General features: G+C 39.2%; 1 protein-coding gene across 1 annotated transcript; it reads right to left on the reverse strand.

Moving 5' to 3' along the window:
- Nucleotides 1–13,201: 13,201 nt before the first annotated feature.
- On the reverse strand, nt 13,202–145,150 carry Col8a1 (collagen type VIII alpha 1 chain). The gene is made up of 4 exons (XM_036204215.1): nt 144,926–145,150; nt 68,548–68,666; nt 22,561–22,891; nt 13,202–17,753 (listed from the first exon to the last, which is right to left on the reverse strand). The coding sequence occupies exons 3-4, from the start codon at nt 22,886–22,888 to the stop codon at nt 15,844–15,846; spliced, it is 2,238 nt and encodes a 745-aa protein (XP_036060108.1). The 5' UTR covers nt 22,889–22,891; nt 68,548–68,666; nt 144,926–145,150; the 3' UTR covers nt 13,202–15,843.
- Between the last annotated feature and the right edge of the window lie 143,208 nt (nt 145,151–288,358).

The raw sequence follows: 288,358 nt of genomic DNA on the forward strand, positions 1-288,358 counted from the left end.
AGCAGATGTGTCTCACTGTCATGAAAACTTTCAAGTTAACAAAACATTTTAAATTCCATATTCTATATGTTTTTGAAGTGTTTGAAAATCGTCTCTCTAAAATATACCTATTTAAGCTAGAAAATGTAACTAATGTGACTACAAGTTTGGTTATTATGGATTATGTAGAGAGCTGCGTGCCGCACCCTAGAGATGGCGCTGGCTTCTGCCTTCCACCTTCCCGATGGTGAGCGCTCTCGGTAGTAAACAACTCCATATTTGGCTTGGCTTTAGGATCTGGCTTGCTTCCATATATCTGGACCTGTCCGCGATGCCCATGTGGCGGGTTAGGGTTGGCTACCCAGAGGCTATTAGGGCTGAGGGAGGGCTCCCCCCGGGGTCAGAAGATTGTTCAAGGTTCCTGAGTAAACTGCTGAAAGAAGAGCTTGGTGTTGCGTCTTCCTTGCTGGTAGAGGTCGGTCGCGACAGGATTAACTACTAACCTCATTTCTTATTTATACATTGCATTTTTTAAATGAGCTGCATAAGCACAACAACCCAGCAGAAACTGTAGTCAAATTTCTAAGTGATCTTATTAAATAAAAAACATGGAGCCAAATATAGGGGTGGAAAACCTTAGAGATCAGGGAAATAGTGAGAGCCACCAACCAACCTTACCTCACCAGCTCTGCAGCTTCCAAAATGCCACGACTTTCTGTCTACCCAGACTTTTATTGCCTTGCTGTTCTGCCCTCTCATTGGCTCTTTGCTCAGCTACCTCACTTTCTTGTCACTGCCTGTCTGTACAGACCTCCCATCTCTATGGTTGGTACTAGGATTAAAGGCATGTGTCACCACACTTGGCTCTGTTCCATAGTATGGCCTTGAACACACAGAGACCCTGCCTGCCAAGTGATCAGATTAAGGGCGTGTGCTACCACTGCCTGACTTTTGTGTTTACTTAAAATGGCTTGCTATTTCCTCTGATCTCCAAGCAAATTTTATTTATTAACATACAAATAAAATATCACCACATTTCAGCACAAATAAAATATCACCACAAAAAACATATATACAGTATAACAAAATTAACTTTAAATTTGTATCACTGTACCAAAATTCATGCCAATGCAAAATATCTGAGATTAGTAAATTTTTTTAGTTTAAAGTAGATTCAATAATCTACCCTTTTATTTTATCATTCCTATATTTCCCTAAATGATGATAAACATCCATAGTCAACCAAATAACCAAAAGCCTCCCACACCCCTCTTTGAGAATGTAGATATCATTAGACTATAGACTATAGACTGCTTCCTGTTGCCTGTGGGTGAACATCTTTAGGGTCCCAGAGAGAAAATTGAGGTAATGGCCAAGATCTGGGAAGACCAGCTATAATCTTTGTTGATAGATATCACCTGTCAAGATTCTGGAGGTCTCCTTTTATCAAACCTGGTCCATATTATTCCTGAAGGAATCCACAACTTTTCATCTCCTGTGGGAACAAAACTTGAAAGCACTTTTGATTTCTATTTGACAAGTACATTTTTTTTACTTCTTTTTTAAAGTTAAGGCATTTCTAAAGTATCTAGGTTGGTTCAATTTAGCAGTCCAGTTCATAATCCCATGTCTCCCAGCTGTCTCTTGCCCATGGACAAGTAAAAAATTCAAAATCAACACAATACTATACATAATCCAGACTCCCTGTGTATTTCCCATCTTGTGTGGCTTTTTTCTTTTACTCTCTCTTTAAAGATTTTATTTATTTATTTATTTTAGATTTATCTATTTATATAGAAGAGGGTGCCAGATCTCATTACAGATGGTTGTGAGCCACCATGTGGGTGCTGGGAATTGAACTCAGGACTTCTGGAAGAGCAGTCAGTGCTCTTAACCTCTAAGCCATCTCTCCAGCCCAAGACTTTATTTTTAAACTATTCATTTTTTTCTATGACTATACCCTTTTTCTTTCTTTCTTAAACCCATGCACATTGTTCAATACATTGTAACCTGTTTAGAGTTTTTTTGTTTTTTTTGTTTTCTGTCTGTACCTGTTTTGCTGCATATCTTTTAGCCTTTTTTGACTGTGTGAGCAAATCTTTAAATTGCTCAGCAGCACAGGCTAGGACCTCTGGCCTCAGCTTTGATGGCTGGCTCCACCCACCTCTGGGGTCATGAAAGCCAAGCCTAAAATTCACAAGCAGGTCAGAGGTGCGTGCCTGCATTCAACTTTCCTAGAGCTCTAGAATGCTGATGCTTGCATTGTGGTAGGTGGTTTACTTAGTTTTTTGTTCCTACTTAACCTAGCTGCTCAAGGGCTCACCAGCAGGCAGAAACTCTTAAAGGAGCCATATAGTTTTTTTCCTCAGCTTTCTCAGGCCCTACATGGAAATACAGGCTTTGTGTTGTGTGCTAAAATGTTGTTTTCTTTTTCTCTTTTGGGGGCCCACCACCCAGCTCCCAAATAAATAACATGGAGACTTATTATTATTTATAAACGCCCAGCCTTAGCTTGGCTTTGTTTCTAGCTAGCTTTTTTTGTTTGTTTGTTTGTTTGTTGTTTGTTTTTTTGAGACAGGGTTTCTCTGTAGCTTTGGAGCTTGTCCTGGACTATCTCTGTAGACCAGGCTGGCCTCGAACTCACATAAATCCACCTGCCTCTGCCTCCCGAGTGCTGGGATTACAGGCGTGCGCCACCACTGCTCGGTTTAGCTAGCTTTTCTTAACTTAAATTAACCCATCTATCTTTTCCTCTGGGCCTTTACCTTTTCCTATTCCCGTATACCTTTCTTTGTTTCTTACTCTGTAGCTGAGTGGCTGGCCCCTTGTGTCCTCCTCTTTCTCTTGCTACTTCTTTTTTTCTCCCAGATTTCTCCTTTTATATATTCTCTCTGCCTGCCAGCCCCGCCTATCCTTTCTCCTGCCTTGCTATTAGCTGTTCAGTTCTGTATTAAACCATCAGGTGTTTTAGACAGGCAAAGTAACACAGCTTCACAGAGTTAAACAAATGCAACATAAACAAAAGTAACACACCTTAAAATAACATTCCTCAACATGTGACATGGTTTCAACGTGTGTGCTTCCCCACTAAAAGAAAGAAGAATGAACGAAAGGAAGGAAGAAAGAAGGAAAGAAAGAATCCAAATGGGAAGCTGTTAAAGAGAGTCCTTAAAAAATGGTGATAAAGATAAAAGTTGTGATAAAGTGTAGCTCTTGACAGTTTATGGCTTCTGGCAGGGGGATTGGGAAGGACTCATTTTCTTTAAAAGGCTAGCCATTGGGAGTTTGACAATGCTCAAATGAGTATATGTGCAACACAAATTAGACGTGTGTGTGTGTGTGTGTGTGTGTGTGTGTGTGTGTGTGTGTGTGTGTGTGTGTTTTGAGGGTCGTGGTACAAGAGCGGAAGGGTGGACCTGGGAGGAATGGGAAGCAAGTGTGATCCAGGTGCATTGTACAAAATTCCCAAATAATTAACTACCCGACTCCAAACCTTTGGGGATTAGGTTAAATGAGACAGGGAGGTTTTCCCACAATAAATGGTCCCATTTCTGGGATGGGATCTTGAACTTCATAAAAAGAAGAAATGAAATAAGTCAAGGCATTTATCATTTCCTACTTCTTAACTGGATGCAACATGACTAGCAGCCTCAAGCTACTGCTGCCTTGATTTTCTCAAAATGATTAAAGTTGTACTTCAAAACTGTAAGTTCAAATTAGCATATCTTTCCTTGAATAGCTTTTGCCAGCATATTTTCTCACAATAATAAAAATGTAACTAAGAAAAAAATGGTAGCATAAATGGGGTCATTACTATGATAAACCTGATCATTTTGGTTCTTAAGCCTTTGGAAACAGTTTGCAGGACGAATGTCAAAGAATTTGGAACTTTGGGCTAGAAAAGCTTTTGAATGTAAGTACAGCTTAATGGACCATTCTGGTGAGAGGTTGAAAGACAAGAATGCTCAGAAATATAGATGGTGGAAATATAGAATAGTGGAAAATTCAAAACAGGCAAACATTCAGGTTGGGACTGAGAAAGCAGTTGTCAACTCTACTGAAGACAAACCTTCTATCCTATAGGACAATAGGAAGAGAGTCCTGATGGCATCCATAGGAGACTCCATTTTTTTAAATCTAAATTCAGTTCAAGGGGTTCCCTGGATCCTCTAAGGTAACTAACCATGGGAGTGTTTCCCTGGGTTCAGCACACAGAAGCTGATATGGCTGTGTTCCAAGTGGGACAGACTACAAATGATACTGATTTTGTAAGTATGCAAGATACAAGATTTAGGGGGCTGTGGAGCCTTGTACTATGGTATCAGAAAGCAGCTGAAGCCAGGCCATGTGGGTCAGGGTCAGAGTCTCAGCAAAGAGGCTGTAAGAGGCCAGTGGGTGAAGTTGTAAAGGTAAAGTCTAAGTTGCAATGAAGCCTTCAGTATATTAGAGATGAAAGGTCTGTAAGCTGTCCACTAATGAAAGGTGCAGACATGGAGTAGAACTGCCTAAGAGAGAGACTGTGTGTACTCTGGGTGGCAGAACTGGTAGGGTGGAACTACCTGAACCATTCTGGGAGCACAGCCATTTCATCATGAGCCCCAGACACTGGACATGGAAGCAATCTGTTTGTCCTGATGGATTTTGATCTTGTTATATCCCAAGTCTCCCATTTTGGAATGGGAATATTTATTCTGTGCCACGCTAAGGTGGAAGTATGTAACTAGTTTTTTGTTCAGTTTTGTTTTATAGGAGCACATCATTAGGTTGCCTTGAGTCTCAGATGAGCTGTGAAATGGACTTTTATATTTATTTTTTTGACTTTGGACTTTTAAACTGCTAATAATTGTTAACATCTATGGAGACTTCAAAGTTGGATTTTATTCTGCATTATAAAATACACATGAGACTTTGGGGACAAAAGATGGAAAGCTATTGTTTAAAGTGAGGTGTTTGTGTGTTAAGTTCTAAAAAGACTGACCTACCTTCAGTATACCTGATGCATTAGAGAGAAAATTCCTTCTAGGGGAAATTGAGGGGTGGAACTGTGATAGTCTCAGTTATCACCTTCATGAGATCTGGAATAACCTGGAAGATGGGCTTCTGGTCATGCCTGTGTGACATTATGTTGATTAGGTTAATTGAGATGGCAATTCAGTTCCACTGTGGGTGGCACTGATACATTCTAGGGGTCTTGTCAGTTTGTTTCCTCTGCCAGGAAAAGTCTATAGTACAACAGGTAGCAGTGGGGAAATCAAACTGTTCAGTTAGAAGTTCTGGCTCAGCCCATCTCCTCCCTCTCCAAACTCTGCCCCTTTCCAAGGCTCGCCAAGCAATGGCTCTAAAACAGAGCTGCTCAAGACTGCACCTACAGGGTATTTGAGCTCAGGTCCTTAGACCTGCCATGTGATTTCTCCTTCTCCCTCTGCCCCCTGCCTCACTGGGGTACTTGAGAGTCACCCAGGGGTGTTCATTAAACCTGACTTTTAATTCACCTTGACCTGAATTGTTGTGTCACTAAGAAACCTACTACTGGGGATCCAAAAATACTTATCTTCTGATGCCAAACCCAGGTAGAGTTGAGTCTTTCCCATGACCCTGTGGCCGTGGGAAGCTACTCTCTCTTACCGCTGCCACACTGGACCAACTTCTGGCTCAGCAAGTCACCCATTTCCAAACCAAAAGCCTATAAGGGGTCCAGGATCTCTTCTGAGTCTTTTGACCCCTTCTGTGTCAAAGGCTTCCAGGTTACCTGCCAAGGCCACTGCAGCATCAGGTAACTCTGGCCCATGCCTGTAGCAGGAACAGTTGCTGCCCCTTGGGGTTCCTTTGTTTGGAGATGTTCTGCACAGAGGCAATCCCCACAGTGCTCCCAGCTGTAGGCTTACAGAACCACACGCAGTTCTGTACCCTTTGGTCTCCAGTTTATAAATGGGTGGCGGGCCCAAGCCCCATCCTCAGACACCCTTGGGGTGTTTGCTTCAAAATTTATCCAAATTGGGGCTGTCTCACGCCAAACTATGGTTTGAGCTCCTTCATCCAGGGTTATGAACTTTGCTTTCCCACCTCTTCCCTTTTGCAGTTTGTCTGCATCTCTACCCCTCCCCGACTCTCTGCTTCTGCTTGCTCTCCCCTCCTCCACTGTATTATGCTGGTATTCTATCCACCCATTCTGCCAATAACGAATCTGTTCTCCTTGAATAAACTCTGCTACACCTTCCTCTCTCCTTAAAAAAAAAAAAATCTCTTTTTCCAAATCCCTTACTTGCTGTTCCAGATCGCTTAGACCCCGTCCAGACTGTGGACAAGCATTGATTTGTTCTGTTTTGCTAAGTGCCGTCTCCCCAAATTTCTACTCCACAGGAAAGTCTGTCAGATCTTCTGCATCTGGCATCTGAAGACTTATACTGCCCTGGGACTCCTGTCCCCAATGACCAGGCAGAAACCTGGAGTAGCTGCCTAGTTAGCCAGAAAGCTGTCTCACTTCTGTTTCTGTAGGTGAAATTTATCCTTCTCAGATCTGATGGTGTTTGATGGCTAGGGTACTGATAGATTTACCAGTTGAACAACTTTCCCTGACCCCTCAAGGCTTCACCTTGATAGCTCATTAGTTCATTAGTTAAGTTTTATGTTAAAAATACAGACAGGTTTGCCTTGTTCATGGGCTTCATAGTAAAGGATAAATAGGTTTCAGATGTAATTTCCCACTTAAGGGGATGTTAAAGATGTTTCAGACTTCTGTCCCCTTTTATGCTATTATTACACTGGAATTTCTGAGGTTCAGAGTTTTAGCATTGATGAATACAGTTTTGATAATTCTGTGGATTTTACCGGTCCCAGCTTTTAGGACTGCACTGAGGGTTTTTCAGCATTACTCCATTGTCTCCAGCCATATAGGGCAAAACTCTGCTGAAATGCCAACACCCCACTTCTGAAACAGGTTAGCATTAAAGAGGGTATGGAAGCCTGCAGGTGTGTTCAACTCTGTTCCTCCTCCCCTGCTCCTCAGCCTCCTTCCCTTCCTCTCCTTTGCTCACTCAACCTTTTGTTCAATAAATTCCTCTGGTTGTCTTCTAAGTACAGACTTAAAGGTGTGTTTCACTGGGCTAAAACCAGGAAAACTAAAAACTAGGGAAAATTTTTTTAACCCAAATACATAGCCTTTGCTATGACACCAAGGTATAAATCTGTTCTAACTGTACGTTCCTGGGGAAAGAGTTCTTCTACCGTATCAAGAAATCGGCCTCATGGAAACTAATATCAATCTCTAGAGCTCCTCTTTCTTTGATCTTACCCACCTTCGAGCCCGTATTTTACAGGTCCACTCTTCTTGCCAGATGTGTGCCAAGGTCAACCCACAGGGGCCCTCCAGATATGCCAGCCCCTGCCTCAGCTCTGATGATACCAACCAGGCGAGTACTGACAGGTTGATTGCACCCACATGCTCCATTATCTCTTAATTCTTGTTGACACCTTTACAGGATGGATAGAGGCATCCCCCACCTCCAGGGAAACAGCAGATGTGATAGCTCAGGTACTCCTGGAACACATCATCCCTCAATTTGGTGTGCCACCCCCTAAGCTCCTGGAACATTAGAGCTAGTACCACCTCTCCAGGCTCAAGTGGGCACCTATGCAGGATAAATGGAAATAGATCCCAGAGGTCTCCAGGATGGCAGTTAATGGAATACTTCTCCATCCACACCTCCCACTGAACATGAGCTCACTGACTCCTGACCCTGCTCCGCACGTTGTCTCATGCCAACAGGAAGTAACTAGACTTGAACCAGTGTCCATATACCCAAGAAGGTTGGGATGTTCAGTTGGAAGCGCCACCTCAGCCCCCCTCCTCCTTCTCCAAACCCTTCCTATCTCAGAAAGCCCACCAAGCAGTGGCCCTTCCCCCGAAGCTGCTCAAGACCATTCCTACAGGGTATTGAAGCTCTGGTCCTTAGACCTGCCATGTAATTTCTCTTCCTCCCTCCCCCACCTCACTTCTGGGGGGCTTGAGAGTCACCTGAGGGTGCTTTGCTCACTAAACCTGGACTTTTAATTTGGCTTATTTTTATCTGGCTTATTGCATTGGTGGAGAAATATACTACTGGGGATCCAAAAATACTTATCACAAACATCACAGACAGCATCAGCAGTTGGAGAAAGGTGTTTATTGGGGGTGAGGAAGCATACCCATGAGAAGAAGACACACAGAGAAAAGACCCTCTGGAAAGCAGAGAGAATTCACAAAGCTGAGGAATCCTGTCTGTTCTTGAGGGCTTTTTTATTTTATTTTTTTTAAGTCTCTGAAGAATTTTCCTCCCATAATTTAAGGTTGGTCAGTTTGAAGAAAGATAGGGTAGAGCCAGAGTTTTTCTGTGTCCCAGCCTGCTGGAGGTGATCAGGACAAATCTCTCTTACCTGCCAGTTCTGCAGCCGCTTGGACCCAAGTAAACACACAGAAGCCTACCACTGACTAGCTCTTACACTTAAATTAATCCATAATTCTTATTTATGTTTGGCCACGTGGTTTGGTTCCTTTTTTCAGTTCTGCCTTCACATCTTGCTTCCTCTGTATCTGGCTGGTGACTCCTGACTCAGCCTTCCTGTTCCCAGAATTCTCCTCTCTGCTTATCCCGCCTGTACTATACTTCCTGCCTGGCTACTGGTCAATTCAGTGTTTTATTTATCAACCAAATCAGAGCAACACACATTCATAGCATACAGAATGACATTCCCATCAATAGGGTTTTTGATTGGTTCAGCTGTCCTGATCTGTTCACAGCATGTCCTGATCTGGCCTTAAACACCTTGAGCCAGTCCATTAGCAGGGACCCTGCTGGAGGGAGGAAAAAACAAAAACAAAAAAACCAAAAACAAGTACAAGGCTTTTGTTTTAAGCTACCAGGCTTTTGTCTTGAGTCATGAGGATAGGGAAGAAGTTGGTAATCCTGGACCTCTCTATCTGTCTGCTTACCAGTGAATCTGTCTAACTTCTCATCTCCCAGCACTGTTCCTTGGAATGGGATTCTGGCCTGTACAAAAAGAAGAAAGTGAGCTGAACCTGTGAGATACTTTTTTGAAGTGGGTGAATCCACTTCTAATCTAGACCTTTGAGGTGGGAAGACACACACCTTTAATCTGGATCTTGAGACAGGAAGACATGCCTTTAATCTGGGCCATACCTTCTGCTGGGAGCCCATATAAGGACATGAAAGAAGGAAGCCTTTTCTCTTTGCCTGTGTGTCCTTGTGTTGCTAGCACATCCATTCTCTCACTGGCACTGGAGCCTACTTCTTTAGGACTCCAGCATATACTGAAGACCAGCTGAGACATCCAGTCTCTGGGACTGAACAATTACTGGATTTGGGGACTTTCTGTTCACAGGCAGCCATTGTTGGATTAGCTGGACTGGAGCCTGTAACTCATTTCAACAAACCCCAATTCCTGGTACCTGGAAGAGTTCCATGGCCATGAAAATAACCCCTGACATCTACCCTTCCTCTTCATACAGGAGGCTCATTCAGGACTGTTCAGCATCACATGTCATTTTCTTTTTTGGATGACTGCTGTTCTCTTTTTAAATTGGTTTTACTACTTGTTTCTTCCATTCTCCAGTGTTGTTTTCAAAGTTGTAAACATAATTTTTCTGAAATATTCATTTTTTATACTGCTTTCTCACTTAATAGTATACAATATCTTATTTCATATCAGATGAAATAGAAATATTTGTACCCTATATTCAAGACTTATACTACTTAACTTTTCTTCAGTTATTTTTTTTAAATATATATATGATATATTTTTATTTTTAGATTAATTTATTTTAGTTTATGTGTATGAGTGATTTGCCTGAATGTATGTATCTACACTGTATGTCTGCCTGGTGCCCATGGAAACCAGAAGAGGGTATCAGATCCTGTATAACTGGATTACAGAAGGTAGTGAGCTGCCATGCGGGTGCTGGGAATCAAACATAGTTCTATGTAAGAGTAGCTCTGAACCACTGAACCATCTGTACAGCCCCTTTCTGTTGTTATCACATCCATTTCTTTCACTCATCCTTGGATACATGCTTGATCTTGTCAGGTATTTCCCTGATCTCAGTTTTCTTTTTCTAAGCTTAGGGCAGACAGATCAACAGGTACACACAGCCACATACGCTTCCCAGCCACACACCATTTTTTTCCTTTCAGAAGAGGTGAGGTGTTGCTTGGATCCTAATGGTTCTCTCGGGCATCCCTAATGCCTCGTAAGAAGGCACAGTGTCAACAACACAGACACAGGGAGTTTGTTGAAGGTAAATAACAAACTCCTTTATTCAATAACAGGCCTTATATACCCTCCTCCCAGCACCCAGTCTGTGTGGTCGTCCCTCATTGGCTGGGCATGACCAGGAACTCTGACAGCTCCTGTTGCTAGGCCTTCAGGCAGACTCCAGGTTGGCTCTTAAGGAGTATGTTATGTTCATTACTTGGCAACTGGTCTGAGCCAATTTCCTTGACGCTATGGGCCTGTCCTACTATAGTGAGGGTATTCCTTTTGCCATACCTTTGAGCTTCCTCAGTCCAAATTCCACATTTTTAAAAAAATCACCCACATGTTCCCACAGTAATCTGTATAATCTTGACATGCTAGAGCAGTGGTTCTCAACCTGGGGGTCAGACAACCCTTTCACAGGGGTCACCTAAGATGAGCCTGCATATCAGATATTTACATCATGGTTCATAACAGTAGCAAAATTGCAGATATAAAGTAGAAACAAAAATAATTTTATGATCAGAGGTCACCACAACATGAGGAACTGTATTAAAGGGTCTCAGCATTAGGAAGGTTGAGAACCACTGTCCTAGAGATAGAAGGAAGGCTACTTGTTCTGGCCTCACATCCATTTGAGCACTAGCCCCTACCCCCAGAATCTTTGGGAGATTCATTCTTCCCTCAACTCTGCATGAAGCAGTTCAAAAAGACTGACCCTTTACCTTCAGCTCCTCTAATAAGTTAGGGAGAAAACTTTCCCTTGAGGAAGTTGAGACAGCAATCATTTAGGATAGTTTAGCAACCTGAGACTTTACTTGATTTGGGCTATGCACACCTTCCCTTCTTCTAATAATGCACTTGGCAGCCAAGCTCCTTTACTTGCATGTACTCTACATATGTCTCTCTCCGGAAAATGCACCTACCAACCTTGGACTTCCACGCGCATCTAGCTACACACATACCCTTCTATGAACAATGAGATAAATTTCTGTCCTGATAAAAGCAACCACACTTAATTCCTATTCAAATATAATCCCAAGGCATCAAAGTACAAAAAATGGAAGGTCAGATCTAACCTGAACTGATTTTGTATGCATGCACACCAAGACAAAACTGTGTTCTCAAGTAAAGCTTTAGGGAGAATCTCCTATTTACCACCATACACCTATGCATACTTGGGCATACAGATGATTGAAATCAGATGCATTATGTATGCTGGATAGTTTTATGTCAACTTGATGCAAGCTAAAGTCATCTAAGAGGAGGGAATCTCAATTAAGAAAATGCCTCCATGGCCTGGTGGTGGTACCTTTAATCCCAGCACTCAGGGGGCACATGCAGGCAGATCTCTGAGTTCAAGACCAGCCTGGTCTATAGGGTGAGTTCTAGGACAGCTAGGGCTACATTGAAAAACCTTGTCTCAAAAACAAAACAAAACAAAACAAAACAAAAACCAAAACCAACCAAACACAAAAGAAGCCTCCATAAGATTGGGCTGCCAGCAAGTCTGTAGGGCATTTTCTTAATTAGTGGTTGATGGCAGAGGGCTCAGCCCACTGTGGGTGGTGCCATCCCTTGGCTGGTGGTCCCAGATTCTATAAGAAAGCAGGCTGAGCAAGCCATGAGGAGCAAGCCATTAAGCAGCACTCCTCTATGGCCTCTGCATCAGCTCCTGCCTCCAGGTTCCAAGTTCCTGTCCTGACTTCCTTTGATGATGATCTAGAATTGTAAGCCACATAAACTGTGTTCTCACCAACTTGATTTTGGTTGTGGTGTTTTGTCACAGCAATAGAAACCCTAACTAAGACATTATGGGAAGGTACATTTACATCAAAAAATGATTTTGTGACTAATCTATCAATCATAATAAAGAACTGCTCATGCTATACCCTTATAGTAAATAATCCCCTGCTCTTGAACTCCATCAAAAGATGCCCCAAACAATCACCAAGGTCCTTGAGTGCTTTCTCATGCATGTGACCCACTGTCAATATTTATGGTATATTTCTTTCTGATCTGTACTATTGATTTGCTTTTGGACAAAGTTTCTTTTCAGTATGAGCCTTTATCTCAGTCCTTTGAATAGGTCCTGACCACAGGTAATATAATGACAGCACCTTTGATTGTGGAATGAGACAGAACTCATTGAGCTTTGTGAGGATAGAAGTGATCTTGATCTTCTGGTAAGACAGTTCAAACAAGTTAACCACTCAGACTGGTGGTACATACTTGTTCCTTGAATGATCTGAACAACCCCTTTGTCATAGTCTAGATATGATGCTCTGATCATTCAGAACTTGATAAGTCATCACAAAAGCATGCTTTTCTCTCCAGTGCTGCTTATAAGGCTTTTAAGTTATTGAAATACATGTGCTTCTGCCTAGAAAATCCACTCACCACTACTTTCCCTTAAGGTACTGGTAGTACGGCAAATTGAATGGAGTGTTTGAAGACTGCTGTCTGGAGGGAACAGAGATTGAAGGCATTTTCTTCAGTGATGGTGGGTGTGATGACACGGTGTTACTGTCTGTTCTTTCTTCTCCCTTCCGAGCAGGACTTCTGATTTTTAGTTCAGCAGGAGCTTGCTGAGAACTGATAATATCCCACATGGACTTGTCACGATGTGACTAAATTCATGGCAATGGGTATGGAAGGAGGGACCTAAACTGCCACCAGCTGGCATGTGATTGCGTAGGCCAACTGTCTTCCACCAAAGGAGAAGACCAACACAATTGGGTGGAGAAGCAAGAATGTAGAAGGGATGTGGGGTAGTGACCATGGCTACAGAGGAGCTCTGGACTGCTTATCTACACAGTTGTTACACTGAAAAGGAATGGACTGTCCTGTTTAAATGATGATCATTTTTAGCCTCAGGTTCAGTGGCTGATTAGTAAGTACAATGGGTGAGTAAAAAGCACTTTAGGTTCTTTTATATAGTATCAGTTGAGTGATGTAGGCAAGACAAGAAACATACTTTTAAAGATATTTAATGATCTGTTTTTCAAATCAGTACAAAAATTTAAATACAAAATTGATTTGCCATTAAGTCTCAGATCTATTCATGGAAACTCAAACAAGTTACCGGTCTTTTTGTCATTCTTTGTTTCTGTAAAATATTTGAGGACAATTATCCTCCACAGACATTCTTTTCCCCTGTGGGATGTCATGCTACCTTAAAACTCTGTGTTTAAATAAGAACAACGCCAATTTGGTCCATTTCATATGGAAAAGCTCTAGTTAAGTTTGAATTAAACAGGGATCATAGTACTGTCCCTAGACTGTAGAACATATAGTTGTTTCATCTGTTTTCACACTAATGTGTTAACATGATGCACAACACTCAAAAGGGTAAGATGGGTACATAGATAATTATTTAAAACTCTTCTTTAAATTAAATGGAGTATCATTTAGCTCTGATATTAGCACCATGGTAGAATATACAGTATCTGGCATAGATTTTGCTCCTCCTCCATTTAAAAGTTTAGAAGCATATGCCTGATATATGGTAACACACACACACACACACACACACACACACACACACACACACACACAGGCAATTGAGTAACAACCAATAAATAAGTTGGAAGATACCTCAAAAAGCGAAATTTGGTTTAACTTAAGAGATAATTTCTGTCTTTCTTTATGGAAACTAAAATACCATACATGTACAGATAAAAGCAACTTTACAATGCATCTGGCCTGACTGTCCTCCAAACCATTTCAATGTAGCCATTTAGTAGAAAGATCCCAGGGACCCATAGGACTTCCATAATCACTAGCTACAAGCCAGTGTCCTCAGGAGCAACCCAAAGGATAGCTATTCACAGAAATGCTGTTTACTTTGCAAGTGAAGGCTAGGTAGGACATCTTTTAGATGCGAAAGTGCTTTGTACAATTAACAGTGAATGAGAAACCTTGTGCTAATGAACTCATTGTCTTAAAATTTGAGAAGAAATGGAGCCTGTATATCATAAAGGGAAAAGACAAATATTAAGCCAGGAGAAGACAATTTGTGGTGGTAAAATAATTCAGATTTGGAATATACCATGTTTTATACTGTATTTATTTGTGTATTTTCCAGTCTATGTCTATCTCTTCAATTCCTGACTCTGAAGGTTTGAGAAACATAGATTAGATCTATCACTGTAGCCCCACATTACTTCCCCAAACAACTAATAGCAAATCTAGTCAACTTTCAAATGTTTGTGTTTTAAGCAATGCCCAAAGAACCTAGGATGTGCCTTAGTGAGAGCCTGAAAAGCTTATTTCTCCTTTCAGACCTGTTTTGGCTGTGGTGCTGAGTGTGTGGTGACATAATAGGCATGGGCTGCCATTGCTTTATGACATTCCAGCAACCTCTTCCATGGGCTGATGTAAAGGAAACAGTCATTTCCCTACAATGTTAGTCCTAATATCTGGAAGCAACACATTCTGCTTTTACATATCAAACGTTGTAATTACTCCTTTAAAATGTAATAATTTTGTATTAATTCTGAATGTCTTTTTCCCAAATTAAAAAAAATAACTGGCTTGGATTTTGGTAATTGACTTTGGAACCTCAGATGACATAAATCATATCTTTAAAATTCATAGTTACTGAAAAAAATCACAGCTACTAAAATACATACAGACAAATTGAAACTTCACTACCATTGGTTGTATGGGCAGATTAGGGGGATTTTTTTAATGCATGTAGACATAACTGATCATTACTATTAATGATAAAGGTTCATAAAATGGTAAAGCTATTTGAGGGAAGGTTTTAAAAATTTTTGTTTATATTGTTTAGGCTATATTATAAATTACAGGAGGAAGAAGAAAAGAAAATTAGGTTCCAGAGAAATGCCAAACTGAAACTCTTTAGAGGAGTTAATACATTAATCGCTCTGAACTAAGTTCTGAATTCCTGTGGGCTCTGCCCTGTGTCACATACTAGCATCTCACCCAGTACTTGGCAAAGACAGTGCTGAGCAAATACACAATGGGCCATTGGCACATCTGCTCTTCTGGGGATGACCACACACACAATTTCAACTAGGTATAGTCCTGCAGCTAAAGCACAGCCTCTGAAGTGGAGAAATATCCTTTGGACTAGAGATTCCCATGGTCTTTGCACCACAGAACAACTCTCCAACATCCCACAGCAAAACATCTGCACAAAGAGAGAGGAAATTATGCAAATAAATACAGTATGTAACTGTCACCACTAACCTCTCAAGGCATATTCAAAAAACGTTTTTTTAATGGAGCACAAGGAATATGTGACTTTCATTAACTATGACCTTCCAGACTGACATATTTTGACTGATTTGAATAAGCAGGTTATGAAATCATATAACATGCAACAGCTAATATGAGTCCAGTGGGTACAACACAGGTGTCTGTATTTCATCCATAAATCTGTCCCATCATCCTGGTACAATCTGCTGTGCACAGTATTAAACATGCATCTTAGTTTTTATTTGTACATGATGGTCCAAACTTTCACTTAAATATAACTTTCCAACTACATAAGTGTTTTGAAGCATTGTTTTCAATTGGTTTTTTTTTTAAATGTCATTTTCTTTTCTTCTATTAAATCTCTCTTTTTCTTCTTTTCTTTTCTTTGTTTTACACGGGATACAATAAATATCCTGAAAAGGAGGAGTGGACATACTGCCCGGCGTAGAGTCCGGCAGCCTGTTCTGAGGGCATTTGGAGGAACACCTGGTCTCCGGGCCGGAGCAGCAGTACTGCACTCCCAGATGCCTGGTCCAGAAAGCCTTTCTTGTACTCGTCATATGTGTACATCATGGGCTCGTTGTTCTTGAAGAGAGCAACCCACACGTTGCCTCCCTTGCAGTGAACATGGTAAGCAAAGTAGTAGACACCCGGGACTTCACAGGTGAAGATGCCCGTCTGCGGGTTGTAGTTCTGTCTGCCGTTGTACAGCAGCTTGTCAAACTTCACTGGGGCCCCCACCGGTGGGAAAGGTGCAGTCAGCTCTGCAGTAAACGCAGGCATCTCATAAGCTGGGCCCCCGTTCTTGCCCTTCTTGCCCGCATAGGCATGTGGAGGTTTCACTCCATCGATTCCTAGTCCCATATCTGGCAGATATTCTCCCTGGGGTGGCGGGGTAGGGGGCATCACAGCTGGGGGTCCTGGGGGCCCTGGAGGGCCTGGGGGCCCAGGAAGGCCAGGTTGGCCTTGAGGCCCAAGGGCACCAGGTTTCCCCGGGGGACCATGAAGTCCTGCTACCCCTGGTTTTCCCACACCGGGAAATCCAGGAGGCCCTGGGAGGCCTGGTTCTCCTTTGGGGCCTGGAATCCCAGGGGGGCCAATAGGGCCACTCGGTCCTACAATCCCTGGAATCCCTGGGGGCCCCTGTAGACCCTGATCCCCGGGTATGCCTGGTTCTCCCTTGGGTCCAAGCAGCCCTGGAACTCCAGGAAGCCCTGGCAACCCTTTGTGCCCAGCTTCCCCCTTGGGTCCTATAGGACCAGGCAAACCCCTCATGCCAGGGGGACCAACTTCACCAAGAAAACCCGGCTTCCCAGGGAAGCCTTGGAGGCCTGGCTCACCCTTGGGACCTGGTGGACCCTGTGGCCCTACAACCCCACCTTCTCCTTTGGGTCCAGGGAAACCAATAGCACCTGGAGGGCCCATGGGACCTGGGATTCCAGGTAGGCCGGGCTCTCCAGGGGGACCCCCCATTCCAGGAGCACCTACTGGTCCTTTTTCCCCTCTTGGCCCAAGAGATCCAGGAATACCCCCAATGCCCCGGTCCCCTTTGGGTCCTGGGAATCCTGGTTTTCCAACCCCTGGGAGGCCTGGGGGTCCAGGCAACCCTGGCAGTCCTTGTTCCCCTTTACCACCTGGAAATCCTGGCTGGCCAGGGATCCCATCCTGGCCAGGCTTTCCAACTCCAGGCATCCCAGGAGGTCCTTGAACTCCTGGTACACCAATAAGACCTTGTGGTCCAGGTTCCCCTGGAGGGCCTGGCTTCCCCAGGGGACCCTGGGGTCCAGGAAAGCCTGTCACTCCTGGTTTTCCTACTCCTGGCAGCCCAACTGGGCCAGGAGGGCCATGCATACCTGGAGGACCCTTCAGACCTGGCAAGCCTGGCATCCCGAAGCCCTTCTCTCCTTTGGGACCCTGAAGACCAGGAGGTCCTGGTGGTCCTTTGGGCCCTCTCTCACCTTTTGCTCCTGGTTGCCCTGGTAACCCTGGCCCACCCGGTTTCCCGATGCCAGGAAGTCCATGAGGCCCTGGAGGTCCTTGTGGTCCTGGGATTCCCATAGGGCCGATTTCACCTTTGGGTCCAACTTCGCCTTTTGCTCCAGGCATTCCCATGGCTCCTGGCTTCCCAGGCATTCCGGGCATACCCGGCTTCCCAATCCCTGGATATCCCTGTGGCCCTGGTTTTCCTTTGATTCCAGGCATTCCGTGACCTGGCAAACCTGGTGGCCCAGGTGGTCCTCTTGGTCCGGGTTCTCCACGTGGACCTTGTTCTCCTCGCAAACTGGCTAAAGGTATTTCTCCTAGAAAAGTAGAGAAAGGAGGAACGGGAGGTTGGTTAGCTCTTATTTGAAGGAGGCAATAACAGTCACTTAATTTTGACACCTTTGCCTATTATGAATCACAAGGGAAGACGAGAGAATATGTTCATCTTCCCAACACTGTATGGGGCCAGTATTTAAAGGGAAATCAAGCTGGCAGTTTCTGTGACGTGTCTGAGTTGTTTAGAAAACTCTTATATACAGATGCTTATGTCATCCCTGGCTAAATTTTAAAAGCCAAAAAATATCCAAACAAAAATTTTCCAAGTGCAAAAGTTGAAGGTACTGTTGTGTGTTCATTATACAGAATTTGGGAAGGTCGAAGTTGTATACTGAAAGGAAAAACAACAACAACAATAACAACAACAACAACAACAACAAACATCACCATTGAGCCCACAAAGCAGAGATATATACTTGGCATGGTATTTCATCTCATCTGTTTAAGGTACACATTTCTGTGCACGTTAGAGATTGCTGGAGTCACACTCGTTTTTTATTTTTCAAAATTTCTACTTGAAGTTATATTGTATTTTTCCATGACCATCTTATCAACCGAAAGATTTCATTATAAAATGTGAAATTACATGGTATGTTTATGGGTTTCAAAGTGATGGTACAACTTATTAATAAAATGTGGAATAATTAAACCAAGCTTATCAACATTTCTGTCACCTTTCATATTTATTTTTGTGGGGACAGCATTTGAAGTTATTCTTAGTTTGAAATACGTAATTTATTGCTAACTGTATTTACCACATGTTCTGCCTGCCTGCCTGAAGCTTTGCACCTCTTGACTATTGTCTTCACCATCTAACCTTCTCCTCAACTCCTTATACCCCTTACTGTCTGCTGTAAGAATGACCAGCATTCTATTCTCTGCCTCTGTACATTGTTATAATGCTGCATGTTAGTAAGACCCATGGTATATGTCTATTTGTGCCTGACTGGCTTGTATTACATTTAATTTAATAATGTAGGACTAAATAATGTTTCCTCGGTTGCTGAAATACCGGTGATGAAAATCATTTTTCCCATGGACCCAGGAAAAAGGAAAGCTTTTTGTTTTGTATGTGGCTTGATAACATCTCTCTACTTCTGTCTCAACCCAATGGATTTGCTTAGTGTCTCTGACATGCTATAAGATTTCTCAAGCCTCAAATATACATTTTTGAAGAAATTACTTTTCTTAGAAATTTAGGTTTGGACAAGAGAAGTGAATAGATATTTTAGGGTGGCTTACAGTTTAGACTAGGAGAGATGCTTGGTTTAGAAACAGGAAACCTTGTTTATCTTTCTGGCTGTGGCATGAGATTTTGACTAAGTCACTTAAGCGGCCGGCATACCTGCTTTCCTATGACGATAGCCAGAATAATACAACCACATAATGAGAGAAGAGCTGGGAAAGCTCAGATACCTTGTTACTGAAATACAGAGCACATGTGAGCATATGCTGTGCTTTGCAGGCAAGCAACTCTGTAGGATCCATTCTATTGGGGGCAGTGGGGAATGAAGACATGAAGCATGGTCCAAAGTCTTCTTTCAACTATAAGTGGCTTTTAAGTCTGATCATTGTGCTATTTGCAGAACTACTGCCAGGAAACAAGAGAAAACCTTGGGTGTCATATTCTTCTCAGATACCAGTAATCATCTGAATCATCCTGAGTGAGGTAACCCAGACTCAGAAAGACAAACACGGTATGTACTTACTCATAGGAGGATACTAGATGTAAAACAAAGATGACTAGACTGATACACAACTCCAGGGAGGCTACCTAGAAAATGGGACCCTAGGAAAGACACAGGGATCACCCAATGACAGAGAAATGGATGAGATCTACATGAACAACCTGGACAACAGTGGAGTAATGAAGGGCAAGGTTTGAGGGAAAGAAAGCTTAGGGGAGCAGAAGATCCCTGCTGGATCAAGAACAGAAAGGGAGAACGAGGAATAACAGACCATGATAAATGAAGACCACATGAGAACAGGAATAGGCAGAGTGCTGGAGAGGTCCCCAGAAATCCACAATGATACATCCTCTGTAGACTGCTGGCAGTGGTCGAGAGAAAGCCTGATCTGACCTAGTCTGGTGATCAGATGGCCAAACACCCTAACTGTCATGATGGAACTCTCATCCAATAACTGATGGAAGTGGATGCAGAGATCCTCAGCCAGGCCCCAGGTGGAGCTCCAGGTGTCCAACTGTCGAGAAAGAGGAGGGACTGTAAGAGCGTGAATTGTTGAGACCAAGATTGGAAAAGCACGGGGACAAATAGCCAAACGAATGGAAGCACATGAATTATGAACCAAAGGCTGTAGAGTCCCCAGCTGGATCAGGCCCTCTGGAAAAGTGAGACAATTGAATAGCTTGAACTGTTTGGGAGGCATCCAGGCAGTGGAACCCGGACCTGTCCTTAGTGCATGAGCTGGCTGTTTGGAACCTTGGGCTTACACAAGGACACTTTGCTCAGTTTGGAAGGAGGGGACAGGACCTGCCTGTACTGAATCCACCAGGTTTAAATGAATCCCCAGGGGTGCCTTGATCCTGGAGGACATGGGAATGGAGGGGAGGGGCTAGGGGGAAGGTGGGGGTGGATGCGGGAGGGGGGAGGACAGGGGAACCCATGGCTGATGTGTAAAATTAAAACACAAATATAATAAATTTAAATAAAGGAAAAAAATTAAAGAAGATATCCTATCTAGAGAGAGAGAGAGAGAGAGAGAGAGAGACAGACAGACAGACAGACAGACAGACAGACAAGATGTACCAGAAGCCAGGCAGGCCATGCAAGAAAGGAGGGGGAAAAAGACCTGGGGTGTGTCTCTCTCAACTTTCCCAATGCTGGGACCCTTTAATACAAAATGCTACTTCATAACTGTAATTTTGCTACTGTTACGAATTGTAAGTGCAAGTATCTGTGTTTTCCAATGATCATAGGCGACCTCTGTGAAAGGGTCATTTTATACCCAAAAGGGTTGTGACTCACAGATTGAGAACCACTGACCTAGATGATTTCCTAAATGGTATACCAGCTCCTGGAGAGTAAAAATACAAGGAATACTTACATTAACACACACTAGTAAGCAAATTGTAATCAAGGGAAAGTCTGAGAAAGAGTCTCTCTCTCTATATATATATATGTACATGTATATGTATATGTATATCTAGATTATAGATATATACATATTTTTTGACACTACCTGTTACCATGGAACCCAGGGTGGCCTTGCATTCTGTGATCCTCCTGCCACGACCTCCTGACTACAGGCATCTGCCACCACCCTGAAGCATCACCTCTTATTGGTCTGGGATCCCTGGTGTTTAGCACAGTGCCCAGAACCCATTCCACTCCATCTGAGCATCTGGAATGACTGACAGCTGCGGCCACACAAAACCCCTCAGTGCTTTAGCTCTCCTGCCACGGAGTCTCTCAACGGTCTTATTTTAAAGACCAAGGAAGTGAATGAATAGGTTTCTTTGATTTCTGGGTGCTAGGCACCTAGGCTTCTTAGTGTCAGATCCAGTACTTCTCCAGAACGGAGGGAGGCTTCTGCACTGTCATGGGGCCAGTGGGGATGACCTCCACACCCCTCATGGCGATTGCTGCTCTGCTGCTCCTGTTTCCCCACCCAGGCTAGGTGTCTGAGAACTCCAGATACGCAGAATTTACAGGAAAGTATCTCACAGGAATGGGTACTTTGTAGGTGTAATAGACCTAATACATAGTTCTAGGAAGTGATGGGAAATTTTTCTGTGCCTTTTAGCTTCCTGATGGTTTGTTGACTGACTTGTGTATCTTAGAGCAGAACTGAAAACTCTTACATGTAGCACCTAGTCTGTGAAATGTTTTCATTTGATTTTTCTCTTATATAAGTTCCTCAGAACACTGTTTTCTTATCTCCGAAGACTGACTTGTCACTTTCCTTTAACCCTATAGTTTCATCCTGCTGCTCCCTGAACTCCATGCAATGAGCTCAGAGCCTAAACCCAACCAGGTATTCACTAGATAGCCAGTGAATGCTTAAATAAATTAATCATATGTTTAAGGATAGTCTGTGGTTAAATATGCTTTGTTCAACCTGATGATAGCTAAAATATTAAAGCCAAATATAAATTATAATTTTAACTTTTTATTAATACTGAGGATTAAACTTCAGTATTAATTTTTATTCTCAAATTAAAATATAATTACATCATTTCCCTTTTCCCTTCTTCCCTCTAGCTCCTTCCATATGCTCCCCATCCCTCCCCTACACATAGCTTCTTTTTCTTTAATTATGGATATATATATATATATATATATATATACATATACACACATATATATAGTGCATAAATATATAAGTAAAACCTGCTGTGTCTGTTTAGTGTTGCTTGTATCTATATGATTTCAGCTTAATCTTTTTTTTTAAGATTTATTTATTTATTATGTATACAGAAGAGGGCACCAGATCTCATTGCAGATGGTTGTGAGCCACCATGTCAGTGCTGGAAATTGAACTCAGGACCTCTGGAAGAGCATTCAGTGCTCTTAATTTCTGAGCCATCTCTCCAGCCCCCCCTATATGATTTTAGAGTTGACCACTTGGAATTGGGTAACCTTACCTGAAGGCCTTTTCCCTGTATCTTTCTTTAAATTTGAACTTTGCAAGAATCGCTTGTGATTCACAGCAATGATAAATTTAAAAATAAAAGTCTCTGAATTGCAGTCCCCACCCCCCTAATTTCTATACTTTAGGAGTTTGTAGAGCTGCTATTTTGAAACTGTGCAAAATGATGTTTGTTACCTTTGCCTTTCTTGGGTACCACTTCCTTGCCCATTCTTGGCACAGGGGGCATTTCCTTCATATATTGCGGTAGGTGTGGGTACTCCTTGCCATACTGCATGTGAGGCATCTCCTTGCCCATGGAAAGGCCATCTTTGCCCAAAGGCATGTGAGGTACTTGCTGGCCCAGGGGCTGGTATTGTGGAATTTGCGGTGGTATCTGAGGGGGAATTTGAGGTGGCATCGGCTTGATTCCATAATAGGCACCAGCCTGAGTGAGCCTGAAGGAGCTCAGGGAAATGGTGAGCAGCACTTCCAGCAGCTGTAGAGGCCTGGGCGGCACAGCCATCACCTGTGGAGAAAGGAACACATCAACACAGTGAGGACCTGCAGGCCGAGGGACTGATGTTGTCTGCTGAGAGACAGAAGGTTAGGTGAAGTGGGCACAACCACAGTCTTCATTGTCAGAACTGTAGGAGAGAGGAAGGACAATGGAATCGAGATGTCAACTTTGTTGTTTGTTTGTTTGTTTTTTGTTTTTTGAGACATGGTTTCTCTGTGTAGCTTTGTGCCTTTCCTGGATCTTGCTCTGTAGACCAGGCTGGCCTCAGACTCACAGAGATCCGCCTGACTCTGCCTCCCGAGTGCTGGGATTAAAAGCATGCACCCCCACCGCCCGGCAAGATGCCAACTTTTCATAAAAATTAGAACAAACGCCAGAGGAGTTGGCTAGGTCAAATGAAGGCAGCTGGTGCAATACAGTTCAGAGATTGCTAATGTCTCCAAATACCAATTCTGCGATTTTCTCATAGTATCAGAAAACCTGACTTTTAGCTTGGGATAGAGCAACCTAGGATGAAGACATTCAGGGAGATGATATGACCGGATTTTGCCAATTGAATATAGTTGTACTAGTTGCTACTTCTTAGAAGGCTCCTTGGAGGCAGGAAGCATGCTCTTCTGTCTCTTTCTCCTTGCTGGCTGGATTGCCAACATGTTGCCTGGAAATGGACCAGACCCCTTGGGACCATGTCATCAAAGCGATGCATTGGGGACTGTAGAACAACAAACTTGAACCCTGGTTGGCAATGGAGGAGCTACAGCAATCCTTAAATTTAGAAGAGGGAGAAATTGGATTTTATCACTTTAATTCACTTTTACTCGGACAGTTGTAACTTTGCTCAATAGGACAGTTTTCCAGCTGGGTGGTGTGTAGACCTTGTTGATAGATGCTGGACTTCTAACTGGAAACAGTTAAACATGTCTGGTCTATGGCAGGAGCAGAGATTGCTCATCTGCTAAGCGCTTTTCTGGAAGCTTTGATGGGTCATAAATACACGTAAGTAGGAATGCACAATAAGTGTGAAAGCAACACCGGGAACTACAGGGAGAGGGAATTCCATTTGAGAGTGCCAGGAGGTCATTTTAAAAATCACTGTCATAATTATGTCCTCCTTTTTCTTCTATTTAAACACGATGAAGTGATTAGCTCAGAATTTGGCTAACTGGAGCCAGAGTCCATTAAAGTTTATCTTTGAAGTTTTATGAAAGGAAGGGAATTTACAAACCAAATTAGTTGTATAAATAAGATAGAAGGAGATGTCTGACTATTCACAAGAACAGACTGTTTCTAAGCCATTTGATGGTGCTCTTTGCAAGTCAACCACTAACAGAATAAATTTAAATGGGGTGGGGAGTTATCTGTTTATAAAGACCAGCTTGAGGAGACTTCTGCTTGGTAACACCCTAGGCTGGAGACCAAACAGCCCAGGAAAAATGTAATGGGAGAAAATGGACACCAGGGGGCAGGCATAGCACACTGGGAAGTCTGCTCAGTGCTTCCCCACCCCCACCACTGCCGAACCTGTACTGGCTGGCCCTGAGTTCCTGCTGTGCTCACATACCTGATTAAAGGACTAATTGAAAATTAGAGTGTGTCATAATGCTGGAGCATGAGAAGCAGCAACAGTCTCACAATCTTTAATGTAACTATGCCCTGGGATACCTCAAAAAGGCTGGTGCACATCTAATTTAACTTCTGTTTTCATGGGAGTTTTTCTTTACAATTCTATCTAACTTAATTCTAGATTATAGTGTTCGGCTTTGGCATTGAATTTGTGACATTCAGGTCAAAGGCAATGCCAGGAGTCTGAACAGAATACAGAAGGATTGGTTAATTAAAAAAAAAAAAAAAAAAAAAGAAAGAAAGAAAGAAAGAAAGAAACAACATACAATCAAAAAACAAAACTAAGAATATTTAATGTGACTTCCTATCAAAAAAATTCATTGCTCTCTCATTTTTATAAATATACAAATTAATCATCTCCCCAGGGAATAATTGAAGTACACTAACCATTAAAATGATTTATAAAGCATTCTCCGAGATACAAATCAGGATAGTTGCAAGGAAGAACTGTTTATTTCAAGTGTCTGAGGAAGACATGGGCTGGTAAGAGGAGTCAGATATTATTGTTATGTTCAGCCCCACTAAATGATTAAGCGGTTACTAGAAGCCATTTGGAAAGAACCATAAAATGAGTACTGATTTATTTTTATTAATATTAACTTATTTTAGGCGTGAAAGAACATCTGCTGTAAAAAACTCAGCCATAATTTATTATCTTCCTATCGGAAACAGTGCTAGACCCACCCGAGAAATACAAGGTTAAATATAATATGGTCAATGAATCCCGGCCTCAGGAAGCTGCACTGGAAATGATAGAGGCACACACCTTTAGGGAGTAGCAATGTGCATTGAAAAAAGAATAAACTTCCCATCAACTCTTATTTCCCATTGCTCCTCCATGTTTTGTTTTTTTTTTCCCCCAGAGATGGTTTACAAATATGCAATGCAACATAAACTTCTTTAAAACACAAATACAGCATTCTATCCACACTGCTGTTTTCTCCTTCTGAGACTGGTGCTTGCACCTGTATTTTTGTCTAGATATGAATAGTTAAACAAATCCCTTCCAGGTCTTCATCTGTTAAAAACATGTTTTAGTTGAATTTGAAATCCTGCCTGATTTTAATATTCAGTATCTTTAGGTGCTCTCCAGAAAGCTGAACGTGTTAATTCACACCAGAAATATGTGATAATATCTGATAACGAAGAAACCAGGACTTCATTAGGATGTAATTCTAGCCTTCAGGGTGAATGAATTCCATTATCAAGCCTTAAACGTGTGGTGTTATCTTTAGTAATGGACTTGCATGCTTGGTCTTTGTCCTTTCAGCAATGCAGCTGATGTGTCGTTTTATACTTATATCATCTTTAAACTGGGACACACTTGTGAAATGCTGGGAAACCAGAAGACAACACAATGCCTAAAAGACCAGGTGAATTCCCAGAGCTTGGCAGGACCCAGTTTCCTTTCACACGCCCTCTCAGAGGCTTGGCCGTTCTCTCAAACCCTCTCCCGGCCAGCCCTCTGCTGTTTCTCTGGCTCTTTATTTAAGTAAACTTTGCTCAGTTTTAACTTCAATATTTATGGAGGGGCCCTGGTTAGAATTTACCGCCTGACTTATCCCTACTAATTTCCTTCTGGTCCCCAAGGATGGTTTTGGTGGTCAAAGTGGTATGGTGGTTCTCTCATATAACTCAAAGAAGACCAGATGTGCTACAATATACGAACACCTGCAGGGAAGAAGCTGGCTTAGAAGCCCTGCTGGGAAGTGATGGTAGTGGATTTTCTTGTCTCTCTTCCCTTTCTGGGGATAGGAGCACAATAATATGCTCTGAGTTTTCTCTGTTATTTACTTTCCTTGCTATTTTTTCATGATTTGTGTGTGTGTGTGTGTGTGTGTGTGTGTGTGTGTGTGTGTGTGTGTAAATGTGTATAAATGAAGATAATATCTAATGAGGATATTATCATTATCTTTACTAGCTGGATGGACCATAAGTGATGGCTCTCATTCCATATGAAACATACACTCTCGAACTCAAGACACTTAGGTTTGACTTTTATCTCTGCAATTCTCCATACTTAACTTGAGAAGTCTCTTGTCTTCACTGAGTCTCAGTTTTCTTACCCATGACACAGAAATTATAATCTCTAACTACGCTCAGAGCTGTTACAAATAATAATATGAATTCTTTGTAAGCTGAAAGGCACTGTTTAAATGTAAGTTATTACTAATGGAGCACAACCAAAAAGACAAACTAAAACCAACTGAAAAGCAAAAGACTTTCAAAGGTGAATACTAGCCAAAGTAAATGAGAGGTTAACTGCAATAATGACAATATTGCATTGATGGCCATTAAAATATGCTCATTAAATATGACAAAAAAAGAACAGTTGAACCAAGGCTGTCATTTACTCTGGTGTCAGATTTGCCAATCCTCATTACTTTGAATAGCTTCCTGAATGTTCCCTGTAGTTGGACAAGGTTGGAATGAGTTTGAGTTTCCTTATGTGACCTGTAATGTACACACAAGACTACCATGATATGTATTATTTTAGATGCTCTAAGCATACCCTCTGTACATTTATCCTTGTGAGATTTGGGGTTGCTATATAAAAGACTATTTAAATATTTAACCTTCAGTCTTTGCTCTGTATCAAAGTTAGTCTTGTGCATATATACATGTTTATGGTGTAATATATTAGTTACATCACGCCAGGACCATCTCCAGACAAGAGTATTTTATCTGAGATACATCTCAGACCTCCCAGGATAGACTGTAGATAAGCATTCTGACTATGTGTTAATTACCGAGAGAAGGTAAAAATTTACACTGAGACAACTGCCCATACCAGTCAGATGTGCTAATTAAGTTTAGCCCTCCTTTTTATTCAAGTGTTATCTCTAGTTCTAAAGATGTCCCTTTAACAATTAACTCAGAACAAAAAGGCTTTTATATACCAGGTACATCTAGCTCTGACATAGGTTGCCTAGTTACCGAGTACATTTCTCCTGCCCTGCCAGAAAATGATGGATGCAACCAAGATAAACTTGGACAGACACGGAACCAAGGGAAAAAATGGCAGTTTCATTTGCACTTGTGATTTGATGACTTATAGAATCCTAACATTTTACCTAACCACTTCTAAGAATATAGTTTGAGCACATAAATTCCCCTTTTAGATCTATTAAATGAATTTAGCCCTTAGTTGATTCATTCCCCATTAGTCACTTTCCTTTTGTGTTGCTAATGATAGCCAACGATTACTATTTCTTGTGTGGATCTTATTATCTCTCCTTTTGACCCTGAAAAAATTCAAGCCTGGTGACCTTGCCTTGGTCAGAGTATTGCTGATTGCATGGGTATATAACTGAAAACCTCAGACACTTGAGAGAGAATTAAGATGGGGGAGAATTAAGATATTAATATAGAAAGAACTAGATGGGAAAAGGCCAGATAGGAAAGAATGAAAATGGAAAGAACTAGATGGAGAATTAAGATAGAACTTGGAGAGAACAGCAGAAAAAGGTCGAGAGAATCAGGCAAGAAAGGAGCTAAATATGAGAGCAGAAAAGAAGCTGTGTAGAGAGAGAACTGACTCAGAAGAATAAAGTGAATGGACTAAAGAGTTTCATGTATGTAGATTCATTTGATATCCTTAAGATTAGATTCCTCAGCTGGTTGTTAGATTTTTCCATGGACTCTAGGAAAAGGCTATTAAGGGACTGGCACCCTACAGTCTTTGTTACAGAATGAGCAGGATGGAGAGCATGTTCATGAGGCAAACAAGCCTCAGGGAAGCACATAGATGAAAAGAAATAGGTTAATTTAAGTTATAAGAGCTAAAGAAAAGCAAGCTTAAGCTATCAAACAAGCATTTATAATTAATATTAAGTCTCTGTGTGGTTATTTGGGGGATTTAATTTTTGCAGGTGGGGGGACCTTATTGAACTATATTTCTAGTATTGACAGGTGATAAAAAGTTAAAATAAGTTTGAATATTGAATACAAGTGATGTAGAGAAAACCAAGCAGGTGTCTCTATCTACTCAGGTTTGTCTAGCAAATACACGGTAGGTAGGTTGTCATTTGTTCACCAGAGCTGCCATGATGCAATGCCTCAGATTAGGTATTATACACAACAGAGCTCAGAGGTCTGGAGGCTGCAAAGTTCAAGATCAAGATGCCAGATGACAGGTGTCTGGGGAGGACTGCTTCCTGGTTCATACCTGTCAATCTTTGTACTTTACCATCGTGTGGGGGAAGGGGGAAGAGCTGTTTTGGTTCTTTCCTAAGGGCACCAATCACATTCCAAAGGTTTTAGCTCTTGTGACCCTGTCATTTCCCATACATCTTCCAACATCATACTGGAGGTTAGGATAACAACATGGGCATTTGAACACATCACATAGTGCATAGCATTGGAGTAAAGCACTCAAGAATCACTTGAAGTGGGAAAACTGGAAGGAATGATAGTTGAAGACATCAATGGGAAGTAAATTATGAGTAATTATTTCAATACTAAGATTTAAAAAATAGATTTATTTATTTTTATATTAATGTGTGACTATATGACCAATAATATTTGGTTTTACCCTAGGTCTCTGGGCTATCTAGTTTCTGGTTCTTGGTCACCCAAGCAATGTTGGCAATGGGTTCCATCTTGTGGAGTAGGCCTTAAGTCAATTGGATGTTGGTTGGTTGCTGCCACACGCTTTGTGCCACCTTGCCCCAGAATATTTTGTAGGCAGGACAGCATTGCAGATCAAAGAGTTTTTGGACTTTTCTTTTTCCTTCTGTTTGTTGCCTTGTCCAACTTTGATGTGATGACTTTTGTTTTATCTTGTTAAATTTTATTTTGTTCAGTTTGGTTGTTATCTCTAAGAAGCCTGTTCTCTGCTAATGAAAGACAGAAAGGGAGTGGATCTGGATGAGAGTGGAGGAGGGGAGGAACCAGGAGGAGTAGAAAGAAGGGAAGCTTTAATCAGAGTACATTATATGAGAAAAGAATCTATTTTCAATAAAAGGAGGGGGGGAGAATAAAAGGTCACGTGACCATCTTTTGCCCATTCCAATGGTTAACCAGAGATCTAAACTTTGTTGTATAATAGTTTAGTACTACAGATATACATTTCTTCACAATTGATATTGATTTGCATTCTCGGGACTATGGGGTTCTTATGGGGTTCTTTTTTTTAATCTTATACTGCTAACCAGTTTTAATCTAATTTAGCATATTATCAATATTATTTTTATGTGTTGATTTTAAAAAATTAAGGTTTTAAACTTTATTTTAAATCAACTTGGTCAGCACGTTAAATAAAATTTTGACTTTTGTTTAACTTATAGATGAGAACTGTGTTTTGAACACTTTGAGGATTATGCGTTGATGTGGGCACAACAAATCTGAATGAGGTGATGGGTATAGAGGAAGCACAAAGCAGGAGAAGGAGAGGCAGGTATAGAGTTGGTGGTCACCCTTCACCAAGAGCATGCTCTGTAAAAACCCACTTTACTGGGAACTGAGCCTCTGAGTGGGCTCACACCCGGGTTCTAAAGGAAGACAGAAACAACTGTGAGCAATAAAGGGAGCATATTTGTTCTTCTAGGGAATTCAGAGCAGGTTAACTGTGTAGCATTTATTGCTGCTTATGGTGACTCAGTGAAAAAGATACTCCCTGGTGCAGCAGCTGTGAAGAAGAACTAATACATCTCAGATGTTTGTTACAGAATATATATAGTAAATCACCCCTTTTCTTTTCTACACACTGAGATCTGAAAATGGAATCCATTTGTGGGGTTGCATTATCTTTGGGGAATCATTCAATGTTGTGCCCAGACTGTCTCTGAACAAAAATTATTGATTATAAATGAGAAAACTGAAACTTTGGAATGGTTGGGGAGTAGAGGGGCAGTGCACAGCAAAGTTATAATCATTTTGATTATTAATTGTTAATCAGTTCATAATTAATTCACTTGTTAGGTCTATTTTATTTTATCTTTTTTTTTTTTTTGAGACAGAGTATCATGTCTAGACTGGCTTCTAATTTGCCAAGGATGGGTTTGAACTCCTGATCTTACTGCCTTCACCTCCTCCCTCCCAAGTGGTGGCATTACAGGCATTCGCCATCATGCCAGGATCTGTAGAACTATTAAAACTATTAGATTCTTTCAATTGCTAACTCCCCATCCTGTACTTATATGATGGATCATTTTTCTGAAATTCAGAACTGTAAATTTATCCTTGTTATAGTTAAAGGTAGAAATTTAAAACTCCTGTTGGTTACTTCTAGGAGCACCATATCTCCACTTCATTCTTGAGGCATAGATCCATCTAACTACATACTCACTTTTCTTAATTTTGTCCTCCAAACAAGCAAGCCTTCTTGTTGGTTGAAACAAATGAAGTTGTGCATTATAAAATTAAATCTTAAACTGGATTTGATACCTTTTGTTCTTAGGACCAGTTATTTATGACACTACAAAGCCACTTGTGAGGGGAATGTGCTGAACCATTGCTGAACCATATAACAGAACCCAAATAAATAAGCCCATCAGATACTGGCCAATCAATCCAATAGATATACTGGGCAAGATCACTCAATACACATTTAATGATTTCAATTCATCTGCCCATCTACAAATGTCAGAACCGATGAAATCTAAGCTTGAGTTGTATGTTTCCCTTACAACCCCAAATTCCATTATAATTAAGAGCATACAACAACCCCATCAACTAGTTACAGGCAGAACATGACCTTGTGGGACATGCAGGACTTGAGAAGTCCATTAGGTTTTGCCACCAAAATGGGCCACACACATAACCCCTTGAAATGAATGGATAAGCACCACATTCCAACAGCTCTCTAGAGGAGATTGCACAATTTCTGAGTAACCAATTACAGTACCTCACAGATTTCCTAATATCTAATCGGGATCTCTTCTGCTGGACCTTAAGCTCATTTCCTCTCTTTCCATTCTCAAAGGAGGTGGAAACATCTGGAGAATATTTTTTCTTAAAATAATAGCACACATATTTGAAGCCTGTAATTAACTCCCTTTGTTTCCCTAACTGGAATATTGTCAGCTGCTAAACAGCTCACAAAACACTTGAGAGAACCCTTGAAAGAGAACATTCTGAAGTGGGATTTTTCCCTTCCTGTGAATGAAAGCATCATTGTTTTCAGCCCAAGCTCTGACTGAGTCACTCATCCCGCCTGCGCATCATTTCCTTTACTTGCAGAATGGGGATGGTGGTTAGTAGAATTCAAGGTCTTTTCCAATTCTGATGTTTTCTAGTAACCGAGAATGTGAAGAACATTTACACTTTCATAGGTAAATGGATTTATGAGTTGAGATGATCAAGTTTTTTTTGATGTTGGAAAGTTAGATGTATCTCATACTTCCAATAACTTTTCAATCTCCCATCTTACAGTTGGGGATATAATTTATAAAATCTCTTTATAATTTTTTTCTTGAAAGATAAACAGAATCAGATGAAAAGGAAGACCCCAAATAAGAAACAGAGTTTGGAAATAAAAGCATAATGTATGCCTTAAAGAGAATTCAAAGGTTGGGCACAAATGTGAAGGTTGTTGAGAATTCTTTAAAAAGTGGCTGTGAAGGTAGATATGGTATTTAATCTCAGCACTCAGGAGGCAGATGCAGGCTGATCTCTGTGAGTATAAGGTCAGTTTGGTCTAACTAGCAAGTTCTAGACCAGCCAGGGCTACATAGTGAAACCTTGTATCCCCAAAAATGTCTGGGAATGATGTCTTCCTACAACATGTGGCTTTAAGATTCTTGCAGAGTCATTCAATAAATACTAACTATGCCTTCTGAAGCAAGAGTGACAAGTGAATGGACTGGAGACATGGCTCAGCCATCAAGGGTTCTTGCTGGTCTTTCAGTAGACCCAGGTTTGAATCGCTGTACCCATATGAATACAAGCACTGGCAAAGACTTCCCATGAAAAAATGATTGCAAGTCTATGGGTGCAAGGTGGTTGTTGTCGAAGTGGTCCTTTGTAGATAACATGAATAAAGTAAAATGATAAAAATTAGGCACCTCCCAAAGCATCTTAGGCCATAAAACCCACCAAGTTAAAATCCTATTCGGCAGAAAGACAAAAGCAGACTTGCTTTCTGAATGACTTTCACCTGAATCAGTGTGTTAAAGACCAGGGAGCCCTAGGGTGGCATTGAGGTGTGGGAGACGGGGGTAAGGAGGACCAAACTGGACTTCAGATACTCTTTTGTAATCCAACTGGCCTTCTGGGTGTTTCATCAGGGCATGGTGTTTTCCTGAAAAGGTTGAAGGGTTAGAAGAAACTCAGGTGACTTAATGATGTTTGTTACTATAAAACAACTTTATAAGACTTTTGAAAACTGAAAAATATGAATTATTAAGTACAATGGGCTCAGTTTCCACTTGACTCAGGCACTTCCTGGAAAGAGGAGGTAAATCCTTCACAGGCGTGTGTGTGTGTGTGTGTGTGTGTGTGTGTGTGTGTGTGTGTGTGTGTGACTTCTGAGCACAGTGACCACATGGAAGGTCTTTCCTCTGCCCCATTCTGTTGGCCCCATTTTATTACTCTATCAGCATATGTTGAGAAAATCAGGTCTTGTCCTGTGCTAGTGTTCTCTTTTAATGAACAAGCTATTATGTCAGTAGATTATTCACTTTGATATTTTAATGAGGAATTATGAAACAAACAAATCTTCCAAATCAAGGAACAAATTTGAGCTTAATCCATTTTTATGTATACTAAAATGTTTATTAATTAAATCTCTGCATGTGGTGTAAGTGTCTTGTGGATTTAGAGAAGAACTTAGGGTTCATACCCAGTGTTGGTGTTCTCTCCAGCTCTTGAGACAGTTCCTTTAAGGCATTCAATTGTTGACATTTCATTTATTTGAGTCATACAACTGTGAATAACTTGATAATAAAACAAAATCCCTAGAATTGTTATCATACATGGACAAAACATTAAATCAAATCATCAGCACTTAGAAAATAAAAGTAATCATTTTCTTCCAAAATTGCATCCTCCTACCCCTTATCCACCTCTATACACAGAACTAATTTCTGATCAGAATACCAGTCTTTCTAAAGTTACAGTAGTTAGTCCTGAAAATTTCTGAATTGTCCAAGAATTAAAAAAAAATCAAGTTTCTTGGTCAGTGAAAATATGTTTGTTTTTTTCTCCATTGCATGGTTCAGAAGCAGCATAAATCATTCCACATGACTGTTTCCAACAAAGAGTTTAAATTTTAAATAATTTAGTCCTCAATCTGGGACTAAGCCTAAAATATCAAATTGTGATAAATTGTCAGCCACAGAAAGGGCAGTCTCTAAAATCCTCCACTTTGCAACCACAACTCCATCTAGATAATTAGCCTGCGTGGTAACATCCTGCCCTTTGAACGCAGGCAAAGCACATAGTGCAACCAAACCACAGCTATCTTGGTATTGCAAGTTCCATTTATTTAAAGGGTGGGATTTATTTTGAGGGAGAGAGAGAGATGGATGTGCTGTCTGGGAGGAAAATCATAAGGTTTTCAGTTAATCCAGCTAGCATTCTTTAGAGAAAATGGAAGTGGAGAAAGCATAGAGAATTCTGTAAAGGATGCTGCCAGATTTGGAGGATACGTGAATTGTGCAGGCTGGAAGTGTGCAAGGAAGTTCTCATGAGCACAACTCATTACATGGTATAAGTAAGTTTACAAAAGTGTGTGTACTGCCGTCATAAAAATGCCTTGTGTGATTTCTTAGGACATGATTGTCAATAAGATGCTGAAGTAGATGAAACACTCAGTGGGTAGCTTTCTCTGTGACCTCTGTGATGATGACCTTATAGGCATTTGAAGACCTTCTTTTACTAAATTATAAAACAAAGGAACTGAATTAGATCAAATGGAAGCCCAGTGTCTGGAGGGAGTAGTGAAGGTGCTGGTTTGTAGTGAATGTGGTACAATTGGCCCATTCTGAGCTGCCTACTACCTCCCTTTCATGGGAATGTTTCCTTTATTTGCATAGCTCTTCCAGTTTGTGGAAGGAAGCCAGAAATCAGTTCATGCTGTGAAACTTCTGAATTTAAAAATCTGGTAGGAGCAACATCTCCCCCCCCCAACCAAACAAAAATATTTAAAAATGGACCCCCCACAAACCACCAGATCCTTCTTTTAACCTACTAGACATCTCTGTACCAGGTGGTCTCTAACATACCCCATTCTAAAATGCTGTTTCTGGTATTTCGTATGCCATGCCTTTGTTTTCTAAAAATTTAAACTTCTGGCTTTGTTTCTTGTCACTGTCGGTGGGTTTATTTAATTACCAATTTCAGAATATTCTAACAAAGCTTAATGTACAATATTAATAAAGACACATATATGAAAATTAAACAATGACATGCACTCAAAAAGCTTATGATCGACAGCCAAAAACAAGATCTTTATCTTGTATAGGTATTTAGACAAGTAGGATGAAGTTGGGTTGGACTGGTCAGGCAGAAAGTACTTGAAGGAGAGGCATCAGAACTAAGAGGTGAAGGGTAAGTGGTGATTGTCAACTGAAAAAGAGGAGTGGAACTCATCTCTTGTCCTTCATCCAAACCAAGCAAAAGCCTACATGTAACATTCTCAACTGTTAAAGAGCTGAAGTATTGGTTGATGGGTAGAAATGTCACTTGGGGGTGAACTACATAAATGAAGTCCTTATTTTACCATTTTTTTTTTTTGCTAGCTTTGTGACCTTTGAACTCTTCATGATGATTTGGGGATGATGACAGAAGGACCTATCTTAAGAGTTATTTGGTGCTGGGCGGTGGTGGTGCACGCCTTTAATCCCAGCACTAGGGAGGCAGAGCCAGGTGGATCTCTGTGAGTTTGAGGCCAGCCTGGGCTACCAAGTGAGTCCCAGGAAAGGCGCAAAGCTACACAGAGAAACCCTGTCTCGAAAAACCAAAAGAACAAAAAAAGTTATTGGGTAGATTCAGGGAAGTAGCCCCAGGAACATGTTTAGATCAAGTAAACTTCTAAGCACTAAACTGTTAATGAAGATGACAAGGAAAGAAGAGGACTGAGAAAAAGGAAGAAAAGGAAGAGGAGGAAAGGAGAATCTCAATCACATATTCTATCACATTTTGTTGCAGTCTTATTTGAAGACTATGAATGATAATTTTTTAATTCATTCTGCTCTGGATCTGTTATAAAAATCAGGCATACGTTTCTATGGTGATAGCAGTGAAAGTGACCACATGATCCAGAGCTGCATTTTGATTGCTGAGGGAAGTCAACTTCACAGATAATAATGGCTGTGAGCTTCTAACCCTCAACAGCAATCTGCTCTTTGCTCTTTCTGGCTTGATCTTCTTGTGCTTTGGGACTTCAGTAATATAAATATTGCTATAGTGTTTTTCATATTTTGAGTTGTGACTGAGAACTCTACTCCCTCCTTTAATCATGGCTGATGATTAAAAAAAAACATATTGAATTTTGAATTTGACAAACAAATTCTGTCTGACATATACTTCTTTTATGTACTTTCTTCTATAGTGCAACAAATTGATAACTTCAAATCCAAAGTACCAGATAAGTGTGAAGACATATCCAGTCATGAACATTTGTCTAAGTGCAAAACATTTATTTCTTCCAAATTGATATAACCTATAATTTATTTTGAAAAACCAATTCTTATTCAAGAGTTCTAAAAGCTCATGGACTAAGGGAAGGTACACTCAGTATAAGTCACTAGGTCACCATAGGAGTAAGGCAGAACCTTCTCTTCATGCAGTATCTTTGCATTGAGTTCATAATTGTGCATGAAGTAGATTTAACACACCGTTTCAAATGAATATGTGAGTGGTCTCATTTTCATCTTGTCCTTTGCCTAATCTAAATGCAAAGTTAGATCTCAGGTGGTGTGGTGGCAGAGAGAGAAGCACAGCCATCAACCTTGTATTGGTAGCACTGTTTTCTTTGCATGCTATTTACCCTCATGCCCCTAATCTTGTGTCCTGATCATAAGAATGGAAAATCCAACACAATCGCCCTTTTTCCTGGGACATTAACGAAGAGTGCTACTTTTGATTTTGTAAACTTTACAACGAACAGATAAGCACTGACTGGTCTTAGAATAAATGAGATTTCCGGCAGTACATTAATTTATGGGATCTTTGTAAGATTCTCTTTATGATAAAGGTCATAGATTTGCCTTGAGCTACATTATAGTATCAAGGAGGCAGATTTCTAAATTCCTGATCTGATTTTAAGTTAAGGCCTTCAGATCTCAAGTAACAGTCTCTGAAGTTCTCTTCTTTCACAAAAGTAATTCCTGACATGCCATTTCTTTGTTTATAAAACCACGAGTGGTAGACTAAGTGATCCCTAATGTACTTGCAGGTCCAAAAACTCACAGCCCTTTTCCTACCCGTTCCAGTACTCATTGATCCCTGTTAGTTATGCTGGGTCAGGCAGTAGGTGGGGAGTTGAGAATGAACATGAAATCTCATGTGCTGAGGAGGAGGAGGAGGAGGAGGAGGAGGAGGAGGAGGAGGAGGAGGAGGGGGAGGAGGAGAAAGAGGAGGGGGAAGGGGAGGAGGAGGAGAGCTGAACACTGTGTTGTTTCATATTCCTGTCCAGTGTTCAACAACATTTTGCAAAGCTCTATGCTTCTCACTGTGGTTGTTTGTGGTCCACATCTTTGCCATGAATTTCTGTCTCTTTGTGTGGAAGCCCGCCAAGGATTCATTACTGGCCACCTACCCACCTTCTCAGGACGACTCCTCAAACTTATTTTCTTTGCTTTCTCCTCCTGCTGGTTTATGGCTTTCCCTTATGTAGCAATAAAACTCTTGGAGAGCCCTCTTAGGGATGAATTAATGCCACTTAAGTATGTTTCCGTTAGCTGCCCTTTGATGGTTCTGTTTAAAAATAAGAGAGAGTTGGGGCAGCTTGGTTCTTATTGAAATTTTCCTTCCCTCTGCTTTAAAATTGCCATTCCGCAGAAACACTTAGTTACACTCCAAGAGAGCTTCGTTAACACTAAAAAAATGTCTGGGAAATGTTGTCAGAAGGCGAACTCACCATCTTTCAGTCATTTTTTTTCTCCATTGGAAAAGTATTTACATTACAAGGAGACCCAGCTTAGCCTGTGTGAGCTCTCCTGTAGTCCTTTAAATACCAGAAAGTCTGCCTGAATTCCAGAAGAGAAGAATGCCATCTTGTTCTTCACCCTAATAGCAAACAGGCTAAGGCTCTGTTGTCATGACCCCATTTCAGCCCTGCGTAGTCTGACTACATATTATATTTTAATCATTTGTCTGAATCTTACATTTAATCCATGCCTCCTTTGGGACAGAATGTCCTCTAGGGTTTAGTACCTTTCTCTCATCCTCCAAGTTTTGAGAATTTGAAGATGAATGCATTGCCACTTATCATTTTAGTTTCTTTTAATAACTGTTTTGAGTTACTATGAAAGGAACCGAAGAGGATTCAAGATCAACTGGAATACTGCTTCTGCCTCAGTAGATATTCAGGAAAAGGCAGACATGCTTGAAAAAAATGCAAATAATCCAGTGCCATGTCTGTTCCTTTTCAGGCATTGTGTTCCATCTTTCTCTCTTGTTTTCTCTTCAATTTGTCTTTCCAATCTCTGATTTCCTGCTCTTTACCAGATATCTGATACCCATTTGGTGTTCATAAGCTCATTAGAACACTCTGAATCTCTGCTAGAATGAAGACTAATAGGGCATAGTGGGATACTTGAGTTAGAGCTATATTCTCTCCTTGCAGGATCAAGGGCAGACTTCTTGTAAGCAAGGAGACAAGTCAAGGTGTGAAGGTTATGGTGGCTCTATAAAGCAGCCACCTTGCCTCAAGTCAAAATCCTTCTCCATAGTTCTACTTTGTACTTGAAATTTCAACTAAATGTCCAGAACCTAGGAAAATTAACAGAGCCTTAGAACTGTGCTGATTAACTGACCCATGATTGAAACAAGGGATGTAAGAGTATTGAGAAACTTGAATGGGCTGTCTTGACTGGGATTGGGTAGAGAGTAACATGGAGGTTCAAGGTAACAGGTACTTTGGGGAGATCAGAGGCATGAGATGGAGGCATGAAGCCAAGCCTTAACACAAAACTCTTCTATCAGATCATGGGGTGAATGACTGGTTATGATGGTAAGATTAATGTGTAGCTATTACATTACCACTACCAGGTAAGTGTGAAAACATTTAAGAGAGATTTCCTGCAGACTACCTCCATAGGAGTAGGGTCAGCTTCCAGGGAAGCTCTATGGAGACTGGTTGTCCCCTAAGTTTGTGATTAAGATGAGAAGATTTGGCTGTTGGCACAGCTTGGATTTCAGCCTTTTCCCCATCTTCCCATAGCAGGGGCCACTGCTTCCTAAACATGCATATGTATGGATTAAATACTGACACCTTGTCACATCACATAGCTGAATTGCAAATCTGTCTTCTAGGCAGGAAAGAATCTGATTCTTTCCTCAGCTATACCTGACAAGTGGCCAGAAGGCTGAAACCAAAGTTCTTCCACATCATTTTATTTTAGTCTCCGATCACACCAGGGCGAGCACTGATGCTTCTCTAATCAGAAGTTTAAATGCCTCAAAGTCCAGTAATTTAAATGCCACACACCCTCTTCTGGAGTTTGACTTCCAGGCCACCAGACCATTGTGCATATTCTTGGTCTGGAATGTGCCAAGGACAACCAGGACCATCACATTCACTACTGCTTCCCTCTCTATAAATTTCTCCTAATAAACACTGCTTGGCCCTTTGCCTTTGTTTGCATAACAACCTCCAGTACTGTCCAGCATTCTACTTAAGAGATTGGAGTTCTCAACAGAGGATGAGAGAAATGTGCTCCTCCAGCAATTAATCAATTGATCCATCCATTCAATACCCAGCAAGTGCCAAGCAGGTGCTGGAGGCATAACAATGAGCAGAGAGTGAGGTCCCTGTCCTGGAACAACTCACAGTTCCAGGCTGCCTGGCTGAAGACCTGACCACTCAGACTCCTCCCCTAAGTCAGTTCTATCTCTATGAGTTAGTCACAGGGAAACATTCAACTCTTGGTCCTGTGTGTCAGGCTGGCTGACTCAGTAAGACAATAACTGCCAGCAGTTTTACAATCTCATGTTGGCTCCTCTCCACCTCCCAGCATGTGATTGGGCTTCTTCTACTGTCCAGCCCTTGATGTGTATCCATAGAAAACAAACTTATTTCAAGATCTGTCTGACAAGAATTGCAAGGAATGTAAATAGAAGACACTGCATAGCAAGCATCAATAGCATTTGAATAATCTGTATGAATATCTGGCCTTATACAAGAGTACATGGAAACAATAAAATAATGTTATTCATAAGAACTGAAAGAAGTTGAAGAGTGACTAAACTTACATATTTTTGGCATATGATGACATTCTGAATTTTAAAAGAATCATAGTATATCATAATAAATTCTACTATTACTTGTTCTAACTTCTAAAATATCTAATGGTTCATAACTGTGATGGCTATTATTGGTTGTCAACTACATCTGAAATTAACTAGAACCCAAGTGGCTGTGTATGCCTGTGAGGGAATTTTTTTTTTCTTAATTAGATTATTTGAAGTGGGAAGGCCCACTTCTAATACTGATCCTTTGAGGTGGAAAGATCCACCTTTAATCTGGGCTATACATTCTGCTGGTAGCCTATATAAAAGATATGGAAGAAGGAAACTTGCTCTTTTGCCTGCTGTTTCTTACCTCTTTCTGGAAAGTCCATTCCTTCACTGGCATTGGAACCTACTTCTTCAGAATACCAGCATATACTGAAGACCAGCTGAGACATCCAGCCTTGTAAACTGAACAACTACTGAATTCTTGGGCCTTCTGTTGGTAGGCAGCCATTGTTAGACTACCTGGACCACAGCCTGTAAACCAATCTAATAAATACCCTTTCTATGTTTATATAGATTCATTCTATCAGTTCTGCTCCTCAAGAGAACCCTGACTAATACAATAGCCATGATGAAAACTTCTTAAAAATTTAAAAAGGATATACCTTTCTCTATCTTTTGATATCTTGTTAAGCCTATCATTTCTCTCCTTCTACTTATAGTTATAAATGCAGGCATTTGGCACAGAGACAAACAGGTAAAATTGTTGCTTCTTTTGAGTTCTGACTGAGCATAGAAGTAGATGTTTTCAGCACATGTTAAAGAGGCTTTTGGATTGAGCAGGTAAAATATATACTATATGAAAACTTTTTCAAAGAGCTCATATTACTATATAGTTTCTGTTGACATTTATTTACTTTTAAATAAATATGCCTCTGTATGTGCCACATGTGTGCAGCTGTCCAATCCCCAGGGGCTAGAGTTATAGTGGCGGTGAGCTGCTCAGTATGGGTATTAGCACTTCCTCAGGAAGAGCAGCAAGGGTTTCTAATGGCTGAGTCATCTCTCTAGTTTCTTTCCTTTCTAAAATCCTCAAAATAAGAATCTCTATGAATAGAAATGATGATAGAATTTAAATTTATTTTGTGTCTTATTCGTGAAACATAACCAGTGCTTTCCAAGGCTGCTCCCTGAGTCCCTTCACATGTGCTAAAGAAATCTTAGATCAACACCTGCTGTGAAGTTAGGGGACCCATATGATATCATCAGGGATGTGAAGGAGCCACCTGCCTCTTTCTTTATATGCAATTTAATTTAATTTTATTCTTTTTTGTATTATTTAACTTTTAAAATAGACATAGATCATTTTTAAATTCACAGCAAAATTGACGGGAAAGAGTAGAGTTCCTCCACATCCTCCCTTTCCCCAAACCTGCACAACCTGTCCATCATCAACATCCTGTACCAGAGTGGTACACTTGTTAAACATGATGAACCTACACAGGCACATCACCCAAAGTCCATTGTAACAATAGGAACCACTCTTGGTATTATACCTTCTTCAGTTTGGGCAAAGGATAATGATGCATGTCTGCCCTGCCAGTATCACACAGCCTAGTTTCACTGCCTGAAGGATTCTTTATGCTCTGCCTGTTCATTCATCTCCACCCAGCTAGCCCCTGTAACCACCAATTCATGTGTTAAGTATTTACATAAGCTAATAGCAGGGAGGCTTTTCATACCAGCTTCATTACTAAGCAGCATGTGTTATGTAAGCTTCCTCCATGCCTTTTCATGGCCTGGTAGCTTGTTTGCTTTTGGCACTGAATCACATTCCATTAGTTGGACATTTTCCAGCTTATTTATGGACAGAGTATTTTAAACTCTTATTTTGATTTCTTAAATCTCTCCCTTGTTTAAGAAAACCTGAAAGGTACTTATGAGTGACAATGATATTATCAGATAAAACACTTGTCTTTTAGTAGTACTCCATTGATGTAAGGATGACTATGTGATGGGAGGCCGAGGAGTGAGGATCAATTGGAAAACTCAGAGGGAAATGTTTTTTTAATGTCCTTGGATGATACCATGTGATTCCCTCAAACCAGAAGAGAGAGTGAGCTAAGGTTCTCTGAACACTTGTCAAGGACTATATTTTTGACTCCTGGGCATCTTCACCGTTTATCTGATAGATTTTCTTGAGTGGAACTGAAAGAGGCCAACTTATTCTCAGCTATGCAGAATTAAATGAACACAGATCACAAATCCAGCTTGATATTCTAGAGAATATCCTACTCAAACACACTTGTTGGTACAAAGTACATCAGACTTGGGGAGTACCAACTTGAAATGTGCTTTCAAGTTCACTCTGCTTGGCATCTTCTTGGTCAGAAGTTACTAAAGTTGTCTTTCACGTCACTTGAGCAAGGGTGGGTCACCAAATCACTGAAAAATCTTACAATGGCTTCCGGATCATTACATGTAACCTAGCATTGAAACAATACTTCTGGATAAAAAGGGTGTCTTTTACATAATTATTTGAAAATTGGTACATTATTATGTGTCAGTGATTTAGGACGGTGTCTGCTCTTCCTGAGTTTAATATCCAGCACTCACATGGTAGCTTACAACTGTTTATGATGGGACCAGATGCCTTCTTCTGGTGTACATACATACAAAGCACCCATATACATAAAATACATAAATACATCTTTAAAAAATAATTGTCCTTTATGCTTTCATTAATTTTGTGGAAGTGTGATTATGAAAGTATTTTTAGGGTCCCGTTTTCTAGGTAGCCTCCCTGGAGTTGTGTAGCAGTCTAGTCATCTTTGTTTTACATCTAGTATCCTAATGACAGAGAAATGGGTGAGATCTACATGAACAACCTGGATGACAGTGGGAGTAATGAAGGGCAAGATTTGAGGAAAAGAAAGCTTAGGGGATCAGGAGATCCCAGCTGGATCAAGAACAGAAAGGGAGAACAAGGAATAACAGACTATGATAAATGAAGACCACATGAGAACAGGAATAGGCAGAGTGCTCAAGAGGTCCCCAGAAATCCACAGTGATATATCCTCTGTAGACTGCTGGCAATGGTCGAGAGAAAGCCTGATCTGACCTAGGCTGGTGATAAGATGACTAAACACCCTAACAGTTGTCTTGGGACTCTCATCCAATAACTGATGGAAGTGGATGCAGAGATCCTCAGCCAGGCCCTAGGTGGAGCTTCAGGTGTCCAACTGTCGAGAAAGAGGAGGGACTGTAAGAGCGTGAATTGTTGAATCCAATATTGCAAAAAACACAGGGACAAATAGCCAAACGAATGGAAGCACATGAATTATGAACCAAAGGCTGTGGAGTCCCCAGCTAGATCAGGCCCTCTGGATAAGTGAGACAATAGAATAGCTTGATCTGCTTGGGAGGCACCCAGTCTGTGGGACCAGGACCTGTCCTTAGTGCATGAGCTGGCTGTTTGAAACCTTGGGCTTACACAGGGACACATGCTCAGCCTGGAAGGAGGGGACTGGAGCTGCCTGTACTGAATCCACCAGGCTTAAATGAATCCCCAGTGGTGCCTTGATCCTGGAGGACGTGGGAATGGAGGGGAGGGGCTGAGGGGAAGGTGGGGGTGGGGGCGGGAGGGGGGAGGACAGGGGAACCCATGGTTGATGTATAAAATTAAAACACAATAATAATAATAATAAAAAGAAAGTATTTTTATCATTAAAACAGTCAAACTACATCATAATATTCTTCTGCTGAAAACTTTCTGATACCTTCTTATTTTTTTTTTTTTTTGTTCTTGTTTGTTTTGTTTTTATAAAACCAAACTCCACTCCATATTTACTTATCTGAATCTTGGTTGGTCTCTGTCTCATGATGCTTCTATCTTCCTGGGTCCAAGACCCATTGACTTCTATGTTCACTAAATTCATCATTTGGTTATGTTGTTCTTTCTGTGAGAATGAGGTCTAGCAGGTGACTAATGCCTTTCCATGTTAGGATTCCAGCCAAATGCCATCCCCAATGAGAAGTCTTTCCTGATCACACTGGCCAATGTGGTGCCCCAATCCAGTCAGTATCATGTTTCTTCATTTACAACATTTTGTGATAGTTGATATTATCCTGTTTATTATCTTCTTCATTGTCCTCTTCCCTACTGTATCTATAAGCCCATAGAGAGATGAGATTGGTTTTGTCTTATTTACTGTTTTATTTCCCAAGCACTGTGTTTGGCAAAAATGTGAGGCATGACTGACTGAATGGATTATATCACAGATGTTACTCATTGTTTCTTGGGTATTATTTTGTATATTGTGAGTGTTTTATGCATGCATGTGTTTATTTGTATGTAGAAACACATCTCTGGTCTCTCTTTCTCTCTTTAACCTCTGCTATTAAGTGGGTAACATACATCAGGTTCCATGACTATCTTTGGTTTCTGTATTTCAGAGCTTAGCACTCTTGGGAGATAGCAGTTTGTGAGTATATATTGTTAAGTGATGGATGGGTTTGCAGTCAAGATTAATACATCTCTTTATAAACAGGCTTCATGGGCCTGTGAGATGGCTCAGAAGGAAAAGGCACCTACCATGAAGTCTAATGACCTGAGTGTAATCTCCAAAATCCATGTAGTGGATGGGGAGAACTGGTTCCTGCAAGCTGTCTTCTGACTTCCATATTTGGGAGATGGCAACGTGCTCCCCATATCCATGAAATAAAAGTTAAAAATGTTAAGGGCTCTGCCATTTCAACATTGAACAGAAGTCTTGTCCACTACTCTGAATTATCATACCAAGAATGCATATTTTAAACTGAAGGAAACTAAGGAAATCTTAGAAACATGAAGATCACTTTTTGGACATCTATTGCCCTTCTTCACTGAAATGGGCACCTACCTATTCTCAATGGAGATCATAAAGTTCTGTATTTCAGAAGTGTTATGTACTATATCCAAAGGTCAAGAAGAATCTAGAAAATTATATTTTGTCAACCTCCTCCTTGTTCATTATTGTTAGATTATACCTTCTTCAATCATACTTACATATGACTGTCTACAAAACACAGTCTTTGTCACATATAGTTTGTAAAAAATAAATTCATATCCTTTTCTGTTTTTCATCTGTCTCTCATTAGGGGAGTCTCAGCCATGCCTTTTCTCCCTTATAGCATAGCATACAGTGTGATGTTAACATCATGGTTACTGATCTGGCATATCTGCAGTGACATGACATGGGTTGTACCAGCTTTCCAGAGACCCCCACGGACTCATTCCCACTTGTCAAGGAACATATACATTTATTACAGGTTGCCAAGGAGATGGATAACAAAATGTCTGCCATAATTAGCAACCAGAAACTTTGTTATTCTGGTTCCCTTGGTCAAATGTTATCTGTGTATGACAGGTGCTTAGAGAAAGGCTTGGAGAATGGGGCATTTATTGAATGCCCAACATGTGTCCAACATCTTGGGTGCTAAATATACCATTGGCACTGACTGTAACAACACACATGGAGAAGAATGATCATCTTCTTTAAAAGCAGGTGAGGAGAAGGCTTGGGAGATGACTCATAGGTAAAGGCTCGGGTAAGCTCGAGAATTAGAGCTTGGATCCCCAGTACCCATGTAAACACCAGATGAACATGACTACCCACTTGTACTCTCTATATTCGGGAGGTGGATACAGTGGATCTATGGAGAAGGCTGTCTAGATAGACTAAGACAAATTGGTAATTTTGGGGTTAAGTGAGAGACCCTGCCTCAATATAGGTAGAGAGAGTTCAAGGAAGACACCTAATATCATCCTCTTGTCTTACACACATGTGTACAAACATGTGTCCACACACATATAAACATGCTTACATGCATATACACTCAAATATATGCACACATATACATACAAAGAAAAACAGAAAAGAGGAATAGTTAAGAATACTGCTTATACAACTGCAGCTGGTTTTGATAACTAGGATTTCAACTTCTGTGTGACTCCAAATGCTATGTTCTTCATATGCGGCAACACCATAGAAACAAAGTCCTCTCCTTCATGATTTGCTCGAGCTAACAAAATACTCCTCTGAAATGGTAGTACTCTCAAATAGGGTTATACAAAGAAGCCATTCTCACACTCCTATTAATAACTTCGGAGAGACTGAACTTTCCCCATTCTCAAACGGAGATGATTTTGCAAGTGAGAGGGTACAAGTTGGCATGCAGCACTGGATAGAGCGTCTGAAGGTGAAGCTGCTTGGGGGTGAAGATGGTGACGGTGAGAAGGTAGGGAGTGGTGACTGAGGACAGCACCATGCTGGAAGTCAGCAGGCCCTTTAATTGGGAACTCTGATTGGTAGGAATTTGAGATCCAAACCAGACACAAGTGTAAATGCCTCTGTGACTCAGGTGATCTGTCTGCTCTTCCCAGTCTTCACTTATACTATGGTATAAGCTAGTAAACTAGTAGTAAAAATTATCCCGGAGTGTTGTGAGGAGTAACTGAGATCTTTCTCAATGTTCTGAGTGGTGCCAGGAGGACAGCGGTTCACAAATGTCATGTGTCACCTGTGCTTCCTCTTCTGCCGTCAGCATATTGTAAGCCATGAGTTTCACATGGTTATTGTAGTATCTAGAACATGTGGCTTGCTGTTGGATTGTGGGAACCATTCTCCATAGTGGGATGAAGTCTTTGATATTTTTTTACCTTGCAAGAATTTGAATTTATGGGACCCTACATCTAGGAATCTAGGAACATGGGACCTTTAGACTAAAAGGAATATTTATTTGGCTTTTACACCTTTGCTATTAAGTGAGCAGCCAATTTAGTAGCCAATTCTAGTTTTATTCTGCATTTTAAATGTGATTAGTTGTGTTCTAATCAATCTAACTTTAGTTATGTGTAGATGGGCCTTCATTGTAATTTATAATCTCTGACAAATTCCTTATTTTTCTATCAAAAAGGGGAAGGCAATAACATCATTTTCCAGGTCTGGAAATTTGAAATAATTTTTCTACTGCTGTTTTCCTCTTTCCTTCTTTAGATAAATATGATTTATTATTACCAGTAGCTTTATGTGACTCCCATCTCTTGTATGTTGGAGAATCTGCTTGGCCTTTTACCATATTAATAATGCATACTTTGCTATTGCGATTCAGCAGCTCAGTAGCAGGATGAATCATATGTTGACTGGTGTTTTGATAATCCAATGAAACAGTGATGATGGGCTGAAATATGTTTGGGTTGGAGCAAAAGGTTCATCCTAATGAAATGTGACTTTATGAAAGGAAGTGTCCCAGTTCTCTCCAGGACTGAGCCAGGTCATCCTGGGTAGATAGGAGGTATTTGAGGTTTCTTCCTTTCTTTCCTAATCCAAAAACATGTTGGGCCTACCAGCTGTTACTCAGAACATTAATAAAAATTTTGTCAGCTTGGAGTTATTGCTGTTCTTGTAGAAAAGATAGATGTATGTATTTTTAAATCTGGACATATGAAGGTTTAAAAAATATTGTTGTAGAGTTCTCCTGGCTACATTTCCTGTGTTCTTTTCCAAGCTTTTGACTGGAGAAACTGAAAAATGTTTCTGTGCCAAAGTGAAATAATAAATGAAAACCTCATGTCTGAGGAACTCTAGGATTAATAAGTGGTGGTGAAATAGGTGAAGTCTTCAATAGCCAGAGGTAGAAATCGCTGAAGGAAAAGGAGGTGTGTTGGGAACAGTTACTTTCTGAGGTATAGGCTTCAACCATTCAGGAAAAAGGTGGACAGTGGTGTAATTCAGCCTTCAGGAGGCAGCTAGATTTTAAAGAAATTATGGCACTCTTCACCATTTACATATATACTTTAAATTTTTTCAAGACAGGGTTCCCTGTGTAGCCCTGGCTTTTGTGGAACTCGCTCTGTAAACCAGGTACATGTACTCGTTACAGGGTACACTCCTTGCTGGTAAGGCAGAACAAAAAATATGCAAGGAATTGCAAGGTATTAAGGTGTCATATGGGTATGCAGCACAATATCATCACAGACTCTTTTTTTCCCTGGAGGATATTGGCTAACTCTCAGTGCACTGAGGTTTTTTTTTTTTTTTTTAAACTGAGGATCTAACCCAGGGCCTTGTGCTTGCTAGGCAAGAGCTCTACCACTGAGCTAAATCCCCAACCAAGTTTTTAATGGAAGTTCAGTGAGTAGATCAAATAGCAACTGTAAGAGTAACACATTTCACTCTTAGCTTCCTTTTTCAAAGAAAACACCAAGGGCAAACGAGATATGGCTGAGGAATTCTACAATGAGTCAGAAATATAAACCTTTACATCCCTTTCCCCAGTGATTACAGTGGCAACTTGCTTCCCAGTCCTAAGGGCATGCATGAATTGGGTGAGCTGGTGCAGTTCCAGCTCTTCCTTCCGAAGTGACTTAACAATGACCCAGGACCAAGTGCTGACCTACAATGTGAGGGGAGCTGAACCCAAGGCCTCCTGGACTTGGATCCTGACTGCCTCTTCCTGCCTGTGCAGTTCTAAAACATGGGAATAATAATTCTCACAGAGATAATATTTGGTAACAAATGTTGAATAGTTTCTTAGTAGAAACTCAACAAAAAACCCCTATTACAACACACATTATCTATTTTTGTATTCTTAACATGATTTCAGAGTCCAAAGGAATGTTATATACTTTCTTATCAACAAATTTTGATATCTTATGCACACCTATAACAAAATCACCCAGAAAAAAAACAGTGTTTCCTGGGTTTGTTAAACATCTGATATGAAATATGTGCTAGCTTTTTTTTTTTTAAAGAAAACTCATGCTTTTTACTTTTTTAAATTATTGAACTATAACTTATATCTATGCATCTACTCATTTGTAATTTTATTTATTTACCATAATTGACATTTGAGTCTATCCCTTCAGTATATTTATAGTAAAAAAAAAAAACAAACATTTTTGAATTTACAAGCAGTCTAGGTCCTAATGATTAGACGTTCTTTTTCTTTTTTCTCTCCTTTTTTTATTCATCCCTTCCTCCATTTCTTCTCCCCCTATCGTCCCCTCCTCCAACAGGGTAAATTTCTCCCATGGGGGGACAGCTAAGCCTGGTATACCCAGCTAAGACAGGTCCAAGCCCGTCTCCACTTCAGGGGTGAGCAAGCTGTCTGACCATAGGTAATGGGATCCAGAGACCCAGCTCATGCACCAGGGACAGATCTTGATCACACTGCCAGGGACCCCTCATACAGACCCAGCTACACAACTGTCTCTGTGCTTCCTGTGTGTGCAAGAGTTGAGGCCCATCTATTGGAGCACGGGTAGCTTTTCTGAAGCCACATCTCTAAAGTGGCCTTCCTCTCCTTCCCTCAGCAGCCATCAATAGAGCATGTGTAGCTGGGCGGGGACAATAGTGGAAGTGGGGAGACGTGAGAATCTAAAGGGAATGGGAATGGGAAGAGACAGATTACATCAAACACAATATGTGCATGTATGAAATTCTCAATAAAAACATGAAAAATACGAATGCAACAATATATACTAGCTTCAGGAGGAAATTTCCTGTGGTAACAGGCACTATACCTTGGATTTGATGTTCATAAAACACTTTCTTAAAATAAAAATGGTGATGTTTATTCAATACTTTTGTGTCGATATCAGAAGGGAAATTTGCTACATTAGAGAAGAGGATTAAGATATGAGATAAAAAAACACAGAAAAGGAACAGGCGGGGACTATGAAATGTTAGCACTCCTAGGCACTTGCCGGGTCAAAAGCGTAGCTATGGTCAGAAGATAAAGAAACAATTGAACAGAACTCTGGCGGTCTCACTTCTGTCTTAGGCTAACTACATTGAAAAAAAAATGCCTTGTGCCAACGAAGTCAACAGTAAATCTGGTGCAATATAATAGGTGCTTAAGGCTTTACCTTGAAGCAAAGGTTAAGAGCGTGAAGGAAGGAATTTGGTCTCCAAAAGGAATTAAACAGGTATGTATGCTTTGAAAAATCTTGAATACAATGGTTCTGCTGTAATTTCATCTAGCTTCACTATTAAGAGTTGAAATAGAAAAATACATGATTGTGACTTTTCATTGCAGTAATTAATTGTTCTGCTAGATACCCTTGGATGAGTAGATAGGATGCTGGCTGGGGATTATGAGAGTTTTTCTCTTCCTGATGGCTGGTGTTAATTTCGGCAATTGTTGCTGACTAGTGCTAAGATTGATGTCTCTGTTTTTAATTTTTCTCACAGATAAGCTGCTAGAAGGAGAGAGGAATGAATACATTAATAGCTTTGAGCATGTTTCTGAGCCTTATTTTCAAGCTGTAGGTTCTTGCACAGCCCACTTGGTGTTAATGTATGTATACTGCATTCTGTTGGTACTGGCTGTATGTGGTTAACTATTTTGTCCTTATTCTATTAATAATCATAAAGAGAGCCAGGCATGGTGACACATGCCTGCACTCAGGAGGCTGAGGTAGAAGGATCTATGAGTTCAAGACCAGGCCGGTCTACAAAGCTACACAGAGAAGCCCTTGTCTTGAACCCTCTTCTCCCTGCCAAAATCATAAAGAGATAATAATGTTACTTTATCTTCTAGGAAACACAACCATTTCTACATTGAAAAGCATATTTGTGCTTAAATTGTGGGACAGTTTTGCACACAGCAAGCATTTATGGAGGATTTACTGTTTGCTAGACATCCTTGAAAGCTTTTCATGTTGATTCATTCATGTAATTCATGTAATCACTTGCACTGATGAACTAATTTAACCCCAGAAAAGTCTTTCTGGGATAGAAACTACACTGTATAAGATTCCCACTTGCTACTTTCCTGTGAAGAGATGGGCATAGAGGGTTTAAATAACACATTACAAATCCTAAAGGAGCAAATACAGTGTATTTAAATACATATACAAAATCTTTTTGTTTGTTTGTTTGTTTTTTTTTTTTGAGACAGGGTTTCTCTGTGTAGTTTTGGTGCCTGTCCTGGATCTTGCTCTGTAGACCAGGCTGGCCTCGAACTCACAGAGATCTGCCTGGCTCTGCCTCCCGAGTGCCGGGATTAAAGGCGTGCGCCACTGCCACCCGGAGATGTACAACATCTTAGAGTCAGTAAATAATAGGACTAGAATTTGAACTCATGAAATCTGTTTTTAGGCTCTAGGTACAATGTCTAGAGTCTATCACTTCAATAAACAGGGTCTTTTACATGTGTACATGTGTGTATACAGTGTTTTCCATATTTGTGTCACATTTAGTAATTGAATTTGTAACTTCTCTACACACCATTCTGTCCTTCATATTCAAATTAAGCTGCCAGATTAAAACTCAGAGTTATTGAAGAATATGGCATAACTTCACTCATTTAAAAATATCTTTTATATGAAAAGAACCTTTCTTAGGAGTTGGAGTCAAAGGACAAGTACGGCCCAATATGTAGTGTTTTACAAACCATAAATTCTCATTCACAAAGATTCCCTTTAAGAAAGTCCAACTAGGTGTTGAGAGAACTGTGAGGTGTTGAGGCTGCTGTGGTTTCTTAGGCCTCTGGCAGGTGATTGCCATTGGTACTAAGAAGGAGGAGGCTGCTAGTATCTCAAAGAAAGCAGAACATATTAGTCAAAGTGATGTTTTGTCTAGGTCAAACCTCCACTGCCATAGCCAAATTCATGTCCACTTGAGCATAGCAGAGTGCAGAGGGTGAGCAATTAGCTGAGTGAGTTCTTGGGTGGCATATTATTTCAAGAAGCAGAAAAACAGATTGCTGGGTACATAGACCACAGAGCCACAATGCCTAGGTTCACCTCCCAATTTTGAATTTGTATCCTTATTACTCAATGTGATTCAAGGCAAGATGGCTGTTTGTTTGTTTTGAAAAGAATAATATATTTGTCTCACATTCCTTCTTTGTAAAAACAATAATATTCAGATCCTAGCACATAGGAGAAATTGAGTGTTTGTGAAATGCTTACCATGGAGTGTGAAAGAAATGCAACAGCTATTATTATTGCTGCAGTTGCTGATGGAAGCAGGTAGATGACATTTCGACAGGCAGGTGAAGCCTCACTGGGAACAAATAAAAACCCAAGGCACCCATCCCTGCTTCCCATTTCCAAGAGACTATATCACTTCCTTCTGCTTGGTTTATATTCTACAGAAATTTATGACAATGAAGTGTGTGTGTGTGTGTGTGTGTGTGTGTGTGTGTGTGTGTGTGTGTGCCCTCTTCTTAAAGTTATTTCTGTGGTAGAGAGTGATTCACTGTGGTTGCTGTCTCTTTGGGAATATCAAGGGTTATGTTTCTTTATTAGCTTTAGAACCCTGGAGCAGGAAATCAGGTGGCTGAACTTGTAACTCAGATTGCATCATTCTTAATGCAGTTGAGGTACAGATACCTTGCCTTACATGAAGCTATGGCTCTTGGGCCTCTAGTTTTAGATATTTTGAGATCCATTTCATGGCTATGCAGAAGGATGAGTGGTGTGTAGGGAACAGGCTAATTCTCACTTAGCCGTTACAGTTGGGAAATCATCTCCAGGTACCGCACAGATAGAGTGAACATATTGACCCTTCTTCCAGCTCTGTTTTCCCCAGCTTTGCTTGCGTAAGAAGTCAAGGGATTATGTTATACACAGCTTATGTTTGACCATGCTCTGGATACCTAGAACTCTAAATTCTGTCTTGACGATTTCAAGACCTTTCTAATACACAAATGGGACTTCTGTTGGTGTCCAGTTTCCTGAGATTGACTGTACAACTGGGACGTGCATCCTTGGGAAAAAATATGGCGTCCAGGAGCATCTGTTTTCTGGGTGTTGTGAATGGAGCTTAGCTGGGTGCTCACATGCATAGCTGGGGAATCAGTTGGTGTCCCTGGTAGAACTGGAGGTGGGAGAAAGAGAACCCAGGGGCAAGCTGTTCTCTCTGAACCTCTATACTTGGATGCACAATTGTAAGGAATCCAAGAATTTTAAATTTGAATTTGGCCTTCCAGGTTGTTATGAAGGCATATTTATTTTCCAAGGCAGAAGTCTAGAACATGTTATTTAATGGTTTATTGGCTCAATAAGTTTTAAATATCAAGATGTATGGCATGTGGATATTCCTTTGAACTCTCTCCCAGTATATCACAAATATTACCATAACAAGGACGTACATAGTGAAGAATACACACACACACACACACCATCAGAAGTGCTGAAGAAGCAGAGCATCAGTCCAAATTCAAGAGCAGAGGAGTAGCATAATATGAGAATGACTACCTGTTACCATTTTTATTTTTCCCTTATCTTGAAAATTAGATTTCTGAGAAAAGAAATATGATCATACAAATAAATCAAAACCAATAATAGGATAGTTTCATGAGAAGAAAAACCTAGAAGAAAGCAGAGGGAAAATCCCTAGAGGTCAATTGTTCCGAACATGGTATGTGTCTATTCTCTGTCAGCCAAAGCTGTGGTGTCTGAAAATGAAGGCTGGAATATCTGAAATTCTTAATAAAAATTCCAGGAAACCTGGGGGATTCTGGGAAGCATCTGTGAAACCAAGGATATTTAATTTTCTGTAAAAGTCACACGGACCAAAACAAAGTGTTAAGACATCAGTTAGGTGTGACAAGTTGTCTGTTTTCCTATGTTATGTTTGAATGCCTCAAAGCAGAGAATAATGGGGAGGGGGGAGAACCTTCATTCTCCCCTTATTGTTCTTGGGGGGGAATGTTGTGTGGAGGCTGTTCCTGCTTCATGAGGTGGCGCTCTGAGATCTGGTTTGGAGGCTTTAGCAAGGAAGTCCCTTTCTCCCACATGGCTCCATGTAGAAGCCACAGTAGAGCCCACCTTCCCTAAAGAGGACTAGTGTTTGGCCAAAGATATGGGAGTAGCTGCTCTCCTACTGTATAGTAGAGCCCCAGACGAATTCCTCCAATCCGACTACACTTTGGTGTTTCACCAAGATCTCCTTTGATGAGTGAACCTGTCTCTCTGATTATAATCATGTGGCCTCAGATAAATCAGAGATTTTCATGGAGCCTCAGTTTCTCTAGGTGTATAATGAGAGCTGAAACAGCCTGTCTCTGAGGGTTTATGAAATTGCAAACACAGTTCAAGCTTTGCTGCTGATGTTTCTTCCTCAGTTTGAGCTCTTTTCAAGTCAGTTGTAATATTTAAAAAGTTTTCATATACCAGAAACCTACTTCTGATATTTTATTTGAACAAGAAAGCCTCTTCCTATTCAATCCCTGACCCTACATTCACAATATGCAGGTATAGTTCTGGAGAGTAAGGGAGGCCAACATGAATTGAGGTGCTGTTGTGTGATTATTTTAAACCTCTCCTCCAAGGAACTCCTGAGCGAAAAATGCATCTGGCTCCCATTTCCTGCAGAATTTTGCTTATTTGAAATGTTTAAGAAATCAATTGATCTGACTTCAAACAGACTAGGTTTTGCTGGCTGTGTAAAAGCCTAAACCTTTTGTGTCACTCCCAAGTCTGGACTTCACAAACATCCAGTTCTCCTCATACTTCAGCAGAGGATTTCTTCCTGGCCATTGATCCTTCGTGCTGAGCCAAGTGTCAGCCTGGGGAGAAAGGCAATAAATCTTGGTGATTCTTCATATCTGGAATTTTTCCTGTTGCTTCTGATAAGGAAATGACTGAGGACTTCATCTCTATGCATAGATCTCAGAGAAATGGAGAAATCAAATGTTTTGTTCATGAAAGGGAAAACAAAACCTGCTAAATTTGGCTCTGAGTTTTATCCAGATGGTTTTCAGAGGACTTGCATAGTGGATGTAGAAATTATCTTTGTTCTAGACTAGATTGTACTTGGAAAATTTAAAAATGAAAACATTCCCATCTTTTAAATATTTTGACTAAATATTTCTTAATGGGAGGAAAGTAGCAAAATTTAGTTCTAAGTCAAGGTCTTTGCAAAGAAACATTTATTTTTGCCTCCTTGTAGTAAGGGATTACTCACTGTTTGTGCCTCTCATCTGTCTCTCCCTTCATTTCTCTTGCTACTTCCAAGTTCAGACTAGGTTTTAATGACTGAAATGAATGTGATTGGAGACTAGCAATCCTTCCAAAATGGAAAGATTTTTTTTCCCATGACCTCTGCAATGATGTGGGAAAACTAATGAAGCCAACTCTGTGCATGGCCACTGCAAAAAGACACTCTCCAAACAAGGACGACAGTTAGTTGAATTTTGAATATTTTCTGTCTAGTGACATCATTGACAACATTCACTTTCTGGAACTTTAGGGAAAGTGGTAAAAATTGCTTGGAACAAAAAGTTTCATTCAGCTGCTCTCATTTGCTTGAGACTCAGTACCATAAATGTAGCAAACAAAGAGAGCAATATTTACCCACAGGGGATTGGTGAGCATTGATATGACCTCTACAAGCAAGTGGGGCCTCTCAAAGGAGCCAAGATTTTGAGTCATACTGCTCATTAAAAACCCATTTATAATTAAACATTCTGTCTCTAGAGGCTGCAGCCAGTTTGGGTCCTGATGATGATTTTGTTGGCACACAGCAATACAGTCAATGATCCTGACACACTCGCCATTTTGAGCAAATTGCCCTATAATTCTTTCTACTTTTAAAACAATTGGTCCGGGCTTCATTGACTTAATTTATTCTTTCAGAACCACATAGATGGAGCCTTTGAAATAGTGAAGCAGAGCCACTATTTAGCTAATAAAAACATCGGTTAGTCTAAAAATGATGTACCTTTGATCTCAGAATGTGTCTTTTTTTTAAAGATTTATTTATTTATTATGTATACAGCATGTATGACTGCAGGCCAGAAGAGGGCACCAGATCTTGTTACAGATGGTTCAGATGGTTGTGAGCCACTATGTGGTTGCTGGGGATTGAACTCAGGACCTCTGGAAGAGTAGTCAGTGCTCTTAACTTCTGAGCCATCTCTCCAGCACCCAGAATGTGTCTTTTATGTATGTCTGAACACGGGTCTTTCTGATATCCTCAAAGTTCATTTCAAAGTACTGAAGCCACAGAGTTAGGAAAGCTATGCAGACTTTATGTTTTGATTGTTATCCCCTGCCCCTTGTTTCTCATGCTGCAAATGGGACAGGGTAGATGAGAGTATTTTGGGATTAGAATTTCTTCTCGAACATTTTATTTGTATAATAGAATTTGGAAGTTTTAGAAAAATATTTGTCAAATGCAACTTATTTCCTTTGCATTATTATGTGCGTTTATTTAACAAATATTTCCTCAGGGTTTACTATGAGTCAGGCACTGTGCTTCCCAGTGACAGATCAGATTCCTAATTTCACAGAGCTCTGTTTTAGTGGAGGGATCAGGCAATGGACCAAATAAGGTCATTTTAGACAGAGGCAAGTGATGTAATGGAAAGGAACAGAGATGTGGGATGGGATAGAAGTGAGATGGGGACAAAATCCAATAGGTAGGAAACAAGGGGTCTTCCTGAGGAGGGGGTGGATTGAAGAAGCTAGGCACAGGGCATTGCTTGGACAGCATGCAGGTGGAGTGTCCACCATCGGGAGAGTACTGACTGGATTAATATGTGGAGCATATGTAGACCACTGCCTGGAATCTATAAAATATGAACTACTTTTCCTTCACTAAATAGTTATAGCAGGTACAGGAGTTAGAGAGACTGTCTTCCAGAAGCTCAAGCGACATCCTCCCAAGCAGTGCTTTCCCATGTGTGGTTTACAGACCATTGGTTTCTTACTCACTGGCATTCCTTGTTGCCAATATTGTCCCCATGGAACCTACTTAGGCAAGAATGGAGGAGAGGTCAGAAATCTACATTTTGCACAAACTTGCTGTAGTTGATTCTTGAAACCCTTGTCGCCTGGGGATAGTTTATGTCTGAACTGTAAACTTTTGATCCAGTACTTTCATGACATCAAGAATAAGTAATTGCCTCAAGTGCAAGGAACACCTCACAACACTTCTGATGAGCTGAGTTTAGTTTATGAAGCTATTGTGTATTATGGAGTTACCTTTCACAATTACCACTTCCAACTCCTCAGGCATAACTTCCTGTTTTTTTTTTGTTTTGTTTTTTTTTTTTTTTTAATCTGACCAGGAAAACTGTGGTTTTGGATCACCCAGCATTTGGCTACCTATAATTTGGAAGGCCTGTCTGATGCTCTTCGGTGCCCTTTTAAAACCTGCCAAAGAATGAAAAAGGTTTTTACCTTTTAGGTGTAAGTGCCAATCAAAGTTTGCCAAAGGCTCTTGTACCCTGGAAGAATTCTACTTGTAAGTTCATCAGGCTAAGTAAAATTTCTCCTTTATACCTATTTTTAAAGCATGATATCCTCAAAAAGGGAGATGGGTAAGATTTATTTTATTATCTGTCCTTGGCTTTCCCATTTAATGTATCTGTTCATTTTCTCACTTTAGAATGACTCTTAAAGTCTTACATCCAAGGATCTCAAAAAAAAAAAAAAACCAAAAAACCACAAACAAACAAACCCCAAAAACAAAAAACAAAAACAACATTGGCAGTAAGGAGAGATTCATGCTGGTTCCTGAGGTTGAATGAAAACAGACTTTAAAATACAGATTGGTTTCTATTCTTCAGAAGTGTGAGACTTCTGTTTTTCTATCAAATACTTTCCCAAAAGGGGCTTGGTCTGGGAACACATGTATCTCATTCAATTTCTTTTTCATGTCTCAGTTTTCTTTCTTTATTAGTTTTTATCCATAACTATGTGATAGATCTGGGAAAGTACAATGATAGCAATGGAAAAAGGCCAGTCCTGACCATGAGGCTGATAGCATGAAAAGCCTCATGTGAGTTTAAGGCAATTTATAATCATAGACACAGATCTTATAAGCATAGGCAAATTGAGAACGTGGTTAAAAGAGCCAGCTTTTAGGGCTGTCAGTCTGCCAGTTATACTTTTTTTTTTTTTTAAAAAAAAAAAAAACTAAACTCTTTAGGTTGAAAGAGTCACCTCTAAGTACAGAAATTAGTGACGAATGTAGACCACATACAAACCTGTGGAGCCCAAGGGAATCTGTGACACTCATTCTCACTGAATTACACCCTGCAATAAGCTTAAAGGTTATACCAGAGAGGAAGGATGTACTACACAAGCGCTCTCTTACCTAGAGAGAAAAGCTTCTCCTGTCACCCAACCTCATTCCACTTATCAGAACTTCAAGCTTTCTTCATTCATTCAACAAATCTTTGCTGAGTGCTATATGAATACCAGGTACAGTTAGTTGGTAAACCTGGTCTACAAAGTGAGAGCCTAGAGAGCCTGGGCTGTTACACAGAGAAACCCTGTCTCTAAAAAGTGAGTGAGAGAGATAGAGATAGAGATAGAGATAGAGAGAGAGAGAGAGAGAGAGAGAGAGAGAGAGAGAAAAGTTGTTTTTCTGTGTTTGAGCACAATCAATGCAGTTACTGTGTCTCATGTCAACTTCACACCAACAATCTGAAAGGAGGGAATCTCAATTGAGAAAAAGCCTCAAGAAGATCAGACTATAAACTGACAAGCTTGTAGGTCATTTTCTTAATTAGTTATTGATGGGACATGCCCCCCACCCCATTATGAGTGGTGCCACCCCTGGGCTGGTGGTCCTGGGTGCTTTCTATAAGAAAGCAGGTTGAACAACCCATGGGGAGCAAGATAGTAAGTGGAACTCCTCTATGGACTGTGCATCATCTCCTGCCTCTAGATTCCTGTCCTTCTTGAGTTCCTGTTCTGACTTTCTTCAGTGATGAACAGTAATGTAGAAGCATAAGCCAAATAACCCTTTTCCTTCTAAAGTTGCTTTTGGTCATGGTATTTCATCACAGCATAACCCTAACTAAGACAGTCTCCATGGCAGCACTGTTTGTTCCTGTGGCCACATTCCTTGGATAACATGAATACAAAAAAAGCTGAACTTGATTCCAAGTCTGATTCCATCTCAGTGCTCCTTTTTAATTCAGCTCAGCTGCCTGTGAGTAGGAATATTTCTTTAATTACTTCACAGGAGATAATTTCATTGGGAAAATTCAGAAAGCATCACCTTTGCTCACCTACATTTGGAAGCTGTTCATAGATACCATTTGTTTCATCAACCATGTTTTATTTTTTTCACATTAATAAATGAACTAATTTAAAATGCTGCATACAATTATATGTACTTATCTTCTATAGTATGATGTTTTGAATTGTAAAATAGTTGAATCTAGCTAATAATATATCCATTACTTAACACAGTTTGTGTGCGTGTATGAGAACACAGCTTTCATTTTCTTATTTTTTTTCAAAAATGCATCATCAACGTGAATCACCCTGATCTCCTACAGTGGACATTTAGATTAGGTTCTATATGTTGCTGATATGAGAGACTGATTAGTGTATTTCTCAGTAACTGCCTTGGTTCAAGGCCCATCTCTTCCATGCTAGATAGACATCCTTAAAAAAAAAATCTCTTAAGAGCTACATTTGTAGCTTTCCCTGTCTCTACAATGGAGAAAAGAACTGCGTCTTACTAAATGGCTATAAATAATTAAGTACATATAAAGCATAGAGGATTCTTAACATATAATAAATACTAGGCATGTATTCATTTTTTAGTTCTGTGGTATAAATGCAGATATGATCAGAGCATATTAAAATTTATTTTTATATTCATCTTGAACATACTTTTATCAAAAGAATTAAGAAAGGAAGGAAGGAAGGAAGGAAAGAAGGAAGGAAGGAAAAAGGGAAGGGAGAGAGAGAGAGAGAGAGAGAGAGAGACAGGAGCAGTTTTGAAATCATTTTATCCTAAATTATCCTAATGTAGTAATTCAAAGGCATCACTAGATGGCAACTGTGATTCATAGAACTCGCTGCAGATGGTTGCCCTCAGTGGGTCTGACCTTGGCAACAGTGTTTTCTGTAGCTTTAAATGCAGGCTGTTCCTTCTTACTCCATGAACCTTAAACAAAACTGCAGTCATCAAAGCTTGCCTTCTGTAGGTATTCTTGGGGCTCCTTTATGGGTGCTAGTCCTTCTAAGTGCAGCTAAGCTGAGCCTGAGCTCCCCTGCTAGGATCATATCATGACTGTGCTTATCAAGGGTCTTTTAGGCCAGGCAACAACAGAGTCAAAATTCTGGGCTAAGGATGTCATCAGTGACTCTTAAAAGTGTGTTCTCCTGCTTGCAGCCTCAGTGTATCACCTGGTTGCTTATTCAAAATGCAAGTTCCTGGCCGCCTTAGGTCTGGCAATTGGGAAGTCAGTGTTTTTACAAGCATGTCAGGTGATTCCTGTGCCTGCTCAAGTTTGAGAACCACTGAGATAACAATGTTTCAAATAATATAAATGTTAGCACTGGAAGGTTCATAAGAGCACACTTAAATTTCACCTAAAATGGAGGGAATGGGGGTGAGTGGGTTGAGGGGGAGGCTGGAGGGATGAGAGGAGGGAGGAGGGGGATCTATGATTGGTATACAAAATGAATAAAAAATTTCTTAATAAAAAATTTCACCTAAAATAAAATTGTTGCCAAGTTAAATGACTCATTGTAAAAGGTAAAAGGACATACTGAAAATGACAGAACCCCCAGCATTAGATGTGGTAGAGTTAGACGTGGGGAGATTCTATTTGCATAAGATAAAATTAGGTTTAATGCATGCATTTTACTTTGATGAAAGTAAAAGTGGGGGAGGGAGATTATATTAAGGATATATTCATCTTTCTCTACAAATGTATATTTACTTCACATTACAGAGAATGTTCTAGAAGAAGTAAGCTGAATATCCCAGCTTTTCCAACAATGCATTTTATCACCCTCCTCCATACTAAGGCCATACATTTACACATTATGTCCTAATTGAAAAAAAAGTCATGTATACATTTATTTATACAAGAGTTTGTTGATTTCAATATACATTTCTATGGAGGGGGTGTGACAGCTTGTATGAAGCATCCTGAAGTGTGGATGCATGTATGTGGTGGAGTAAGGGAGAATCACATAAAAAAAAGACATGTATATGTAAAAAAATTACATGCACATAGTCTTGGAAGACAGATGAATGCCATTAGAGATAAGGGGAAAGGCAAAAGGAGGAGACTTCAGGGCTAAACTTTGGATGTGGCTAGATGCTCACCAGATGGAGAAGTAGAAGAAAGGCTTTTAGAACAAGACATCAGCGTGTATATGACCACAGGGTCATTCAACTGGGAAATAGTAAGGTTTGTTTCAAGGGAGGGATGTAGTCAATAAGTTATAAACAGCAGTATCATGTTTATTAACCATGACTGGCACTCATTGATTGTTAGTGTTACCACAACACTGAGCATTTTACAGCTATTATCAATTGCCTTAATCCTTGAGCAATTTTGCATACATCTACTTTCAGCCTTGCAATACAGATGACAATGGACCTGCATACATTGCAATATTTTCCTTGAAAGTCAGTGTTTCTATTTCCATTTCTGAGAGAGAGAGATTATGCTTAAAAAAGAGATTTAGTATTTACTTCTTCTAGAATGTCCTCTGTAATGTGAAGTAAATATACATTTCTAGAGAAAGATGAATATATTCTGAATATAATCTCCCTCCACCTGTTTTGATTTTTAACAAAGTAAAATGCATGCTTTAGCCTTAATTTTATCTTATGCAAATAGGTTCTCTCCAAGAAAGCACAGTTAGTTCCCTCTCACTCATCTCAGTCCCTATTTAAAATTACTATCTGTTATGGGTCAGCAACTCTTATTAGTTAGATATTAGACACGAATAATCAACGTTTCTATAGTACTTTCCACTAAACTAAAATTGAATTAAGAAGAACATCTTCATTAGTAATGTCTCTGTAAAATAGCTCTCCCTGGGCCATTAGATCAGGAAGCAACTTTAGGCTAGTAGGACTAGAAGTTGGTGGTGAGTCTGGGTTTTAGTAAAAATGTCGAAGTGTATCTGAGAAAGTTGGAATGGTTCTTCTGCTTGGAGCAAGTCTATTAACACAATGAGAAGATGGCCATTGACTTTCTTTTTTCAAATTCAGGGTCTCATATATAAATGTTTCTATATATGTTTCTATATACATATTTCTACATATGTATTATGCAATAACAGTGATTTTTAACGTGTATGTGAAAATATTTTCACAACAACATATTTTCACACACACAACCACATACACACATATATACATATATGCTGAATACATACCTATGACCTTCTGTATGTTTAGTGTTATTTGTATATGTACATTTTCAGGGATGGCCATTATGCAATCTTATCACAAGTGTATTTTTCATAGGTGTATAAAATTAGAGGTTTTTGTTTTTCTTTCTTATTTTCAATTCAAGGACTATGTGTCCGGTTATTCTTCACTTATTAGGAATGTTGGAGGTAGCTGGGTTCTCATGCTAACAGAAGAATTGTGAGGGGAAAGTCACAAAGAAACCATTTCACCAATCTGAGTCACTAAGGAGAGGAAGCTGAGTCATGAGTGAATAGCTGGTCTGAAATCGTGGGCTTATTACACTGTTGTTTCTATGTTATAGGCACTTACTGTGAATGTGATTTTTTTCTTTTTTTCTTGTTTTTTTTTTTAAATTATTATGTTTGTGTTTTAATTTTACACATCAGCCATGGGTTCCCCTGTCCTCCCCCCTTCCCATCCCCACCCCCACCTTCCCCCCATCCCCTCCCCTCCATTCCCATCTCCTCCAGGGCCAAGACTCCCCTGGGGATTCAATTTAACCTGGTGGATTCAGTACAGGCAAGTCCAGTCCCCTCCTTCCAGGCTGAGCAAAGTGTCCCTGTGTAAGCCCCAGGTTCCAAACAGCCAGCTCATGCACTAAGGACAGGTCCCGGTCCCACTGCCTGGATGCTTCCCAAACAGTTCAAGCTATTCAATTGGCTCACTTATCCAGAGGGCCTGATCCAGCTGGGGACTCCACAGCCTTAGTTCATAATTCATGTGCTTCCATTCGTTTGGCTATTTGTCCCTGTGCTTTTCCAATCTTGGTCTCAACAATTCACGCTCTTACAGTCCCTCCTCTTCCTCGACAGTTGGACACCTGGAGCTCCACCTGGGGCCAGGCTGAGGATCTCTGCATCCACTTCCATCAGTTATTGGATGAGAGTTCCATCATGACAGTTAGGGTGTTTGGCCATCTGATCACCAGACTGGGTCAGATCAGGCTTTCTCTCGACCATTGCCAGCAGTCTACAGAGGATGTATCATTGTGGATTTCTGGGGACCTCTCCAGCACTCTGCCTATTCCTGTTCTCATGTGGTCATCATTTATTATGGTCTGTTTTTCCTTGTTCTCCCTTTCTGTTCTTGATCCAGCTGGGATCTCCTGCTCCCCTAAGCTTCTTTCCTTCAAACCTTGCCCTTCATTACTCCCACTGTCATCCAGGTTGTTCATGTAGATCTCATCCATTTCTCTGTCATTGGATGATCCAGTTGGGCATATACAAAAGGAATGCTCAATCATACCACAAGGGCATTTGCTCAGCTATGTTCATAGCAGCATTGTTTGTAATAGCCAGAACCTGGAAACAACCTAGATGCCCTTCAACTGAAGAATGGATAAAGAAAATATGGTACATATACACAATGGAGTCCTACTCAGCAGAGAAAAACAATGCCATCATGAGGCTTGCAGGCAAATGGATGGATCTAGAAAAAATCATCCTGAGTGAGGTAACCCAGACTCAGAAGGACAAACATGGTATGTACTCCCTCATAGGAGGATACTAGATGTAAAACAAAGATGACTATACTGCTACACACAACTCCAGGGAAGCTACCTAGAAAACGGGACCCTAGGAAAGACCCAGGGATCACCCAATGACAGAGAAATGGATGAGATCTACGTATTTTTTTTTTTTCACTGTCAACATTTACATCTTATCTTCCCTGGTTAGCAGTGCCGACTATTAAACCAGAAATTCAAATTGTATTGAAAATTCTGGCAGGGTTCAAAATACTGTGCATAGTCCTCCCTAGTGAGTGCATATGGCCAAGGATTATTTAGTATATTTTCTTTTAGCTATTCAACTTTTTCAAGAGGAAATTATTTTCCTATAATGTAGGTTTTGATCTGTAAACCATTTGCATTGGACAGAATAATCTAGAAGACCCTTTCAGCTCCAAGGGTCTGTGTATTTATGAGGTAATAAATAAATGACACAGAACACTCATTTCTGAATGTTCATTCTAGATAAATTTTAGTGTTGAATTAATAAAAGAATTATCAGACCAGGTAGGCCACTATGTGTTTATGTAGAATCCCTGTAATAGTCCTGTATTTCAACTTTTAGTTTCAGTAAGACGCTGTTTTTGCTCAAACCTGCTTTTACACGGTTTATTTCCAATGACCTTTAGCATATCTTCCCGAGTCATACAAAGGCAAATTCTAACAGACTGTGTTAGTGGCTTATAGCCCCCTTGTTGAAAAGTGGGAGACCCGTGGCTCCCACAGGGCTGTCTGTGCCTTCGAGAATGAGCATGGCCATTGCTTCCTTGCACACACATTACAACTGTGATCTTTAAACTTATGCTTGTGTGTGAAAGTAAGAAGCAATATTAATTAAAAGCTATGTTTTCTGTTTCTTCTTGCTGACGTTCAAACCCCTATGGGAGATGAAATGAGACAATCTTAGTTTAATTTCCAGCGTAGGACCTGAACCCTTATAGTAAATGACAGATAGATGTGAGCTGTTAGTGTTTGGGGTTATATTTTTCCTTGAAGATCTTCAGTTAGAATTTTTTTTGAAAGAGCTGTTAATTTGGGGGTCATAGTGAACAGCCCCAAATTTACTAATTAACACATTTACATATAATCATTCTTTAGCATTGCCTATATTAGCGTAACAGACATCTTTTTTAACGCATAATATCTATGGAAGAACATATTTTAAAATAAGCAGTGATACAGAGCTATGAATATAATTTATGAGTTTCCCATGGAATTTTAGCTTCTAAGCCTTTGATGCATTAAGTAAGTATAAAATGAACTCTTGTAATAGATGAACATTTTGAAGCATCATAAAGTGAAGCCTGATCTTTTCCGTGGATATAGAAGATATACAAATAAGGCTGAATCTTTGACATTAATATACACTATGCTCTGATAGAATCTTGGGAAATTTGTTTAAGTCACATCAAGGCAACTACATACACAAGCCTAATAATATGAAATCATTCTGCAGGCATTGAGCACTGGATTCTCTGGTGTAGCACTACCCCACAGAAGCATGTGAGTCATATATCCAACTACATTTCCTTGTAGCTGTGCTAAAAACTGCAAAGATAAAAAGAGACGGGTGAACTCACTCATACTTAGTTATACATATTAACATAGTTACTATCTATAACCATGCTATTTCATTCAACTCAGGTATAATTTCAACATGCATTCTTTTTTTATCTTGCCTTAAGAATGATGGCATATAGTTCCTATTAAAAGCATGATTTAGTGAGGATGAACCACATTTCAAATGTTCAATAACCCTATATGGTTTATGACCACCACATTAGACAGTGCTGCTCACCTAAGTTTATCACACTGGAAGACACCAGAGAGTGGCAATCTAGTATAAAGACCAGCCCCACATTTAAAATTGTCTGTTTTCTGGCTCTGACATTTGCTATTGACATGACTATGAACAAGTGATTTAGTTCTTCTGGCTCTCAAATCCCTATTCTTTAAAATGGAAAATTTTATAATACTACCATATTCCTCTCAGGAGGCTGGGGGTAAGATTAAATAAGATATTGTATGTGAAAGTGTGCTGTTAAACCGTAAAATGCCATGCACATGTGAGGCATTATTACTTCTTTTATTGTAGATTTTGCTCTCATGACTTGCCCAAGGCCACATTCCAAATTGGTAGAGAATGAAGGATAGTATCTGAGACCTCTGATTTCCAGGCATCTGCTTCAGCTAAAGCCTGTTCATACCAAACTAGTTTAAAAATGGTGCTTTTTTCAAAAAATCTTTTTATTTAAAAGATTGAGGAAAGAGGAGAATGGCATTAAGAAGTAAATTCCATATTGAACAGTTACTTGCATAATGTTTTACAGTAAAAGTATATATAAGGATATTTATATCCTTATATATTTAGAATTATACCATCAAGGACTGAACTTTACTGATGTCATATAACATAAAAAAACATGTTCTTCAAAGTTTCAAACAACTTTTGAATTAAACTGTAGTTTCTCAACTCTATCTCTAAAACAGCATAACCACAAGAAAGTCTTTCTGTACTGGACTTGATTAATAAAACAGATATAGATCAATTCAGCAAGTTTTCCATGGTTATTTTTGGTTACAGATGTACTTCATTAATTCTAATGTGTGAGACACTACCACTTACAGTGTGACTCCAAGAGACACGTTAATGATAAACAGAAAGTGAGAATTTGTGGACCTAACCCATATTATCTGGTGCTTACTGTGTGTAAGGTATGATAGATATTTAATGGTCGGAAGAAGTTTGTTTCTATATTTTTGTAATCACTTGCAGATAGGCTATTTCATTTGAAGAAAGTATGGAATATGTGTGCCCAGATGTCTGCAGTATATGCATAGGAATCTGTGCTTTAGAAGGTAAAAATTGATCAGGAAAGGAGCTCTACCTAACTAAAAATAATTTAGAAAGCTCCCTGGTATAATTTTGGAAACCACGGAGGTATACAATGATCTGTTTCTCTTTCCCTAATTGTATGCCTGTCATAGTATTTATTATTTATGTGTTTGGGTCATTTTCTATATTGTGTCAAATGAACATCTTTGCAGAACTTAAAAGGACATTGAAAAAACACAGACTTTCAGTTCTACATGAAAGTAAGCACAAACCCAACTCATTTTGACAAGGAAAAAGACATATACTCGACAGTTCTTTATTCTTCTTTCAATCAAAATTCTTTGAAATGACTTTCAGATGGTTATTTTCATTAGGGAACTGGCGATTAAGCCCCAGACTCGCCTGAATTCTCCATATTGAGAATCATATGATCTCCATATTGAGCTCATAATGGTGATCTTTATTTTGACTTGCTGAATCACTACTCTTGACTCTTGAATGAAATAGTTTATTGAGTCACCTTTACATTTTACTACTTTTGCACCTTAGTTTAAAAACAAAGAACTTAATTTTTAAAAAGTCCAATAAAATGTATTTTTGATCTTTCTACCACAACTTTACAAGCAATTCCCCTTCTTTGCCCTGTAATAATCACCTTCTGTGTTTTTTATGATTTAGCTGAACATTATTATTGTAATTTTTTACTGGGTGAGTCCATCAATGTCGTTGGCAGCAAGATTTTGTTACAAGAAATCCAGAAACTGAGTCTGTAGTTGGTTGTAACAACTACAGAGTTTCTCTGGGATTTAGTTCACAGCCTTCCCCAAGAGTGGATACAACCCATGCCATGCCTCTTCTCACTTGCTTCTCCCACAGCCTCCATCCACCTGAATCCTATAATCTGCTGCTTAAGCAAACATGTATATTTTATTCATTGGCTTTGCATTGTGAATATTTTATTTGGAGAACATCTGGCTTTGATGGAACCCAGTCCAAATAATTGGAAGTATCTGTATTAAAAATGTAATATCTTAGTAAAATCATTAAATTATTTGCATTCCTCTGGGTACTCTGAATGGATTTAAGACAGGACATAATGTGATGGGATGCTGTGCTGGAAGTGTCTTTTTGTTCAACTGGTTCTCTAGCACAAGAACACAAAAATCCTGAAGAATCTTAACAAATTAGTCTTTCAATTATAAACTAAAAGTACATTGTAAAAAGTCATTGTGCTGTTATATATTAGGAACTCTCAAACCATGCATCCAAAAGTCACACTTAAAACCAGGCAACAGTAATAAGCAAAGGATGGTATAGTCACTATGAGATAATGTCTACTTGTCAGAAATGGATGTAGGCTTTTCTTTCCATCAAAGTTCAAAAGTTAATGATGTACTTTACATTTTTATTGCTTCTACTGAGGCATCAATTAAAGAATAAAAGATTCTGCTATGCTATTATTACTTTTCACTGTGGATGTATTGAATACTACATGTGAACAAAACCATGTTTGTTATATCAAGCTGTATTTCAAACATCCTAGACTGTCCTTGGGAAAATTCAGTACATATCACTTCAGTCATCTGAAATGAATAATTTCTTCATTTTAGCTCATAACTTCAAACTATAAAATATCAGCTGGAAAAAAATGGTCCCAATTAAGAGAAATATGATAATGGTAGAAAAACACATATAGACATGTCTGAGAGATGATAAGATTATTTTAATTTTCCCATTTGCACTGGAATTATTTATTTTACAAATCTCCAGATCTTTTATTACTTAAAGTCCTTTGCTGAATCATGAAAAGAAGCTTAAGTTAGCAATTTTTCTCTGTACAATCTAGCTGTTAGCATCTGGTGAACACTTGGATACCTACGCAGGTCCTATGGAAACGATTATTCTAAGACTATACTTCAACATGCCTAGACTTAAAATCATCCAGGCTCACACTCTGTATTTTACTGTGAGTTTATTTTTTAAACTCGATATTAGTGATGGTCTTAAATCTTTTCCAGCAGTGTAGATAGTATGGGAGATAGGACAATAGTATTTGCAGAAAGGCTGGGTACCTATCTGCCTAGTTGTTTATGCACTCCATGGCAACCAGTGTCTGCTTCACATATGAACCACCCCATGGCTGGTGCCTCCCTCCCTCCCTCTTCAAACTTACATTTAGGCTTGGCTGGCCAGTAGAATTGAGGACAAATGTCCTTGTTTGACTTTTCTTGTAGTACCACTGGGGCTGGGGCTTGTCTCTTCACAGGATTTGTTTTATTTCCAGAACAGCTTCTGAAGTGGAAAAATGAGGATGCTTTCATTCAATTGTATATAAAGTATAAATAATAATAATTATTGACTGTATTTTTATCATATGAGAAATTGTATAGTAGAAATGTATAAACACATAAAAAATGTCAGTGCTCATTTAAGATATAATACAAATCCTTATGCATTGATAAGAAGAGAGAGAGCACATTTTTACATTTATTTAAACAAGTATGTATTTATTTTTATAAATATATAGCTATAGTTTAGATTTGGAATCTCTCCAGTGGTCTATATGTTAAATGCCTGGTTAGTCTGTGCAGTCATTGGGAGGTGGTGGACATTTAAGAGGTGTGGCCTAGTAGGAGGAAGTTAGGTTGCTGGGGTAGTGCCCTTGAGGAAATATTGGTACCCTGATGTTTCTCCTTTGTTTTTTGGCTATCACAAAATGAGCAAGCCTCATAAGGTACCACCTCTTCCACTCACTGCCACCATAAGTTACCACCAAAGGCTCAAAACAACAGTCAAGAGCTCATGAGATGATATTTCCAAAACCATTACCCAGAAACACTTCTCTTTTTGAACATATTGGTTACAGTCACACAAAGCTAAAATATATGTACATGTTTGTACAAATAGATCATGCACCTTTTGTCTTTACTACTTCCCATCACTATGTACAAAATTTTCCGTAGCTCTATTCCCACCAGCAGAGATTAGAGACCCTTTAGGAACGAACTGGGCATTTATTATTTAGTAAGCCAATCTGTGAGGAAGTTATGCTGGCGGAAGAAAATTAAGAAAAGTCAAATGTATCATTCAGAAGATACATTTTCTACCTCCTTTGAATACATGTTGAATTTGAATTTGTTCTGAATGACTTATTGAAAAGGATGTGGTGGGCTTTGATTTGTGTAGATATCCTTTCCTTATAGACACAAGTCAAGCAGATATACACTCTTCATATATCTCCCTCACTGAGACACTTCACACGTCATGTGAGATTTCCCCCACTGAAGCCAGGCTTCAGAACTTCACTGCTTTTCCTAACAGATACTCATTTGGTTGTGTTGCACAGAGATGTGTCTAGGAGATATCCGTATTTGTTGTTCAGAAAAGATTTAAACAGAAACATCAGAATTTAGGTCAACAAGATTGAAAGTCACCTTTTGTTGATTAGGAAGTAAATGTAGAATTGGGTATCCAATCTGAAGGATTTTTGCAGTAAGTGGTATATTCTAGAATAGTCCTCTCTAACATTCTCTGTAATAAAACAGATGTTCCATTTTTTTTCTACTTTCTAATATGTGGCTGTTCAGCTCTTAAAAAATGTGGCTAGCGTGACTAAGGAACCGCATATTCTGCTCTTTTTGCTTTTAATTGATTGGAAGTAATTGACATGTCAGCCACCAGTGGCTATTGCTCAGAGAGTATGGTTCTGGGATTTTTGCTGTAATTGGTATTCAACACAAAACAGATCTATAGAACTCTAATGCCCAGCCTCTGACATACCACTTTCCCATGGAGCCTATGCAAATTTTCCCTCAGAACCGAGGGTGGCTCCATTATCAGTGCGAACTTCACCTCTTATGGGTATTGAGACATACATACTCAGCCCTGAGCGATTTGGACATCTTCCCTACTCAGAAAGCCATGGGACCTCAAACTCCCTCTGGTAATAAAGTTCATTGGCAGTAAGTGGATGCAAATGCTGGATGTTTCCAGCATGTGTTGTATGACTCTTTACATTAGACTGGCTAGAAGCAGGCAGCTGAGGAGGTAAGACCCTGCAAGCAGAATTGCTTCCACGAGAAAGAACTCTCCAAATTGTGAGCTGATTTCTGACACAGGATGATAGATACCATGAATGCCTCTTGATATATTATTCTTCAATACTATAAGCACTGGTCAGGTACAAATCACGATACTGATACTGGAGATAGAGTGTTGAAAAGGAACTCTAGTCCCTCCCCTCTTTTCTATTCAACTATAGTTGAAAAGAAAGCTATGGCCCCTCCCCTCACAATGTCTAATTGCTTTAGACCAGTGGTTCTTAATCTTCTTAACACGGTGGCCCTTTAACACAGTTCATCATGTTGTGGTGACCCCCAACCATAAAATCATTTTCAATGTTACTTCATAACTATAATTTTGCTACTGTTATGAATCATAGTGTAAATATCTGATATGTAAGATATCAGAGGGGTTGGGGATTTAGCTCAGTGGTAGAGCGCTTGCCTAGCAAGCACAAGGCCCTGGGTTCAATCCTCAGCTCCAAAAAAACCCAAAAAAACTGGAAACCAAATGCCGGGTGGTGGTGGTGCACGCCTTTATTCCCAGCACTCGGGAGGCAGAGGCAGGTGGATCTCTGTGAGTTCGAGGCCAGCCTGGTCTCCAAAGCGAGTTCCAGGAAAGGCACAAAGCTACACAGAGAAACCCTGTCTCAAAAACAAACAAACAAACAAACAAACAAACAAACAAACACAGATCTATAAAACAAAGGCAAATTCCCCCTTTTAAAAGTGTACTTTTAAAGTACAGAAAATAACCTGAGAGATCTGAGTTGTCATGTTTAGATCATGAGATTAGCATTTTATTTAAAATGTATTCATAGTTTACTACATATATTTAAAAGAAATCCCCCCCCTTCTTAACTAGAAGAGCTTCCTTTAAACTAATTACTAGTTAAAAGGCTCATTGGTACTAGTAATGTATGGAGACTTTAATTTTTACTTTGCCACTCATAACATTATTGGAAAGAGTGTTATAGTCACTGTGTATGAAACAAATCCAAGTATTCAGGATTGAAAGACTGCAAGACAGGATATTGCTTACAGAGGCAATTTAAAACTCACTGCGTATCAGTTTATTTTGGAAGAATGAGCTATAAGTATGGCAAAGTACTATAAGCAAGAAATATTCAAACTTCATTTTTTCACACAATAATTGTATGATTAAGTGTATGGTTCAACATGCACTTACTAGATGAATTGTCATTGACAAAATTTTTAGGATAAAAGAGGTAAGAATTAAATGGCTGTACCAACATTGTCTAGAATTTAAAGGAGCTGAAGACAATAACATAAGGTTTTTTCAAATATATTAACTGATGATACCTTTGACTTAAAAATGCATTATTTAATGTGTGTATGCCTAAGTGTATGTATATTATCATATGTGTTCATGTCCCCATGGGAGCTGGAAGAGGACACTGAATTCTCCAGAATTCACTCAGCCCACTCAATGTGAGGGCTGAGAACTGAATCCTGGTCCTCTGTAAGAGTAGCAGGTACTTCTAACTCCTAACTCCATTTCTCCAACCTCATTTTTTTATTTTTATAGACAGATATTTTAAAAATTATTCTTTACAAATGAATTGCAAAGTATTAGAAGCAATCACTAGGAAAATGATACAAAATATTGTAAATAAAAATCATTGGCCAGGCCATGGTGGTTCATGCCTTTAATCACAAGCAGAAGCAGGTGGATCTCTGTGAGCTTGAGGCTAGCCTAGTCTAGTTAGTTCTAGGTAGTCAAGGCTACACAAAGAAACCCTGTCTCAAAAACAAAAAAACAAAAAACAAACAACAACAACAACAACAACAAAACCAAAAAAAAAAAAAAAAACCCAAAAAACAAAACCAAAAACTACAATAAAATAACTAAACCAACAACAGACCTGCCTCCCAAATCCCCCAAAACCAAAACCCCCAAAAACCAAACAACAACAAAAAAAATCATCATGAACAAATTAAAAGGTGGAGGCCACCTTAGTCCTTGAAAAACTTACACTTTGGAAATTTTTAACACAGTTCCAATTCCTCACCTCTCCTTTGTGTTCCTTCCTATCAATTTGGAAACCTTATGGTAGCTTTGACCAATCCAGCACCCAGCACAGTAGAAGAGACATAGCACAGCTTTCTCCTTCTTATCCCTTCCCTCTTCTCGCCTCCTTCTTTTCTTTATCATTCTTTTGAGACAGCGTCTCATGTAGTTCAGGCAGGCCTGGAACTTGTTATGTAAGGATGGCGCTGAACTCCCAATCCTCCTGTCTCCCTGGAGGTGTCAGCATTACAGGAGTGTGTTACCACACCTGGCGTAACTTCTGAAGTTGGTTCGTAGAAGAACAAGGGGTTGTCTTGTGTACTGGGTTGTGGCCTTTGGGAACCCTGAGCTGGGTGTCTGAGGAGGATATCTGACCACCTTCAGACCGTACACAGAAGCCTTATGCTGGTCTTTGTCAGTTAAGTTCAGCCATCCTTCCACCCCTTGGGAGGCATCATCCTTTCCCCAAGACCACCGTATGGATGAGCTCTCAATCATTTAAACCTCAGTTCGAACATCACTCTCTCACAAAGGACTTTCTTACTCTACTTTAAAATAAACTGCTCATTCACATGTGTCTCTAATCTCTTGAATTCTACACTTGCGGTTAGAACTTCCTTCCTTAATCTTGCATCATAATCACTCAAAGTCTGCCTTCACATGAACTGCTCTTCCAGTAACTTTCCTTTTCTTTCCCCTCTCCATCTCCTTCTCTCTCTCTTTTCCTTGAAGGGGTTTCAGATAGCCCAGGCTAGCCTCAACCTCATTATGTCGCAGAGGATGATGATGAACCTTTGCATCTCCTGCCTTTACCTTTTAAGTGCTGGAACTACTGGCATGTATCAACACACCCACCTCTAGTTCCCTACCTGGAGGCTGGAAACGTATTTCTTTTAGATTAGAACATATCTTGTGACTAGAACTGGGCCTGGCACATGGCTAAGTCTTTATAAATACTTGTTAGATCCCTTATAAATAAACACATTTTGCAATTCCAAAATCCAGAGCTCAACAGGGAAAGAAAACCAGCACTTGAGATTTTAAACACTTTATTTTCTTTTTAAACCAGACATTTTAAATTCTATGGGCATTTTAAAAGACTTTGATGGTTCTGATTAGAGTTAAGTACATTCCTTCAATTTGGAAGAAAAGAAAAACCCACAAACAAAATCACAGCAGCGTAAAATTTTTTCAGGAGTATGATGAGAGCACCCTTGTCAAATAACATACTTTTGAAACTGTATCACCATTCAACAGGCTCCTTGCTTTGAAATGAAGAATGTTTATCTCTCACCAATATTTTATTGCTGCTGAACATGTGGTTCCTTATCCTTACTGGATAAGGAGAAGTCTTAATAAAAAGACTTTCTTTTATCACTGGAAGCATTGAAAACAGTCTTTTTAAAAATTATTTTTATTATTTTTTTTTAAGACTGGCTTAATTCAAGCATCTAGAATAAGGTGGCACATTTACTGCATTTGGCAGTGGAATTAGAACTGTTGCTTGTGGTACCATTCACTTAGGGATACAAGAGCTTTGTGTGTTGTGTTCCAGCAACCAGGTATGATCCATGATCATATGATTCTATAGTACTGAGATTTAATTCTATAAAACTCTTTAACATAATGTTTATTGCTATTCCAAATTGCTATTTATAGACGTGCCATAACATTTCAGAAAGCTCATAGCTTTTTCTCAGACGTCCAGACATAGGGTTCAATACATATATTAGCATAGCCTCCCCCAAACAGTCTTGAATTTCCAACATAAAGCAGGCTGATTATCTTCTTATGGTTAATGAAGAAAGAGGGAATACATACATGTGGCCTTTGTGCCACTTCCTTGCTAATTGTGTTATCTGCCTACTCTCAATTATTCCTACAACTGTGCAGCAAATGAATAAAGGCGGGGAGATGAAAGATTCAATTTTTTTTACACAGTGGTGAAGGAAAAATTTGGTGAGCCAGGAATCAGTAAAGCAAAACTACCAAATCTTATCCCAACAACATCATCATCCAGGGACTACATTTCAAGTTTTGCATGGTATACTAAATATTACCATACTGATGCATAGTGATATCAAGAGCATACTACATGCCCATTGATCAATACTGCCACTAAACTCAATACAGTATTACAACAGCACATTTGAGTTCAGAAATGGATGGACTTAGAAAAAAATTAATGAGTTAGGCTCCCTGAGGTTCCTGGAAGCCAGTCTTTCTTTCCTATAGAGAAGCCTATTGATTTAGTTCTTGGCTGATATAATGTTTAGAAGCAGAGAGAGCCCATTTTCATTTTAATTAACAGAAACTCAAGGTTGTATATTGTGAAATTCCTTTCTACTGGAATAGGATCAAATCTTAATTGACAGCTAAATCTAGGTAAATAGAAGAAAGGAAAACATTCTAGGGTCCTATTAAGCCACCACCAAGAATCTAGATTGCTAAATCACTGGGTTTCTTTTAAGTACGACTAGTGAGACTTTAATTTCTTTTTGTTTATAAAACCCATCAATGGTCTCATGACTTATAAGGTCAAAGGGGGCAATACTAATTGATCTGGTAAAAACTGAAAATACATCTCTAAGGTATATATGACATGGTTGGATTCTATTAGTTTGGAATGGGGGCAATAGGAGTATGGAATCAACTACTCAGAATGCAAATGTATTTGAGAAATGGTGACTTTAGTTTGGAAGGCTAGAGGAGAGGAGCTTTAAAAGTTGGGATCTAAAATTGTCCCTTACAACAATTTAAGTGGTGATATTTGACGAAAACTCTCTGTGAATTTTTTTTATTGTAGGTTCATAAATTTTTTTGCAACATGTTATTTCCCAGGAGCATCTCATCTTTACTGAGGAAATAAGGAAGGCAGATACTTTTTCAGTAAAGCAAACAACGAAATGAGTCTTCAGAGAGACTACAGTGTTAAGAACATAATGGTGGTTCAGGCTGGCCTGAAGCCATCCAAATAACAGATGGAAAAACAAATGAAGGTTATATCTTTTTAATTGTAAATATTCGAAGAGAATAAGATATGAAGTCTTCTTTTGTGGATCTAAATATTTGACAATATGGAACAAATCTTAAGCTGAACCAAAATATAAAAATGCATGTAAATTTTTCGGCTTAAGCTAGCTGTATTATAAAATCTTTGCATTTAGTCATCTAATTATTTGCATTATGATCAATTAACATAGTCATCTAGGCAATACTTTATTTGGTAATCAATTAATTAAATACAATATTTTACCTATAATAATCTATCAAGCAATTTGTTTTCCAAAGTTAAAGGTTGGCATAATCCTGTTTAATTGATTCTTGTGTCTCCAAAACACATGTGAAAAACTTCAAGTTTATCTTGCTACTTGTTCTGTGAAATAATAATGAATAAGAGCAGGGTTGGAAGAAGCATGGAGAGAAAAAAAAAATGTTTTCTGTGATCTTGGGAAGTGATCAAGATTTTGAAACATCCCAGGAAGAACAGGATGAGAACCAGACTCCAGACATCAAAGCCTGGTTGAGGTCCAAATTTCATGTGGTCATACTGACTTCAGTGTTCTAGATGATAATTTTATTATTATTATTATTTGAATGTGATAATTCTTTCCTCCCTCCAACAATTAAACCAAATTCCCTATTATCTATGGTAAAATTTTATTTACAAAAGTCTTTCCTACAAAATAGTTATAAATGATGTTGTACTAAGCAATACTAGTAAGAGCTATCAATTATTAGGATGTCTAGGCTCTGTCTACTGAATATACTTTAAATATATGGGATTCTGTCTCCATCACACTCTTACAATATGGCAACATTCTTATTTTTAAGAACACTTAATATGATCTTAAATTAATGTATACATACACATTTTAAACATTAACCTTTTGAGTATTTTAATTATGATTATGTATGTATATATATATATCTGTGTATGTGCAAACACACATGTATGTGCATATGCAATTATGAATATGTTTGTATTTCTGTATGTGTGCATGTACGAATGTGTATATGTGTGTGTGTGTGTGTGTGTGTGTGTGAGTGAGAGAGAGAGAGAGAGAGAGAGAGAGAGAGAGAGAGAGAGAGTGTGAATTTGTCTATGTATGGGCTGTGCATATGATTACAGATATGATTACAGGTCCTTATTGAGGTACAAGGAGTCAGTTCCCCCTACACCTGGCGTTACAGGTGGTTATGAGTTCCCCAAAGTGGGTGCTGGAAGCAGAACTCTGGTCCTCTGGAAGAGCAGGACATACTTTTAATCAAAGAACCGTCTCTCTCGCCTTTGCTCATCTACATTTTAAAGACGGGAGCTATGATTCATTTCATTCTCCCCGGAACAGTGAGCGGCTCATAGCTGATGCCTAGAGAATATTTCTTAGATTAAGTGAAATGTCATCTCTTGTGCTTACCCCGAGGGGTAGATTTCTATTAGTCATTTTGTCCTTTGAAAAACACAACTTTGAAGATCCCTAAGGAAAAATGGAATTTTTTAACCCAACAAACAATGTGAATTGACTCATCTCTGTCTTTTTGGGTCAATGAGGACAACTGAGAGATAAAAAGGAAGATTGGAGGGTATTTTTACAGGAATTGGTGGGAAGGTAGAAATACTAATTCTGGTAAAAAACAAAAACAAAAGTGACTTGTGCTTTCCAAGAGTTAAAATCAAAGACATAAGACAACCACGATGCTGTGAACTTATAGTCTCCTGTGGGGTGCATGAGATGCAACAGCCCATGTGATCACCAGTGCTCTGAACTGAGAACCCCAGCAAGATGTGGCTTTCACACAAAAGATGGGAAGGTCATGCTTGGGATCAAACTCCTAAATAAATGCTTCCTTGTTTGTTTGGTTATTTTCAATTTCCAGTCCCGATCTATCAGCCTTTCCAGTTGCTAGCTGGACTCTGTTCACACTGTGCAACGCCCTGATGATCCCTGACAGTGATCATGACTCTGTTGTGCTGTATGTTAGAGAATCAGGAGATCACAAAGACCCTTCTCTCTGAGCTCATTCTTTACAGCTTTGATCAATGCACAGTATTTTCTTTTTTAAAACATTCAGTCATACCAGGAACCATTATTGCCAAACATAGTCACACCTGCACATGTGTACACAGAGCTGTATAAAGTAAATGAAACAGTCTCCACACCTTGCCTCTAGGATCTCACAATAAAAAACCAGACAATTGATGCAGTGAAAACAATGGGCAAACAGATGTACAGCTGTGTAAACAGAGAAATAGAATCAATTAGAGGATTTGGTACAAAGTGCTAGTATGGGTGCTGTTTTTATGTTGGAACTGAAGCAAGTGAAATTGTCAGTGTGCAGAAAACTTGATGATGTCTTTTCAAAGATAAGGAAGGAGAGGCTGATTGATGATGAGGGAAAGAAGTTTCCCTCCGGAGCAAGAGGAAAGGGTATTTCCCACTCCCCACTAGAAGGGTTCATGTCTGTTGCTTTGGTCTCCACTATTTTTTAAGAGATTTGGTTGTAACCAGCCTGCAGAAGGAAAATGAAAATGTATTAAGCAGTGTACAGCCTGCCAGAGAGATTTCATAAGCCTTCTTTCTTTCCACTGGAAACCAGGCTAAAAAGAAAAATAAAAACCAGAATGTATTATAATTGTACATTCCACTTATAACCAACGAGCAGATGCCAATTGATTTTCCAAGGAAGTGATTGCTTTGGGTTGTTCTTGGGAGCAATGTCACTGTCCATTCTGGGCCCTGCACTGGGCTGGACAGAAATGGACCTGTACTCACAGAACTCAGCTAAGAGCAAATTCCTGCAGGTCTGATTCAGTCACCCAGGGCTGATGGGTATCTTTCTTCTTGTAAATACATCCAGATAGGAAGTTAGAAAGCCTCCCGAGGAATCCTTTCCAGGGTTTACAAAGCCTTTGGTGCCAGTAAAAAAAATCTTTCCATCTAACTTAAATTCCTTTATTTGTAATTTAAATTCATTTCCTCTTCTTTTCTCATCAGAGAGGACACTACACACTACCCCCACCCCTAGCCAGTCATTTCTCTAAAGACAGCTGTGAAGCATACACCTCGGGCCTCTCCCTCAGACATACATGACTTCTATTTCACATGGCATCTATTCATAATCTTTCTTCACTCTTCCCAACTTTGGCCTCTGGATTTATTTTTTTCTGTTAGAAACTTGCTGAAGAGCTCTTAAAATTGTCATTTCATTCTTGATTTAATGAGGTTTATTCTACAAATATTGACATGTCAGTATGTTCTATTTCTCTATTCCCTGCCAGGTTTTAATTGATTAGGTCATACAAAACTAAAGAACTCGAGAGTTTATGCTTCCTTAGAATTGGTGAGATGACCTCAAGATCTGGATGGCCATTTACTAGCTCTTAACAATTTGGGTAATTTATCTCTAAACATCATGGTGGAAGCATGAGATTTTGTTTTTGTGTGTGTGCCTATGTAATGAAATGATGGATCAAATAATTTTACAGTTATTACCACCTTTAATACTCAGTCACTCTGTGGGTATAGTTTGAGTATTCTTTTGGCCAAAAACAAAGTTGCTGTTCCCTAACAATCATTATTTTTGTCCAAGGTGTCATCTTATTATTGATGTCTCTAGCAACAACCTCCAAATTACAACTTGAATTTCTCTACTGAGGAAATTTAAAATACTTTTAACATACCTTCTCTCAGGTATGTACTTTGGGTCATAAGATACATATATTTGCAGCGTGGTTTTTTGCATATCCCATATTATTTTTTCAGCAAATTATTGCCTGAATGTTTTTGCAAAGTCATTGATACCAAATGAGGTGGGGTTTTTTTGTTTGTTTGTTTTTGTTTTTGTCTTTTAAAATCAAGGAAGAAAGAAGCCAGCAAAACTGCAATTACAGACCTCCTCTCTCCACACAGATATATTTCTTACCCTGCAGGCCCTGGGGCCTTTCAAGCACATACTAACAAAATGAATCTTTTGAGAATATGATAGCACAGGGATTTCCCTTTAGTCCTCAAACTTAAATACTGTAGAATTAAAACAAATATTGAAAGAATTGTCAAAAGTAGGGCTTTGAAAGCAGTCCGTGGATGTGATTTTTTTTGGGAGGGTTAATCTTTTTCTTCTGCAATGATCCAGCTAGTGTCAATTTTCTCCTCTTTCAAAGCTTGGATGAACTTTGAAACAAACCCTAACAGGCAGAGCAGGCATTATTCCCTCCTAGAAAACTCTCTGTTATAACATTCTCAGAGATTTTGTATGATTATGGCTGGGTGTTCTTACTTGGGCAGCTTTCCCCTATCAGCTTGGCCTCATCTTGCCCTTTTCTCGAAGACACATCTTTCACTAAAGCCATCTTCTGTTTAACTTGAAAAAAAAATGTTACTGACAAAATTGATAGCTAATTCAGTAACGGAAATCTGAATCAATCATATTCCAGATAATAAAGCAGAATGAATGCCGGTTATAAAGTTATGTCTCCTTTTGCCTGTGCTTAAGGCTGTCCACAGTTTATTTATTTATTATTTATTGATTTTGCCTTAACAACCCTATGGCCTCAATTTTAGGCTATTTCTGCTGGTTTTCTGTGAGGATCACCACATCTGTCTCCTCCTTTCCTTTAGCCTTGTCCTTCCAGACGTGCTGGTGGCTTTGAGCCACCCGAGCACAAAGCAAGTGTTCTGGACTCACTGGTTGACCCTTGCCTGGTCAGTTGAATAGCCAGCTTCTTTGATAGTTTGTTCTGTCTTGTGCCATGGATCTAATATTCCATGTCTCTAAGCAGCGCTCAGATTTCTTGATCAATAACTATGCCATCTGGCAGTAAGGCAGCTGTACTGGAGTTGGTGGTGAGCAAGGGAGATGGCATGCTTGTGTTTTGTTATCTTTATGCAACTCTCTATGTTCTGGATGGCTTGGGAATGCTCTCTGTTGTTCTTTTCATCCTTTAAGCCCTTTCTTTTTTGGGGGGGGCATTTTTTAAAATTATTATATTTGTGTTTTAATTTTACACATCAGCCTTGGGCTCCCCTCCCTTTCTTTTAAGTCACTCTTTTCTTCAAGAGTCATCTTCTGTTCAGTCTCTTTTTTCTCTCCTCTCATTCTTCTTTTAAAAACTATGTTTTAAAACTTTATTTAATTAAAATGTAATTGCATCATTTCTCCCTCTTCACTCCAACCCTTCTCATATTACCCCTTCTCTTTCAAGTCAATGGCTTCTTTTTCTTTAATTGTTATTGTTGCACACACACACACACACACACACACACACACACACACACACACACACACCACTTAATACAACCTGTTGAGTTCATTTAGTGTTGCTTCTGTATGTTTATCCAGTGCCATTTGGTATTAGATAGTCAAGACTGACCCTCTCTTCTTTCTCTTCTACGAATTCTGAAATCACCAAGAAAGCAAGAAGTTCCAGGAAAGGGGGGTGGGGAGGCGAAGGAATTCTTAAGGAAGATCTTCCTGTTACTGCTTGTTTCTCAGAAACTCTGCAATCCCTTAACATTCTTGACCTAAAGGATGCTCCTTCTCCTCTGTTTTGATTCCAAACACAGTGATTGCCTCTTCTTAGTGACAGTTTAGTGCTAGATCCCAGGTTTGGGACACATGGCTTGTTCTTTTATTTTCTCTACTCATCCACTCACTCACTCATCAGCAGCTCCTTCTGCTATGAAAAACAGTTCACACATGGTTCAGGAAGGTAGAAAAGCCCTTTTTAACTTAGATTACCTCGTTAATTTGGGTTTTAATTGATGTCAGCTTGTATGATACATATATATGAATATAATTCCCTTGAAACTCCTTATCAAAGACCTATGTGTCATTACACTCTCTACTTAACTTTATCACCTTAAAGAAAACTTAAGTTAGCAGGGAACCCATCTAAGGAAACTATTCATGATAATACAATGTATGGACTAATACAATATGTGAAACACAAAATGTAAGAGACTATATCTTTCATGTATCTTCCTCTTCCTGAAAATTTTCTATGTGTCATTGAGTATTTAGAAGTCAATAAAACTATACTCAATTCACTTGATTCCTTTGCTGTGATTATAGCAGAGAAGTGGCTGCTAGTTAAGTAACAATATGGTGTCGGGAAAATGGCAAGGGGCCAGTGAGATGGCTCAGTGAGTGAAGGGGCTTTCCTCTAAATCTGAAGACCTTAATCCAATCCCTAGGATCCACAATGTAGAAAGTGAGAACTGGTTCCCACTTGTTGCCCCTCGACTTCTACATATTCATCAAGGCATCTGCACTGTGACATGTATGTCCCCCACACTACACAAAATAAATATATAAATAAATTAAGAAAAAATTAAAGAAATCTACAATGCAACAGATTTAACTGGAGGTCCTCAGTGATTTCTGCACACCTATAAGATGCTTGTGTCACCAAGATTGTCAAAGATAGGCCTGGCTCTGAGAACAATAGGTGATTATGATTATCATTCTAACAATGAAGACCAACAATGTAGATGTATGCAAATAGATGCCTGCATTGATCTAGCTTAAAGCAGTGTCAACTTGAAGGACCCAGTGAGCACAGGCAGAAATGGCAAGTGATGTCAGTTACATAATTATATAAATGAATGATGTCAATGGGGATAATATTTGATACATGCTAAGTGCTGAATGTTATTTGTGAGGTGTATCATTTATACAAGGCTTCAGACAAAGATTTTTTTTTAATTAAAAATTATTCTTTTGAATTAGCTTACAAAATAATGGATTTTCACATAGGGTCATCATGAATATTCCATACTGGTTGATTCCCTCCATCTCTCCTTAACCCCCTGCCTTCTGCCTTCTACCTTTACCAACTCCACCTTTCACCCCATTACCCATTCTCTCTCCTTCCAACTTTGTTGTTTTTCTCTCCACCCTTTCCATTTTGTTACTTGGGTCCCTTTCTAGTTGCTTGGACTTCACTTAATAAACAATGTTTTCTATTTATTCGAGAAAACATAGATGTGATGGCTTTCCTAAGACCACTTAGCCTACCACAACAAATTGTGATTCAGTTCCAAGGTAGACAGTACACACACTTAAGCACTTTCCTCTGGGAAATATGCTCCTTGCTTGTGAAGCCTTTTATACCACAGCCTCATGAACATTTACCATAGCTTCTATTTACACATGGAGGTGGGAAAATTCAAAGCAAACGCTAAAGAATTAGACCTCTTGGAAATAATTAGGATTTTGAATTTCCTGTTAGGCTTAGGTCAGAGCGCCAAGTAGCATGACTGGAATTTAAAAGGGCCTGAATAGTCTTATGACTAATAATAGCATTTTGTAGTCATGAGGACCGAGACAAAAAAGGAGCAAACAGCAAGCTCTAAGGTCAAACATTCAGCTGGAGGAGGTTAGGAAAACACTTCTTTTCCTAGGTTCAAATGTCATGCAAAGAAATGCCAGTGACTGGCTACAGTCACACCTCATGCCATTTACTAAAAGACCTTCTGGGACTACTGCAAACCATCTGGTCTACAGCAGGCCACCTGCTGCATTTTCTGTCCGGATTCTACTTGACTCAGCATTGTTAACACAGAGTATTGGTTGAAATGCTAATAGTTCATAATGTCTTTTTGCAGAGGAGTTTAGAGCATGCCTGTAAAATTTCTGGTCGAGATGACCAGATGAGACCATGTATTATCTTTAGACAGTCAATTAGTTTGCCAATTGCTTCTAATCATTCAGACAGACTCTACGTTTTAGAAGTAATGTTTTCCAGTATCACTTTCTGGGTTCTTGTTTGAGATGCTCCTCATGGAAGAACTTTCACAAGCTATAGAATTTCAAAACAGGATTCTTCACCAGTGTGAAAATTTTAATGCTCATGAAGTCTCTATGTTCTTGTACTGATCAGTTGTAATTAATAAAGTCTATTAAAAGATCTATTTCATATTATGTTATTTTGGACCTATGTTTACTAACCTGTGTGTGACAGAGTGTGGTAAACTGAGATGTGGCATGGCATGCTTTAATTAGAATTCCAATAGATGTTATACATAGTAAACAGTCTACCGACTACAAATTCTTATACCTTAAGCTGCAAAGAATCCTATCAGTATAATATGTAAGATACTAATGGCAGTAGTCTGAGAGTTAATGCATAAAATCCAAGTTATAATAGACTCCAAAAATATGAAACTATAATAGACTTTTCAAAGACAAAATAGCCAAGAGTCCACTAGTCTTGAAGTTGATTTTGAGACTAAATATTTCAGGTCACCATGCTAAGCCCACTTTCTGTGTTCTCATGTACTAGTGACTCAGTTAAATTGCTCATTGCATTGAGAGGACTGGAAAGTAAAAAGGCATGGTTTTGCTTATTGTCTCATTTTCTTACATCCCAATTATTTCTCATTGCTATGATCTTATGTAGCTCTGACTCCAGCAGATGTTTTACTTGTTCTGAGATACTCGCATAAAAAAGGTACATTATAATTGTCATCATAGAATCTACATCCAGTAGCTGATGGAAGCAGATGCAATGATTCAAAACCAAGCACTGGGCTGAGCTCCTAGACTTCAGTTGAAGAGAAGGAGGAGGGATCAAGGAGCAAGTGAGGTCAAGATCATGATGGGGAAAAACCACAGAGACAGTTGACCTAAGCTGGTGGGAGCTCATGGCCTCTGGCCTGTCAGCTAGGAAACATGCATGGGACCAAACTAAGCCCTCTGATTGTGGGTGACAGCTATGTGGCTAGATCTGTTTGGGGAGTTCCTGGCAGTGGAACCAGGACTTATCTTGGGTGTATGAAATGGCTTTTTGGAACACATTCCCTAGGGTGGGATACCTTGCTCAGCCTTGACACGGCGGGGAGGGGCCTGATCCTGACTCAACTTAGTATGCCAGACTTTGTTGACTCTGTTCCTCTGAAGAAAGGATGGGATAGGATTGGTGGATGTGGGGGGGGGGGCAGGAGAAGAGGAGGGAGGGGAACTGAGATTGGTATGTAAAATGAAAAGAGAGCTTTTAAAAAAGTAAATAAATTTTAAAAAAGGTATGTTGAGTAGCTGAACTCTGAAGACAACTACAAATTCTGGAAGCATAAACACTCTCCTATCTCAAGAAAATATGGAATAAGAGGAGGCACACTTAGCTTACCCTGCTTACCTGGTTTAGTCTCATTCACAAAGAGCCATTCTCAATAAATGGCTCTGCTACCTACTCATGTCATTCCAGGTTGCCCCTCCCCCTTCCTCATAACTTAATCAACCACACGGTCTGTCAGCTCTGTCTTTTCATTATTTCACTAAGATATGCACCTCTGATGGAGTCCATGGTTAGTGTAAGTCACCACATCTCTCATTTATTCATCACAACCAACTCTTAAATTTTTTTCCTGTTTCCATTCTTGTTCTCTACCCAGAAGCCACATGGATTCGTTGCAATTATGAGTCAGATCATGTCACTCCTCCCCCCTCAAATCTTTCCATGGTTTTATAATGTGTTTAGAATAAAACAAATTCCCTTGGTTTAGAAAGTTTTCTGTGAACCTCCAAATCCAACTGACACCTGATTGCACTGAGCTTGTTCTAGAAAAACAGTGCCTTCTTGCTGTTCGGGAAACACACCATGCTTGCTGAGGCCTCTAAGGTCTTTCCATTTACAATTTCTTAGACTGGGAATAGTATTCTTTTAAATTTAACCTTTTCGGCTATTAGCTAAGCTATTGTTTTCTCAGAAAGCACCCCTGCCCCCCCCCCCCCCATGTAGAGTGGCTGCTACTTCCTCTCCAAGCTATATTCTTCTATTTGTTCTTTTTGTCACTTACTACATGAAAATACTTTATTCAGTTGTTTTCTTACTTAATGTGTGATTTTTCCAGTAGACTCAAAGTCCCGTAAAAGAAGGAGCTTTGCCTGCTCTTTTCTTTGTGAACTTTAAAGTTCATGTTGGTTGGAATGAAGAATGAGTGGAAAGATGAGTGATGGATAGGTGGGTAGAAATATATTTCTAGGATTATTGCCAAGGAATGTAAAAGGAGTTGTTCACAGGTGGCTAGTAGGACGAAGGTTGTGTTTAAGCTTACTGTCCATTCCTCTGATTCTATTTCTTCATTGCTTCTGTGGAAATTTTAGGAAACACTAGACACCTAAATCAAGAGCTCCATGAATCATTTGTTTCCTCAAGGGATGGACTTTAGAAATCTCTTTCTCTTAACTACCAGGTTCAAATGTTTATGCCTTACTTTCACAGCAAAGGACACCCTTGGGGGAAATAGAATAATGTGGTATTGACATTGAGGTGGGTCAAGGTTTAGGAAATCAAAAAGAGTACAGAGTCAAAAACAGATGATGTAGACAAAAAGAAGAAGAAGAAGAAGAAGAAGAAGAAGAAGAAGAAGAAGAAGAAGAAGAAGAAGAAGAAAGAAGGAAGAAAAGGACAAAGAGCTATTTTATAATCACAATTGTATGGTAGTAGTCTCTGATACATGGATCATAGATACATATGTTTTAGACATGCCTAGGGAAAGACATATCAGAGGCTCTTATTTATAACGAGAAAGACTGGATTTGTTGTTTCAGTACATCTATGGTTAGACTCCCAGTTGGATGCATTTTTCATTTGCCTTGATTTTAAGTTTTAACCTGGACGTATGTCCAGGCTGCCTTTTTCTCCTCTCCTCTCATCAAAGTCACAAGTTTCCATGATTCTGTTTTTATATAGAAAACCAGGTTACAACTTTTCTTAATAAGATTAATCCTCGTGGCCAGTCTGAGGCATGTTGTATGACTATATACAATAGAATATTGTTAAATTTTTAAAAATGAATTTTCTCCTCAGAGTTTGTAATACTCTTAAGTGGTAAGCCAAGTAACAGTAACAGAGGCAACTTTATTCAAACAATACCATTGCTCCTTGAGAGGGGATTTAACAGAGCTCAGAGCAGCCATCTGGCAGGGTGCTTAGCTCACAAAAGGCTGCCCAGTGCCTAAGGATCAATGGCTGAAAGAATTCTTCCAAGGGAAAGCACTGCAGAGCTTACTGATGCAGGTTTCAAGTAACCTTGCTCTAAGACTTTATAACTTTATTCCATAGAAGCTCATGGATTCTGTTTTAGGAGGTGCTAAACCAATTGGCATTTAACAAGCATTTGCTTTACTGGTTTCTCTCTTCCTTGATCTGTTTCTTGAGGGAGCATCTGGCATCTTGCAAGGTCCTGGAGTCGCAGAAAGAGAAGAAATATGCCCTAGTCTAATTGCATCTTAAAAGTTGAAGAAGCTATGGGGAGTGAGCAGTCTTTCAAAGGAAGGAGGGGTTGTTCTTCTTTAAGTCAATCAATTCCATGACAGTTATTCTGGCTCAGTTATAACCACCTGTGCGTACTTGGGCATATTGTTCAACTTCTCTCTTATTTACTCTCCTCATCTCTAAAATGGGTACAATAATAAGGAATTCTCAAGGGCTGTTATCAGAACGAACTGACATGTTTGTTCTTATAATGTGAATATGATATACCATCCACAGGCTTATGCTTTGAATGCTTGTTTTCTATGTGGTGGCACTATTTCGGGACACTGGAACCTTAAAGAGGTTGGTGCCTAAATGACAGAGGTAGGCTTTTGAAGGTTATAATCTGGCCTCCGGTTTTGGTACCTCTGTTTCCTGGCTCACAGTAGGTGAATAACCTCTATCATACACTGCTGCTAGGATGAATGGGCTACTCCGCCATGCCTTCCTGCCATGATGGATGTAAGCCCTCTGAAACTGTGAGCTAAAGGAAGTACTTTCTTCTCTTGTTATAGCTAGATATAGTAGTTTTCAGTGTGTGTAGGTACTACATATGTAAAGCACTGGCAGAGCTGTGCATCAAAACAAGAATTCCACAAGTGCTACCTCCTAGTATCCGAGTTTTTGTCACTCTCTTCTGCTTCAGGTTAGACGCGTTTCTGTTTTTGCTATGTTTGAGCCACAGTGACACCTACATGATCCTGTCTGAGTGATCACTGTCATCGTTTGCACTAAGCTGAGGACTTTCGGGGGCTTGGGGATCTTTGGCAGTTAAAACCAAGAGTAACCTAGCCAAGCAGAGGAAAGGATCACTGTACTTTTGGAAGGGCTCTATGTCTAGATTCCCTTCTGTGAACTCTTTTGAAGGCTATGGGAGCCTTCAAAAACCAACCACTGCTGATGCTCTGAGAAATCTGCCTGGTTTCTGGAAAACTGTTAGGTGTTTCTCCTTAGATCATCTCTGCAGATAGGAGACAACAAGTGTGTGGGGGCCTGCCCCCACTTTTCCCCCAGGGTACTCTTGAGCAAGGAGAAATGAGGAATATGTAGATAGAAATATAGAGGAGAGAGATAGTTAGAAACATAGGATAGCCTTGGGAGGGCCTGGGTCAAAAACCCACCAGTCCCTTCTGTCTCTACTAAAGGGCTTTTAAAGGAATGCCAAGGGGTGGAGCAAAAGACCTCACCCCAGCACAGCCAAGTGCAGACCATCCCAAATACCTGATGACCATGAACATGGTCAACCCATTCCCTAATGTAGCCCTGCTGTGTAAAGCAAGCTCAGATCTCACTAGGAAGCTTTTGTGGGCTCCCACAAAAAAGCCAGTGCTGGGGTTCACATACTAAAAGAACCCCCAGCTTGCTGGTTTTCAATTCAGGTCTCCCAATCTTGGGCCTCTGGTCAGCTGAGAGGTGAACCATGGAAAGGAATGAGGATAAACTAGAAGGACTTTTGCCATTGCCTTGGCCAGTGTACTTTGCCAAGCGGTTTTCCCCTCAATTTTAAACAAATCAACGTTAAACAGGGAAATGTACTCCATATGTAGCCAATGCCTTTATCCTCAATTCACAAAAATGCCATCTTCTTAGAGAGGTAGGGTTTCCAGGAACTGTTTGGACTTTTTTTTTCACCTCAAAAAAAAAAAAAACAGTCACAAACAATTCTTCATAGCCTTGGTGGGGACAATAAGATCTGATTATGGTTTCTTCCACACAGATGGCTCCAAATGCATTTTCTCCTAACCTTTAAAAACCTCATTCCAAAGTATGACTTTATCCATTTCCAACAAGAACAGGTTTTCTATTTTGTTCACTTCCAAGTTTACCTGAATTTAATAGAGGTCAACAAAACCCTGAACGACTCAAGTATTTTTATTAGTGGAAAGAAAGTCACAAGCCAGAAGCATTACTTCTATTTATTGATAGCATCAAAAATGCCATTTTTCCCCACTAATCTCAGTTAGGAGACATAAATCATAATTAAGGAGATGGACAGCTAGAAAATATTATTCCAACTTTGATGATTATTTTCCTGAAAAAAAAAAAAAAAACTACCAAAATAAGAATCATACTACTTAGTTTTATCCTGTGGTTCTCTCTATCCCATATCCTCCCCAGGTACTCTGAAAGTTAAATTCACCTGATACATATATTTTTTCATGATCCCATCAGTTTATCAGTGAGCTCTTATGTGGTTGCATTTGTCTGTGGTCTGAAGACCAGACAGGGTGGAAATCCTTTCCTTTGCTATTTCTCACTCAGAGTTCTCCAGGTCTTAGGTCAGCTCCGTTGGTTTGTCTGGTGAGGACTGGCTCTCTCTTCCGAGGCTGGATGTCGCATTGGTTCAACACAGGAATAAGGAACCTAGAACTGACATTGCTTTTGCAGATGTGCAAAGAATCCCAGGAGTTCTTTTTCATTTCATTTCATTTTTTTTAAGAAAGGGAATCAGGTAAAGGGAGAAGACCCTGAGAACAGAAGAGACGTTTTCCGAAGGCTGAAAACAAAACAATTAATCATATGGTGGCCCTGACAGTTGTTTCTACCAAAGTGACCCACTTCCCCTGGAATTTTAGACTGTAGTACAGTTTCTCTCTCTCTGTCTCTCTCTTTTTCCTTCCTTCCCTCCCTCCCTCCCTCCCTTCTTCACCTTTTTATTTTTTTAATTTCACTGTGGGATCACTATCATACTATTTCCCCTTCTTGTCTGTTGTTGCTTTCCAGGCTTTCAAACTACCTCCTACTTAATTAGAAAAGGAAGTAACTTCATTTGAAAGATAATGAGGAAAACAAACAAACAAACAAACAAACAAACAAACAACCCTGTAGCTATATTGGCAATTGGAAAAAGAATCTACTAGAAAGCCTTGGAACTGTCTCACTCTTAATACTCAGGGTGGTCAAACAGAACTTCTCAGATCCCCCTACTACTTGAGGACAGACTTGCTTGTTGATATTTACAGAAAGTTAAAATGGTAACTTTCTCCTTGTAGGTAATGCCCGGAAATGGAGCCAGGAATTACATCATGAAAATAAGATTTTTTTCCTTCTACTTCATATTTGCCTAATTCATCCAGAAATTATGAGTCAGCACTAAGAGTTACCAGATTCCCGTTAGTGCTGAAGCAGAAGACCTGGACTCATCCAGTCTGGTTGTCAATGTTTAACTTATCTCAGTGTCAGAACGGCTGCTGACAGTAAATGTACTGCTGTTGATAAGAAAAGTAACCAGTTCTGATGTTCCTGGCCAATGCTAACATTACTATACACAGCATCACCAGACTGACCTTGTCTCCTGACAGTGACTGCCCAGGGGGATTACATTTGTAAAGGTCTGCTTGAATTTCTTCAGCTTTAGCACATTCGGTGTTACTTGGAGTTTTATTTATGGGACACCAGAAACTTAATTAAAAAATGTCCCTTTTATTCAGCTATAACTAGCAATCCTTAAATTGAATATATATATAATTTTCTGCATTTTAGATACTTCTATTGGGGATTGATGGGCAGAACGACCACAGTAGGTTCCTTTCACTTATTCTGTGGCTTTCACTCAGTCACAGCCGGCCTCCTGCTTCTCCCCATGTGCCACTTGTCATGTGGGTGGAGTGAGGAAAGAGAATATTTGGTGAGAAGCCCAGTCTGGAATCTGGGAAATCTCCCAGTTCTACTGATGACAACCTAGTGTTACTGCTAGTTCAGGGATTCCCAAGTCATCTTCTGTCTAGCAGAGAACCCAGAGCTTTGTTTTAGTGACAAAACTTTCCTTTTAGTGAGTTAAATATGTGTGCATGCACAAACACACATGCACGTTCTTTACAAAATCCGAAGCTAAGTGACATTTTGACAAGTAGATGATCTTCTTTTCAAATAGACATATTATCCTGAAATATGACCCCTCACTTCCTCACACTGGAGAAGAGGAAGCTGCCTGAACGATTAAAAGGAATTTTCTTATGTAGTTGGATTTCTTCAAATTTTGTTTGAAAATTCTTTTGTGTTTTAAACCTTCTTAGAAATCTTTAAGAAACAAGAATAAAACTTATCTCTAGTCGTTGGCAATGCTTCTGCTGCTGCTGAGAACATTGTTAGTGACAGTACAGGTCAGATGGAGTGGCCAGAGTATCTACATGACCAGACACATGAGCATTTTTCGGATATAGCTTTTGAAAAATCAAACTCTGTATTTATTTCTTTTTCTTTTTCCATTCTGATATGTATGGTGGCATGTACCTGCATAGATGTTTTTCATGTGTGTTGGCACACATGTGTGGGTAGCATGTGTATAGGTTAATGGTTCCCAACCTTGGGTCAGGACCCCTTTGGGGTGTTAACCTTTTCACAGGGGTCACCTAAGGCCATCAGAAAACACAGATATTTACATTACGACTTGTAACAGTACCAAGGTTGCAATTATGAAGAAGCAATGGAGATATTTTTATAATTGGGGGTCATCACAACAGGAGGAACTGTATTAAGCGGTCTCATTATTAGGAAGGTTGAGAACCACTGGTATAGGTCCACGTATATGTGTGTGCAAATGTAAGTGGAAGCCCAAGAGTGATGCTGGGAATCATTCTCCATTGCTCCTATACCTTGTTCATCGAGACACAGTATCCCGATGGAACCTAGAGCTCCCCAATATGGCTAGCCTTGTTAGCTAGTTTGCTCTGGAGAGCCTTTTCTCCACCTTCTGAGGCTGAAATTGCAGGAAGGTTGCCACTCAAGGATTTATTTGGATACTGGGGATTTGAACTCTGGTTCTGATGCTTGTGGCATCAGCCCGTTAACTACGGAGTCCTCTCCCCAGCCCAAGTTATGGCGATAAGTTTAAAAGCTAAATTCCTCATATAAACAGCTTTTAATTGTTTTACTGGGTGTTTTCTCTTAAACGTGAAATTAGACTAATGCCTGAAATTGAATATTCCTTAAAAGAAAAAATAGTTCTTAAATATTGATTTCCTTCTGTTTGGGTCAATACATATTTATTAGCACCCTTTTAAGCCAGAAAGTGATGTCCTTGTGCCGACTGAAGTTATGTCCTGTGTAGAGGGTAGACATTCAACAGGTGAATTACCAGTGCCATGAGGGGATGTGAAGGGCCAGAGGAGGGTAGAGCACGACACTGAACTTTATATAGAGCAGAGGTGCTTAAACTTTCTGTACACAGAAAGCTTCTAGGTATTTCTTCAAACCTTTTTCTCTGGTTCCTGGATTTAGAGAATCCCCAGACCAGAGATGGGTAACACTGGTACAGTAAATCAGAGAAGGGACACACACATACTACAATACGTTACATATGCACACACTACATATGTAATATATATAAAAACATGTTTTTAATTGACGCTAATTGTTCATAATTATGGGCGATAGCGTTGATGTTTCAATCTGTGTATACAATGGATAGTGATTAGGTCAGCATGATTAATATAGCCATCATCTCAGAAATATATAATTTCTTTATGTTAAGAATACCTAAGATCACCTCTCCTAGCTGCTTTGAAGTTTCTGTGAATTCACCCTTATCCGGCTGCGCTCATATGCCCCTCAGCCATCCCTTCTCCACACCCTGCCGCATTTCCCTGACTCTAACAAGCACTATTTGATTCCATATTTATTTGAAAGTATTTTAAGGGAGTGCTAATCTGAAAGGAAATATCAACCAAAGTCTGAAGGTTGAGGGTGGAAAGAGTAGAAAGGGCCAAGGGGATGAAATCAACAGGTTACATTCCTTGAAGGTCTTAATCCAACAGGTCCAGAAGATCGCTTTGGACCATTGTTTGCAAGGGTGAATGCGAGAAAAAAGCCTTTCTTTAGGGATGTGCTCTCTTTGTAAAGCAAAGCTTATTTTTTCTAGACAACGTTTCTTATACCCCTCAAAAGAGAGAAAAGAGTGAATTAGACAGGGAGAAAGGAAAAGAAAGCATGTACCCTGGGTCTAATTTCCCCTCAGACTATTTCACCACTGGGGATGGAGTGTCGGAAAATGCCTTCATAAGCAGAATTTGGTGTTATAATTAGAAAATTATCTTTTCCTAGAACATTTTGTGAAATTGTGCCGTGAGGTGTCAGCAGGTCCTTGTGGGGTTCTATCCAGGCAAGATCGACTGACATGTAAAATCCAACAGAGTTCCAAAAAAGCCACTGTAAAATCCCAAGTATGTAGAAGGAGTTTGGTGTGCTTGCCAGTATGGTTTTTCCAAAAAAGAAAAATTCTAAAGAGATCAAAGAAGGGTTGAGGAAGTGGGCTCTAGGCTCTGGCGGAAGGTTTTATCATCAGGATAATTCAGGCTGGTGTTTTCTGGCAGGGCAAATCAGTGAGCCAAGTGGAGAAGTGAGTATCTTGGCTTTTGATGTGGGCAAAGGGAATTGAGCCTCAGTAATGAAGGAGAAATGGGGAACTGGGGAGAGACACTCTTTCTGAGTTATGTCTTAGACCACAGACTGTCTCGAGGCATCTGGCATCTTCTTCACTTTCCAGTTCTCGGGCAGGGCTTGCCCAGTGTATCCTCAGATGTCTGTTTACCACATTAGGTGGCATGTCTTTGAGAAGAGAGTCGAGGGTGATGTAGGGGGCCCTTGGAGATTTTCTTTTTAACTTTCCCCGCTTTTTTTTTTATTGGAAGAAAAGTCGGACCAAACCAAAGAAAAAGGAAGTCACAAATGGCAGTACCCAAAAGGTGTGTGCAAGGGTAAGGGTTGAAGCAAGTGGATGTTGGCATTCACAGTAGAGAAAGGTACTCTGGGATGAAAATTTTAGGGTTTAAATCTCAACTTTGCCGCTTATTTGCTTTATGATTTGGACAGACGTAATTTAGCTTTTCTGTTACTACACGCATAAAACAGAAATGTCTATCTGAGAGTTGCTGCAAAGATTTAAAAATATGGAATGTCAACTCTCAAAGCATAGTGTCCATGCATAGTGAGTGCACAATTAATGTTAACTATTATTTTATTGATCTTTGACATGTAAAGACATTTAACTGCATCACTTCTCTGGAAATGCCCGAAGTCAGGTAATGCCTGGGCTTGATTGTGTAATTCCTTGACATGTCTAAACCCCTCTCCAATAGATTAGAACCCAAATTTAAAGCAAGGGACAGCCCTATGACCTCTTCCTGAGCACACCTGCCATGCTCAAGTTCCTCACCTGTTCTCCTTGATGAATGATGGAGACTTACAGGCAAAAGCAAAGATGGCCACGTTCAGCTTATGTAAGATTGAAGCTCTTTAGTTTCCACACCAATATTAAGTAGGCAGTTTCTTCAGATGGGTGTAAAATTAAACCCACCATCTACAGAGTCAAAGCTTAATGATCCTCTCCAGTAAGTGCTGTGTTACAACCCTTCTCTTTGGAGTAGAGAAACTACCTTTTGTGTCAACAATAAGCTTGAGGTAGGGGAGAGGGAGAAAGAAAGAGAAGAGTGAGAGAGTGAGGGGGAGAGAGGAAGGGATGGAGGGAGGGAGAGAGAGACAGCGATAGATACGCATGTAGATAGATACACAGGTAGATAGATACACAGGTAGATAAATATATAGGTAGACAGAAAGATAGATAGATAGATAGATAGATAGATAGATAGATAGATAGATAGATAGATAGACAGACAGACAGATAGATAGATAGATAGATGGATAGATGGATGGATGGATGGATAGATGGATGGATAGATAGATAGATATATCGATATATCGATATATCGATAGATCGATCGATCGATAGATAGATAGATAGATAGATAGGTAGATGGATGATAGAGAATAATTTATCATGTTTGCCATTTTCTCTGATCCACTGAAAAGGTAAGGCCCTATCTGTGGCCTCCCTCCGGCAATTGTGCAGTCTGTCAGGATGCATGCTTAATCTCACCCCTTTCTTCAACACTCCACTTTGCTTTTCTACTCTATTAATTCTTTTCCTTCACTGACTATTTTAAATCTATTTTACCTTACTACATTGTCTACCCCACCACTGTATGCTGGCCCAAAGGTTTTTGGAACGAGGTAAACATTTAAGGAATACACACATAAGCTAATTCAAGGTATCCTGCATCAAGACTGGGGCAGCACCTTGCGTACAATGAACTTGCTTCCTTGACACTTTATACAAGAATCCTTCTGTTCAGTAATTCCAATAAAACAAATGGTAAGGCCTGTGAGACTCAGTTATGTAGATAAGGCATGAAACTGCATGTGAAGCTGACTGAGTGGGGAAATCCATGTTCTTCAGAGACAGCAACTACAAAATCTATGCTAGAAGTTCTAACCAGCCCAGGAATCAGAATTGTTCACCATGCTCATCTGCCTATGGAAACGTATTTTATAGTTTATAATTCTAATTCTTGAATTCTACTCAGGACTGGGCAGTTTTCCTCTCATTTTCCTAGATGTGGATGAGCATGTCCTGTTTAAGAAAAAATGACTCTAAACTTGCAGTTCGCCTTAGCTGATTCTAGGTAAGGAGACAAAGAGGAGAAAGAATCTACCCTACAAACAAGGCTAATTAATTCTCACTGAGCAACACCCCCTACTTTTTCGAGTAAGATTATGTTAGGAAAATCAAAGACTTGATCTGGAGATGAACAGCCTTTCCAGTTGTCAAGAGTTCACACTCAGTATTATTCTGGTACTGAGGAGGGCAGGTACAGACACAAACATGTAGATTTTTGGAGGTGAGTGAGGTGGGGTTATGGGGAGGTCAAGCCTCTTTTGTTCTTTCCTTTTCCAAAGTGTGTATATAGGCTACACGTTTTTCCAGGCCAACAGCAATTTATTTACATAGTCCTTAGATCAGTGTATTTACAGTTAGAGACAATTTGGATATTTTCTGAAAACGCCCAAGATATTTATGAAAGTGGAATAGAAGATTGTACAAAGATATAAGCAAGCTAAGCAAAATGATTTTGACATTTCAAAACAAGCATTATTTATCATTTTATTTCTTCTAAACTGGCAAAATGACAAAATTGAACAAACTGAATAAATAAAATCATTGTTCAACTTTCACTATGTTCTTTATGTTCCCCCCCCCCCCAAAGGGTCATTACTGGTACAGGGTTTATAATTTCCCAAGTAGAAATGAAGTTTCCTTACTTATTATGAATAAATGAACTTTGGACATATTTTCATTTTAGAAACATGAATCACATCCTTCTTGTGCACGCATAGGTGTATTGAGTGATCTTTCTTGTATTGTATTTCCCTCAACCAGTACTATGATAGATTTCTCTTTTGAGGCCCTAATAAAAACACTGTAGCATGAGCTTTCCCCTCACATCTTAACATTACCCCTGTGCAATGATAGATTTATGTGCTAACTACTTAAGAAAAAGGTATAAACTTTTCTATTTGTAATTTGTTTTATTGGGATTACTGAAAAAAGATTCTCATATAAATGCGTGGAAATAATTCAACTACAATGGAAGACAGGATCAATAAAATCACATGGTCTGCAGGCCCTTCATGCAGACTCTAATGCTGCCTTTCAGTTCTAGGGAAAGCAGCATGAAAATCCCAAGAAAGAAATAATACAAAGGACTCTTTATTTGCTACTCTGAAGCTTTCCCAATGACATAAATTAGCAATTGCAAATGGAAAATACAGATTGCCTATAGAAATGATGAAAGTTGACCCTCTAAGGCCTCTTTAACTCATGACAGGGAAACTATAAATTTGCTAAATGAACAAGTAAACTTGCAATTAAAAAACCTGGCTGTGTGTTAGAATTACCTGGGGATTCTACTTGAAATTGAATTTTGTGGGTCAAGTAACTCTATTGCTACATTGTTTTGTAGAGCTTGGAGCACAATAGCACTGGACTAGAAGAAAAGGGGTGCAGAAAATTGTATCTGTTTCTGAGATATGAAATCCTGCTCATTAGAATTGAAATACAGCCACATTTTATTGCCTTCCTGTGGTTTTCTACCAATTTTTAACATCTTATTCCTCAAACTTCTGGATGTCTCAGACCTTCTGGTTATCCTGGGCTGCCCTTGTACTTAGCTATGTGCCTTGGTTCCCAGAATAGTGGCTTCTTTCATCAGTAATGTGGGAGCTTATTGGAAATGCTGACTCTCAGGTCCTCACCCTCTCTAGACTAACCACAGGCCATTCATATCCCTGCATCTCAAATGAACCAGGCACATGATAAGATTTAAGGCTCTGCCCTAAAATTCTTTTTTTTCTTTCATCTAGTTAATGACAATCAGTAATTTCAATTATACATTTTAAGTGTGATTCTACTAAAGATTACTGGATTGTTTAAAAGATACTTCAGAGGTATGAAAGTGTGTGTTAAACTTCCCATATCTGGGAATCCTGATATTTGCAAGATTCAGAAGATTCTCTCTAGTATTGTTGAAGCTGAAAAGAGCTGTTAAGGCAATAGAGCCTGATCAGTCTATTTTCAGAACTGTGGAGCCATGTGTACATCTTGCAATGAGCTAAAGGTTGTGGTTTTCTGAGTCTTTACATGCACTTGAATGGATTTTTATTATTAAAACTGCTTTTGAGTCATCAAAAAAAAAAAAAAAAAGAGAACGTGTGTATGAGAAAGATTTTCTCAGTAACTCAAAGTTTAAAAAACTTACTTGAATATTTATGTTTGTGTATACTGGCGTGTGTGTGTGTGTGTGTGTGTGTGTGTGTGTGTGTGTGTGTGTATTGGGCTAAGGACAGCCTCAGGTGCTACCCATCTAGATTTTTGAGACAGAATCTCTCACTGCAACCTAGAGCTCACCAATTAAGTGAGGCTGCCTGGGGAGTGGGCTCATGAATCCTCCTTTCTCTACTGCCTCAACTCTGAGACTATAAGCATTCACTGCCACACCCAGATTGCTTAAATGTGGATTCTGGGGATGGGGCTAGGGAGCTATGTTCGCATCTCAAGCACTTTCTCACTGAGCTATCCCCCCCAGTCCTACAAGTCAGTATAACCAAAGCTTTACTCAGAATGGAAAAATTAACAAATTAACAAATGGATTTGAGAAAGTTAAATAAAGCCAAAGAAGAAATGACTACCATCTTTGGGTTGAAGCCCTCAGTTAAGTTTCCACAGTCATATGCTTAATTACATTAGAAGAAAATGACTTTTGATCATCCTGCTGGAGTACAGTGCTGGGTTCTGTGTGCGACAGACCCGTCCTAAGATTCTGTGATGAGACAGTGGAAAAGGACACCAAGATGGTTCAATCTATTGCAGATCCTCACTGTGTAGATGAGGAGACTGAGACAGTGGTGTATCTATCCATAGGCAGAACTGGGATCAGAACTCACAACTTGGGGAGAAGATTGGCAGCACTGAAGATAAGCACATAGACTATTGCCATTCAAATAAGAGTGGAAGGGAGGGTGCAGATGAGAGGGAGAAGATAGCTAAAGTAGTACTTCGAACTTGGACACTAATTGGTCATAGGGTTGTAGTGAGCAGGGAAAGGAGCCTTCTGAGGCTGTAGAGTTTGAACATGTGTTATAGACAGGGAGCATCTTAGTCAGGAGAGTTTTTGAAGGGAGCCTTTAAATCTCTACCATTTGGAGAAATACAGAAGCTACCCCAGAACTATTCTCGAAGTGGACTTGGTTTTGATTTTTATCATTCTTCCTCACTTGGGAAAGAAGCCTTCTCCTCTTCCTCAAATTTGGCTTATCTTCAATGGCTTTTCCCCCTCATGGAGCCTTGATTGGCTCTAGAGCCTCATTCTGTTCTCCACTCTAAACTTCTGAAGTCTACATCATCCATTGTGTACTTAGTGACATACTCTTGGAAGTCATCTGTGTTAGTCATTATTAATACTAGCATTTGTCATTCAACTAATGTTGTGTACCAGGTACTAGATATATAGACCAGATGCCTCTTATGCAGAATGTTCACTAGTAGTAGAAGTAGAGGAACATTATCATGATCAATGAACATGTGTTCAATAAATAAACACACAAAGTGATTTTCCAAGGTCAAATGCCACAAAGAAAATAAGATAGAGTGACATAAATTAGGGGCACTTACTTTCTTCAGTGCTATGGATCTAATTTGGGGCCCAGGTATAGTAGGCAAATACTATACTACTGAGCTGCATGCCAGGCTCTTATTGTATTTTTTTTTTAAAGAAATGAAATTATATATGTTTTCTCTTTCCAACTAGATTGTAAACTCTACCAGGGTAGAATGCTAGCTTCCTGTCTTTCTATCATTCTTCATAATCAAGAGGCCTAGTGACAATCTTACTAAATTTAGTTTTGAACCTGACTTGATTACTTATTCTAGATATTTCTCTGATATAAGTTTTGCTATTTCTTCTACAGGAATATTTGCAATTGTGGTTTATAAAGCAAATAGTTGCTACCAGGAAGGAGAGAAACCAGTTTGGTGTGAAGAGGTCTATCAATTAGGGGTGAAGAAGTGCTACAAACCCTCTCAGAGAGAACTGCCTTTCAGATACAAACAATTGCAACAAATCTTACATATCTAAAGATTTTTATTATGTTTTATCAGTGTGAATTTACTCTCCTCATTATTGGAATTTTGTGCTCCTCAAGCTAGAGATTCCTGTAGGTGCTGGAAGATTCTCAGGGTCTCTCTCCACTGCTAAAGCACATTCAGTTAATCACATAAACTTGTTTTTGTCTCAGCTTCCTGCTTTTCCTTAGGGGAATGCCAGTCTTTGAAACAAATTTGGTAATTTATCTGTTAACTTTCTAATAGGACTAATTTAGCTCTGAATAATAAATCCTTAGTTTATTAGCAGTAATCATGTCAAACATTTCTTCATAGAGGCTACCCCTATAATTTCTTACACAGCCAGCAGGAAATATTTCATAGCTCAGATATACACTTGGACATTAATTTTTTGTGGACTTTAGGTAGGGTCTTTCATTTAATAATTATATTAATCATTGCATGTTATACTTTCTTTCCATTGTATAATCTCAAGAAAAAAATGGGTTTGGGAGAGAGAGCAGGCGAACTGTTACAAAATAGATCTCATCTGCTATGCCCAAAGTGTCATATGAATTTCACATAATACTCCTAGTTTTGAAACATTGGTCACGACTGAGGTCTAGAAGTCAGAATCTTGAATGATTGTGCCTGTTTGTCATCCCTGTTATGATGGTACATCCGCTCTGCAGCCTGGAAGCTGACGAAGGGTTAATCAGTCTCTTTGTAGAGGAGGCAGTGGGTCTTCCCCCAGCTGCTGGCTACATGCAAACAGGTATTTAGTAGCTATGGGCCCTCCATCTGCTCACTTAGAGGGACATTTGAGATGGAGGCAACTTTGTTCCACTGCTAACTTTACACCTAGTTCTCCTTAAGACTTAGTGCTATTGGCTGCTTGGAGTGAAAATATTCTGAGTCAGACTGGCTTACTAGTCCAGGCTTAAAGTAGTAGAGTCCCCTAGAGATGTTTCCTAATCCTGAGGGTGGATCTTGTACAAGCTTTAAATCTTGCTCAAATGGAGAACATTTGGAAATGGAAAGTCCAGGAATGGGAAGTACTATAGAAGAGGAAGATTCTTGTGTTTGCTCTCTTCTCAGTCTGTCTGATGTCAGCATTACTAATGTGCTGTGGGATAATGCCCTTGTGCACTGGTTTAATAAAACACTGACTGGCCAGTAGCCAGGCAGGAAATATAGATGGGGCTAGCAGAGGAGGAGGATTCTGGGAAGAGGAAGGCTGAGTCAGGAGTTGCTAGCCAGACACAGAGGAAGCAAAGGTGTGAAGGCAGAACTGAGGAAAGGTACCAAGCCACATGGCTAAACATAGATAAGAATTGTGGGTTAATTTAAGTGTAAGAGCTAGTGGGTAATAAGTCTGAGCTAATGGCTGAGCAGTTATAATTAATATAAGTCTCTGTGTGTTTACTTGGGGGATGCAAGTGGTAGAGATTTGTCCTGACCATGGTCAGCCGGGAACCAGGAAAACGTCTGACTCCACTAATGAAAATCTTTTTACACTTACATTATCTACTAGATTCTTTACCTTGTGCGATATTTTTTCCCCCCACAAATATTCAATGATTTGTATGTGTTGGGTAAGGATGTAAGAATTTTGGATATAGTGCAAAGAACCTTTTGTTTTGGTGCTACAGAATTTATATTCTGTAGAATACACAGGAAAAGAAACCAACAAACACATCCACAGTTACAAATTATGGTGCTACTGTGACAGAAACAGATTCTAGTGTGGGACAGTAAGGAAAGAGACAGAGAGTAAAAACATCTTGTGGGTCTATTTATTTTTAATTGTCTTAATATTTTACGGAAATACTTGACCTCTACCACTGACTGCAAATCTTATTCATAGGATGAGTAATTGCTGATGAGAAAATTATTTTGGTTTTCTATTGAGTTTATTCCTACAAAACAAGAGACCATTACAATTTAATTATCTTAGGGCTTACATAAGTTTTGTCACAGACAATAGTTTTTATAACAGTATAAAAATGTATAATATTTTCTCTAAATCTTAACCATCTTTCTTGCTAACATCTTAAGATTAAAATGTTTTGTGAAGATTATTGTAATTAATAGAAAATATCTCAGAAAAATTTCTTTTGGATACATATTGAATAATATTTCCAACATATTAGGTTAAATAAAACATATTACTGAAATTAATTTTATATGTTGTCTTTGACCTATTCCAACAAGGTCATACCTCCAATAATGACACTCCCTATGAATTCATGGGGGCCATTTTCCCGCAAATGACCACAAAGTATATGGTTGGGGATCCTGTTGAGAGATATTGGAGAGGGTAGCAAGCCTCTGCCCTATATGCAGAGGCTTTCCTATTGCCAAAAGAGGAATGAGACACCGGGTGATTCAATTCTTCTCTCAACATATCCAGGAATAACACAATTTCATTATTATGTTATATTAGGCATTTTATATTATATTGTATTAGGCATTTTTAAACTTAAAAAAGAGTTTTTTGTTTTTAAAGAGAAGTTTTCTTTTTTTAATACAGAGAAAGCATTGCTATTTACTTGTTGTAACATTAATACTTAGCAAATTTATTCCACAACTTTGGTAACATTAGTTTGAAATAGTATAATCAAACACACATGAAAACTCATAGTGACTTCTGGGTCCTGTTTCTAGTTAGCTCTGAGGCTTTAGGGAATTCACCTTCTTTTTCTGGGTCCTTGATTCCTTACCAAAAATTAATTTTTTGAATTAAAATTTCTTAATGTTCTTGTACCCTTAGAATAAGGTACCATAGAGTGGCTGGTGGTAAGAGATGTAGGTCAGTGGCCTGAGGTGCTGGGAACATGGTTAGAAATTATATTCTAGCTCAGTGGAATTACATAAAGGCCAATGGATTCAGGAGGTCTTAGCTGAGCACTGAGTTTCCACATTTGTAATAAGATCTTAGGCAAGACTAATGATGCCGGTCAATGGACCACTTGCCTAGCAAGGTGCTAGATGATATTTTTACTTTTGACCTTTCCATGGCAAAAGTGACTGCAGCCAAGAAGAATGAAATAATTTTCCCAAGCTCACATTGAATAATGTACTCTTAGGGACATTCTTCTCATTACGACTAACTCTGTGGTGGTAATGTCACTTACAACATCTTTCCTGTCTTTTGATTGTGAAAAATATCTATTAATTACAATTTTCTGTAATAGAGACAGACCAGTCTTTCACAGCACATGTATCTTGGGGGAATGCTCTCAGAAAAAAAAAACAAACAAAAAACAAAAAACAAAAACAAACAAACAAAAAAACCAAAAAAACAAAAAAACAAAAAACAAAAAAACCTCCAACTACAAATACTTTTTTGTCCAAGACTGATGTGTCTGTGTACTGGGGAGGGTGGGTGAGGGATAGGTGGGTGTGTACTGTGAATGGATGTTTTGCCTGTGCATGTGAGTGCCTTGCATTTGTAAAGGCCAGGAGAGGACTTCAGATTCTTTGGGACTGGAGTTACAGACAGCTGTGAATCAAACCCAGTTCCTCTGGAAGGCTAGTGTTCTTAACTCCTGAGCCATCTCCCCTATCTGATAAGTATTTTAAATTAAAACTAAATAAATGTAGCTAGGGATAACGGGTATATAGTTCCTGTTTAAGCTTCGTAAGGCATAAGAGAACACTGAAATTTTTTTCTGAAGTTACAAACTACTTTTAACCTTAACAGCAGCTCCTCAAGTTTAGTTGGCTATAGATTTCCTTGAATTTATGTTCTATGAAATATTCTTTGGGATGCATTATTTATTTAGCGAGGCACTGAAGTGGTATATTAAGAATATTTCTTAAAAATGTAAGTTTTGCAAAATCCCAAGAATGGTTTTCTTCCTGAGTGGTATAATTCATTTCAAGTGTGACTGGAGGGAGTGGGCAGCGAAGTAAATGCCCTTTATTCTGTCCTTTCAGCTGCAGTTTCGCCAACAAATAGGGTGACAGTACAGTCATACTAACCCAGTCCAAAAATCTTTCCATTTCTCCAAAGAGTAAGACGCTGAGGTCTCTGAGTTCTTGCACCACCCCCACTTCCCAGTGCCTTCTTACAATTTGGCAACTTTTTGCAATTAGGTAATGGAAGCACAACTGTGTTCAGAAAATGACTCAAAAGGTGCCAAATTCAGGCAGTAAGAAGAAAACACACAATTCTACCTCAAGAGATGATTCTGTCATTCAAATAAAGACTGAAATTTCCAAAAGATGCTGAGGAAGTAGGCTACTGTCCCATTTCAGTAGGACAATGGGGTACAGCCAGCCTGTAGTGAGTGCTAAGCAGAGGTTGGAGAATAGCAATTGCTCATTTAGAAATGACTTATGCCTCCAGTCTGTCCATACACAGCTTTCAGGCACACACACACACACACACACACACACACACACACACACACATATTTAATCAATTCAATAGCATCCTAACACTCAGCTTCAGAGAGACCAACAGAATGGTACATTTCAATGTGAATACTGTCTATTTGGGTAGCTAGACAGCCCTAGGGATTTATCCCATCCCTTTGTATTTAAACTGGGAGTTATAACCCCTGTCTTCCTCAGATTATATTTTAGTGTTAAAGAGAGTATATAAAATATCCAGTACTATCCCAGCCCTCCAGAATACACTTGATTTATAGTGATTAAATATGAGGGGGAGCCCTTATAAATTAATGATCTAAACACAGTCTTATGGCATACTGGTCTTATTACTTGCTTCATGACAGGCTTGAAGGCATACAGAACACAATGAAATTTCACTCTTAACATTTGAAATAAGTTCCAATTTATATTTTATACCTGTGATTTTTATTCTCTTTTTTCTAATGAAGAATTCTCATCCATTCATTCAATCATCAAATATTTTATCAATGGCTACTGTATGACAGGCCCTGGTTTGGAACAACTTTGGTAAGTACAGAAAAAAAGCAAAGGATAGTTACCATGTGCACAGAAGATAACAATTCTTTATTCTTCCCAGGATCACAAACCTTAAAGCAGAACCTTTCTTCTGTACCCTAAAACCCTTGTGCACACAGGAAAGGGGAGAGATCTCATCGTCAATGAGTGCTAAGCACTGAAATTCTGGGAGAAAGCTATTAATTTTTATGCTTTCTGGGTTTTATTTACCATTCAAACTCTGGTTCTAAGTAAATATTCAAAGCTGCTGAACAGGTAATATCAGAGAAGTTGAGTGGACAGCCCAAGGTCACTAAGCACAGTCTTCCACAATCTGCTCTCTACTTCCAACTCAAAATCACTGAAGCCATTGTCAATTACGCCAGAGTTGGTGAAAATGAACAACCTTAGATTGTATGTCTTTGTATAAAAATCTTACACTGGAAGGTCAAGTCCAAAAGCTTTCCTTCCACATCACCAACTAGAACTAATTATATAGGAACCAATCCAAAGTAGAGTTGTTGCCAGAGAAGAGGAGATAATGAGTGTAATATGTGGAACAAGAGCCTGAACATAGCCTTTCATAAACGTGAGCTGACGTTGGCCTCGTAGCTGTTTCAAGCTTTCCTTACCCTTACATGGTGGTGAGCATCTTCCGTGGTGCCTTGCTTCAAAGACCCAACCAGGAAATTTTTCCTTGGGTTGAAACCAAATTGCCACCTGCTGTTTTAATTGAAGACAGTTTCCTCTGGGTTTTCATCTTTGGGGGAAATAAAGAGCAGCTGGTGTTTCATATTCCTGAGGACTCTTATTAAGCCACACTTCAAAGTTTGGGTTTCTAGACTAAATACACTGTCCTGTCAGCAAACCTTCTTACCTCCTCTAAACTTTGTTTTCTTTTTGCACAATTTTTTTTTTTATTTTTAATTTTTTTCCCTTGGCTATTTCCATCCCATTTGGATTCTAGAGAACAAGGCTACTGGTGTGAAATTTCACAGAGGGAAAATACAAGAGATTTTTTTTTTCCATGGGTGAAAAAAAATAGGGCCTACAATTCTAGAGGTACTGGAATATTTCACCAAGGGATGAGTGAGGTAAGAATTGCTAATGAAGTAATCCAGGAATGGAAAATTTTGTTGACATTCAAAATACATCCCAAACTATATTCATGTATCATTTAGCCACAACAATAAATCTTGTAGAAATTTTGCTGTGTTGCTTACCCCAAATCGAGGCTCTGACTTTACCAATGCCCTGTGAGAGGCAGATCAGACATTTTTCTACCAATACAAACTCATTTGCAAACAAAGAAGAATATTCTGTAAAAAGCAGTGAAAATACCTTCTTTCTTCCACTTGGTAGAAGAGGTTGAGGGTGGCTTACTTAAGGTTCTACACCAAGCTAGAGGAAGAGTGCTCTGACTCCCATTTCAAAGTGCATTTACCAGGGAGAGTTAGCCTTCATGATCACAGCAGACTGCAGCCTGCTGTGTGTGTACTTAAAGTGACAGACTGTCATAGGACACTTTCCACACTTATTGAACAGATAGAAGTCTTCCATTTCCTGGAGATTATAGAGAGCAAATGGTAACAAGGGAGTAGTGTTGAGTTGCTATTCTCTGCTTGTCCTTTTCTTGACTTTTGTATAAATGCCATTTCTCATGTGTGCAACTACCACCTGGATTAAACACAGTAAAGAGCAGTCAGAGGAAAATATTGTTTCATATTCATAAACTAGCCTTCCAGGGTTCTGACAATCATCAAATGACTCTCTTCAAGCACATCTTGGATTTTGAAAATTGCAAGCTTGGCTCAAAATGAAATAATCTTATTCTTTGGGCTATTTTTCTCAGGCTCTGAAAACCTTAGTGAAATAATGCATTATTATGGCTCACATGGTGGTGATCTCAGATGACCACCAGAAGCTGCTGGAGTATTCATTCACAGTGGGTAGCACATGGGGAGTGTGAGTATGTGTGTCAACATTTATATGGACAACAATATTGTTTGTCCCTTCTTATCCGGTACACTTTTACTTCTAATAGGAGACAGAAAAATCCAAATATATTTCTAAGTATAAGGTAATTAAGTAAGTCCTAAAGAGCTGGTCTTTTAATAAATTGTCTTATGATTCCTAATGCAAAGGACTTGTCTAATTAATTCTGATTATACTGCTCTCCTTTCTCAAAACCTTTCCTCAACAGTCTATTTACTGTTTGGATAGAGAATTTCGACAGTTCTGCCACAGATTTATTTATTATTTATTTTATTATTTTGAGACAGGGTCCTATGTTGCCCAGGCTAGTCTCAGACTAACTGTAGCTGAAGATGACCTTGAACTTCCAGTCCTCCTGTTTCCACCTCCAACGTGCTGTGATTCCAGGAATGTACCCCTAGACTTTAGCTCAGATTTCTTCTTAAAAGAGTACACATTAAGCCAGGCAGTGGTGGTGCATGCCTGTAATCCCAGCAGCACTCTGGAGGCAGAGGCAGGCAGATCTCTGTGAATTTGAGGCTAGCTCAGTCTACAAAGTGAGTTCCAGGATATACAGAAAAACTCTTGTCTCGAAAAACCAAGAGGAGAGAGAGAGAGAGAGAGAGAGAGAGAGAGAGAGAGAGAGAGAGAGAAACATACCTTAGTAGGCAATGCTACTTTACAAAATAAAACCAGACAAGTTGAGATCTATTTTTACGCTCTGGTAGAACCTCTGCATGGCCAATGAGCTACTTTGCTGGGCTTGGACTTTCTCTTCAGCCAAAGGCAAAGGTGCAGATGCCTCCACTTCCATATTCATAACTGCCTTTCCTTTTTATGTCTCCCCCACACCAGTGAGGAATATATCATTCCAGGCATGTTCATGACATGCTGTCATGTATCCAAGTCAACATGGCCAGGCCATGGCCGAGAAACAAACCAGCCGTTGTTTGAGAATTATCACTGGTCAGTGATTCAGTCCCCAACATTTCAGACAACTTGTTTGGGGATTGTGTGACCTCAAACAGGGAAAAGCAAACTTGCTCACCCACATACTGAGGGGTCAGAAGCAAGGGAGATGGTAATTTGTTCCCCTGTTTAAATGTGTTCCACCCACTCATAGCCACATGTGGGAGTGAAGGATGGGGCTTTGTCCTGAAGGGTGGAGTAATACTTGTCCCCCTCATTTCCTTGTAGGGATGTTGGGGAGACCAATGAGATCATGTCTATGAAGTGGATTGACTGGAATGTGCACATGTTGTCTCTGTGAATTATGCTAGTAAGATTTTTTTTTTTTAAACTTCCCTTTTCTCACAATTTTCACAAACCATTGGCAACCTGTGGAGATTTTCCCATGTCCTTGTGCTCAAGTCCTTCTGCCAACATACTCTGGGTAATTCATTTGTGGTCTGTGTGTACATGGCCAAATCCTAGCCCTTTTGTCTTGTGGAGCCTTCCCATAGAAATCTGGAACTGTTCTGAGTGAGGAGCTGTATGGAAAGTCTGGAGGAATAAAGAGAGGATTTGCAGTTGGCCTTGGGGTCTAGCAAATTCATCATAATATAAGACAGTCTTTGCCTACTCTAACCCTTGCTTCAGATGGTATTCAGAAGTTTACTATTTCTCTGAAATTGCATTCTTAAGCACCTTGTAAATGTTCATTTGACATACTACAAGATACTCTGTGTAAAGAAGCTATCTTGGTTTCATGTAAAATTATGTAAGAGACTTTTAAATGATCATATATCCACTTATGCTCATTTTATACTTGTCTAAGACATAAACCCAAAGGTTTCCAAGAAAATTTTCCTGAAGGCCTTTCCTAGTCCATGTGTTGCTGTGGACTCTTCAAATAGCTGTAATATTTGTCCTTTTCTAATATGATGAAGAAGAAATGCTTGGATACATTTTAAAGAACACAATTATTAAAAGTGAGTATGGGCTGTGAATGAGCCTTTAATCCTAGTACTCAGGAGGTAAAGGCAGGCATATTCCTATGACTTTCAAGCTCTGCTTGATTACATAGTGAGTTCTGGGCTATCCAAAACTAATAGCAAGTTGCTACCTTTAAGAAAAAGTGAATTATATTTGCTTAGATTTGTATCTATTTTAATCATTAGACTCATTTAATTTTCATAATTGTTGAAAGATTGTTTCTTTCCTTCCTTTTTACATATTTTTGACAGGGTCTTTTTACATAGCCCTGGCTGGTCTGAAAGTTCTGGTGATCCTCCTGCCTCAGAGTTCCACATGCTGGGATTACAAGATATCAACAAAATAAAGATTCTGTTTATTTTTATTTATGTGTACATGTGTCTCTATGTGTGAGTAGTGCATATGCATTCAGGTAGCTATGGAAGCTGGAAGAGGGAGTTGGGTCCCTTGGATCTGGAGTTATAGGTGGTTGAGAGCCAATTCACATGGATGCTAGAAACTGAACTCAGGTCCTCTGAAGAGCAGCAGTGCTTATTCATATCTCTATCTTCTCATTTGTGATCATTATAACTTTTATTTTCATTTACTTGTTTAACTAGAATCTTCAGTGTAACTTCTGTAATAGCCTTGCTAAATTTTGGCCTCAAGATTAGACCGATTTGATAAACTCCAGAGAAGTGATCCTGGTCTGTTTTTTCTATTCTCTGGAAAGTTTGTCTAACGTTGGTGCTTTTAAATTCTTCAGTAATTTATTAAGTAATTTATTAATAAGGCTATCTGGATATAGAATTTTCTTTGTGGGAGAGTTTACAACAATGGATTTAATTTCTTTGCTAATATAAAGTACTCATATTTTTCTGTTTCTGTCTGTCACTTTGATACTAATGTCAAATAAATTATATTTCTTGGCATACATTATTTTATACTCTAATGATTTTTTTAATGTTAGCTGACATTTTACAATGTCATGAATTCCACAATGAATAATGATGATTATTACTGTCAGTTCTTTGAATTTTTCTAATACATTAAATGGCCTGCTACACTCATTCATGCTACTGATAGTATAAAATACTATCGTGTGAATCATGCCTTTTTATGTACCTCTGACTGCAAATGTGTGCAGTAACATGAGAGTATATATGCGGTCACAGACGGGGTCAAAACACTGTTGACATTTGTATTTCTAGTCTTGTAACTCGGTGAGTTGAGATCCATCATAACTATTTTCATGTTTGAAATGTCACCTTTGAGCTACTTTAAGTCCAGAACATTTTCCTGGGTGAGTTGGTGGGTATATGCACTCCTTAGGCGAGGAATGTGTTGTTCAGTAAAGATGATAGAAATGGTGTCAACTCAGACTTCCCTGGAGTTGGGCACCCCAACTTCATGCAGCATGGCCTGGTAATTCTACCATAAAATTGAACAACCTTGGCCCCCCTTAGAATCTGCTATATGACACAGGCAGGAAACCAAGCTAACCTGAAGTATTTTTCTTTTTAAAAATCACTTATGTTTTATTTTAATTAATTAATCAATTAACTTTGAGACAGGATCTTGGGTATCCTGAGCTTGCCTCGTACTCACTATGTAGTCAAGAATGATCTTGAACTTCTGGTCTTTTCGTCTCTAGTTCCTGACTACTAGGACTATTGACTTGCTGCATCATGCCTGGTTCAGATGAGCTAGAGATAGAATCCATGCATATTAGGGAGTGCTTTAGTGCCTGAGCTACAACTCCAGTTTTGTATTTCTGTTTATAGAATACAAGGTGTAGTTCATACTATTCTCTTGCTATGGCTTCAGTGATGCTCACGGCAGAGAACAAACATCATATTCAATGCCTTAAATTCCAGGGAACACCTAGGAAGTTGGTCTGAATCTATGTATTTGTCAGAAACATCCCTGACCTATTTAAATGATTTTTCATATGGTCAAAATCAAAGTAAGAAACAATTGGCCATAGAAGAAATATCTCTGAGGAAATTTCAAAATATTCCTTTACTGTGACTGTGGCTCTTTATGTCATGTCTGCCATGGAAGTCAGGCCAACTTCATCATGGCGCATCATCTGGAGCCACATGAGAAGCTAAGAACAGAAGCACCTACTCACACAGAATATGGACTGAGTGAGAAGTCAAGAGGCAGATAAACTAGACGGCATGCCTATGCTTAGGCCTCCTTTTTTTTTTTTTTTTTTTTTTTTTGGACAAATACAGTGAATTTGGAACTAGAAGGGACTATAGAAATCTCTATAGAGCTTTTAATATTCTCTGAAAGAAAACTGAGCAATGAAATATTAGATGACATAGAGGAGGAGTTTTCCTTCAGGAAAACCAGGTCCCCAAATCCTAAACTGAAAAACCGATAAGCTACAGAATCTTGGTTACTTTATAAATGACTTCAGTTGTTCATAAATAACTCTTGGCAACATCCATTAAGTAGCAAATTTTCAGTGCTATGAAGTTAATTAACTTGCAAGTCTTGCTTTTGATGGCGAATTGCAACAACATGTTTGTTAGTTAAAGCAAGATATTCTGATATTTTTCTGTGACTGGCCATTGTGAACTCATTCACATACCTGGGTGTCTGCCAGGGACACTTTCTGGCATTTTCCCAGGTGGTGGGGTTTGTGAATGTTGTTGCTCTTTCTGAAAAAACAAATGTAGAGCCTGAGCTAAAGGGCTAGGTCAGGGAGCATGGGTCATGGACTGGGGCTGGAGGGCCTCTCATGCTTCGGCCACTCCAGGATGTTGCTTTCTCCTTGTCGGCCACACCTTCAAGAGATTTTTTTTTTTTTCCTAAAATGGATTCAATGCACTTTATCACAAAGGTATATTAAAAATGGAACAGAAGATGGGTGGAGTAGCAATTCCAGAGTGTAAACCCTTTACCTCCTGGTTGACAGGGTGGGGTAAGAAAGGCATTCCATGCCTAGCATGTTGATCTTGGCCCACAAGATTGGTAGGAAGGTGAGAGCCTTCTCTTGCCACAAAGTTGAAAAGCTCTTAATTTGCCTCAGTTCTCTCCATTACTGAGGTCTATGAAGAGTCTCAAAAGATATTTGATCAAAAATTTAAAAAAATCCATTTGTATTCACTGTCTTTAAGTCATATATTCAAGCAATCATGAAAATGATGTCATATTATGCTTTTTTCCCTATGTGCCTTGAAATGTTGGGATTTCAGAGTTTTCCACAAAACCATGAAAGCATTAGGCTAAGTTCTACAGAAATCTGTACACAGCAGAATAGAAATTTGAACTGTGGCTACTAATGGGTATTGAGGGCTATCCTAAGTATTTTCTGTATTATGTGTTTTAACTCAGTTTGTATCGTAGTCTTTGGTGGGAGGAGATATGACCAACAGTATAATACTTGCTGGACAGATACAGAAATTGAGGCACATGACAGTTAAAATCTTCTCTATGGTCACATATTCAGTAACAGAGGCTGGAATTCAACCCAGACAGCCCAATTCTAGAGCCTGAAACCTTAATAAAACTCTCTGCTACTTCTTTTAAAAAATTGCACATAAACTGATGTTTTAAAAGAAATATCCCCAAGCCGACGACTGGCTCAAAATCAGAGTAAGTGGAAGCCAGAAGAGTAAAGCAGTTGTAAAAACAAGACTTTCCTCTTAAGAGAAACGTTTCCTTCAAACTTGACTTTCATATTAATGGTAAGGACCAAGACTGTTTACCGCAGTAAACATTAATTTCATTTTATTGACACTAAAGGCAAGAAGTTCCTTTAGTATAAAGGCATTTATAGTGATTTAGACAAATTTATGGATGATAGTCTTACAATATATTTTGAGCACGATGTCCCTAATATCTTAGTCTGAAATGTAACACTATTGGAGAATTCGAGGACTTCTAATGAAAGAGAACAGTCAAGCCTTTCTCATTTTGATGCTAAGGTGGGTAATACTGAACCGATTGCATGTTTACTAGCCAGGTGTCATGATTTTGATGGATTCATGATTTTGACTGTTCAATGTTTTGAGACAGAGTTCTGTTCTACCTGTCTCTGAAGTACCACCATGCCTATATCTATAAGCTTTTGTTCATTAAGAAATGTTTAAGTGTTAGTCCACAAAAATAAAAGATGAATTGCTAAATGGTGTTGTTAATAAAAAAAAAAACAAAAACTTGGAGCTAGAAATTGGGGCTAAAGCCTGAGAGAGATCAGAGGAATAGGAAAAGCCACAGCTAACTTCACCTCACCAACTCTGCAGCTTCCAAATTGAACTACTTCCTGTCTACCCATGCTTATAACCTTTCTATTCTGTTCTCTCATTTGCTCTCTCAGGCTAGCTACTTCATTTCCTCTTCCTGACCAGCTCTGTCACTTCCTGTCTGTCTGTACAGACTTCCAGACCTCTATGGTTAGTGCTGGGATTAAAGGCATAAGTCACCACACCTGGCTCTGTTCCCAGTGTGGCCTTGAACTCAGAGATCCAGACAGATCCCTGCCTCCCAAGTGGTAGGATTAAAGGCATGTGCTATCATTGCCTGACTTCTCTGTTAATACAGTGGCTGGATTTTTTCCTCTGATCCTCAGATACATTTTATTGGGAGACACAGTATATTAGGGGACACAATAGATCAGCACACATCAACAGAATGAAAGACTACCAATTCAAAACTGAATCTACTACCCATGTGTGTATGTGTGTGTGTGTGTGTGTGTGTGTGTGTGTGTGTGTGTGTGTAGGCCAGAGGGCCAAAGGTCAGCTTTGAGTGCCATTCTGGTCCTCAGGTGCTGCACATTACACACACACACACACACACACACACACACACACACACACACACACACGATCTCTCATTGGCTTAGTAGGTGAGGTGGTCTGGCCAGCAAGCCCCAGGGATCCACCTGTTATTACCCTCTCAAGTTCTGGGATTACAAGTGTGGACTACCATGTTCAGCTCCTCAAATTGTCGTTTAATGTGGGTTTAAGTGATTAGATTCAAGTCCCTCTGCTTGTATTGTAAGCATTTTACAAACTGACTGGTCTTAGCAGCAGGAAGGAGTGAGTCTAGTCCAGTCCCATGGAGGCTCCACAGCTATTGGTCTAAAATTCATGAGTTCCCACTACCTTGGTTCAGTTGTCTCTGTAGGCTTCTCCATCATGGACTGGGCCCTTGGCAAAAGCAAGACAGTTGTGTAGCGTGGTCTGCTTCAGGGCCCCCCTGGCAGTAGGATCACAATCAATCCTTGGTGCATGAACTGGCTTTTTGGAGCCCATTACTTGTGGTGGGACATTAGCACAGCCTTAATGCAGAGGGAGGGGCTTGGACTTGCCTCAAACTGAATGTACCAGGCTTTGCTGGCTCTCCATGGGAGGCCTTACCTTGTTAGAGGAGGAGGGTGGAAGGAGGGAAGAGAGGGATCTATGGTTGATATGTAAAATGAATAAAAAATTTCTTAATAAAGAAAAAAAGATACTGAATGCATATGGTACACATTCATACATGCAGATGAACACTCATACACATAAAAATAATTGGTTAATAAAGAATTTATATTTATATTTATATTTATAAAAAATAGGAGTCTATTTCCGACTTCAAATTTGTTGAAAAGAAATAGTATTGTGTTTCCTTCATTTTGCATGTGTGTACATACATATACGTAAAATCTGTATGTCTTTTACCTATTTTCTGATGTTGCATCAGTCTACCGTAACTCTAAAGATGGACAATGATGTGCTTTTTAATGCTCCTATGAAATTATGCATCCTGCTCTTATCTGGGATGAACTTCTGTAACCATCACCGACCTGGTCAATTGGCATCCTCTAAATTAAGCTGAAATGGTACCCCAGTCTTCTCATTTTGTTTGGTCTGTTCCCCTAAACCCTCCCTTGCCTATACCTGTCTGTTATTTTTTTATAGCATTTATCATGTCTTATTATGAAATTTTGTGCTAGAGAAACTCTAAAACAGCCCTAAATTATCTCTGGGTCTATTGTGTTACCACACTCAGTTGGTTGCCTTATTAGCTCACATGATGGGATAAAAGAGACAGTTATGTTGAGGTGGTCCAGGTGGCAAGGAAGTGAGGGTGGCCTTCAGTGAACTCCTAGCAGAACCCAATGACCTCATTCTTACAGCTCGTAGGGAACTAAATCCTGAAAACAAATGTGTGTTGTTTTAAGTCAGTGGCTATGCAGAAATTTGTTTGTTAACGTTTCTTTTTTCCCTCTACTTTAGATGATAACTGCCCTGGGTTTGACACCTACCCTTCTCGTTTGTGTATGCCCAGAAGCTGATGCAGCCTGGCACACGGTAGCACCTTCATTGACGTTTGTGTAGGAGGTGGTAGCAAAGCAAGATCACTAGGTGCACCGAAGGAGATCAGCTGCAACCAATTCTATCTTCCTCATTTCCTTCAACTTCTGAGTCTCAGGAGTTTTTGTTTATGGGAAAAATTAAAGGGTTGGACATAATATAGCTTGGCTTCAGAAGTTTCTCTGTCTAGTTTTTCTCCTTCAGAGTAGGTATTAAGGACATGTGTGAGATGGTACTGTGTTTCAGCAGATGGCTTGATCTGCAATAGATTACTTTCATGTTGTGCTATCTTTTAATTCTGATGGGCAAAAGAAGTTATGAATTTTAGAAATGATGACTGTACTTAAAAGCAATCCCTAAAGGATTAAACAGCAAGAACACAAAATCTGGAATGAACTTATAAAAAATTAAAATCCATTTTAAAAAGGGCATTTGATGACATGTAGCATGACATTTTACAGCTTTTTAATTAAGTAGACTAAGAACCAGATAACACAGTTCTAGGCAGGAAGTTCTTTTTCCATGCTGACAGGAAACATTTGTTTTGGTTTAGCCAGACAGTTTTGAAAAATGCTATTTATAAAAGCTTTGCCAAAGTAGGGGGAAAAAATCTACAAATTCTCATTCATTTCTTTTCTTTTTCTTTTTAATTTGCTGTGTTATCTTTTCTAATGGTTCTAGCCGATAGGAAAATCATGATTCACAGTCTCAAAGACCAGTGGTCAAGACGCCTCACTTTCTGGGCCAGCACATGTGGAGAGGATAACTCTCGTTAAGCACATTAGATATTCTTGATGAAATCATTGTATCCCTTAGTTGGAGCTACCTTTCCTTCCTCTCCACCCTCTTGCTCATGTGTTATTTCTCCAAGAGAGGAAAAAGTGTGGATGATACTGAATGCTTGCTATTTAAAAGAAGAGGAGATGATCATTATTTTCATGTAAGTCTTGAGTCCCTCATCTGCCCATCTCTGGAGTCTCTCTCTCTCTCTCTCTCTCTTTCTTTCTTTTTTCTTTGTTCCTTCCTATTTTAATCTGTATAAACAGACAATCCCTAAAACAGCAGTTGAAAAGGGAATTACCAATTTCTTGTGGTATTTCAATGAATATTTATGTATTTCTTCTTAAGCACATTTTTGTCTCATTATTTCTCATTATAAGGAAGGAATAGGAAATGATGATCAAACTCATTACATAGTATTAACTAAATATAAGACAAATATTAGAATAGAAGAGGGAAATTCTTCCTTTTAATATTAAGCAATGAATAGTCTTCGAAAGAAAGTTATAGAATATTTACGTGAAGGAATCGTCAAACTAAGAAGAAACCATTAGTTTAAGTGAAGTATTTTTTTTTTTGAGGAAAAGTCAAGGTAGATAAATCCTTCCAATACTTATTTTATTTCCACCATTAGTAACCCATAAGTAATTGCAAAAAGATATAAATTTTAAGCATATACAGAACCAGCAATAATAACACTTCTCAACAATACCTCTTATAATGAAATAAAGTATTTACAAGTCTCCAAATATAGATCCCAAAGTTCAGAGTTTATTTATTGAACTTGCAAATTTTAGCTGATATGAACCAAGGTCTTGATACTAATTGAGGGTTTGGATATTACCATTTTATCATTGACCAGTCAAGCCAATGCTGTGCAAAGAACTTTTCCTATATCTGTTTCTGTATCAACAAAATGCAGATTATGATTATATATATATATATATATATATATACATATATATATATACATATGCATATATAGCAAAACATGCATAATAAATTTATCCCATAGAACTTGCTACAGAAATTGAAAATAGATGATTTATTTGCTTGTTTAAGTTACAGATAGGGAAAGTGAGGGTTAGAGTTTATGAATTGCCAAAGGGTATGTGTTTAACTATAGAACACTGGGAATTTCTTCCACAAATCCAAAATTTTGTTGTACAATATTCTACTTATTTGCTGCAGTAATGTAGTTATTTGTTTGAGTAAAATGGTTGTTACTGTTATTACTGAGGGGGTAATAAAAAGACACAGAGAGAAACTGATTTACATAAAAGCATGAGACAAATTTTAATGGAAAATCAAAACCAGTAAAATGAATGAATTCCTGTCCAATACTTCCCATGCTGGTCTGGACGTTTGTTCTCTGGATGTATGTCTATCTCTGGATAGTCCATCCATCTAAGGTGTTCAATGAAGATCCAAAACTGTTGGTGTAAATCTGACTGTGAAAGCAAAGCAGCAAAACCAAGCACTTCAGTTTGTCCCATTGTGGCCAAAAGGCAACCTAGTGGGGATGAAACCCAAGAAGCAGGAGTATAAATGGGAACGGTACTTTAAGATTTCCATCTTAAGACTGAGGTGTTAGATTATGGTAGCTAAGACGACATCCTGAAACCTAGAGAGCTGGCAGCTGGCAGCAAGCAGGGATGGGAGCCTGTCTCATTGTCAGATGTTTTTAAATTCACCTTAAAGCATGAATTTAATTAAAAATATTATCCGTTTTCCTTTTAAAAAATATTTATTTGTTTTACGTTATAGGTAGTTTATGTTGAATGCATGTTTAAGAACCATGTGCATGCAGGTACTTCAGAGGCCAGAAGAAGGCATCCCATCCCTTGGAACTAGAGTTATAGATGGCTGCTAGCTGCCTTGTCAGTCCTAGAGACCAAATCCAGCATGAACCCTCTGCAAGAGCAATAGTATACTTAAGTACTGAGCTTTCTCTCCAGCTCCTTCAACATTTCTTTACATAGAAGATTTTAAGATGACTGGAGCACCTGGGGGACCATCCAACAACAAACTCCATGAAAATTCAGAAGGAGTTTAAATCTACAGGGATCTGAAGTCTCAGTGATTTCTTCATAATTCAGAATATGATACCACAAGCTTCTTCTAGCTTTTGGATTGAAGTTTCAATTTCTGATTAGTGTCTGTAGTAACTAATACTGTGTCAAGAGTTTGGCTCAATAGTACTCAGCATCCCATCACTGCCTGCAGAACAAGGTTCTCTGTTAGTTCTTGAGAGAGAGCCTATATAACAGGATAGTGATGAGACGTTTTCTGTCACAGCAACCTTGGATACAGCAGAGTAAGCTTGAGAACGTAAAGGTGGTAAGTCTGAAAAGGCTTACTAATTGCTTTCCCACCCTAACGCAGACTTACTAAAAGGGCTTAAAATAATAGGCTATTTAGGAACTAAGTCCTAAATATGTTTTTTCCTCTTTACACATGTCCACATGTCTGAGAAAGGGCAACAAAATGAGGGAGATTTGGGGACTGATTGCATTTTCCTGTGGAGTCAGACATCAATCTCTTCCTTCAGGAGTGTTATTGTGAGTACATTTTCTCCCAATGCCAAGTGAGATTCTGGGAGATAGATGTCAGAGTTCCAAGAATTCCTCTGGTAAATGTTGAGATTGCCTGTGAGAAGGGGAGCCTGTATCTGCTCCTTAGCCTGAAAATCTGAGGAATGGCAATACCTAGAAGACAAAAGAGTGTGGAGGAGATCACATTCCTATTTTTTCTGGAGGTAGTGGGGCTGAATAAATTCTCTTGAGAATCAGGTGGGCCTGAAAGAAAGTAGCTGTGCTGGACTTATGAGGAGGGGCCAAGATTTACAGTGAACATGGCATCTTTGAGAAGGTGAATGCTATTTCTGTTTTAAGGAAGTGTGTGCTAGACAAGTGAGCTGACCCCCTTTCAATCCTCCCTCCCAACATAACTCAAAAATGTTGCATCAGAGGCAAGATTGAGCATGGAATGTCATATATAGAATTTTGATGTCCAGATGGTATGACCTAAACAAGATACATTAATCAGTTAATGTAAAAGTACCTCAAGAACAACAGATTAAGGACGGTAAAACTCCCTCTTGCCTGTTAATAAAATTTAAGGAGTTTGGTGAGCACAGAGAAGAGGTTTAGAAACAGAGCTGGGTTATGTACAGCACCCACGATAGATGAGAACAGGGGTGAAAGAACAGAGAACAAATCTGACCCTAGGTTGAAAAGAGAGAGATTTGGTTTTCATCTGAGGTTCAGGTTTAAACTGCACTGAGTCTTTTTATTGTTGCAAGTGACCAGTAAGATATAAAATCTACTCAAGATGTCATCAAAGGATATCCAAAGATGGGTCCATAGAGCCATTATGACAGCCATTATTGAAGAAAAATATCTTGTTATGTTCACTTGTCCAACACATCATGGTTGAAGGCCTCCATTGTTCCTAGCATTGTCTGAGGTCTCAGGGATACAGCAAGCAGGGAGCTAACACAAAATCTGCTCCTGAGAGCTTACACCAGAAAAGGGAAAGGTCAATGATGAACACCAAAATCCAGGACAGTTGCCTGCAGGGTTCCATCCAACCACATTGCTTTTTTTATGGTGGGAGAATCCATGTATAAACTGTATTCAGTAGTTTTAAATTCTACCCAGGTCCCAGTGGAATTCTTCTCAGACACAGTCCTGAGGTTACTGGTATGCATAGTGAGTATTTGCATAGCAACATAGTCTTGATAGCCTGTGATTTTCAAATCAATGAACTATAGTAGAGCGTCCATCATTTGCTGAAAAACCATGAGAGAGGAACTGATACAACTGTAGCAGGGCAAAACTTAAAGGAAGTCATGGTCTCCAAGATGGTATGAAAGAGCAAGTAAACTCATGTTTTAGATGCATGAGGAGAATTTACAAAATGGTCTACATTAAAAAAAAAAATCCAAACCCTACTCACAACCAAAACTGGGTTTCAGAAAAGAGATCTTGGTCTATATTTCTTGCGGGACATTTATATTTAGCATCTTCGATATTTTCTTACCAATCCAAGATGTTAATTTCTGAAGTTGGCTGTGTGTGTGTGGGGGAGATGATCATGGATAGTGTGTGGAAATAAGACTTAAAAGTCAAAAAGAGTGACATTAGCTTGTTTTGGTTAGGGATGTGGTAAATTCATAGTTTATTGCAGTGAATGACAAAGGCAAAGCATTGCCGCCACCACAATGAGCAACGTTCCTTTAAAAAGAAAGAAAGAAAAAAAAACCCACCAAGAAACCCAAACAGTGCTCTACTTGCTTGAGCTTTGCAGCCCAGTGTCAAAGAAGACAGGACAGGAAACACTAATTATGAGGAGACTAAGGGCGAACATCAAAGGACAGAGAGCCTGTCGCCGCAACATGGGCTGTGGCTGAAGAAAACAAGCACATGCTTCCAGGGCTCTGAGGGCCAGGCTTAGTGATGGGTTGACAAATGGTAGATGTTAACTATGATAGAGTGTGAATCTTGTTCCTTATTATTATTATTTTAATCTGGTATTCTTTCACACTTGACGGATGATGGGTTTGCTTCCCCAGAGTAAGAATACGTCCAAGTCTGAGATGGCATTATTTCTTCTGTGTTGGTGAACTTTGGGAGCTTGAGTATTCCTTACCTGAGCCATATCCTTCTCTAACAGCTACAGACACAACCAGAGGGCAGAATTACCTAACTTACAAATATTGAAGCTGAATCGACACAATTCTGCCAGAGAAACCTCTGGAAAACTTCAAAGTCTGAGTTACAACTTCTAACACAGAGAGCTAAGTTCAAAACACCTCAGATTTTTCTTTTAAATTCTTCTTCTTTTTTTTTCTTTTTTAAATCCATCTTACACAAAAAACTAAACCTCATTGAATGAGTAGGGGTTAATCTACATGGCTGAGAAGCAATCTTAGCTCATAGTGGGTATTAATTTTTTTCATGATGCGATAAAGAAATGAACCAAAGAGCCAGAAGAGCAACTTAGCTCTCTGGGGCTCAAAGTAGTCTTTGATATCTGTTTGCAGTGGGGCATTGTCCTTCTGCGGACTTTGTGGAGGGTGCCATGAACACCTTGCAGAGACTGAGTTGAGTAGAAGAGGCTGGTTACATAATCAGATAATATTGATTTCTTTCAAGTACAAAGATCAGCCCAATGATCTGAGTTCGCATTTATTTTTAGCCCCCAAGATTGTTGTGATATACAACATTCATATAAGAGCCAGATGTGAATAAACATAGACCAGGAGATTACATACTTAAGATTTGAAGAAATATTTAGAGATAAAAATGCAGATGCTAGTGTGGTTAACTCACATAGCCATTTCCAGTAATAGAATGACATCTGGCTTTCAGGACTTAAATTAAGTACCAATTACTCTCTTAAACTAAGTTATAATCTCTAATTTAGGGGAAAATATAAAATATTACTGCTTTGAAAATTATTGAAAAATGCTGAAACACTGTTGTGGTCCCCATTGTTTTCAAGATAGCCCTGTAACTACTTGGAATCATATCCATTAGGTACATTAAAAGATTTTGAGTTGAGTAGTTAAAATCTCAATAGTTATATGTGCTTCCTGAACATTTTTCAATAAATTCATAAGTGTAGATCAAAAGAATTAAGTATTGATTATCTACCCCTGTATACTCCCTAATTTCATAAGAGGTAACCCAAGTAAGTCAGTCCTTATAAATTCTGTCTATACATATTCACAACTTATATATACACACATCTGCTTGCATACAATTAATGTCTATACATATGTACATGCATTTAACTTTTTGAATTATTAAAAACATGAGATTACTGTTATGGGTTGAATTGTGTCATCCCAAATTTTGAAGGCCTAACCACCAGTAACTTAGCACATGACCTTATTTGGTAATTAAGGAGGATGAAATTACATTGGAGGAGTGTGCCTATAACACAATGTGTACTTATTAAAAGCAGAAATTTGAGGAGAGAGATAAACACACCAGGAGAATGCCATGTGAAGATGGAGGCAGATATTGGGGTGATATGTTATGTATACACTAAGGAATACCAAAGATTGCCACTGAGCCACCAAGTGTTGGTAGAGAGACAAATGTTTTGTAGTGGCCTTCCAAAAAACTCACCATTTGCATGACTAGATATTGGATTTCCAGAGCTCAGAATTTTTTTTTCTGCATTACCCGGTTTCTAGATTTTATGGTTGTGTCAGCCTTATAAAAATAACATAAGTGTATTACTTGGAAAATTGTTTTCCAACTTAAAACATAGATCCAGTACATCCTTCCAAATTAGTACACACATATATAAAACATCTTTTCACTCATTGCATGAATTCTGTGCAATGGTTAATCCTCATGTGTAAGACTTGCTTGTATGTTTTCCTATGTCTTTTCACTACTAACGCAATTAACATCTTTATTCTTCCTAAAAATAGGAGAAAAATATATGAAGGTTACAAAGAATACAACTTAATGTAAATTATAGATTCCGGGTACTAAGAATATGTCAATGTGCTGTGGGATGTTGTTCTGTATTCTGTAAATATGTGTTGCTCTGCTTGGTTGATAAATAAAACGCTGATTGGACAGTAACCAGGCAGGAAGTATAGTTGGTGTGAGCAGACGAGGAGAATTCTGGGAAGAGGAAGGGCTTAGTCGGGAGCTGCCAGCCAGATGCTCAGGAAGCAAGATAACAAGGCAGAACTGAGAAAAGATACCAAGCCACGTGGCTAAATATAGATAAGGATTAGGGTTAATTCAAGTGTAACAGCTAGTCAGTAATAAGCCTGAGTTAATGGCCAAGCAGTTTTAATTAATATAAGCTCCTGAGTGATTATTCTGTAAGTGGACCGCGGGGCTGTGGGGGCTTGGAGGGGCCTGAGAAACTTTTTTACTACATCAATGTAGTTTTATCAATTGTAGAAAAATATACCACTCTAGTGATCACTGGTAGTAAGTACTTTTTCATATGTATTTTAACCATTTGTATATCTCTTTTGAGAAACATGTTTAGTTGTTTATTTTCCAGTAAGTTTTTTATAGTTCTTTATTTGATGCATTCTTATAATTAGGATATTGTTTCCATTTTAGAGCTATGACTTTTAAATATTTTCTCCTATTCTGTAGGCTGCCCTTTCATTTATAATGCACATATCTGCATCATTGTACATGTATCCTATATATAAGTAGGCTAGATTTTTAGAGTGAAGTCACTAATTCAGTCTATGAAAGTTGTGCCAATTTAGACTCTTAATTAACAGTTTAGAGCTGTTCCCCCTTCTCTGTTTCCTTGTCAACACACAGAAGAGATCTACTTTAAAAATTAACTAGGAAATTCAAAAATGATATTTATATACATCATCATTGTGTCCATACAGCCTGAGCTTGTTTAATTTTGGCTACCTATTAAATAAATTTCAGTCAATTCATATTTCTTAGAATTTAAAAAGGTACATATGATAAAAACATTTAACTCATAAGTTGATACTGCTCTTATCCCCAGGGTTAAAATTCATTATTTAATTTTTATTAATGGATTTATACTAGCATTTTATGTAAAGTGATTTATTTTTAGTAACTTGTGTAATTTTATAAATCAAATAAATAAGACAGTTCTAGTTTGTACCTAGTGTGGCTATACAAAAAGTCAGTATGTTGTAGTGATTTATATGTCAAGGATTCAATCTCAGCATTTAGAATTCTTCTCACCATGAACATCACTGTGACACCATACACTTCCAAGTTCAGTGACTAGAAAGGCTGTGTGGCTATAGGGATGAGACAGGAATTCTGGGAGATGATGGTGCTGCAACTGAGAACAGGATTCTGCTAAGAAGAATATTTCCTTCATGGTTCTATTTTAAAATAATAAATAAAGAATGGCAATCGTGCTTCTATTGAGACCAGAATGTGAATGGGTAATTGTAGTATTCCCTTTTCAACCACAGTCCTGCTTACTGGCTTCTGAGATTCTCACACCAATACTAGCGAGGAAATACAAAACCATGCTGCAGGTATGTATTTCTTCTCCTTCCCCTTGCTGGAACTCTCTGTACAGAGCACTTATAAGGCATCACACTGACTTGCCCTGAGTCTGGGTTGGAACGTAATGCCTCACTGTTCCTACAGCCCTCTGTTGCAGTTTATTAAAAATCAGAGAAGTTGGACTTGCTGCTTCCATATGGCTTTCCTAGTTTATTGGCTCTATTTGCTTGTAAAAATATGTTTTCAATTACACATAAAAAATTTGATGCAGACTGCTTTGGGAATGTCAAGATGTATTGTTTTTCTTGCCCACATCACATACGTTCTGTTTTATCAGGAACTTAAGGTGCAGTGTACTGACGTCAAATGGTCAGTGATGGAACAGGGTCTTGGGAAGAAGGTAGAGGATAATCTTAAGCTATAAATCATAGAAGAGCCACAGAAATTGAGTGTTTATTCTGGATTCACTATAAGCATGACAGATTGTGGGCATGACCATAACATGACAAAAATATATGTAAAACCCAAAGGAAAAAATGAGACTATTTGGAACACATGATCAAAACAGGAAACATTGGTTTGAAGTGAACCTCTCTTCCTCATATAGAACTTTCTATATTTTTTTTTGGTCAGTGAGCCATATCTAATTACTTTTCTCTGACAACAATGCAAAATTGGAAAGGGCTTTAAAACCACAGTCTCAGTGGGACTAAATGGAACATGTTTGTCTTCCTCAGAGGACTAATCATTTATGGTAAATTAATAGTTATTATTATTAGCACTTTGTCCAGGTCCAGGGCAAGGGATTGTTTTATTGAGTGTTCATCTGTCCAGACAAAACATACAGATGAATTGTACTGGGCCATGCCTCAAACAGGAAAAGGAAGGAAAAATGAGAGATTAAGTGGGAGACTGAATTTCCATGAACCCCCTGCTCTGGCTCCTGCATGTACAACTCTTGTTGGAACATCTAGGGGTCAACTGTGAGTCAGCTAGTCATTAGCTCATCACAGATGAAACAGGGAGAAGTAGCCTAAAAGAGTATCCACGTATACATATGAGTGACTATGATCTTACTGGGTTTAGCTAACTACCATCAGTTACTCCTTTTTCTTGCTTCCTTAGTTAGTGCACAATATGCAACACATACCACATGTATATGGTAGACAGATGTCAACACTGGGTATCTTTCTCAGTTGCTATCTTCCTTATTGGTTGAGGCAAGGTCTCTCACTAAAACTGAAGCTCACCAAGTTGATGATATAGACTGAGCCAGTAAGCTGCAGGAATCTCACTGTCTCTGCCTCATTGGTGTTAGAGTATGGTGCTGGGTCCCCCCCCCCCTTTTTTTTTAGAGGTTTCCAGCTTACATACATAGGTACAGTTTATCACACTTTTAAGTACTCACTTTTCTCCATTGTTGAATCTATTTTATTTCTGCTATTTGTGTTTTTCTCTGATTTTATTGTGTATCCCCCTTTAAGTCTTTTATTCAGCCATAGAGACAGGCAGTTGGGCAGAAACACTGACAGTGTCAGATGCCACCAAGAATGTGGGCATTGTAAGAACACACAGCAGAGCCACCCAATTCTGTATAAAGGGCCAAGGCAGGCTGTTTAGAATATTTGCGAAGCTGGGAGGCAAGGAAAAAATGGGATGTTCTAGGCAGAAATAACAACAGTGGGAATAAATGTCTTAAATGGCATGAGTTATGACACTTTCTAAATGAACTGTAACTATTGGGGCTGGAGAGATGGCTAAGTGATTAAGAGCACTGCCTGCTCATCAAGAGGATCTGGCTTCAAGTCCTACCATCCACATGGTTGCTCATAACTGTAACTCCAGTCCTAAGACATCCAAGGGCACCATACATGCACATGTTGTGCAAACACACATGCAGACAAAACACCCGTACACGTAAATAAGCAAACCTAAATAAAAAGTACTGTGGCTGTTATTTGGTGTAAGGTTGGTGACAGTAGGTGATGTGGAAAAGAATGGGGTGACAAGACAGCCAGGTGCTGTCCGTAGAAAGTGTTGTAAATCTTGAGATGGAGTTTAGAGTCTTAGCATTATGAGATATCACTGAAAGTGCTGGAACAAGAGTGAATCAGTCTGGTCTATACTGGGGAAAGTACCCTGCATGTGGGCAATGGTACAATGAACTAGTAAGTCTCAAAAGGTGATGGTGGTGAGGGGTCAGAGAATGAGCAAGAGAAACACCTTAGGAAGAGAAGTCTGTGCCAGTAGAGCATGAGGCAGAGAGCCATGGAAAGAATGGCTTGCAGATTGGATGTGTCTGTGGGACAGAGAGTAAGGAAGACACCTTGAGATACCTTTCAGACATTTTGGTAATGAGATTTTAGTAGAAATACAAATTCCTCAACAGAGTGAGGGCGAGCCAACTACATAGTCTTATCAGGAATGATACTAAACATTTGGCAATGCACCAACACTATCCTTTCTCAGAATGATAGTAGCTTTCAGCATTAAAGTGAAACCCAAGAAACCACAATAAAGCATTGAGAAGCCTAGTGTCTATTAGATACATCAATATGCACTATGCTAAGCTGTGACAGACTTTGTAGAAGAGACATTCTGGGAAAGCCAAAACACATCTTATTAACCTTGGGCCTGTTAATTAATTTTAGGATTTGAAGTCTCCTAGTGAGAACTCTCAGCTCCTATTCAGCTTTATGAATGAAGCTCATGTATCTTTAGCTCTAAAAGAAGGAGTCAGTTATTTATAGGCACAGAGCCTATCCTGTTTTCCTATTTGACCTAAAAGCAAGTTCAAGCTGAGAGATCATCTTATGGCTTTAAATGAATAAAGCCTTAAAGAAAAAAAATACAGAATAACCAACTCAAGATTTCATTCAAAAGTGAAGTTCAAACTCCTCCTCCTCCAGAAAGTTCAAACAACAGAAAAAGACTTCAATAGGGACAGGATCCCAAGTGGACTTTACTCCCAAATGCAAATTGGACTGATTTTACTAAAAGACATTTTTCCACTCATGGCCTTCCAAAACCCAGAGTTCAAAGCTTCACTACTACTTTTTTATGCAGGAGCAAATTGACCACAACACTATTAGAAAAAGACATGAGTCAATGTATTTGGCTCTTTGTTTCTTTGTTGTATTCTTTGGAAAAGAAAGATTGTAAGGAAGGAAAGAAAGAAAGACTCCCTTTACATCTTTTTCTTGAGGGCTGTTTGCTTAAACAATAATAACCCCAAACGAGGCCATTATTGGGGTTTATGCTAAGCATTTCCAAATTTTGAAATAGAAACCAAGTCCATGGGATCCCTGTGAGGCCAGCTTTGGTTTTTCTTATACAAACAGATAAACTGAGATGCTGAACAGTGAGGTAATTTCCATGGTCTTGGCTGCATTTGATGAAAAGAAGCATGAACTCAAGGTTTTGGATTCCAGGTAAGGCCTTTGATCATGCTTTTACTGGAAGCAGACGAACAAGAAGTTAATAATATCTTACACCACAACCCAGGGAGGTGAGATTAGGTAGTTTAGGACGAGTTTTATTCTATGTCATTTATATGCATATGTGTTTATGTGCAGTCAGCTGAATTGCTTCAAATTTCTAGACTCTTTAGGAAATGAGACATTTTGCCCAATTAAAATTTTCTTAATAGCTAATATATTTAAGAGCCTAAGAACTTTTTTCATGCATTTAAAATACATAATTTCTTCATTTTAAAATGGGGAGACTACACATGTTAACGAATTCATACCAGCCGTGTTCAGTGATGTCTTCCTACAGTCAGATGACCAATTGTCCCCACAGGGAATCTCACTGTGCTTTTGAACATCTTACCCTAACACTCTTTTCCCCTCCTGCTTTGGGACTAGGCCTCCACAGTTCTACCTCCTGTGTCAGCTCACTCTGTTATTGCAGCCTCCTTCTTTCTTCCAATGTGCTCCAAATCTAATGTGCTCAGAGTTGGGGATTTAGCTCAGTGGTAGAACATTTGACTAGCAAGCACAAAGCCCTGGGTTCGGTCCTCAGCTCTGGAAAAAAAATCTAATGTGCTCTTTGAACTCAGAAAGTCATGCTTGTTAGAATTGTCAAGGAAAGGTGAATAGGCTTAGTGAGGACTTCCAGGGATTGATTATGCATATAAATACGAATGACCACTGTCTTGTGTTTCCTGGGCACTTTTGATACTTTTTTTTATTATTAAATATATACTGTAGAATTGTAATTTTCAGAAAGGAAGGCTCTGGATAAATGGGGTGCGACCTTAAAATGCAGTTTAGTTCTGAAACTCAGCTTTCAATAATTCAGATTTTCCCCAGTGACTTATATTCTTCTAATAAGCATGTATTTACTGAATTCTAACTGTCTGACCTCAGAACCCCAGGTCTCTCAGGTTTCAGAGTCATTTCAGGGACAGCAGCACTCACTGAAGCTTCTTGGCAACAGATTCAAGAGGAGCTTAAAGTTTCCATGGAAGAACAGGCGGTACAAAATTGTTCAGTGTTTTATGTATTTTCATATGTGCATGCTGGGTGTCTGAAAAGACAAGTATTATGGGCATCTATGGAATGGGTGGAGTTGGAATTTATTATCCCTGTCAGTCACTGAGTGAAAACCTTCTGCAGGATGGGAACAGGTGTGTTGTAAGAGACACTGGCCCCAGGCAAGGATCAGAACAGTGTCTAAAATTTTTTAAAAAGCACAAAGGGTGAGCTTCCTTTTAGAAAAAAAAAAAAAGTGCAGTTCTCACATTCCTCGTGCATTTATTTGCCAAGTGATATTTTATTGATTCCTGTGCCTTTCAGCTGTAAGCAGGGGGTGCAGGTAAATCAACCTTTGATGGTGTCTGCATAGCTTCAGCACTTGATAGGTGCCCAATAGCTATTTGTTGAAGGAATAAATGAGGTTGAGATTAGAGTCCTAGCCAATCAAACATAGAAGGAGTGAGGGGCAGTTTTTGAAATTCTCAAGGCTCTGCTTCCACTTTCTTTCTTTTTTTAAAATTATATTTGTGTTTTAATTTTACATATCAGCCATGGGTTCCCCTGTTCCCCCCCTTCCGCCCTCCCCCCACCTCCTCCCCAACCTCTCCCCTCCATTCCCATCTCCTCCAGGGCCAAGACTCCCCTGGGGATTCAGCTCAACCTGGTAGATTCAGTGCAGGCAGATCCAGTCCCCTCCTTCTAGGCTGAGCAAAGTGTCCCTGTGTAAGCCCAAGGTTCCAAACAGCCAGCTCATGAACTAAGAACAGGTCCGGGTCCCACTATCTGGGTGCCTCCCAAACAGTTCAAGCTATTCAATTGTCTCACTTATCCAGAGGGCCTGATCCAGTTGGGGGCTCCACAGCTTTTGGTTCATAATTCATATGTTTCCATTTGTTTGGTTATTTGTCCCTGTGCTTTTCCAATTTTGATCTCAACAATTCACACTCTTACAGTCCCTCCTCTTTCTCGACAAAAAGCAAAGTGCTGGAGAGGTCCCCAGAAATCCACAATGATAGATCCACTGAAGACTACTGGCAATGGTTGAGAGAAAGCCTGATCTGACCTAGTCTGGTGATCAGATGGCCAAACACCCTAACTGTCGAGCTGAAACTCTCATCCAATAACTGATGGAAGTGGATGCAGAGATCCTCAGCCAGGCTCCAGGTGGCGCTTCCACTTTCTTTAGGAATTAAAACATATTTCACTTTACCTTTCAATTTTCCTGTTCAGGCAATGACTTCTTAGAGTGGTTCTCTTGCAGGATCATTTGAATTAAATGATTTCTTGATAGTCAAGATATGGGGCTGAAGAGGTTAGGAACTTTTCAGCAGAAAAATGAAATTAAAGCAAGGTAAGATACTTACATTTAATGCTGTAGTGATATGGTTTGGCAAAGTATATTACCATATACCATATTAGCATGTAAATGTTTAAATGCAGGGACCAGGATACTTATGGCATGCTGGCAGCCTCAATGAGAGTGCTGGAGAGCACTGAAGCGTGGATTCTAAAACCCTGTGGGGTTAGATAAGATCTTAGATGAGCTACCTATTCTAGCTATCTTCTTCTTGACAATGCTATAGCTACACATAGACACCCAGAGAGATGCCAGAAATTCACATGCCCACATACACACACTTCACATATGTGCCTGCATATACATATATGCACACTCTGTATATGTTTATATGCACATAAAGAAGGCTCAATGGTGAAGGAGTAGCCCTTGAACTGGACGGGGTCTGTGAAACCAATAAAGATTTCCGTAGGGAAACTGGAAGACTGGATGTTGTGATGTAACACAAGCAAGCAAAGAAAAACAAGACAAATAAGAAACAAGCATCTCTAAGCCAAAGGAAGAATCAGAAGACCTCCCAAAGACAAGAAGCACACATCAGCTCATTAACAGCTAACACTACATCCATGACCACAGCAGGACCCTGGAATAGGAATCCAGAATTCACTAAATGAGCTGCAAGGAAAAACTATGCTTAAAGCTCTTGTTTGCAATGTGTAGAAAGTAAAACCTGATGTCCTTAGTCATTCAAGTGTCCACTGTGCTACTATTTAAGTGAGCATTCAAGGACTGATCAGCATCATTATTCAATCATTTTACTGAACATATTCTGAATACCAGACACATCCTTATATATTGCTTTATTTAACACCCACGACAATCCAAAGGGAAGACTTACTTTAGAGCAGAGGACAAAAAGACTTGGTGACATTCTTTGTCTTGCCTGGAGTGGCTGCATTCTTAAGTGGTCAAAGTAACATTTGTTCTCAGGACTTCTTATGCTGCATTGGAGGATTTTTATTCATGACGTTATAGTAGCATTTCACATATAATTCATATTTTATTTTTACCTCACAAATGGCATGTTTTCAGGGTATTAAATAAAAGGAGGATTTAAGCCTATCAGTAAAAAGAACTGACAGAGAGTCTTAGAATGAGTTTCAAGCCCTTTAAAAATTATGAACAGCACAGAAGTCAGACTACAAAATATCCCTTATAAACAAACCTTCATTGTGCGCTAACTGATTTATTGCCGTGTGTGTGTTACATTTGCTAATGGGATTCAGTACACTGTTTCCATATATACACACAGCATACCCTGATCACATCCAATCACCCCTTCTCCACTCTCATTTCTATCCCTGGCACCTTTCTCAGACCTAGTTAATCAGTATCCTACTCTCGGGTTAATCAAGTTCACTCTTTTTGTTTGTTTTCACATATGAGAGAGCATGTTGTTTATCTGTGTACATGCAGCTTGCTTTGCTTAACAATCTACAAATGACAGGATATTATTTCTGGTGGTTAGATAATATTCCAGTGGTGGGGTGGTGGTGGTGGTGGTGGTGGTGGTGGTATGTGTATGTGTGTGTATCTATACTGTATTTTCTTTGTCCATTCCCATATTGGTAGGCTCCATACTTCTATCTTAGTTACTGTGAGTAGTGCTGTGGTAATGGGATGTGTGTGCAGATATCTCTTTTGTACACTGACTTCACCAAGGGACTATTGTGACTGACAAACAAATTCACTAAAATAATAGATTGAAACCTCAACATACAAGAACAAGAACAAAGTCTATATATTTTCTGTATACTAATTGTAGCATCCCATTCAGCATGGGTTCTGGAAACCTTAGTAGGGCAGAGAAGGAATGAAAGGAATGAGGACACACAGACGCACATACAGAAGAGCTGGGGTCAGGTGGGCTGCACATTTTCTGATGGAGTGGCACCTACTAAGCAACAATCTGGAAACCCCAGCTAATTTATTACAGACAGGATGGGAGGAGGAGTTAGCAAGACTTGCTAGGAAGTCTGTGTAGGGGAGCAGTTGTAAATGTGTAAAACAGTGTAGATGTTGGGGAGGAAAAAGCTGCAGTTTCTGGTTCTTGCACATATTGCCAATATCTGCCCGTCACCAGAGGAAGGGCTTGCAAATTCTGAGCCTGACCTGTATGGAGAAGGCTTTACTGTTCCCATGGGTCTGAGGCATTGGGTACTTGAGGTGTCTGTGCTCATGTCAACAATACACATTCACTCAGGACTTCCTCGACTTCCCACACCCAACAATAAGTTTCTTTAGAACATTAACAGATATGGTGAGGAAAAAAAGGAAAGGCAATCCCATGCACAAAAGCATCTACTTCCCCCAAATACTTAGACTAAACTTAACTAAGGAAGTGAGTCTCCTGAAATGAAAATGGATAGAAATTGATGAAGAAGATAAAAATGAAAAGATGGCCCATGTTCATGCACTGGAAGCATTAATATTGTAAAGATGTTCAGATCTCCCAAAGCAATGCATTAGCTGTTTATCTCATCTCTCTTCACATTTTTATTATGTAGCCAAGGATGACCTCTAACTGGAGATCCTCCAACCATAGGCCCCTTAGTGCTAGGACTAGAGGTCTGTACCTCTACACCCAGAAATCTATGCTTTCTGAAAAGTCGTGGCTACTGTGAAAGCTTGACCATTAAAGAGCCCCTGCAGAACATTCTGCTTCCCTGCACTGCAGCTGATCTTCCCTGAACTGCTGCTGGTCTTCTGGGCTTCTTGGGTGCTCTGAAGCATAGATGTAATAGCCAAGGCTCAGCCCAGATCAGTAGAAAGAAGACTTTAGAGATGAGGTGAGTGAGGCTCCTACTTGAGCTCCACTACTCTCTATGATAGGGAACAATTTATCTCTCTAAGAGTCTTCTGTCTCAAGTGTGCAAATACTCCTCCACCCAAATCTAACAAAGAACCAGACACAAAACACGTGCCATAGATTGTTTCTCTATGAAGACCAACTATTACTGTCATTACTAAGTATCAATTTCCTTCACATCTCAAAGTTCCTAGGTTAAAGTCCTTAATAACACTCTTGCTGATGTTGTGGCAATACATTTAATTTCATAAATACAAAAATACCAAATATCTCTGACACATTTGCTCTGAGGAAAAGAAATCAAAGATTCTTTTCTTTAGCCACTGGCCCCTGTTTGCATATGAGAATTTTATTTATATGTATTCAAATGTGGCTTAAGCACATGATGAGTCTTTTATAGCTGGATATTAAAAGTTTACAAGTTAAATGTTATTGCTATCTTTACCATTGCCTCTAAAATTCACTTATGATACAATTTGTAAATATTTTACAAGACAAGGGGAAAGTATACACCCATAATTATTTCCTGGTGTCAGCTAGTTCACAATAACAGGATAAATTCTTTTATTATTTTAGAAAAAATTTCATTGATGGTTTTCCCAATCATTCCAAATAAACTGAGCTCTGAATGGAAAAGATACAGCTGATTGCTTGGCTTCTCCAGTGGCTCTTTTATCCCTACCTGATCTTTGCTGAGTCACATATAGTGTGGCTGGGATCTGATATCATTAAACACCTCCATAAACTGTTGCTATTAGAGATTCATGTAGATGTATTTTTCTGAAAGGCTCATTAATACGTCAGAATCTGTTCTGCAGCCAGACAACTTGATCAGTTTGCTCTTGGCTTTGTCCAACACAGAGTTTGCATTGCCTGGTTGGTATGCTGGCGTGATGGATTCCTGAAGGGCCCTCAGTCAGCCAGCAAGTGCCAGAGCCACATCATTGCCAAATTCCAAAGATACATTACCTCCTCTGCCCTGCTGGCTCTGGGAAAAATCCATGAAAAGGAACTACTTTCCTTCAGAAAGTAGTGAGGTCTCAGAGAGTGAAGAAATGCAAGAGACCCTGTTAGCTATCTTATTTCAGACACTCATGGTCAGTCATTCTCTTCAGAAAGGGTCATGTTGAAGGCTGGAGTAGCTGAACATCTCAGTAGGTATTAAAACTACCCCTCTCCCACAAAAGCAAAAGAGATGTAGTTAGGAGACGGCACTGGAGTATTCTAATTCATTTTAAATTACTTCACATTTCATTTTGCTTGTGCAGGACACAATATGTTCAATTACAGAAGTGGAGTTTTTGATGGAATTATGAAGGAATCAAGTAATATTTACTAAAGGTAACTACAGTCACAATTATTTACTGGGAATGAAAAAAAGCATATCTTATTTAGTTTTTATCTCCATAGTGTTCATACTTATGAAAGACTGATGGCCATATGAAAAGTGAAATGTTCTGTGCTGTTTTGACACAGTAGTTGATAATCATAAGTGGCTACTAAATTCACAACTAGATTGTTCTAATTTTCTCTTTATTGCTGTGGTAAAGGCCCTGACCAAAAGCAACTTGGTGGAAAAAAGTTTATTTGGCTTACCTATTCCCTGTCATCATTCATTGAGGGAAGTCAAGATAGGAACTCAAGCAGGACAGGAAATTGGGGGCAGGAGCTGGAGCAGAGACCCTGGAGAAATATTGCTTACTGGCTTGCTCCCCCTGGTTTGCTCAGTTTGCTGTTTTACGAACTCCAGGACCATCTGCACAAGGATGACAGTACCCACCATGGACTGGGCCCTCCCCCTTCAGTCATTAATTGAGGAAATTCCCCACAGACATTCCTGCAGGCTAATATCATGGAAGTGCTTTCTCACCTGAGATCCCCTCTTCTTGGATGACTCTAGCATGTGTCAAACTGACAAGAAAAAAGAGAATAAAAGGAGATAATTCAGTACCTCTAGGTTAGGTGTCTCCAGGTGCATAGGAGCTGTATCTAAGTGGTGTTTACTACACTGGATGGCTCAGATGTAGAAGATGTCTATCACTGCAGAATTCTGTTAAACACCCCCAACAAAACTCTGCGAGGAAACATGTTACTGACACGTGTAGTAACTGTCAGTTGAGAACGAAAGAAGATGAATGTAAGCCAAAGTAGGCAGAAGGGTTTTCATTAATAAGCTGAAGATGTAAGACTGTGTTGACAGGTAAAAAAAAAAAAATGAGAGCTTTATATTGTTTTAGTAAGGAAAACAAAAAGGAACATTAAAAAAAAAACTCAGATCACCTGGTTCAGTTCAAATTTTTGCTAGAAACTTGTGGAGGATGGGGTAGAAGGACAGGGTAAGTAAGATGAAAGACTTGATTGTCAAGGACTTTGTGGGATGGGAAGTAGTTTCCGTCTTGCCTATGAGTATTCTGATTATACCCAAGTTTCAAAGACTCAAACTCATTACATCTTTCTAGGATAATTTATAAGGATAGAAAAGTGTGCATTTAGAGCCTTGTCATTCACCTTGCAGCTCACTTTATTTCCCCTTACATTTATTTAAGTTCTCTCATATGGTATACTCTGAGGGTGCAGAGATTTAATTAGACAAGGGTCCTTTTCAAGAAAGAAGATGCATGAATGGGGATCAGCATTACTGAGTTATACTGATCATGATAGCAGGCCATGCACAGAGTACTAAAGAGCATAGAGAGATGCATAGGGCAACCTGAGTAGACTAGCTGCAGACATGTCTGGTTTGCACATAGAAGACATGTGACTTGAATCTTGGAAGGGCAGTATAAATCAATCTAACCAATGAAGTTAAAGAATACTTCATTCACAGAGTGGGGGTGAAAAACAAAAGCAAATTCAGTATAGCAGAGTGTGACCATGGGGAAAGATCTAAGATGTCTCTCCCCCCCGCCTTTTTTTTTTTTGTGTGTGTGTGTGTGTGTGTGTGTGTGTGTGTATCACAAAGGAAGGGCTTAGTATACCCTGTTGTCTATATCACTCTATAGGCTGAACAGCAGGGGAAGCTACCATGAATATTAGTCTAGATGATTCAAATGGCACAGAGAATCATCTATGTGGTCTTGATTTGCACCGTTAGGTTATGGAGTATAGTAAAAGTAACTCCAGGGAAAATGATCTGGGGACACCTCAAGTTGATTGAGTGTGTGAAAGTTCTTTTGTTGTAGTCTGTTTCTCATATAATCTTATGAATTTCTATTGTTTTAGAAATGACATTAGAGTCTCCTTCCCAGAATGATGGCTACAGATGACCTGTAGTCAATCACATAGAGGGAATCGGTGGAGAAAATTTAGCTCTCCAAAATGACCCCAGGGAGAAATAATAGGTTTTTCCCTCTCCTCTTTTTCCTTTCTAATTACAAAACCCTTAGTTTTTTGGCTCTGGCAGCATGTTTTTAGAGAAAAAGTACAAATAAGAAAAATAAATTAAAATCACAGTCTTATACAAGAAACAGAGCCAGTCAGCAGTGTCTAGGAACAGAGCCACTGGAATTCTCTCACTTTATGAGTCAGAGGCACTGTCCCAGGGTGCAGGGGATTGTCTCTCCCCTTGAGGACAGGGCATCTTCAGAGGCAACAAGGAGAAGCAGGCTTTGCAGTGGGACCTACAGGGTCATACTGACTCTGATGTTTCCAAGCTGCATGGCACTGGGCGAAATGCTTTGCTTAACTGAGCAGAAGTTCTGTTTTCTTTTGGTTGAACTGGGATATGAGGAACAGAGAAGTAGCAGGACCAGTGCCTCCTTTTCTAGATAACTTAGAGTGTGATCATCATTTTTTTTAAGACAAGATTTCTCTGTGCAGCCTTGGCTATCTAGAACTCGGTTTGTAGACCAGACTGGACTTGAACTTAGAGATCTACCACCCTTTGCCTCCTGAGTGCTGGAATTAAAGGCATGCACCACCATGCCTGGCCATGAAGCATCTACTCATAACTGTGATCAATGGGTTTACTCTTTCTTTTTTCTTGGATGACTATGAGTTACTTATTTGCTTGATGGCAGGGTGCTTAATTGCCATGTTTGGGGATACTGGCTTCTATATGCTAACTTTGTGAGGGGCAAGATAATTTCTAAAGCCCTAAGAGAAAATTGAGAAGTTTATGAGGTAGCAAGTCTGAGTATCTTACATAAACTCAATAGTCCCAGATATACTAAGTTGTACTTGAACATCAACATGTATGTCTCAATTATTGAAATGAGTTCTCTATTGATTGTGTGAAGGCAAATGAGAGTAAATCTGACTAATCTCAGATGATTAATGATGATAATGACAGACAGATTTTCAGCTCAGAAACCGATGAAGCATTTTACAGAATTATGTAAAGTATCTCGGTCACAAAGCTCATCACTCACCATTGGCCATGACTCTGTAACAAAATCGTGAGAAATGAAAACGAAGGGAGAAGGAAGAGACACTTTCCATATACCCAGGACTTCAGTTTTGGTAGGAATAAAAGCAAGACAGGGAATTAGAGAAGGAGGGAGGGATAGAAGAAGGAAAAAGGAAAAGAGGGAGGGAGAAAGTGTGCAAGAGAGAGAGAACATGAACCACTGAAGCATTTCTGCTGCTGTGATTACTCTATTGTGAAGAACTGATGCCCAGGACAAGTCATATGCATCTCATCCTTTTGTTCTCCTAGAATCTTACCATCCTGGTATGGTTCCTTACTCACTGCTTGTTAAAGCAGTATCCACTGAGTGTATATCACACAATAACAGCAATACTGCAAATGCCATATTGCAGCAGATCTTAAAATAATGATGTAGGAAGTGATTGCCAAACTATCACCAAACTCTTCTATGGAATATTAAAACCCAAGATATTCTAAAGTAGAAGAGACTCAAAGTCAAATATCAACTAAATGCCTACTTACATCCCTTGTAGCAATTATTTAAAAATCACTTTAGGAAGTGTGGAGGAAAAGAGATATTAATTTTATATAACATGTTAGTCATTTTTAAATATTTTATTACAATTCCTTGTGTGTTGTGTGTGTGTGTGTTGTGTGTGTGTGTTGTGTGTGTGTGTGTGTTGTGTGTGTGTTGTGTGTGTGTGTGTGTGTGTGTGTGTGTGCGCACCACAGGCTGTATGTAAAGGTCAGAGGACAACTTATGGTAGTTCTTTTTCTCCTTCCATCATGTGGTTCTTGGGGATGAACTCAGGTATTCCAGCCTGGTGTCAGGGGCTTTTACTCTCTGAGCCGTCTCTCTGTCTCAACAGTTATTAAGCCCCACCCATATTTTTCTAGTTAAACTATATTTTTTATGACATTCTTGTGAAAGTCCCCTTTGGCAGGTGATAAACATACCTTGGTAAATATGTAGGCTTATGGGAACTCTTTAAACTAGAACTTAATTTTTCATCATTTTTCTCTTTCAACTTACCCTTGATCTTGTCTGACTTCTTGGTAGAGGTGGCATTTTCCTCTGTATTCTAAGAAATAAAAACACTCTTGCACTACCTTGGAAGAGGACACACCTATTTGAAAGTCTGTCTCATGTTGAGTGGCTCTCTATCAATGTCACAAGCCATTCCAAGGTGCTATCTGTGCTATCCAGGTAGCATTCTAAATAAATAGCTCTTGCATTCTATGGTCTGGTAGTATCATTTCTTACATTACATTGGACTCCATCCACCTCTAAATAACAGTGGGTTTGTTTGATAAGTATTTTTCTTTTGAGGATAAATAAACCAAAGCACATCAATGGTTAGTGGTTTGCACTGGGCACTAGAGAGTCAAGGTGGTTCAGGGATTAAAATACTGAAGAGCGTCTAGAAAGGTGAATTCTCAAGTCACACATATACCAGTTCCACAGCTTCATCTCTGGTGACATCACACATAGACTTAGTGAGAGGATTATTCTGCATTCCTGCAAATGTCATAATTTTTACAAAGCAAGCCGTCTCTCTCTGGTGCCAAGGATTTTTTTTTCTCCCCTGGTCCTAATTGATCTCTATCCCCCAAAGGGTTCTGAATTATGCAAGCGTCTCAAGTCTTAACAAGCCATCTCCCCACAGCTGTGCAATGGAAATGTTCAACAGGGCATTCACTTCAGTCTAGGCAAGACCTTGACTGCTCCCTGGGGAGATGCAGATGCAGGGGAGTGGTTCTGGGGTATCTTGGTTGGAGACACTTGGCTGGCCTATTTTTGCCTTTTCTCTTCTAAATCCCTTGCTGCAGGGGTGGGTCTAGTCATGGCACCTCTTCTACCCTCTCTGCTTGTCCCTCATTGATCATCAGCTGCTGGCGTTTGTGTATTACTGAATTGAGCATTTAGATTTAGTCTTGGCTGGTGGTGGCCTTGGAAAGAACATTTTCTAAGTCTGTGTTGGTTTTCTTTCAAATAAACTTCTGCAAGCCTGGACATTTCTGGCATTGCTGAGAAGTGAGTGATTTATTCTTAGAGGCTTAAATTAGGTTAAAAAAAAGGAAAGAAAACTAACAACGCAAAGGACACTCTAGCCACTGGTTACAACAGATTCTTAGCTCTGCTTTTTATCAGAAAAATTTTAACTCTAAACTCTCCCCTCTGGCCACAAGTATCTTTTCTAGACAATCAGCATACTGGCTCCTCCTACTGGTAACCAACTCTGCCACCTACTCATTGAGCAGTGAAGGGTTGTAATAAATGGAATTGAGAGACTGGTGAGTGTCATTTGTAAAGTAGGAGTTGAGGATCCAATAGTATATTTTGCTGAAGACCCTTTTTTTTTCTCTCCTTCTTCCAACCTCAACAATTTTGGCTACCTAAATCACAAATTCTTAACTCCTACTTATTTCTTGTCCTTATTTTATGTCAGCCCAAACAAGCAAACCAACCAATGAACAAAAAACAAAAGCAGCACATTTGGGTTGATATTAACAACCTTGATTCTAGATTTTAAGACTGGGCAAACACAAAATATATAACTATATAAAATATAGTAATGTACAGCTATCACTTTGAATTTATGAACCAAATTTAGATTCATTATTAGAGGGTATAAGCTAATGGGAAGTATGGAAAAACTAAAGGAATATTGACTTGGAAATGTGTTCCAGACATCCCATCCCCATGTTCTTTGCCTACCTCTCAAGATTTGAGGTCAACTCAGAGAACTGAAGGCAGCTGAGACTTAACCCCTTTGTGGTCAGGGGGAAAAAGTTCTGGAAAACCAGCACTAGTTAGCTCAATTATTCACTGACACACATTTCCAGAAAAACAACTGTTTTATCTAGTTAACAGAAGGGACTGGGGAAGCTCCTCAACAAATTGGATACATGCTATTTCCTGGAGAAGCCAAAAGCTGACACCCAAGCCTATTCATTTAGAGCCCATGAAATAATTAATTGTAGTCTCAGCACTTCAATGACCCGATGCCTAAATAACCTGTGACATAAACACATCAATAGAGTGCACAAGAGAGGCACTCTTCAAAAAAGACTTAAAAGAATGTTTGTACAATGTTTAAACTTTGACTGTGTAGATTTTTAACACACAATACATCAGTTTAAAAAAAATTACTGTTTGAAAGACAGGCAAACAGTTGCCAGGCATGCTCAGAGTTAACTGAAGAGGGATCTGAAGTAACATCTGTCTACTGATTTAATGTGAGCTGTTTCTAGGAAGTGACACAAGAATGTTCTTTTCTGTCTTCATAGTGTTGTTTGGTGGGGTAACTTTATGTGTTAGTAATAATTGGATTATCTCAGCAGAGAAAATTTTGATGTCTTGACAGACATTAAGTTACTACCCTGGATCAGAGTTATGTCTCAAGTGAGTTTGAATCAGGTTCTTTTCCCAGTTGAAGACAAAGGTAAGCCAGAGTTTAAATGCCCATAAGGCTTGTAAGTCTTCTCCCAGCCCTCAAATGGTGCTATACCTAAAGAATACTGGTATAGACATTTCATCTCCTGCAGTGACTGGACAGACAGTCACAGAAGTTTGTATTCCAGTTCTCCAAATTGCTCTGGAGTTTCCCCCTCTTTCATACTGGAAGTGTGAACTCTTGGAGTTGTGCCATTCTCTCACTATGCTCTTGGCTCCTGGACTTCTTCTGTCTCCACACACTTCAGGCCTGCGCCCTTCCATCATTGTGTATCCATGGTTTCTCTGATTGTCTGGTGTGCGTATTTGCTTTTCTTCTACTTAAAGAATGGGGGATGTACAGAATTAACTGACAGCACATTGTCTTTAGTGAGGGAACAATATGAGGAATTTATTGCAAATAATTACTTAATATTCTTTTCCATATATATATGGAAACTAAATCTTAAAAATGCTACAGAAATAAAATTCTAAAGCTCAGATAAGGTAGGAAAAATTACCCAGTCCTGCAGGCAAGGTGATTTTTCCAGCCATCCATGAGGTTAAGTGAGCTCTTCTACAGTTCATATTGTAAGAAGGTATCTTAAGCTTGATACATTTGTGGTTTGAATACTTGTAACTTTAAGTATTCAAGACATCAAAATTTTCTCTGCTGGGATAATCCAATTATTAGTAACACATAAAGTTACCCCACCAAACAACACTACTTAAAACTACTTATAGGTCTTTTACAGTAGTTGAAAATAATGGGTATTTTCTGCTTAACTTTTTTTCCTCTCTTCATTTACTCACCAACTCAACACAGATGTACCAACCAGCTCCTCTATTTTAGATTCTGCCATGGAGAATGACAATGGAGGCCCCTGTGATGTTAATGATCAGTAATCTCAAAGATCTTCACAGGGTTTATTTCACATCTCTTAGACACAGCCTTCAGTAAAGCTATAGCTGTATCCCAAACTTCCCCCAATCTGACAGTCCCATGGTAAGTTCTTACAGGCTGCTCAACACAGTTAGGAACACCTAAGCTTCCCACTGGGTGGGCAGCAACCTCAGTTCTTCAAGATGTGGAACTGGCTGGGGAGTTTAGCCACTTGCCCTCCAGCTGTGCTACACTCATCTGGGTGACCTTGGGAATAACACCAACCTTTCTGACCTTTTTCATCTCTAAAATGAACTTTTAGTCAAAATTAGCCCCAAAGTCCATTCTAGGAATTATATTTTGCATTGTCTGGGTCCTTTACTAACCTTCCAGAAAGTTGAACTTACTGGACAAATAAAAGTTCCCAGAAAACTCACCTCAGGGAATTTACTAGAGGCTAGGAGAAATTCTTGATGACTTTTCATCCTTGCATATGAATTAAAGCCTAGAAAACTATAAAGCTTTCTGACTTGATGGAGTCAACATTTAAGTATGGGGAGACTCGAAGTAATGAGAAACAGCACAAGAATGAGTGTTACTCCACGATCTCCATCTGTAAAGATGGAGGAGACCCCTTCCACTGAAGAAACAATGCCAGTAGCACCCAAGGAAGGAGACTGCAGCTACAGACACCCCCACTCTCTCCTCCGCAAGGAGGCTGCATGAAGGAGAGATGCCAGGTTTTGTTTTCTAGGCAGAACAATGACAGTGAGCCCTGAGTAAACAGGGGACCTTGAAAGTCATCCTTGAAATTCCAACACTTTGTAGAAGCTCCTTCAGTAGCTTCATTGGAGTTTGTGCCAGCTGAGACATCAGTACTTGTTAATATTTTAGGTGGTAGTGCTGTGATTAGTTTTTGTTTTATTTACTTCAGTTTGAGCTAATGCAGGGTCAATGACTTCCTGGATTGGGGTACCTGAGGCTTCCAGACTAGAGACATTCCAAACTCCAGGGACTCCTCTCTCAGCTCTTATCCAGAGTCTCATCGTTAGACAGCACTGGTCCTGAAGTCATGCAGCAGACTCAGACCAGAAGCTTCTCTCTTGGTACTAAAATGTGCCTTACCCTCCTTCTTACCCTCAGTCTGACTCATCTCTCCAAAAAGGGAAGAGGGACCAGCAAAGCTCTGCTTTAGGATTGTGGGACGTAAACTGCAGTGAATTAGGAAATCATTTTTTAAAAAGTTGTTCTATTATTATTATTATTATTATTATTATTATTATTATGTCCTTAGTATTTGGTAGCAACTTGTGAGCAGCCGTCCCCAGTCCCTCACTAGACGCCTTAAGTAATGAAAGATCGGTTAGCACAACGCTAAGAGGAAGATTCTCGAAATTCCAATGGCATTCACTGTCCCCTTAACTCTTCCGAGGCTCTACTTTTATTTAGAACAGTGCATTTTGCAAGGCTGCTCTCAAACCTCAAGATTGGCCTGTACTTTCTTTAAATTATGTACATGTGCAGGTGTGGAAACACACAGGAAGATATGTTCCTTGGGGGACACACAGAAAGATACGTTCCTCCAGGGTTACTTGGAGAAGCAGAGATCAGAAGTTCTTAGGCATTCTTTAAGTTGCCAAACCAAGGAAGAGGAGTGATTGATAACGCCTAACTTGAAAAGACTCACACAACACTGTCCCCTTCAGGAGAGCTGGGCTTCATTTTGTAGATGTTCCTAACATAAAATAAAAACACGGTGTTTGATACGCACAGTGCAGCTCTAAACACTAGAACTGGCAAGATTCCTATGAACTTGAAGTGGGCACACCTGAAATCATTTCGGGTTTTAGACCCATGCTGCTGTCTTCTGGAGGAGAAGGAAGACTCACAAGAAACCTAGCAGAGATGGTTCTTAAGTGATTAGCGGCAGTGCTCTTACTGGCTAGAAAAGAAAATTCAAACAGAAACCCAATGCAGACACGGCTGCTCTTCTTTCACCTCCATAACTGCATAAATAAGAGGTCATGTTTGACAGCAGATCTAGAACATTCTATTCTCTTAGTGGATGTCTGTGATTCTGTCAGCTTCCTTCTCAGTTCTGGTTGATGTGATTTTCCTGCCCTTTATTCTTTTCTTATGAAATAAAATAAAGTAACATATACTTTCTGATCATGCACATATTTTATTTATCCACAAATAGAAATCGAAAATGTGTGTTTCTTCAAGTGTGGCAGGCCCTCAAAATCTGAAGGGCATCCTTTGGCTGCCTGTGGTCAAGGAGACACCCACTCTTCTTTACTTTCAGGGAGTTATCTGTAGCCTGCCGCAAAGGTGTGGGCTGGATATGGCCACATTCAGAAAGAGGAGACTCGGGTTGTCCTTTGACATTCTGTGCAGAAGGGGTGATATTAGGATAACTAAATGATCTCTCGTCACTGAGTTTTCTAAATTCATAAAAAGGAATGTGCTGCTATATTTGGAACATACCCTATGGAAAGAATCCCTTTGACTGGTGATGCCTTCTGGGAAGGTTAGATCATGAACCATCTAAGATGATCTCATCTACTTAGTTAAGGGGGTTGAACCTCATGGCACACAAGGAAAACAGTTAGGTTAAACTGTTCATAACTAGTCTGCCCAGACTGTGAGAGAGAGAGAGCAGAATCAGACCTTCATAGAATAATTATAACCCTCAAATATAGCTTTAACAGAGCTCTGTAATATAAGCTTTTGCCCCTTAGAGCAGATAACTTCAATGGTGGAGATCAGTGAGGAGAGCAGTATCATTTCTCACTGATGGTGCTGGACATGAGTCAAATACCACTTTTATGGAGAGTTATCCTGAATGTACCAAATACTTGGTTTTGCCTTGTCTCATACCTTTGTCTTGTCATGGCTGATTACAAATGTCAAATATGAAGCAAGCAGACTGCACTATGGCTGGAGATAAAGGTATTTTAATATGCACAGGTCACATATTATCTTGGCCAATAGAGATTTTACATTATTTTCTTAAAGGAAACCACACTCTTTGCAATATTTTTCTACTGGGAAAAAAAGTGCACCACGACAGGATGCTCCACATGTAACTCTTTGACTTGAATAATTTGTATTGAATCCCTTTCATCCTAAGCAGTTTTTAATATTTTCTGTTATTTCTTGTGATATCTGGAAGATAAGGAGGATGTTTAGAAAGACCCAAATCATGTGTCTAATTTATTTCAGATTCTTTAATAGGGAGATGTTTTATATCTGTAGTGAAATTTTCCTTCCCATGTGAAACAACCTACAACTAACAGATATGGAAATGTAAACAGTTCTCTCCCTTTAAGAACCTTAAGGGCTAAAATAGTGGGTTGGTTTCCTGACTGGCAGCCCAGGCTTGCCTTCTCTAAGTGCAGCCTTCTGCAGTTCCCCAGATGGAACACTTGAAGAGGGCTTTTCTCCACATGACAGCGTTTCATCCCACAAAACCCACAGGATACGGTGGCAAACTTCATCACCCAAGAGCCTGGTTCTTACAGAAGTAGCTGTCTGGTTTGTTTTTTCCTCTCACAGGTGCACAGCACTCTGGAAGAAGAATAGATCAATTCCCAAATCCACCCACCCACCCACCACCTCCACCACAGACCTACCCACCCACCCAAGGTCTTTTCTTCACTGGAGAGCTCTGGGAGAGTCAATCACTCATCAGGCAGATTTTCATTTGCTAGAGGAGGGCAGAGGGGATGGTAAGGATGAAAACCTTCATCTGAAGTCTTTCTGGCTGATCCCGCCACACACCAGTCTGTCATACATGGAAGAACTGTGTAATCTGGCTACTCTGAGAAACATATTGAAACACTTTACGTTGTAGGTGTGCACAGCCATCACAGAGTTCTCTTACTACATAATTTCTTAGTCTCAACACATGTCTCATTTGGGGATGTAGTATCTTGTCCCAGCTTGTAAACTGGGATTAGTTCTTTCCTATCTACCAGCCACCTGATTACTGTCCCCAGGCAAAGTGCACCGGTTCACATCATTTTTTCCAAGCAGTTAAACCTAAAAAGATACTTCTTAAAAAACCCACAGAAGCTGTCTTGGGGGTTTGGAAAAACATCACAAAATCGTCAGCAGACCTTTTGGCTGTGCTATTTTTAGAGAACTAATTGTGCTCCTTTAAAGTGGATTTTTGACAATCGGACAGTTTTCCTTGCCTCCACTGATAATGTGAAATACATAACACCGCAAATTGATACATTTAACCTTAGCAATAGTCAGACAGACCCCGGAGGCAGGGGGTTGGGCGGAAGGTGACTTAAAAAGAAAATATTTTTGTAATAGAAATGCTGTTATTTCTGCCAAAAAGGAATTTTCATTTTACTGTTCAAACAGAAGTTTGTTGTCAAACTAGTTGCTAGTTTAGAAACTCACTGTTCATCCCAGCATCCTTATGAATCAGCTTTAAGCAAGCGTGTTGACCAGAAGCGACTCACTCTGGCTAGCAACCTTCCCTGTAGGTCCTCTGCTCCAAGAAGGGTTGGTATCTTACCTTGAGCACGTAAGATCTGGGAGACAGGGACTCGGGCTCCCACGGAGAGGACCAAGGAAGGGCTCTGATCCTCTGAGCTCTGCGGGTAACTTGCACTTGGCTTTTATGGACAGGTGGGCGGAGTTGCTCCTCACAGTAGGTGGGCAGGGATTGAGCCTGGCGGCGGGCGGCGGGCCCGCTGGCCCCGTGGAGCCGGACACTTGTCTGGGGAGGGGCACAGAGGGTAGAGCCCAGAGCTTGCAGGGGGTTAGCCGGGGGGGGGGAGGGAGGGGAGTCAGGGACGTGGGTGGGCGGAGACCGGAGTGGAAACAGAGGTTGGAGAGAAGTGAGAAAGGCAGAGACCACAGAAAGCAAAGGTTGGGGAGGCTGTGAATGGGGTTTGGGAACTGAGAGCCAAAGTAGCGGTAGAGGGGGAGAGAGACGGGGATCTGATCCTGGAAGATGATATGGGTCCTGGATTGTTTTCCTTGGTATTTTTGGCGGGGAAAGAGGAACCGTGGGCGACTGTCACCAATTAAGGTGTTTTCCCTGTGATCGGGATGCCAAGTAACGGCCCAAGAGAATTGAAAGGTTCCGAAGAGAGGGAGAGAGGGGCGAGGAAGATGGGGTGGGGTGGGGTGGGGGCGGTGGGGAGGGAGGGAGGGGGAGGACTCGGCGTGCCGGATGAGCCCAGACAGAGGTGGGAGGGGAACGGCCCCGGAGCCCCAGGCGCCCTGCTCCTGGGAGCTGGCTGCTGCAGCCTGGCCCACCCCTCCTCGCTACTGCCAGGCTCCTTCGACAGAAAGTTGTAAGTGTGCAGCATCCAGGCCGCTCCCGAGACGAGGTCGGTCTGCGGGGACAGCTCCGCACCAGCTCGTCCCTTCAACATCTGCTTATGTAACATAGGATGCCAGGGTTCGCTGTCCTCTGGTTATTTTCAGTATTTTTTTTTTTAAAAACTCTCCTAGCTAGCCATTGAAAAAACGTCCGGGTGTCATAGCTCTTTCTCTGCTTGTCGTAGGCATTGAGAGGATTTAACCACCAAGTGCGAAGGGTCATGCTGAAGTTATTAAGAAATGTATTCAGAGAAAGAAAAACAAAGTCCTTTCGCTGCTGAACAGTGACTCACTTCCCAGCCCAAGCTTTTTTTTTTTTCTTCTTCTTCTTCCTTTCTTCTTCTTCTTCTTCTTCTTCTTCTTCTTCTTCTTCTTATTCTTCTTCTTCTTCTTATTCTTATTCTTATTCTTCTTTTGCCACCAAAGGAATCAAAGCATTTAAAAAGAGACCTTGAGACTTTAGAGATGGAGATATGAGAGAACAAGGAGAAGAGCGGTCAGATAGATAACCAGGGAGAACCAGCACACATATTCGCGACCAGTGTTCACCCAGATCTCAAGAGGAAGGATCTTTTCCATGCTGTGCTGTTTTCTAGCGAGCTCAAGCTAGCAACCAGCTGAGCTACAGCTGGGGAGTTTAGGAAACCCTTCACTCCTCAACGCACTGGGAGCTTGTTCGTGGTTCTGAGGACTTCTCCAGCAAATTGCAGTGTTCAGTAGTACCCACCCTCAGCTTCTCACAGGATGCCCCTGGACCACTCGCCCTGCGGTCTCCTTCCCCAGGTGTGAAAACAAACGGCCTTGGATTTAACCATATGATTCTGAGGGGGGGAAAAAAAACTCCTTTCCATTAAGAGCAACCGGCCTAGTAAAGGTCCACAGTGTCAGAAAGAATTTTAAAAGAATCTATTAAGAAAATACCTGTGCGTGCCACTGGGATAATAATAATACCTGCTGCCACATGTGCTAAGTTTACACTGGATTTAGGTTTTAACAGACATATTCCCATCTGTCTGCCTGCAGAGTTCAAAGCCTCAACTGGTGATTCCCTTTTAAGAATTCCAAGCTCAGCTGCACTGGACGCGCTTGGAGGTTAACAAGTAGAATCTGGTGTGATTCAGAGAAAGAGCATGATCAAGGAAGGGTACATGGAATGAAAACAAGTTTCATTCTCATCAAGATACAAGTTTGACATCCCATCAAATATTTAAGCTCACTCACCAAGTTTCTCACATTGTTTACTTGCCTTACTTAATATTTATAGTTTTTAAATTCTTGGACCTCCTACAGCTTTATTTAGGAAACTCTTTTGCTGCAACAAGCTCTATCTACTGGTTTACTAGTCCGAAAAACATAAATGCTCGATAACCATCACCGGGGTTAACTGAATAAATTTTGCTAATGAGCACGGATGTAAGGACAATGATCAGTAGCTGTCCATTTAATAAATGAATGAAGAATGAGAAAGCTAAAACTTTCACCTGAACTCTTTTGTCCATTGGGTGTTTAGTTGTTACCTGACTTTTCTTTCATGATTCAGCTTTTCTATATCTTTTAAGGATGTGTCCACATCCATTAAGTGAAGTCTATGAAATGAATAACCTCTGTTACCAGAACTGGAATTAAGACTACATTATGTGTTCTGGGGCTGAACCATGAAACCAAATATGATTTTACAGGCATAGTGTCACCTCTTAAGAGCCTTTAATTTAGTAAGGAAATGTATTCCAAGCAAACAAAAGAGGGACTAGATGAGGGTCTAGGTGGTAAAAAATGTGCTAGCAAATATTCTCACAGGATTATAGAAAATAATCCTTTAATGCCCCTCACACATTCCAGTTCCATCTAATAGTTGTGAAAATAAGGTGGGGGGTGTGTGATGACAAGAAAAGCCAATCTACAGCTGCAGGCTGGAGTTTTCTTTTTGTTTTTCATCCTTTACCCCATTATTTGGAACCTGAACATCCAGCCAACAGAGCAAAGGCGCTCCTTTCATTTTGTTTGCATGGTGCCAACGATTAGTTCATTTCTCCAGTTCACACTTGCCCGAATCTGATTCAGTAGCAAATCTAGACAACAAGTTGTGAATCCAGGAATGGATCTGGGTGCAGACTCTCAGAGCTCTTTTCCTAGAATCTCTCCAAAGGGACTGAGGCTTGAAATGGGCTCCTTGGTGAAAGAGAAGGATCTAAATGACAACACACTAAATGCCCTGACATTGCCATCCGGTGGACATATTAACAGCTACACATGACTACCTTGTTTCCAAGTCCTTGGTGAATATAAACCTTTTCTGATGTGTTGTGTGAGGTTTACTTATGATCAATCAAATATATGTCTATTTGTATTGTATTGTATAGTGTATCTATATATATTCTATATATTCATTGATCATAAATATCTTAATAATGGACACCTGGTAGTGTGGGCTATTTAAAGCAAAGGAAAATGGGAGTGTAGATGTGTTTTCACAGAGGGGTCCATGCAGTCCTGGCAGTTGAGTAGCAGAGACTTCATGGACAAGGCAGCATTTGAGCTGAGCCTTAGCAAGTAGCATTTGGATGGATGGGGTTGAATGGTAGTGCTTTCTAGACAAGAGAGGGGTCTTACAATCTGGAAAAGGCATAGGAATATTCAGAACATGCTGAACTAGCTATCAGGATTTTAGAGCAGGGCTGTGTAGTAGAACAAGGAGGTTAAACGGTGTAAAGAAGGTGATGAGATCAGTGGTGGAAGGCCTTAAGTGTTACATCATTTGTTTGAACTGCTTTGTAGACCATAAAGAGTCACTGGAGACTTTTGAAGAGTTACCAGTGTTTTACTCTTGTTTGAATACAGGTTCTTTACTGTAACTTTTACAGATGAATTCTTACCTATGTGTAGCATGAATCTTAAAGTGTCTTATTAATAAAAACAAACCTGAAGCCAGGTATTGGGACGAATGCTGGAAGATCAGAGAAGTAGAACAAGCCACAGCTACCTTCCCTCACCAGTTCCTCAGCTGATTCTGTTTTCTCAGACCTGAAGCCTCTGAGTCCTTATCCAAATGGAATTCAGCTGAACTGCTTCTCAAAAGCCTGAATGCTTAACCAGCCAAAAGCTTCAGTTTCTGGTCTTCATGCCTTATATACCTTTCTTTTTTCTATCATCACTCCCTGGGATTAAAGGCGTGAGTCACCAAGCTTGGCTGAATCCTTGAGCAGATGGATTTCTACCTCTGGAATGCTAGGATTAAAGGCATGTGCTATCACTGCCTAACCTCTATGTTTAATATTGTGGCTGTTCTGTCTCTGACCCCAGATAAGTTTATTAGGGGCATAACCAGAACATCATGCTTATGTAAGGTTAATATGAAGGTGGTGTCTGCCCCATGTGTCAGAGGAGCCCAACTTCTTTGTTGTAGCTTTAAGTGACCCTCCAACATGTTCTCAAGGATTTCTGCTTGGAAAACACTGGAATCTAGCCGTAAAGCCACATATTCACATCTGTGTTCTCACATAGCTGACTTTCAGTGATGTGTATATATTTCCCTTGGTGAATTTCAAGCTCCGATAACTCCTCCTGTCACTCCTAAGTATTTAAAAATGCAGATGAGGTTGGGTTTTGGTATAAGCTAGAATCACAGACAGGTGTTTTTACTTGAAGCAAATCTGACAGTTTCAAGTACAGTGTGCAGAAGTTTACTTTCTGTCTATCATGTGACCTATCAGTCGTAAATCTGCGCTAAGCATCAACAAATGTGAATCTGGTCAGTAAGGCCCTTAAACTTTCAGCTTCCCTAGGCATTTAAGATGGGGTTTTATTTACAAAAGTTGAAAATGGGTTTACTGCACAGAAGAAAAAGCACACTTCTCATAAATTCCTAAAGGCTGCTGGATTTTGTGTTGGCTCAGAGAGTAGATCTGATTGGCATGAGAGATCACACAGATGACCTCTTCAGGCTCCCACTGGCTTTGTAAACAGCACCTGATAACAAGATAGAAAATCTGAGTTTCAGGTCCTGCCTTGATACTAACCACCCAGGAGAACATGGTAACAGAGGATTTTTGTTGTTGTTGTTGTTGTTTGTTTTGTTTTGTTTTGTTTTTTACCATGTTTGAAATTAGTTTCCATTAGTATAAAACAAAGACATTTAGCCAGACACCCTCTAAGGTTTCTTTCACCATGTACATGCATCCTCTGTACATCTGGTCTGTGGATACCCTACAAACAGAGTGCTCATGATGTCAAGTAACATTCAATGATCCACGGACTTGATTTTAGGCATTGGAATAGGGTTTATAATCCACCATCCCAAGGTTTGCTACAAGGGGATATATCCACATGATAAACCTCATCTGTATTGTAGGTTCAGATTCCTAAAAGGTGAGGTTATACCATTGTTATGTAACCAAGAACATTGCCTTTCTGAATGTCACAGCTTGGCAGAAGTCTCCCAGATATAGCCATTAGCCTTTTAACTCTTTTCCTTGGAATCACATGGTACTTCTCCTTCAGTTGAGAGAAATATTACTGCATCCTATAGATGCCTGTGCTCTGAAAAGTCTCTCCACTGTGCCAGAAGTACTTGATAGCCAAATAAATCTGCCTATGACTTAAGAAACTCTTCTAGTCTCACTGTAAACTCTTCCCTCTTCCCAGTGCTGTATTTTTTTTTTATTAATTTGATTAAGAAAATCATATTGCCCCCCTTTTGTGACAATTAGAGTTAAAACCAAGGCTCTGCACATGTTACCCAAGCTCTCTGCCACTGATTTACATCCTCAGCCCTGATTATCATTTTCACTTTGGACTGAATTACAGCATAATAAACTACTAGAGTTTTATAAAGGATTTTGACTCTTTCTCTAGACCTTCCCTTCCCTGTAACAAGGGTCATCTGAAGTACTTACAACCTTTTCTGATTTTTTAATAACTTTTTGCATGGGAATTCTCTCATGGGAGTTCTTTTATGGGGAAGTGCAATGGCGTGCGTGGAGGGGGGTTGTTAGAGCATTGTAGCTCAGGGATGTTGTTGCTGCTATTGTTTATCAAAAGTTGAATGGTCGAAATTTTCAAGGCAGAAAGGAAACAGAGTTCTGTTTTGCTATGTGCTGTCTTGGAACCTACTTAAAATATGAAAATTATTTTAATTCTAGCCTTCTAGTCTTTCCTTAATGAATAATTATCTATTTTTGTGTGTGCGTGTGTCTTGTGTGTGTGCTATATTAATTAATTAAATCAATGGTTGTGGAAAAAAATGTAGGCACCACAAAACCTATTAGATTTTACAAAAGGAGTTGGGTGTCACTTTCTCTTGGTTTAACCTTTTTTTTTCATTCGTTTACCCTCTGCATTATAATTTTTAGTTTATTGAGTTTTCAATTTAATTGGCCTCTTATTTTTACACCCTTTCAGAATTTCATTTTTATTTGACTGCATGTACTGGACATGTTATAGAGTTTCAGGTGGACACTGGGATTGCATCTAGTCAGTAAGAACGCTGTTCAGGAGGAGATGTACCCTTTGACTCCCCAATTTTTCTGTGACTGGACTACTAAGATTGTTCTTACTGTGGGGACACTTCTGATGGTATCTTTGCATAATTGAATACTGGTTTTGTCTTAATTTGTATGTTTTCCCTTTCTTCTATTTTGAAGATAATAAAATTCCTAGCCAGGCAGTGGTGGCACATGCCTTTAATCCCAGCACTCGGGAGGCAGAGCCAGGCGTATCTCTGTGAGTTTGAGGCCAGCCTGGGCTACCGAGTGAGTTCCAGGAAAAGGCACAAAGCCACACAGAGAAACCCTGTCTCAAAAAACAAAAACAAAAAAACAAAAACAAAAAAAATTCCTAACTTGAGGGGTAGCAGAGACCATAAACTCCTTGAAATCAAGAATCTGTGTGAGTCAAAACATTATTAGCACAATGTCAACCATTGTAATACATATTTGGCAATTTGTTTCCATTTGAGCCTCTGCATGCTATACATTTTAAAATTTCCCAACTATAGCTTTCTTTATTCTTTTTCATGGAAAACAAAATATAGGCAAATGTCTAAAAATAGTATATATAGTGAGTATTTGAAACATCTTTTTTAGTTCATAAATAAGGATATCTTAGGGGAGTCTAGAAATTGAAATGAGGGTTCATAATTTTAAAAGGTGAAACCATTGTGAGGAGGTTTACTCATGAATTAAAACTCTCTCCTTTTATACTGTTAGTAATAAGCTACTGTTAGTAGAATTTAGGGACTGAAGAGATGGACCTATCTGACTATAGCACATGCTTCAATGAGATGAGCATCAATTTCCTAGTCCCTCTGGATGATGATGATGTTCTTTTGGATTCCATTCCTGGGAACTCAAGAGATGTTATGCAGAAAAGTATTTTATATCTGTTTGTGTTCTAGAACTTCTGCATCATTAAAATTAAGCTGATTTATTTTAAAACATTTATTTTACCTTTTGGAAATTTCATACATGAGTACTGTATTTACATAATTTCCCTTCCCCTTCTCCTCCCTTGCCCCAACTCCCCCTCAAATGTATGAATGTTTCTTCTTTAATTATTATATATGTATATGTACATAATATTGTGTGTGTGTGTGTGTGTGTGTGTGTGTGTGTGTGTGTGTATGTATGTATGTTTAGGACTGACAACTTGGGATTGGAAAGCCTATCATGGGACTTGTCCCTGGAGAAGAGTGATTCTTTCTTTCTAAGCAGCCATTATTTAATCTGTGGCTCTTCATTTAGAGGTTGAGGTCTTGTGAGATTTTCCAGCATCCCCTTAGTATTGTCAACTGGTGTCATTGTGTGTTGGTCTCATTTAGATGACCATATGGTTAGGATTTTACATGATTTATAGAAGACACTAACTTGAAGCAGACATACTGGTCCTCTGGCTCTTATCATCTTTCAGTTCTTCTTCCATAATGTTCCCCGAGCCTTAGGCATAGGAATGACGCTGTACATCTGTTAGTTGTGGCTCTGCACCAGTACAGCCATGCCACACATTGACTGGATGATGTGTCTTTTCAGGTTCTGAAGGGTGGATCCTATATGTGTTTTCTCCTCCTAAGATTTTTTTCTTTATTATTATGTGTTTTAAATTTTAAACATCAGCCGTGGGTTCCCCTGTCCTCCCCCCTCCCACCACTACCCCCACCTTTCCCCCAGCCCCTCCCCTTCATCCCCATGTCCTACAGGATCAAGGCACCCCTGGGGATTCATTTAAACCTGGTGGATTCAGTACAGGCAGGTCCTGTCCCCTCCTTCCAGACTGAACAAAGTGTCCCTGTGTAAGCCCAAGGTTTCAAACAGCCAGCTCATGCACTAAGGACAGGTTCTGGTCCCACAGACTGGGTGCCTCCCAAGCAGATCAAGCTATTCTATTGTCTCACTTATCCAGAGGGCCTGATCTAGCTGGGGGCTCCACAGCCTTTGGTTCATAATTCATGTGCTTCCATTCATTTGGCTATTTGTCCCTGTGCTTTTTGCAATATTGGATTCAACAATTCACGCTCTTACAGTCCCTCCTCTTTCTCGACAGCTTTCTCTGAAGCTCCACCTGGGGCCAGGCTGAGGATCTCTGCATCCACTTCCATCAGTTATTGGATGAGAGTTCCAAGACAACTGTTAGGGTATTTAGTCATCTGATCACCAGACTAGTTCAGATCAGGCTTTCTCTCGACCATTGCCAGCAGTCTACAGAGGATATATCATTGTGGACCTCTGGGGACCTCTCGAGCACTCTGCCTATTCCTGTTCTCATGTGGTCTTCATTTATCATAGTCTGTTATTCCTTGTTCTCCCTTCCTGTTCTTGATCCAGCTGCTCCCCTAAGCTTTCTTTCCCTCAAATCTTGCCCTTCATTACTCCCACTGTCGCCCAGGTTGTTCATGTAGATCTCATCCATTTCTCTGTCATTGGGTGATCCTTGGGTCTTTCCTAGGGTCCCATTTTCTAGGTAGCCTCCCTGGAGTTGTGTAGCTGTCTAGTCATCTTTGTTTTACATCTAGTATCCTCCTATGAGTGAGTACATACCATGTTTGTCCTTCTGAGTCTGGGTTACCTCACTCAGGATGATTTTTTTCTAGATCTATCCATTTGCCTGCAAACCTCATGATGTCATTGTTTTTCTCTGCTGAGTAGTACTCCATTGTGTATATGTACCATATTTTCTTTATCCATTCTTCAGTTGAAGGGCATCTAGGTTGTTTCCCGGTTCTGGCTATTACAAACAAAGCTGATATGAACATAGCTGAGCAAATGCCCTTGTGGTATGATTGAGCATTCCTTGGGTATATGCCCAAGAGTGCTATAGCTGGGTCTTGGGGGAGATGGATTCCCAATTTTCTAAGGAAGCGCCATATTGATTTGCAAAGTGGCTGTACAAGCTTGCATTCCCACCAGCAGTGGAGGAGAGTTCCATCCTCTCCAGCATCAGCTGTCTTCTGTGCTTTTGATCTTAGCCATTCTGACAGGTGTAAGGTGGTATCTCAGAGTCGTTTTGATTTGCATTTCCCAGATAATTAGGGATGATGAGCAATTCCTTAAATGTCTTTCAGCCATTTGAACTTCCTCTGTGGAGAATTCTCTGTTTAGTTCTATAGCCCATTTCTTAATTGGACTATTGGGCATTTTGATGTCTAATTTCTTGAGTTCTTTATATATTCTGGATATCAGCCCTCTGTCAGATGTGGGGTTGGTGAAGACCTTTTCCCATTCTGTAGGCTGTCGCTTTGTCTTGCTGACCATGTCCTTTGCTCTACAAAAGCTTCTCAGTTTCAACAGGTCCCATTGATTGATTGTTTCTCTCAGTGTCTGTGCTACTGGTGTTAGTTATATTTAGAAAGTGATATCTAGTGCCAATGCGTTCAAGAGTACTTCCTACTTTCTCTATTATCAGGTTCAGAGTAGCTGGATTTATGTTGAGGTTGTTGATCCACTTGGATTTAAGTTTTGTGCACGGTGACAGATATGGATCTATTTGCAGCCTTCTACACATTGACTTCCAGTTATGCCAGCACCATTTGTTGAAGATGCTTTCTTTTTTCCATTGTACATTTTTGGCTTCTTTGTCAAAAATTATATGTTCACAGGTGTGCGGGTTAATGTCAGGGTCTTCAATTCGATTCCATTGTTCCACATGTCGGTTTTTATGCCAGTACCAAGCTGTTTTTATTACAGTAGCTCTATAGTAGAGCTTGAGGTCGGGGATTGTGATGCCTCCAGAGGTTGTTTTATTGTACAGGATTCTCATGATAAAGGTCTTGGAGCGATCAGGAATACAGGGAACATACCTAAACATAATAAAGGCAATCTATAGCAAGCCAACAGCCAACATCAAATTAAATGGAGAGAAAATCAAAGCAATACCACTTAAATCAGGAACAAGGCAAGGCTGTCCCCTCTCCCCCTACTTATTCAATATAGTACTTGAAGTTCTAGCCAGAGCGATAAGACAACATAAAGAGATTAAGGGGTTACAAATTGGAATGGAAGAAGTCAAGCTCTCCCTATTTGCAAATGACATGTTAGTATAGATAAGTGACCCCCAAAATTCAACCAAGGGACTGATATAGCTAATAAAAACCTTCAGCAACATTGCAGGATACAAGATCAACTCAAAAATATCAGTAGCCCTCCTATATACAATAGACAAACAGGCTGAGAAGGAAATCAGAGATACATCACCCTTTACAATAGCCACAAATGATATAAAATACCTTGGGGTTACACTAACTAAGCATGTGAAGGACCCATATGACAAGAACTTTAAGTCCCTGAAAAAAGAAATTGAAGAAGTTGTCAGAAAATGGAAAGACCTCCCATGCTCATGGATAGGCAGGATCAACATAGTAAAAATGGCGATCTTACTAAAAGCAATCTACAGATTCAACACAATCCCCATCAAATTACCAACACAATTCTTCACAGATCTGGAAAGAATAATACTCAACTTCATATGGAAAAACAAAAAACACAGGATATCTCCTCCTAAGATTATTGACCAAATATAATCCATACTCTGCCAGTGTGCCAAGGGACTTCTCACAGATCAGGTGCACTGAAACCCCCAAGCTGGAAATCCTATGAGGAAAAAAACTGCCATAATAGGGTGACCACAAATCCGAACACCACTCTTCCATAAATGCAGATAGTACTTGAGGCTTTTCAAAACATTTTATTGTGTTTTGCCTTATTTCATTCTCATTAGCTATTCTTAGTGTAGTTTAAGTATTATTTTCCAACTTGAAAGATGAAGAAAGGGACTCATTATGCAACAATTGCTGCTTTAATAATAGTTAGAAATAGTTAGAAAGTTTAGTTCTGCAGGAGAGAACACATGGAGCTGTGGCTGGAGAACACTTGTAATCATGGAGTTGAGTTTTTCCCCATTTCTTGTTTTGCAAACATTTTCTCCTCTGTAGAAACTACCTCCAGAGGAAACATTTCTAATGTGTGAGGTGATGGCTTCATGATTCTAGATACCTTAGTCCCACGTGGATGGAGATATATCTCAGTTGTTTTGACTCAGAGTCAATATGCCAATACTTTTTTGTCTGAACAAAATAAATCAACTCAATGTTGGTTTATAATGGAATCTGGTGACAAGGAGTCCTTATTGAAATCTAACCAAAGCCTCTCACCCAAAGCTCAATATTATGTACATATTTGTTATCAAAACTCATTGGGGAAATTTCCCTCTACCTCCATATCTTATATGGAAATTAGTTTAAAATAACAATCTCTCAGCAACTGAAAACATTAAGCAATACAAACACATTGCAGCAGGTGCTCTGACCAAAAAGAGAGAGTCCACTGAGGTGGAATGCTAAAGTGCCCAAATCAGACTGAAGCCCTGATGTTGTCCAGATCTTTTCTGAACTCTGACTAGAGAATTAGGGTCAGTTTGGCTGGAACACTTACTTAATGAGCAATATAACACGCTGGACAAAGGACATTGAATCATTAATGACTCAAGGAGCATAACTAGAGGAGTCAGGCAGAAACTGGATTTGTTAGGGTAAGTTAAGAGTCAACATGTGTATCTTTTCCTTCCATTGCACACGTTAGCCACTCTTTAGATCTTGGCAAGGAAATGGGGAACCCAATGAGGATTTCATGTTTAGTTTCATCTTACATTTGGACATTTGTGCAGTAAAGAAGATTATCTGGATGGTAGGGGAAGCCAGCATAAGTTTTAAGTTTAGCCAGAGATAGTGTCTGTTAGTTGAAGTTTCAACTCAACATCAAGGTCCAGGAGAACCTATAATTCTAGTGAGAGGCTAGGTTGAATTTTTTTGGTTTCTGGTTTATCATCGTTTGTCAAGTCCCCAGAGCACAATTCATGAGGCAAGGGGTTTAAGACTTGTGTTGCTCCCTCCAGCTCTCACGTTGAATTAGTAGGGCCGGCTACTCTGGTTTCCATTTATACCATAAGTCTATTTTTAGCAAATCCCACTTGTGGCAGTTTGCCCATTATTGTATGTTGGTTTATTGTATACTCGTAATAGGGTATAAATGGCTTGATTTCCTGGAGATGAGTATATAAATGTCTGGGTTATTGTGAAACTGGCTATGTACACACGTCACTTGTCACCATGCCATTAAAGTCAATTTCCAAAGAGAAATTGCCAGACTTCTTGGTATGCACATCTATCATCCATAGATGGGAACCATTAGACTATGTAAATGCAGCCTTTTTGTACTCATCTGTGCTATGTATTCACTGGGTAGAGTTACTCAGTAGTATAAATAAACCATGGAGTGTAAGACTACAAAGTTCCTTGGACTGGGGAAGAATATAAGTTTTTTTTAAAGTGTGTTTGTTGCTTCCATATGAGTTTTTGTTTATGTTTTGGATTATAGCTATTGCCACCATTGTGCGAAAGCCAGAAAGAAATTTCACTGGGTGTTTCTTGTAGAGGCTGTGAATGACTATACTTCTTCAGTTTTTACTGGAGCACACTGAGTGAGTGGACTAAGAGGCAGTGCACCCACACAGCACAGACCTAAAGCTTTCCCTTTTTTTTTTTTTAAACAGTTGTTTAACTGGCAGAGTGTGGCCTTACCTATTTGGATTTCTCACTAGATAAAACGCATGCACAAATGGCCACACTCTCCTATGACAATGTATACCAACCCTTCTTTATTTTTTGTTTTTCAGAAAACACATAGCCAATAGTTCTTCTTAAAGGAAATGACTAAAACAATTTCTTACATCTTACATATGATCCTTACATTTTCTAGCACGTATCTATCTGCTGGCATACTCACTCATTTGTCTCATAAAAGAAATTCTGAAAAACAATGACATTTTCAGATTATCTGGATAAAAGCAACTATACATGGGGATAGCCTTCTATTGTTCAGGATATAACAGAATGAAGACACTTTCCTGTTTGCTGCCACATTTATTTATTTATAACTTGACCATCTTTTTCATTTCTAGTCCTTGCCTGTGATGGTAGGAAGAGTAACGGTCCTTAGCATTGAAGACACGTTACTTTATGTAGTAAAAAAGATATGAGCCATAATATGGGAATTTTTGTCCTAGGTTAACTCCATGGGCATGATGTAGAAGTGGAGCAGGCTTCCTAGCTGTAGTTAGAGGAAGAGACTTCAGTAGTGAACAAGGAATGGAGAGATGCTTCTTAACTTGCTTCATGAAAGGGCTTTATGATCTGAGTAACATAGTCAGGCTATAGAAACTGGAAAAGACAAGGAAGTGGATTATTTCTTAGAAACTCTAGAAGTCTATTAGCCTGATGATGCCTTAATTTTAGACACTGAGAAGCATATCCAATACAGATTTACAGATAAATAAGAATAAATTATTTGATGTAATAGCAAGATAAAACTAACAGTTTTCTACCTAGCCATGGTTTTTGGTTTTTTTCCAATTGGTCTTGACATTTTGGACCTTGTATGCCCCTCTATTTTGACCTTGGTCATTAGTCTTATCTCTTAGATCTCAGATGAAGATGGCTTCCATGCCTTGATACTGGATATTAGCTAAAACATCCCCTGATTTTAGTTTTTTTTTTTGCCACAATTTCTTTCACAATATCAACCCATTTTTCCCATTTGTGGTTTTCCTTTTCTATTACATATCATCAGGATTAGTGTGGATTTCAGGGATTATTAATTATCATCTGACCTTATTATTCAGTTCTCTGTGGCTAAGCGTATTCTAGTTAAACAACAATTAGTAACTATTTTCATCTGCAATTTGAACATTAGAGAATTGAGTCATTCAGGGAAGGCTGGATCATTCTGTAGAAACACAAGCAGCTTCAAAATGTTAGAAATACCCAGGCCAATCAGTTGAGGACTCTGACCATAGCTCCTCACATGAGTTATGGAACCATTACCATTACAATACACTGTAAAAGAACCATTCAGGCGCAACCAACAATTATTTTGTTTAGAAGTAAACATGCTCTCTGGGTTTTTGGCACATTGTCAAAACTTGTCCTAAAGTCCCATTTAAGGACTGTGCTGGTTAATTAAAAAAAAATCAATTTGACATAAGTTAGAGTTGTCTGATAAAGAGAATGGTAAATGAATTGGCTCCATCAGATTGCCCTGTAAGAAAATTCATGGGAGTATTTTCTTGATTAAATGATCATTGTGGGAGGGCCCAGCTCACTGTGGGCAGTGCCACCCCTGGGCAGATGTTCTGAGTTGTATAAAAAAGGCTGAGTAATTAATGAGGAGCAAGCCAGTAGGAAGTACTCTTTCATAGCCTCTGCTTTAGTGTCTACATCTAAGTTTCTACCTTGAGTTTCTTCTCTGACTTTCCTTTACCATGGTCTGTAAGGTCTAAAATGAATTAAACCTTTTCCTTCTCTGAGTTTATGCTGTTTATCTCAGTAATGGAAAATCAAACTAGACTAAGAGATCTGTGTAGTATATGTATGTGATTATGTGTATGGAGGGTAGCCATTGTTATGTGTTCATGACTCCCTAAAACAGGCATTGGGGAACAGCTTCACATGTACTAAATATATGTAGATGTGTACTTTCTTATAATAAGGGTTTCTTGAAACATACTTGGTCATAAAATGGCAAAATGACAAACTCTAGTGTTTTCCCATTTTATTTCTCTAATGGTTGATGAACATAGAAATCAGAAAAGATATTTTAAAAGTCCCCAGAATCAAGTAAAAATCAAAGTACAATTTACTAGAATCTTTGGAGAATAGCTAATTCTAAGAGGAGAGATATCAGGTCATAGATTAATTAAAAGGAGTATAAAAAGAGAGTATATAGAATTATCTGAAGTGTCAGTTGTTTAAAAATATTAAAAAAAGATTGAGAAACACTTAGCCAATCTAACCAAATGAGAGAGATCAAAATTAATATCACTAGAGATGAAAAAATAGATGTTATAAAGATTCCAAAGAAATACAGAAAATCATTGGTAAAACTTCTTTTCTTACAAATTTGGAAATCTAGAGGAGGGCTAATTCTTAGACACTCATGACCAGAACTAATTCAGGAAGATATAGACAGTTTAAGCAGATTCATAATAGTCTCCCAATAAGGAAAGTCCTAATAATTAGTGAAATCACTGCTGAGTTCTACCAAATTATCGAAGAAGAGCTTACATCAATGCTTCTCAAATTGTTCTATTAAGCACAAAGGGAAGGAAAGCTAATAAACTCATTCTAAGAAGCCAGCATTACCTTGATACCTAGATCAGATAAGGGCACATAAAAAAGAAAACCATAAGCCAAATTCCTCAGTGAACATAGACACAAAAATGCTTGTGGCTGTATTCCTGCTGAGCTACTCCTGGCCTGGCTCCAGAGAGCAGCACCTAGCCCCAATCCTTCCTTTGTTTAACTACACCTTTTGTTTCTCTTACCTTTTGTTTCTCTTATCACCCTAGGTGAATCTTGTCTGAGAGTCTCCCAAGGATCAAAGGCCTATGCAAAACTTGGTTCAGTCTTTAATCCCAGCAGAGGCAGAGGCAGGCAGATCTCTGTGAGTTTGAGGCCAGCCTGGGCTACAAAATGAATTCCAGGACAGGCTTCAAAGCTACACAGAGAAACCCTGTCTCAGAAAACTGAAAAAAAAACGAATTCAATTTAGTCTTACTGCAAGAATGGCTCAACATATGTTAATTAATAGATGTAATGCAGCACAAAGAGTTAAGGGCAGAAGTCGCATGGTCATCTAGACAGATACATAAAAGGCTTTTGACACAACTCAGCATTCTTTGATGATCAAAGTACTGAAGGAACTGGGAATAAATGGAACCTACCTTAACATAATAAAGGCCACATAGGACAAACCTATGGATAACATTATAACTAATAAGGAAAAGTTGGAAGCATTTCTTCTAAAATTAGGACCAAGACAAATCTTCCCATTCTCTGCTCTTACTCAACATAATGCTTGGAGTCTAAGCTACAGAAAGAGAAAGAAAGAAAGGGACACAAATAGGAAAATAAGTCAATTTATCTCTCTTGTGGGATGATATAAATTTCTACTTAAATGACTGGAGACATTACCAGCAAAGTCTTAGATCTAATGAACACTTTCAGCAAAGTACCAGGTGCAAAATCAAAACAAAAATGCAAAAACCAGTAGTTTTTATATGCTAATAATTAGCTTGCTTAGAAATAATAAAGAAGAAAATTATATTCACAGTAGCTTAAATATAGATCTTGGAATAAACTTAGCCTAGGAGCTGAAAGTCTTCTATAGCAAAATGTTATAGCTAAAGAAAGAAATTATAGACACTAGAAGGAGAGGCCTTCCTTATTCATGGATTGGCACAATTAATATTATGAAAAAGGCTATGTTACCAGTATCAGCCTACAGCTTTAACACATTTCCTAACAAAATTCTGCAGTGATGAAATTCTTCATAGAAATAGAAAAGGAATATAAAAATTCATAAGGAAGTACAAAAGATGCCAAATAATCAAAGCAGTCTTGAGCAGAAAGTAGTGCTGGGTGTTCATAATACCCAAACTCAAATAATACTATAGAGCCACAGTGACAAAGTCAGTATGATAATGACATCTATGCCCCAAATACCAGGGCACCCACATTTGTAAAAGAAGCATTACAAAAGCGTAAATCACACATAGAAGCCCACACAATAGTAGTGAGAGACTTTAACACTCCACTCTCACCAAGGGACAGGTCATACAGACAGAAACTAAACAGAGAAATAATAGAACTTACAGACATTATGACTCAAGTGGACCTAACAGGTATCTATATAACATTTCATCCAAACACAGAAGAACATACCTTCTTCTCTGCAATGCATGGAACCTTCTCCAAAACTGACAACATGCTGAGGCACAAATCAGGTCTCAACAGATACAAAAATATTTGAAATAAACCCCTGTATCTTATTAGACCACCGTGGATTAAAGGTGGATTTTAACAACAACACAAATAACAGAAAGCCTTCAAACTCATAGAAACTGAGCAACTCTCTACTGAGTTATCACTAGGTCAAGGAAGAAATAAAGAAAGAAGTTAAAGACTTCCTAGGATTCAAAGAAAATAAATGCACAGTATACCCAAACTTATGGAACATTTTGAGAGGGGTGGTAAGAGGAAAGTTCATAGCACTAAGTACCTTCATGAATAGTTTGGAGAGATCTTATATTAGTGACCTAATAGCACACTTGAAAACTCTAAAAAAAGAGAAGAAGACATATTTAAGAGGAATAGATGACAGCAAATAATCAAACTGAGGGCTGAAATTAATAAAATAGAAACAAAAAGAATAGTACAAAGAATCAATGAAACCAAGAGTTGGTTCTTCGAGAAAATCAACAAAAAAAAATAGATAAACCTTTATCCAAACTAACTAGAAGGCAGAGAGAGACTATCCAAATCAACAAAATCAGAAATGAAAATGGAGACATTATAACAGACTCAGGAAATCCAGAAAATCATTAGGTCATACATCAAAAACCTATACTCCACAAAATTGGGAAAATCTAAAAGAAATGGACAAATTTCTTGATAGATACCACTTACCAAAGTTAAATGAAGATGAGATAATCAGTTTAAATAGACCAATAGCCCCTAATGAAATAGAAACAGTAATTAAGTCTCCAGACCAAAAAAAAAAAAACAAACAAAAAACAAAAAACAAACAAACAACAACAACAAAAAAACTCAGGCCAGATAGTTTTAACACAGAATTTTCACCAGACTTTCAAATAAGAGTTTATATCAATACTCTGCAAATTATTTCACAAAATAGAAATGGAAGGAACATTTCCAAATTCTATGAGGCCACAGTCACCCTGATACCCAAACCATGCAAAGACTCAACAAAGAAAGAGAATTACAGACCAGTTTTACTCATGAACTTTGTTACAACAATACTCAATAAAATACTGACAAACTGAATCCAAGAACACATCAAAAAGATCATCCAGGACTAAGTAGGCTTCATCCCAGAGATGCAAGGATGGTTCAACATATGAAAATCTGTCAGTGCCATCCACCATATACACAAACTGAAAGAAAAAAAAATCACATGATCATGTCCTTATATGTGGAAAAAGACTTTGACAAAATGCATCACCCCTTCATGATAAAAATCTTGGAAAGATCATGGATGCAAGGAGCATACCTAAACATAATAAAAGCATTGTATAGCAAGCCAACAGCCAACATAAAATTAAATGGAGAGAATCTCAAAGCAATTCTATTAAAATTAGGAACAAGACAATATTGTCCATGTTCTCCATACCTATTCAGTGTAGTACTTCAAGTTCTAGCTAGAGCAATAAGACAACTAAAGGAAATCAAGGGGATACAAAAGGAAAGGAAGAAGTCCAAGTATCATTGTTTGCAGATGATATGGTAATATATATAACTGACCCAAAAAACTGTACCAGAGAATTCCTACAGATGATAAACACTTTTAGTCAAGTGACTGGGCACAAGATTAACTAAAAAAAATCAGTAGCTCTCCTATGTAAATGATAAACAGGCTGAAAAAGAAATAAGACAATCAACACTTTTTATAATAGCCTCAAATAATACAAAATACTTTGTAACTCTAACTAAGCAAGTAAAAGACCTGTGTGACAAGAACTTCAAGCCTTTGAGGAAAGAAATTGAAAAATATCAGAAGATTATAAGATCTCTTATGCTCATGTATCAGTAGGATTAACATAGTAAAAATGACCACCTTACCAAAAGCAATCTATAGATTCAATGTAATCCCCATTAAAATCTCAACACAATTCTTTACAGACCTTGATAGAACAATACTTAACTTCATATGAAAAAACAAAAAACTCAGGAGAGCTAAAACAATCATGTACAATAAAAGAACTTCTGGAGGTATCACCATCTCTGATTTCAAGCTCTACTATAAAGCTATAGTAATAAAAACCACATGGCATTTGCATAAAAACAGATAGGTGGATCAATTGAATCAAACCAAAGACCCAGACATAAATCCACACACGTACAGACACCTGATTTTTGATAAAATTATATGCCAGTTTAACTGGATGTCAGCATGTAGAAGAATGCCAAATAGATCCATATCTATCATCCTGCACAAAACTTAAGTCCAAGTGAATCAAAGACCTCAAAATAAATCCAGGTACACTGAACCTGAGAGAAGAAAAAGTGGCAAATAATCTCAAACACAGTGGCACAGGAGACAATTTCCTGGACACAATACCAACAGCACAGATACTAAGATAGACAATTAATAAATTAATGGGACTTCATGAAATTGAAAACTTTCTGTAAGGTAAAGGACAGTGTCAATAGGACAAAACGTCAGCCCACAGACTAGGAAAAGATCTTCACCAACTCCACATCTGACAGAGGGATGATTTCCAAAGTTTATAAAGAAGTCAAGAAACTAGATACCAACAAACCAAAAAAGCCAATTGAAAATGAGCTACTGAACTAGAGAATCCTCAACAGAACAATCTCAAATGTCTGAGAAATACTTTAGCAGATGTTCAGCATCCTTAGCCATCAGGGAAATGTAAATAAAAATGACTGTGAGATTCCATTTTACACTTATCAGAATGGCTAAGTTCAAAAACACAAGTGACAGCTCATGCTGGAGAGGGTGCGGAATAAGGGGAATACTCCATTGCTGGTGGGAGTGCAAACATGTACAGTTACTTGGAAGTCAGTGTGGCTGTTTCTCAGAAAACTGGAAATCAATTTACCAGAAGACCCAGCAATACCACTCTTGGGCATATATCTGAAGGATGCTCAGTAATACCACAAGGTCACTTGCTCAACTGTGTTCATAACAGTTTTATTTGTAATAGCTAGAAACTGGAAACAACCTAGGTGCCCCTCAACCAAATAGATTAAATAAAGTTGTTACATTTACACAATGGAGTATTACTCAGCTGTTAAAAAAGAAGGACACCAGGAAATTTGAAGGCAAATAGATAGAACTAGAAAAATCATTCTGAGTGAAGTAACCCAGACTGAGGAAGATAAATATGATATATTTGTCACTCATAAGTGGATTTTGGATGTAAGTTAAAGATAACTATGTTACACAGGAAGACTGTAACCAGGAAAGTTCATGGGGGAATACTTGGATCTTCCTGGGAGGAGGAAATAGAAGAGATTTCATGAGTGTACTGAAGGCAGGTGGGGATGGGAACAGGTTGTGGGGGCAGAGGGAGAGTACTGAGAAGAGACTATTGGGAAGGGAGAGCATTTTGGGGTTAGGTAAAAACTTGGCACAAAAGAATCTCCCAGGAATCTTCAAGGATGATCCCAGCTAAGACTCCTAGCAATAGGAAACACATAGCCTGAACTGGCCATTTCCTATGACTAGATGGGTGCCTAGTTCAGTTGTTATCAAGACTTCAACCAGCGACTGATGGAAACAGATACAGACCCACAGCCAAACACTAGGTGGAGTTTGGGGAAATCCTTCAGAAGAGGGGGAGAAAGGATTGTAAGAGACAGAGAGGTCAAAGACACCACAACTAAACTCACAGAATCAACTAACCTGGCTTCATAGGGGCTCACAGAGACTGGACCAACAACCAGATAGCCTACATGGGACTGACTTAGGCCCTATGCATATGTGTTACAGTTGTGTAGCTTGGTCTTTGTGACTCCTAACAGTATGAGTAGTGGTTGTCTCCGACTCTTTTACTGGCTTTTGGGACCTTACCCCTCATACAGGTTTGTCTTGCCCAGCCTTAATACATGGGGAGGTGCTTAGTCTTACTGCAACTTGATGTGACACATTTTGTTCATACTCACGCGAAACCTGCCTTTTCCTAAACAGAAAGGAAGGAGAAGTAGATTGGGGGTGGGAACAGGGGTTGGGGTTGGGTGGGAAACTGGGAGGAGAGGAGGGAGGGGAAACTGCAGCCAGGATGTAAAACAAACAAACAAATAAATCAATTTAAATTTAAAAAAAGACTTGGCTCCTCAGTCTGGTGCTTCCTGATATACAATCACTCATATTTAATTTTATATTATAGTATAATAAAATGCTGTTGCATGAAAGAAAACAAACGCTGTGTAAGATCCAAAAAGGTGGTAGCTCACTGTTTCCAGGGACATTTGAAGAGGCTTTAGGGAAGATAATCTTTGAAGTGCCTTTACGTTTTAATTCTCCAAAGCTGTGATCTTGTACTTATTTTGTTGTTAGATGGGGTGATTACACTGTTGGTCAAGACATGGGATTCTACAATTTTTTAAGCTTCTTTAGCTGATTATAATAATTTTGATAAACAGAGTGTTCCCAGCTCTTTAAGTGGCATGAACAGGCTTTATTTGCCCTTTTCATTTGCCCAATATACGTTGGATGAACGAGTGATTTTAGAAAGAAGAAAGTAATTTCAGAAAGTATCTTTGAGACCTTATCTATAATTTTCTTCTTTCATATTTGAGCCTCAGTAGTATTTATGTGTAGGATATGTTCATCCTTAACCAGAACAATTCAGCTTCCTTATGCGGAGTTCTAATAATTAGATGAGAAGAGTTCCCTTGATGAGAAGGGTTCCTATTGTATATTTTGCTTGTGTTCTGACAAATAAAGCTTGCCTGGAGATCAGAGGGCAAGGTTAGCCACTAGTTAACCATAGAGTCCAGACAGTGGTGGAACACACCTTTAACATGGTGGAGCACTTGGTAGGAGGAAGCAGGAAGATCAGGAGTCCAAGGTCACCATGGGCTATACTAGGTTGAACCAGTCTAAAAGAGTAACAGGGCTGGAGAGTGGTGGTGCACACCTTCGATTCCAGTAGTTGGGAGCCTCAAGCCTTTAATTCCAGAACATGAGAGGCTCAAAACTTTGATCCCAGCACATGGTAAGTTCATGTTTTTAATCCCAGCACTAGGGAGGTAGAGACAGGAATATAAGGCAGGTGGAGACAGGATCTTGGCCCCCATTCAGTCTGAGGATTTGTAGAGAAAAGGTCTCTTGTGGCCGCTGCTCTGCTTCTCTGATCTTTCAGCTTTCACACTCATATATGTGACTCCCAGTTTTTTATTGATAAGACTAATTAGGATCTCGATTCAGGCTCCCTTGATGGGAAGAGTTCCCTTGATGAGAAGGGAGCTATCATTGTCCTTTACCGATCCTCAGTTTCTTTACACATTCAAATAAACGGATTACAAATCTGTATCTTTCCTCACACTGTTGCATTTCCTTTTTAGATTGAGGATTTGGAAGATTGTTTAGAGGAAGGGGAGATCTGGAGCACTTACTGTTCTACTGTTTGTATTTTGTAGAAGAGGGGCTGAGCAGCAAGGGCATCAAAAGATCATGGAAAGTCCAAATCAAGGATTCAAGCATTTGGCCTTCCTCTTAGCAGGCTTTCATCTCCTTCCACATCCAGTTTGAGGTCTTAAAAATCTACAAGTTAAAACTAAGTAAGTGGTTTAAACAAAAATGAACTTACAACACCTTTCAAATTGTGAGCATTAACTTGTGGTAAGTGAGAAGATATTTTGAGCTCTGATGAATTCCTTGATAGACTTCAAACATCAGTAAATGTAAAGGTATAATTAGGTAGGATTAAGAAGCTGTGGTGTTCTAATGCACAGTTGGGCAATGACAGAAACAAATAATGGACCGTGTGTTCGAAAGCCTAGAAGAAAATATTTCAAAGTTTTCCCTGCACAAAACCATGATACATTTGGGAAGATAGATATGGCCAACAAGACTTAAACTTTACACAGTGCATATACATATTAAGACATCACTTGATTCCCCATACATGTGGGTTTTTAAAAGTTTAATTAATTAATTGATTTTACATCCTGACAGTTTCCCGTCCCTCCTCTCCTCCTAATACCTTCTCTCTCCTCCCCTCCATGCCCTGTCAGTGCACCCCCTCCTCTGTTCAGAATGGGGCAGGCTGTCCATGGATATCAGCAAAACTTGGCATATGAAGTTGCCATAAGATGAAGCACCTCCCCTTGTATTTAGACTGGGCAAGGCAATCCAGTATGAGGAATAGATTCCCAAGAGCCAGCCAAAGCATTAGAGACAGCCTTTACTCCCATTGTTAGGAGTCCCACAAACAGACCAAGCTACATAACTGTCACATCTATGTAGAGGGCTATCCCATGCAGGCTCCCTGATTGTTGGTTCAGACTCTGTGAGTTGTTATGAGCCAGGTTCGTTGTTTCTGTGTCCTAACTCATAAGTGGATACCAACAGTAAAGTGAAGGATAACCATGCTACAAATCCACAGGCCCAGGCAGGCTAGGCCCCCAGAAGGTCCAAGAGAGGGGAGGGATGCATTTGAGTAATTTTTAATAATATATCAGTTAAAATTAGCTTAGTTAAACATGTCTATCCAAGACTAATTGTAAAAATGAACTTGGATTCCCTGACAGACTATCACAGACTGGGTGTCTCAAGTGACAGAAATTTTTATTTTATGTCTTGAGAATATAATATAATTTCCTCATTACTCCTTTCATTTTCTCTTCCCAAAACATCCCTTACGTCCTTCCTGTCTTTCAAATTCATGGTCTTCATTTCTTCATTAAATTTTTTGTGTGTAGAAAGCAAAACACATATTGCATATTGCTATTTTATAACCAAACAAAAATATTGTCTCATACCATTTGTCAGATTCTCTATTTGAACTGCTAATATGGAAGGAGCATATAATTTAATATTGAAGTAACCATCATTAGAGTACCAATCTGGGATCGAACTTTGAAACAGGACCTTTGGGGCACATTCCAAATCCAATCTATAAAATATAGATATATGCAAATTTTCTTTATTTTTAAACCTGTTAATGATCTGGATTGTTTTCTTAGTTTGACTATTATGAATAAAGATTCTATGAAAATTAAAGTATAAATCTCTTTTTATACAAACTTTCTTTCCATTGAATAAATGCCTAGGGGTAAACTGGCTAGATGCTATACTTTAATATTTAAATATGGCATTTTTTAACTTTAAACCGCCAAACTGTTTTCAGAAGTGATTGAATTGTTTTTAATTTTTGTAGGGAATCATTGGATAATCCATTTCTTTAACAGCATCACTGATACTAAGCGTTAACCACCTGAAGTTTAGCTATTGTGATAATCATGAATGTATCTTATGATTTTAAACATCACTTCTGTAATGGCTAATTATGGTAAGTATATCATCGTGTGTTTATTGATATCTATAGCTCTTCTTTGGTGAGGTCATTGCTCAAATTCTGCCCTATTTAAAAAATTGGGCTGTTTATTTTCTTTTGTTGTATTTTCAGAGTTCTTTACATATTCTGTTACAAGTTTCTTGTCAGAATATGCTTATAAATATTTGTTATTGTGCTACAATTTGTAAAGTTATGAATGTAATCCTGTGCACTCTGTGCTTACAAATACCATTGCATTAATATTTCAAGCTTATAAAAATAATGTTGAAAAAAGATGAGGAGCAGCAACACCCTAAGCACAGGAATCAAGAGGAGATGTAGGCACATCTAGGGCCCTCATTTTATTTTATGTGCTTTGGTTTTCTACTTCCTAAACATTTAGCTCATGTATTTTTTCTTAATATATCAAGAATTAGTTGTCCTACTCAGGTATTTGGAAATATGAAATATCATATACTATGCTTCCTTAATCTAATGTTTACATTTTTTATCAAGATGATATACATAGAAGGTTATATAAGGCAATGCTTATGGTCAAAGCTTAGAAAAATCAGTAATTCTCTGGCCAATCCCTTATTACTTTTTGTCATTCTGTTAGTTTCTGCTTCTAGTAATTGCCTCTGTGTTTCAAAATTGCAAATCTTCTATGGAGTTACCTGTTTTAGGCTTTATTCTTAATTTGCTTTTGCGGTATAGGAGGATTTAAACAATTATGTGCTCCCAACCATACACCCTCCTAATTTATTCAAACAGGTCGACGTTAATAATTTGAATATAATACTATGCAAATGTGTTCACTTTTCAGCTACAATGGATTATGTTTCCATTTTCCCTCTCATATGTCTTTTTTTTTTTCCTTCTGGGAACATTTCTTTATTTCCACTTTCATTCTATGCAGTTTGGCTACTTTTGCAATTTCCCAACATCTCTGCCACAGTGGTCATACATACATCAATATTCTTTCCCTAGATGTTTGGGCACTTGGCTAGTATATTCATGTTCCTCTTGGCATTTTGCCCTTTGAGACTCTGTCCTGCTCCGTTCTAGAGTTCTGGTCTCCTTTCAGTACTTTGCGCAGCTGTTGTGCTGGGCTTCATCTTCACATTCCTTGTCTGAGAGTCTCTCTTTTTAAAGGTAATCAGCTTTGTTCTTTGACAAGTTTATACATGCATGTAATACATTTTGATTGTTCTCATTTCCCCACTGTCTCTTACATCCCCCCCTGTGCATCCCACCCTTTCCCTACCTGTCTTCATGTGTTAACTGTCCTGTGTCCTAGCTATTTTCTTTTCCTCTTTCCTTGGAGAACATCCTCTTAGCTTTCTAATGAATGAAATGAGGTAAATTTTATTTTACCCTCATCCTCAATTGACAGTTTACCTAGATATGGAATTCTAAGTTGAAAGCAATCAAAACTGGAAAGACATGTCCCTTTGTCTTTTTGCTTCTGGTGTAATGCTGGAGAACCTAAACATAATTCTCATTCTTTTGTATGGAACCTTTTGCTTGCTGGAATATTTTTGTCCTGGGCACATATAGAAAGTTGTTATGATGTATCCTCTAAGGACACATAGTGTACACTTATACTGGATTCTCTCATCGGTGGAGGCAATATCGTAATTAAAGAAATCTTGAATTTTTCTTTTCATATTTATTTCATTGTATAATTTATGAAAATCTGTCAAGTGTTGAAATATCCTGAACTTTCATAGTCCTATTTTTTCTATTTTTAAAAATTTTATTATAGTTTTGACAAATGTTTTTGGTTCATCTTCTAAGTGGCTCCATTGAATTTTGAGTAGTAACTATTACATACATTTCTATTTTCTAAGACTGATTTACTATTTTTAGAACACTTAGTTTTTAAAGCACTCTTTCTAATTTAATCTTATTTTCTTTTACATTTTTGAAAATCTAAGCATTTGAGGATTATTTTTTGTTCTGAGTATTTCCTCAATAGTCAGAGAAATCCTCAGCCTTTTGGGTGGTCTGAAATATGAATCAGCTCAATTTTCAATTTTTCTTGATCTTCCTGTAGCCAGCTCTGTTGGTACATTGCCAAGTTCTCCTTTGTAGGTTAGTGCCCACAGCTTTTGGCTCAAGGGTAGGCTGCTTACTAATGGCTTTCACTTGCAGCCTTCTCTGGAAGCTGCTGATAAATCAATGGAATCACTTTTGAGTATGTGTTTTTGGGGACTCAATTACATTTGTAAATATTAAAGACTTATTTTAAGGATATATAGTCTCTGTACCAATCAATGGCCATTATGTGTTGTATGATCCCTAGTAGGTAGACTAAATGAATCTTGGGACCAAGGAGTATAAATAAGGGTGATCCAATCCACTATTACTGTACAGTTAAGGGATCCATGTGTCTATAGATCCTGGCTTCAGAGGGGAATGTGAATGCAATAAGAATTCAATTTAACTTCACACTGTAGATGATCTCTCCTACTTGGACTCATTACCATAGCTACAGGCAAAGAAAGGGAGGGCAGAATTGGTCAGGATAATTGTGACCCTGTTTATCAATGAGGTGCTAAAATTGCTGTTATATAATGGGAAGGGAGAATATTTTTGGCACTCAGATGATCCACTAGGGCATCTCTTGATATTGTCATGTCAAGTTTTAAGTGTACATATCTACAAATGAAGTAATAAAGGCTTACTAATCAGGGACTTAAGGATCAAGGCCAGTGTCATTTCATTAGATGAATTGTCTAGGTCATCAAAAAATGCTAATAGGGCACCAGTGAGTCATTATTCCTCTCTTTAGAACTCAGAGCTAGGAACCACAAATAAAGAAGAACATGCAATGTTTGTCTATCTGAGTCTGAGATAATTCAGTTTTCTAGTCCCATCCATTTACTTAAAAATTTATTATTTTGTTTTTCAATTGATGAATAAAATTCCATCATGTATATATACCACATTTTTCATTATCAGTTTATAAACTGAGGGACATTTATCCCTAGAAAGTGGGATAGTAGGTCACAGGTATTATGAAGGGGGAACTGGGAAAACATAGCGGGGAGGTATAACCAGGGAAGGTGATACAGAGGGAGAGAGAAGGAGGGGGTATGATTGATACCAAGTATGTCTGAAAAAGTCACAACACACACACACACACACACACACACACACACACACACACACACACACCCATTATATATATTAAATGAAGTTAAGGCCCTAGGGATGACAATCCCCCAAAGAGCCATAGTCTATCCACCAAAAGTCTCAGTAGCCTCCTTTAAAGTTTTTGGTCCCTGAAGTCCAAGAGAACCCCAAAACAATATAGGCTATTGCCATTGTCCTTAGTCTTCCCAGAATGTACAAGTAAGTCCCTATCAATGAAGACACCACACACTTTGGACACAGGACTCGAGGAATAGAGATGGAACTGACTTGGAAGCCTCATCTCTAAGAATTAGTTGTCATAGTATGCAAGGTGCCATGCAAGGTGCCAAGGGAGAAAAGCAATCAGTAGTCCTAACCAGCTGCAAAGCTTGTGAACCACAATGACCAGCAGAGCAAGAGATCCACAAAGGTGCAATACCATGTGGCACTTATTGAGGGTAATCAATAGCCATCTAATTAGATTTAAAGACTGCTCAATAGGAGGGAATTCATGCCTGGTACTGTAAACCCAGACAATTCTCCACGACTGATTAGACCATGGAACCCAGAAGAGAACCTAATACTGCCACTTTTCTAAACTGGTATTATTTCTACCTGCATTCTGAATACTTCTACTTCTCTCCATAGATAAGTGTAGCTCTTCATTTTACAACAGATAAAGACCATCAAGAAAGTCATAACTGTTCAAAACACAGAGAAAAACCAAATTTGGGTGTCCAGCTTTAACTGATACATCTACAAGACAATCGCTACACTTAAGGCTCAGGGAAAATTGCAAAAGAAGAGCTGGAATGAATTTAAGGGCCAGAAGACCAGGATGTCTGTTTTGAGATACTGTTTTCTATGTAGAACAGGGAAGCTGAACCCATGAAATCTTTAATTAATTAATTAATTAATTAATTAATTAATTAATTAGGTTTTTCAAGGCAGGGTTTCTCTGTATAGCTTTGCACCTTTCCTGGAACTCGCTTTGTAGACCAGGCTGGCCTCGAACTCACAGAGATCTGCCTGCCTCTGCCTCCCATGTGCTGGGATTAAAGGCAGGTGTGCACCACCAACACCTGGCTGAACCCATGAAATCTTAACAATATGGTTGCCTAAACAAGAACTGCATAGTGAAATTACCAGTTGACATGCCAACATGAATGGGGGAAATTTTATAAGGCCACACCCATGGATGAAGAGCAATAAACAATTAATGAATGCCAAGAGAGGGATAATTAGTCTTCCTCAGGAATGAGCCCCATAATTAGTTGTCTAATACAAGGAATCAGTCCTGGAAAAGGTGTCTTAATGTGAAAGGGAGTGAGGAGGAACATGAGTTGGAAAGAGGAAAAGAAAGAGGAAAGTGATATAATTGTATTTTCATTAAAATCTATTTAAAAATAAAAGCATGTACATATAAAAACTTTCAGTGGACTTAGCAGGTTGAAGTTATATATGTATATGTACATATACATATAACAACGATAGTTAAAGAAAAAGAAAACAATATAACAATGATAGAAGGAGAGCTTGGAGCTACAGGAAAGGGGACATTGTGGGGTTATGACATGGTAATAAGGGAAGGAAGATGATCAAGTATATTTATATGTGTATGAAATTATGTGTGTATGACAAATGCCATAATAATACCTATTAGTTTGTACGGTTGGTAAATACCAATACAAGTGGAAACACATATTACAAAAATGCTAACAGCAGAGAGGAATCCTAGAGAAAGTGTAGAAAGAGGGTGTATACCTCAGGATTACACTTAACATCCAGACAGTAGCTCATCCCTCTAATTTTCTTGCAAATCTTCCTGGAAAACCTGACCAAGTGTAGCATTAGAGAGCTTCAATGCAGTAAGTCTGTGAGGAAGGCAAGTGAAATGAACTGAGCAAGAGTGGACTTAGATGCTGTTGCTACAATTTGGGATCTCATATACTGAGGTGTCCACCTGGCCTAGAGCTGCTGGAGATGCTCGCTGCCAGTGGCTCACAGCTGCTCACTTGTTTGAAAGATTATACTAGGCTAAGGGGAGCCTTATGATTCAGAGATACACAGGAGATCTCAGTTCTTTCTGTAAGTCCTGAGTGGTCCTGTGACCACTGGGTAGTTGATACAAGAATACAACATTTCAATCTCTTTTCATCAAGAAGGGACACTCTTTGGATACAACTTATCCTCCAGAGTTTTCTGTACCATCAGTTCTAGGAAAGGCTAAGAGGCCTCAACTTCCTCAAAGAATTACAGGCAACTAAGAAATGCTGAGAATGGGAGAAACAGTCTTCCAAAGGGAAGAACACACCAATTGATTATCCAATACCAAATGCTCAGCCCTGAAAAACGTGTATACACAAGTTACATTATATATAGACTGAGCAGGTTATATTAGGAAAATATGTATATGCATATACTTTATGAGTGTGGATTATGATAGTACCAAGAGACACAGTCTCACAGAAAAGTCCCAGATCATCTGTCTCTTAGAATCTTTTCTGCCTCCTCTTCTGCATTGTTCTTCAGAGTTTCAATCTTAAACATTTGACAAAAACTCTCATATTAAAGACTTAGTTCCCAATACAAGGAGCTCAGAGGTGTGACTATCAGCAGGTGATTGGATTGTGAGGGTTCTGACCCCACAAACTAATTAATCTATGATTTAATACCTTAGGGGCAATTATGTGATGGAGGAACTTTAGAAGGTGGAGTCTAGTTGTATGAAGTAGGTGACATTGGTGTGGCTTTGAAGCCTGATTTTGTGCTTGCCCTGGCCCCGTTCTTGCTGTTTCCACCCTCATCTTCCTCTGCTTTTCTGACCCTGTCAGGTATGCAGCTTTGCTTCACTGTGTATTCCCCTTCCTGTCTAAGAGTAATGGAGCCGTACAGCCATGGACTGACACCTCTGGAATTATAAGCCCATGGAAATCTTTTATCCTTTATTTTATTAGATATATTCTTACAACAATGGCAAGATGACAAATACACCTAGTAAATATTTCTGCTTTGAGTAATTTCCTATAGCCAAAGGCTTGCAAGTTATATGTGACATCTCTTTCTTTAATCCTGTGTAGGCAAATAAATATTCTCCCTCTAGTTTCCAAACACATTATTGTCACCAATAAATTTGGATCAGGAAGTGTTGTGGTAGAGTTAGTTTGAGTACCAGGTATCAACATAAAATTTAAGTGAAGTCACTCTTGGTGCATATGGCTGATTCCCAGCCATTCAGTTTCATTACATAGAGGCACACATTATTTATGTTCTTTCGTCCACATCTGCAGAACTCCTTTTAGAATCAATGAGAATTACAGGCTGTTAGCATAGTGGAGAAGTCATGTAAGACTTTATTGTGTTCGTTGATTTTTTTTTTTTTTTTGCCAGAGGACAGGATTAATATTTAGGTGATAGACAAATAGTGTTGTAGAATTGACACAATAACTTTTCACAGTTGCACCATGCTTTCATCACCTAATTGAACACATCTACCTCCCAATTTACTTATTTATTTAGAAATAATGTATTTATAAAGTAACTCAGGCTTCAAGACAGTAAGCTAGCAGATTAAGAATAATTTATGGTAGAGTGGTTGGGAAGACAGTTTAGATGACAAAGGACAAGTAAGAGGGCCTGAGTTCAATCTCCAGAACTTGTGACAAAAGCTATTGAGAAGGATAGTGAATGCTTGTAATCCCAGCTCTGGGAAGACAAAGATGGTTGGCTCCCTTGAGCTTGCTGGCCAGATAGTTTAGCATTGAGTCCCTAAAGAGTGAGATACCTTCTTTCAAACCAAACAAAGAAGCAAACAAGCAAAACCCAGGAGGATTGTATCTGAAGAGCAATTCTTGAGGTGATGTTCTGTCTTCCACATGCACACAAGCACACACACACACACACACACACACATGCATACACATATGCATTTGTATACACATGTGTTCCTACTTCCACATAAACACACTGGTATACACACAAAGAATAATTAGTGATAGATGTAGGATTAGCAAATTCATCTCAGTGCAGACACATTTTAAGGAACACATTGTCAGTGCCTGGATGTTAAAAAAGTCATTCAACCAATCAGATAAGAATGATTTACAATAACTTCAGTATTTTCAAAATTCTGTCAACTGGTAATGTAACTTGGAGTCCTCATCAACTATTGTTGAAGAAAATTAAGTGATCAAACTTTTAGTCTAGATAAGTCTTCTTGAATACATCAAAGCCTACATGAGGACATGAAGGTATTTTAATCTTTAATTGATGAATAAATACTATTCCTGGTCTAGCATGAGTGTGAGATTCTGGAATTGAATGTGTACAATGCAAAAAATAATTCTGTATGTTCACTGACCCAAAACTAAACATGCAGAAAGATATTCTTAGATCAAATTCTTTAGGTCAGTTAGTTTTAATGACATTTAATTTTTTTCTGACAGAAATTCAACACGCTATAAAATATAGTAATTTGAAAGGCAGATCCTGGTAGTGGTCTTAGAGCATTTACCCACAGCCTGCTATTCTTTTTAAATTATTACTTTTAATTTGTATTTTCCAGTGGCATACAAAATAACAGGTTTCTTTACTGCATTTTTCTTCATGCTTAGTTGTAGGCAATCCTCATTGCTACATAATCCTCTCCACACTCCATTTCTCACTCTCTTGCTCATACTCTTTTGGACCCAATATTCTCCTTTTTATTTCTCAGCATGTCTTCCATTTTCTTACTCATGAATTTTTTTTTTTTTTCTGGAGCTGAGGACCGAACCCAGGGCCTTGTGCTTGCTAGGCAAGTGCTCTACCACTGAGCTAAATCCCCAACCACATACTAGCTCTTTTTATTTTAAAGATTTATTTATTTATTATGTACACAGAAAAGAGTGCCACTTCTCATTACAGATGGTTGTGAGCCACCATGTGGGTGCTGGGAATTGAACTTGGGACCTCTGGAAGAGCAGTTGGTGCTCCTAACCTCTGAGCCATCTCTCCAGCTCATGTATTTTAAAATAATTGTTAGAGACATCTCTTTTATTATTCTCAGCTTTTAAAAACTTTTATTTGGTTTTTATTTTATTTTTTAATTTTAAACATAATTCTTTATTGACTCTTTGGAAATTTCACATCTTGCACCCCAATCACACTCACTCTCCAGTCCCTCCATATTCACCCCTCCCCCAAAAACAAAACAACCAAAAAAAAAAAAAAACCTCACCTCACTTCTCCATCTCTTCAACACCTCTTCCTTCATCCTAGTGGCATCGAGAGCTGTGATGTGTCCAGTAGGTAATATACCCCTTTTGTCCAATCTCCCCCACCCACAAAATGTTCATTGCAATGAGTCATAGGTCTGGTTCAAGGCCTCTGGTTTCTAGTATACTATAATCACTGGGCTGGACCCTTATCAAAACTCTTCTCGGACATCCTACTATTGCCCTGAGTCATGGAGATTCTGCAGTTATTGTTCTGCAGGACTTTTGCGCACTCTAGCAGGTCATAGATGGGGCAGCTGTTAGGGTGGGCTAACCCAAGGCCCAGGATGTGGGTCGCAGTGGTAGTTGAGCTGGTTGGTTCATGCTAGTGGGACCACCCCCTCAGGTGAGGATCAGAGCCAGCTCTCCTTGGCCAATGCCATGGATGCCATCTCTCCCTAGTGCTGGGTCAGCTCTCCCATGGGTAAGGGGTCAGAGAATGGGATAGTGCCAGATTTCCTGCTTAGTGTCCAGCGAGGGTCAGGGCCAGCTATCCTGGGACCAGTGAGAGACAGGGCTGGCTCAGGATGGCCCTTGGATTTCGACACAATGCACATGGTTCTTATCCTGTGGCAACATGAGCCATGGACATCAGCCCAGACCCTGGCTGCTGTTGGGCCACGGACCCAGACATGGCCCATGGCAGCAGCCTGAGCCACGCCCCATGTGACTATGTGAGCCACTCAGATTGGCTTGACCCTCATGGTTGTGAGGCTCTCAACACCAACATGGCTACAGGTGGTGGCTCAGACCCCTGGCATCAGCATTGCCTTCCATGGTATCAGGAATCAGGGACATCAACAGAGACCATAACTACACTAGGTCCATGAATCCAGACATGGCCCTTGGCAGCAGCCCTGGCTCACACAACATCATGGCCCCAGTGGTTGCACAGCCCTTGGACACCAACATGGCCACAGGATGCGGCCTAGACCCCGGGCATCCATGTGGCTTTTGGTGGCTTCATGGGCCACGGACATCACAGACCTCGACTATGATAGGACCATGAACCCAGACACAGTCCCAGACAGCAGCCCAGGCTCTGAAGTCATCACTGCCCCGGGGAGCATTGTAGGCCACTCAGATCAGCATGGTTCCCAAGGCAGTGTGGCCCTCAGACACCAGCATGGCCCCAGGTGACAGCCCAGACCTCTTGTATCAGCATTGCCTTCGATGTTATCATGAGCCACGGACATCAACTCAGCTCATTTTATAAAAACTGAAAACAGATTCTTCTTTCGTGCAATACACTCAGACTACGGTTTCCCCTCCTTTCACTCCTCCCAGCCCTCTCCCCCAGACACCTCCCTTGTTTCCCTTCAGAAAAGAACAGGCCTCCAAGAGACGGCAACCAAATGCAACAGAATAAGAAACAACAAGACAGTAGTTCTCAACCTTTGCAGCGCTGTGATCCCTTAATACAGGTCCTCAGGTTGTGGTGACCCCCACCCATAAAATCATTTTTTGTTGCTACTTTGTAACTGTAAATTTGGTACTGTTATGAATCATAATGTAAATATCTGATATGTAGATGGTTTTAGGTGACCCCATGAAACCGTCGTTGGACCCAAAGGGGTCATGAGCCACAGAGTGAGAGCCTCCACAGTAAAACAAGGTAAAAACCCTCGTATCAAGACTGGATAGGCAATCCAATAGAAGAAAAAGAGTTTCCTCCCTAGTCAGAATGGCTATCGTTGAGAAATAAATGAACAGTCAGCTATTCTTTAAGACTCCACCCACACATATGTCTTCTGTCAAAATGAATCTCTTTGCAAATACCAAGAGTAGATTTGATGGGAAAATCATAAAGGTACAAGCATTACTCTATCGAGAAGCATAGGTCAAATTGGTGAAGAACAACTGGGTATCTGGGTTTAAAATTAGCAAGGAATTGGAGCTATATACATTTTGGTTGGGAACTAGGAAGCCTTGCAGCTCCTGAGGGATGACATAGTATTACACAAAACATCACTAGTCAGAGAAGCCAAGATTCTGCATAGCAAGAGATGAAGGAACGGAAAAAGTGGCACTAAACGGCAGAAGCAAGAATAAATTTCACCACAATACTGACAGAACCATTTGAAGAAGGGCTGCTTTTCATATTTCCTTCCCCGAACTTGGGACCGAGTCCAACTGAAAGATGGAACCCTGAGATAGAGGTAAGTGTAAGGGCTCAGCAAGAAGAGCTAGCAGAGGTTCTAAACCTTTCACACCTCTTTGTTCTGGACATTGGGGTTAGTCTTCTGATTCTCACTAAGGTGGATGGATGAAATGATTCACACACATGCACAATATGCACGTAAATGCACAAACATGAATTGGAATGACTCTGGGCTACGTCTGAGTCACATATGTTTAGTAATGACTGGATTAGCCCAGAAAAGAGATTTGAACAAGGCAACATGCTTTCCTAAGCCTAACTTACCAGAATTGTTACTAGTCAGAAAAGGTTATACACATTCTATTCCTCACATGAGGTTCCCCAGGCTTCTTTCCCCCTCTTGAAACATGTAGTTCTGTGTTCTCTGGGATCATCCCTGACTTTTCTGTTACCTTATAACTCCTGCAGGGTCGATGATAGAGAGATGTTCTATCACCTGTGAGGTCAGTTAGTGTTTAAGCAATGGAAAGAATTAAATAATGCGTGCGCACACACACCCACACACATAAAATCTTACTAAGGCAATGCATCAGTAGATGTTTTCAAACAGTAATTTTAATTTCAGGGGACAGTATAAGTTTTTACAGAATGCTTTTGAAATGTGATATTATATAATCTAAGTTGTCATGCAACAAAACTGGAAACCTCATGAACATGCAGAAGCCTAGTAATCCCTGATAAGAACTGTTTTCTTCTACCCTTACCACAACATTGTATACGACTTGAGAAATCACTTCTCTGGTTCTCAATTTTGTTGACTGAGACGCTGAAGATTTTAGGCTAAAGTTGCACGTTTCTTTCCAGTTCTGCTCATGATTTATATTTTATTTCTCACGTACAGTTTTGGCACATAATTGGTACTCATCCAATAAATACTGACTGATCCTGGCCCTCACAAAGCCATGTGGTTTTAAGGGAGAGAAGTGGTCCCACAGGCTGGCAAGCAAGCAGAGAAGGATGTGGATGAATAAATCTACAAATTGAGCCTCTCTCTGATGTGCATCGTAAAGATGATCTTCTGGGCGTTGGGCATTTGATAGCACACGCAACTGCTTTTGACAAGCCTAACTGCTAGTGATAAAAGTTAGGTCAACATCTGAGTGAGGTGTGGAACAGCAGTACCTAACTTCTTCAGGGAGGACTCAGAACCGACACACAGAGAGAATAGGGCCACTAGAAAGGGCATCCAAGAAAACTGGAACAGAATCCAGTCTCCAGAACGTTCTTAGCCGAGGTGTAAGAGATTCCATTGTCATTGGCAGAGAAAGTATTTGCTCTCTACACGAGAAGAGCCAGCAAGAACGATGGAAGGGACTGCACTAAAGAAGCAGGGCACCCTGGAACACAGCAGAGGGTGGGTGTGGCTGTTCCCCAGGACCTCTGTCTCCTCTTCATACGGCTTTGCCATTTCTTGTCTCAAAAGAGCCTGCTGAGCTTTCTTTCCTCTGTAACTTCATGTCACCCAGGAGAGAGCTGTGATTTAGATCCCAGTGCCTGGATACCACTGCGAACCTGTTTGCACCCTTAAACTCAAAGATTCCCACACAGAGGCCCCTGAGGGATTCTGAGGACAGAACTGCTTTGGGGGGGCTTGGGAAAGGACAGTCTCTTTGATTTCCCGGGAAAGGCTACCACAACAAAGCTCTGAAGGTCAAAGGTCAGTTTTACACTGAACAAGAAATTGCAAATTTTGACTTTTTGGTGAGTTCACAGAGAGGTCACCAGGACTAGTTCCTACACACACTGCCAGTAACAACAGATTGTTCACAATGCAGGAGAAAAAAAAAAAAAGGAAAAGAAAGAAAAGGAAAAAAATCTGGAATATTGTTTCAAAGTCTCTATGGATGAATTTTAAAACTTGATGAAATGATTGACCAACTGCCTATAAAGTTTGATCAGATGAGTCAAAGAACAGAGCAAGGTTTAGATTTTAACCATAAACACGTAGCCTCAGGAACAAAAAGGCAAGAACAATGCTTGCAGGGTTGAGCATAGGGTCTTGTTTTCAGAGGAGAGTCACAACTGTTACAGGCTTTTTCCCGTGTCTGTTCTGTCTCTAGATGATGTCTTTCTGAACTCTCGACTCTCCGTTCACTCTTCTCCGCTACTTTAGGCAACAGTCTGAGGAACCTTGGAAACCAGGTCCCAGCCTGCATAGACAGACTGTCTACAAAGCCCACAGCCCTGCTGAAAGCCCAGGTCATCACTATTAAACACCAGATCCTCTCTTGGCCTGGCAGAAGATCACAGATATCTCTGTTTGGAGAACCCAGGTAGTCTGAAAGGCAGCATTGTTCATGTACAGCACATCGTCCAGAGCATCCTGCTCTCAAAGCTTGTACCAGGCTCTCCAGGCCTTTTCCAACAACAATCCTGGTAGGAGAGGGTAGAAGCTTTGTCAGAGAGCTATTTCATCCAAGGAGGGTTACTTTATACTTAAAGAAACTGGGGACAGAGGTACAATGAAAACAAAGGGACTCTTAATCCAGAGAGATATGGAAAAGACAGTTTTATGGCAGTGGGAGAATGAGTCAAGATAAAACTCAGTTGAAAGCCCAGATTGGAGTAGGAAAAGAAGACAATGCAGAAAAAAGGAGAAAAATCCCTTTATACCACCCAGTTACTATAACTTGAGGTGTGAGGAGGGGAAGCCTGGTTTTGATGCTGGTTTTCAGGACAGAAGTTTTATTGTTTATAATGGAAACATCTCTATAATGTTGAAACCGTGAGTCTCTGGAGCACAGATCTCCTTTTGTGCCAATTAGGGACCATAGACAGCCAGTTCTCGGTTTTGCTTTTTCAAGTGGTGGAGGTGTAATGCACTGTTCTCCATAGTTGGACTTCGAGAGTGGGCCTGCTGTGCTCAGTGGCTGTTCTCCAGCTTTCTCAGCAAGCATGTTAGATAGCCCTGCCTTGGAATGTTGCCAAGAGCTCCAGAGCAGCCTGCTGAGAAAGCCCTTCTGAGGGTCAGTTTGGAAGGAGTCATAAGAAAAAAAAAGGTGAGGGTTAATGGCTCCCTTCGAGAGGCTTGCTGGCAGGGGTATTCACCTCAAATGGAAATTTCAGAAGTTTCTGTACTGCTCACAAGAGCATTCCTGGAGTTGAGTAGTGGAAAGCTAGGCCAAGCATAATGTAGTGACTCTGCCGAACACAGCTCCGTCTCCAGGAACTCATCATCATCATCAAATAGCATTTATTAAAAGCCCACACGCATATGGTGCAGAACAAACCACATTAAACAAGCACAGTTGAGTTGCTGGTCCTCTGGAGGGCCACAATTCAAAACACTGAGAAAACAACCAACCCTTGCTTCTGTTAGGCTACATCTTCACAGTCCCAGAACACTGCGAAAGAGATTAATGTGAGTATTAGTACAAATATGTATTATTACACTTAAAATGTCAATTAGTACAGACACTGATTATTTGGACTTTCTCCATGGGAGATACAGCATTATTTGCTGATGCTATCACAAAAGCAAATCTTATTTCAATGCTATGATGATGGGTAATGTTGCTCTGTATGCTGTGAATGTGTTGCTCTGATTGTTTGATAAATAAAATGCTGATTGGCCAGTAGCCAGGCAGGAAGTACAGGCTGGATAAACAGAGAGGAGAATTTGGGGAAGTGGAAGGCTAAGTCAGGAGACACCAGCCCGCCATCCAGGGAGCAGCATGTAATGGCACACAGGAAAAACAAGGGAAAATGTGGCAACATATAGATTAACAGAAATGGGCTGAGTTTAAACGTATGAGTTAGTCAATGGTTAGCCTATGGCCAAGCAGATTTAATTAATACAAACCTCCGTGTGCTTACTTGGGTCTGAGTGGCTGCTGACTGGGTGGGACACAGGAAAAATTCAGCTACAAAATAAAGTAGTGTGTGTGTGTGTGTGTGTGTGTGTGTGTGTGTGTGTGTACATGCACACATGCATGTCTGTATGTAGACACACTGATAGAAGAAACAACTTGATGTTTAGATAAGTTAAATTTTTTCCATGAAAACAAGGCTACTAGCTCTTGGAGCCAGAATTTGAACCTAGGCTTTCTGAAATCCAAAGATCATATTGGGCCATATTGACATTTCCCTTACAAATGACAGTTGGAAGTATGGCGGCATTTGCTTTTAACTCAAGCACTGAGGAGGCAGAGGCAGACAGATCTCTAAATTTGAGACCAGTTTGGTCTACAGAACAAATTCCAAGACAGCTAGGACCACACAGAGAAACCCTCCCTGTCTTGAAAAACCAAAACCAAACTAAAATAACAACAAAGTAACAGTTGGTTCTGGATGGTGAGTAAAATATTTATATTTACAACTTTACATACTTCTATAGCATGAGTTTATGACTATATTGAAGTTCATAAACTTCCTAATTTGGCTCTTTATTTGAAACAGTTCGCACTATTTTTTTTTCCATTATTGCATGAAGTATTTCCTTTGGCATGGTAGAAAGGGTAGTGGGGATGGCAATTCTCAGCAGTCTGAGACTAGAACAGTTTATATGGAAAACTGAATAAAGAAGAAAAAAACCTAGGTCATGGAGCAGGATTACCTCAACCATAGACATTCATGCTTCCTATAACAAGTTGTGTTGGTTACTAACTCAGTTTGAAGGAACAGAACAGGATTTGAAGAAGTTTTAGTACATTCCCTTTACTAACTTTTCCCAGTTAAAACAGATAACCAAAGGGAGTTTGGGGAACTGCATAAAATGGTATCAGTTTGAAGACTGTGACCTTCTGCCATCAGAAGGGTTCCCTGACTGTGAGGGCTGAGCATGAAGAGCTGTCTTGGAAGATATGTAGGTGAAGATTCACACAGGTAAATTTTGTAGACAGTTCTAGTTTTTGGTCAACTTGATACAATCTAGAGTCATCTGAGAAGAAGGAACCTCAAATGAGAAAAATGCTTCCATAGATTGTCCTGTAGGACGTCTGTGGTGCATTTTTCTTGATTAATGATTGGTGTGGAAGGGTACATCCTAACTGTGGGTGGTATAACCCTTGGTTAAGTTGTTCTTGATTAAAACAAAAACCCACAAAAAGTATAGTATAGAGAGCCCTGAAGAATAAGCCACCGAGTAGCATTCCTCCATGGTCTCTGTTTTGGTTCCTGACACCAGATTCTTGCCTCAAGTTCCAGCTCTGACTTCCATCAAAGATGGACTGTTACCTGGAAGTGTGAGATGAAATAAACACTTTTGTTCTTCCAGTTGTTTTTGGTCAGCATTTCTCATAGTAACAGAAGGTAGTTCATACAACAGCAAATCAGCTGAAAGGTGGAGAGGGGTTTAGGTGGAGTCTATGCAGTTGACAAGACACATCTTGTGTATGAGTAAGCTTAGCTCTTAGGTCCTTAGGCAAAGACTTTGTGTAGTCAATCTACATTTCTCATTTACTAATGACTATGGACTATGTGATATTATTTCCTCCAAGAGTACTACAACTAAATATATTGTTCCATCTGTTTATTACTCTGCCTTTTACGAACATCCTTCTTGATAACTTCAATCTTTAAATGGCTGTTTGAGGATAGTGAGCATATTCTTTCTCTATTTATTATGTCATTTGCTGTCTTACATTGACTTTAATAATCATATTCTCCCAACATTTTAGGAAACAATATTCAAATTACTTATTGTTGAAGTGTATAATAGATGCTGTGATCTCCTCCAGATGGTCCCTTCAGGTCTGAGGTACCTGTTTCTTCACTCATGATTAGCATTGCTGAAGATAACCTCAACACAGCAGTTCTCTGCAGATTACTTGGACAAAGGGTGCTACTTTGTTCAAGAGTGGGCCTTCTCCTTTGAACCAGGTTACATCACATAATTGATATCTAAAAGTGTTCAAATATCTTGCCTCTCTGAAACTTCTGATGGACCATTTTAGCTTCATAGCTTCTTGTGGGACCAAAACTCTGTTTAAATACCAGTTAGATTTGTCTAAGAAATGGCACTTTAAAATGGAATTGTGGAGCTTGATAACCTACTGGCTAGAGAGAGACCTCCATCATTGGTGGCAGGTGGGGTTCTGGTTGCTCCTTTGAAAAGTAGTGAAGTGGGAGGGAACACCAGTGCAACATCAAGGAGTATCTGATTTATAGAGAGCTTCTATAGAAGCAGGAGTTCTTTTTTGTTGTTGAAATAGATTCTTCTCTCATACAACACATCCTGAACACAGTTTGCCCCGCTCCACTCCTCCCAGCTCCTCCCTCCTCCAGATACATTCCCCCTGCACTTTCCTTCAGAAAGGAGTAGGCCTCCAAGAGACAAGAAGTGAACATAACCAAACAAGATACAATAAACAGGGCGAAAAGAGTCCCAAGAACAGGCAAAAGAGTCAGAGAAACACCAGCTCTCATTGTCAGGAGTCGTACAAAAGCACTAAGCTCACAGCCATAACATATACGCAGAGGATATGGCAGAGCTACGCCAGCCCCATGCATGGTGCTTCAGTCTCTGAGCCCATATGACCCTTGCTTGCTTAGCTGAAGCAGGAATTCTTGTGTGTGGAGAAGTTCTACAGAAGCAGGAATCATCCTGCCAGTAGAGTCACACTGTTTTCACTATCTGCCAGAAATGTACTAGGGAAAGACAAGGGATGGCTAAAAGGTGCGGAAGTCAAAGCACTCACTTGACAACATACAAAGAGAGTTTTATCTCCTATAACCAGAAGGAAAAGTAGGCTGTGAATCAACATCAGGATTTCATACTGGAGTAGTATAAGTGCAGAACAGGTCCTAAGTAGAAAACAAGCTAGGTGGATCCTGATACTAGCATTGGTAATTTCTAAGTTAATGTCCTGACAGATCCTTGAATTCTCTGGGCCCAAAGATGTGGCTCACTTCACACATCACACAATGCTGGTCCTGTTGCTGTTTGAGGACAACATACAGGTTTTTGAAGATAGCATTATTTCAGTAACTATCCTTACTTCTGCCACAGGACACGATCCAAATAATTAGAATCAGTTCACAACCCAGCCCAGCAAGAAATGTAATATTTTACATACTAAGTAATCAGAAACTTCCAGAAGGCAATGTTGAAGTCTGGTGGAGGTTGGATTTTTAAAACTATAAGTTAGTATAATTTTATTTTTTTTGTAGTTCCAGGGAATCAAATCTAGGGCTTTGTACATACACACTATCATTGAGCAATAACCCTAGCCTACTGTAATTTTTCAAACTATACTTGGGAAAATGTACCAATGGCTTTAAATATACTTTTATGTCGATCCAGAAATTCTTCTTTTGATTTTGCTTACACGTAATTTCTTTCGTAAAAGTTAATAGAGGGTGGCAGGTAAACATAGCTGCCTGGAAAAACAACGGATACCCCAGGCATCTGCATTTTCCTCAGTAGATTCTCAGGCACCAGTGCAATGCTTTTCACGTCCCCTGGAATATGAGAATTTAAGATCCAGATTTATTTGTCACAATGGAACAGTTACCAAATGGAATCTTCTTTGGGTAAAGAAAGATCCATGAGCTGGCATATTCTCATATATTGACTTATTCTCTCATATTCTGTACACTCTGCAAGAAGAAAGCATAGCTGACTGGCATTGTTGGAGTCACATTCACTATAACCACTGAAAATTTGTAGAATTTTTCCTGTTGAAATGTCACAATAATTTCAACAGTGAGGATTTCATTACAGGCAGTTGTGTATACTAATTCATGTCCTCTTAAAATGCCAGAAAAAAGCATCTATTCATGCTTCCATTATGTTCCTGAGGGTTGATAGTTTGTGTGTGCATGCACACACACACACACACACACACACACACACACACACACACACACATTTCCCATATACAACTCAGGAATATCTTAAGGGACAAAAAAGTTTAAAATGAAAGAAAAAAAAGAAAAGAAAAAGAAAATCCAAGAGATAACCTTCTATGCATGCATATGATTTCCAATATTGAAGAGAGAAAGTTACATGAAGTCAAATTTGGTTTTTCTTTTGGAGTTAGTGAGAAAGAGTTGGAACATGTTTTCAACAGAAGGGCAAGATCCTGCAGCATATTTTTAAAAGTCATTAGCAACTTGCTAATAGATTTATTATTATTTTTATTTCCCATGGGGCCAGTTTCATTTTCCTCTGAGGGATTTAAAGAAGAAATTTCCAGAAATATTAAGGTTATATAGTCTTTACAAATAGTTTTCTCCTCTAGAATGTTGTATTTGTAATCTATAGAATATCAGTGTACACATGACCAAATGATTTCTTTGAAGGGCTTCAAGTTAGTTTTAGGTCCTTAGGGCTATGGAATATCTGCTGTGCATGGTCCAGTTTGCTACTAATTCAATGATCCAAAAAAAAAATACTCTGCTATTTTAAAATATTTTCAAAATGAATTCTCAAATGCAGAACTTGTTGTGAGACAGAGTACAAGGTAAATATAAAATTATACACTGCTGAAAGAAAGGGGTGGTATTTAGACCAGTAACTTTGAATTGTCTTTAATTTTTCTTGTTATTGTTCTTACATACATGCAACTGTCTCCGTGACACCACTATCTATGACTCTATCTATCTACAGATTCTCATGTGTCTTTGACTGGCCCTGAACTCACAATGTAGTTGAGAACGACCCTATCTGGCCCTCCTACTTCTCCCCTCTCAGCACTGAGGTTCAGCATCATACCGTCTGAGTGTGGTACTGCGGGTCTAACTCAGTTTTGTGCATGGGAGGCAATCAGTATATCAAATGAAGTATACACTTATCCCCCAATATAATTTCTGAAATAGAAATGGCCTCTCAATTTTGGAATAAAAACTACCAGTTCCTGAATATACATTGTTACCAATGTTACTGTGAAAATCAGTAACTTTTGAATCCAAATCTAAATGTCTTTAACAGTATCCACAAAACAGAATCCTCAAAATTCAATATCTGTGCCCCCTCTCTCCCAACTTCTTTCTCTGGGGCTGAGAAAGGCTCAAGTCCCATTCTGACTTGATTTCTGTAGCCCTTTGTTTCTGGAGTGCTCCTTTTTAATGTAGAAAGTGTCCAACTCAAAATTTAGCTGTTTGCCCTCTTTTAAAGAGAGTTCTTTGCTGTGTCCCTCTAATGCTGTTCAGGAAGCAGTTGCCCCCACTTGGGGATCAGCCAGGCAGCTACTTTCCTGATGGGATAAGTAGACGCGAGGGGAAAAATAGGTTTTCTGGGGTTCTTTGCCCAGTGCGAGATGAAGGCTTCAGCGCTATTATCGCACACCACAGTTTAGCAATTTGCTTCCTCCAGACCAGCCTAGAGGCATCCCACAGATCTATTATTGTCTATTATTATTTATTGTAGTTTGAATTGGATTGAGAGACGTGCCTTTATATATATATTATATATATTACATATGTGCGTGCGCATGTGCGCGCGCGCACACACACACACACACACACACACACACAATTTTTTTCTGCTAAACAGTTGAATGTTTGTGCTTCAGAGTCTTACTGTCAGAATTGTCATGCAGTCCAAGCCAAGGTTATTTCATCCTCTTGGCTTTTGATTTCACACAGACCACGTAGAAGGGGGTCCAGTAGTCAATTTCTTCTTTTTAAAAGCAGTTAGTTTATTGTCAGAGCTGATCATACCCAAAACAATATCTTCTAAGGCAGCTCCAGAAAACGATTCTAGGAAAAATATTCTGGGAGCAAGTGCTCTCTCTGCTGCTGGATTCAGTCCCTGAAAACTCTGAATCACAGTTCTTCCTCTCTGCCTCAGCTTCTCCATCTGGCACATGGGGATGTGGCAGAGTGTAAGGATAGTGCTATATTATAAATTATACACTTAAAAATTTGTAAGGCCTTGCCAATTCCTTCACATCCCCTGTAAAGGAATGTATATTTGACACTAGAGTTAACAGAACAAAATATATTTAAAAGCAACACCCTGCAAAAGCACCATGGGAAAACATAAACCAACAAGCACGCCTGCTACATCATTCCATAGACCAGAAGCAAACTCTATAAAGTGAACTTAGATTCCTATGCACTGAGACAACTCACTGGACCAGCCAAATTAGATGCCAAATGAATACAGAGCATATTGGCCTATTTGCATATTTAAAATCTGTTTTCATGCTTTCTGATTGGATTGTAAGGAAGATAATTTTAGCTAAAAATTTCATTGATTTAGATTAGAACAATACACAATTTCTATTTCCTGACATTTCTAGCAAACGTATCTCTGATACGGACAGAAGTATATTGCATTTGCAGCTAAAAACTTCGACTTTTCTGCTGTATAGACTTCTCTGGTGGAGTCATGACACTTTTCAGTGGTGTCTCTTGCATATGCTTTGGTTTCATGAGCCTCCCTGCTGCTTGATCTGACCTTTTCAGTACCACATTAAACCGTCAGTTTCTAGTACTTATTTGGAATATTTTCAGAGTGAGCATATGGATTTTATAGTAAGTCTTTATAACACCATTTTGACTCCTTGGTAACTTTTTCTCAACATAATATTATTTGCATTATACTGAATCATGTATATTTTGCTGGGCCAGGGAGAGATTAGAATGTAATATAGAGAATGTGTTTTAAAGCCATTTATGTAAAAATGAGAATCTGGAAGAGTGCCACCGCCGTCTAGTTATTGACTGGCAGGGTATATAATGTACACCACTGGCATAGAACAGAATTTGAAATGATTTAGTAGGGTAGGAAGCATAAAATATCTTTACTAAAACCCAAGGAGCAAACATCTTACACATCTTTCTTGAACTTGAGCAGAGAGCATTAATATTTATGTCCATTCTTAAGAAATACTAAACCTTTGTCATATCATTGCATTTGGGCTCTCTAAAACTAATGTAAGAAAATACATGGAGCAGTTAATTCTTTATATTTTAAGGATCTAAATCAAGGCAATTATGACATCTCACCTGGTGGTTTTTTATCACTGAGAACAACTCTGGAATGCTAATTAGCAGGAGATCTGTCAGAAACTAGGCAGGCACAGATTTGATATGGCTTTAGTTTGTTTTCATCCCATGCAGTGCAGGATTGTGGCAAGGGAAGGTCTGTGTGAGGACAGGATGATGGTTAGAACAGGACCACCCAAATGTTAGTGCGGTGAGTGGAACTAGGCAGGAATCATCAAAGGAACCCTACTGACAGCTAATCCATCCAATATAACCTCTTACATTGCAATTTATAATTTATTAAATGATTTCCTATCCATTTCCTCTTTTGAGCCTCACAAAGTCCCTTTTGTCTAAGTTAGGTACATAAAAACACTCCTCTTTCATAGGTGGGAGAATTCAGACTTGGAGACCGAAGTAAGTTGCTTGACGTTATAAAATGTAAGTGGTAACTGGGGCTCTAGCATAGTTCTAGGGACTCTAAATCCAGTGCTCAGTCTCTAGAGACCACAGGCAAAATGAAGCAGGGAATAAATCTATAAACGGTAGGAACTATGTCTTTGTTGGTCTGTGCTTAATATCAGGCTGAAGTGCTCTGGGGCATCTTAATTTCTGAACTATTCAGATGCTGAAAATTCTCTTTAATGGTGATTACTGATGTGGCCACTTGTGTTTTTGTTTGAGGGAGTGAAAAATCCTTTACCGTCCAAGCTGTTAAAATACCAGATGTGCTCAGAAAAGCATACGATGGATTTAAGTTGCAGAATGCAATTCTTCTCAGGTGAAAATAGACTGTGTATTTTTATCTTTACTGAGGACTGTGACTTGTCACACAGAATAATGAGAAAAACAGTTAGAATGGGAAACTTTTCTTTAGCCTTTTCCTTTTCTTCTGTCATTTCTCTTCAAGTGTGGGGACCAGGAAACAAAATAGGTGGTGTGACTGGTGTTATTATGGAGAAAGAATTGCTTCCAAGATGGACCCTTAAATTATGGTTAGTTCTAACTTTGAATGGTTTAACCACCCTGTTGAAAACAGGACTGTGTCCTACAGTTCTGATTGAAGTGCCCTGAAATGCCATTCACCAAGCTCAACTATCTATTAAAGGAATCTCCACTTTCCCCCCATCCTTGTCAACTAATGTTTTCAATCAAGTTAACAATCAGTTATCAAAACATTTAAAATTTGCCTTACTAAGTTTATTGATTTACCAAGAGCATCCAGCTTTCACTACCTGTTAACTGGCTTCCTACTGAGCTCATGCTGCCCACTTTTCTTTAGGGAAAAGGGGAAAATATTCTGATTCTTATTTTTAGGCAACCATATTGAAAGAAGATAATGGAGTATTTAAAGCACATTGAGATGGCACCATAAGAGCATGTAAATTTATAGATAAGGACACAATATTTTCTGAGAAAAAATAGGCTTTCCTTGACTCTGTGAAGTTTACAAAATGGGTCAGGAGCTGAGGCTGCAGCTCAGAGGTAGATTGGTTGCCTAGAGTGCACAAGGCCCTGGTCTTGATCCCAGTATTGGAAATGGCCAGAGACAGTTATTTTAGATTTCTTACTAAGGCTCAGATACTCTCTTATTTTCCATCTATTTCCCATCATGGATTGTTTTCAAATGCAGGTAATTATTTGAGGTGTCAGGATAATAAGGTAGAGAGGATTACGACCCATAGGCAAATTGCTATATGTCCTACATGATTTTCTGAGATAGTTTTCTACAAAAAACTGATGGTGGCCTCCTGTAGGTTTTTGTGACATGGCATTGTGGGAATAGTGAGGAGATAAGGCTTGGAATTGATGTTTGGGCTCTGGTCAGAATTACTGCTAAGATTTTTAGAATTCATTAGATGCCAAAAGTGTAGTAAGTAAAGACATCTGGCCATGCAATTTAGAAACCCCTAGAAAAGCAGGCTTTCTCCATCAACCTCTTGCCTAAGTTTTACTGACTGTTTTCAGAATAAGCTGGGGGCATCCTGCCAACTAGGAAGACATCTTAAGGCTCTTTGTTCGTTCTTCTCAGATAATAGTTTGATACATTATTATTTTTGATAAGTTATTTTTTTTCAAAAACACACTAACGGTGAGAAATCCTTCCAACCACCCAGTAAATTAATTGCATAATTAGAAGCCATGAAGTGTTCTGTTTTTTTTTGTTTGTTTGTTTTTTTGTTTTTTTTTTTATCCTCTTCATCCTAAAGGGAATAAACAATTGTTATAGACTTTATGCATATTTAGGAAGTGACTGTTTTGTATTTCAGGATACTTTAAAAATAAGAAGTCCACACTGTTGTAAAGTAAGGAAATGGAAGAGAATTAGAATTGCCTTCCATTTGTCGGATAGCTTGAACAAGATCTATTTTAGAACTGACAGCAAGTGGACTGAGAATGAGAGTCTCCTTTCTTCTTCCTCTCTTCACTCTGTGTCTGATGTAGACCCTGGGATTCACTGTGAGTGCATTAAAAGAAAGTTGGTCAAGTATCTGTATTTGAAAACTTTGAGAAAAGTTTTTCTGCTTTGGGATAGCCACAGTAGTTTATTGCACAAATAAAAAGAATGCTCTAGAGACCAATAGTTGTTCAGCTACCTTTATCTGCTTCTGAGGCAAGTGGGACTTCCTGAGTGCAAACATATTTTGTGGGAAGGAGGGGTCTCTGTCGGGGGGGGGGGAAGCAGTGGAAAGAATGGGATGCTTAGAAAATACATATTTTAAACTGTTGGACAAAGACAGCTGCTTCTTTTTTTTTTTTCTTCCCTGCCAAGCCATTTCCACTTAGGATTCAAAAAAACCACAGTTTGATATTGGATTTAGAACTAAGTCTGTAAAGAAACACACTGCCAGGAAACATGCATGGAATTCCCACTGATAAAACACAAAGGATGGTGTGACCTTTCAGGGAGGTCTCTCTCTGTGATAGATCAGCTAACCAGCTGACAGCCTGCCTTGATTCATGTAAAAATGTGTTGCTAGATTGCAAGTGATTCTAGCATGGTTGTTTGATTGGCTTTATATCTCTTGTAGTAACTCATCATTGCAAATGCTGAATAACTAAATAATATTATATTTAATACTGTTACTTCAGTGAGGCTGTTATGGTCTCTGCTGGAGTCAACCGGGAAGTAGACATAAACACAGGCTCAAACTTGCAAGAAAGTTTTTGGGGAGTGGGGGGGAGTCAAGAAGCAGAAATGAGGATGGTGTTGAGAAAGTCTTGGGAAAACAGCAGACCATGATATAGATTAGACAGAAAATGAAGGAAAGAAAGAGTCCTCAAGCTGAAGTTCAGTGGAATATCACAGTTCAGAGGAATATCACATCTCCTAGAAAAAGACTTGGCTTGCTTGCCCTGTTCTCAGTTTCTGTCTTGAAATAGCTGGAGAAAAGGGTGACCTAAGAGAATAGGCAGTGATGAGATCTGAGGGTGCAGTCCTTTGGAGTGCTGACTGCTTTTCCTGTAGAGTGAGATCCAAGAGTTGTATCTACATGGCCACTATAGAGCCCTTGGTCAAAGATGTACATCAGTCTAGTGATAGGAGGTGTCTTTCTTGGAAACATGAGTGGCTATAAAGATCTACTGACAAAATGCCTAACAAGGCCTTGACACAGCATGTGGTATATGGTGATTACATAAGAAGAAACTCTTTATTGTCATCAATGGCATCACTTGCCTAGCTACAATTCACTGAATCTCGTTATGCACTAAGCACAGTGACAAGCATTTTAAACACAATGGAGCACACAAGGAACATGCTTGTGGAGAGAAGGGAGTTTTGAACCAGGATGTGACATTTACTACCGTGTTTGCTATGGTATTGAAAGTTTCTGAGCCTCAGTTTCCATGTCTGCAAGACAGAGGTAACACACCTGCCATCTGTCATGGTAGAGGGATTAAACAAATGAAGTACTTGTACCTGATATTTAATACAAATGACTCAGTTACTGTTTCTTTGTATGATAAGAACCCATCAAAATTACAATGAAAGTCTGCAGGAGGCCTCTTACCTAGCTCTACACAGCTGCCTCTCTCTACCAAAGGCTAATTTATGTGGAAGACTCCGACAGTGCTTTCAAGTCTTCAGATTGATTTTGATTTTTGCCAAAGGAAAGATCTAGTGGGAGAAGACTTAGAGAGAACTGTTTGCATCCCTCCACCAGCCACTACTCTTCATAAGACAGTAGACTCTACTCAGCCTTCATTCTGGATTCTAATCATCGCTTATTGCCCTGTCTGTTACAACTCACTGGTGGCAAGATCACCACTTGTCAGTTTCTCTTGCTTATTGAACCAGTGTTTGTATTTCCCCTAAAAAGTCACACCTTTGCATATCATTCTTTATTAATACAGTCTTCTTATAAGTTACCCTTCCTTGAGTAGGCCTGTCCTATTGCCCATCTTTGATCTCATATTCTCTTTCCATGAAATGAATGAGCATTAGTTATTAAAAATTAATGAGTTTGTAACAAAGCACATGAAAGGCAAAGGGGTGAATGGTTGCCCTGTATTTAGAATCTAGCCCCAAGTTGACTGATTTAATTACAAACTCTTTCAAAGGACATGGATTTTGGAAACAGATATGTTAAGACCTAGGGTGAGATGTGTAGAAAAAAAAAATGCCATCATGACTGCTGAATCCCTGAGTGATGGGGAAGCATTCCTTTCTGACCTTTAGACCAGAGTATGGGCAAACTGGTAGCCAAAGCTATTTTGACTGTAACAACACTGGCCAAAAACATTGTTTATGGAAGGAGATTTCACTTTTTGGTTTTTGGAAAGATGTTTTAAAATTCTTGGGCAAAAGACAAATCAGGGCAGCTGATTTTGTCTTCTCTGTGTGTGTGGGATTCTACTTGGAAGAATCTTCTAACTAAAACTGAGGATGTTTCCAGGCAAGATCACAGTGATTCCTGTGGAGCTTGCAGGGAGTGGTGGGTAGGAAGGAAAGTTTGGTGCCCAGGGAAGGTTTGCCTGCTTTTTTCCATTTTGCAAGAAGTCCAACATCTATGGAGTAAAATAGCTCAAAATCAATGGCCCCAGGTAGGAGAACATTATTAAACAATGGCTGGAAAATCAGACACCATTGGTGTGAATGTAATGGCTCTAGCCAGCAGACAATTCCAAACAGATCTGCAGAGGACTTTGCAGGAGATCCTCAGCGATGTGATTCTGTGTGTTTTGAATCTCAAAGACCAGATGTGCAGCCCAGATGACACCTGTAGAGTTGAGACAGATGACTGGTGTTCATTCCCTGCCTTTGGCAATGAGAACGAATAAAAAAGACTCTCCCCTTGGGTGGGAGATGTTTTCTTTAATGGTTAAAGAAGTTTTGGCTCCTGGTTAGAAGGTGGCCACATACTACACTGATTAATTGTATCTTAAAATATGTGAATGAAACTATATAATAGAAGAGAAATTGAGTTGGCTTTGCTTCTGATGAGGGAAAGAAACTCAAGTGTTCAGCAGCTGAAACAATAGATGCCAGGAGTTAGGGAGTCCAAAGCCAGGCTCCAAAGGCCATGGTGGGGAGGGGAATTCTCACTCCATATACCTGTGCCTGCTTCATCTTAGCTGTCTGTTACAGGTTGTCTAGACACTCTCTGTGGCTTTCCTTCAGGACACTGTTAATCTTTCTTTGAAAGGACTGGCAGGCTTCAGAACACACACTTCTGGCCACCAGTCCAGATGTTCTCTTAAGATACCAGAAAAACTGAGCACAAGGTCCTCTTTGGATCAAGTTGGAGCCATTCTGAGAAGGCCAAGTTTGTGGTGGAGGGGAGGGAGTGACTTCCTTTTCCAGGGAGGTTGTGTTAATACAGAGAGAAGAGCAGTCAGATCTGATGAGCAGACATTCTTATTCAGTACTTAGCAGTCACACTTATTGGGCAAAGTATGAACTCTATTAAGCTGATTTGTAAAATGGAACAGTGTTTAAAATTCATTTTGCATTATTGCTATAAATAACAAATGAAATGAGGCTTAGATATATTTTTTAAGCTGCATATTAGTATGTAAATTAGATTATTTCTTATTGTTTTTAGCTGTATATGAAAGATACTTTAGTTCTTTTTCAGTCTGTCTTCATCTGAGTTCTCCTCTGCTCCATCTTCCTTTTTTGACAGAAAGCCTTGTGTAGCTAACTTTCACCTTGGATTCACTATGCAGTTGAGGATGACCTTGGCTCTCTAATCTTCCTGTCTCCATTTTCATTATGACAATATGACAGGCCAGCTTTATGCAAATCCAGGACTTCTGTCCAGCATGCCAGGCAAGCACTCTACCAGGTGAGTTGCAGCGTGAGCCCACTATGTCACCTTTTAACAAGTAACAATTACTTTGGGAAGTTGACTTCTGGGCAACTGATCCATTCATATTTATTGAGAACCTGGGTTAAGCAAAGTCTGTGCTTCAGGCTATGGGAGCTATAAAGGTGACAAATGTCGCACATTCCTAATTATATAAAAACAATCTGTTGAGTCATATACTGTCAATCGTGTGTACATGATTTCAGAGTTGACCACTTGAGATTGGATAACTACTTGGGGCAGCTATTGCCTGGTGAAGGAAAACACCAAGAGATATGGTAACTTGGAAGGGGAGAATCTCAGAAGGCCCAATTCTAGACAAAGAACCACAGACAACTCAAGAATGCTGGAAGCAGGTGTTCCTGGCTTTTTATGTGGGTGCTGGGGATCTGAACTCATGCCCTTATTGCTGTGCATTAAGCCCTTTACCCACAGAGCCATGTCCAGACCTCTTTTGTCTTTTTATCATAGCCATTTTCTCTGGAGTATGGTGAAATTTTGTTGTGGTTTGGATTGAATTTCCTGATATTTAATAATATGGAATATTTTTTTCTTTTCTTTTTTTCCTTATTTGTAATCTTCTCTCACACAATACAACCCAACCACAGTTTCTCTTCCCTCCACTCTGCCTAGTCCCCCATCCCACCTCTCCTCTCCCCGACATCCACTCCTCCTCTGTTTCCTTTCAGAAAATCCTTGGATTATCAACACTTTTCCCTCGTACTTATTCATCATACACACACACACACACACACACACACACACATGCACACACACACACACACATATGTATGTATGTATGTTATTTTGAGAGGCATCTATCTAGATATGTTGCTCATTTTTACTTGGGTATATTTTCATTTGGGGAGTCTCTTCTATATTCTGGGCATTAATACTTAGTCAGATGTAGAGTTTGCAAATATTTTCTTCAAATAAGTAGACTGTCTCTACACTCATGATTGTTTCTTTCATTGTATGTTCACTATGATGCAATCCTCCTGGTCTGCTTTTGAGTTGTTTCCCGTGCTTTGAGGTCTTGTCTTGTTTTTCTCTCAGGATGTCCCACAGCATCTCCCGCTATGATTTCTCCTAGTCGTTACATTGTTACATGTCTTACATGTCAAAATGTCTAATCCATTTTGAGTTTCTTCTTTGTAATTGGTGAGAGGTAGGGTTTAGGTTGTTTTTTGTTGTTGTTTTTGTTTTTGTTTTTGTTTTTTTGTTTTTTCCTGTATGTGGATACTCCAAGTAACATTTAGTGAAGATTCTGTGCTTCCTCTACTGCATATTCTAAACACACTTTCTTGAATGTTAGTTGGCTGTAGGTGTGGGGGTTTGTGCCTAGGGTCTTCATTCTGCCTTTTCATGCCTAGGCCATGCTGTTTTGATTCCCACAATTATGTAGTATATTTCAAAGTCAGATACTATTAACACCTCTTACTTTGTTCTGGAGGCTCAAGTTCTATTGAATTCCTTAGGTCCTATGGCACTGTAGTTACAGTTTTTGTTTTTGTAGTTCTAAACACATTTCAGTTTTTTTTCTAGATTTTTAGGTAATGTAATTGATAATTTCTATGGGATTTCATTGACTCTGTAGATTGCTTTGGGTAGTATGGACATTTTAGCAGCATTAACTCTTTTAATCCATAAATGTGGCTATGTTTCCATTTTTGTGCATTGATTTCTTTTATTAATATTTTAATATTTTCCATTATATAGATCTTTTGCTTCCTAAATTAAAATCTATTCCCAAATATTTTTTATAGCTATTGTAAAATGAGATCACTTTCTTGGTTTCTTTTTGGGATAACTAATGGTGTATAATGATGCCCTGATTTTAAATGTTGCTTTTGCATCTTGAAATTTTGCTAAGTTTATTTAGTGGTTCTAAAGAGGAATTTTGGAGTAGATTATTTGTGTTCCTCTATATAAGACCATGTTATCTACAACAGTGGCAGTTCAATTTTCTCTTCTCCAATTTGGGTACTCTTTATTTTTGTTTCCTTTCTGATTGTTCTAGCTAAGACATTTCTGTTGAATAGAAGTGTTGAAAGTGAGTGTCTTTGACTTCCTCTGGATCTTTGGAAACAATCTAGAAGCCCTTTATAGTTCAGTATAATGTTAGCTGTTGGTTTATCATATATGGTCTTTATTATATTTAAGCACATTCTTCTATATTTTATTCTGGAGCGATATTGAACTTTATCAAATGCCATTTGTACATCTACTAAGATGATCATATTGTTTTTCTTTAATTCTCTTGTGAGATATATCATATTTATTGATATGTATATATTGAAATAGTTTTATGCCTCTAGGAAGAATCCTAGCTGAACACAGTAAATCAGGTTATAGTATATTGTTGGATTTGGTTTTCTAGTACTTTCTTGAGTATGTCTGCATCATGTTCATTGAGGATATTGCTCTATTGCTTTCATTTTTGTGCTATCTTTGTTGAGTTTTGATATTAGAGTAATGTGTGCCTTATATAGTGCATGTGGAAAGATTCTCAAAATATTAAAAAGAATTAGAATTAGTTCCATAGATGTGTGGAACTCAATTTTATTATTTGTTACTGGTCTAGTCAAATTTTCTGCTGCTCCATAACTCAGCCTTGGTAAGGTATGTGTTTCCAGATGTGAACCACTAACTGTATTCTGGGTTACCAAGTTTGTTGGGGTACACTTATTCACAATAGTCTCTATTGATTCTTTGAGACTTTTGTTGTGTCAGTCACCAAGTCTCCCTTTGCATCTTTTGTTTTTTCTTAATTTCAAGAACAGAGTTGGAATTTATCAGCCAATTTTAAACACTAGAGTTAAAAGAAACAAAAATGTTTAAGAAAAAAGTAAGATGTACCTGAGAACGTGGATGTGAGCTTCTCAACGAACATCATCTTATTTGATTTTTCTTTCCTTTTTTTTCTTACTTATTTTAACTAAAGGTAATTAAATTCTGTTCGGTTTTCTTTTCCTCCTCAAGAAATTAGCTCTTTGGATATCTGTTGTGGCTATAGTTTTGTACCACCCTGTTTTCATTGGGCATTTTGGATTAAGGCAGCAGTTCTCAACCTGTGGGTTATGTGACCCATTTGGAGGTTATATAATCTTTCATGGACCAGCTAAGATGATTGCAAGACATAGATATCTACATTATAATTCATAACAACAGCAAAACTATACTTATGAAGAAACAACAAAATAATTTTATGGTTGGGGATCACCACAACATGAGGAATTGTTTTGAAGGGTTGCAGCATCAGAAAGGTTGAGAATCACTAGATTAAAGGATGGTGATGCCTGACCCTTTCTCACTCCCTATGCATCTTCTAGGTACTCTAAGTCATCCCAATGCTCTGGAGAAAATTTAAGTATAAGCTGTTAACTATGACACTCTGAGTGATGGGGTATTATGTGCACTGGATGGTAAAGGGGGATGTGAATAAACATGACAACATCTTCTGAAACAGTGTGATAAGGTTAGGGTAAGAAGTGAAAACCTGGAGTTCTCTACAGTATTTTGTGGGTCTCAGAATCAAGAATGAACTTGGAATAAATGATCACGATTCATTTCAGAGTTCAGACAGAAGGCCTGTAACTAGACATAGGAATTAAAAAAAAAAAAAACTTCTCTTTTTTATGGGTTGCTTATCTGGAAATATACAAAATTGGAGTTGAAGGTCATTAGTCTGCAGTAGGAGATAATGAGACCACACACAGAAGTAAATATTGCTGAGAAATTGAAGATAGCGATTGAGACCTGATGATGTATATTCAGGCAAGACTCTATCCATGATGATCACAACCTCATTCCCATAGTTCCAACTTGGTCAATAAATTTCATTTTTATTTAATTTTGGCTTAAATTACCTATGTCAGTTTTATATTACTTGTAATCAAATAGTAGGCAAAAGTTTGGTCCCCTGATATTACTACTGCAAATATCTTCTGTACATGACCTGTGACAGTTGTAATTACACTTTGCAGATATGAAGTTGCCAATGTCAGCTGTGACCTTGAAATAAGTGGCCTCTCCTGGCTTATCAAGGCAGCCCTAATCTAGCCATATAAATGTTGAAAACAGAGTTCTTTTTCAGGCCAGGAGCAGGAAGAGAGGTTGGGGATTTGAGGTACTTTTGCTGGCATAGAGATGAAGAGGCCACACGATGCTGTACTCAGACTTTTGACTCATGGAATTTGGAAGAGAAATAATGGATGGATGGTTTTGAGCCACACAGTTTGTACTTACTTGATAAGAAAGCAATAAAAAAGTAATACATGACCCAAATAACTCATTCAGTAGTTTCTGTGGAACCTCTGCCTTGCGTGCGATTTCTACTGCTACATGAACAAAAACATCAAACAATATCAGAAATAATTATGTAAAAATCCTCTCTGGGGATTTATGGCCTCTCCATAGAGTACTCTTGTTACACTGCTGAGGATAATGTCTCTTTTTTTCCTGAGGCTTCCTGGCAAACAATAGATACTCAATTCCTATTTACCTCACTAAATTGGCTTTGCAATACAATTGACTTAGCAGCATGCTGTGCTGTGGAGCCAAGATCCAACAACTTAGTGTGGGTCGGAATTTATACTTGAGGAATGCTTGTGGATGTCTGGCCTTGCTTTCAATTTATATTATATGTGAAATAAAAAAACCCCCAAAAAACCTTTCAATGTTTAGTGAAAACCCATTCAAGTTGCTTGGTCTTGCATGGTATCCATAAGGACTTCTGCTGGGGTTCTTATGAGGAGTAATTATGAAACTTTATGTTTTATGATTTAAATGCTCCAATCATCAGCACATTTAATACCTAATACCTGAAGCAGGTTCAACAACCAGCAAATATTTGCTTCTGCTCTAACAAATATAATTTTATTGTGTGTGATTAACATTTGTCTAATGACTTACAGTTGGCGCTGTAGCCATTCTTGATTAGACAGGCATCCTGGTCCTTCCTTTGCATTGGTATAGCTCTTGTGTATGCCAACTCTGTGTCTGTCATGATGGAATCTGTTCTATGGACAGCCCCTCCTGTTCTCTTCCAAATCGTATCTTCACAAGGGAAAGGGGCAGCAATAGTTTTAAATGGTATTTTGGATCTCCAATTGACACCATCCCTTGAGAAGTGTTAATTATTGCCATTATCTGGACAGTTCAAAAACCATCATCCAGTTGGTATTTTAGTAATGTGATAAATGTGGAGAATGTCTTTTTTGCTCTAATTATTTCTGTCAGTATAAACTTGGCAAGAGATAATAGTAAAGAGATATTGGCATTTAGGCATGCTCATTCTTAGTTTTATGACATAGAATCATGATGACTTTGATGGTGGTATCCTTACAGTGACCCTGTCTGGTTTAGAAGTTCCGAAATTGGCATTATTTCATCTTTCCTATGCCTGCACACAGAAGCAGCAACATTCACCAAACACTGCAGTTTTGATTAGATGCAGCCACACAGTCATGGGAGATTTTTATTTTGCATTAACCTACTGATATTTATGACTTGTAAATTGTTTTTTTTTTCTTTGTCTGGCAGACTTTGCTGTGTAATTTTTTTCTCTGTTTTCTTTCTTTTTCTAAATACTTCACTGTGTTTTGCATGGTCAAGTTTATTGCTTTTAAACTTAAAGTAAAGGAGCTGTTTCTCTTTTCTGTCTTATTACTAGAGAGCCTTGGAACACATGCATGACCATGTTTTTTCTGGTTCAAATTACTAGAATTCAGAACTTAGCTGTGGCGTTCTATTAATAGCAAAAACAGCAAAGAGTCATTTCCTTCCCAATTGCAAAGCTTCTATCAATTTTCCTCATGTATAGCTTTTTAATTAGGAAGAGAAACAATCTAGTCAGGCTAGGATAATGAAATATGACAATAGTTAGGTCACAGGTCCTGGGAGATCTTAGTACTTCTACTCTGTTAACTGGACATAGTAAGGAACTGCCCTCTAAATTTTATCTACCACGGATTATTTAAGTGTCAACTTTCATCAGAGAGACTTCTTTTTTTATCCCAGTAGATTGAGATTAGTACAGAGACAAACAAACAAGTTAATGTTGAGAGAATAACAGACTGTCAATTATTCAGCTCTAAATTGGATATCTACATTTCCCAAATGCTCAGGGATCATTGTGAAGGATGAGGTAGAATGATTTTAAGAGTCAGAAGTAGTGGATGTTGGTAGTGAAATAGATATGACAGTGCAATTGCACACATGAACTCTCAACAGCTGAGACTGCATGCATAAGACCTGTATAAGACCACACCAGCCAAAGTCCCAGCATGGATGGAAAAGGGCTGATAATGACCCACTGCCATCTGGTAGAGGGGCAGTTCTTTTTTTTTTTTTCCCAAAATTAGGGCTTGGAAAGCTACTTATACCCCAGCAGATAGTTCTATTTCTGTGCACATATCACATACAGACAGCATGAAAAGAACTCAGTGGATGTTAAATTAGAGAGGGAATAAGGGAAAGGAGGGAGAGAGGGAGGGAGGGAGGGAGGGAGGAACAGGGTTTGGGTTGGATCCAAACACATTGTGCATGCATGTATGGATATTAAATAAAGTATTTAATAAAAATAAAACAATAGCTATTTAGTAATGAATGCATAGCTGGTGTTTAATAACTTAGATGGATAATATCACCATCAGTTGAATGTTCAATGATTCTATGATGTCCTAAGTACCTACACAAACCTTCCTACTGAAAAGTCCTAAAAACATCATATGGTGATACTTAAATGCATCAATGAACAGGCAATACAGTGAGCAGCCATGATAATGTTTAGACAGTCAAATACAGAAATCTAGATAATCTGTCTAAAACTTGAGAACCAGCAACTGTTGGTTAGTTTCTTTATAGAGTTATGACAGGAAACAACAACTACAGGATGCTGAATCAAAGCCCTTTGCTATAATCAGACAGGCTGCCATCAATGCCACTCCCCTTCTCTAAGGGAATGTGATGGGTGCAAAATATTCAGGAGATGAAGAGATACAAAGGAAAAACAAGGTATCTGACTTAAGTTTAATTTCAGTTCCATACGGAGATTAAAAAAAAGACAGTGGAAAAATACCCAGAGCTGATGACTGAGAAATTGTCTGAATTGTTGAAAGCCATAAAGTCTCAGACATGCAAATCTGGTGAACTCAAGGCAGGTACCTAAAAAGAATATCCAGGAGACTCTTTTCAAATACTCTCCTACAGCCTTTAGCTAGATGGATGGGGGTTTGCCTTCATGTGCCCTTTCCTATTGTCTCTGCAAAGCCTGAGGTTCCCCCTAGATTTCAAACAATGGCAACCGGTTATCTGAACCTGTCTTCACGCTAACTGGATTCACACTTCTTTCCTTAGCAGACTGTGTGTTTTCCACATAATTCTGCTCCTTTTGTTCTTTTTCACTGTGGACCGACAGTGCAATGTGGTAAATGTGGTAAGCAGTCACCATGCTATCAGGAAATGCTTCCCCTTTCCCACATTTTTTTCATGTAGCCTTTGCTTCTTCCCATCTGCCATTATGGAGAAGCAGTAAAAGAATAATTTTGGTCTCCTAGTTGTAGTGGGTAGCTGTTCCAGCTTTGACCTGAAGGTACTACCTTCATTGAGGCTTCCAGTAGCTGTCATGCCTACGAGGTGGGGCTGAGAGAGGAGCCCTTAAGACCTGAGATCCGGATGTGCCAGCTATCTTGGTTCCTGGATCCTAGATGCTGGAGGTAGACCGAGCAGAGTTCTCCAGAGAACATGGCTGGACTGCACTACACTTTTCCCAGACCCTGTAACCTATCCCTTTACTTGTAAGTTACCCCATAAAATAAACCTCCTTTTAACTACATGGAGTTGCCTTAATACTTCCACCAATACCTAGTCATGACAAGGATATAAGCAGCGGCAACTGGGCTGTACTAATGACAGTGGCACTGTTAACGCACCCTCATGGGAGAGGGAAAAGGCTCACCAGACCCTTCCCTGAGACCCCCCAAACTCTCTTTCCTGACCCAAAGCTGTGCTGATCTGGGACCATGCAAGAATAAATAGGTAGAAAGTTAACTGGAAGTGAGACTCCATGGTCCACTTTTCCTGAGGCTGCATTGCATGGTGGAACAGGACTTTGAGATAATGGAGGTATTTTGGGTCATCTGTGTTACTGTAAGGAACCCATCTGTGCCCAATAAACTCATCCCTTTTCCAAGCTAGACTTGATGGCATTGTTACTTTCATGTGTTTTTGATGTCCTGTTTGGGGTGAATAGATATTTGTTTGCACCTTACCAGGAAAATGAACACAACTTCCATTCAAATGTTATGTTTTCTGTTGGACTCTAGTCCATAGCCTTCATTATGGTGAGCTATGATCATTCTGTTCCTTGCTTATCCAGGGCATTTTTTTTTCATGAAGAGATATTGAATTTTGTTCAAGGCCCTTTTCAGCATCCAATGAGATTTGTGTCTCTATTTATGTGGATTTCAGTGGTATCTGCTGCAATGTCTCCTATTCTGTGTCAATTGTTTATTAATTCATATCTTTTCATTATTCTGGCTCAGTGTTTGCCAACTTTGTCTTTCCAAAGAACCAACTCTTTGTTTCATTGATCAATTGATGCTTTGAGTCATTCTTTTAGTCCTTTTTTTTTTTTTTTTATTAATTTCCACTCTGATCTTTATTATTTCATTCTGTTTTCTAACTTTAGATTTGACTTCCTTTTGTTTTTCTAAGACTTTGAGACACATAATTAGGTTGAAACATTCAACATAGACGCTCATAGCTACAAACCTCCTTTTCAGAACTAATTGATTTTGCTGTATCCCAAAGTTTCTAATACACTTGGTTTTCTTTCTTTTTTTCTCCATTTTGAAAAGTTTTAATTTCTTCAATATTACTGTACATAATAATTCAAAATGTATTTAAAAAATTTGAATTTGTTATTTGTTTATAGTTTCTTTTGATTTTTTCTTTTATTTCTTTGTGATATGATAAAATAAAAGAGAATATTCTGATGTTTTCTGAATTTGTTAAGACTTTATCAATTAAATGTCATTTATTTTGGAGAAAGTTCCATGAGCTGCTGAGAAGAATGTGTGGTCCTCAGCTGTGAAGAGAATAGTCTGTAGATGCTTTGGGGGTCCATTTGATATATGATGCAGTTAGCTCTTTGTCCATGAAGACTTTTTAAAATTTTTTCTAGATGTCTCTTCATTGATGAGACTCAGGTGCTAAAGTGACCTTGTATCATTGTGTCTGGTGTGGGAGGGCAGATCATATCTGATGATCATGGCAGTTCCTCTGAGTTATAGGGCTCATCCACAGTGTGCTGTCAGCAGCAGGGTAAACTTATTTTATGGCACTTACTTTTCTTGCATGCCAAGAGTTGTTAGCCCAAGTAAGCTGGGTCAGACAGGTTCCCTTTAGCCTGGAGGCTTCCCAGTTTGTGAGTTTAAGAGTGGGAAATTTCCCAATCTAAAATGTCCCCTTAGTTCATGAGTGAGTTTGAGAAGTACGTCGATGACTTAATTTTGCACTGTCAGGGAAGATTGGAGCAGAACCTGGAATCTGTTTGTCAATCTCAATGTCCTGAGATACAACCTAGTAGTAAACCTTACTTTATAGAGAGGAGGCTATAGAAATCCAGCAATTCCTAGACTCTCAGTTGGGCTATGCAACAAACCACACATGATAGGGAGGCCACTCTGGGGCTGAGCAATCCACCAGTGGTATGCTGGGAGTTCTTACTGGGGTAGGGGATAAGAAGGCATTGCCTGCCCTGCTGCTTAATGTGCCCAGAGAGTTTGCATCTGACCCACTCTTCTCAACTCTCCTTCCTGGTTATTTCCCACCTAGACACTGTGGCAGTGTCCACGCTCCCGGAATTGTAATGGTTCTTTATTTTCATGGCCCCTGAGTAAAACAAACAACAGGCCCCCTTTCATGATGGCGTCTGGGGATAGCGCTCTGAGTTATGTGTGATGTGACAAACGTCTTCTCCAGTGCAGGGAGGGTCACGGTCAAACCAAATTACCACATTAAAGTTAAGGAGAACTGCGGGTCTCCCTCGTAACTAGGACTGTCAGCCTGTTTTCATCAGGGTTGCTTGGCTTATCTAGCAGTTACAGCGGGAGCTGATGTGGTGTGGGACTTTTGTACTTTTATCTGCTTCATCTTTCTACTCATCCACAATTCCTGTTAGAATTGTGTCCCGCTATCATCCCTTCATGCCACAGTGCCTCATTCTTCCTTGAGGTCTTAGGAATCTTCTCTTTTATTGTTAATGTCCCAGCAGTCTTGGCCTAAGTCTGACATTACTAAAAACGAATGCCCAGAAGAACTATTTGTTACAATCTGAAAGCAGTCAAGCAGATGAAATTATAGCCAACAAGAGACTGGAGACGGAAAAGATTTGAAGTCAATAGCTTGACAACCCCCTCCACCCTCTAAAAATATAATGGTGCCATGTGGCCTCCCTTGAAAGGTCCCTTCTTTGTAAATGAGCAGAGATGTGAGTGTGTGTGTGTGTGTGTGTGTGTGTGTGCATGTAGTGATTAGCTTATTAATGCTTCATCTTCAACATTCTATTCAATTTCCCTGACACATTTTCTTTTCATTTTGTTCTTTTTTTTTTCTGAGAAAAACTTCTGCAAAGCATTAAAGCTTTGCCTTGGGATCTGATTTCTGGAGAACCCAGACGGTGGCATCTGCTAACTTTCAACTTCTTCAAAATACAAACTGTGTTAGCAGTTTATGCAGTAATTTAAAAGTGCATTTTCATCAGTATTTGAAAGCACAAAGAAATAAAGGGGAAAAACATACACAATTGTACCTTATACAATGAAGGTAAATACTGTTTCCTTAATTATGAGTGTGTGCATGTGTGTGCATATGTGTGTGTGTGAATATGATCAGGTAGTGTGATTTTAAATGTGTATTTTATTTACTATGTCATGATTGAAAGAGCTTAGAAGCCACTGCTCTAAGTAATGGCTACTTGAAGTGTGAATTCAGTTTTTAACTGTGATTTCTGCTTGAACAATATGATGCTCCATCTGTGCAAAATTTAATAGCCTATTCCTCTACTTTAAGATTTATCAAAAAGCATCACAAGAGCCCTCAGGATTTTTGCTACATAGGAAGAAGTTTATATTTGTTTAACTGCTATGTTAGAGAATATTGGAATATTATTACTTTTTATATCTTATTTATAAAAATCAGGATAATTATCTATTGAATACAGTATTATTCAGTGATGCTGATGTGTTTATTTATATGCTTTGAGAAACAATGGTTGCATAGTCATTTATATTTCTTTAGTAATAATCATTGATAATTCAAGCAACCAGCTTGCTATGAATCTTAGTTTTTTTTAAATGTTATTTATATTTTGAAGAAAACACTGTTACTTAACAAGTGCATGGGGTGACTGGACCTTCTTTGAATATTCTGACTTGGCAGATGCTGAAGGGGTGAAGTGTTAAAGCAGTCCTGGACTTGCTCACTTTAAAAGTTGGCACTGAAAGCAGGTTTTAGCTTGCATTGCATGTACTGATTTAACTTGAAGATATTAACTAAACACAGCTGGCAAGTAGTACTTGGTTAAATATTCTGAGATAAAATACTCTGGCCAGACATTTGAAAGGGAATAGCAAACTTTGTGTCGACACGTAACAATCTTGAAATTATGATCTAAAAATCAACTATGCTTCTAAAATATATGATCACTAAGTAAAGGGAATCATGAAAGACATAGATACTGTTCAGAATTCAAAGACACAGTTGCCGAGTCCCTAATGAGTTCCTTTGAATGTTTCACTGATTCCTAAGTAGCCAACAAATAGACCCAGCTTTTTCACTTGGTAGCCATAACAATAATTTCTACAGCTACTGCCAAACTGTTCAAGAGTTTAATGCATCTGGAAATCTCCAAGGAGAAATTCCAAGTTCATGCTATCTCCACCCAGATGGTCAGATCATTAATGCTTGACAAAGACTAAGGGAGCCTGTTATTCCTTACCCATATAATTACTGTACAGTAACTGGTGAGTACCACTGTGTCCCCAAAGTACTTAATTTGTAAAGTACTTTGAGTATTTAGTAATGCTCAAGTAGTCATATGCTCAATGAATTTAAAACATAATGTTTAAGAGGAAAGATAAGCATTAGTTTCATACTTATAGAGAGCTATTATACGAGTTATACACTGGCCAGAGGAGACTTAGTGCAGCATTCAGTCTTGTTCTGGAGTCAATAGGAAAGCTAGAGATCATGAAAGTGGCACATGTTACATGGGACAGATCTTCTGGTTATGTCCATTTCTGTGCAGAAGTCCTATTTGGGGGTCTATTGGTCATTTGACTAAATCTTGTAATATTAATTACTTTCTTGTGCTCATTCTCATTACCATAATTATTCAATATCTCTCACTAAAGGCTATAGTTTATCTCCTGATCTCTTGACCCTTGGTTGAGAACAGTCCATGCCAATACTGAATTTGAGTTCTAGAGACTCTGTAAATCCACTTGCTTTTTATTATTTCTGCTATAGTGAAGACAGTAACATTGCTACTCTGCTAGTCTGAGAGGACTATTTAGAGACATGGGGATAATCATCTATTCCAGACCAATCTGGATTAGTTAGCCATCAGTAGATCTGTACCACATGAACTGAATAAATAGCTATTGCAGCATGTCTCTAATGGTGGGTGTTTTGTGGGTGTTTGTTATAAAGAATTATTGTAAGTGACTGATGGGTATTGTAAATCCATTTGTAGTTTTCACAAAGTTCTTTATTCCCTGTCAGATCCACATTATGGATTAGATAAGAGACAAATCGACACTCGAATTATTCTTGAGCTCCAGTTCTATACATTTATTCCTTCTTGGGATCATAGAAATTTCTAACACAGGAGAGACCTGCTAGATCATCATCTGACCACTATGCAATAAACAAATAAGTTTATTGACCTGACCAAGATCTTCTCTGTAGTCAGTTTCCATATGTCCACTAATGATTTCTCTTCCTCATCTTGCCTGAGGATATAAGAGGCTTTGTATTAGAATCCAACTGAGTTATAGAGGTGTGTAAAGACACATTCACCCAAATAAAGATACCTTTGCTTCAAGTAAATCTGACAAAGAGAAAATTCATATTATTTATTTCAAACAATCATCTTGTAACATACATTCTTTGAATTATTTTCTTGAGTTCAAACAGGCACATGAATGTTCTCAGGGAATGAGTTATTCTTCTCAAAGAGGTAACTCAGAGAGAGCTAAGCTAGTAGACTGTACTCATTTTCTGTGAAGACCAGTTCAATCATGTCCCTAGCTTTGGCATGAGGCATCTCATTTACCTCTCTGGAGAGATTAGTGCAGTCGTTTTCAACCTATAAACTGTTTCAGCAATCACTGGGTACAGTGATGGGGAAATTGGGAAAAAGACCTACTATAAGAAATGTATTAAATCAGAATTCTGGGACAAAGGCATTAGAATGTTCATTTAAAAAGGTTTCCTTTATGATTTTGATGTTCATAAAATGCCCTAGGAAATAAACCACATGTGGCTGCTTTGTTTATATCTATCAAGCTTATGGAGGTCATTGAATTGTGTATTGGTATGCCATGATAACCAGCCAATAAATACTCCTGAGCACATATCAAATGCCCACTGTGCTTTAGAATTAAATTCCAAACCACATAAGCAAATTCCTCCCCTCAAGGAACTTGCATTCTCTGAAAAATTAGTTATTCTACCACAGCTATTCTCCTTCTCAAAGAGAACACATTTACCTTAGTATTTTCTTAGTTTCAGAGGTTGATAAAACACCTTCTTCCTAAAGATGGCCAAGGAAAGCCCACTCTTTGGGTTGAATTTGTTTCATTAGTGGCCTGATATTTTTAATCCTGTAGCTATAGACTTACTTAGCTCTTTTGAACTCATCTTATGACTTCCCCTAAACATGCTCCAGTTATTGCTATAAAATTTTATGTTCAGTTTAACACAATGAATTTGAGAAGGCTGTAATTTGTAGAAAATTTCTTTAGCCTAGAAAGTCTACACTCCCTGTGCTCTAGATTTTTCTCCTAAAACATGTATGTACAATGAGCTGCCAGATCTCAACCTAAGAAAAGCAGCTGGTTTTTTTTTTTTATTCTGATAATGCATGGAAAACTATATGCTTGGCATTATAGTGAATGTTTATCAAATCTGTGAGACTGAACAAGTAAGTTGAAGAATTTAATGACTGTCCTGTAGTAACTCAATATTATGTGTGAACTCTAGTGTATCACTTAGGGACATCATAAGGGATCATAATTGAGTCCCCCAAGTTCCTCCAGAGCACACTGACTACTTAAAATTAACTGTTCTTTCAAACACACCTCAGCTCAGACCCTTGTTAGTGTGCTATATAAACCTGAAAAAGATATCCCAGATATTGCCTAAGATATTGGACTATACCCTGACAGACACATGTCCAAATTATGCTAGAACTGCCAATTCAAGTTTGTAAGGTCCATCTGTACAGTTTGGAACCCTTAGAAGTTTGTGGATGCACAACAGAATTGTCAGGACCCTAGAGTCAGTGGATAGCCCAGGAACCCATCCTAGCAAGCTCATCTCTCACAAGGATGAATCTTGAAATTCAGGGTTATTACTTTTCATCCCCCATCTCTGTCATTTTAAGTGTAGACAATCATCTATCTGAGATGTATAAGATTAATGAATGTTAGTGACGAGGTATAGATTTTTGAGTGTTGACTGGCAGTGTTCAAATATGCTACCCATGAGTCTGCATCTCCATTCATTTGTCCACTACTAGACCTTGAGGAATCTGAAAATATTACAGCAGAAAAATGTAATGGTTGGGTTTAATCCTGATATTAAAAGCTGCAGTGAGAGTGGGCCATGGTGGCACACGCCTTTAATCCCAGCACTCAGGAGGCAGAGCCAGGCAGATCTCTGTGAGTTCGAGGCCAGCCTGGTCTACAGAGTGAGATCCAGGACAGGCACCAAAACTACACGGAGAAACCCTGTCTCAAAAGACAAAAACAAAAAAACAACAAATAAAAAGGTGCAATGAAGGTTGGAAGTTGGGGAACCTCTTAGCACTAATATTAATTCTAAGGTAAAACCACAACTGGGAACCAGGCTGGGAAGCCCTGGGGAAAGGAGCTGTCCTGAGTCATGGTGCTGACTGCTTGTTTGCCCTTCAGGAAACAGGAGTCTGTGAAAAGCCTGGTGGTGTCCATGGGCTTCACCTAGAGCAGCTGAAGAAAGCATAGAAGAGAAGGAAGACAGGAGATAGAAAAGAGGAGAGGGAAGAATAACAGATGTGAATATAAATTGGGTAAAAATGTCCAATTTGATTGGCTGTTGTTTTTCTAGGCTTTTGTAGTAATCAAAGATGGATGTGTCAATTAACTTTTCACTGTTGTAACCACAGTACCTGGAAAAAATAAACTAAGGGAGAAAGGATTTATTTTGACTTGTGGAGGGTTACAGGAGTGTCAGTCCTTTAAGGTGGGAACATGTGTCACAACAGAGAAGTTCATCCCACTGAAAACAGCAAATAGAGAGAGGAAAATGGTGGTTTCCTACTAGATTTTAACCCGTTTATATTTCAGCTTTTAAAAAGTTAACTTTTTAACTTCTTTCCATTGGTATGCAAAATAATAGGCTTAATATGACACCAGTTTCATACACACACACACACACACACACACACACACACACACGTTCTAACTTACACTTGTCTCCAGTGAGCCTCTTTGTCTACTTCCATCTCCCACTGATTCTTTTACTAGCCTTAAGCAAATAGTGCCCTTCCACTATGCCATGTATGCATATGCACATGTGTATGTACATATATATGTTTCATTCTAGATACACATTTGAAAGAAATCTCCTTTCCCATTTTTTTATTCCCTCTGGGCTTCTAGCTCATAGTAGGGTGCCATGAAGTAGGGTTTTCTTCCTCAGCTAATCCTCTCTCAATGAACTCACAAACTCGCTCAGAGATATGTCCCACCAACGCCCTAGACATGTCTTAATTCAATCAAGTTGATGACTGATGCATGACAAAGGCTTCTCCTACTGAACTGCCAATGAGGCAAACCAGTTACTATTTGATCTTGATTGTTTTTGCCATTCACTCAATAGTTCACTGAAGGAAATAACTTTTCAAAGTATCAAAACAAAGGCAGAATGAGTTTATTTATAATTTTGCAACTTTAAATGACTGTCCAGTGTGAGAGGAGGAGTGGAGGGCCTGTAAAAGGATAGAAGACCTCCAAAGTATAAGGAAAAGGCATCTCAGGCCAGCATAGTCTCTGCTGTCATCTGATGTTGCCACTTATGGTCTGTCAAGCAAAATCAACCAAGTGTATTTGTAGCTGGAGTTATCTCCAGTCCCACCCGGGGCCTGCAACCACTCAGACCCAAATAAACACACAGATGCTTATACTATTTAAACTGTTTGGCCTAATGGCTCAGGCTTCTTGCTATCTAGTTCTTAGATCTTAAATTAACCCATTTCTATTAATCTATAAGTTGCCACATGGCTTGTGGCTTACCAGTACTTTACATCTTACTTCTCATGGCGGCTGTGGCTGGCAGCATCTCCTCACTCAGCCTTCCTATTCCCAGAATTCTCCTCTCTCTTGGTCCCACCTATACTCCTTGCCTGGCTATTGACCAATCAGCACTTTATTTATTAACCAATCAGAACAACACATTCACAGCATACGGCTATCCACAGCATATGCAGGCTAATATCCTAAGTGTGCAGTTATTGTTATATGCTCACCAGTGAAATAAAAGCTTAAAACCTCTCCTGGTGATGGTAGGGACAGTCTCAGCAAACCTTGCCAGTCTATGAATTGTACCCTGAATTAGATGTTTCAAGCTCTCACTTTGATTTTTCTTTTTTGGAGATCTGTGTTTATCTCATGTGGGATTGGCCACCCCATGGGCATTTGTTTTCTGCTTTCATCAGTTGTGTATTTCTGTAATAATTTCCACTTGTTCCAAAAAGAAGCTTCTTTAATGAGGGGTGAGAGATACACTTATCTGTGTATATCAACTTCCTTCTTTTTTTCACCAACTAGACTTCGAATTCAGGTTGATAAAGGTGAGACCTGTCTTCTATGTCTTATAATTGGTGTCTTACTTGCATCTCTACATCTTGCTCTGATACTTCATTGAGTATTAGTTACCACATAGAGTCTTGGCTCCCCCATATTCCTTCAGTAGTTCCTGGATATATCCTACTGCTTTTGTTAGCTTTGTATTACTCTAACAAAGCATACTTGTGACCGGATAATACATAAAAACATGGATTTATGTTCATGTTTATGGCTCACTACTTGTAATTAAATAACCCATCAGTGCAGTGAGCTAATCCCTGAATAAAATGGATTTTTCCTCTCTCAATAGCTATTGATTGCCTGTATCTCTTCAGCCAGGGGTAGGACTTTGTGAAATTATCCCCATCCATATTAGAATGCCAATAGGTAGATCTTGTTCAGGAAATCATATTGTTGAGATTTATGGGTGCAGCTTTCCTGTGATGTCCAGAAGATGCTATCTACCAGCAAACATCTTGGTTGTCTGGCTTTTACAACCTTTCCACCTTCTCTTTTATGATGTTCCTTTAATCTTGGGGTGGGGCTCTATTATACATATCTCAGATGGGATTGGCCACCCCATGGTCATTTGCTTTCTGCATTTCATCAGTTGTGGATTTCTGCAAAAAGAACTGTCTTTAATGAGGGGTGAGAGATATATTTATCTGTGAGTATAAAAAAATGCTTTAGAATATAGATATATAAAAACTAAATAAACAGAGGTAATGAATTTGAGAGACAGGGAAATAATTGCAGGGCATGGGAAGAGATTAATTGGGAGAAGGAGCAATGTAAATGATATAGATACAGTACTCACCTATGAAATTCTCAAAAGATAAAACATTTACATTAAAAAAGAACAGAGATTTATTTCTTACATTTTTTAAGGTTTAGAAGTTCAAGGTTGAGGAGCCTACAGCTAGCAAGAGCATTCTTGGTGCATCAGCCTACAGTGGAAATAGTAAGGATAAGAGAGAGCCGGGCTGTGGTGGCGCCTGCCTTAATCCCAGCACTTGGGAGGCAGAGCCAGGTGGATCTCTGTGAGTTTGAGGTCAGCCTAGACTACCAAGTGAGTTCCAGGAATGGTGCAAAGCTACACAGAGAAACCCTGTCTCAAAAAACCAAGAGAGAGAGAGAGAGAGAGAGAGAGAGAGAGAGAGAGAGAGAGAGGAGAAAAAGGAATATGAGGTCAGGGTCAGGGAAAGAGAATGGAAGGCAGGGAAGGGGAGAGGGAGAGGGTGTGTGTGTGTGTCAGAGAGGGACAGGGAGAGAGAAATATGAGAGAGTCCTCAATGCCATTCTTTTTATTTTATTTTTAATTTTTTAAAATTCACTTTACATACCAACCATAGATTGCCCCCTCATCCCTCTTACTGCTCCCCCCATCCCCACCTTTCCCCCCACCCTGGCCCACCCTTCATCTCCTCCTCCAAGAGGGTAAATTCTCCCATGAGAGGACAGCTGAGCTCCGTGCAATCAGTTGAGGCAGGACCAAGCCCCTCCCCACTTCATCATGGGTGAGCAAGGTGTCTGACCATTGGTAATGGGATCCAGAAAGCCAGCTCATACATTGGATAGATCCTGATCACACTGCCACGGACCTCTCAAACATTCCGAGCTACACAACTGTCTCCCATATGCAGGGAATCTACTCATGTCCCATGCAGGTTCCATAGCTATTGGTCTAAAGTTTATGAGTTCCTTTGAGCTTGGCTCAATTGTCTCTGTAGATTTCCCCATCATGACCTTGACCCCACTTGCTCATATGATCCCTCTTCCCTCTCTTCGACTGGACTTCCAGAGCTTGGCTTGGTGTTTGGCTGTGGATCTCTGCATCTGCTTCCATCAGTTACTGGATGAAGGCTCTATAATGACAGAGTATTCACCAATTCCATTACCAGTTCAGGCACACTCACCACTATCTCTAGTAGTCTAATCTGGGGTCATCCTTGTGTAATCCTGTGAATTTTCCTAGCACCAGGTTTCTCCCTTACCACATAATGTCTCTCTCTATCAAGATCTCTCTTTAATTGCTCTCCCACTCTACCATCCCCAAACTCGACCATCCTGTTCCCTCATGTTTTCATCCTCCATCTCCTACCCTCTATTGCCCCCACACATCCCCAGTTTACTCATGGGGATCTCCTCTGTTTCCCCTTCCCAAGGTGATCTGTATATCCTTCTTAGGGTCCTCTTTGTTTCCTAGCTTCTCTGGAGGTGTAGGTTGTAGTCTGATTATTCTTTGCTTTATATCTAGTATCCACTTATGAATGAGTACATACCATGTTTGTCTTTTTGAGTCTAAGTTACCTCACTCAGGATGATATTTTCTAATTCTATCTATTTGCTTGCAAATTTCATGATGCCATTGTTTTTTCCTGCTGAGTAGCACTCCATTGTGCACATGTACTACCTTTTCTTTATCCATTCTTTGATTGAGGGACATCTAGGTTGCTTCCAGGTTCTGGCTATTATGAATAATGCTGCTATGAACAAAGTTTAGCAAGTGTCATTGTGGTATGATTGAGCATCCCTTGGGTATATACCCAAGAGTGGTAGGTATCATTGGGTCTTTAGGTAGATTGATTCATATTTTTCTGAGAAACTGCTATACTGATTTCCAAAGTGGCTGTACAAGTTTCCACTCCCACCAACAGTGGAGGAGTGTTCCCCTTGCTCCACATCCTTTCCAACATAAGCTGTCTTCAGTGTTTTTGATCTTAGCCATTCTGACAGGTGTAAAATGGTATCTCAGAATTGTTTTGATTTGCATTTCCCTGATGACTAAGAATGTTGAGCAACTCCTTAAATGTCTTTTGGCCAATTTGGATTCTTCTGTTGAGAATTCTCTGTTTAGATCTGTAGGCAATTTTTTAATTGGATTGTTAGGTACTTTGCTGTCTAGTTTCTTGAGTTCTTTATATATTTTGGTGATCAGCCCTCTGTCAGATGTGGGGTTGGTGAAGATCTTTTCCCATTCTGTAGTCTGTTGTTTTGTCTTATTTACTGTGTCCTTTGCCTTACAGAAGCTTCTCATTTTCAGGAGGTCCTATTTATTGATTGTTGCTCTCAGTGTCTGTGCTACTGATGTTATATTTAGGAAGTGGTCTCCTGTACCAATGCTTTCTAGTCTACTTCCTGCTTTCTCTTCTATCAGATTCAGTGTAGCTGGATTTATGTTGAGGTTTTTGATCCACTTGTATTTGAGTTTTGTGCGTGGAGACAAACATGGATCAATTTGTAGTCTTCTATGTGTTGACACCCAGTTATGCCAGCACCATTTGTTGAAGATGCTTTTTTCCCCATTGTACAGTTTTGGGTTCTTTGTCAAAAATTAGGTGTTCATATGTGTGTGGATTAATGTCAGGTTCTTCATTTCAATTTCATTGGCCCATATATCAGTTTTTATGCCAATACCAAGCTGTTTTTATTACTATAGCTCGACAACAGAGCTTGAAGTCAGGAATGGTGATGCCTCCAGGAGTTGCTTTATTGCTATCCTAGGTTTTTTGTTTTTCCATATGAAATTGAGTATTGTTCTTTCAAGGTCTGTGAAGAATTGTGTTGGGATTTTGATGGGGATTGCTTTGAATCTATTGATAAGATTTTTTTTGTAAGATTGCCCTTTTATTATGTTGGTTCTACCTATCCATGAGCATGAGAGATCTTTCCATTTTCTGATATCTTCCTCAATTTCTTTCCTCAGAGATTTAAAGTTCTTATCATACATGTCCTCACTTGCTTAGTTAGAGTTACCCAAGGTATTTTATATTACTTGTGGCTATTGTAAAGTTTGATGTTTCTCTGATTTCTTTCTCAGTCCTGTTATCATTTGTGTATAGGAGGGCTACTGATTTTTTTGAGTTAATCTTGTATCCTGCCACATTACTGACGGTGTTTATCAGTTGTAGGAGTTCCCTTGTAGACTTTTTTGGGTCACTTATATAGACTATTGTATCATCTTCAAATAGCAAAAGTTTAACTTCTTCTTTTCCAATTTGTATCCTCTTGATCTCCTTTTGTTGTCTTATCGCTCTAGCTAGAACTTTGAGTACTACATTGAATACATATGGGGGAGTGAATACCCTTGCCTTATTCCTGATTTTAGTGGAATTGCTTTGAGTTTCTCTCCATTTAATTTGATGTTGGCTATTGGCTTGCTGTAAATTGCCTTTATTATGTTTAGGTATGTTCCTGGTATTCCTGAACTCTCCACTACCTTTATCATGAAGGGGTGTTGGATTTTATCAAAGGCTTTTTCAGCATCTAATGAGATGATCATTTTTTTTTCTTTCAGTTTGCTTATATGATGGATTACATTGACAGATTTTCATATGTTGAACCATCCCTGCATCTGTGGGATGAAGTCTACTTGATCATGATGGATGATTTTTTTTAATGTGTTCTTGGATTTGGTTTGCCAGTATTTTATTGAGTATTTTTGCATCAATGTTCATGAGGGAGATTGGCTTGTATTTCTCCTTCTTGTTGCATCATTGTGCGGTTTTGGTATCATATTAACTGTAGCCTCATGGAAAGAGTTTGGCAATGTTCCTTCTGTTTCTATTGTGTGGAACAATTTGAGGAGTATTAGTATTAGCTCTTCTTTGAAAATTTGGTAGAAGTTTGCACTGAAACCATCTCACCCTGTGCTTTTCTTTTTGCTTGGGAGACTTTTAATGACTGCTTCTCTTTCCATAGGAGTTATAGGTCTATTTAAATTGTTTATCTGATCTTGATTTAATTTGGATACATAGTACCTATCCAGAAAATTTTCCATTTCTTTTAGATTTTCCAGTTTTGTTGAGTACAGGTTTTTGAAATATGACCTGATGATTCTCTGGATTTCCTCAGTGTTAGTTTTTATGTCCCCCTTTTCATTTCTGATTTTGTTAATTTGGACATTCTTTCTCTGCCTTTTGATTAGTTTGGATAAGAGTTTGTCTATCTTGTTGATTTTCCCAAAGAACCAACTCTTTGTTTCATTGACTCTTTGTACTGTTTTCTTTGTTTTTATTTTATGGGTTTCAGCCCTCAATTTGATTATTTTGTGGCATCTACTCTTCCTGGGTGAATTTGCTTCTTTTTCTTCTAGAGCTTTTAGGTGTGCTGTAAAATTGCTAGTGTGAGATTTCTCCAACTTCTTTATGTGGGCATTTAGAGCTATGAACATTCCTCTTAGTACTGCTTTCATAGTGTCCTATAAGTTTGGGTTATGTTGTATGTTCATTTTCATCGAATTCTAGGAAGTCTTTAATGTCTTTCTTTATTTCTTCCTTGACCCATTGGTGATTCAATTGGGCATTATTGAGTTTCCATGAGTTTGTAGGCTTTCTGCAAATTGTGTTGTTCCTGAATACTAACTTTAAGGCATGGTGGCCTAATAAAATACAGGAGGCTATTCCAATTTTTTTTTTAATCTGTTAAGATTTGCTTTGTGACTGAGTCAATTTTAGAGAAGGTTCCATAGGGCACTGAGAAGAAGGTGTATTCTCTTGTGTTTGGGTGGAATGTTCTATAGATGCCTATTAAGTTCATTTGAGTCATAACATCTGTTAGTTCCCTTATTTCTCTGTTAAATTTCTGTCTGGCAGACCTGTCCATTTGTGAGAGTGGAAAGTTGATGTCTCCCACTATTAATGTGTGGGGTTTTATGTGTGATTTAAACTTTAGTAATATTTCATTTTACATAAGTGGGTGACCTTGTATTTGGGGCATAAATGTTCAGAATTGAGACTTCATCTTGATGGAATTTTCCTGTGATGAATATGTAATGTCTTTCTCAATCTCTTTTGATTAATTTTTTTGTTTTGTTTTTGTTTTTTGAGACAGGGTTTCTCCATGCAGTTTTGGTGCCTGTCCTGGATCTCACTCTGTAGACCTGGCCTCAAACTCACAGAGATACACCTGGCTCTGCCTCCCAAGTGCTGAGATTAAAGGTGTGTGCCACCACCACCATGTTCTTTTGATTAATTTTAGTTTAATTTAAGTTCATTTGACTGGTAAGACTTTTCTCAGTCCTTTCTTTGAAGGTAGTGTTTCTTTGGAGTTGAGGTGTGTTTCTTGTATGCAGTAGAAGGATGGATTCTGTTTTTTTTATCTATTCTGTTAACATGTGTGTTTTTATAGGTGAATTGAATCCATTGATATTAAGAGTTATTAATGATCAGTGATTGTTAATTCTTGTTATTTTTGGGTGGTAGTGTTGTGTGTTTCCCTTTTTTGGGATTTTTTGGTGTGGAATTACCTATTGTTTGTGTTTTCATGGGTGTATCTAACTTCCTTGGGTTGGATTTTTCCTTCTAGCACTTTCTGTAGGGCTGGATTTGTGGATAGGTATTATTTAAATCTGGTTTTATCATGGAATGTTTTGTTTATTCTGTCTATGATAATTGAGAGTTTTTCTGGGTATAATAGTCTGGGCTGGCATCCATGATCTCTTATTGTTTGCATAATGACTGTCCAGGACCTTCTGGCTTTTAGAGTCTCCATTGAGAAGTCAGGTGTTATTTTGGTGGTTCTGCCTTTATATGTTACTTGGCCTTTTTCCTTTGCAGCTCTTCATATTGTTTCTTTATTCTATATGTTTAGTGGTTTGATTATTATGTGACAGGGGAATTTCTCTTTTGGGTCCAGTCTATTTGGTGTTCTATAACCTTGTATCTTCATAGGCATTTCCTTCTTTAGGTTGGGAAAGTTTCTTCTATGATTTTGTTGAATATATTTTCTGTGCATTTTAGTTGGCATTCATATCCTTCTTCTATTCCTATTATTTTTAGGTTTAGATTTTTCATGGTATCCCAGATTTCCTGGATGTTTTGTGTTATGACATTTTTTGCTTTAGTGTTTTCTTTGACTGAGGAATCTATTTCCTCTTTTATATCCTCCATGTCAGAGATTCTCTCTTCCATCTCTTGTATTCTACTGGTTATGCTTGCATCTATAGTTCCTGTTCATTTACTCAGATTATCTATTTCAAGCATTCCCTCAGTTTTTGTCTTCTTTATTGTTTCTATTTCAATTTTCAGGTGTTGAACTATCTCCACCTGTTTAATTGGTTTTTCTTGACTTTCTTTAAGGGATTTATTGTTTTTCTCCTATTTTTTGTTAGTCTTTTTTTTTCAGTTTCTTTAAGGGAAATTTTCATTTCCTCTTTAAAGGCCTCTATTATCTTCTTAAACTCATTTTGAGGTCATTTTCTTCTGCTTCTTCTATGTTGGGATGTTCAGGTCTTGCTGACAAAGAACCACTATATTCTGGTGGTGCCATGTTGCTCTTTACATTAAATGTATTCTTGCACTGGCTTCTACTTATCTCTTCCTCCAATCAGTGCAAATAGTGTCTGTTTCTCAGGGAGCCACTCTTGGTCCAATTGGAGCTCTTAGTCCAATCAGAGCTGGTGAAGTCTGTGTCTCAGGGATGGGTGTTTTGGGGGAGTGGAGTGGGACTTGTAGGTTACAGGGTCTTGTGAGGGATGGTGGTAGTCAGGCCTGCCTGCAGGAGTTCTGCCCTCTGGCCTTCAATGCCACTCTTTCATAGAAATCTTGCTCCATGGATAATGGCATTAATATGTTGCAGCCCATCCTCATGAACTAATGACTTCTTAGAGATCCTACATCTCAACACTCACACTGGTGACTGGGTTTTAAGCCCATGAATTTTGTAGGGCATATTTAATTCATATAAATCTATGTCTGTTTTGTATTTACTCTGATATATCACATACAACAGTAAATACTACTGAGTCCTAACACCAACTACTGTTTGGAGTCATTGGTACTATCTCCTCTGCTTGTCCATTTACTGAGTAATTCTAATCACATGGACACTTCCATTTCAACTGATTTTAAACCAAAAAACTTTGAAAGGCAATGTACTGTAGTGTCTAGGAGAAAAATTTCTAGAGCCAAATTGCCTGGGTTCAGATTTTTATCTCTAACCCTGACAAGCTGTATCCTCAAGCAAGTTACTGAATGTCCCATGTATTTTAATCTCTGTCTACAGAAAAAAAGCCAGAGGCAATTATAATACAGCTGGCCTCACTGAAATTTTAAACATTAACTGAGGTATACATTTTTTAACATTAAGTCTTTATAAGTTGTCTATAAATTCTTCCCAATGATAGCTTAATATGGACCTTATCTGGAAATAGCCTTGTGTCTTCATCTGTGTTATGCTTCTGTAACAAATCGCATAGACTATGCAATTTGTAATTAACAGAAATTTATTTTATAGTTTTTTAGGCTGGATGGGAAGACAAGAATTGAGCATTGAACATCAGGTCAGGGACTTCTTACTGCATCATCCCATGAGGGAGAAAGGAAGGGCAATAGGGTCACTAGGAAACGGACCTCACTTTTCTGTAACAGCACCAATCTCATCAAGAGTGAGAAAGCCTCGTGGTATAAGCTTTTCTTAAAAGTCCCACTGCAATATTGTTGCAATAGTAACTGCACTTTAATAAGTTTGGAAAGGGACAACTGTACAAATGATAGCACATGCATTGTGTCTTTTCATCCTCACAATTCTTGAGGCAGGGCCATTTATGTCCAATTTTACAACAGATAAAAGCAGCTTGTCAAAAAGAAAGCATCCCCTGAATTGTGTGGGTAAAACTTGATACAGGCCTGATTCCAATGTCTAGGCTTTAAATTTAATTATTTGATGTTTTAGATCAGCCTACAAAGTAACAGGTCTCATCACTTCATCGTAATTTCTGCCCTTGTGCTTCATTCACATTCATGACTAAGCTTTTAAATTTCATGCATCTGACCTTGGATAAGCCACTTGCTTTAGTCTAGAGCCGTGTTGGCAACTTGCTGGGCTTCCAACTCTTTATCACCTGGAGCTTGTACTCGTGGGTTTCTGATCAGCACTCGGATTATGCAAATTACCAGAATATAGCCTCTTAGATAGCAGCTTTGATGGCTGCAAGAATGAACATGAAATGGACCCCTTGTCCTTCTCTCTTGAGATCAGTCCCAGCTGTGGATTTGACTGTATGGAGGTAAGAAAGCTTCTATTTCAATGTAAGGAATAAAAATGAGTGCATATGGGTGTCATCTTTTGTCACAGTGAGGCTCCTCCAGACACTCTTTGAATGTGGCTCAGGAGTGTTGGGGCAGGGGATGAAAGTACCATTTCTATTGAAAGTCAGAAATGTAATAAATATTGAATGACTTTTAGGCCATTCTGTTATGGCTCAAGTCAGTTGTCTCAATGAGCAAGTTTAATTCAGAATAAAAATAAAAGAAAAATAATTATGAGAATAATTTCTGGCAATGAAGTCTAAAAGTCAGGCAGACTTGTCCTTTCTCTATTTGAGCTTGAAAGAAAAACCGCAGTATTTTTGTGTGTGTTTGTGTACATGTGTGCATGCTTACTTTCATATCCAAATGTGTGCTTGATAGTGTCTCCATGCCCACAAAGTTATATGAAAAACTTACTAGGAAAATTATGACATGATTCCTGTAGCTCACAGAAGGTCCAGGTTTTCTACATCACTTTGTGTTGATTTTCTTTGGAGCTCTTACATGGAATTCTTAGGCATTACAAGTGTTGGCGGAAAAAGGAAATTCTAAAACTACTTGAAGATTTGAATCTCATTCTTATCTAAAATGTAGTTAAGAGATTTCTAAAACAGCAAAAGGAATTAATTAAAACCTTCCATAAAAAAGCACAGAGCAGCTAAAAATAAAAGGTACCATAGAGAATAAATAATAGAACTCTTCAGATTAATGAGTAAGTCTTTCCAACTCCTACACTGTAAAGTACCCTGAAGGAACATATAATTACATCATGATTACTATTATTACTGTTAAGTAATTGCTTCAACTTAACAAGCCATTAATCTTTTGTTCTATACAAAATATGAGTATTAAGTAACTAAAAGTCATAATATTCATGGACTCTATATTTTGTGATCATTGGTTTGGAGCATGACTCCTGTTTGTTTTTTTTTTTTTTTTTTTTTTTTTAGTCATTCAATAAAAGAACTATTACTTTTAAATGGCAAATGTTTCTATCTTTCATTCAGAAAAGTATCTTATTAATGACTGACATTTGTACCTCTGCGTAGGGCTATCTTGATCCCATGGCCCTTCGAGCCGATCTTTCAAATGACTGGAGTTGGTGAGCACCCTCTAAAACTTTTCCTGCTTCCTCTTTCAGAGCCACACCTGCCTCTGAAGACTGCCCTCCACTGAATGACTTGGTCTGATGTTCTCTAATGCCATACTGCTCCCTGTTGGTGCTGCTCAGAACATTAGGAACTCAGTCTCTGACAACTGCTTGCCCACCTTCTCTTTCTTTTAATCTGATGCTCTTTTCTTCCCATTATCCAAGCTGTAACCTTTCTTAGCTTTCCCTATCTCTTGACTTTTTTCCTTTAATACAAAACAAATTTCCTAGAAAGACTGCCTAGTTTTGTGATCTCTACTTTTTTCTTACTTCTTGGAGTCGTTCTAGAGAGGGTTTAGTGGTCCTCACCATGCCACTAACGCTGTGTTTGTTAATGTCACCAGTGACATTGGTGCTTTGGCATCCTGTGGTCAATTCTCAGTGCTCATTTTAACATCTCAGCTCATTTTGAAATATTCTTTCAACACTTGGATTTTAGACACCATAGTTTCTGGTGTTCTCTTCAGGCTTCTCTGTTTGTGTTTCTTTGTGTTGTTGTTGAACAAAAGCCATTGTTGGTTCTGTATCCTTTACTGGCCATTGCCCTGAGATCCTCCAGGGTTTGGACCTTGTCAGTTCTCCAACTCAATTTATGTTTCTGGTGATCTGATTGTGTATGTAGGTTTCAAACACTTTCCATCTATCTCTGTCTCCATGCTTCATTTCCTCTCTGAACTCCAGACACATCTATCAACTACTCCCCAATTTCCATATGAAAGACTAACTACAGCTTACATGTAATGTGATCAAGACAAGAGTTCTGGTCGTCCCTTGCAATAGGTTGCTTCCTGAGTAACAGAAGTCCCAATTTTCACCCAGGAGGGTTACAGCATTATTGAGGTCTTTCTTTCTAAGGAGTCTAACTTAATCTTGAACTTGTTATGTCTAACTTTTAAAATCTTCCCCTAGTTGAAACATTTCTCATAGCCTCTCATGTCATTATCCTAGTTCAAGCCCCAATGAGTTTTCTCTTTAGCCTTATCCTTCAGACATCTATTCATACAGCAAACACCTATCAGGAGCTGCCCTGTGCCTGTGACTCTTCTTGTGGTGAATTGTGCACAGAAGAAAAAGCTGGAAAAAATACCCCTTGGTCTGGGGGACTTCAGTCAGCTCTAGTGAGATGCTTCCTTAATTGCCTCCCTGGATGACTTTTTGTTTTCTCTCTACTTTCCCATCCACTCTCTACTTAGCAGTTACAATAATCCTTGGGAAAAATCCAAGCAAGATCACATTACTTCTGTGTTCAAAGCCCTCTATTGGCTCCTCTGACCTCATCCTCAGCACTTGCCTTCATTTATTCCAGCCACACACAAACACGTTCAGTTCCTTCCAGCTTCCTGGACTTTGTACATACCATTCTCTTTGCTTAGCTCTTCCCATGCTTTCCATCACTTGTACTTTCACTTCATTAGGAATCCATTTAAGTACCATTCCAGAGCGTCTACAATCACTCTTTCTTTAAAAACTGTCACTGTTCTCTATCTTTTGACTTTCTGTTATAGCAGTCTCTCCTTATCAATAGAGGATCTATCCCAAGATCTCCCTGCAACCACCTAGTAAATGCTTTAAACTACAGGTAGTATGAAACCACACAAATACTTTTTCTCCTATACCTACAAACCAGTGGTAGAGATTAGCTTACAAATTAGGCATAGTAAAAGATTAACAAATGCTATTACTTAAATAGAACAATTATAATAATATCCTGCAATGAAAAATGGCAAGTTGTTTTTACTTGTTTGGGTTTCAAGAGAAGTCAATGGACAAACTCACAGTTGTAATTCTACCACTCTCAACTTTTCTATATGTGATGTCTTCACAATAGCCATAATTTGTTGAATGAAAATTGGACTAATATCTACTCCCAACCCCCAAGAACTGCTGGGAAGTAGATGTGGGAGGTTTCTCTTCTCTATATCCTGTCAATGCTGAGGTCCCCATCAGGAGGGGAGTTACAACATTTGCATCTGCACAAACACTTGAGTCAAGAACTTTCCACAGGTGATTCACTTCTACTGAAAGGAAGAAGCCAGAGTGGGAAATACCACAAGGGAGGAGTTTCAATGCTGCTTTCATCAGAAAGTTCATTACATTTGTTTCAGATCATAATGCATACTCACTTAGGTCTGCAATCACTTATGATATGTTAGGCAAAAGTCCTAGTGGGAAAAAATAGCGTGTGTGCACTACTCCATCTGTCTGAGCCTTTGCCAGAAACATTTATGAATAACTTGACTCCTGATAGACAACTTGCTTTCTTAGTTTGCAATCATATTTATCACAGATGTTGCCTTTGAATTAACCATTGTCTCAGTTCTGAATATTTTCTTGATTCGAGACTGTAATATAGGCAAATTCCACCTACCGTCAAGGCTGGCAGCAATTGTCCAATAATGAAGGAAGGGGATACTTGAGGCAAGCTAGGGAGTTGGGATCCAGGGTTAGTTTGGTATTTCTCCAATCCTGGCACTAACGATGTTTACTTGCAGGTTATGCAAAGTCTCAGCTTGGGTTCTGGAAAAAATGAGTTTTGCCTAAAAGGAGTTTCTTGCTAATTTCTGAGGACATCTTGCTTTTATTAGAACATAGCTGTTGTTATGTGTTCTAAACTGAGAAATGAAGATGTCATTCACTGTACAGAACTCACACCTAATGTGGCTTTTATTTTCTTACAATTGACATTCTATGCAATAACCCACTTTTACACATAATCTTTGCATCTAAGATGTTCCTTAGAAATGTGGGAAGATAAGTAGATTTTTTTTCTGGTCATATTTGGAAGTTACCAACCTGACACAGAACTATTTTCTTTTTTGGAGTCATTTTGCCATTTGGCTATTCAATTTCTTGATAGTTCATCAACTTCAAGTACAATTTTTCCTTCTCTTTTCCTTTAGAGATAAAATATTTATTTCAAGGACCTGTAAGTTAATTTATATTGCTTAATGATACCGTATCTGAAGGACCAAGAGCATTTCTCAATTCAGATGCATGAACTCGGAGTCAAATACAAAATTTAATTTCCTTTCTAAAGGAGCTGGTGAAAGCCCATTGTGAAAGGGTTATGGGAAAAAGCTTATCTCGGAATTGCAGCCAAGATTCAAGTCATTTAAGACGTGAAGCATTTGGCAACAAAAAGATGGTTGTCACTAAATAGGAAACCCAGTGCATTAGTTCTGGGCTAAGACCAGAATACTTTAGCTGTCATCGTTTCTTAAAGGAGCAACACAGGAAGAAGGAAGAAAGTTGAAAAAGAGGAGCTTTACCTCAAGTTGTGGAGTGTGGGTTTGTTTGTTTGTTTGTTTGTTTGTTTGTTTTTTCACTTAAAAAAAGATAGTCACAAGCATTTTATGACTGATTTAAGTACACTAAAGAGAGGTACACTCAGCTATCAATGACCATTTAGCTAAGTCCATACTTACTCCTTTAATACATTTAAGTAAGAAGTGGGCAGAACTTTATTTTATAGTCACAGAAAGACAAGAATTTTTTCTTTTGATGTTTGCATACCATATCATTAGCAGACTGAGGTTCACGACTTGATGGAATCATTATGAAACTTGTATTCTTATAATATATTGACTTTGGGAAATAAGGGTTAGAGAGGGATTACCAAGGCCATCTTGGGTGGGCTTCCTTAAGCCTCTGAAGAAGAAAAGAGTTGCTGAATATGTGCATGGTTAAGTGTTTAGGAGACCGTATCTCACTACCTGTCCCACTCAGTAGTTATTACCATTCTACATGGTTCTAAAAGTCTGCTTTCTTACCTCCTCTCAGTGTGATGTTGTTTCTTTTGTGGGTATGAAAGAAAAACAGACACACCCAAAGATACCCTCAAACTTTCCCCCAACATGTTATCTCTTAAGTATGCCTTTTCTTTGCCTAGCTCACTCTCTTTGACGATGGCAGCACACTTGTGTTTGCTTAGACAATCTCTCTCTCTCTCTCTCTCTCTCTCTCTCTCTCTCTCTGTCACTTTTGATTTGAGAAAAGGGGTTGCACCTTTGATTTAAGTCATGGAGGAAAGACTGAGGGAAGCTCACATTCAACATTATGGGTAGTTAACAGACACCTTTATAGTACATGTTCAGTAGGCACTCATTAAACACTTGCTGGACAGAAGCTGACATCGACAAAGATCAGCTGGGTTATAACCATGGTGGTTTGGAAGCCAAGAGTCTTAGAAAGGCTACCTGACATTGTCAGACTTTATGACAAAGGCTTTTAGAAAGTGACATTGTTTGTTTGATCAGTAGCCAGTTAGGAAGAAGATGGTTTACATTTAACTTCAAGCATAGAGAGATGACAGCCTTAGTGCAATTTACAAAATGCCGAAAGATTTGCAAATATTTCTGCCTATTACATATTTGCTTTATTTTGGGAAGAGGCTGCAAATGGAGCTTTCTTTTCATGGTTCCTTTCTTGCCTTATTTCTGTCTAGGGGAAGCTGATATGAAATGAACTGGAAACTTAAGCATTCTCTTTGTTCTTTGTTAACTTTATTATTGAAACAATATGGAACGAGCTCTAGACTTGGACTCATAAACCCCTGATTCTAGTCTCCAGTCATCCACATTTTCTCACTTGTAACAGAGAAAAATACCAGTTGCATAGGTTGGTAGTGGAGAGTAAATGAGATGATCCACACCAAACCTTGGGTACAGAGCTTGTCAAATACTAAGTGACCACAAGAGGGGGTGACCATAAGGATGGCAGTGGCAAAAAGGATAAAGTTGAGGGATATTGAGATACTTACTAAGTATGTTCTAATAATTTCTGTCTCAGCTACATTGAAGAATGACCGGAAAGCTCATATAGACACGAGAAAAAATTACTCAAAAGTATTTGCAACTTACTTAATGGTAATATGTGACATTAATGATGTCACTGATGGGAGTGGCCAGTAGGGTTAAGCATTGATGTGTGTCAGTATAATTCTTCCAAAGCAGCACTGAAGGTCTGAACACACCATGCTCTCCTTTGCTGTCTGTTTCCTTGTTGGAAGTTGGTTGTTATGAGGCAGAATGAAGTTTAAATAAGCCAGCAAAAATAATCATCAAGTAGTTTATTTTCCTAACCTTGGAGTATCACTTTCAAAACCCGAGAATTTCATTCCACATTTCACAGATACTTTTACCTACGGGGTCATGAGTGCCAGGAAAGTTGTTGATTTAACTTTCTGTTTGTGAAAAGAAACAGGGGAGTGGGCCCAAGCAAGAGCTCCTGAAGTGAAGGAGATAAGCTTGCTACAAACTTCCAAGTCACTGCTTCTGTGTTGGTTGTGTTTTAAAAACACAAAAGACTCTCAGTTGGTTTATTCTTATCACAGGCAGCAGCAAGCTTCCAGGTTGCCGGATTGGATCCCTCACAATTTCATTACATTATGAGAGCATTCTATTCAGAGGTGCGTTTTTCTGCCAGGGATCTTCAGGCTTACAAGGGTTCAAACCGTAGTTAACCTTTCCGGCTTAATTCTGCTGAAGAAAGATGCTACGGAAATTTTGATATGTAGTAAATTGCTGTGGATAACCTCAGAACCTTCTGTAACCTCAAAAGTCTTCTGTCACATCAGATTTGACTTAATTGAATTCGTCTTTCTCTCCCTTTTCACTGGCAGCACTCATACAAAATGAGTCCATGGAAAACCAGGGGGGAAAGGTAAGAGCGGCAGGTTTTTAGTACTTGGATTACTTAGGACTGATCACCATTCTCTGGAGGCTTTGCCCACTCCACTGTTCAGTCTTAGCTGCTGTCGGAACGCTTGTCAGCCAACCAGTCACAGGAAGACACTAAGTTAACCTCAGTTCTTTGCCAAGGGGGAAGCCGAGAATTCAGTCAGTGGCGTTCACTCATTCTGAGTAGATGTTGTGCTCATCGAGTTTTGCTGTTAGGTCTTAGCAGCAAACACTCGCCAGCAATCAGTATAATCAGCGTTGGCAAAACACAGATGTTAATGCCTTTTAATCAGCTAGGCTTTTGGAGAACTTGGGCCGAAGCCTGGAATAATCCTGCTTAGCCCTACAATGAATGAATGGTGTACAAGCTTTAAGAATTTTCGTTTTAATTAATGATGGTGATAGAAACGGCATTCATGTTCACAGTGATAGAAGAAACCACGAAATCATGTGTTGTGTGGGCATGTGGGAGTGTGTCCTGACCTCCCCACATGTTTCGCATTCTCAATTTGCTTATTTTATTTCCTTCTAGCTTCTGTGTTATTTAGCAATAAGCCCGGGGCAAGACAATGCTACCAAATTTAAGTGGAGCAAATAAATCATACCGCCGTGAAAAATTAGCTATTAATATTTCCTCGGTACACGGAGAAAGTCCGCACTTCCTAGATACCCTTTATGTGAACCGAACTGACCAATTCCCTTTCATAACTCTGGCACTTGGGCTGTGGGTCTAGCATCATCCCTTCCTTTTCCTGTTACTACTTCCTGGTAACAAGTATAGCATCTGATGTTCTGAGTCAGAAGGTGAAGACGTTTCTACTGCTAACATATCTAGGTCCAAATAGTTAAACCGAGGGACCCAAACATCTAGTAAAAATAAAAAACACAACTTAGCCTCTTGGCCCTGGCGAAAAATGTGTTTAGTGATCAAAGTGAATAATAAAAAGGATTTACTAAATGTGAAACAGCATTGCATTTTAAGAAATGCTTAGCTAATATATATATATTCTCCTTAATTAGTATATTGGAAATTTTAGAATCTCTCAATGTAAATAATAGTGAATGCCCTAAAAACCTTTCTATGGTTTTGTTGGACAACAGTAATGATATGTCTGTGTAGAAATTAGTTTCATCAGGATATTTCTGTCTAGTGTTTGCTTAAGCATGTTTGCTGGCATTTTCTCTCCAAGTGTCTGCAGACTCTGCATGTCACCTCTGCCTGCTGAGCTGTCTCACTGGCCCTATTATTCATACTTCTAACTTTAACATACACATATAATGGTAATATAATGTGACACATTGCTGTTTCTCTTGGCATTTTTCTCCTTAGTACAGATTTGGTAGTTTTTCTCTTGTTCAGGATCAGTTGTAGTTTTTTGAAGGTGTTCATCTGAAACTGACCATTTAGTTTTCCAGGTAATGTCAGTTCCTAGTTTATTTTATCAAATGGTATACATTATGTACACATATATATTTAGTATATGTATTTTTTGTTTGTTTTTCAAGACAGGGTTTCTCTGTGTAGTTTTGGTGCCTGTCCTAGATCTTGCTCTGTAGACCAGGCTGGCCTCAAACTCACAGATATCCGCCTGGCTCTGCCTCCTGAGTGCTGGGATTAAAGGCATATGCCATTGCTGCCTGGCTAATATATGTATTGTTATATTTAAAATGTCTATTTGAAACTGACCATTTAATTTTTCAAGTAAGATTCATTCCTGGTAATAAGAATTTTAACAAATGATATATACTTTGTAATGTATATATTTAGTATATACCTTTTCTTAATTAGCACATATAAAATATATATACATATATATATATGTATATATATATATATAATTTACTTATTTACTCTGAGAGGTTAGTATCTTGACCTTGGATTCAGAGAGCTTGAGTTCATCTCTTTGTTCTCTTAATTGTGTGGCATCTGGAGCTTACCATCTGGAACTTCAAGCATATCTCATTAATAAAATGAAGATATCCTCAGGACATTCCACAGAGCAAAAATAAAGTGAGAAAAATCTCACACAAAGGGCTTAGTGCAAGAATTAGCACACTCCATAAAAGGTAGACATTACATTTATTAAGAGTAATTCTAGATCATTATTAATAAAAACCTAGCTGGTCTTATACCCTAGTCAATGTGACCCTCTTTCTTCAGCCTCAAACCAGGTTGGGGTTCACCCTATGTAGAGAGACTCTGGAATGTCTGTTCTGAGTCAGGATGAGTTGATGGCTAATACATCAGAAATATTTCTGATATTACTGACTTACTTAACCACAGATAGACTGCTTCTATGAAAGTTAGAAACTTAAAAGCAAATTACTCAGTTAAAAGATTGGAGAGCTGTTGAGGTCCTGATTAACATAAAGCAGACTTAACCAGCATTACCATAGTTACTCTGGTTTATAAGTTCTGAAAATAAGAATATTCATGGAAAAAGATATGAAATTCCAGAAAATATTCTTCTAGAAAAGTTTAGAGAAGTACTTCTCATAATTGTCAGTAATAATAATAATATGAAATTGATGGCATAATGAGTACATTTACAGAACAAGCTATGATTAAGGTTAAATTATAAAATTAGAAAATTAGTGATCTTTTCTAATAATTAATATTATTGACTATATATTAATTATAAGAGAAAATGAACAATGTTTTTCTTTGGCTTTTTATTAATGAATTATAATATGCAAAGTTGTAAAAACATTAGAAGTGTCACCCAATCTCTCTTATTAATTTTTATTTGGATGAAACTGTATTTCTATTAAAATACAATAGGTAGAAATGTTTATACTATTTATTTACAGTAATAAGCTTAATATAGTCAGTCATTCTTCATAGGCTTTCAACCACTGATTTTTACAACTTGAATGAGACGTATGAGAACCAGGTGCTGCGTTGTCTTTGTGGATGTCAGATTTGTGTGACTGTGAAGGGACTTGTTGAGTGAATGCCTACAGGAATGCAAACTGGCATCATGATCTATTCCCATAGAGTTGTACCCTGGAGTTCAAATATCAGGGTCAACAGGCTACTTCAATGATTTTAATTGAACACTGAGTCTTAGAGGATTCTTCCTATTGTAAGAGAGCACAAAGCAAACTGTTACATGACACGTCCACACCGGCTGCATTTACAAGAAAACAAACTTGTAAAATTATCAAGGTCCCATGCTGAGCTATGGTGGTATAAACTACACAGAGCCCAGAGCACATGATGCCAGGTTCTCAGGCACTATATTGGTATCTTCAAGCAAAACCAGTTCTAGAACTATTATCAGTGGCTGGGACAATGCAGTCTTGTCACCAGACAATACAGGGCATTGGAAAATTACTAACTATACACAGAAGTCCTTGGTCTTAGTCTCAACTATGTCTTTTGATTGTTGTGTAGTGATGGCTAAATATTTTGCATTCTTTCCTATCCCAATGTCTTGAGAAACCAGTGGATGGGCCTAGATTATCTGTAAGGGCCTGCCTTTAACTCTAAAAATAAGATTTACTAGTTCTGACAGGCAATCTCAACCTTCTCTTTTTCCACTTCTGTCTTCCTCTTTCTCACTATTTTTTTTTTTTTTTTGAGCTGAGGATCGAACCATTGAGTTAAATCCCCAACTCTCTTTCTCACTCTTTTGTCTGACAGATACCTAAGCTTTCACCGGCACATTGTTTAAAATGTAATGTTTTCTGTTAGTTTGTGCGTATCTGTTTTTATTCAGACAATGAAGAAACAATACCATCCCTTAGATCAAGTGGTTGATAGATATGGTGTCCATATCTCTTGAGACTGTAGTTCTGTAGGATGATGATGATGATGATGATGATGATGATGATGATGATTTTACTACTCAGGATACACAGAAATAGGACACAAGAATTTTCAGCCCAGTTGCCAGAAGATTTTATTTTCATTGAGTTGATATTTTTCTAGTTTTTTTTTTTTTTTTTTAAACCTTAAACTACCTTTCTGCAAAAATGTAATTTAGGGCAAATGCTATATCCAGAGATGAGGTAAATTTAATCATTTTCCTTCTGTATGAAAGACACTGATACAATTTTTACTTTCTGGTGCAGTCTTCAACAGGAGTGGTTCTCCTCCTTAATGGGCTGTATTTTTCAAAATGGTATTGGCAGTAAGAACAGTATCATAAAAAAAATATATCCACCAAAATAAACATTTCTAATGAATAGTTTGGTCCTGCTGCCTGATGTGGTACAGCAAAGCTGAGGCTGTATGAGATGAAGACTCCAGAAATGCCTCTGTACCCTCAGAGGTAGCCTTTGTTCCTTTGCACGGAGCCTAGAAAAAGACAAGACAGTGAGTGTTTACAGATTCTGACTTAGACAAGGAATAGTATCTGAAATTCAAATGCATTGAACCCCACTTTTTAAATGCCTTATCATGTGGGATACATGGAAGGCATTATGACCCAATGCTAGCTAAGAATCTAAAGCTGAGATAAGCCTATGTGGGTTCAAGATGCAGTTTTATAATTTTCTGTTTCTGGGATATGTGACATTCCTCATTCCTATCACATAGAGACAATACTGGTATCTACCAGACTGATTAGTTGTGTCTTCTGTGGGAGGTTGTATGAACTAATGCACATAAAAAAATTATAGGAGTGCTTGGCACATTGCAGGCATTCATTAATAACAATGATATATGTATATAATATATATATGCATATACATATGACATATATAACAATATGCTATTACATGTGATAAAAATTTTTACCCAAGACAAATATATTAGGAAAGAATTACCTTATATTTCTGTTAAAGTAAATTATTTCCTTTTTTTCCCCTTTTGGTGTTGAATTGAACCTTTGTCAAGGGTGGAAAACATGATCTAATTTTGGTAATAGTAAGATGGAGACTGTTATAAAGACCTCCCTGGATGTCACTGTTGTCCTGTGGGCTTCAGGTTCCTCATGCAAAAAAAAAAAAAAAAAAAGTACAGAGCAGATATTGTAGGGCTGAGCTAATGGTGTCCCAGAACACCAGAAGCCTCAGCTGGTGGTTCCAGAGATTTTCCTCAGCAATCTGAGAGTGCCAAGACGGGGAGTTATGGCTCTCTGTAAACCCAAAAGGAGCAGTTCCCAGTCTGCGCTTGACATGTCTGAGGGCTTAGAAGACTGTTTTGTGGTGCAGCTGAATCCCCAGTGTGCTGTGTTCCCAGGGAAGAAAACCAATAACAACAGATCTCGAAACTCTACCATTTGCTAAATGGGCTTTCTTGCAAGTGGGGCTCTGGGAGGAATCTCACAATTTCCTGCCACTCTGTCTCTTACAGATAAGTGAGGAGAGCTGTTCCGACTCTGGCTTTTATCGTTTCACAGACCACGGGGCTGTGCGTTTCTGCTTCCATTCCAGAGCTTGCTTCTAGGCAATGTAGCTGTGTACTGACTGCCTGGCAGCCCTCAAGCTTCAGGTAAAATTTAAGTTGAACTTCTGAGTGTTACCTGTCTGGAGGTCTGTCATGGAGCATGTCTCACCTACCCCTCACTGCCAAAGAGGACAGAACGTGGAGGGGCAAGATAACAACGCACATGAGGCGAGGCTTCTGCACCCCATGTCGTGTCTCTAAGAAAGGCACCCTATGCTTCACACTCCCATGCTTCATATCCAGCTCCACAAACTGTTGTCTGAATTTACTAACAGCCCCCCTTTTTTCTCTTCAGTAGACTTTCACATAATTAGGATGAACAATGGTTAATAATCCTTTAGGGACCAGATGGTAGTTTCAGGTCTTTGAAAATGTTCTGTCTGATAAATATTGGTGTTCTAGTGACCTAACCACATTTTTGAAGTTCAAAAGAGCCTAGGCTTCATCCTCCAAAATGCAGTAATTCATATTCAATAATCCCTTTACTCTCACTAGTTCATCTTTGATGTTAGTTTCAATATTTTTAGGTCTCATTCATCATTAGAATGAATCCCTGCGGCTTGTCAGCTTTCCCAACAGGGGAATTTTCTGGAGATGGAAAGACTTGACTTAATGGTTGTCTTGGCTTTGAAAGTGTAATATCATGGTTTGGGTATCCTCACCTTTTGAGCACCCAACAATCACTCTTCTTTAATTCATTAAACAGTACCTGAGCTGTTATATATAAGTAAACAGGACTGTAATGTACTAATAACTGAGATTTAGGGGAATTGTTACTCTATATCATCAAAATAGCTGGTCAGACGTGCAAAAATGATCTTTGGTATGTTTATCTCATTTTAATAGGTGATAAAATTTGAGTCAGAAGAGCTTTTTAAATGATAATAATGATTTTTAACTCTTTGATTTAAAATTATCTATCTATCTATCTATCTATCTATCTATCTATCTATCTACTTGCCATCTACCTACCTATCTATACACATAGTATGCAGGGGTCTGGAGATGACCAAGAGAGAAATTGATTTTAATGAGATAAGGAGTATCTGAAGAAAATATTTGTAAGATAAATAAGAAAGCATAACTGTTTTAATAAATTCAGTTAAAGTATAATAGAGGAGATTGGGATAGAAAGGGAAAAGCTACATATGGAGTACTGTGTCATAAAGTTAATTAGTGATCTAAAACCAAACCTAATGATGGATAAGTTCTAGGTGGTCAATACGTATTTTCTACCTTCCTCTTGTTTTACACCACATTTACCATTAAATCACCCTTGCTTCTTGCACACACTTGGCAATGCTTGACGAGGGGAGAAGGGTGGGGAGGTGTTAGTCAGGGAGATTAGATAACAAAGGTGTTGAGAATGACTGAAGCACTGAGATTGGGAAAATGTAGACTGTGTACAAGAATCAAATTGCCAGTGGGCTGGGAAAGCAGGGAGGCACAGCTGAGGAAAGACAGTTACTTCCTGCATGGATTGCAAAATAAATTACATCTTTTTTCTGGTTCCAGAAGCCCAGGGTGTGGAACCACAACTGTTCTGTGGTTTCTCTGGGACTACGCTATGTACATACATCATGGATAAGATTCCATTAACACTGCAAAACATTTTAAAGATGTAGACCTCTCTGAGTGGGTTTAGGTCCACCCCTTTTTTCATTAACCTACATCTAAGTTTAATATGTTTCTAAAAATGCATAAATAGCCGATTTCTGCTCATTTTAATATGATGTAAAGAATGTATAACTCTGTCATTTTGAACATTGGTACATTGAAGATTGAAATGTAGAGAATGTTTGAGTCATAGCCAAAGCTGATGAGTATTTTTCAGTTTCCTCTCTGTTAACATGTGGTCATTAATGTGCTATAATAAGACATGTGGTTCTATATTTCAGTGTTGTTTCTTCTTCTTAAAGAGGCCATGGTGTTTGAATGTCTCCAACTTTATGACATATACCCTGCCCGCCCCCCCCAAATTTCATTCCTGCCTTGTCTTCTGCTGCATATACACATACTGCTCCAGAAAGGATAGAATGACTTGTTCTTCAATCTACATGTGTCTCAATACCTTTGTCCTTGTTGTTCTCTCTTGCACAACTGGAATCCTTCAGCATTAATTCAAAATTTATGCGGAAGCATTCCTGGCTTTATTGGGATGAATTGAAGAGTTGTTCCTTTGGGATTATAATTCTATGTCCTCATGGCACTTTAAAAACTTCCTAAGTCAGTAAAATGCCAGCAGAATATTTAGTGTCTTCTAAAACACTACACTTAATATACAAATTATTTCAAACCAAGAATGGCTTGCTGTTTATTGTAAACTCACTTGCATTTTACTTCAAAATTTAACGAAGTTGAGTCTACATTTTTCACATATCTAGGGTAAAGATCCTCCAGGGCTACTCTTGGCCTTGGGCAGTAGTGTCTGAAGATGTGGGAGATCATTCATTTTATAATCCATGCTAGCAAGCAATCTAGACAGTTTCATCTCTTAAGCTGTGTGAAATTTTTCTAACGCCCTGAAGAAAATCAGTTTTGAATTCACTTATTTGATTAAACTTTTGGTTCTGTTTTATCCTTCATTGAAATATGTGTTGCCCAACATTAAAACAAACAACAAACAAAAAAGCTGAAATATTGTCTGACAGCTTTGAATAGTCAAATGTTCAGAATTTGCCTTTTCATTGGGAACAATGTGTTTATTTCTACTAAACTCTTTTCATTTTAGAAATTCCATAATTATGTCACAAATTTGATAACTTCTTCTTCCTTGAGTCCACATTTTTTTGATGCAATTCCTGTTGATGCTTATAGAACCTTTATTCATTATTTAAATTTTACACTTTTGTCAGTTAAATTTCATACATGTTCATGATGCATCTTGATCACTGTCTTACTGAATTTTCTCTCATTTCCTTCCCATGTCGATCAAACCTCCTTTTTCATCTACCAGTCCCTTTCCAATATTCATTACATTTGGTCTAGTTTTATCACCTATTTAGTTTAACCAAGTTAAATCAGGTTTTTTCTTTCAGGCCACCAACTGGCTCCCAAATCATGACACAGAGACTTATTATTAGTTTTGAATGCTCAGCCTAGCATAGGCTTGTCTCTGGCTAGCTTTTTAATTTAAATTATCCTATTTCTCTTTATCTATTTTTTGCCTCTGGGCCTTTTACTTTTCTTTCCTTCTTTATATCTTACTTTCACGGCTTCTTGTATCTGTCTGCCTGGCTTGTTGTCCCTGGTGTGTCCCTCAAATTTCTTCTTATCTTGTTCCTCCTTCTACTAGCCTAGATTTCTCCTCCTATTTTTTCACTCTGCTTGTTAGCCCCACCTATCCTTTCTCCTGCCTAGCTGTTGGCCGTTCAGCTCTTTATTAGACCAATCAGGTGCAGGCAAAGTGAAACAAATGCAACACATCTTTTCATAATTAAACAAGTGCAGCATAAATGAAAGTAACACACCTTTACACAGTTCAAGTAATACTCTGCAGCATAAATAAATGTAGCACATCTTTGCCTATCTAAAATAATATTCTACAACAGTATCTGATAAATATTGGTGTTCTAGTGACCTAAGCTCACTTTTGAAGTTCAAAATAGCCTAGGTTTCATACTGCAAAATTCAGTAGTTCATATTCAATAATCCCTTTATTCTCACTTTAGTTTCAGTATTTTTAGTTTTCTTTCATCCTTAGGTTGGAAACTACCCTATTGGGTCCACTGGCAATGTGCTTCCCTTCTCCCTGAATCCATCAGTTGCAAATAGTTCAGCACTAAGGATTGAGGCCCACTGAGATGCTTCTCCATTCATGTCTGGCTGTTGATGGTCTATTCTTATGCAGACTCAATGTAGGCATCTGCAGATGTTTAGGGTTCACAATTGTAAAGGATTTGTCTTGTCCAGAAATGATGTTTCTCAGTCCTCCCTGACTTCGGGCTCCTACATTCTATGTACTTTCTGCAATGTTCCCTGAGCGTTAAAGGGAATACTATAAATGTATTATTTAGGACTGAGCTCACATCTGTCACCAATCCTCAGCACTTTGCACATCCCCGAATCTGGAGATTCATCAATGGTAAATGGAAAGAGAGGCATATCTTGCCTGGCAGGTTGGTCTCCCAGTTCATAGAGTTCATAGCTGGGTAAGACCATTGAAATTTTTTCTCCTCTTGCAGCCTGTCTATGCTTCTGGACTATGAAAGCTCGCCAGCTGTAATTCTTTCTTTCTGAAGACACTAAAAGTTACAGAAGTCTAAGTTTACAGTTCTGTTGTCACGTTCTTTCTCTAATACTCTTCTCTCATTATCTTCTTGGGAAGAGAAGTGAGGAACCTCTAAAACTTTACAAGAATCAAGGAGAAGTCACATGGATCAGGTAATGTGTTTTTTTTCTTTATTTCCCCCATAGATCTTCCCCTTAATTCTGAAACTTCATTCGCTAAAGGTAAAATGACTGGGATTGCCTTTGTCCTTCAAAATGTAACCACAAAACATGAGAAGAGCAGACTTGTTGAATTTTAAAGGGCAGGATAGATTAAAATGCCACTTTGTATTTGTTAGGAAATCTGAAGACTTCAGAGGTTAAGGCCTAATGTAGGATCATATATCTGTCCCCTCAGAAACGCTATACTTTTTAGAGGCCAGTGAATTGTCCTGGCTAAAACAGACAGGATCAGAATTTATTTACTTATGGCCTCATAAGAACATTGGTATGTGCGTTTGCCTTGGGGCAAAAATGCACATATTGGTTACATCTGCATGTCTCTCTAAACATTCCCATACATATGGATATGAATTATAAATAACATTGATTATGAGATATAAGTGGAATGAGCTCCATATTTCAGTGTCTTATGTCTAATTCCCATATCCCACTTAAGCTCTGCTTTTAGCTATATTGCCTCCAGCATAACACATGCCAACTGAATACCAATAAATAAATAAATAAATAAAATAAAAAATAAAATGGAAAGACAATGGAACAAGCAGTTTTATAAGCATTTCTTCATCTTTGTACTATACTGGTATTCTGTTTGGTTATTTATATTTGTTTGTTTTTTTGTTTTTGTTGTCAACTTGACACAATCTAGAGTCATTTGAGAAAAATGCTTCCATTTAATTGATTGGCTTATAAGCAAGTTCATCAGGCACTTTTTTCATTAATGATGGATATGGGAGGCCACAGCCCATTATGGAAAGTGTCACCCATGGGTAGGTTATCCTGGGTTGTATAGAAAGCAAGCTGAACAAGCCATTATGAGTAAGACAGCAAACAGCATTCTTTCATGGTTTCTACCTCAGTTTCTCCATCCAGGTTCCTGCCTCGATTTCTTGCCCTGACTTCCTTGGATGATCCACTGTAATGTGGAAGTATAAGCTGAATTAAATTATTTTCTCCCAAAGTTGCTTTTGGTTACGACTATTTTTATAGTAATAGAAACCTAACTAATGCAATTGGCTTTAACAGCAAAAAACAACAACAACAACAAAATCCTGCAAGTAGCCCATTTGTTCAGTAAATGGAAACTTTTTTCTCAAATGGAGACTTAAAAGAATTAAATTGTAACAAACATACAACATATATCTACAGTGAAAGAGAAAACTAAAACTGATACCTCTGTGCCCTCTACCTCCACATAATGGCTTAGGATTATAAAAAATTCGTTTTCAGGGGATAGACTGATGACCCAGCTATTAAGGGTGCTTGTAGTTTTTGTAGAGGACTCAGATTTGAGTCCCAGCATCCACATGGAACCTCAGTACCATCTGTGGCCCCAGATCCAGGGGTTCTGATTTCTTAACAAACAAAAAACAAAGTGGCATTTAAAACTATCCTGCTCTTTAAAGTTCAACAAGCCTGTGCTTCTCATATTTTGTGGTTACATTTTTAAAGTCAAAGGCAATCCCAGCCATTTCATCTTTAGTGAATGGAGTTTCAGAATTCTGGCCTCAGTGGACACTGTGTGCATGTGGTATACATGCACACATGAAGGCAAACATTCACATAAAATAAAAATAAATATATCTTTAAAATATATATTCACTTTTAGTCACGACAAGTTTTTAGAAATAGATAAGAAAGTAAATAATAGTAGTCACCTCTATGTAGAGCAGTTGGGATTATGGGATAAATGGGAACCTCATTTTTTAAAAATATATTTATTTTTGTTTTTTACATCATGGCCACAGTTTTCCCTCCCTCCTCTTCTCCCAGTCCCTGCCCCCCATTCCTGACTGTCCCCCGACCCCAGTCCATGTCTCCTCTTTCTCTGTTTAGGGAAGGGCAAGTCCTACATGAGTAACAACAAAGCATAGCATATCAAGTTGCAGTAAGACTAAACAAGCTCCCCATGTATTAAGACTGGGCAAGGTGATCCATTATGAGAAGTAGGGTCCCAAAAGCCAGCAAAAGAGTTAGAGACTACCCTTGCTCCCACTGTTAGCAGTCCCACAAGAAGATCAATATACACAACTATAACATATAGGTTAGTCCCATGCTCCTATGAGCCCAGGTTAGTAGATTCTGTCAATTATTTTTTGTGGTGTCCTTGACCTTTCTAGCTTCTACAATCCTTTCTCACCCTCTTCTGCAGGATTCTCTGAACTTCACCTAAAGTTTGGCTGTGGGTCTGTATCTGTTTCCATCAGTTGCTGAATAAAGCTTCTCTGATGAGAACTGGGCTAGAGACCAGTCTGGTTACAAGAGATGGCCAGTTCAGGCTATGTGCCTGCTATTGGTAGGAGTCTTAGCTGGGGTCATCCTTGTAGATTTCTGGGGGGTTCCCTTGTGACAGGTTTTTACCTGATCCCAAAATACGCCCCCATTTCTTGTATCTCTTTCAGTACTCTCTCCCTTTATACTCCTCCCCAACTTGATGGCTCATGTTTCCATTCCCACCAGCCCTCAGTTCACTCATAAAATCTCTTAAATTTACCCATCCCAGGGATATCCATGAATACCCCCCATGAATCTTCTTTCTAACCTAGTCTCCCTGGGTCTGTAGAATGTAGCATAGTTATCCTTTATTTTACAGTTGATATAAACTTATGAGTGAGTACATACCATGTTTGTCTTTCTTGGTCTTGGTTACCTCACTCAGGATGACTTTTTCTAGTTCCATCCATTTGCCTTCAAATTTCCCAGTGTCCTTGTTTTTAACAGCTGAGTAATACTCTGTTGTGTAAATGTACCATATTTTCTTTATCTGTTCCTTGGTTGAGGCATCTAGGTTCTTTACAGGTTCTGGCTATTACAAATAAAGCTGTTATGAACATATCCATATTGTATTGGCATAAAAACAGACATGTAGATCAATGGAATAGAATCAAAGACCCAGACATAAATCCACAGACCCCTGGACACCCGATTTTTGACAAAGAAGCCAAAGTTATACATTGGAAAAAAGAAAACATGTTCAACAAATGGTGCTGGTCTAACAGGATGCCAACATGTAGAAGAATGCCAAATAGATCCCTATCTATCACCTTGCACAAAACTCAAGTCCAAGTGGATCAAAGACCTCAACATAAATCCAGATACCCTGAACCTGATAGAAGAGGAAGTGGGAAATAATCTTGAACACATTGGCACAGCAGACACCAATAGCACAGGCACTAAGAGCAACAATTAATAAATGGGACATCATGAAACTGAAACGTTTCTGCAAGGCAAAGGACAGTGTCGATAGGACAAAATGTCAGCCTTTAGAATGGAAAAGATCTTCATCAACCCCACGCCTGACAGAGGTCTGATATCCAAAATATATAAAGAACTCAAGAAACTAGAGTCAACAAATATAATAATCCAATTTTAAAAAATGGTGTAGAGATCTAAACAGAGAATTCTCAACAGAAGAATCTCAAATGGTTGAGAAACACTTAAGGAGATGTTCAACATCATTAGCTGTCGGGGAAATACAAATCCAAACGACTCTGAGATTCCATCTTACAACTGTCAGAATGGCTAAGATCCAAACACAAGCAACAGCTTATGCTGGAGAGGATGTGGAGTAAGGGGAACACACCCCCATTGCTGGCGGGAGTGCAAACTTGTACAGCTACTTTTGAAACCAGTGTGGTGGTTTCTCAGAAAACTGGGAATCAGTCTAACACAAGACCCAGCTATACCACTGCTGGGAATATACCCAAAGGATGCTCAATCCTACCACAAGAAACCTTATCTTTTACTGTGTATCATTTATGTATAATATTTCTGTCCTGCCTGTGATACATATATATTCCATTAACATCTTGAAAGTGACATACCTTTCTTTTCTTGAAAATGACATAACTTTTCTTTTCTCCTTTTATAATTACATTAGTAATTCTCTATTCATTTGACTCCAGATCCAATTCCCTTCCACTCTAGCTGGCATTGAAGGACACCATGCAAACTGTAGTCTTAGGGGTCCTTGCCACTTGGCTTTCATTTAAGTTTGCCTGGTGGGTAACACTGGACTGATAATGGAGGTCATAGCTGGGCAGAAGCATGGGAAACTTCCTCCACTTTGCTGCTGGGAAACAGCTCTGGTTGCATCTGCTCACCACCTCCATTTCCAACCATTCCAACCAGAGTTTAGCTTCTAGTAGGCAACCCTGTCTGTGTTCCAGTACCCTTGATGAGCATAGCTAGTCTCATTGTAGTCAAGAATACAATCCCTTTCCTTGTCTTTCTGTCTCAAATATATCATCAGCTTACTGCTATTTTGTATTTTTGGCAACACTTTCCCGTTTGCTCCTTTGGCTATTCTAACAACTCCTATTTTATATATTATAATATAAATACATGCATGTCAGGATTCTGCTTTGCTAACAAGGCACCAGCTGATAAATTCACTGTGAAAAAATGAGAGATGGCTTAGCAGTTAAGAGCACTTGCTGCTTCTTGCTGAGGACCTGGGTTCAATTCTGAAAACTCAAATGGCACTTATAGCAGTTCCAGGGGATCTGGCACCCTCTTCTGGCTTCCTCAAACACCAGGCATGTACACAGTGCACATACATACATGTAGGCAAAACACTCATACACATAAAATAAAAATTAATGGTCATTAAAAAAATTTATCTTTCCAATCTTCCATTAATTTTACAAATAATTTTATATTTGAAAATTTTTATTCACAGCCTTATTTATTTTCTTAATTTAAAAATATCTATCTATCTATCTATCCATGTATTGTCCTCATCATCTATTTATTTATTGATTTTTAATTTTATATTTGAAAATTTTTATTCACAGCCTTATTTATTTTCTTAATTTAAAAATATCTATCTATCTATCTATCCATGTATTGTCCTCATCATCTATTTATTTATTGATTTTTATGTGTATGAGTGTTTTTCTTTTTCTTTTTTCTTTTCTGTCCTGGAAAGAACAATACTCAACTTCATATGGAATAACAAAAAACCCAGGATAGCTAAAAGAATCATGTACAATAAAGCAACCTCTAGAGGCATCACAATCCCCAACTTCAAGCTCTACTATAGAGCTACAGTAATAATTTTTTTATTCTTCTTCCATTCGTTTTACTTGAGATTCTCAAATATAATCTCCATAATTAAGTCTGTACTTTTGATGGTATTCATTTAAAAACTTCTGCTTCTCAAGTGTATTTTATTTTTGAGTGGATCATATTTATTTATATAGTTTTCTTGCTGTTTTTTTTTTCCTTTTTTTTTTTGAGACAGAGTTTCTCTGTGTAACAGTCCTGGCTGTCTTGCAACTCATTATATAGGCCATACTGGCCTTGAACTCTCAGAGATCCATCTGCCTCTACCTCCTGAGTGTTGTGATTAAAGGTGTGCGCTGCCAGGCGGTGGTGGCGCATGTCTTTAATTCCAGCACTCAGGAGGCAGAGCCAGGAGAATCTCTGTGAGTTCAAGGCCAGCCTAGGCTATAGAGTGAGTTCTAGGAAAGGTACAAAGCTACACAGAGAAACCCTGTCTCGAAAAACCAAAAAATCAATCACTCAATCAATAAAATAAAAGTGTGTGCCACCACTGCCAGAGTTTGAGAGTTTGCTTTTATGTCTTCCTATTGGCTTACTCTTCTTGTTCTTAGAACCATACTTTATTATTCTAATTATGTTTTTCAAATGGTTGTATTTTCTTTAGTATTGGAGGCAATTGTGTACTGTTTCTACAATTGTTACATGTGGGTTTTTTTTTGTGTGTTACTTATATTACCTTTTCATCTCATGGTTGTGTAGATGTTATTTTGTATTAACTCCTCCCTGATCTTTTTCTCATCCATAAACAAGGCCATTCTCTGAGTGACAGCTATTTAGTTGGACAGTAGTCTGACAAAGTGCTTGGACAGCACTTGTGGGTGGTAGAAATCTTTGTTATGATGGTGCTTCAATTCCCTTTCTAAAATTTCTGTCAGGAGACAGTTTATTCATTTCCCTCATGGATAGGCTTATCAGTTTATTTGTCTTGCATAGAAATGCCTTGGGAAATGAATGCTTATTCATTTCACTTTACCCGTTATGAACTGTAACTTTAAAACAGCATCCAATTGTTACCACCACCTCTCCTTTCCAGGTACCAGTTCACAGGTCTCAACTATGATGTGTTTGCTCTTTTGATCCTACAGTGACTGCCACTTGGTACAACTTGCTATTTCAAACAAGGAATCAATGGTCGGGCACCTTAGGGTAATGTGCCCTTCTTTTGCAGAATTCCATTCTCTGTCTGAGGTCTGTTAAGGTATGCATCTATTATGCTCAGTTGAAACCAAGTCTCACTATATTCCTTATTGTTTTGGACTTGCTATTGTAGTAGCTAATACAATTCAAGGTAAAAATTTGTATGTTCTTATTCAGAGTTTCAGAGAGGAGAAGAATAGATAGTAATACCTTTACTTTGCAAGCTCTAGCTGGAAGTCTTAGGGCACTGGCTGTCAAATTTGTAAGACAGATTTGGAGCCTCCATGGTTTCTGATTTGGGAAGTTGGAGTAGCTTGGCTTTAGAATTTTGACTGATACAAGTTCCAGGATGGTGATAATATGCTTTACTATGGAATTCCAGCTGCAGGCTGTGTGTTTAATAGCATAGCCATCTTTGGACTTCCCCAAGCCAGGAGACAGATTTGAATCCCAAGTTATGAAAGCCCTTTAGAATTGTGCTTAGTTCTTCATATAAAAAGGGAAACTGGCATGTGTTGTGTGATATGACTGTATAAAGACTTTCTAAAAATCCAGTAAAAATGTTTAAGACCATTGACTCAAGGGGAAAAGTTTTCTTCACCTTTTCCTCCAAATAACCAGTTTCAACACAATATTGACTTAGCTTTCCCCCATCTGCAGTCAGCCTCAAGTTTTCTACATGTAATCAACATGTGATCTTATATGTTCATAGTGTACATGAGCAGGCACAGCTTTGTATAAAATCCTAACCACAGCTTTTAGCTCTAAACTACTTACTCAGTAGATCTCTGATGTATCAGACTGACCTTTGCCATTTGTCTAATAATATTCTACCTGAATGCTTTTCTTTCCAGCCAATTAATTTTCAAGTTGGACAGTTTGATGGCTTTTTCATTCCCATCTCAATTTTCTTCTTTTCCCCAGCATTGGGCAGAGATTGGTTCAGTAAGTGTCATGATTTCTTGGCAAAAAGGTCAAAAATCCCTTGGAACTATGATTCATGTTCTAGAGAAAACTAGAGATGTTAGAAGTAGTGAATTATTTCCCTCTATCTTTTTGTCTCTCTGTCTGTCTCTCTCTCACTCTTCCTTTTTGGTATTTAGAAACAGATTATGCAGATACTCTCCATGAAACTACACTTGGAGCTCTGATTACATATTAAGGAAATCTGTGCTGTTGCAACTTTCGTTAAGATGTGAAATTGCAGAAGCTATCTCAGGAAATAGTTTAATCTATTTCTTGCGGACTGTAACCATAATTTTCTTTTTCCCATGGTGCCATTTCAGCTGCTTATATATTGCACTGCAAGCTATGGTGCATACTGAATCAAACCTGAGTCCCTGCTGGGGGCTAAAGCACAATAACTCCACTGGAAATGTCATCTATATTAATGATGTGTTATGATGACTAAAAAGTATTATTTTCCTCCTCCAAAAAATATATAATGCTGTCACTTTGCTGAGAGAAACCCTTGTCTTCATAGAAGTTTTAGAAGCATTTACTGAGTATATACTGAGGTTATAGTAATTTACTTGGGAAAAATATTTGTGGATATGCACAGTTGTCCCAAGAGCTAAAAGAGAAGGGAGTGGTGGGTTTTTTTTTTTCATTTTCCTTTATTAATAAATTTTCTACCCACTCCACACACCACCCCCAAGCCCCCCTCCTCCCTCCTCCCACCCCCAGCCCTCTCTCCCAAGGGACCCTGTATCCCCACATCCCCCAAATCAAGGTCTCCCATGAGGAGTCAGCAGAGCCCAGCACACTGAGCCTAGGCAGGTCCAAGCCCCTTCCCACTGCACCAAGGCTGCACAAAGCATCATAGCACAAGCACCAGATTCCCAGAAGCCTGCCCATGCACCAGGGACAGATCCCAATGCCCCTGCCTGGGTGCCCCCCAAACAGTTCAAGCCAAACAACCATAGGGCCTAGTCCAGTCCCATGGGGGCTCCACAGCCACCAGCCCACAGTTCATGGGCTTCCACTAGTGTGGCTGGTCATCTCTGCATGTCCTCTCATCATGATCTCGATGTCCCACGCCTGCAGAATCCCTTCTCTCTCTCAACTGGATTCCCAGAGCTCAACCTGGTGCCTGGCCATTCTGCATCTGCTTCCATTAGTCAGTGGACAAAGGCTCTATGAAGATGGTTAGGGTATTCACTAGACTGGTCACCAGAATAGAACAGTCCAGGCACCCTCTAGACCACTGCCAGCACTCCAAGGTGGGGTCATCCTTGTGGATACCTGAGAGCCTCCCTAGCATCCTGCCTTTTCCTATTCCCATGATGTCCTCATCTATCATGGTATCTCCCTCCCTGTCCTCCTCCTCTGTCCCTGTTCCAGTCTACAAAGGTTTTTTTTTCAATTCTTGAAAGCTTTTTTCTTTAAAACCCTTGTGTAGTAGACCAAGCTTATGACTCCTTAGATAACTGTAATTGTTCTACAGATATACCCTGTAAGATCAAGAAGAAAATTAATTGGGAATCAAGTAGGAAGGCTACTCTAAAAATCTGCTAGAACAAAAGAAAAACATGATGGGTAAATAGCAAGGCAACACCACCCTGCTTTCTAGTATCTCTTTTCTGTTCTGGGACTTGATTCCGGGGATTGGATGCAACCTTGATTGAGGTGCCACAGTTTGCTGCCCTAGACCCACTCTACCGCCTGCCTAGTCATTGCAGCCCCCATCCCTTATATGCAAGGAACATTTTCTCCTTATTTGGTATAAGGCTCCGGTTGTATACATTTGGCCAAGTAAGAGATTAATACAGTGATGTGACTGTCATGCTGCCTTCCAATGTAGAACCTTCCTGTTGTGTGTCATTACAGTAATGTAGCATTTGAGTTTCCAGGAAGGGTTACAGACTTTCACACATGAGGCCACAGAATTCCGTGGATACATCCCATGGGCAGTGAGGTCTGTCTCCTTTACATTCATATCTGCATATTTTCTTTCTTTTTTAACTTTTGTTGGATTTGTTCTTTGACAGTTTCATACATGCATCTATGAAGTACATTCTAATGACTGTTATTCCCCACTCTTTCTCACACCTCCTCCCTGCAAATCCTTTCCCCTGATTTATGTCCCTTTTGTGAACCCACCAACTTTAACAGGATTGTTTGTGTGACCACTGACTCTAGCTTTGTTTTCTCCTCTTCTCATTCTGTTATATAACAGAAGTCTGCTTATTTTTCTCACTCAGAACACAGGGATGTTAACAGTGACGGCTGCTGCTTGACTTGCAGATTATGTCTGTCCTAGGGCTACTGTGGAGGTGTCTGCCTGCCACAAATCAGAAACTACACTCTAAACATAAGATATTTGTCAGCTAGTGAATGGAGCTACCAGTATGCAAAATTCAGTTTGTCTGACTCCAAAACCTATAGTGTCTTCTCTAGGTCACTTTATGGTGTTTTATTTTATTCTTCATTTGTCAAGCAAAGTAGAAGCAGAAATGGCTTTCCTTTGCATTTCTAATGCTATACTGTGGCCTTTGGCCAAGGGCTTGGTTTATCAGAGTGATTTACTGGTTTCTAGGGACTAAAGTGAATAAAGAATGGCTACCTGTGGAGTTCAAAGTGATGTATGGTTGTGGGTATGATTTGTCAAGCTGAGTGATGGAGATTGCACCCACATTAATCTAGCTGACACAAAGCTGCCCACAGCTTATAGGGCTGATTTTGCACAAGTGAACAGAGCTTAGGATAAGACCATCAGACTCTACGCAGGGACTGACCAGTTGAAAATGCCTGCTGTCCTTTACAAATCTCAGAGATTTGATCAGGAAAGTAGGGAGCGGATTTAGCTTGGCATGTGAAGCTTCAGGGTGAAAGCATTCCAAGTATGCAACCTAGACTTGTTTTTCCCCCCAAAAAGGACTAATATGGAAATCGTGGCTCATAGAGACCACTCCGGAAGTTCTTCACATTATTATGAATCCCATTTTTTCTCATATCCTAACTGTACATGTAGTGCAGTTACTAAAACATTCTAAATATGTGCTTATTAAAGAGTAGGCTTGCACTATAATTTTATAGCATGAATGGCAGTAAAAGCAAAATTCGTTGAGACAGAGTGCACGTATGAGAACTAGTTTGTGAATGCTAAGTCTTAAGATTAAATGACTCTTCAAAAACTAGAATCAACAAGGACTGACAATCACATTGCTGATCTTAATCAGTACAGTCTGGAGATAACTCTAAGTATGGAGTCCATTTGGACAAGGGAAACCAGAATATTTCATGAAAGCAGTGCAAAATATAAATATAAAAAATAACTATTTGGTCTATGAAGTTAGAATTAAACCCTCCTTTTTAAGATCCTTCTCCTTTGTAATATAAAATTTTTTGTCAATAACATTTAGTCACAATAAATAAATTCAGAGTTTTCTGACAGGACCAATGAACAGAAGCAACAAAGACCCAAAGGGAACAGAGGCAAAATAGTTACTAAACTTTTTAAATCTGTGAGTTCAACAGAGTGCCTGTTCACACCCTTCCCACCCTTTACACTAATTCATATCCCAGAATCCTAACTTCTCATGTCATTGTCTCAGGGCAAGTCACTGATAGTATCTCAACCCTCAAGTTTACGGCCTGTCTGATTGGGCAATTGTGTGTGTGTGTGTAGGCCTATTTTTGTTCATCCTCTATTGGCCAGAGAACTGGCTTTTCTTTCTTTCTTTCTTTCTTTCTTTCTTTCTTTCTTTCTTTCTTTCTTTCTTTCTTCCTCCTTCCTTCCTCCTTCCTTCCTTCCTTCTTTCTTTCTTTCTTTCTTTCTTTTTTTTTTGTCAGAGCTGAGGACTGAACCCAGGGCCTTGAGCTTGCTAGGCAAGTGCTTTACCCCTGAGCTAAATCCCCAGTCGAGAACTGGCTTTTCAAGAGCATTTTAGAGATGATGGCTGCAGGGATTCTTTGGGGCTCATTGGTAAGTTAGATAAAGAGTTGGGGAAGGTCTCCTATTGGAGCCTTTAGCGTGGGTTCTGCTTCTAGAAGCATATGAAATTGTCTGGTGTGCTGGGTTTCTCAGGGCCAATGATGTAGGGAGAAAGGATTTGCAGGTTTGATGATACACTCCTCAAAATACTGTGTGGAAGCTCTAAGGTACCGAACTTCACTCTGGAAGCCCATGACCACAAAAGGCTCTTACCACACAGCAGATAGAGTCAAGATAGTGTCTGATCCAGAACTTTTAGTGAATCAGCAACCCTGGACTATTCCTAGCTGTAAGAAGCTGCCTTCTGGTAGGGACTAGGTTGGTAGCTGAATTGTTCTAATTACAGACAATCTATAGTGGTAGCAAGGAGTGTTGTGCCTGATGTTAGTCAGACTTTCTTTTTGGAGTGAATGATGAAGAAATAAAAAGATCCAGATTGCAGCCTATACAGAAAATAGCATGGGACGTTTGGAGACTGATCCTCGGGTAACATGTGAGAAGAGAGCCCTCTTGCTTTGCTTTATACTTTTGCCATGGTTTTGACTAATATGAAGTCAGTGTGAGAGATAATACATACAGTGTGTTATCATTCTTTTGCCTTTGATGGAAACTATTTGCATTAGTCATGATCCAACCCCCCCCCCCAAAAAAAAAAGGAAAACTATCTAACAGATTTAAAATAGTGGGGGTTTAATAGAGGGACTTCATTATACTTATGATGGAAGTCTTGAAAATTCAAGAGAAACAGAGAAGGATATTATACATTAGCAAGAAAGGAGGCTATAGCAAAAGAGACAGAGGGGGGCGTTTTTGTGGAACCCCTAACTATAGCTGGCTTTTCTTGTCTTGGAGCCCAAGGTAAGCAGAGTTAGAAGTACCCAGGCTTTTCAGTGTTCTTGCAAGTTACCACCCACTAGCCAATGCCAGAAACTCATTGGGAGAAAATAGTCTGCAGAGTCAGTACTTCTCACTCCTGCTATAGAAGGGAATAGGGGGCAGGAGAGGGACCGGGGTCTGAGTCCTATCTTTTAGCCATCTGGGCAGTATGACAGAGGAAAAATTCTGTGTTTGTGTGTGTGTGTGTGTGTGTGTGTGTGTGTGTGTGTGTGTGTCTGTATGTGTGTATTGTGGAGCAGTGATGGGGAGGGCTCACGAAACTGAGAGAAATTCTTAACTTTTCTTCCAGAAGAGCAAAGTTTATGCTGGCTTGATACTCAACTTTCAGACCAAGGGATCATATTCAATGTGAATTCATTTCACAGACTTTAATAAACATTAGGCTCGGCCACAGTTCAGATGGGCTTATCTCAGATTGTACTCTAGATGAGCAGCAGCAAACAGTGTTTTATCTTAAAATGTTCCTGATAATAGAGTTAAGAAATGCTTCATCTTTAAACTGAAATGCTGGTTCTCATTTCTGTATTATAGTAATCATGGAAGAATTAATCCCAGAGTAAGCAGATGCATTTAGTTTCGTTTATTCATGATCTTGTCACCAGAAGGATGGATAAACTTGTTTGAACAAAATACAAATTGTCCTAACGGTTTAATGTAAAAATCAACTATTAAGAGTTAAGAATGTTTAATTAACCTTATTTTCCTTTTTTTCCTATGTCTCTCACTTTCTCTGTTTTCAGCCAAGAGAGACAGTACTGAAATGTCATTAAAAAAATGTTGATTTTGCAGTATTTCTCTGCCCTTGAGAACAGGAAATACCTAAAATTCTGTTAGTAAGATGGCTCTTATGAAATTTCTCATGTAATTTTTGTAATGAAGGGGATTAAATGTTTGGGTGAGTATTCAGCATTGGGGACTTTGTCACGCTGAAGCATCAGACCCATTGACATTTCCTCGAAATGTTCCATCTTCCATGTATTAGGCAATTATATTTAAGATCAAGTAATGAGAATAATTGAGTCTGTGCTGGTTTTGGATTTCATACTCCTTATGAATGTGAAATAGATTAAATAGAGGACACTAGAGAAGTAATGAATTCCAACAATAATATCAGTTGTAACAAATAGACCAAGCAAGTGACTTCTCAATAGCATTAAAGTGGTAGCCACCTTTTTTTTTTTTCTTTCTTTCTTCTCTTTTGAAGGTGAGACATTGTTAGGTAAGAGGTAACAGTAACTTTCTGATGAACTCTCAGGCTACCTAAGCAGAATTTTGGCTTACACAGGGACCCCTGGTTACGGGAATCATGGAATTGGTTTAACAATAACTCAGGGAATAATGTCTCATAGAAGCCAAAAAGTAAAATCTGCCATTCATTCCTATGCTCTCCTTGTATAGTTGGGGAAAGAATAGCTTAATGTCTTGGCATTTAGTCCCTTGAGAGCCATACTTGATGTTCACACCTCATCTTCCCTAGTTACAGATAATGTGTTATTTTCTAATCACCATGTGCCACAGGTATGGGCTGCACTTGACTGTCAACCATGGATGTGAGTGACACATGAGATGTCTTGACTTAGTAAAGTCAGTGTGGGCACTTGAGTCAAGGGTGTTGCTTTTTCTCGTATGTACCCTCTGTCCCTGTCCTCTCTGTGTACTATGTACTACTATGCCTTGGGCTTCCTTCAAATAATCAGATCCTTCCAGAGAATGGCATGGAAGTCAGAGGTGTGTTACAGAGGGCGGGAAACACTGCTTAGTGTCTGTCCCTCGACCTCTGCTCGAGGGACATCGAGGGGCTGTTTCTTATGTAGCAGTGCAGTTCCTGCCAGGGCTCTTTTGTAGCCCCAACTCCCCTGTCTGAGACTGAGAAATGGAGTGCCAGTTACTACCTTCTTTCTAGGGACATCTCATCTCATTTTCTATCCGGGACTCATAGAAGTCTCTTACAGTTAGATCCCATAGTTGGCTGCTTCCCCTCTGATGACGGCTTTTGGGCTCTTGCAAAACACTTGTGAGTAATATCCCACTGTAAACTTGCTCTGTGGATTTACTAGGTACAGCCACTGTGTTCTTTGCTGCACCATTAAGGACACAGAGTCTGGTGAGTGTGAGTTAATGTCTATGTTTGACTTTGATGGACAAGGCATTTGTGCAAGCCATTCAAACTGTCCAAGGCTATTTCCTCACCCATATAGGAAGGTTGCTTCTGCCCTCCAGTACTCGTAATGGAGCTTAAATAACATTCCTATCATGGTAACTGGCACATTGCAAGCATGCAATAAATCTTAGCTCTTAAGTTTATGAGTAAAAGAAAAAAACAAAACAAAACTGGGCACACTCTCTAAACTTTCTAATATAGAAACTCCTAGGGAAACAAGAAAAGCATCATGATTATATGAGTAAAACATCCATTTAAGAGGGTGTGTGGGTTGTTGGAAAGGTCACAGAATACAAATTCGTGTTGTTTGGACATACTGTCTATGGAGAAGAGCAGATTGTCTGGGACAAAAGGATGAGACAAGGGTGTATTCCAGGGAAAGGGTCAACTGGGAGACATAAGTAAGTGTTGGCCAAAAGGCCTTAAGGCGTGCCTGCAGAACAAGTATAGTAGGCAGCAAGTAGTTACAAAAGCTGAGGGCATAGAAGGATAGTTTCTGGCTGTGGGAACTGTCAGCAGATTAATGCAAATCCAGAATACCCAGGGAGAAAACTCCCTTGTGAAAAGAAAGCAGTCTTGCTTGTTCCGTTTGCCATCCAGTTTTGATAATATACTTCCCATATGCCACCAGAACTCTTCTATGACTGAAAACTGACAACTGAGTCAGCAGCAAAAGCATGTAAGTGTACCCCTGGGTATAGAACCACATCCAAGGGAAATATTTGACCACTGCCCAAGTTTTAATTGATTTTAAATATATTTTAACTGTATTTACTTGTGGGAAATGTCATACAGAGAAATACATACATTAGTTCAATAGGACTTGTATGACAAGATTGATCCATTTGCATAAGGTCCTGAGGAAAAGCACTTTGGTTCCAATGTGTTGGGACCCTGAAAGGTAGTAGGCTTTCAGTTACTGCTTGTTAAGTTAAATGTGCAGTAAATCAACACGTTGGCAATAAGAAATGACAGATTTTTCAAAAATTTAACAAGACAACCACACAGAAACAACACAGTGCATTATGAAATAATGAATTTGAAACTGTAAAATGTGATACAAATGTAAGATAATATTTTTATTCTAAAAGTACCTTAAGTACCATATCGAGAGTTGGCATTAAGTCATGAATCATAACTTTAATTTTATAAAGAGGGGGGTGTCAGGTATTTGTTTCTTTGATTTGTATCTCAGTAAATTGTGGCGTACTCAGTGGGGCTGAAAAACAAAAATCCAAAGCAGACTTCAGACTGCCTTTGATGATGCCGCATTTGGTTGGAATGTAAACATCCAAGTTTAAAGGTCTTAGTGAATACATCATTCTTTGTACAACACTAGATACAGGTTTCCAGAGGTTTACTCTTTTTATGGCCACAGTGAAGAGAGGATCACCTCCATCCCATGTAGTCTCACTTTGCCTTCATCTGTAGACTGGATCAGTACTAAGGAAACTACACATGCAGTTAGTTGCTCAGGGCATAAAACTACACAGAGGACATCCCTTGCTTTGTATGTAGAGCGAATACTTTAGCCAGTTCCAGGAGTGATTCCCATTGCCTTGGCTTTGAGAGAATACTAGATGAAGTGTCTCTCTTATACCAGGACATTCTTCAAGAATATTGGGAATATAGATTTGGGGATGAATGCATGGATACTTCCAGTCAGAAGAAAAATACCATTGGTTCAGTCTTATTGATACAAATGTTAAAGTAATACTTTGTTTACAACCATTTCATGAATTCTCCATTTACAAACTCCTGCGCTAATTTTCTCCACCTCACTATTTTCAATATTCAAGTAAAAGTTCCCTGAGAAAGTGGAAAATACAACATGTGCCTAGACAAGGCTGCTGCTTTATTTGGGATTAAACAACGAAGACGTCCATAAGTGGAAACAGAGCAGAGCTCCTTCTCAATATGCCCATGTGCTGGGATTCAAATTTTCAGTGATTACCCCTGGAAAGTAAATTCAATTTCAAATAGATTTCCTGAGTATCCTAACAGGCTGAAATACATTTTGGCACTGTGGATACAAAAATTAATTTGTGGCTTATTCAAATTATTGTACACGAGGAGAAAATATTTCAGCAAATGAGTGTAAACCAATTTTCTAATGTTTCTCATTTGCCTAATTGCTTTCCCAAGGAATAAATATAAACAAACAGAAAGTTCGTGGAAGATATAAAACATGCCTGTGACTACAGCTTTTCCTCCCACGTTTTCACAGGGTGATTTTTTTTCTTTCTTGAATCTCCTATGGATAGTGTTCTATCATCCATAAGAGCACAACACAACAGCCATCCATTCCCAGCTTTCTCCTTTCTCTACTCCTTTACTCAAATCTCAATTCACTCCCTCCTGCTTGCACCCCCTTCCTCTGCCTTTCCAATCTAAACAAACCTTTATTTTCTTGGCACAGGATATATTGGTTTCAAAGGGAGGCTGTAAACAGCACATTGGGGGAATAAATGGCTTCTTGACATCAGAGTTCATGCCAGAAGAGGATGGAGAGTGTTGAAGAAACAGTAAAGCCATCATTCTGGCTGAGTGAAAAGAAAGTGGGAGTGAAGAGAGAAAGGTATTGGTGAGATTGTGAAAGCCTATGAGTTCTTGGTTGGCCTTTCATTTTGGATGCAGTGGAGAATTGTCAGTGGTCTCTAAATCACAACACATGCTTTAGGGTAATTTGGAAACATAAACATGAATTAAATTATAGGTTCATCTGGACTAACAAACATCTACAATAAAAGAGACTTAAATAAGATTAAAGTTTCTCAGTTTAGTGACAATTAAGTCTTAAGCAGCGCAGACTAGTGGATTGGCTCCACAGAGTCTGAGCTCCATACCCTTCTGGTCTGTTGCTTCTTCATTCTTAGACAATGTCTTTGTCGCACAGCCCACATATTTGCCTCTATTTCCACACGTCTGCTGCAGAAAGAGTGGGTAGAAAGGACAAGGTCTCAGTTGATCTCTATTAGGATAAGACAGACTATTAGGGATCTAGTGTCAAACAGGATCAGCTGGAAAGAAGCCTGTGAAGTGTTGGTGTGCATTAGAATAGGCCATTTGGCTTTGTCCCTTTATATCCCTCAACTATCTTAGCACTGGCTCACACCTGAAGGGTTCTGAGCTGTATGTCTCCCAGTCCCAAGGGACAAAATTAGATCATTTTATGCAGAGATTCTGTTGCAGAAAGATGCAAGATAATGAAGAAAAAGTAACATACATAGTGTCAAGGGAATTGGGTTTAAATCTGAGCTTACACATTTTATGTTATGGCTTGCATATGAAATGTACCCACTCCCTAAAAATACAAGGCTTAACATTGAAAGCTTGATTTTTTTTCAGCTGATAGAGCAATTTTGGGAAGTTCTGGAAACTCTAGGAGATATAACTTAGCTGGGGGAAATATATCACTTAGTGGTAGATCTTTAAGAATATCTGAACCTCTTCTCTCACCTCTCCTCCCCTTCCCTTTCCCCTCCCCTCTTTCCCCTCCACGCCTCTGCTGTCTTCTGCTCTTCTCTCTTCTCCTCCCCCTTTCTCCTTCATGGTGTGAAGAAGCCATTGTGTCATCTTCTTCCACATAAGTGCTCAGGACTTAGCAACCACAGAGTGATTCCCTTAAAACCACGACTCCAAATACACCCTTCCTCCTTTGCATAATTTTCACCAGGCTCTGTTCATTGTTCATTAACTAATACATGGACGTCACCAAAACCGTCTGAGTCTTGGCTTGAATTGCTGTCAATGAGGGTCTCTATAGCGCTAACTCATAAGAATTAAAAAAGTGAAAGGTGTTCTGTCTTGCTGCTAGTGTGCACTATAAGTATCATCTGTGGAAAGGTGCTTATATAAGTTCTGTAAATAGGTTGCTACACTGGTAAAATAATAGAATGGTGTAACCAGGAACCAGTGTGAAAGGACAGGATTGTGATCTTGGTTTACATCTTTCTACCAGTTCCTGAAACATGGTAGGCCCAACACATCTTGGACAGGTATACCTCTTATCTAATAAGTTTTACTTCAAACCACCACATTAAAATGTTTTGAGGGAAAGTATTTCTGTTAATTGGGGTTTTTCAAAACTTTATCTCATTTCTCTTAACTCCCTATAGTGGTGACACAGTAGAGAATGGAAACACGGCGTTAAATAAAACTGTTGTTTCTCGACTTCTGACAATGCAGCTATTTAATAATGTGTGGCTGCTGTAGCTTTCACTCTCTCTAAATCATCTTCATACAGACTATTCAGTGATTGGTTTTGCCAAATGAATGAGTCTGAAAGATTACTATAGTGATAGAATGACCTTGAAATCTAGTTTTCTTGAAAAGAAAGGGAATTTACTTCTCACCGCAAATATCAGAAAACAAGCTGGTCAGACTTTTTTTTTTTTTTTGCAGTGTTTTATTGAAAGTCCTCATTTAGAAAGTCAGAGTCAGTTTTAAGGATGTTTCTTATGGGGGCTGTTAGATCTCTGATCTTCTTTGCTCTTTTTCCACAGAGAGGGGAGGCAGGTAGGAGCATGAAAAAAAAAATGACTCTTACTCTGCTTGTTTTCTTCCCTCCACTCAAACCCCCCAAAGTAGGAATAGGAAGCAGAAACTCCAGACTGGGGAAGCTCTTGGGGTAAGGATCTTGCTCTTCACTTCTCAGATTGTGGGTATCACTACCAGCTCCTCACAGAGTTGGGTTCTTCCCATGTGCTACAGAATATGGGTTCAACTGGGTGAGTCTATGAAATGGCTTTATGTCAAGACTCAAAGACCAAATCTGTACTGCATGGCTGAATACAGCCTTCAGGAAATCACAGTGTGCCTATATACTTTGAGAAGGATGCATCTAAGCAGTATATTTGGACAAGGAAGCAGCAGAAGTTGTGAAGTTTTGAAGGGACCAGTTCCTTTTCAGCAGATACTGTGGACAGGTTCCTAAGGGCAAGGTGAGATGAACAGCTTTGTGTTCTAAAGAGAACAAAGGATTGACAGAGGAAGGTAAGTAAGTCTTTGTGCCACCCAGGTGGCCTCTTTGGAAGGCATAATAGAAAGGGGAAACACTAAAAGAAGTGAGAAATTTTGACCCAAAGGAAATGGCATCCATTTGGAATGGAGGTTTTATTCCTCTGCCCTAATAGTTATTCTATAGAAAGACTGCATGGCAACAGTGCTATACACACATGGGTTGCTATGCAAACATTTCAGGGTTGTTATAAGAATTTATATGTCTGCCTCTAGCCCAGTGTGAAGACTGGTGTTTGTTGGTGCTTAAGTTATATGTTATTTTGGACAAAGGATTCATAATCACATGCTATATTTTGCCAAAAAAAAAAAAAAATCATTACTCTAGAACTCCTGTGATTTGTGAATTTTTCCACAACTAGATGAAATTCTTTCTACTAGATCAAAGGGTAGAGGATTTAAACTTTCTAAGAGAAATCCAACTTCATGAACCCTTGTCAAAGAACTTGGAAGCTCCAGAAGAGGTCAGTGAACATCCTGTGCAAAGAACAGAAAATGCCTATTGCCAACCAAAGGTAGAGCCTGGAGGCAGAGCCAGGCCGCTGGCTCCATCTGCTTTGTGCCTGTTGTTTAGCTTGGCAAAGGCTGGCTCCTTTGCAGGAGAGAAATGGTTTCTACGCTGGTCTGCAGACTAAGAGGATGTGGACTCAGAAGGAGAACTGAGTTGTTCTGGGTAAATACATTTGCTTCATTTCCTTGGGACCTCCCTAAACACATTGATATTTTTGTAAGAATGAAATAAAAGCAGCAGTGACAAAGACGACATTATAACTGCTGCCCGAGTTGGCATTTAACACAATATTTATTTGTTAAGGCTTCTGAGATGGTTTTGTGAATAAGGAAAGTTCTAAGCGAATCATTTGACAAACCTGCCTGGTGATACAGGACCACTACTTTCTATTCATCTGTCAAATGGGTAATCCTTTTTACATCTTCTACAATATTAGGGAGGAATGATTCCATATGGCTCAGAGGTGCTAATTTGGAGTAATAGGCTCGTTCTGTAATTAAATGTGTATGTAAACGACATACTGTAGAGAGATAGTGAGGAATAAGTGTGCATTTACAACAACTATTCCAGAATTTGGTCATTCATGTATTAACAGTGTTGTTAAATATAACTCACCATTGGGCCTAGCACTGATAGCGATTTGGTCTTCTAATAGATGTTTGTCTTACTAAGAGTGGAAAAGTTGAATAACTCATTACAGTGAGGAAAATGCCAAAACAAGAGCTAACTGAAAAAACAAAACTGATTCTCCATCTAGCAGCCATCAGTTACCCATCACAAAGGAGGTCTTGTGATTCCTTCTCCTATCCATGCAGAGGTTTTGTTTGGCTTGATCTTGTGAAGATCTTATGCAGGCAGTCAGAGCTGCTGTGAGTGCATGTGTGCAACAGCCCTTTCATTCAGAAAACACTGTTTCTCTGTGTTCATCTTTTGACTCTCCCATATTCTACCTCTCTTCCATGATAATCCCTAGGCCTTGGGAGGGAGGGGTGTGACACAGATGTCCCATTGAGGACTGAGCACTCTTTAGTCTCTTGTTTTCTGCACTTTTACAGGTTGTAGTTCTTTTTGTTAATAGCTGTATTACAAAAATCAACTTCTCTGATGAGAATATAAAGGATATCTTTATGTCCATATAACCTGTGGATATAAAGTTAAGTATTTAGGGGTAAGTATTTAATACTATCTCTACAATAATACTAACCTCCCTTAAGGCCTATGATCTACCTAGCCATTAGTCCTTTGTCTAGTTAATGGTATTAGACATGAATTCTGTATTGTGGAGTGGGTCTTAAATTCAAGCAGAAAATGGTTGGTTACTTCTATAACATTCATGCCTCTATTGCAGCCAGTCATTATTACAGTCAGCAGGGTTCATACATGGGCAAGGCCATTAATTACTTTTCTATCCTGGGAGCATTCATGGCACTTTCCAGAATCCTGAACACTAGCAAGTAGGGATTAAGTTTCCATTATGCTACCAGACTGATTTCTTGGAGTTGTCCTTACAAAATATGAATTGGTCAATAGACAGAGGTTTCATTAACAGCAATTTCTCCTTACATATTATTTTTGTTTTCTGTTACCTTGTGATCCAAAAACATGAAAATTAAAATTTGAGGGATATATTTCTGGAATATATTTGTCTACTGCTCATTGCTAAATTTTGTGTCATTTTGCTCTGTCTTTCCTGGAATATCAATCATCCTTTTTGTTCAGAGTGTCCATTACCAGACATTAGTCACTTATTAGTCATTTCTGAGATCAGATGGATTATAGTGAGGTGTTTATATCCAAGAACCCATGTTTTGCTTAATAATTGTCTAGGGTGACATTGTAATGTGTATATGGATTCAGACATCCACTAGGACTTAGATAATATATTACCACAGCATAAGGTAGTAATATATTACTGTTGACAACATGAAATGAGGTCAAATCACATTTTAGTGACTCATTTAACTCCTTTTGATCATTTCTGAGATAAAACTAGTTGCATTGTGCAGTCTTGTGCTTTATGATTTAGAAATGAACCTTATGGAAGCCAGGGTCTGAAGGAACATGGAGTGTGTCAGAGATGTGTTCTGATGACTTCAGCTCCCATTGGCCCTTTCTCCTCTTTCTCTTGTCCATTGCTACATAGTTGGTGCTTATCCATTCTGTGTCTTCTTAGAGTATGGCATAAAATGATAATATCATTGAGATTTAGCTTTAGAACATAGTGGTTAATGTCTTTTTGGGTAACTTTGTTATTTTAAAGAAATTTAAAGAAGAAAAATATATAACCATAACAAATGGTAAAATTTCTGAAATGGAAGACATTTGGATGATATATGCCATACATCCATATATGTGTACATATGAGTGTTTGATATATTAACAGAGATCTTTGAAATCACAGAGTCTAAACCACTCAGACAAATAAAGTTGTGGCAACTACTTCCTTTGCTTAGGTGACTCTTTGGTTATAGCCTGTGCCATATATCTCTATATATGTATATATTTACCTACAATTATATATGTACATGCATTGAAGTGTGTATATGTACATATGTGTGTGTGTGTGTGTGTGTGTGTGTGTGTTATGTCAACCAGCATACTCTGTTAAATGATGTTAGCTGTGTATCCAAGAGTCATGGAGAAAGTATGGAAACTGTTAATTCAATTTATTCTTTTTTCTTTTTGTTTCTGGTACTGTCATTTTCTATCCCCCAGAGATCATGAACTTTTCATCTTTCTAATTGATGATTTTTAAGAAAGATTTTTGCTTTTTAAGCAATTAGGCTCAGTAGTCCCAGAGAAGACTGATATTAGAATGATTTCCCAGAAGAACCTGGTGTTGATACAGGCATCCAATTATGATTGTCAAGGTTTGGATATGTTTCAGTTTTCCTACCATTTAATTTCATGCTGTGGCTTAGCTGTAGTATTATGAATTTGCCTTTTCAGTCTAGTACCTTGTGTTATTTATCAGCTATATAATATATATAATATAATAATGAGACAGTTGTTATTTATTTTTAATTCTGTGTTTTTTAATTATTCAGGAAATTTTCCCACACTGATTAATATTGAGCACAGCTAGTTGGTGCTCCTCTCTTCACAATTTATTTTTTTACACAGTTCCACTAAACTTCCAGATAGATCCTCTTGTAACTAAATGGAAATTCTTGCTTTAAATTTAATGTTGTGTTTCTTGCTCTCATTTCAAATGCTTATGATTTCCTATGAATGTCAAGTGGACAAAACAATGTAAAAAATCTTAATATCTCTGCAACTCATAAAATTGTAAAATCTAATTTTCAGTTTGACACAAAAATTCAAAAACAACTCAAAACTATTGAAATGCAACTTCTTGGAAACATTTCTAAGTTGATTCCAAATTCTCTTTTGTAGTTATGGGTCTCATTTCCCTCCACATACTTGTTAATTTTATTCTCTCCCCCTTCCCAAGGTTTAGAAAAGTGAGAGCTCACATGAGTTCCATATGACCACAGAATCACATACTCATCAGGTTAGACTCAACTTCAGTTTCTTTTTTCCTCTACTCACTTCATTTTAACATTTCCTTTATGTGTATGTTCTCCAAGACATGCTGCTTTCTTCCCCTTGAACTCCTAAGAGAGGAGGAATATTGCATTTGTTACTTTTTTCACTCCTGGGGATAAAATACTAACAAAAGCAACTTGAGTGAAACAGGCATTATTTTGGCTCACCGTTTGAGTGAACAGTCCATTGTGGTCAGCAGCCCAGATGATTATAATTCTAATCAAGTTACCGATCAAAATTAGCCATCACAATTATTAACTTTCAAATAACATATTTTATATTAGAACAACTGTGTTACAATTCTGTTCCTCGCAGTTCCTTCCTTTTCCTGGTGTTTATTTCTGGAGTTACCTTGGAGCTACATCCTTTGGAAGTTACCTGAAATGGGTGTAGTGTCCTTTGTGTTACTGTGATTAAAAACACCCTGACCAAAGGTAACACAAGGAAGATATGGGTTTGTTCAGTGGACAGTTCCAGGTTTTATTCCATCATTGACAGGAAGTAAAGGCAAGAACTTAAGCCACTACTCACAGCACATCCACAGTCAAGAGCAGAGAGAAATGAGCATACTAGGCTTCCTGCTCGCTCCTCTCATCTAACCTTTTCCTATCTCACATGCTTCAGGAGGCCCTGCCTGGGGGATATTATGGCCCATGATACCCAGAGTAAATTAACAATCAAGACAATCACAGACATGCTCACAAATCAGCTTAATCTAAATAATTACTCAACTGAGACTCTTGGGTGACTCTGAGTTGTGGCAAGCTGGTGTTTAAAACTAACAATCATGTCTGATTAACATTTGCACAAAATCTCATCATTTTATGTCAAAAACTATAGACTTCCAAGGTCTCTTTTTCCTCCCATGTCAGTTCTTTATCATCTTTCTCTCACCATGGTTACAATATATAGCTAGCTCCTCTTTTCAACACTTACTCAGTTTTTTAGTCCCCTAGATTGTTGTGCCTTCAGTTGGACACCGAACTCTAGATACAGCCTAATAAAGCTGTCATTATTTACTCTGAAAGGACACATTTTCACCAACATGTCCTAAGACTGCATTTTATAACTATCGGGCGCCATATTTCATCACTGGCTTAAAGCGGCCTTAGTGTAGACTTACACTGGAAGCCGTACTGTAATGCTTCATACCTCCTGCCCTCCACTACCCAGAACTCAAACTGATTTTGGACTTCGGTGAAGGAATTTAAATGATCTCTTTCAATTCTCCTCTTATTGTTACGCTTGATTTGGAGATATGCTTTATGTCTTCAGTGGATTCAAAGTCACTCATAATTATTTCCAATTTTCCATCATCTATGTAGATTTATATAATTCTCTTCCACATTTTGATATAAGTCATGGATAAATAAAAAAATATTTGCTGTGAGAAAATTAAAACAACCTCTTTCTAGGTGACAATTAATTCACAGACAATTATAAAAATTAAAAATGAAACTAATGGAGTGGTTATTTTGATCCATTTTTTTATAACATCCATTCAGCCCTGTAGAGAGATTATAAGATGTAAACACCACATGTCTGTATCTCCTCCATTTTCTAGGCCTGCTGAAGCAGGGAAATAGGTTCATCTCATCTCACCAGTTAGTGAATCATGATAACTCCTCATAGATCTATTGACAGTCCTCATGTATTAACTGCTCTGGCTAGCGATGCTGTATGGCCAGTTGTTCTTTTAGGGATGCTGCTTTCATGCTTCCCTGTGTACAGGACAGACAGAGAATGGAGGTTCTGTGAGCTTTCAGCTCTTCTACGTTTTCCCATTTCCTCACTGGCACACCTTACATTTATGTTTAAGCTACAGAGGCAAAGGTGGGGGGGCTTTCCCCTGATGGGTTTGAGAGCATGGTGAGAGCCTTCTAGTGTTTCCAATATAATATTCATTCTGGGGAATGTGCTCAGCAGAGAAGGAAATCCAAGAAGCAGTGTGAGCTTTTTCCTATCTCTCTTTTCTATTGTCCCTCCTCTGTTGTGGGCTTCAAAGGGGTGCTGCAACTCTGGCATTCACTGTTGAGAAAATGAAAAGACCACCTACCTGTGAGAAAATATTTTTTAAATCAGGCATATTATAAAAAAAAATTAGATTCAGAAGAAAGAAGAAAAAGAAAAGCCAACAATAAATAGGATATCTGATTTTAGAAATAGGTAAAATGCCTGAACACTTTGCCATGAAATCTGATAATGAACATCTAAAATGAAGTTCAGCATCACCAACCATAAGAGACGACAAGTGAGGTAATGAAAGGGGACACAGGCGACAAGCTTAAAGAAAAAACCGGATCCCAATACACTGCCTCAAGGCTATGGTCAGGTTTAAAACATCTTTTTTTTTTTTCTTTTGAGTTGAGGATCGAACCCAGGGCCTTGTGCTTGCTAGGTGAGCGCTCTACCACCGAGCTAAATCCCCAACCAATTTAGCTCGGTGGTAGAGCGCTCACCTAGCAAGCACAAGGCCCTGGGTTTGATCGTCAGCTCCAAAAAGAAAAAAAAAGAAAAAAGAAAAAACGGATCCTATCAAATACAGAGAAGAATGTACAGTTCTTAATATTGCTGGTGGGACTGTCGAAGGGCTCAGGCATTTTGGAAATTAATTTGTCAGTTTCTCAGCATCTAAATCTAACACCCGCTCTAAGAATTTTTGTTGGGAAATGGAAACATATTCACACAGCAGCCTAAACAAAGCTTTCGTGGAGGCTTCATGTGTAATTGTAACAGCTAGAAGCAGTAACACCTGCTTCTCAACTGTAGCATAACTGTATACCAGAACAGTGCACAGCTGTGCAAAACAAAAACTACCGACACAGAATGCAACAGATGAGTCTCACGTGGGCTATGCCGGTGAATGCAACCAAGCTTAAAAGGCTGACTCCTATGTAATTCCATGTATATGACATTAAACCAAAGGGAAACCATGAGGACATAAAATAGGTAGTTGAACCCATCCATTCCATTTACACGTAAATACACATACACAAACAGACATACTACACACACACACACACACACACACACACACACACACACACACACACACAAATATATTACCTTGGCAGAGAGGATTCCAGTGCATGGATCTGGGGTCAGGGCATGAGCATCTATTCTGTTCTTCAGACTGACAATTCTCATCTCTTTCCAAGGTCAGCCGTCAAGCACTTTCCTCTCCCTGTGTAGTTCTTCCATACAGAGCTGTATTTAAATTGTAGAATTACAGTCACCTGCTGAGAATCCTTGCATCATTACTGCTTCTGCCATACATTTAGGACAGCCCATGGGCCAGGATTTTTCCATGATTATTTTTCACACAACCTTGAACCCCAGTCCCAATTTTGCCCTTGGAAAGGGCTCAGCAATGATGAAATGCACATAAGTGAAATATGTCTGGTATGACTACACTTTCCTGGTACTATATAGAATCGTGAGGTTTTCTTTTTTTTAAACCACCAGTTCAGATCAGGTTTTCCTTGTTTATTGATGAATATGGAATGTTCGAGCTGGAAGACTCTTAGAGTTCATTGGGTCCAATTCTTTATTTTACAGAGACAAAAGCTTCATTGCCTGCTGGCCATTATCTGGTAACTTCAAGCACTCTCTGATCTTACATTCCTTGGGCTCCATCCAGACCCAGGTCTAAGATTCACTGTGCTCCTAGAGAAATGCATTCCACTTGGATAAAGCAAAACAAAACAAAAGCCCAGACACCTATTCGACTAGTAGACAGAAGTATAAATATGCAGCTCTGAGGATACATCAGCCATCAGCTATGCTGCGGTTCAGAAAAATGAGGCTTATTTAAGCAGCCCTTGGACTTTCCTCTCAGGTCATTCAGTATTTGGGTTACTTCAAAGTTTCTGGCAGCCTAGTCATAAGGCCTTTTGATTATCTATTTCATGTATTTAGGCATTGGAATATGGCTTCATTTGGGGCTGAAGCTTTGTTTTAGAAAGAAAAACCCAGCTCTCTTCAGGGCTGTGTTCCTGCATTTGTCCATAGAACACTGCCATTAAGGGAGTTCAGGGTTCTCTCCAAAAGGAAACCATGAGGTCAGGTGTTGTTGTGGGATTTTACTCTTTTCTTGAGGGGTCCACCATTCAGGTCCCAAATAAATCACACATGGAGGCTTATTCTTAATTATCAATGCCTGGCCTTAGCTTGGCTTAGTTTCTCGCTAGCTTTCCTTAACTTATTCCGACCACCTTTTGCCTCTGTGCTTTTCCAGTTCTCTTACTTCTGTAAATCTTGCTCTTACTCTGTGGCTCATTGTGTAGCTGGGTGGCTGGTTCCGGGAGTCCTTCTTTGGCTCCTGGCTCTCCAATCCCTCTTCCCAGATTTCTCCCTCTATATATCCTCTCTGCCTGCCAGCCCCGCCTATCCTTTCTCCTCCCTCGCTGTTGACCAGTTCTTGATTAGATCATCAGGTGTTTTACACAGGCACAGAAACACAGCTTCACAGAGTTAAACGAATGCAATGTGAACAAAAGTAACACACATTAAAATATTCTACTACAGTCAGGGTCCTTACTACCCTTTGCAATCAATGAAAATGTTCACCTCAAAACCTCAGAAAAATCTTGGGGTCTCATTATTGAAGGCATAGGGGAGCGGTTTGAAGACAGGTTAAAGTAGAGAGGAGTGAGGCTGACCAGCTCAGCGGCCCAGTTCCCCTCCTTTAACCCATCTCCAAGGAGAAGCTTCCCCACCCTCAGTTAATTTGTCCTTTGGATTACTCACGTGCAATGAAGCCTCTCAGGCAAAGAATTGCCACTTTTCATTTTCACTTAACAGAATTAAATGTGGGATTTGGTCCCATTTATATGCCGCTCTATCTTGTGAAATCATCGAAGGAGACCATTTCTGTCCCAGAATTGCTCTTTGAATTGAACTGGCAAAAAAAAAATCAGGTGCATATGACTTCTCTAAAATCTTGCTGTTCTTGTCTCGAGGGTGTACAGAAGAACTAAGTCCTTGGATCTTGGGGTTCACTTTCCCTCCCCCCTTTTCTCCCGTTTCTTTCTTTCCTCCCTTTGAGGTGGTAGCTACACTTCACACTTGCACTGAAGGATCCTCAGGGCATGGCTGAGGCCTAGGTGGGGCTGACGAGAAGTACCTCTGTGCCATCAGCTGGGGTCTCAGTTCCCCAGTTCTTCCAAAGCAACTGTTTGATCTGGCAAGGGACTTGTGCAGATCTCCACAGCAAAAATTCAGAGATGGGTAAAATCTGTTCTTGCCCAACTAACAGAGAGTCTCCAAGAGCACTCCCAAGGTGACTTGTTTGCACAGTTGACTCTTAGATGCCAAGACTCTGGTTCCAGAATTGTGAAATTTAGACGTGCCCCTGGGCTGAACATGCTTGCTTGTTTTCACTCAGCTTCTAGTGTCTGTCTCTCACATCTCATTATCCTGGGCCTCACCGGGCATGAACTCTCTGGTTAATATTGCTTTGAATAAGCCTCCCAAGTCAAAGTAGGAATGAATGTCCATTAAAGGAACAAGCATTGGCAATGTTTAGCCAGTTCCCCAAACCCCTTGGAATAAATGCTGATTTATCCTTAAGAAAAACAAGACTAGAACAAAGAGTTGTTTATTAAACATTAAAATCATGAATGTGGTTAAAGAGTAGCCATTTACTAATGTGTTCACCTCCCTGTCCACCTCTACAGTGCCATTTATACTCTGAAGAATTTGCTTGAGTGTAAGAAAACCTAGCTAATGAAAATCCCATGCTATAGGCTGAGCTGGGGGGAGCAGTGTGAGGGTTCAGACACAGGCCTCCAAAGCAGAGGTCAGACACTGTGGTACTTGGTTTGCGGTGGAATATCTGGAAAAAGCATTGGTTACATTTTTGTAACCCTGGCTAATGAGTCCCAGTCGGCAAAGCTGAGCTGCACACCACACAGGCAGCAGACCATCAGCTAGCTTCCCATGAATGCAAAGATGTCACGGAAACAGGTCTTGCCTTTTCATGTAACCTGGCAGCTAATTTCTCCCTTAATTAGTCACAATACCATTTACGTAAAAACAAACAAAAAAATAGTTATTTTTTTTAAAACAAAATTGTATTGGAACCCAAGACTTTATTTTCCAAGTATGTGATATTTTCTTTCAAAGAATGCTTAAAGGTCAGGGTTTTTTTTTTTTTGTTTTTTGTTTTGTTTTGTTTTGTTTTTTGTGGTGTATTGGCCCTTATTCTCAGGGTTCCTTAAAGGAAAGTGTGCTGAAGAAAGGATGTGCCTCACCTGACTGGTTTGGCTGCTCTAAGAAGCTAGTAAGTGTTTTTGAACTTTGCAAAGGATTTGGATATCCAGTATTTCAAGTAGACGTCCTTTCATGGATTAGACAGGGCTGGAAGAGATTAAAGAGAAATGTCAGGATACTGCTGCTTGGAAGGGCTTCCAAGTCATCCATCGCCTCTACCGTGTATCAAATTGTATGGAGTAGAATTAAAAAATCAAGTCAGTCTATGAAATGTCAACCACTGTTTCTCCTCTTGGCACAGCTCATCATAGTGAAGTGTAGGCTCCAGGAGTTTGCATAACACACCAAACTCAGTGTAGATTTGCCTTTGTGATTCAACTGAGGACTTGTGGAGCAGCAACTAGGAAGCATATTTGTGCTTTCTAAGATTTAGCAAGTCATTCTCCTGAATCTAGTCATCTTGGGTTTCAACATCCTCAGGAATTGGTATTTGAAACTAAGAAAGAACTCCTGGAGACCACAGAATGTTCAGGTTTCTGGGTGTGTCTCTGACAGGATGCTGGGTCTTGCTCTTCTTATGGTCAAGGTCAGTCCAAGTTGAACCTATGAGAGGTGAACCATTACAATTATTAAAATATTACATTTATTTATTTGTTTTTTCATGTATGCATATGTATGGGCATGTGTGCCATGCCAGGACTATGAAGGTCAGAGAACAGCTTTAGGGACTAGACCCTTTTCTTCCACCTTGTGGTATCTAGGACCAAGCTTGGGTCATTAAGCTTGGCAGCAAGTGTCTTTCCCCCTGCACTAGCTTACTAGCTACTCTTGATTTCTTATATTTTGTGTTTTAATCCTTGATTAATGTGAAGCCACTCTTTCATATCTCCAGTGTTTAAATAAAATTTATTATTATTTTGTTTTTTGTGCATGGGTGTTTTGCCTGAATGTATGCCTGTGCACCACGTGTGTTTCTGGTGCCAAAAGAAGGTGTTGATTCCCTTAGATCTGGACTTACAGACAATTGTAAGCCACCATGTGGGTGCTGGGAATTGATTCTATGGAAGAGCAGCCAGTGAGTGCTCTTAAGTGCTGACCCATCTCTCTAGCCTCCCACCATGGTTTATTTTTAAATAAGGCTTTCCTTGAATATCTTCTATCCTTATTATATTATAGATGTCTGATAACTACAATGAAATTATTTCTTAGTCCCAAGAGATTTATGTTTCATCCTACTCAATGCTAAAGGAATAAAACCTTGCCAGGTGGTAGTGACACATACCTTTAATCCCAGCACTTGGGAGGCAGAGGCAGGCTGATCTCTAAGTTTTATTCCAGACTGGTTTATAGAATGAGTTCAAGGATAGCCATGGCTTCCCAGTCTCAAAAAAAAAAGGTAAAAAGAAATAAAAATGAAAAAGATGTTTTAGAGGGCATCTCTTTGCAGTGTGTCCATAGGGATATATGTCCCATGTCACTTCACGGGTCCCCTTCTGCTTCTCAAGGAAGATGAGGCATGTGCAAGGCTTTCTGGTCTTGTGTACCTACCTATAATCTCCTTGGTAGTGGCTGCCATGTAGCTGATCCAGGGAAACAGATACCTAGGTTGTAGTTTTGAACCTCAAAAAACTGACTTTCAAAAGGGGGTCCACTCATAAATGCACATGCGCAAATAATGATGACTTGGCTGTGTCTGCAATCTTGTGGAAACAAATACAAGACATGTGGGACAAAACTTTTTTGAGCACCCTTGATGAGTCAATATCTGACAAGTCTTTATGTGCTAATCAATTTCTTTCTTGTTTGCTATTCTTCAGGCTCTGAATTTAGGCCCATGTCCTGAGTGATACTTAAATCACACTCTAGGTACCAGCATAATGTGGTGTAAGAAGGAGAAAAACCTTTGTGACCTTGCCAAGTTTTCTCTTCCTTTACTATCAGAAATAATATAACTTCTTTTGTTTTTGTTTTTGTTTCTTGAGACAGGGTTCCTCTGTGTAGCCCTGGCCGTCCTGGAACTTGCTTTGTAGACCAGGCTGGCCTTAAGCTCAGAGATCTACCTGCCTCTGCCTGCTTTCCTGTGTTCCTCACAGTGTGCAAGGCGGATGACAGACTCAAAAGGCATAGATGACCTATATGCCTTTCCTCTGTATTGCAAGTGGAAGACTTCAGTGCTCTGTGTTAAGCAGGCATAGTTGAGTTTGAGCCATGGCTTTGTGCTTTACTAGATAGGAGATCTGTGAAATGAGTAAAACAGTAACTCTTAACAAGGCAGGAAATCATGCAGGCTAGCTATTTGGACCAAGAGTAGTAAATATATACAAATGAGTGTGAATTATTGTAGCCAAGCCTCCTCCTATCATCCTATTAAAAGTAATTGGTAACTGAATATGAAATGTTTTATTGAAGGCCAACAACAGTCAAAATTAATTCACTCAGGCTTATCAAAGCCATGGGATTTATGCAATAGAATTTTATACTTTAAATCACCTTTAAACATCCACAGAGAGAGTTTCCGTTTGGTCTTCTTCAGTTACTTCTCCCATGTATATAATGGCACACTTTTATATGCATTTTGATAGTTTGGCAGTTCAGATTTGAGCTGTTAGTCTTAACATTCTGCTTTTCTAGTCCCGTAGAACTAAACTACAATGGCTTATGCCTGTAACACAGCCAAGAGTCTTTCTTTCACTGTTTATGTCTGCAAGCTTCCCTGGTTAACTTTTTTTCAACAATTCCTGCTTAAGAATCTTCTAGAGCCTTATATGTACAGATAATCAGTGATGGGAATTTGAGCTCTTTGTCTATTTCATTCCCTCAAGACTTTAGCTCATGGGTGAAGTTATAAAAATATGAAAGCCGAGACTCTGGTCCAGACAAATGAAGTTTATACTGCAGAGGTCCTCAGAACTCTGAGGCTGGGTGTTTGCTAAAAAATTACAACTTTACTTCCCTGACTATTTCTGTGAATCTTCTGCTTTGGAGGGAGCCCTCATCTTAGCATCTGTGCCTGGAACCTCCAGCATAACACACTCAGGTGTACTTTCAGTAAGCACACCACTAGTAGAGAAGAATGTTACTTAAGAATTGGGTACCATCTGATGTACATGCACATTTCTTCATGTTAGAAATCAAGGCACCAAATGCCTTCTTACTATTTAAGTGAGATCACATACTCAAATCTCACTGCACTCTGTACAAGTTGTAGAAAGCTTATGGGTTACAATTTCCTGATTTCTTTCATTTTGTAGTAATATTGATTCAGTGACAAGAAATCTGACCTGTAAGGTACACATCAGGTTTTCTGCTTTCATCTGGAGGAGAGTATCTTTTCTTCGAATGGTTTGCTTCCTCTAAGGAGCTCTTGTCACTGATCAAATGAGGCCAGGGAATCATTTGCAGAGTAAAGGATGCAGAGCTTGAGAGCTAAATTCACACAAGGCTGCATAGAGAATGTTTCCTATGAGTCTGGAGCTAGCTCAGGGGTAGAACATCTACCTACCTCATGCAAGGCCCTACTGTGCTCTTTAGCACCACAAAAAAAGCAAAACCAAAACAATTAATGTGTCTGATATATGAAGATAGTAGGTTATACTCTCTCTATAGTATCAGATATACCTTTACTTGTTATTTTATAGCACATTGTAGCATTTGAAAGGCTTTGAAGAGATATACTTCATTATAATTTTCAAGTGTATTTCTCATGTGTTTTCCTTGTCTTTGGGGCAGGAGAGAATTAGTTTTCAGTTTGAAATCAAGTGCATATAAAGCTTACTTCTAGTTAGCACATTCTTTTATTGTGTCCTAATGAATAAAGACTTAACCCAGTTCCTCCTCCTGATTCTCAGATTTTGTAATTTTAGTAGCAACTATGAGGAAGGATAACCAACACTAAGGGCCATTTGAAGGATCATATGGAAACTTGCTATTGTAGAAATTTCATTTACTGGAGGGTGTGTGTGTGTGTGTGTGTGTGTGTGTGTGGCAGCCATAGGGATTGCTATGGTTGTTCCATTTACTTGCAAGCTCTTAGTGGGGGATCTAATTCAGAGCTGCATAGAGTTAAGTTCTGTACCTTCCCCTGCCAGAGGCTGGTAGTTAGAGATGGGCAAGACCTTCTTGCTAGCTGTCAACCTAAGACAGAGTATACGTGACAGAAAGTGTATCTCAATGATGGATAAGACTCACTAGTGAGAAGAAGACACTCTAAGACAGGTACAATCTGTCTGAGGGTTCTGAGGGCCCCTTTAAAATATTAAGAAGGGGAAACTATGGAGACCCACAGAGGTTTCCTTGTAAGAACTTACTCAGGGTCTGAGAATCTGAGCTTGCTTTATCCAGCAGGGCTGCATAAGGGATGATTTGACCATGGATGTGGTTACGAGGTGTTTGGAAGGGTCAACACTTGGCTGTGCAGTGTGTTTTGATCTTGCTAGAGGGAAGTCTTTTGCCCCATCCCTTGGAACTGTAACAAGAAGCCCTTTTTAAAAAATGGAAGAGGCTGTTGTGTATTGATCCAGGCCCTTCTGAAGCTCTCCTGTGCTTCTGTCTTTCTTCTTGTCAACTAGGTCTCTCTTTCTATCTAATATTTTCTTATCCCTCTCTCCTTCTCAAAAGGACCATTCAAAAAAATAGGAGCTGGTCCCTCACACCACAAACTGATTGTAAGATCCTATTGCTGATGTCAATATCTACATATCTCATGGAATGCAGAAGTGAGCTGGTGCCTATCTAGAGCCTTGACTAGTGTTCATGGTACTAGAAAGTACTCTGTATAATTACTAAAGGAGAAAGTAATGACCAACCCAGCTATAAACCCTGTAATCTACAGGAATAACCTTCCTTAAAGATATACAATAGTGTCACAAACATTATGGGAATAACCAACTACTGTTTGATTGGTTTTAAGGCCCACTCTATGAGACAGAACCCATGCCTGACAAGAACCTAATAGCCAAGAACTTAAAACTAAATAGACCATGGGCTAGGAGAAAAACAAATACTTTTGTTTGCTAAAGAAACATGGCAATAAAATGATGTTTAGTGACACTTTGCTATACACATAGATCGGTGCATTAGTCAGCCATCATCAGAAATGCTTCTCCTCACAGTAAATGAGAGCAAGAGATTTTGAAACACTCATTCCTAAATAGGATAACTTCATCAAGAATCTCCTCTCAGTGTTCTGAAAGCTTTGGGAAGGAGGAAGGAGAGAGAGTGCTAATAATCATAGGAAACAATATCTTCCAGAAACAACAGGACTGATGCACCTATGAACCCACAGAGACTGTGTCAGGATGAATAGGGCCAGCACAGATCCAAGCCGGATGAAGTCCCAGAGCTGAGAAGGGGAAGTGGACATAGGCTTTCTGCCCCTAATCAGAAAACTATTTGATATTGACATCCATTTACAAAGAAAAATTAGTTTTCTCTAATAAATTTTCACAGGGCATATTCATCACATAGGGTAGGACCCATGTCCAGCAAGAGATGGCCAACACAAAACAAATTCAATGTTATTTTTATAGATTTTTATCTCATATTACTTGGCTTGAGAATTTTTTTTAATCTTACTGATTTTTTCCCTTGTGTTATGCTTTCTGATTTTCTGGGTTTTGTTTATTTTTGTGTGTGTATTTCTTGTGCTTTTGTCTTGTTCTTATTCTTGTTCTCTTCCTCCTTCTTCTTCTGCCTGTTTGTTTTATAAAGAGACAGATAAAGGGTGTGGAATTGGGTGGATGGGAAGAGTTGGAGAAAGAGAAGGCATAATAACAATATATTGTATGAAAAATGTATTTAATTTAAAAAAGGCCAAAGTAAAGTAAAAGTTTGCTTTCTCCATATGTTTTCTGTGGGTGCTGCAGGACCCACACCAACTGTCATTGCATTAGCATTGATTTCTTCGGTATATTCTGTCAACAGCTTAAAGTTGGGTATGTTAGTTATGTTTGTCCGTGGGCATATTATTTAGCTTCATGTCACAGTTACTAAATACCAAAGTGTTAAACTTACATAGAGAAACTTTATTTAGCACATGATTCAGGAGTCTTCAGTCTAAGATTGGATAACTCTGTTTCTTTAGGCCTCTAGAAAGAGTGCTTAATGACAATAACAGGGAATGGGTTTTGAGTAAAGAAAATGCTTTTCAGTTGTTAACACTCCTGTACAAAACTCATTCATACTCCTGAGAGTAACCCCAATAAACTCACTGGTTCACGAAGTTAGACTTTGTTTGTCTCTGGACTTTGGTCTGTTTTCAGTGGCCTATCTGGGGTGAACAGATGTTTGTTTATGTCTCCTGAGGAATAGTGTCACATAACACTAATCAATTAGCAAGAGGTGATGGATGACTAGTGTACTATAGTAGTTTGTAGACTATTGTGGATATCACAAAGCCATAAGTCAAATATAGATATTTTGTCCTTGTTCCTTTCTCATACTGCCTTAAAGTAAATTCATAGCAGCTAAAGGCCCAATCCACATGCACTGGCTTCAACTGTTATTCATTTTCAACTTGCTCATGTCAGAAAGCTACACATGAATAGAACAAGTTTCTACCCTTGCCCTTGGCTCTACATTAGGGATGTCAATGAACGTCAGAGAAGGGCTTCCTCTTCTTCAGTTTTATCATAAACTCTGAAATAAAAGCCAGCTGCCAAGAAGCCTTTATTCAAACTCAGCAGCATCATAGCTCTTGAAAAGTGCCATTTGACACTGTTCCTTTTACTTGGAAAAATATTGAGGAACATAGGGAGTAAAGACTAAAGGGTGTCCTTGGAGACAAACAAATCCTAATGTTTGGTTGGAACTCTTAAAGTTGTGCTTCTTATTTTATGTGTGAATGTGTGTTTGCCTGTATGAGTTTATGTAGACTGTGTGTTTGCAAGGGCCAGAGGGTGTCCAATCCCCTATAACTGGAATTACAGGTAGCTGTGAACTGCCTGGTATGGGTGCTGGGGACCACCTAGCCTTCTGCAAGAGAAGTAAGCATTCTTAACCTCTAAACTGTCTAACAACTCCCTATTTGACTTCTTACATGACTTTCTGTTAGAAGTGTCTCTTGACTAAAACGAAACTGCTAAATATGCCCTCTGGCAGACGGAAGACTGCTGGGTAAAAACTCCCTCATTTGCTAAAGAGGAATTTCTTATCTATCACTGGTAGCTCAAAATACTACTTGAGCCAGAATTGAAGGAGTTGAAAAAAAATTGGCATGTTTGCCTGACATGTGCAAAGCTCTGGGTTCTGTCTTCAGCAGCCTATAAAATGGCATGGTGGCTAGGTGTGGTGGTACATGCCTTTAATCCCAGCACGAGGGAGGTAGAAGCAGGCAGATGGATCTCTTGAGTTCGAGGCCAGCCTGGTCTACAGAGTGAGTTCAGACAGCCAAGACTACACAGAGAAACACTATCTTGAAAAACCAAAAATAAATATATAAACAAATAAAATGGAATGGTGGCACATGCCTAAAATCCCAGTACAAGGGAAGCGGAGGCAAAAGGATCAAAAGCTCATAAATTCACCCGAGTGACCCCATGTAAAGGATCTCAGTGAGGAACCTCAGGGTTCCCTGTTTCAGGTCATACTGTAGCCACCCACATTCCACACATCAGGTCTAAGTTTTCACATTTTCCTGACGTAGGGCCTTGGAAACCTGAACTAAGGCCAGATTCCAGACACATAGTTGCCTAAACTAACAGGCCGATAGACAATCTTGATGCTGTGCCCTCTCACTCCCAAAGACATACCCTGCCTTTTCCAGTAATTTTTCTTTTCTCTTTCCCTCTGTCTTTCCCTTTTCCTTTTCAGACACAAGTTGAGCTTTGCACAGAACATGGAGAAAATAGCTACTTACTCTCAAGCATGCTATTGTGAGACACATTCCTGCACCTCCCTTCCTCTCAGTGCCTGGCCTGCTTTGCCCTCTCTCCAGGACATTAAGTCTCTACAGTCAGGATGTAAGTCCCCAGGCCTTCCAGCAGTCAGGCTGGCACCCTGAGAGGCTTGAATCTCATTTTGCTAAGTAGTTTGGCACCCTGGAGACTTTGCCTCTCAGCTCTGAAGTCTGGCTTTTAACTTCTGGGCTGAAGGCTGCATTCAGTTTTGTGCAGATGACCTCTCACCTCCCACAGGGCCAGTCCACCTTCTTTCTCCCACACCCACCTGAACCACTGAGGTGTGGCTCCTTCTGGCAACAAATTACCACCGAGTGAACTGGTTTCAACTGGAGCCCATTCATGGGGAAACATCTCTGGAAATGTGTCCACAATCCAAAATAAGGACAAGTAAAATTTTTAGGTTCCCAGGTTGGGATTTAGTGGATTTGAAGTCAATGAGAAGACCCACAAATTCTTACTCAATACTAATCCAGATGTGATCAGTAACCAAATAAGCAAACCATTGCAGTGAGAAGCAAGTGACATCTGCCATTCAGAAGAAATAAGATGTGCTAGAATGTGGTCTTGTGTAGGGATTTTCAGAACCTCAAGTAAGTGGAAACTGCACCCCAGCTAATTCTGCCTCTGCCCTGTACTTGCTGTGTATCTGTCCTATTTTCTTTATCTATCCTGCCAGTGGGTAGTAATATTGAGCTGACTTCCTATCTTGGCTATTAAATTTCTGTTTGGTTCTTTTTCATGGTTTCTCTTTGTTGTACTTACATTGTTGTTGTTGTATTACCTTTCACATAGTTGCCTGTGCTCTTTCAAGCTCTTCCAGCCTGGGTCTACAGGATGAGTCCTAAGACTGAGTCTTTCCAGTAAATTTGGGCCCTGGGTCTATTGGAACAAGTTAAAATTACCAGAGAGAGGCTGAAGATGCAAAAAACAAACTGGCTAAGGATTTACATGTACCTGGAACCACAGTACCTAGTTACTATCTGGATCCATATGACTTGACTCTGGCAAGGGTATGATGACTGAACTTCAGGGGCCACCTGGAACCTGGGTTCGTAAGAACAGTTCTAGAGCCTGGGTCTCAGGAGGCACTGGAGTTGATGCCGCTGGTGTTAGACCTTGGATCTGGGATCTTCTAGAGCAGAGGGATGCAGGAGCTGAAGTGGAGAAAGAGGCTTTTGAGACTGTCCAGGTACAGGGTCAACTGCCTGGACTGGGGGTTAGCCTGAAGCTGGGGTATGTCAGTACCGGCCTGGTGTTAGGGAGAGTCCTGAGTCTGTGGGTCTAGACCAGAATCTAGAGCCGTGAGGGAGGCTCGGTGCTGGGACAGGCCTAGGCTTGATGTGTAAGGGCAGTTCTGGGGTTGCATGTATCAGGCTGGGAATTAGGGCATGTCCAAAGCTGCATTGTCAGTTGTGCCACTGGGGACTGATCCAGCTGGGGGAGGGAGGTTCAGAGTCTCTTGGCATTGGGCATGTCTGAAGCTTGAAATTGTTCATGCTTGGAGGCCTGTGGACTAAGTCTGAGGGGGCACCAGGTTGGACATGAGTAATAAGTCTGCAGAGCAAGACTAGAGACTGGGGCCATGGGACATGGTAGTGAGACAGGCCTGAAAGCATGGTCTCCAGACAGTAGTCTAGGTTAAGTGGTTCTCTCTGAAACCGAGCTTTACCTGAGGTAGCCCAATTCCAAGTGTGTCAGTTACTTGCTTCATTGTTGTGACTAAAGCAACTGGAAGAAGGAAGAATGGGTTTATTTTGGCTGACAGTTCCAGGACATACAGTCTATCATAGCAAAAAAGGCATGATGGCTGAAGCTGGAGGCAGCTAGCTACATGGCATCCAAAGTCACAGAGTGCTGTGTGCCTGTGTTCACCTTTCTTTTTTCATTCAGTCTGGGAATCCAGCACACAGAACGGCAGGCACCACTGTCATTTAGGATGTGTCTTTGCACCAAAATTAACTTAATCTAGATCATCCTCACAAATGTTGTCTAAAGACAGTTTCCATGACAATTCTAAATCCTGTTAAGTTGATGATTAAGGTGAACCATCATCTGGAGGCTAAGGCAACGTACCCTCCCTCAGAAGGTACCTCTCTCAGTGTCTGCTGCCTGGGCTTGGGAGGGAAGGTATGTATGCAGCCAATCTCTTCTTTCAACCCTCTCTGAATTTTTTTTTTTTTAATTAAGTTTCTGCACTATATACAAGTGCTAGTGTCACTGAGTTTCTTTAGTTCATAAGTGGACAGTTGTTAAAACTGAAGTTTCTGCTAGAGGAGACAAGCAATAGAATGTCCTATTGTTATTAACTTTTCAAACAATATTTTTATTAATTCTTTGAGAATTTCAAGCAGTGTCTTTTGATCATTTTCCCCCAGTTCCTCCCAGGTCCATCTCCCATCCCTACACACTGAACTTCAGATCCTCTTTCTTTAAAAAGAAACAAACATCAGGTTCAAATTTCACTGCCCATCTACTCTTGGGTGTGGGGCTATTCACTGGAGCTTGGTAGACTTTCCAGGAGCCATGCCTTAAAGAAAAATGAGTCCCTCTCTCGAAGCAGCTATCAGTTGCCAATAGCTCTTGAACTAGGGGTGGGACTTTGTACCCTCTTGTTCCAGGCTGGGATTTTGTCTGATGTGAGCTTGCAGAGGGCTTGTGAATAATGTGATAACTGCTGTGAGTTCATTTGCACACCTTCCCTGTTGTGTGAGGAAGAAAACATTTTCTTTGTAGCTATCCACCCATCTGGCTTTCACCATCAGTCCTTCTGCCCCCTTTTCCACAATGACCCCTGAGCCTTGGAAGAAGAACCGGTGATACCGATGTCCTGTTTAAGGTTGAGCATTCTGTAATGTCTTACTTGCCACACTTTGACCAATTATATGTCTCTGATTAAATGCCATCTTCTGCCAAGGAAGCTTCTATCACAAGGTTGAGAGATGGAATAACCTGTGAGTATAATGTTAAGTTATTAGGAGTCAGCTGAATACCTTTTATACTATGCCCTGTGTGATGGATTATTTGATTACCTTTGCCTTACAGACATTTAGAGACGATTCTGTTTTCAGTCTTCAGAATTCTCTTGTGGTGATTTTGTGTCTCCTTATATATTGTGCACCTTAATAAACTTATCTGGGGTCAGAGAACAGAACAGCCACTAGATAGACATTGAGGCAAGAAAATGGTGGCACACACACACCCCTTTAATCCTAGCACTTGGGAGACAGAGATCCATCCAGATCTCTGTGAGTTCAAGGCCACATTGGAAACAGCCAGGAATGGTGACTCACACCTTTAATCCCAGGAAGTGATGGCGGGAAGCAGAAAGATATATAAGGTGTGAAAACCAGGAACTAGAGTCTGTTAAGTTTTTAGGCTTTTGAGCAGTAGTTCAGCTGAGCTCCATTTAGATGAGGACACAGAGGCTTCCAGTTTGAGGAAACAAGATCAGCTAGGGTACTGGCAAGGTGAGGTTAGCTGTGGCTGGTTCTGTTTCTCTTATCTTTCAGCATTCACCCCAATACCTGGCCCTGGGTTTGTTTTTATTAATAAGACCTTTTAAGATTCGTGCTACATTCTCTATGTCTGTTTTCTCTTTCTCTCATTTGGAAAGGAGACTGGCATCCGAAGGTGAGAACAAAGACAAGTGAGCATTGCAATAGGCAGGTGATTCTGGGAAAGGTGAGGATTCACAGAACTGGAACTTGATTGGGGGTTTCAGAGGGTGAGGACGCATGGCTTTAGAGTTCCTCAGTTAGTTTCCAGTCCTAGATTCACAGGGACAACAGTGAGCCTCTTTTCCTGAACTCACACATTGCCTATGAGCGACAGGATAGAGCCAATGATGGGTTAGCAGGAAAAACAAGTGTTACACATAGTTGCCCTCACTGGTGTGGCAACTCCTGTCCCCCCCCCCCCCCACACACACACACACTGTCACATGTACCAAATGTGACATAGTTCAGACTGTATAGCCTGAGGGGGGTGCTGTGCAAGTCTGATCTCAGGAACTGCAGGGATAACAGAAACTCCGAGAGAATCTTCAACTGCAGAGGAGTTTCCTTTGTGCACAGCTTGGTGCTATTGGGTGGGAAGTGCAGCCGCAAGGCTGAACCTGCACTGAGCAATACAGAACACTTGGAGATAAGACCTCTGCTCTTTTGGTGTTGTCTTCTGTTTTGTCCACGTGTAAGCAGCTAGACCTCAAAGTTTCCTCCTTATCTTCTCTTGTCCCTCCTCCCTCTTCCCTCCTTCTTTCGCTGCTTCCTCTCACTTCCTCATCCAGATTGTGGAGGGTTGCAGCTGTTAGAATTGCCAGGCTGTTTCTTTTCTCCTGAGAAATGTAGTCTCCAGATCTTTCCTTATTTCACACACACACACCATACCCCAAACCCTCCTTATTCCAGTGTTCTAGCCCTGAGTAGATCAGGGAGAAGAGAGGAAATGGCCTCCCCAGGAACCTCAGACTCCCCACAGAGCCAGGAAGTCTTGTGAAGCTTCAGAAGGTCCAGTAACCTCTTCAGAAACTAGCAAACCTGATGCATGCCACCCACACAGGCAGTTGACATGTAGCTGCGAGCAGAGAGTCTGCAGAGCTGTTTCCTGGCAAGGTGTGATGAATGTGGTTTGGTCCCCTTTCCCTAAGAGTATGGAAATAGTGTATTTCCAGTGACTGAGAGGGGACTCATGCTGCAGAGGTAATTTAAATCATCTCTGAGGCTTTGTGTGCCATAATGTCTTCATGCCATGGTCTCCTCAAGTAAATGCTTTCCCCAAGGGTTTTAGAATTTGTGTCACGGTCCTGATATGCACATTATTTTGGATTTTGTTTAACTGTGTGTAATCATAGATTAATGTAATTTTCCATAACATTCATTTACAAACAAACCTATTACCATATTTTTAAAAAATATATAAAGCATAGCATCTAAAATGTACAAATTGATTAATTATAAAATTTTTAAAAATTGAAAAAAAAGATGTTACCATTTAAGACTTTATTGACTCTAAAAATGGAGTTACACTATAAATTAGCAACACACAATTCCTAGGAACATTCTCCCCCTTTATACTGTTTCTTTTCCCTCAACTGTAAAAAGTCATGTGTGAAAAAATGGATTGGGATATGCCAATATATCTCAGTCATTGCAGTGAAGTATTGATGTTCATTAGTAAAATAGAAATTTAGCCTAATTTATAAATCATATATAGTTTTATAATTTTATTAAGTCAAAACATGGTAAAAATTGGTCAGGGTTATCTTATTTGAATGTACTCTACTTTGTAAATGTTAAAATGTTTGTTCTCTCCTACTGACTAAATGTGTTTCTTAATTTATGACATAAAAGCCTTGCTGTATGTTTCTGACCATGGTGGGAGACAGCAGACAGAGAATAGTTTGAACTCAAATTCAGTCTAATTGGTTAAGCTTGGGGTCAGTGTGAAAGCCCATATTGAACAGTGCCACCATAGTGGGGTTTCAATTGATCCTGGCTTGTGGGAGGGATGAAGGAATATCTCAACGTCCAGTCTTGTTTATTCAAACCTCATTTTTGAAACCCAATCCTGAATCTTTCAAGTCAAATCCAGATGATAAGTACAATGCAGATATAAAGTTTAAAAGGAGATTTAGCCAAACTCAGTTTCCCACTGAATACAGTCCTCATGGCTTTCTGAGATATACATGTGGACATGATTTGTTTTGGTGTGGATGGATTTGAGTGGCTGTCATATCCAGAGCTGAAAATCATTTGTGAATTCTCAAACCATTCATTATAGGCATCTTTTGTTTTCCTTTCTGGAAAGGTCAGCTGAGACTAAGAACGCCCGTAAAAATACTGAGATATTCAAAATTGAACACTGCACTCCTTAAGCAGAATAAAAATCAAAATGAAAGAAAAGTATTTCTCATATTCTTGTCTGCTCTTATAGTTTGTCAAAATTAGTGTGTCTCTGAAGGGTCTAAAGCTTGTTTGCTACCTGGTGTGTGTTAAGAAAGAATTGGTTTTGAGACTGAATTTTGGAGGCAACTAAAGCTAGAAAATTCTAGAAGTTTCTCATAAATGGAATTAGTTTTATACACCCTCTTAGAATCCCCTAAACAGATTGTGTGAAGTTATTTTTTCCACTTACTTTCTTCAGAGTATCACATATGAAAAGCCTGTTTGAATAGCTTATTAGCAATATTCTCATAGTGGGCTTCTGAAAATTTAAACAACACTATAAAGGAGAAAAAGCAGTATTTCCTCACATCAAAAGGCTCATAGATGAGGAACTTAATATAATAGAGGAACAAGGGGCTGGGGAAATGTCCTCATGAGCTAAGGTGCTTGCTACCAAATTACTACTTGAGTTCTGTCTCTGGAACCTAGTAGCATTTGGCTGGTTAAGCATTTGGCTGGTTAAGCTTATAGGCTTTGGAGCAGCCCAGTTCAGCTGAGATTCATTTGGATGCAGACTCAGAAGCTTGCAGTCTGAGGAAACAAGACCAGCTGAGGAACTGGTGAGGTGAGGTAGCTGTGGCTTGTTCTGCTTCTCTGATCTTCCAGCGTTCACCCCAATAACTGGCCTCAGGTTTGATTTTATTAATAAGACTCTTTGATATTCATGTTATATCTGGTCCTGCTGCCAGGGACCCCACAAATAGATCAAGCCACACAACTGTCACCCACATTCAGCAGGTCTAGTTTGGTCCCCTGCAGGTTCCCGGGCTGTCAGTCCAGAGTCAGTGAGCTCCAATTGGCACCGGTCATCCATCTGTCTCTGTGGGTTTCCCCATAATGATATTGACCCCCCTTCTTCTTCTTCTTCTTCTTCTTCTTCTTCTTCTTCTTCTTCTTCTTCTTCTTCTTCTTCTTTTGAATGCTGAATGCCATTAATTGAAGGAGGGAGGTCTTAAATACAGGCTTACAGCACAATGGGAGAACCCCAGTGGGCAGAAGTTCGCCTCTTTTTTTTTTTTTTGTTGTTGTTGTTGTTTTGAGCTGAGGATCAAACCCAGAGCCTTGTGCTTGCTAGACCAGTGCTCTACCACTGAGCTAAATCCCCAACCCTGCTTCTGATATTCTACAATCTTGCATCTAAGCTGTTAATTCCCAATATGCTGGATACACAGACAAGGAGCTTCCCTTAAGCATTCAGGAGGGTGGACTCTTGCAGGGAATTAGCATAGGGATGATATCATGGTCAAGGTCAGCAAGCAGTGCAACAGTTACCCAAAAACGGGAGCCAGGGTCCTACAGGTCCTCTCCTATTACTAAAAAATGAGCTTTTGACTTAGGTTGCATGGGACGTCAGCAAATCACTTTATCCATCATGGAGACACCTGTCCAGGCCACACAGGTGTTCTGTCTTAGGTAGGTGAGTGCACCCCAGATATTACCTGTCTCTGAATACTCATTATCATACAAGCTCAATCACGTGAGAGCTGCAGAGTTAACTGTTGTCAAAGATCTCTAAGTGGCACTGGGCTTGCAATCTGTGTGTTTGACACAGAAAAGACCAACAGAAGTCTTAACCCACCCATAGCCAGTAGGCTAAAGGCAACTGAGCCATTCCCTTCCTTAATGAGCCTTACTGCAAATTGGATTCCTTGTAAGATGGTGTCCCAAGAGCAAATGGAACTTGAGTTTGTAAATTTATAACTTTCAAAGCCAATCGAAATGTATATAACTATTGACCTAAATTTGTCATGCCCAATAGAATGAAAGATTCATTAACTGTGGTAGCTACTTTTGCTGCCAGGGTCTCCACTGTGCTAGCTGCAGTAACCAGTTATGAAATGGCAATCCCAGAAACAGTAGTAGCGGTGGTCGTCACTGTTACAACAGCAACAATGGCAGTGATGTCAAATTCTCTTCTGGAGCATGTGGGTATCCATTGGCAAGGACACAACTCCAGGAACATGAACCACCAATGCCCATTATTCTTGATCCCAGCACTACTTAAACTGGCAGCTCTGCAAAAGAACAACTAAGAACCATAAAGGAAAAACATGGCCTGTGCTGCAGCTGAGAGCCATGAATGGGTCAGTGGTCCTAATAAAACCAAGGGGGCATGTTGATGTCTACTACCGAAGTCTATGTGGATGCCCACAGTCTGGGCTGCCAACCTGAAGCCATGTTAACTTCTGTGTGTCCAGAATAGCTGGTCCTGCTTCTGGAGGAAGAGCTGGTGCTGCCCCTTGGTGGCAGCCACAGGGTGGCACCAATATGTCTGGCACAGATAAATAGTGCCATATGTGCCTGACAGCTGGCCTTGCCCATTGTGGGAGAGCTGGCCCTGCACCTCACCGGCCCACAGCAGTAGGGTAGCATGAGTGTAGGACTGGCTCCCGCCACCACATGGCTATCCTCAGTTGACTTTTGGAATGGATGTAGGTGGAGAAAAACTCATCCTCCCTTGTGGGGGGGTGGTCACTATGAATCTGACCATGCTCCAGTGAATATATGGACAACACAAAATGGACTTTTTTTTTTTTCTGCGAGGGAGGGCATGGGGAGGGGGCAGACATGGGAAGACTGGAAAGTGAGCACTATTAAGGTGCATGATATGAGATTCCCAAATAATCAATAAAAAACAATTTATAAAATAAAATAGCTAATACATAGTATTTTGAAGTATAGTATATTTGAAACATGTTATTTTATATATATGCTTTATTATGATTTTTTGTATAAACAATTGCCAAGCATTTTTGTGGCATATTCCAAGTGTACTTTAAATAGCTTATAGGAAAAACTAAAGACTAGGGCTGGGGAGGGAGATCAATTAATAAAGTGCTCACCATGAAAGTATGAGGACCTGAATCCAATCTTTAACATTTATGTAAAAAACCCAGGAGTGGTGTTACAAGTTTGCAATCCCAGTTCTAAGGAGGTAAAGACAGGTGGATTCCTGAACCTCAATGAATAGCCGAGCAGCCAGCCTACCTCTACTGGGGTAGAGGGCAGGGAAGAGTCCCTATGTCAAAAAACAAAGTGGGTAGGTCTTAAGTAGGGCTGTAGGACAAAAGCAGATGGGGAAAAAAGAAGTCAAAGTATCCTTATTTGAAGATGATATGGTTCTATACATAAACACTCTGAAGATTCTATTAGAAAACTTCTACTGCCAATAAGCATGCTCAGCTAAGTAGCAGATACTAAATTAACACACAATATCTAGTACCTTCCTATATACCAGTGAGAGACATATTAGGGAAAGGAATGAAGAAAAATCCATTCATATTAGTTTTTAAAAAATCTTGAGATAAACTTAAAACACTGAAAAAAGAAGTTAAAGAGAACACCTGAAGACATCCCATACTCATGGAGTTGAGGAACTATTCTTGTGAATTGGCCATCTACCCAAAAGCAGTTAAAAAAACAAACAAACAATGAAACTTTGATCAAAATACCTGGAACTTTCTTTATGGCTGTAAAAAATAAAATATCTCAAAATGTATATGGAAATACAAGCCACGTAGGCAAAGCAATCCTTAACAAAAAGGAACACTTCTGTGGGTCATCACCATACCTGATTTCCAATTATACTATAGAACTGTAGTAATAAAAAATATCTCAACATTAGCACCAAAGCAGATACACAAATTAATAAAAACAATACAGAGAAACCATGTGTAAATCCATGCAACTGTAGCATCCTGATTTTTGACAAAGATATTGAAGATATACACTGGATAAGAGACAGAATCTTCAACAAATGGTACTGGGAAACTTAGATTTCAGCATGGAGAAAAATTAAACTAGATTTTCACCTTTCATCCTGCATAAAACTCCATAGAAAACGGATTAAGGAAATGCATATAAGATAGTGGTAGCTGAAGTAGTATGGAGTACATATCCACTCATGGTCACAAGGAAGGGTTCCCAGAAGAGGATCACCTGACCACAGGACAGAAAAACACAAATGACAACTGGAATCTCACAAAACTAAAAAGCTTCTGAACATCAAAGGAAACTGTCGATTGATTTAAGGGACACTGGACAGAGTGGAAGGAAGTCTTTGTCAGCTAAACATCTGACAGGGATTACTATCTACAATATACAAAGAAATAAAACACTTAAATGTCAAGAAAAGAAACAGCATGGTTAAAAGTGGGTTATGGATTTTAACTGGAAGTTTTTAAAAACGAACTACTAATAGGTGTAGAATATTTTTCAAAATATTTAACAACCTTAGATATCAAGAAAATCAAGATACTTTGAATTTTATCTTATCTCAGGCAGAATGGCCAAGACAAAAAGAAAAAAAAATCAAATGATGGCAAATTCTTGCATGAATGTGGAGAAAAGGAAATAGTTTTTCACTGCTGATTGATGTGCAAATTTGTACAACCTTTGTGGAAATCAGTGTGGAGGTTCCTTAGAAAGCTAGACAAAGACCTATCATATGATATATGATCAAACTATGTAAGTCTTGCGCATACACCAAATAATGCTATATCTTATTACAGAGGACTTGCTCATATCATATTTATTGCTGCTCTATTCACAATAGTGGAAATAGGAACAGCCCAGGAAGCCCATCAGCTGATAAATAGATCATGAAAATATAGTACATTTATACAACGGGGTTTTATTCAGTTGAAGAGTAATTAAATGTGAAGTTTTCAGGTAAATGGATGGAGATGGACACAATTACCCAAAGGGAGGGATTATTTTCATGTTCCCTTTCATATGTGGTCCATAGCTTTCAGATATGTATGTTTAACCTAGAATACCATTAGAAGGCAGGAAATTAGTAAACTGTATGAGTGGGGATTTTATGGTATTGAAGATGGAACACAAGTGGTATGAAGGAGAAAGGGAAATCATAGGGCAAGAAGGATTAAGTAGGATGGGCTACGGGAGAGCAGGGTAGAAGGAGGGCTAAGAGGAGGGATAACTAATACTAATGACCTTTGAAAAAGCATATGGAAATCTAATGCTTTAGAAGCTCTCTAGACATGTATAAGCAGTTTTAAATGGTGTTGCCCTACAAAGGGGCAACAATCCCTCCCCCAGACACTCTAGGCTGACAAACAAAAAAGCTCCGGGCCAGATATGAGTTACCTTGGAGATTTTGGTCAGTGGGTTCCCATAGACCC

This window comes from Onychomys torridus, chromosome 12 (genome assembly GCF_903995425.1).
Source record: "Onychomys torridus chromosome 12, mOncTor1.1, whole genome shotgun sequence".
In the NCBI taxonomy this organism is placed as follows: Eukaryota; Metazoa; Chordata; class Mammalia; order Rodentia; family Cricetidae; genus Onychomys; species Onychomys torridus.

Bases quoted from the DNA above. Each gene is read 5' to 3' on its own strand.
- Col8a1 (XM_036204215.1), bottom strand. From the start codon at position 22,888: ATGGCTGTGCCGCCCAGGCCTCTACAGCTGCTGGAAGTGCTGCTCACC. The intron at 17,754-22,560 runs GTAACAAACATC...CTACTTTTCTAG, and splicing joins GGTACCCAAGAAAGGCAAAG to GAGAAATACCTTTAGCCAGT.